The sequence below is a fragment of the Felis catus genome, chromosome C2 (assembly GCF_018350175.1).
Source record: "Felis catus isolate Fca126 chromosome C2, F.catus_Fca126_mat1.0, whole genome shotgun sequence".
NCBI lineage: Eukaryota > Metazoa > Chordata > Mammalia > Carnivora > Felidae > Felis > Felis catus.
The window spans coordinates 76,787,617-77,075,974 of record NC_058376.1 but is presented as its reverse complement, the minus strand read 5'-3'; the positions used below and the strand labels follow the sequence as shown (position 1 = coordinate 77,075,974).

Genomic DNA, 288,358 nt, shown 5'->3' with positions numbered 1-288,358 from the left:
CCTAACAGATATTTTCCCCATTATCCACAAATTTGTATATTGTACTTGTACTTGGTATCCATCACTTATACCCAAATATTTAGGGTACTATAGTCTCTGTACCATAAAGGCTTCCACTCAAAAGTAGCCACAATCAATGGGGATATCACAGGTTTTGTTCATTGATTCTTAGACCTGTTGTCTAAGTTTTTATCAGCTTAATCTAAAACTCTAAATTTTCTGGATACAAAAAAACCCAAAACAAACAAACAAAAACCTCCATGATATCTATGGAGGATCAGTTTACCTACCTGGAAACTCTACTCTTAGAAGATTCGCTAAATCTTTGTCTTTTACTTACTGATTTTCTTATGTCAAGTGTTCAAGGTAGTATAGACAGTACAGATATTTTACAGATCCTTTAAAATAGCCTAGAGCAGCCCCTAGGTGGCTCAGTTGGTGAAGTGTCTGACTCTTGATTTCGGCTTATGATCTCCCTGTTTGTGATTTCGAGCACTAACAGTGCAGAGCCTGCTTAGGGTTCTCTCTCTTTCCCCCTCTCTCTCTGTCCCTCCCCCACTCATGCTTGCTCTCTCTTTCACTCTCTCAAAATACATAAACTTAAAAACAAATAAAAAGGTAATATATAAAATAGCATAGATAATTATATAAAAATGGTTATGTAGCCTCCCTTCTAGATTGTCACTAACAATGTTACAGTGAACTCATAGATGGGAGAAGAGTTACAGATATGACGAAGTGGACTCATATCTATGTTCTGCCATTACACAGAATACACATGAACAGTGTTGTGTGTGTGTGAATGTGTGTGTATGTGTGTGTGTGTGAGTATGGTGGTTGTTTGTTTTCCTGAGAATGGTTTATACAGACTTTCTTTTTTAAATTAGCTATAATTCATTTTAAACACACAAAATTCTACATTTTGCTGAAAATACACCCAGAGGAAACTTGGAATAAGGAAGATAAGAAGTGGGACAGTGTGGAGACTGGAATCCATAGTCAGATGGTTTGGGTCAAGCCTCTAATACTTAGCAACAATGTGGCCTTGAGAAAATTGTTAACTTCTTTAGGTTATGGTTTCCTCATCTGTAAGTATTACCTGACCTACCTGATCTACCTCAGGGGCTTGGTGTAAGGATGAATGGAGTTAATGTACTTTTAGCACCAGGCCTGGCACAATTTATGTGCAAATATATGTTCGCTAAAAATGAGGCAGACAGTGACATGCATTATTCTCATGTAGTTCCAGCTGTCTTTAGGTAGCCTGACACCGGGGTATATTTCACAGAAACAGGGAATCCAAAAAAGGTGAGAATCTATCAAGTCTAAAAGCAGAACTTATTTAGGTCATAGGGTAAAGAAATCGCACAGGGTAAAAGAGTTGAATAGGGTCTCTTGGGTGAACAGAAGTTTGCTTCAAGCCCCATGCACTAAGAGGTGACTCTGGGAGCCCGCATATCAGTGCTATGCCTCCTTAGAGCTTCTAATTTTTGAAAAACACCTGCAATGGGGCCAAAACAGGATATTTTCATCAGATTACCTGATAGGTCTGATTAACTGACTGGTACCACTTTATTGTGGTGTCCTGCATACAGCAGGTGTTACATATTTGCTCGTGAAAAGAGTCCTATTTTCTAGGCCCTTCATTTCAGCTGATGGAAAGTTTATTGAGCAGATCAATAAACAAAAAGAGTCCTAATTCTTTAGTATTGAACTACCACTAAATCGATTTTTGTTTGTTTATTTTGTTATGAAATTGTGAGCTAAGAGTGCCTGCAGTGTCTTATTTTAGGCCCTGGGTGCATAAATCGGTTCACTTTTTCTTATTTATATAAATGTCTATTATTCACCAACATCCTGGTAGTTTGCTTTATTATTTGATCTTTTGTATTAAGTGATATAAATCATTAAGATAGTTTATTTTAACGGAGAAAATATCTATTTGAAACTTGTGTAAAGAGAAAGCTTTCTATCAATGTTAAGAATACCTGTGTGTTTTCCATAGAATCATGTGTAACATTTGGATTATATATTTTACTTGTAATAGACAAATTAAAAAACCCTTTCCTGAATATTATCTCATGCATTTTTCTTCACTTAAAACACATATGTTCTGAAGCACCTGGGTGACTCGGTTGGGCATCCAACACTTTATTTCTGCTCAGGTCATGATCTCAGGGTTAATGGGTTCGAGCTCTGAGTTGGGCTCTGCTCTGACAGTGTGAAGCCTGCTTGGGATTCTCTCTTTTTCCCTTTCTCCCTCTCTCTCTGCCCTTCCTCGGCTCTCTCTCTCTCTCTCTCTCTCTCTCTCTCTCTCCACACACACACACACACACACACACACACACACACACCCCTTCCTGGGGCACCTGGGTGGCTCAGTTGGTTAAGCATCCGACTTCGACTTCGGCTCAGATCATGATGTCATGGTTGGTGAGTTTGAGCCCTGCTTTCTGCTGTCAGCATGTGGAGCCCACTCCTGATCTTCTGTTCCCCTCTCTCTGACCCTCCCTTGCTTGTGCTTACACACTCTCTCTCTCTCTCAAAAATAAAAAATAAACATTAAAAAACCCCATATATCTTCTATTTGTCAGCTTAGAAATACCAACTTATAGCTTTAAGATTTTACCAGGATTTACTTTAAGCTAGAAGTGGGGGGTACTGTCCTGGATGGTTCAGTCGGTTAAGCTTCCCACTCTTGATTTCAGCTCAGGTCATGATCTAGGTTTCAGGACTCTGCCAGCATGGAACATGCTTAGGATTCTCCCTCTCTACCCCTCCCTTGCTTGCACTCTCTCTCAAAATAAATAAATAAACTTAAAAAAAAATAAAAATAAACTAGAAGTCAGAATTTTAGGACCAGAGACTGTTTGTACCAGAAAGCATTTAGACCACTGAATTCAATGACATACTTTATTTATGTTTACAGAGGAGAACCAGGTTGATAAAAGTGATGTGATACTCAAGTTCATACAATTGAAACCAAAACCCAGAATGTCCATCTGTCACATGTTTCTTATATGAAAGGCTCTATTTGTATATTAAAAAGTTAGAATAATAGAATAGAAATATACAATATATTTGTGAAAAAAAATCAAGTTGTTACTACCGCAATTTTATCTACAAATAAGAGAACCTAATCTTGCTTAGGGAATGTTTTATTCTTTTAATGCTTAGCTTAAGGAGCCATTCTTAAATCAGACTTCCTACATTTATCAATTGTCTCAGAATCTCAAGAATTCATGGTTGGTAGAAACTTTTATTAAAATGAAGACCAAACAGAATTCACAAAAATCATTATCTATGTTTAAGCAAACAAGGAACATCATATTCACTTGAAACTGCAACATTTTCAGCATTAAGAATTATCTAGTCTAGTGATGGTTTTGAACTCCTTTTTGAGGGAGACTGGGATTTTGATAGTGAAAACTTGAAGAGGTGGTGACAAAGAGGTGACTGAGAACCCACAGGCAGGGTTCTGAGTTCCTTCATTCATATTCAAAAGGGCATTGTGGTAGTTTAGAAATATGTTCACAACTTCTCTGACACTCCTCTGTTTGAGAGATGGAACCTAATGCTTCTTTCCTTGAGTAAGGACTAGACTTACTGACTCCCTTGGAACAAATATATTATGCCAGAAACACTATCATGTGGGTCACCTTATGACTTCCTCATGAAAACCATCATGGCCTTGCCATCTCTCTGGGATCACTCATTGTGGAGGGAGTCAACAGCTATGTCTTGGGTGCACTCAGGCAGCCACTTGAAAAGGCCCAGGTGAAGAAGTACCAAGTCCTCTGTGAACAACTGTTTGGAAGGAGATCTTGCTGTCTCAGTCAAATTAAGGATGACTGCAGCCCTGTCCCATGGTTTTAACAAAGGTAGGACAGCAAGTTCAATGATTCCATTAAACATTAGTAAGTGCTTAATGATGAAAATGGTTCATACCTCTAGTAAGTCTGAGGGAGTCAGAATAAACAGAGTTCAGAAGACTTCTTTCCTGCAGAACTTCAAAAAATTCTTTAATATGGTATACACATGTGAATCTGGTCAATTCTAGAGTCAAAAGGACTTGACTGCCTTCATTGGATTGCAAATCTTGGTAGCATGCTTTGTAGACCTGACTCGCAGGAAAGAGCTCTTTATCACTAATTGGGTGGCAAGACAATAGCACCAATGGTTAAATGTTAGAGTGAGGTCTCTCAATATAGTAACGGATTGGACATGTGCAAGAGGTAGATATAAACAGGGTTATCATTAGCTGTTCAGTGTAGGATGGATGTCTTAATAATATGTCTTAATAATACATGGCTTTTTTTCCCTATGCTATATCCTCTCCTAAATGCTTCTGAATAATAAAACTTATTTTACAGAACAACAAACTAACTTTCAGAAGAATGGCTAGTCGCTTAAGGTAGAAAACTGTCAAAATGGCCCAGCGAGGAATTCAGTGTTTTGTTTTTTTTTTTCCATTATGTGGCCAGATTGTCTCCCAGATGATCCTGGAATGTCTAATTCCATCAGGATTTCTCAACTTCTCTACTCGCTCCAGTTACTCATAGCCTTGAACGTAGCCTCTTCTGTATTTTCTCCTGTTCTTCCTTCTTCTTCATTGACTATCAACAATTTCCTATCCTTTAAGAATCTTTTTCTAACCAATATTTATTGATCATTTATTACATTTTAAATACTACATTTAGTATAATATGTAATGTACTTATGGATAAATGGAAAGACAGGTAATTTCTTCAAGGTCACACAAATTTTGAAGTTACTTGGGTTAGACCTTGGGTCTGACTCTGGTACCCATGCTTTTTACCACTATGCATATTTCTGTGATCTATTTAATTCAAAGTGCTTGCTCCTGTAAATAAATTAATATACTTTCAGTACCATTTGTGGGGCCCTAGCATACAGGACCGTATTTCATTTATTAATATTATGTGAGTGTCACTTCTCATTTCATAGAAAATTATATATACTGTGTATGTAAAGTAGTGCTTGATGCCAACTTTAAGTGCCTCTGTATGTATCCTTAAGCAGCTTCAATCACTCAGTGAGGGTAAAAAATATAATTATTAAGAACATGACCCTTAAATGTAGATAAAACTGGATTCAAATTCTGACTCTGTCTTTAAATAGCTACAGGACCTTAGTCAAGTTGCTTAGCTCTTCAGTCTCAGTCCCTTTCTGCATAAAATGACAATGTTAACAATCTTAAAGCGTTCTTGCAAAGGTGACATGATAAAATATATAGAGTGCCATGCATTTATAATTTTCCAATATGCGAAGATAATGATTAATATATCTTTGTATTTCACTAACACTATGTCTGAAGTCTTGCTGAATAAATTTTTTTCAGAAGGAACAGAACAAAATAAATACTTGGATATCCCTTTTTCCATTATCCAAAGACAAGCTACACAATATGACCATAATGGATTCTTGCAGAATCAAATTAAAAAGCACAAATCTAACAATAAGTTGTCTAAATTTTTAAAACTGAAGAATATACTTAAAAAATTATAGAAATTCAGTAGTAGAAAGAACATTAGAGATTATTTTTTTTAAATACAAAATTTATTGTCAAATTGGTCTCCATACAACACCCAGTGCTCATCCCAACAGGTGCCCTCCTCAATACCCATCACCCACCCTCTCCTTCCTCCCACCCCCCATCAACCCTCAGTTTATTCTGTTTTTAAGAGTCTCTTATGGTTTGCCTTCTTCCCTCTCTAACTTTTTCCCCCTTCCCCTCCCCCACGGTCTTCTGTCAAGTTTCTCTGGATCCACACAAGAGTGAAAACATATGGTATCTGTCTTTCTCTGTATGACTTATTTCACTTAGCATAATACTCTCCAGTTCCATCCACGTTGCTACAAAAGGCCATATTTCATTCTTTCTCATTGCCAAGTAGTATTCCATTGTATATATAAACCACAACTTCTTTATCCATTCATCAGTTGATGGACAGTTAGGCTCTTTCCATAATTTGGCTATTGTTGAAAGTGCTACTATAAACATTGGTGTACAAGTGCCCCTATACATCAGCACTCCTGTATCCCTTGAGTAAATTCCTAGCAGTGCTATTGCTGGGTCATAGGGTAGATCTATTTTTAATTTTTTGAGGAACATCCACACTGTTTTCCAGAGTGGCTGCACCAATTTGCATTCCCACCAACAGTGCAAGAGGGTACCCGTTTCTCCACATCCTCTCCAGCATCTATAGTCTCCTGATTTGTTCATTTTAGCCACTCTGACTGGCATAAGGTGGTACCTAAGTGTGGTTTTGATTTGTATTTCCCTGATGAGAAGAGACATTGAGCATCTTTTCACGTGCCTGTTGGTCATCTGGATGTCTTCTTTAGAGAAGTGTCTATTCATGTTTTCTGCCCATTTCTTCAGTGGATTATTTGTTTTTCAGGTGTAGAGTTTGGTGAGTTCTTTATAGATTTTGGATACTAGCCCTTTGTCTGATATGTCATTTGCAAATATCTTTTACCATTCCATTGGTTGCCTTTTCATTTTGTTGATTGTTTCCTTTGCAGTGCAGAAGCTTTTTTTTTTTCATGTGGCCCCGGTAGTTCATTTTTGCTTTTAATTTTAATTTTATCAAGTAAGAAATTGCTGCAGCTGAGGTCATAAATGTTTTTTCCTGCTTTCTCCTCTAGGGTTTTGATGGTTTCCTTTCTCACATTCAGGTCCTTTATCCATTTTGAGTTCATTTTTGTAAATGGTATAAGAAAGTGGTCTAGTTTGATTCTTCTGCATGTTGATGTCCAGTTATCCCAGCACCATTTGGTTTTTTTCTTATATGAAATTTATTGTCAAATTAGTTTCCATACAACACCCAGTGCTCATCCTAAAAGATGCCCTCTTCAATGACCATCACCTCCCCTCTCCTCTCTCCCACCCCCCATCAACCCTCAGTTTGTTCTCAGTTTTTAAGAGTCTCTTATGCTTTAGCTCTCTCTCCCACTCTATCTCAGCACCATTTGTTAAAGAGACTGTCTTTTTCCCATTGGATATTCTTTCCTGCTTTGTCAAAGATTAGTTGGCCATACTTTTGTGGGTCCAATTCTGGAGTCTCTATTCTATTCCATTGGTCTATGTGTCTGTTTTTGTGCCAATACCATGCTGTCTTGATGATTACAGCTTTGTAGTAGAGGCTAAAGTCTGGGATTGTGATACCTCCCACTTTGGTCTTCTTCTTCAATATTACTTTGGCTATTCAGGGTCTTTTGTGGTTCCATACAAATTTTAGGACTGCTTGTTCTAGCTTTGAGAAGAATGCTGGTACAGTTTTGATTGGGATTGCACTAGAGATTCAAATGACTCAGATCCTGATATCAAATTAGTGCCCAGACCCGAATTTCCTAATGGTCTTGTCCACAGAGTGCTTTTCAAGTTAGCAAAATATTCAAGTAAGATATTCAAGTAAGACTGAAGATGAGGTGTGGCCATATTTCATAGCAAAGTAAGACTTAGGAGTTGGCATCTTATAACCCATATGGCTATGGGTTTTTTTTAAGTTAAGATCTAGAACTTCCTGATTTCTTCTTTCTTCTACTTATTTCCAACACACTTCCTCAATAAGGAGATGACGTCTAAGATAATAAAAACTCTCTTTCTCATTCGTCATCAAGCCTAAGATTTCTTGAGTGAAATAAGGTCTAGAGAGGCATCTTGTAGCATTGTTCAAAAGACCATTGGATGAGTCTATCAGGGTTTGAACAGTTCCTTTAGGGAAGTATATATCTGTTCTCAGTTTGAGGAAAGTTTTGTTGGCTCTCAGATTTTTCAGTATTTATCTAGCATGGAGTAGTGGCTGAGAGACAGTATAAAGCATCTAAACTCTAGAGTAGATTTCTCAGGTCATAATCTGCCTCTACCATTCATTAGCTATGAATCCCGGGACATATTTCTTAGATTTTCTCTATGTCAGTTCTCGCATTTGTGAAATGAGAATAAGAAGAGTATCTAAATCAAAAGTTTGTCCTGAGAATTAAGTGCATTCATGAAAGGCATTTAGATTAATTCCTAGTTTATAGTATGAACTCAATATGCATTATGATGTAGTTTGAATTCAAGGCTATTATGTTGAATAAGAAATTTTTTATTCAAATTTTAAAATTCATTTTGTTGTTTCTGATTTTATAGCCTTTAGTTCTTTCATGGTTCCTATGCCTTCTTTACAATCAGGATTTGTTGAAGCAGGAGAGTACACTAAGGGGGAATTTGGGCACTGCGTCAGCATTCACTGGCAGACTGTTGAATACACTGGAATCTCAGTTTGGACTTGGTCAACATCAGAATTTGGAAAATAAAGCAGATTGCTTTGTTTTTACTTTTATTGCAGTAATATCATTTCAACCTCCAAATCCTCTTTAGGCCTTTAATTTTTAGCCAGTGGGAACACTATGACAAATTGTTTTTCTGCCTATGTTATTTATCTCTATCTCCAGAGAAATATCTTAGGGACCCAGGGCATAGTATTCAGAGGCAGCACAAAGTAGGTAACAATTATTTTTATCTGACGTTGTGGGATCCTTAAGGGAATGGTCTCTATCTTGTTCACTTTGTGATCCCTTGTGAGCAGTGCGATGTCTAATGTCATGCAGCTCATTTAATACATGTTGTATAAAAGAACTTGCCTACAACTCTGTTGGAACATATATCTAAGATGGAAGAGGATCTCTGTGATAGAATATCTGTTGTCAACTCAACAACTTCCTTATTCTGATTATATCATCCTGATACTGTCTCTATAGCAACCTTATCAAACCATCTCTACCTTCTTCAAACCTCCATCAACCCCCAGAGGACTTTCCCAGTTATACCCTATTTTTGTTTTCCTTGTTTCTGTAAAGAAAGGGTCCTTTTTTCTGTCTAAGGCTTTTACTTATTAATAGATCAGATTTCATTATTTCTTCTTGGGAAGCTTGCTAGTGATTGTCTCAGATGGATTCTTCTCATGAACTTTAAATATGTTTGTCTCTTTCATTAAAAAAAAGTGATAGCGCACTCTCAACTTCTTGTCCTTTTCTACCTCTTATCAATATTCTCTCATTGTTTTCATTTGTTTTAAATTGCTCAGGGTAGGAAACCATCTGGTAAGAAGGGGAATGGAGAGTCAGAGTCTAATGCATACTGAGTTTCAGTTTGGGAGGATAAAAATGTTCTACAGATAGCTGGTGGTGATGGTTGTATGAAAATGTAAATGTAGTTAATGCCACTTAAAAATAATTCAATTGATAAGTTTTATGTTTATGTATATTTTACCACAATTTAAAAGCAAAACAAAACAAGTTGCTTATGATCAATGTTTCCATGTCCTCATCTTGCACTAACTCTTAAACTCATTCTAATCTGCCTTTTACTTCCGTTACTCTACTGAAGTAGCTCCTGCTAATGAAACAGGTAAGTTTCATGTTGCTAAATTCAATGGGTGATTTTCAATCCTCATCTTAATTGACTTCTCAGCAGCATTTGGTAACTCTTTTTTTCTCATTGAAATTCCTTCATCCTTTCTTTCTTGACTTAACACTGCTGGAGCTATTTTTCTTCACCTCAGCCACTCATCCCCCTTACCAATCCTTTTTTCTCCCTGTACCTGAACATTATATATTGAGATTTTTCAAAACTTAACCCTAAACCTTCTTATCTTTGCTTTATACCCTTTCCCTAAGTTTTCTCATCAATGTCCATGTCTTTAGCTACCAACTATATGCAGGGGGCTATAAATAAATATCTCTGTGTAGACTTTTTTCTTAGTTCTAGATGCAAAAATCTTCCACTCCTCAAATCCTATTAGGTATCTTCCAAACACTTCAAATCCCCCATATACAAAAGTGAACTCAGGAATCCTCTCAGCAGCTCCCTATCCCTGCTCTGGCATTCTACTCACACCCCCCAAATATGAACTTTTCCAGGGTGTTCTCACTCAATTAGTGACACCACAATCCAGAAAAGTATGAAAGCTAGCAATCTTGACACTCTCTCTTTCCCACCTTATTTCTCATATACATGAACCACCAACTCCTTGTAATTTTATCTTCTAAATATGTCTCAAGTCTATCGCATCTTTTTCACCTCTGCCACAACCATCCCACTCACCAATACCACCAAACTTGTCCAAAATACCAGACTACCTTAATCTTCATCTTCTGGTAGATTCCAGGCTGGATCTTCCCATATCCTTTTAGAACTGCCTCCAATCCAAACTCCACAATACTGCCAAAATAATATTTTAGGAAACTAAATTTTATCTTATTATCCATCCTTGTTTAAAACCATCTGATATTTTCACATTGTTCTGATGAAAAAGACTAAAAATCTTTACTAAGTTCAGTATAGCATATGCTTTATCGAGCACTTTTGGTCTCTCACTTCTGCATTCTCTCTCTCTCTCTCTCTCTCTCTTAATTCCAGTTACACTGACCTCAGAGACTGAAACATGCACATCATGACATGCATAGCTGAAGGTCATTTCCAATTTTCATTCATAGCCCAGAATTTACGGAAGTTTGTTCTATTCTTTATACTAAACTTATTTGGAAGGAGAAGGCTCATGGCTGGCATTGTACCTGCTAACTAATTTTACATAAGCCCTGTTATGGCTGATCTAGATCACTAACTAGCCAGGTGGGAAAGACAAGGAATACAAACAGAACAGAAAGAGACATGCTTTTAGTAACCAATGAGTTGCTTAGGTATAAGGGTGGTACCAGGAGGTATAGAGCACAACTGTAGGAAACCCATATTCACAGTACTAAAAGCCTAAGCAAGTGCATATTATGTGCCATGCATGATGCCATATCTTGGCCATTTCCTTAGTGAAGTGGTATTAAAAGGAAGCTAATGTAATGAATCCCACTATAGAACCAGTTAAAAGTTCTTGCAGAACCTCTGTGGAGAGTCACCCCTTCCAGAGGAATTCAAGAAAGATTTCACCGAGATATTTTATGTGGGGCCTGAGGTTAGATAGTAGTTTGCCAAATGGAGAAAGGCAGATGGAATTTTCAGTGGAGGGAGGAAAACACAGATGGAATTTATATTTAACTACACGTTTGGTTGGGAAAAAAAAGTCTGCAAACCTGATATTTTATCTTAAAAGTACACAATTGTCCACCGTTATATAGCATTGAGAATAACTTTGCAATAAAATATTACCATTTAGGGGCGCCTGGGTGGCGCAGTTGGTTAAGCGTCCGACTTCAGCCAGGTCACGATCTTGCGGTCCGGGAGTTCGAGCCACGCGTCAGGTTCTGGGCTGATGGCTCAGAGCCTGGAGCCTGTTTCCGATTCTGTGTCTCCCTCTCTGTCTGCCCCTCCCCCGTTCATGCTCTGTCTCTCTCTGTCCCAAAAATAAATAAACGTTGAAAAAAAATTAAAAAGATATTACCATTTATATTATTTATAATCCAAAAGCTTGGGCCATTGGTCCCTTTCCCGCCAAACAGGATGTTGCCATTAGGGTGGCTTGCATCCTGCTGAAAGCAGAATGTCTGATGTTTAAGGCACAAAGACATTGTTTAAAGAAGCCTTATGATTTTGAACAAACAGGCCCAGCAGGGGGATTTTAACCTGCCCTCCCTAACAGGCACAACAGCCTGTGTTTGTAAACAGAGCCTTATTGCACTAGTGAGAGCGGACACAGAACAGTGTCAGCTCATTAATTGGGTGTCAGCTCCCTGCAGGGAAGAAAGCTTAATGAGTCCTCTCATCATAAAGAACTGGAGCTCAAGGGAGGGGCGAATGGCTTAGAGAAAGGGAGAAAGATTTGTCCAGCAATAACTACACGTATAGAAAAGCCCCAAGCCCACCTGTTGGGATGAAGAGAGAGCAGCATTTGGGAACGGATGGTTTCTCTGTATTCTGCTATTCAAAGGGAAACCTGAGTTTATGGACTTACAAAATGCAGCAATTACCAGTGTGCATGTTCATGTGTATTGTGAGTGTAATAAATCGAAATTATTCAAAATATATTTTCGTATAAAGTTTATGAACTTTTTCTCTTATTCTGTTCGAGATATAAATATTCTCCAACTTTCCCACACAAAATCTTCTCTAATGAAGCACATGCCACTCAAGGCTTGTTTGAAACTCAAATATGTCCCTTATGGCTTCAGCAGACATCATGGAAACAGGTCAAATTTGTCTTGTGCCTCATAGTCCTCAGTCATTTAAAAACCACTCCACAAAAAAATTCCTTAAACCTGAAAAAAAGCCTCTTTTTGAATTCTTATTTTCTAATTGAACCTAATAATCACATACGAATGCCCAGTTTTCACATAATCCTGTAAGCTTACACCTGATCTTAGTTCATTATTAGGACAGTATGTTTTTCCACCTTGGGCTACTGGTCTTATTAACTTGTGAGATCTCTCAATATTAAAATATAGTAGTACATTATTATGTATTTCCCCCAATCTATTTACATTTTTACTTTGCTAATGGTATTTTCTCCATGGGTTTGATTACTAAATTGAATTTTAAATTTCTTTCTCACTTCACTATTTTTCTCAGCCTTAGAAGAATCTCAAAATCTGTACTCTTTGCTGATTGATTTCTCAACCATAGTGGCTTTTCCAGAACTTTTCCCCTCATATCAAACCACTAGTTCTTTCTCTCATCCTCATTGACCTCCTGACCCCATACATGTTTTAGCAGTTAAATGTGTCATGTGTTTTGCTGAGAAAATTAGGGAGATTTAATTATCCATCACTTCCATAAATCCCTCATTTTCTTCTCTCTAAAATTAATCTATTTTTGGGGTTTTAGATAGGGATCTAGGTTCCTTCCCCTTAAATCTTGATAGGCTTGTGAATGCTTTGACAAACAGGTGGAAGTGGTGCTAAATAGAGGCGGATGAAAGAAAACCATGAAACTTCCATCTTGTTTGTTGAAATATTCCTTCATGGAGACCTGAGCTGCAGTGTTAGAAATTCTACTACACTGAGATCACCATCCTGGAGAGTTCATGTAGAGAGGCCAGCCACGTGGAGAGGCTCTGAGACTATATGCGGGGAGGAAGCCATTGGGGTCATCTCTGTCCAAGCATGTGACATGTGAGTGAAGAAGCTTCCTGGTGATTCCAGCTCCCAGCTTTTCAAATCTTCGCAGCTGAGGCTCTAAATACTGTGGAACACAAAAACAAACCATGTTTTCTGAGCCTAGCCCTAATTCCTTATGCACAGAATCTATAAGTATGATAAAATAATTTTGTTTGGGGGTAGTTTGTTATGCAGCAATAAGTAATTGGATCATCTACCTACTACCAAGTCTTCCTTCAATGAGTAGGGAACCTTTCTACACACTCTCCAGCTTTTGATCTCTCTCTCCATTAACTGCCGTTTTCTTATCTTCAAATATTTTGATAAGGATTCTATTGAACCTATAGATTGCTTTGGGTAGTATAGACATTTTAACAATATTAATGCTTCCATTCCGTGAACATATATATCTTTCCATTTGTTTGTGTGATCTCCAACTTCTTTCATCAATGTCTTCTAGTTTTTCAAAGTACACGTCTTTCACCTCCTTGATTAAATTTACTTCTAGGTTTTTAAAATTATTTTTGATGCAATTGTAAATGGGATTGTTTCTTATATATTTTTATATGGCTATATTAGTTTTGCTAGGATTTTGTTAATCATTTATGCATCCATGTGCACAAATGTTGTTTACCTGTACTTTTATTTTCTCATGATGTTATTGTTTGGCTTTGATATTGATATAATATTGGCCTCATAGAATGTGTTGGAAATTGTGCTTTCTCTGGTTTCTGAAATAATTTGTCAAAGCTTGTTACTATATTTCATTTAATATTTAATATTTCATTTAATTACTTTCATTTTCATTTAATATTAAATTAATTTTAAATATTTCATTTATTATTTCATTTAATATTTAATTTCACCTAGAAGCCTCAGCTTTTCTTTGTGTGAAGATGTTTACTTAATTTTCTTTATTGGTTACAGATATATTCAGACTTTCTCTTTTTTCTTGAGTCAGTGTTAATTTTTGCCTTTGTAGGAATTTGTACATCTTGTCAAAATTGTCCAATTTGTTAAAAAATTTTATGGTATTTTCTTATGATTTTTTAAAATTTATTTTGGTCAGTAATGATGCCCCTTAGTTATTCCTGATTTTGGCAATTGGGGTCATCATACTCATTGTATGATTTGTATGTCTTCCATGTGACAGCATATAACTTCTTACATAGTATAAGGACTTTCCAATAGTATACTTCCTTTTTTTTCTGTTGAAGCTTCTGTACTGTTTTTCAATTATTTTTCAAAGATATTTTAATTTAAAGCATTGTATTTTAGCCAAGTAGTTGCCATTTTGGGGGATTGTCATTCTGTATACAGTTCCAGATTCCCATCTGAGATAGTTTCCTTTTGACCTGAAGCACTTCCTTGATGTTTTTGTTGTGCAGGTCTTTGGTGACATATTCTTTTAGCTTTCTATGTCTAAAATAAGTCTTTCCTTCACCTTCATCTTTAAAAAATATTTTTGCTGGGTAGAGAATTTGAGATTTGCGGTATTTTTTCTTTCAGTTCTTTAAAGATGTTGCCCCACTGCCTTTTGGCTTAAATTGTTTCCAACATTATGTTTGCTGTTGTTCTCATCTTTCTTCCTACACATATAATGTGCTTTCCCTTCATTTGAAACATTTTAAAATGGCTTTATCACTGGTTTTAAGTAAGTTGATTATGATGTACATTAGTGTAGTTTTGTTGTTGTTGTTATTGTTTGTTTTTGTTTTGTCTTGGTTTGTGTTTGTTCTTGTTTTGTTTTGTTTTTTTCATATTTCATGTGATTCGGGTTCATTGAACATCTTGAATCTGTGCATTTATAGTTTTCATTATATTTGGGACATTATATGCCATTACTCTTTCAAAGTTTTTTGTGTCTTGCCCTTTAGGACTCCAGTTTCATGTATATTAAATCATTTGAAGTTGTCCCACAGGCTATCAGTTCTCTGTTTATCTTTTTAAATATTTTTCTGTTTCATTTTGAATACTTTTAATCACTATGTCTTCAAATTCATGAATATATTCACCTATAGTATCTATTTGTCATTTATGTAATTCAGTGTATTTTTTCTCAGACACTATAGTTTCTATTCTTACAATTTCAATTTATGTCTTTTTATATCTTTCATATTTCTGTTTAGCATACTCATTTTTTTTCTAGATAATTGCACATATAGAATGCAAATGTAATAACTGTTTTTATGCCTTTGCCCACTAATTCTATCATCTGTGTCATTTCTGGGCCTGTTTCATTTAATTTTTCTCCTTATTATGACTTGTGTTTCCTACTTCTTTTAATTGCTGGGAATGTTTGGTTGGGTACCAGAGTTTATGAATTTTGTCGTTGTTGAGGACTGCATTTAAAAAGTTTTATTTCCATAAACGTCCTTGAACTTTTTTGAGAATGCAGTTAAGTTACTTGGAAATGGTTTGTTCTTTTTCATTCTTACTTTTAAGATTTGACAAACATGACTAGAACACGTTTAGCATAGGCCTCATTTTTCACAGCTAATGAGGAAAGCCCCACTGAATACGCTCCTCAATGACCTATGGATTATGGGGTTTTCTACTCTGACTGACGGGAATAGGGACAGAAACTATTCTCTGCCCTGTTTGAATTTTAGAGATTGTTTCCCCTATCTCTTTCAGGCAGTTCTTACTATAGCCTTGGGTGGCTTCCACAAATAAATGCAGTTTAATCAGTTACTCAGTACACAGCTGAGTCCTCAAGGGAGATCCTTTACTGATTTCCAGAATTTTTACTCCGTGTGATTCTCTTTTCTCTTAGACTCTGTCCTGTGAACCCTAGCCACCTTGACCTCTCTGGACTCTAAGATCTCTTTACTCAATGCAAGGAGACTACCTGGCTCCACCTGGGTTCCCCGTTCCTGCTTTGCTGCCTGGAAACATTCAGACATTAAGCTAAAATGATTGCATGGCTTAACCTCTTTTGTTTCTCATATTAGGGATTGCTATCATTCATTACTTGATATACAAATATCTTTAGAAACAATTTTTAAAATATATATCTAGTGTTTGAGTTGTTTCAGTCATGAGATCTATCTGGTCCCTTTTGGTCCATCTTGGCCAGAAGTGGAAATCTTTCAAAATGTCCTGTTCATTTTTATGACCTTTATTAAGTTCATTTTCTCATTAAGGTTATCTCTAAGAATTATGCCATTACTCTATATTTTTTATCTTGATGCAACATGGATTTATATTTTCTATTTTTCTGCTATGTACAAAATGCCAGGCTAGATGTTGGAAATACAACTGTAAATAAAATAAGCATGCTACGCTGGGCGATTGACAGTCTGAGAGATAGGTGTTAAGCACATGTAATCATGAGTGAATGAGTGTGAAATAGCAGGCAAGAGGATATCTCGGTTTGAATCCTAGCAAGAGAACTTACTTCCTGTGTAATTTACACCAAGTTGCTTAATTTCTTAAATGTAAATTTTCCTCAGATGAAAATGGAAATCATAGTAATATATCTTATAGTGTTTTGTGAGGATTCAATGAGATAAATTTTACAATGTAACTAACATAGTGTCTCACACAAAGTAAATGATTAATGAAATATTTACAAAGTACTATGAAATAAAATTAAATAAAAGTATGGGGATATATAGTGAGAGGCCCACATTTTGATATAGTACAGACAAGAATCAAGAGTCAAAGTTTGAGGACTCCAAGGGAAGGAAACATTCTGGAAGATAAAAATGGAGACAACTTTTGCTTCTCTCCATTCTCACTAAGAAAATTTTCTTTCAGATATCCTCTTGGCTCATATTTTTTTAATGGTTTTTGACTTAGCAAGTATGAGTATGTCTTTGTAGATCTTAACTATTCTATTTACATTTCTGATACGACCATAACATGAAATTATTCACATAGTTAAAATTAAGGACCAGCTGAAGGAAAAGAAAGTGTCTAACCTTTGAACTTTGAATGATTTGTAGAATGATATAGCCTGATTCTGCTGGAGGACTCATCACACTTTACCCTCCAATTCCAATAGGAAATAAATTTCTTTCCAGAACTTTAGTTAGAGACTGCCATCAAGGCACCCAACAGGCATATACCACTATCATTCAATTATTCCATGCGTATAAGACACAAAAAGCAAGTCTTGATCCTGAGATCAGGGGCTATATCTGAAATGCCTTTATGTCTCTCACAATACTGAATATAGCACTAAATATGTTAAATGGAAACTTTCCCTCAGTATTTTCCTTTAATGGCACTGCCTTTCCATACTCATTTTCATTTTCAAATACCCATATTTGACTTAAGTAGTAACACCTTGAAAAATTTTCCTTTCCCTAACTAGATAGGACTTGTTCCTCCTCAGAACACTGTGGTACATTCTCTTGTTCCTCTCCATTGGTGTGTATACTTACCTGGTGTTCATGCGCATGCCTTATCTACTACTAGACTGCATGCTCAGGCTTCTTTATGCAGGATAATAGTAGTGTTGTTTCATGCTTTCTTATTTACAAAACTTATTCACACACATCATTTTACTTGAGTCTTCTAGTCTACGGTGTAGGAATTTTATGATCTCTCTCCGAAATCCTATTCAAAATTATTTATAGTTCAAGAAGGCTGCCTTCAAACCCAGATACACCTTTGTCTAGTAAAGTAGACACTAGAGAAGTTACCTAGTCTCTCAGGGTCTTGGTTTCTTTACTTGCTCAAAAAATGATAAATGCATTGGTTCAATGTTTGGTCTATAGTGATACTCAGTAAGTAAGAGTCACTATTAATTATTACAACAATAACAGAGTAAGTATCGCAAGCTTGAATTGTCAGTACATTTTTTTGAATTTTAATCCAGCATCCAGCATTTGCTCCTCTCTCCTACTCCAAAATTCTAAATAAGAGAAAGAACCATAGAAAGTGGAACATATCAAATAATATCCCAATCCTATTTAAATTTGCTGTTTGTCTCTGAACATATAGTTCAAAACTTATCTATGCTATCTTCTACATGTATTTATCATTTTACACACTGGGACATTACATAAATACCATTTAGAATAATCAGAGTAATTAAATTTACTGTCTTCCTTTGATGATGACAATATTTCTAATCTACTATCAGAAATGCTTGCACTTTGGATTATTGTCATGGCTCTTTGCCACAAAAATATCACTCTCTTAACTAGCCTACATTTTAGATTATAGAATTTGGGAGAAGCCAGCAGACACTTTCATAGGGGTCAAATCTATGACACTGAATTTTTAGTGTCATGATGTGTCTGAGGCCATTATCTCAGTGTCAATTATATTTTCTAGATACAGTTTGTGCTATTGACTTCAACTCTTTGACAGGCTGATGGGAAAACATAAGTCTCAGCTTGAGTCCAGAGATTTGAGTCTGAGTTTCCACTGGTATTTTCCTCATCTGAAAAGATTCAATACATAAGATGTTTGTGACGAAGTGTAATTTAAGTTAAAGGGCTCTCCTTGAAAGGATTTCATATTTTCAACATTTTTAAGGATTTTCTCAACTTTTATTTACTGAACTCTTAAGACTTTTTTTCTTAAAAAAATTGAAAGGAATATTTCTCCACACAAACAGTATCATAAGGGTGTAAATGACCGTACTTTTAGAGAGGATACTGTGTATAAAATGACAACATTTTAGTATAGGTCAAGCCCTTTCATGCCTCCCTTTCAAAAGTTTTGACTTAGGATTCTACTTTAAGAGTTATAAGAAGCAGCATACTTTGTAAATTCCAGCTAAGTAAGTTATAATTACAGTCATTCCAGATTCCAATTAGGAAATTTCAACATTGCTAAGCTGAGGAATGAAGCTTAAAGATACAATTAATATGAGCTTATATTAAAGGTTTTAGTGGAATTAATAAACTCTGTAACAATAGATTATTACTCAGTCTTGAACACAGACAACAGGCTCTTGCTGTCAATAACTAGTAAAACAGCCTGCCTTCTATTTACTGCTTTTGAATAGTGGTATTTTATAAAATAAAACCCTGTAACCAATGTAATTATATACATATGAAAAAAACTCAGATGATTTTAATGGAAAATAAAGAAAAAAAGCACTTGGAATCCCACAGAGTAAAGTTTCCATTTAACCCTCAAACACAAATAATGCAACACTGATTCTGAAGTATACAATAGGAAAGAAAACATAGTTGAGAAGGCAAAAAAGAGTAATTAAGTAAAAAAGATACTTTTCTCAGAAAGACCAAGAAGATATAGAGATATGGAGATGTTAAGAGGATAAGAAATAAGGACTGGATTTTGGTTAGAGAGGCAATAATGATGTATTGGCTACTTCATATACCTGTGCCATTTCTTATCAATAAAGGGATAAATTGGTTGCTACACTGAGGTATTAATGGTTCCACTCAGTGACTTATTTTTTTCCAGAATTTATCCAGGCAGTTCATTGGCATAAATTCAATCAAAGATTGATATTTTTAAAATCCCCAGCATCTTAGTACTTCTGGCATTAATAAAATTATATTTCATTTACCAACACTGCCTTTCTCTGTGAGTATCATATAACAAATGTAGCAGGCATAGTGTTTAATTGCACAGTATCTTTTCTAATTAAATATGGTTATTTTTAATTCTTCTTCCTGTCAAATAACTATGTTGAACTTCTTGTTGAATTTCTCTTTCTGAAGCACTGAAGAAGGAGGAGGAGGATGGGGAGGAGTAAAAGAGGGGAAGAGCGGGAAAAAGAGGAGGGGGAGGAGGAAGATCATTTATGCCTTAGGAATTGCATTTTGAGGAGTAATTTGTTATGTGAAAAAAATACTATGTACTTAATGAATCCTTTGGAAATAAAGTGTTATATATAAAGCAAGCTATAATCAACGTTTTCTCCCTGCCTCTTCTGTCCAGGCCCAGTCCCCAGTTCCCCTCATGCACAACAAATATTAGCAAATTCAAAAGACCTGGACTGAGAGTATGCTTCTTGTCCCAGTTTGGGTTACTTCAAAAGCAGAGAGTCTGATAAAGAATACAGTGAAAACAGGAATTGAAGAAAACATTGATAGGTTAGAAGAGACCTCAGCCAACAAAGCATAAATCTTCAAGCCCTTTGTACTCAACTAACAGAAGGTCAGTCCCAGTGGGGATAACAAGAGTAGCTCCTAAGGAATGCGCACCTTGGGGTTATCCCACCCAAGGGACTGCTTCAGACAGATATAACAAAATACCAGGGCCAGTGGCTTAAACATCAGAAATTTACTTGTCACAGTTCTGGAGGCTAAAGAGTTCAATATCAAGGTTCAGGCAAGTTCCAGTACCTGGTGAGAGCTCTCTTCCTAGCTTGCAGGTGGCCTCAGTGTCCCCACCATGGTCTTTCCTCTGAACACAAGCTGAGACAGATCTCTGAAGTCTATTTCTCTTTTCATTACAACACCACTTCCATCTGATTAGATCCCCACATTTATGACCTCATTGAATCTCTATCACCTCTTCACAGGTTCTGTCTCCAGATATATTACGTTGGCAGTTAGGCCTTCAACATGAATTTTGGAAGGACACAAATATATGGTCTATATCAGGAGCTGAGGAATTTATGTACCAATTCCCATCACTTGTGGCACTTCTGGCCTACCACATGGGTGAACATAAGAGCTTTAGCAAACTGACAAAAGTGTGCAAGTTCTAGAAGTGGAGCAGGTATGTTGCAGTGGTAGAGAAGGGGGAACACGAGTGGGACGCCAACAGCAGCTGTTGTCCTTCTCTAATATTTTCTGAATAGACTCCTATAATTTCTCCATCTAAATGAACTTGGTCATATAGTGGAGAACTCAGAAATTCTGGATTCACATCAAATCACCAATGGAAATGTGTAACAAGGATCAGTTTTTACTGAATCCTTCTGTTTTATAATTTTATTTTTCTTAGTCATTTGTGTTTTCTTCCTATTGTGTCAAAATGACATAACCATGGACTCTAGAATCAGTCTCAATTTTTTTATTTCTTTATGACACAATAGGAAATTGTTTTCTTTTACCCATATTTTCAAAGTGCATCTTCATTTTTATTGCACTTTTATTGCTTTCTGTATTGAACTTCTCAGCACTTTAAAATAAAAACTATTGTTTTGAGTTCTCTTCCACAGCATCTTGTTTTGGGGTAATATAATCCTTTGTAGTTACTGTTGTTTGGAAAATTTTGTTTATAAAATTCACAAGAAGAAACATTAAGTTAGCAATATAAATTTATTTGTTCTCCTTCCTAAGACCACACTACACACTGTTACATATGTATACGCACATATAAATATACATATATATGTACACCCCCAACATAAATAGAAAAGTCAGAGGTGATTAGCAAATGATATATTTCAACAAATTTCTGAATGATAAAATGCAGATGGAAAAGTAGTTATGGATGTTGCAAGAAACTGGAAACAAAAGGCCAATTTTCACAGATGAATTTGACTCACACATGACAACAAGAAGGGGTAACTTTTTTTTAAGGAGACCACTTCACTTATTTCTTTATTTTTGAGAGGCTGTGTGTGTGCTCACCTATGCAGGGGAGGGGCAGAGAGGAGAGAGAATCTTGACAGACTTGTAGCTCCAGGTGGGGATCCATGGAGGGCTCATGGTGGGGCTCTATCTCATAATCTGAGCCAAAATCCAGAGTCAGTCGCTTAACCAGCTGATCCACCAAGGTGCCCTCAAAGGGAATCATTTTTAATGCAGAAGCTAAGAGAGTTTCAGGATTCAGAGGGAGCTGATGGGGAACATATTTGGATGAAAAGTTTGGGTGAAGTTAGGCTTATATTGTGAAACAAAGAAAATAGAATTAAAACTGACATGGATGTCATCACTGGTTCTGCATGACTCATATTCATACAATCAATGTGTTATATTGATACCCCATGTTTTGCACCAACCTATAGATGTAGAAAAGAAAGCCCACTTAAGACTATACAGAAGACCAATGTTATCAGACCACAGAGGACAGGAGTTAGAGGTACAAGGGTGGGAAGAGCACTAGCAGTAGCCTTGTTTCACAAAGTGGGGAGTGGAATGACTCCTGCGTGGACAGTAAGGAAGACATGCAGGCTTTAATACAGTTCTACAATTTCTAATCTATAAGCCTTAAATCTTAAGGGCTCTGAAAATCAGGAGTTTGTTTTCTTTTCTCTGAAATAAATTGGATGCAAAAGCTTACCCGATCTTAACGCATTTAGTGATAAAATATGATTAAAATAATATGAAGCTATTTATAGGTTTTGTTTATCACATTTGTTGTGGATATCTACACTTTTTGTTATAGAAATACAGGAAAAGATTTTAAGTATAGGATCTGCTCTAGACCCTGCAAAGGGTGTCATATATAATATCTATAAAGTAATACTTTTATTAAATCTGAAGTCATCTGAATTCCAAAATACATATGACCACACAGGTTTTGAATAAGAGATGGTGGGCAGGAACAAAATGTATAGAATTTTATGTAAATAACAAATACCAAATTTATGGGGGGAAATTTGGTGTGGGGGGGGAGAGAAGGAAAGACCTCAATGTGTTGGCAATACTTAATTTATCAAGTTGGGTAGTGGTTACATATGGATTTTTTATATTAAGTTATAGTCTTTTTTCCATGTAGGTGATAGGTGAGAATGATAAAAATGTAGCAACAAGGAACACTTAAAAATAATGACATAGCCATATTGGAAACGCATGGAAAGAAGAGATGAGAAGGTAGTCTAAATGTGCTAAATATTTTTTGGTCATAGCAGGAAAACAATAGGTGAAAAGTATATTTTCATAAACCAAAGAGTACATGCATATAATTTAGAGATACAGAGATAATATAACAAACAACAAAATTAAACTACAAGTCATTACCTTTAGAACTTAGGAGTGGGAATGGGGTGAACACTGTTGCTTTTAATCATGTCTATATATTATTTTGATGGTAACTTTAAAAATCAACGAATATTGGGGTGTCTGGGTGCCTCAGTTGGCTAAGCGTCTGACTTCAGCTCAGGTCATGATCTCGCGATTTGTGAGTACAATCCCTGTGTCAGGCTCTGTGCTGACAGCTCAGAGCCTTGAGCCTACTTCAGATTCTGTGTCTCCCTCTCTCTCAGCCCCTTCCCTGCTCATGCTCTGTCTCTCTCTCTCCAAAGTAAATAAACATAAAAAAATCAATGAACATTGATGCATTTCAAAGAGATTTCATGGATGAAAATCTTCAGATTTAATTGTTTTTGTAAAACACAGTTCTACTTTTAAAATAAAATGGAGTTTATTAGAAAATTGTCATGATTTAAGGAAAACTATTATTGTAAAAATAAAATGTAGCAAATGTGAAATTGCTGTGTAACCTGTACATACATATATATATTTACATAGAAAATAATATAGGGGAGTCTGGGTGGCTTAGTCAGTTGAGCGTCTGACTCTTGATTTAGGCACAGGTCATGATCTGAGAGTTGTGGGATCCTCCTTGTCAGGCTCAACACTGAGTGTGGAGCATGCTTAAGACTCTCTCTCTCTCTCTCTCTCTCTCCCTCTCTCTCCCTCTCTCTCCCTCTTTCCTTTCCCCCACTCATGTGCTCTCTCTCTTCCCTATAATTAAAATAAAATAAAATAAAATAAAATTTACAAATATTTACAAACATTTACATACAAATGCTCCCATTTAATAAAATATAAACTCCTTCACCTTACACTCTAAAATTTTCTATGAAACTTACATAGACACCACTAAATATTACTAAAACATACATATATAATTATTACCATAAAGCTTGTTGGTGGTGGGTACATCTTTCAGATTGCTGTTGTTATTCTTGGTGTCCTTTTCCTTCAGCATCAGGAATCAAGCTTCTTCCAAATCATCACTTCCAGGGTTTATTGTTCTCTCTCAAAAATCCTTTCATAATTATCACAAATTTGATATTTATATTTCAGGGATGCTCTATGCTATAATTTTAGAAAGGATTTAGAGGCAAAATTAAGTATCATACCATTCTGCATTGCCCCTCTGGGCACGTCCTGGTATTTTTCTCCTTTATGCTTTGATACTTGATATGAATTGACCTGAGATGTCTATATCCTTCCATTCTTGTTATCCAAAACTCCAAGGCTCAGCTCAGATGCTAGTTTGCTCACAATGCCTTTCTTGACCACCTAAAAAAATTTTTTTGGAAGTTGGTTCAAATTTAAAATGAGAGAAGAAAATTTGATTTGGTCTCTGAGGTCCATGCTCAAGAGTATCCCCAATTACATAAGTGTCAGAGGACAGTTATGAGGTATCATTTATTGGCTTTTTCATTCATTCATTCATTCATTCAGTGATTCAGTCAACAAATATCTCCAAGCAACTATAATGTGCTAGGAGTAACACTATTTCACTTTCCAGGTTTCTATAAAGCAAAGTAAAACATGCCTCACTATGGAAACAGCCATGCTTTATTACTAGGATCAGATCATAGAGCCATAAAAATAGTAAATGTTTTAATTTTACCTAAAACATATTTTCACTATGATGTAACAGAAGATGAGATGAGGTGCATTGAAACTAATGGCCACAGATCTCAGAAAGAGGAAGACAGTGCTGCATTTGGACCATGGGGCACAGACTTCCCCTTCCTAATCAATTATTTTCCTTGTTTGGAGAATTTTTGTTTTTAATTTTGGGTGAAATCACTTAACATGAAAACTATCCACTTAAATATTTCAGTGTATAATATTGTTAACTACAGGCACAATGTTGTACAGCAGATCTCTAGAATTTAATCATCTTGCATAACTAAACCTTTCTACCCATTGAATATGTTCTGAGCTTGAGCAAAAGTTTATGTCATCAAAAAAGTTAATTATTAAAAGTAAATAGCAGTTTTACTGTTCTGGAAATATTTCTTCTTGGTAATCACATTCAATATTAGTTGTGAACATCACAGAAAAAATATGTTTCCTTTTTATCTATAAACTATACAATGGCTAGTACTATCTTGGTTATCTCTGTATCTCCCTTAGTATTTGGGAACATTTCACTATACAGGTCAGGTGCTCAATGAATTCTTTACCCAATAGAAGGAGAAAAAAGAAATAAAATATTCCTTTTCTATGTCTTAAGGTCCACATTCCAAACCTGATTCTAATTCCTATAATCACTCGTTAAAACAAGGATATTGTAAAGATAATTTGAAATTACTGGTGTGCCTGGGTGTCTCAGTCGGTTAAACATCTGATTTTGGCTCAGGTCATGATCTCGTGGTTCATGAGTTCAAGCCCTGCGTCGGGCTCTGTGCTGACAGTTCAGAGCCTAGAGACTGCTTCAGATTCTGTGTCTCCCTCTCTCTGCCTGTCTTCCACTCCACTCTCTCTCCCTCTCTCTCAAAAATAAACATTAAAAAATTAAAAACAAATTGTAAATAATTTTAAAATAATCTAATTGAGAGATATGGTCTTTTTGGGGGGTGGGGGATAGCCATTCTAATTCAGCTTTCTTTTTTCCTCTGTGAATAATTTATGCATCTGATCTTTCTCTTCAAGGTTTAAAGAATGACAACAATGTTCTTGCTCTTTAATGTAACTTTGAGCAAATTAGTGGCTTTATTTTCATGACTAAGAAACAAAAGACTACATGGAAGCATATTCCTTGCTTTAGTTCATCTTTGTAAATGCCTTAATTTTAACCCTGTGAATACAAGAATATACCAAAACTTACCATTAGTCTTCATATTACCATACATAGATAATAGATGATAGATAGGTAGATACATAGATGGACAATAGATCGATGGAAGGAAGGAAGGAAGGAAGGAAGGAAGGAAGGAACTAATTACTATTATTCAATCATGCTACCATTTTCATGGTTTCTTATTTAAGTTTTAGTATGTAATTGTCTCCCTGTCTCAGCCTTCCTTTAGTGTTTTCAAACAATTCTTAAAGTATTTCCTTTTTTTTCCTTCCTTATTTTGCTATTTCATCCACAGGATATTATCTAACCCCAGTTTCCTCCTGGTTATGTATCAGAGCACTTGCCTTTTGAACATATCCACTTCCTTTTCTAATTATAGCCTATCTAGAGCAATTTTTCTTGTTTTTCAAAATTTTAAAATCTCGGTGCCTACATATCTTATTTTGAAGGAGCACTTGAAATATTTATTTTCGTGCAAGAAACTATAAAAAAGAAAATCACATGATAATTATATATCTATGCGTTAAGTTTGCTCCTACATATACAGTTCTATATAATTATCAACGTGTACAAAGTGCAGATAGATTGTCATGTAGCATCTGATGGCTGCCCTTATGCTGCAGAGTGTGTTTTCAGAAATAATTTCCTGCCACATTCCTGACTGTATTTGCAGCCTGAGTTGATCCCCTTCCCTGCTGTTCTCTGATCTGCCCCTGGGTTACTAACAGCCCCAACAGACAGACTGGCTCATGCTACCTGCTGCTCAGACACAGATTAACTCACTACCAGCCATATGGGCTAGCGACTTCATAAATTCCTCTCCTTTTGCTTTTGGCTCTTAGGAAAGTTAATGGACGGTTTTCTGGTGGCGAGAAAAACAACCTGGTGGTGTGCAGGCTGGGCAGTAATCACCTGCACCCCACACAACTGGCACCTCCATCTGCCTTTCGGCAGCTATTTGTGTGAAGGGAACAGATTATTGCTTTCCGTGTTATGCCTGCCATTTGCCTTAATTAGAAAGTCAAATGATTAAACACCTAATTCATATTTATATTATTTACGATAATTACTGAATGCCTTCATTGTTAAAAAGGGTCTCAAAATGTTTCTAGAGTTAAAAGAAATATAAATTATTTTGATGTATTTTAGCAAGTGTATTCACACACCTATGCTTATTTTTAAATGTAGTAAATATATATTCTAACAAACAATGTAATGAAGTTGTAAGATCACAGTCTATAAGTCTTCTGGTCTGGGTTCATTGTAACTTGGTTCCTTTTCTGTATCTTAATTCCCCCTGAAATATCTGAGGTGGTGAAAATAAAGCATAATTAGAAAACATCATCATGTAAGCATAAAATACCATTCACTGTTAACTATTGGCTTTTGGGAACTCAACACCAAAGGTTGTCAAGGAATCTTTATTCTAAACCTCAAAGCATATTCAGTATTGTCACTAGCAAGAGATCAATAATGCTCAGAATGTTAATAAATCCAGGTGATTTGCATCTCATCAGTCTTTAGATGATCTCCATCCCTGTCCTCCAAAATTAGTCTTTTATTAAATTTTTTTTTTACGTTTATTCATTTTTGAGACAGAGAGAGACAGAGCATGAATGGGGAAGAGAGAGAGGGAGACACAGAATCTGAAACAGGCTCCAGGCTCCGAGCTGTCAGCACAGAGCCCGATGCGGGGCTCGAACTCACGGACCGTGAGATCATGGCCTGAGCCGGTCGTACGCCCAACCGACTGAGCCACCCAGGCGCCCTGGTTTTAAATTTTTTTAATGTTTGTTTATTTTTGAGAGAGAGAGCGAGTACAAGTGGGGGAGAGGCAGAGAGAGAGTGAGACAGACTGTCAGCACAGAGCCTATCATGGGGCTGGAACCCACAAACCGTGAGATCATGACCTGAGCCGAAGTTGGGCACTTAACCTACTGAGCCACTTGGACGCTCCACTTTTTATTGGTTTTACAGATAGAATAATGGAAAACGAATAATTTGCTTTCAAATTAATAACTGATTAAAAATGTTTTATTTCATAAAAATGTTTTTCTCAGGTAGGAGTATAACTTTCTCAATCTTTTGATAACATATGTTGGAAACTAATATATTAGAAACAAAATACTTATTATTTTGTGAAGGTGATAATTTGGAAGTGATATAGATAACAAAGTGATTTCTAATAGCTGTCGATCCTTTATTAAATCTCTAATTTCCTTTGCACTTAAGAATTCTTTGAATGAGGGGGGTGCCTGGGTGGTTCAATGGGTTGGGTGTCTGACTTCAGCTCAGGTCATGATCTTGGCGGTTTGTGGGTTCGAGCCCCGCATCCGGTTCAGTGTTGACAGCTCCGAGCCTAGAGCCTGCATTAGATTCTGTGTCTCCCTCTCTGCCTCTCCCTAATACTCTGTCTTTCAAAAATAAATAAAAACTTTAAAAGAAGAAAAAAGAATTTCTTGAATGAGGGGATGCCTTGGTGGCTTAGTCAGTTAAGCGTCTGACTCTTGATTTTGGCTCAGATAGTAATCTCACGGTTCGTGGGTTCAAGACCCACACCAGACTCTCACTGGCAGCACAGAGCCTGCTTGGGATTCTATCTCCCTCTCTCTCCACTGCTTCCCTATTTCTCTCTCAAAAATAAATAAATAAACATTAAAAAAAAAACAAGAATTCCTTGAATGAAATTTTAAAAAAATGAATAAATATTCCGTTTCCTTACTAAAATAATCTGTTAGCTTGAATGCTTTTTATATGAAAATATGATATATAATACTGTGTTTTTAATTATTTTTTGCATTTTTTAATTTTAATATGCTATTAAGGCTTTGTGGAAGTAACATTAATGTTAATTTGATACTGATTTCCATAGGTAAAAACAATATTATAATATCAAAGCATCATTTTATTTGTTATAGAATATATATGGTTTTACTTATATTATGTGTTATGTGATGTTTGATAAATTCTATGCATGCTGTGTGTAGGTGTGTGCGTGTCTAACTGCATTCTTGGTGAGGTACTTTAAAAAAGCTGGTATGTACTCAAAATCGATCATGTATTCCGTCTAATGAAAATGTATTTTGGTATTCTCCCTACTCTTTATTTTTAAATATTTAATAATGATGGGAAGCACATCTTAACTGACTTTGAATACTACTGCCTATCAGAACCTCACATTATTAAATACGATATAAATCTTTAATTGTTGAATGATTGAATGGGAGCAACCAAGAATAAAGGACACTTTAGGGTCATCTTCCTGTTATAATATGAGGGGTTATTACACTTGCCTGGTACATTAGAAATTAGAACGAGTGAATAAATTAATGAGACAATAAATGAACTGAAAATACTTATTGAAGATCGACCATGGCAAATATTATGAATAGTAATCTGAGCTAAAACTGATTGAGTTCAATATTTTCACTAAATTGCAAGAAGTCATTGTTTAAAATTTGGAATTGACCATTTACTACATATTATTTTAAGCAATCTTGATATTCAGAAATAATCTATAACCTCTCTTTCTCTCACTATATAGCGAGAGCTTATTTTGATTATTTTTGAAGGGTCTCTGCTCGCCTTTACATATATAAAGGCCCAAAATGGCATTACTTAAGCCATAACCAAATCTGGACCTAATACCTAACCTAACTGCAGTTTCAACCTCTTGCAAAAATGTAGTCTTAACCAGTCAGTCAGGAATTTTCTGATCAGTATCAGTGAGGTCATCTGTCACATAGGCCCTCTCTATTTCACAAAGGAAAATGAGGTAATCTGCATGAAAAGACCTCACTTCTTATAAGGGAAGGTGATCTTGCCTAAAACAATCTTTGTTTTCTTTTGCTCATAACTTCACGCCCCATCTTCCTTCCTTTATATAAAAACCTTCCATTTTGTACAGCTCCTTGGAACTCCCCTCTACTTGCTGGATGGGATGCTTCCTAATTTATGAGTCGGTTAATAAAATCAATAAGATCTTCAAATTTACTCAGTTGAACTTTGCTATATATATATATATATATATATATATAGGCGCATGTATGGCTCAGTTGGTTACGTGTCCAGCAGCTCAGGTCATGATTTTGTGGTTCATAGGTTCAAGCCCCGCGTCAGACTCTATGTTGACAGCTCAGAGCCTGGAGCCTGGTTCAGATTCTGTGTCTCTCTCTCCTCTGCCCCTTCCCTGCTCACACTCAGTCTCTCTCTCAAAAATAAATAAAAACATTAAAAAAAATCAGAGAGAGAAACACACATATATATTTAAAATAAAGGGGCGCCTGGGTGGCGCAGTCGGTTAAGCGTCTGACTTCAGCCAGGTCACGATCTCGCGGTCCATGAGTTCGAGCCCCGCGTCAGGCTCTGGGCTGATGGCTCAGAGCCTGGAGCCTGTTTCCAATTCTGTCTCCCTCTCTCTCTGCCCCTCCCCCGTTCATGCTCTGTCTCTCTCTGTCCCAAAAATAAATAAACGTTGAAAAAAAAATTAAAAAAAAATAAAATTATAAATTTGTATATAATCTCCTACTGGCTCTGTTTCTCTGGAGATCCTGACTAATATGAGCTTATAATTACCCCAAAGCTGGAACAGAACAGCCATGTGTTAATTCTGAGAAAAGTAGAGTGAGCTTATTAAGAATTCAGTTTTTGGGGGCACCTGGGTGGCTCAGTTGGTTGCGCATCTGAGTCTTGATTTCAGACCAGGTCATGATCCCAGGGTTGTGGGATTGAGCCCTGTGTTGAGCCCCAAGCCTGGCTTCATGCTGTGCTCACACTCTTTCTTTAAAATAAAATTTAAAAAAAAAAGAATTCAGTTTTGTTTTCTGTTTGAAAATTAATAGTGACCTACTGCTTAAACTTGGCTAGTTATCTAGTGGCTCTCAAGGCATTTTTACTTTGGGTTATTAACTAATTCTTTAGGTCAAAAAATGCTACATTTTTTGACATAAATGAGAAGCTAAAATCACTTTCTATTTGGAAACCTTTCATCACTTCCCGGTAACTTTCCCTTAGAGTGGTCATTGCCTTCTCACTCTGGCGAACAGCTTGCCCTGGAGCACACTATTGTTAGCTTCATAAACTGTCTCACATGCATCTTTTGTGTCTCTTTTGTGCATGGACTTTCATGAAATTAGTACCAAGGAATTTGTAGTAGCCCAAAGCTGGACCTCATTCTTGTGTGCCAGAGGAAAAAGCCAGATAGCAAAAATAGAGGATTTGAGTGTTTGTTCTTCGTAAGTACTCAGAAATATCCAATAGCGGCATGTGAACAAACTAATAAAAAGTTAAATGTTTTTATTTGATTGAATAAAGACACCTATCTTTGTTTGATAAAAGAGCTCTTAAGTAAATAAATCCTTAACTTGAGCTTCAAACATATATGTAGGAAACTATGGATGTAAGGAGGGAAGACAGATCCCATAAAATCAAACAATACAGGCTCTTGTGATTCAAGAAAACACTATAATTAAAGACTTTCACTAGTTAGCTCAGTCTGGGGTACTGGGTTGGTATTGTCCATGGTAGATGGGGCTTGCTACTGGGGCTTCTAGTAGGTGAGTTTACTGTCTGTGCTCTGAAGTCAGTAGGGGTGTTGCTGACTGGGCTCCACATTCAAGTAGGGCTTCTGGCTGTGCCCTATGGTCAGGTGGAGTCACTAGCTGCATCCTTCATTCACCTCTAGCCACATCTAGATCATAGGGTGTGTCCCATCATAGGGTAGAACACCAGTTGGAATCTACTATTGGTCAGGGCTCATGAGCTGAGCTCCACAATTGCTCCTGGTCAGGTGAGACCTCAGACTGTGCTCCATAACTAGATAGTGCTGCTGGCTGGACTCTGTATTCAGAAGTTGAGTGAGGCTCCAGTATGGGCTTCATGATTGAGTAGGTCTCTGGCTGTGTTCCACTGTTGGGCAAGGTCATTGGCTAGGCTGTGTAGTATAGAGGGACCTTCAGCTCTATCCTGCAGCTTAAAGGAGCTAGAGACTGTCCTCTGAATTTCCAAAGGGCCACTACCCAGGATTTCTCAATGGATGGAGACAGATTATGCGTCATGATTGGATGGAGTCACTGGCTGGGCTCCTTGACTAGAAGAGAAAACAGGATTTGTTCAGCCACCATACAAGACCACAGGCCGGGATCTGAGGCTACCCAGGATCAGTATTCAGGCTGTTTGGTTATGCAAGGCTAGGGGTTATACTTAAAAGTTGGGTAAAGCTATTGGTTTGGCTTCTTACCCAAATGGGCAATTACGATGTGTTCTATAGCTGCCTGCATTCTCATGCCAAGCTTCCTGGTTGGGAGGGACTAAAGACCAAACTGCACAGTTGAATGGGGCTGCAAATTTACTTCCCTGCCCAGATGAGCCTTAGTACAGGCTCCATGGCTGAACACCCAGATCATACAGTACTGTAATCCAGCTGCCTGTTAAGTTAAGGCCCTCAGTTTGGCTCTGCAGATGGGCAGAGTCACTGGCTGGGTTCTGTTTGGGAACTGCCACTGTATTGAGGCAAGATGGCGGCTTAGGAGGACGCTGGGCTCACCGCGCGTCCTGCTAATCACTTAGATTCCACCTACACCTGCCTAAATAACTCAGGAACAGTCATGAGGAGCTGAAAAACGCTTTAAACGAAATGCATAACAAAATGGAAACCACCACAGCTCGGCTTGAAGAGGCAGAGGAGAGAATAGGTGAACTAGAAGATAAAGTTATGGAAAAAGAGGAAGCTGAGAAAAAGAGAGATAAAAAAATCCAGGAGTATGAGGGGAAAATTAGAGAACTAAGTGATACACTAAAAAGAAATAATATACGCATAATTGGTATCCCAGAGGAGGAAGAGAGAGGGAAAGGTGCTGAAGGGGTACTTGAAGAAATAATAGCTGAGAACTTCCCTGAACTGGGGAAGGAAAAAGGCATTGAAATCCAAGAGGCACAGAGAACTCCCTTCAGACGTAACTTGAATCGATCTTCTGCACGACATATCATAGTGAAACTGGCAAAATACAAGGATAAAGAGAAAATTCTGAAAGCAGCAAGGGGTAAACGTGCCCTCACATATAAACGGAGACCTATAAGACTCGTGACTGATCTCTCTTTTGAAACTTGGCAGGCCAGAAAGAATTGGCACGAGATTTTCAGGGTGCTAGACAAAAAAAATATGCAGCCAAGAATCCTTTATCCAGCAAGTCTGTCATTTAGAATAGAAAGAGAGATAAAGGTCTTCCCAAACAAACAAAAACTGAAGGAATGTGTCACCACTAAACCAGCCCTACAAGAGATCCTAAGGGGGACCCTGTGAGACAAAGTCCCAGAGACATCACTACAAGCATAAAACATACAGACATCACAATGACTCTAAACCCGTATCTTTCTATAATAACACTGAATGTAAATGGATTAAATGCACCAACCAAAAGACATAGGGTATCAGAATGGATAAAAAAACAAGACCCATCTATTTGCTGTCTACAAGAGACTCATTTTAGACCTGAGGACACCTTTAGATTGAGAGTGAGGGGATGGAGAACTATTTATCATGCGACTGGAAGCCAAAAGAAAGCTGGAGTAGCCATACTTATATCAGACAAACTAGACTTTAAATTAAAGGCTGTAACAAGAGATGAAGAAGGACATTATATAATAGTTACAGGGTCTATCCATCAGGAAGAGCTAACAATTATAAATGTCTATGCGTCAAATACCGGAGCCCCCAAATATATAAAACAATTACTCATAAACATAAGCAACCTTATCGATAAGAATGTGGTAATTGCAGGGGACTTTAACACCCCACTTACAGAAATGGATAGATCATCTAGACACACGGTCAATAAAGAAACAAGGGCCCTGAATGATACATTGGATCAGATGGACTTGACAGATATATTTAGAACTCTACATCCCAAAGCAACAGAATATACTTTCTTCTCGAGTGCACATGAAACATTCTCCAAGATAGATCATATACTGGGTCACAAAACAGCCCTTCATAAGTTTACAAGAATTGAAATTATACCATGCATACTTTCAGACCACAATGTTATGAAGCTTGAAATCAACCACAGACAAAAGTCTGGAAAACCTCCAAAAGCATGGAGGTTAAAGAACACCCTACTAACGAATGAGTGGGTCAACCAGGCAATTAGAGAAGAAATTAAAAAATATATGGAAACAACCGAAAATGAAAATACAACAATCCAAACGCTTTGGGACGCAGCGAAGGCAGTCCTGAGAGGAAAATACATTGCAATCCAGGCCTATCTCAAGAAACAAGAAAAATCCCAAATACAAAATCTAACAGCACACCTAAAGGAACTAGAAGCAGAACAGCAAAGGCAGCCTAAACCCAGCAGAAGAAGAGAAATAATAAAGATCAGAGCAGAAATAAACAATATAGAATCTAAAAAAACTGTAGAGCAGATCAATGAAACCAAGAGTTGGTTTTTTGAAAAAATAAACAAAATTGACAAACCTCTAGCCAGGCTTCTCAAAAAGAAAAGGGAGATGACCCAAATAGATAAAATCATGAATGAAAATGGAATTATCACAACCAATCCCTCAGAGATACAAACAATTATCAGGGAATACTAAGAAAAATTATATGCCAACAAATTGGACAACCTGGAAGAAATGGACCAATTCCTGAACACCCACACTCTTCCAAAACTCAATCAGGAGGAAATAGAAAGCTTGAACAGACCCATAACCAGCGAAGAAATTGAATCGGTTATCAAAAATCTCCCAACAAATAAGAGTCCAGGACCAGATGGCTTCCCAGGGGAGTTCTACCAGACGTTTAAAGCAGAGATAATACCTATCCTTCTCAAGCTATTCCAAGAAATAGAAAGGGAAGGAAAACTTCCAGACTCATTCTATGAAGCCAGTATTACTTTGATTCCTAAACCAGACAGAGACCCAGTAAAAAAAGAGAACTACAGGCCAATATCCCTGATGAATATGGATGCAAAAATTCTCAATAAGATACTAGCAAATCGAATTCAACGGCATATAAAAAGAATTATTCACCATGATCAAGTGGGATTCATTCCTGGGATGCAGGGCTGGTTCAACATTCGCAAATCAATCAACGTGATACATCACATTAACAAAAAAAGAGAGAAGAACCATATGATCCTGTCAATCGATGCAGAAAAGGCCTTTGACAAAATCCAGCACCCTTTCTTAATAAAAACCCTTGAGAAAGTCGGGATAGAAGGAACATACTTAAAGATCATAAAAACCATTTATGAAAAGCCCACAGCTAACATCATCCTCAACGGGGAAAAACTGAGAGCTTTTCCCCTGAGATCAGGAACACGACAAGGATGCCCACTCTCACCGCTGCTGTTTAACATAGTGCTGGAAGTTCTAGCATCAGCAATCAGACAACAAAAGGAAATCAAAGGCATCAAAATTGGCAAAGATGAAGTCAAGCTTTCGCTTTTTGCAGATGACATGATATTATACATGGAAAATCCGATAGACTCCACCAAAAGTCTGCTAGAACTGATACAGGAATTCAGCAAAGTTCCAGGATACAAAATCAATGTACAGAAATCAGTTGCATTCTTATACACTAACAATGAAGCAACAGAAAGACAAATAAACTGAACCCATCCACAATTGCACCAAGAAGCATAAAATACCTAGGAATAAATCTAACCAAAGATGTAAAGGATCTGTATATTGAAAACTATAGAAAGCTTATGAAGGAAATTGAAGAAGATTTAAAGAAATGGAAAGACATTCCCTGCTCATGGATTGGAAAAGTAAATATTGTCAAAATGTCAATACTACCCAAAGCTATCTACACATTCAATGCAATCCCAATCAAAATTGCACCAGCATTCTTCTCGAAACTAGAACAAGCAATCCTAAAATTCATATGGAACCACAAAAGGCCCCGAATAGCCAAAGGAATTTTGAAGAAGAAGACCAAAGCAGGAGGCATCACAATCCCAGACTTTAGCCTCTACTACAAAGCTGTCATCATCAAGACAGCATGGTATTGGCACAAAAACAGACACATAGACCAATGGAATAGAATAGAAACCCCAGAACTAGACCCACAAACGTATGGCCAACTAATCTTTGACAAAGCAGGAAAGAACATCCAATGGAAAAAAAGACAGCCTCTTTAACAAATGGTGCTGGGAGAACTGGACAGCAACATGCAGAAGGTTGAAACTAGACCACTTTCTCACACCATTCACAAAAATAAACTCAAAATGGATAAAGGACCTAAATGTGAGACAGGAAACCATCAAAACCTTAGAGGAGAAAGCAGGAAAAGACCTCTCTGACCTCAGCCGTAGCAATCTCTTACTCGACGCATACCCAAAGGCAAGGGAATTGAAAGCAAAAGTGAATTACTGGGACCTTATGAAGATAAAAAGCTTCTGCACAGCAAAGGAAACAACCAACAAAACTAAAAGGCAACCAACGGAATGGGAAAAGATATTCGCAAATGACATATTGGACAAAGGGCTAGTATCCAAAATCTATAAAGAGCTCACCAAACTCCACACCCGAAAAACAAATAACCCAGTGAAGAAATGGGCAGAAAACATGAATAGACACTTCTCTAAAGAAGACATCCGGATGGCCAACAGGCACATGAAAAGATGTTCAGCGTCGCTCCTCATCAGGGAAATACAAATCAAAACCACACTCAGGTATCACCTCACGCCAGTCAGAGTGGCCAAAATGAACAAATCAGGAGACTATAGATGCTGGAGAGGATGTGGAGAAACAGGAACCCTCTTGCACTGTTGGTGGGAATGCAAATTGGTGCAGCTGCTCTGGAAAGCAGTGTGGAGGTTCCTCAGAAAATTAAAAATAGACCTACCCTATGACCCAGCAATAGCACTGCTAGGAATTTACCCAAGGGATACAGGAGTACTGATGCATAGGGCCACTTGTACCCCAATGTTCATAGCAGCACTCTCAACAATAGCCAAATTATGGAAAGAGCCTAAATGTCCATCAACTGATGAATGGATAAAGAAATTGTGGTTTATATACACAATGGAATATTACGTGGCAATGAGAAAAAATGAAATATGGCCTTTTGTAGCAACGTGGATGGAACTGGAGAGTGTGATGCTAAGTGAAATAAGCCATACAGAGAAAGACAGATACCATATGGTTTCACTCTTACGTGGATCCTGAGAAACTTAACAGGAACCCATGGGGGAGGGGAAGGAAAAAAAAAAAAAACAGGTTAGAGTGGGAGAGAGCCAAAGCATAAGAGACTCTTTAAAACTGAGAACAAACTGAGGGTTGATGGGGGGTGGGAGGGGGGGAGAGGGTGGGTGATGGGTATTGAGGAGGGCACCTTTTGGGATGAGCACTGGGTGTTGTATGGAAACCAATTTGTCAATAAATTTCATATATAAAAAAAAATTAATGTTTGGAGAAAAAAAAAAAAAGAAAGCTTTTTGAGGATTCTCAGTATCCAAAGCTGCATGGTCAAGGCCGTACATGGCTCCTCCCTTTCCACAGTATAATAAAGCTTTTCTCATTCAGGTGCCAACCAGCCCAGCAAGTTCTCCACCCAGGGAGCTGAGCTCTTAATGAAACAGAGGCTAAAAGGTGAGCCCAAACTGCCCCACAACTGCTTACTCTGGAAAAAAAGGCACCAATACCCCTCCAGAGGTAATCCTCTTAAAGATGTAAATTCACAGGAAACATTTTTTATGGAGTCCCTTTACTGTTCAGGCATTCTTGTAGTGTCTACTTTTTTTTCTTATTCTGAGGTTTTGTTTTGTTTTTAATCCTTCTCAGTATGATGATAGACTTATAGGCTGGTAGGGCGGGAAAGTAGCTAGATTAATGAATTAGTTCATTCAATACTTAACAAACTTTATCAAGCCTGGAACACTGTGTGGCCAAAAAGTAGTAAATGGACAAATGAGGCTCCTAAGAGTAGAAAAAATGCAAATTGGGAGTAGAGTTGGTGCATTATTGTAATACCACTCTTTCTTATTTAACTGTCTTTAAATCAACTTGCAAAGGATAGTCGCCAGGGAAAGAAAGGATTCTTTGTAAAGCATCAGTGCTCAAGTGAGAATATTTATGCTAAGAAGTGGTAATCTGGGTCATGTCAGAATTGGTGTAGTAAAAAGAAAACAAGGGTTTTATGGTATAACAAACCAGAATTTTGTGGAGAAGGAAAACTAAGTTCCCCCTACCCTTCTAGGTTCTTGGCTGAAACCCCTCAGTAATAAAAGGCAGATTAATAGGAAAAAAACAAACGAAATTTAATAACATTATACATGGGAGTTACGCAGGAAAACTGAGTAACTCCCAGAAATGGCTCAAGACACCACCTTAAATAACATCTCCAAGCTAAGGATAAAGAAGATATTGGAGGTGAGGAGTCAGTTGTGGGAGATTACCAGGAAATGCACAGTAACAAGGGTAAGGTTGTTATGAAGAATGAACACCTTGCCTTTTTCATTGATAAGTTTCTAGAGATTTAAATTCTTTTTTTTTAATTTTTTTAACGTTTATTTGATTTTTGAGACAGAGAGAGACAGAGCATGAACGGGGGAGGGTCAGAGAGAGGGAGACACAGAATCTGAAACAGGCTCCAGGCTCCGAGCTGTCAGCACAGAGCCCTACGCGGGGCTCGAACTCACAGATTGCGAGATCATGACCTGAGCGGAAGTCGGCCACCGACTGAGCCACTCAGGCGCCCCTAAATTTTTTTTTTAATGTTTATTTTTGAGAGAGAGAGAAAGAGTGTGTGAGCTGGGGATGGGAGACAGAGAATTCGAAGCAGGCTCTGCGCTGTCAGCCCAAAGTCAGATGTGGGACTATAACCCAGGAACCATGAGATCATGACCTGTGCGGAAGTCAGGTGCTCAACTGACTGAGCCTCCCAGGCACCCCAGTAAGTTTCTAGAGATTTAGACTTACCCTTCTTTTCCTGTTACAGAGACAGACGTCCTCCTTTTTGAGCACGAATGTCTATATCACGATACACTGGGCAACAGGGCAATTTTGTCCATTAAGTCCCGTTTTTCAGTTTCAAAAAAACTCTTCCAGGAGCTGCACCCAAGGAGTATCTTCTCCACTTTGACAGGATTTAGACTTTGAACTAATGCTGCAAAAGGATAGGACTTTTGTGGGGGTAGGGAGGATCTTGAGGAGGCATATATTTATCTTTCATGTGAGATAAACATATAATTTGTAACCAGAGGGCAGATTGCAGTTCACAAATTTGCATTTACACAATTGCATCTACAAATTACTAGATATTGCTCCTTTCAAAGGGTAAATCCTCTCTTCTCGAGTGTCAGCTGGATTTAAGGACTCATTTCTTACTACTAGCATGTGGTAGAATTGCTGGTGTGTAAGTTAGATCATTAAAGACGTCGTGAAGTCAGCTTCTCTCTTGGATGGCTCACAACGGGGGAAGTCAGCTATCATATTGTGAGCACTCAAACTGCCCTATGCGGCAGTCTTTGTGTTGAATTGGGGCCTCTGGCCAACAATCAGCAAGAAAATGAGACCTACTTTTCACAGCCACATGAATGAGCATTGAAATAGAATCTGTAGCCCTAGTCAAACCTTCAGATAATTGCAGTAGTGGCTGACATCCGTCAGCTACGCGTCTGACTTCAGCTGGAGTCATGATCTCACATTTCGTGAGTTCAAGTCCTGTGTCAGGATCTGTGCTGACAAACAGCTCAGAGCCTGGAGACTGCTTCAGATTCTGTATCTCCCTCTTTCTCTCCCCCTCCTCTGCTCATGCTGTCTCCCTCTCTTCCTCAAAAATAAAGATTAAAAAAATTAAAATAGTTTAGACCATAGGGATTATATTTAAACACATATTGGCATATATCAACCTGTGTGTGTGTGTGTGTGTGTGCATGTGCATATACACTCATGTTCGTGAGTGTGTACCTCATGAGACACCTCTAACCAAAAAGCAGTTCCAAATTCCTACCTCATAGAAACTATGATATAGTAAGTGTTTGTTGTTTTAATCCATTAAGTTTGGGGGCAATTTGTTATGCAGTAGTAGACAACTAACAATATGATTCATAACCTAGAAGAGTGATGTTTTAGTTTAATAGTGTGCAAAGTTTGAGGAATTTATAATTGGCAAGAGGAAGCAGTGAGTACTAATACCCTTTCAGTGCCAAACTTTTACGCAAATTAAGTAAAATGTGTCAGCAAACAAAAAGCCATATTTTCCTAAGTTGAATTATTACTAAATTCATATCCAGCTGGCACTCAAAATTGTTGGAACTTCTTCCATACGATCATGGAAAATCAAGGGTTTAAAGTCACGTATCATATACCCACTTAACAAACAGTAAAAATGCCACAGGTCTTGAAGATATTTTGGGGTGGCATAGAATTTATCTTCAACATATTTAATTAAATCCAATGGTAATTATGAATTTTTAATTACTATCTTACTATTCATTTCCAATGAGATTTCTCTTTTCAGCAGGATTTTCAAGTACCACAAATTAAAGCAAAATGTTAAAATCTTTGACTCTCCTTAGAATTTATGTCCCACCAATATTAAAAAAAAACTTATCCAATTAAAAAGAATAAAAAATTATAATAAATTGTGAAACAGAATGATTATATGTAAAAAAAATGTAAGGACTTTTTAAATTTAATTATTAAGCCCCTGAAATGGCTTTTATATGACTAATCTTTAATTACTGAGAGCAGAAGAAAATAAAGAAAAACATTTAAATATTTTTCTTGTTAGATAGCAAAAATAAGACATTAATATTAAGAGATGTGTTTTTCCTAGAACCAGATATAAATAGAATGTATCTAAGGATTTCTTGTGTACGGAACAGAGTGAGTAATGGCTTTTTTGAAGTATGTAACATCCAGATTGAAAGAATAATTCTGATACAGACCATCTGTATAGGCTGAAGAAGCAATGGTAAGTGATAAATTGCTGGGGATATTTTTTCTAGGCATTGAGATCAAGGAGCCTAGGCAGTTCAATTCCAATTCTAACTCTTTTACAGTATAGGAATGGAATTGGAGGCTACTGCTATATTAGCATAGTCATTTGTTCATCTGCCTGAAATATCAGGTGTGTTATGCAAAGCTTTGTAAGTGCTCTATTGGCTATCAGTTCACAGCAGACTTATCCATTATGTCATTGTGCTGACAGTCCATGTGGTTGGCTTATGTGCAAGTTTGAGTCTGTGAATTTGAGGGAAATAGAATTATTACTCTCATTTTGATTTTAAGAGACAGCTTTATATTCTTACACAGTAGTAAAATGGCTCTCTTGTTTTTCATTACTCAGTGATGCCATAATGACCTTTTAAACTAGTGTAGACCAGGGGTGCCTGGGTGGCTCAGTCGGCTACGCGTCTGACTTCAGCTGGAGTCATGATCTCACAGTTCGTGAGTTCAAGTCCTGTGTCAGGATCTGTGCTGACAAACAGCTCAGAGCCTGGAGACTGCTTCAGATTCTGTATCTCCCTCTTTCTCTCCCCCTCTTCTGCTCATGCTCTGTCTCCCTCTCTTCCTCAAAAATAAAGATTAAAAAAAATTAAAATAGTTTAGACCATAGGGATTATATTTAAACACATATTGGCATATATCGACCTGTGTGTGTGTGTGCATGTGCATATACACTCATGTTCATGAGTGTGGACCTGTATTCCAGATCCAGCTAACAGCATTATTCCATTTTTTGAAGCTAAAGCCCAGAGTATAATTTCCCCTTTGTGGTTATTTAATCCAGAGTATAGATGAGGGAAAAAGAAAACCATGAAGAATGGCTAATTAGCAAATCAAGATATGTGGAGAGAAAGCTCACACTCCCTCCCTAACGCCCATGCCTCAGAGCCCTAGGGAACAGAACAATTTGTAAGAGATTCCTCTCACTCAGCTTCTCTTCTCTTTTATTTATTTATTTATTTATTTAGTTATTTATTTATTTATGTTGATTTACTTTTGAGAGAGAGAGAGAGAGAGACAGAGCGTGAGTGGCAGGGGGTATTGGAGAGAGAGAGAGAGAGAGAGAGAGACCCAGAATCTGAAGCAGGCTCCAGGCTCTGAGCTCTCAGCACAGAGCCCAGTGCAGGACTTGAACCCACAAGCACAAGATCAGCGAGATCTGGGAGATCAGCGAGACCTGAGCTGAAGATGGAAGTTTAACCAACTGAGCCACCCAGGTGCCCCACTCAGCTTCTCTTCTAAACCACATCCATACAGATGCACATGTATACGCATAGTATACAAGAGTTACCACTTATCAAATGTTTTCTATATGCAGACACAGTCCTAATAGTTTAATATTATTTATTCATTTTATGTTTATAACATTCCTATGAATATATATTTTTTAACTTATTTACTTTGAGAGACACAGAGAGAGAGAGCACGAATGGGAGGGACAGAGAGAGAGGGAGAGAGAGAATCCCAAGCAGGCTCCACACTATCAGTATGGAACCAATGCAGGACTGGAACTCACAAACCCCGAGATCATGACCTGAGCTGAAGTTGGAAGCTGAATGGCCTGAGCCACCCAAGTGTCCCCAGGAAGATATGATTATCTGCATTTTTACCCATGAGGAAACAGGAGCACATGAATGTTAAGTAACTTATCCAAGGTCATTACTAGTGAGTGACAGATCCAGCCTTTATTCATCTTTAACCCATGCTTTTATCTACTATGTCATATTGCATACTTTTTGTACTATGTGTTATACTTTTTACTATAATAATATTTCATATTCTTTCTCCATAACTTAAAAAAAGCATATGAATCTGGGAAAATAGTCATAATAGGTTACCAAGATTATGTCCAGTTTCAGTCCAGTTTTTATTTTTATTTTTAAAATTTTTTTATGTTTATTTTTGAGAGAGAGAGAGAACAAGCATGAGTGGGGGAGGGGCAGAGAGAGAGAGGGGGAGACACAGAATCTGAAGCAGGCTCCAGGCTCTGAACTGTCAGCACAGAGCCTGACATGGGGCTCAAACTCACAAACTGTGAGATCATGACCTCAGCCGAAGTCAGACACTTAACCAACTAAGCCTCCCAGATGCCCTTCAGTCCAGTTTTTAAAAACCCTCATACATACACACATATAATTTTCACGTCTATTTAACTGTTACCCAGCTTTACCATCCTTTGCTGATGTTGATATTCTTTTTTAAATAACTTATGATCCTGGATGGCTGAGTCGGTTGAGCATCTGACTTCGGCTCAGGTCATGATCTCACTGCTTGTGGGTTCGAGCCCAGCGTCGGGCTCTGTGCTGACAGCTCAGAACCTGGAGCCTGCTTCGGATTCTGTGTCCCGCTCTCTCTCTCTGCCCTTCCCTCGCTCATGCTCTCTCTCTCTCTTTCCCAAGAATAAATAAAACATTAAAAAAACATTTACAGAGTTTAAGAACAATACATTTAATTTTCTTGAAGTAAATTTTTATCTTTCATTATATTGTGAGGCCCATATCTTGGATGAAACAATTATTTTACAGTTCAAATAGGAAAAAGCTCTACTTGTCCCAATGCCTTGGTGCTTAAGTCATTTCCCTCAGGCAAGAAAAGTTCTTTACTGAAATATAAACAGTCAGCATATTTTAGTAATATATTGTGAATCGAAGAAAAAAATTGGATTAGAAGGCCTTAAGGCAGTTTTAATTAAACAGAGTAGGGACACCTTCAGAAACCCAAAGTCAGTGCTGTGCTCCCCTTAGACTTCATCTGGTAGAGTCTTGATTTTAAGAAGATAAAATAAGTCCAGAGACATAAAGCAGCATCCAATCTAGGTAGCCCCCTCCAGGAATGCAGAACTTTATATATGGGTCATCATGACCCTTTGAAGAAGCAGAACATAATTTACTGTTCTGTCTAGAACCTCAGTGCCATGGAATGAAGAGAAATCTGTCTGTGGTAGGTAGCAGGACTCAGACACACTTGAGAAGCTCAGGGTATAGTCATACGGTTCTCCAACACTGAGAAAACAGTCTGGGAAGGTTACATGCATGACACAGAATCTGCCTGGTAACCATCCTAGATCTCCACCAGGTGGGGGCAATGTGCTTTTCCAGTGGCCCTTTCTAGAGCTTGATCTTTTTCAAAAACTTTTCAAGGGGTTAGCAGAAGAACTGATTCTTTCCCTCTTTTGCTTAAACACCTTCAGTGACTAAAAGACTCTCCTCCACTAAGGTAGTCACTCTAAAATGGGATTCCCCTCGTTATTAACATGGTGCTTCTTTATTCTTAGAATCCCTGTGTACGGGTAGATTCTAAACACTAGAAGCTTTAAGAGTATGGTAGAAGGTCTGACAATGGGAGTAAGGATACTAAGGATACTATTTGATTCATAGAGAAAGGACAGAAGATTTCAAGGGGGGGAAAACATTTAAAAGTGGAAGCTGTGTACTTAGAAACACGACAACTTTTGTAATCTAACCATTTTATCAAGAATAATCTCCACAAGGCAGCCTCATAAAGAATGTTCTTTGCCTCTGCATCTCACACCTGTCCAGCAGCTCACTCCTAAATTATTGTATATTATAAATACATTTCTTGTTGCTACTGCGGTTACATTGCAGATGCATAAAATATAGATGTGTAAAATTGAAATTTTAATGAGTTGCGTGATAAATCACTGAAATTTCCCAACAAAAGGGAAGAGATGGGAAAGCCAGTCAAGTTATATCAGAGAAAAAAAAACATGATGTTCACACATGTTCTACTACATGTAGTAGAAAGAGGACAATGTCTGGAGTTAAGAGATCTCGGTCCTCAATACAGCTCTCCCACTTACCACTTGATCTGGTCAAGTTACTTTACTGCTCTGAGTCTCAGTTGCCTCATGTGTGAAATGGGGTACCAGTCCACACAGGATTAGCAAACATCACCCAGCGGGGAAGCCATGCAAACGCTCGCTGTAACTTACAAAGCTTTATAAATGTTAGGCTTTTTTTGCTACTTGTTTTCTTTTATTTCTTTTTTCTATACTCCTTTATGACTTTTTGCTTACTTCTTTATCTGTCTATGTCTAATAGAAAAATACATTTATGGATTGGATCTTCTTTATTATTACAGGTATTGTCGCAAGCAAGCAAACCAACCAAAATCCTCTAATTGACTCATGGGGTAGTAGGGAAACATTTGGTTTCCCTACATTTGGTCTGAATTCAAATCTGAAATCTATCTATCTATCTATCTATCTATCAACTATCTATCTATTTATTTATTTGATGAGTAGGTGGCACACAATGTTACATTACTTTCAGGTGTACAACATAGTAATATGACTTGTCTATCTCTCATGCTATGCAGTGTAACTACCACCTGTTATCCTACCACCTATTGCAACACAATTGCCTATAGTCCTTACGTTATATCTTTTATCCCCATGATTTATTCATTCCACAACTGGAAGCCTGTACCTTCCACTCCTCTTCCTCCATTTTGCCCTTTCCCACCCCCTCCCCCTGACAAACGTCAGTATATTCTCTGTATTCATGGGCCTGTTTCAGCTTTTTTTTTTTTATTCTGTATAATAGATATTATATGGTATTTATCTTTTCTGTCCAATTTATTTTACTCAGAATAATACCTTCTAGGTCCATTTATATGTGGCAAATGGCAAGATTACATTCTTTTTTTTTTGATGAAAAAAATATTCTGTTATATATATATGTATATATATGTGTATATATATGTGTGTGTTTGTATTTGTGTATATATGTGTGTATATGTATATATGTTTGTATATGTGTGTGTGTGTGTGTGTGTATATATATATATATACACACATACTGATGGTGAATATATATATATACATATATATATATATACACACACATATATATATATCACCTTCTTTATCCATTCATCTATCATGTCTTCCATATCTTGGCCACCCCATGAATATAGGGGTGAATTTATCTTTTTTAATTAGTGTTTTCACTTTGTTTGGGTGAATACCCAGTAGTAGAATTACTGGGTCACATGGTATTTAGTCATTTATTTACAAAATGTGATAAGACTTACCTAGGTGAATTGTTTTAAGTTTAAACAAAGTAACATGTAACTAGTATTTAACAAATGGTACATTTAATTTTTAGTTTCTTTCTTTCTCATTTGACCCAATAAAGACTAATATAATTGTTTTACCTTCAAGAATCATATAGACTTCTACTCAGCATTTTTAATTTTTGGTTTGTAGCCTTCTGTCACTCTTTAAACTTTAAATACATAGCAAGGATATATAAAATGTAAAATAAAATTTAAAAAATATATAGTCATATTAAAAGAAATAAACATTCTATGACACAAATCAATACAGCTAAAGTTTTCTCTGGCTTTAGGTCAAAATTCAGAGTCAACCAGAAGTTCTGTTCTTGAGAAATAAAAGTTATACATCTGAGGTGTGGCACTGACACCTCGAGTAGAGTTTAAAGCTAGGAATTGTGTAGAACTCTCCAATTCAGTAAAAGAAGCTGAAAAATGTATCTGTTGGAGCTCCCTGAGGCTCATGTGGGGATGTGTGGTTTAGGATATAGGACACAGCAGATACAGGTTCAGGTAGAGGACTGGGGCCAGGTCGGAGAGATTGTCCGATATCATCTCAGGAGAGGATTTGGGACCTTACATAGAAAATGGTGTTCTAACATGCCTGGGTGACTCAGTCAGTTAAGCGTCTGACTCTTGATTTCAGTTTCAGTTCAGTTCTTATAGTTTCTCGAGTTTGAGCCTCGTGTTGGACTCTGTGTTGACCGTGTAGAGCCTGCTTGGATTCTCTCTCTCTCCCTCTCTCTCTGCTCCTCACCCCCATTCACGCTGTCTCTGTCTCTGTCTCTCAAAAATAAGTAAATAAACTTAAAATTTTTTTAAGTAAAAAAAGATTATTTTTTTATTTAAAAATAAAACTTCATTTAAAAATACTACTTCATGTGGCCTAGATTCGAGGCCACATAAGTAGTATAAAAACAGCAACACTATTAGGTAGGCAAAATGTTGGGGGAGGGAAACTGAGAGACCTCCCATTCAAGATGAGCCTGAGGTTCAATATCCCAAAACCCACTCAGAACACTAAAGCTATTTATAAAAATCAGTAATTAGAGATACGTTTACTATAAATGATACGAAAATACTACAACAATGTTAAAATAACTACAAAATGATATGATTAGGAGCTTTGGATAAATAAGTGAAATAATCCTATCAAAAATTGAATAAGATACTATGAAACAAAAATAACCACAAATGGAAAAAAGATGAAAAAATTTAAATCATACTTATTTCATTTAAAGACTGGTTGATAGAATGAACTCTAGAATGGATATAGTAGTTGAACAGATTGAAGAAACAGGGTATAATACCAAAGAATTCACTCACAAAGAAGAGATAAGAGAGATTTTAGAAAATAGCAGAACTTTTTAGAAAACATGTAAGCAAGATTATGAATCACTAATAGATATATAGAAATAATATTCAATACTATACAGTACAAATTTAATATTGAAAAATCATATTACAGGGGCACCTGAGTGGCTCAGTCGGTTAAGCATCCTACTCTTGGTTTCAGCTCAGGTCATGATCTTGCGGTTCATGAGTTTGAGCCCCACATCGAGCTCTGCATCCAGCTCTGTGCTGACAGTGCAGAGCGGGCTTGGAATTCTCTGTCTCTTTCTCTCTCTGCCCCTTATCCGCTTGTTCTCTCTCTCTCTCTCTCTTTCTCTCTCTCTCTCAAAATAAAAAAAAATTAATTAATTTAATTAAAAAAAGAAAAATAAGATTAAAATTTAAAATAGAAGGGATTTTCTTTAATATGACAAAAGAATCTATCAAAGAAAAGAAGGCACAACTTAACATGCAGTAGTAAAACTTTAAAATACTTATTTCAAAGACAAGGTCACCCATTATGCTCCACACCTACTTTCAAATTTTACTGGGGGACATGACAATGCATAGTTAGAAATAAATGTAACCTTATTTGAACTGGATATACGTGGCTATAATCACCAGAATCCACAGTGGTGAGGATAAGGTTATAAATAGTAGAGTTCAGCAAACTTGCTCAAAACTGTATCAACTTACCCAAATCAATAATCCATTGGAAAATGTAATAAAAATGACATAATAAAATTAAAAAAAGCATTTCAAAGATTAATAAAATTATAAACTTCTTAGGAATAAATCTTACCAAAAGATGTTCAAAACACTTATCGATATAATCTAATTGAAACAAAATAACACCTCAATAAAGTATATGATGTTCATGGATGAGAAAACTTCCCTCCATAAAAATATGTTAATTCTTTTAAAGTTAATTTATAAATTCAGTAAGTCACAAGCAGGAATATTGACGTAGTTTATATGGAGAGGAAAAGGTCAACATGAGTCAAGAAAATTTCAAATAACAAAAATGATGCGAGGAAGTTTTATGTACTTAAACGTCAATATTTATTGCAAATGTAAAATATTTAAAATAGTGTGAGCTATTTGTACAAATATAGAAAACAAATAGTGGCAGAAAATAGAACAAGCAGAAACATAAAATATAAATATACATTTATATGTCATATTACAGAAGTGTCATTTTAGGTTAAGGGGAAAAGAATATGTCATTTGAGGAACAATTAAGCAATAAAAAATAGGTATATAACTCATACCACACACACACACACACACACACACACACACACACGATTTTGAAATAGATTAAGTAGCTACACGTTAAAAACAAAAATGTAAGCTTTTAAAAAGAAATCAAAAGCTACTTATCATTAATTGTTCCAGGAAAGTTTTCTTACACTAGACTTAAAAACCATTAATAATAAGGAAAATTATTGATATATTTCAATGCATCAAAATCCATACTTTTTATATTACAAATTAATCCATAAAAAAACTTAGAAAGAAATTCAGACTAGGAAAAGTTATTTGCATAAATATCTAAAGTAGATGAAAAAACTTCAGCAAATCAATTAGAAAAAGTCATCTAATATAAAGTTGAGAAAGGATACAAACTGACAAATCTCTGATGAGGATCCTTCACAGCTGTATTGATTTATATCAAATTGCCAGAAAACGTAATTTTTTAAAGCAGTGAGCATTACTCCCTTGGTCAGGAGTTTGAGAGTAGCCTAGGTGGGTGGTTCTGGCTCAGGGTTTCTTATGAGCTTTAAAGCAAGCTATAAACCAGGGCTACAGGTGTTAGAAGCTTGACTGGTCTAGAAGGTTCATTTCCAAGTTGACTCACCCTTAGAAGAAGGCCTTAGATCTTTGCTAGTTGTTAGCAGGGGGTGTCAGTTGTTTGCCGCCTATTATCAAAAGGCCTCAGTTTCCTACTACAGAGACTTATTCATAGGTTGCTTGAGTGTACTCATGATGTGGCGCTTCCCACCCCCATCCCCAGCAAGGGCCAAAATATTTTTAATGTTTATTTTATTTTTGAGGGAGAGAGAGAGGGAGAGAGAGAGGCAGAGAGAGAGGGAGACACAGAATCCAAAGCAGCCTCTAGGCTCTGAGCTGTGAGCACAGAGCCCAATGTGGGGCTGAAATTCACGAGCAGTGAGATCGTGACCTGAGCTGAAGTTGGATGCTTAACTGACTGAGCCACCCAGGAGGCTCATTTAAGATTTTATTTTTAAGTAACCTGCACACCCAATGTGGGGTTCAAACTCATAACACCCAGATCAAGGGTCATAAACTCTACTGAGTGAGCCATCCAGGCACCTTGAACTTTTTATTTTAAATCTGGGTGCAGGATAAGACCCTGTAGTAAAATTAAAACAATCAAAACTGTATATACACACATATATATATTATACGTATGTGTAATGTATAGATATACATATATAATTTAATTATGTATATAACATGATATGGTATATAAAAACACCAATGGGCATGACAGAATTCAACTTCAGGACACTGGTTCCTTCTTTTTTAAAAATTTTTTTAAAGTTTATTTATTTTGAGAGAGAGACAGAGAGAGAGAGAATCCCAAGTAGGCTCTGCACCATGAAAACAGAACCTGACATGGGGCTTGAACTCATGAATGATGAGATCATGACCTGAGCTGAAACCAAGAGTCGAATGCTTAACCAATGGAACCACCCAAGCATTCCGACGCTGGTTCCTTCTAGAAAGAGACAGATAAATGGAATGAGTCAGTGAAGGTACCAACAGATTTCAGAACTATCTGAGATGTTTTTTTTCTTTAAAAATCAAAACCTAAAATATTAAATATAATAAATAATACAATAAATATTGAAACTGATACAATTCAGTTGGTTTATTCAAGGCTCTCTATAATTTTTAACATTTATAATGCAATTATTTTTAAAAGAAAATTGAAATGGAAAACCGGAATATCTTGCTAATTATTCTATAGATTCAGTAAAGGTAGTTTTGGCATCCTGGATCTGTTGCCACTAAGCTGTGCAAGCCAAGCAACATTGTGTTTTTTCAAGTTATAGGCTTTTTATTATCAATACAGGATTATGAAATGACATCATATTTTCAAACAAAATACTAAGTAATTGTTTGCTATTTTTAATTCATCCCAAGTATCAGTCTTTTTCCCCATTAAGGGTCACATTCTTCTGTTACATATTGGCAAAGATTCAGTTGGAATTTGATAGTTCTGACATACTTCCTGAACCATCTAGCTGACAATTGTTTCTCATCATTGTGGGTTCTAATCACATCAATTATCTTAACTATCTGAAACTCATGATTGTAATCACCACCATAGACTGCTTCTCCCTGTACAAAGGCAACTTTCCTCCACAGAACCATCACATGCTGCTGTTTAGGTATCATATACCAAGAATTTCTGAATGGTTGGGATGGCTAAATCACGTAAGAGAGCTTAACAATTTAATTGCACTGTATTTGGCTTTCCCATAATCAGAATGAAAATTTTCAAGAAGGTTCAACGTTTCACTGGGGGAGTCTCATAGATGTCTTGATCTGACTTCAGACATTTAACGTTTGGAAAGAATCCAAACTCACAACTTCTTCTGACTTCCACTTTATAAACCATCCTCATTTTTTAAGGAAGCCTACTATGCACCCAATGGAATTGGTTTTCTCTGGGACCTATTCTTTTTTTCTCCAGTTGTATTTGTTCATTAAGGAACACACTCCATGGGTGTCACCAGGACAGTCTATGGTCGCCTTTGGCATTCCTAGAACCATGGAATACTTTAGGGTTTTGAGGTTGCTTAGATACCCCAAGACTTGGAGAGCATTCCGGAGCAAGCATGACCACATCAAGTCTGCTCCTTTTGGATATGTGAACTGTTACACCACAGTTTTGGTTTGCCTCATGTCCAGTAGGTAACCCATTTGATCTCTTATAAACATACATGTGTTCTTTCCTCACTTCTCAAAGATGTATAAAAATAGCATCTCAACATATTTTGTGGAAACATTTTCCTTAAAGCCTCCCAAGTCTGTAAGGCTATTTGCATCACAATAAAGTTGGCATTTCATATAATTATTTAAAAGATTACTAGCATTGTGCATTTCTCCGCTCTTCCCATTTTCAAATTGCACACTTATGCCAGAATTAATAAATAAGCCTTTTCCTGGGCCAAATATTACTTGGTGATTTCTGTTTTAATTATGAAAACACCAAGCTAAAGATTTTAAAATGCCATTATAAGAGCTTAAGTTGTTGGGTAAAACTTATCACTCTCACAGCTTCTGCTGGTGGCAGGGGAGAGAGAAATGTTTGGGGACAAAAAAGGTATGGTATTTAGTTAATTGCTATTGCTGTTATTGTTGTCATGAAGGTTCTCACTATAAAATCAGCACACTTTCCATTTGGCTTTATGGACAGAGTTACTGTAAGTTTTTATGCAATGACTTACATTCAAGTTAACACTTTGTGGGTTTTTTTTTCCTTTTTATATACTTCATATATATGAATATGCCTAGACGTGTATATGGCGGTAACTGAGGAGGATTCAAGAAATTTGCATTTGTATTACTTGGCTTGGTACATCAATGAAGGGAAAAGTATTCTGATAATCCTCAGGCATCTAGACATTAAATACAGTTAAGAAGGAGAGAGACAGAATGAGAGAAAGAGAAAGAGCGAGTGAGAGAATTAAATGTGAAGATTTGATGGGAAACAATGAGGCATTCATTTTTAATCAAGCCAAGATGTGGTGTCAGTTTTAAAGCCAATTGCTATCAGCAAAGAGAATCTGTTCACCAAAAGGCAAACCAATGGAAATCAAATGGATTACATTGGATGAATGCCATTTTCACTCGGACACTTCAAGTGGGATTATTCAGGCTTTTGCATTTCAGGTACACTACTAAAAATATTGTGGCATGAGAAGAAGCAAGAGCCAAAAATATTAGTCTCTGCTTCTAGAAACTTTGGCAACTAATTATCCCTTTAAAAAAAAAAGTAAGGTTTTCTCCTACATAAAATCTATTTTATTGCAATTTGCAAAGCAGTCGTTCCTTTAAAATAAATCATTGTTTATCAAGGGAAAGTTAATTGAAAAACATGTTTTTTCTAGCTAAATGGAAGCCTGCATCATGCAGGCAATAAACATTCTTGCTTGAAAGGAATTCTTGCTCCTTCTTCTAAAACTGCCATGGGAATAAAATAAAAAAGGGAGGGAGGGGGGAAAGGAGAGAAAAAGCCCCACACAGCTCTGAAGTTGTGTCTGACTTAGGAGCCAAATGGGATTTTGTAGCCCACAAGTTTTCTATTCACTTCTAAATTTAGCACCCACAAATTTCCCTTTTGGCAGCTTGTGTTCCCCAAACCCAAGTGCAAGCCATTTTTGAGGAATGTGGCTGTCAGTTGCTCCTTGTTAACAGCCTTAGCTAATCTGCTCCACTGGACATTTGGCAAAAGTTGATTTTATAGTTCCTGGATGCCCATACAAGCAGGATGAAAGTGAAAGCAGCAGTGGCGTGTAATACCAGTACATGAAATATAGAATGGACATACTTGAAAATGCCAACTACCTGTGGGTCAGGATGCCAGAGAAGGTAGCCTCTATGCCATAGTTCTATCCCTAAATAGGACACCGTTTTTGGATTCCTTGCTTCTTCTCTTGGTAATAGGGATTATTTCCGGCAGATACAATTTTACATACCCTTTAATGTGCTCTCTTGGCATTTGTTGGAACCCTTGTGACAATAGATCATCAAGCCTTGCCTTTTAATGTTGATTGCTTTTTATGTCTGTCTCACCCACTTTTTAGTGAACGCTTTGTTTTACTAATTCTTAAAATCTTCACAGGGCCCAACTTGAGGGCTAATCTATAATATATATGTTTTGGAAATACTTGATAATGAATGAAAATGATGGTCTCCCCATTTCTCCTATTTATCAATCACCTAATACCCCCAAAGATTTTGTGTTTAGAATGGAGAAGGTGGTTCACAAGTGTCTATTCACAAATCTATGTCAGATGCGGTCTCTGCACTTGGAGGGAAATATGGCTGGGGAAATTAAACAGATTCACATTTTTTAATGTCTTCTTTGTGCTAGGCTCATTCTCTCATTTAATCTCCCCCAAATATTATAAAAATATAATCTTATTTCCATTGTTTCAAATGAGAAAACTAAAGTTCAAAGGGTAGAATCATTTGCCCCAAACATGCAACCATTTTATGCTAATATGGGATTTAAGCCTAGATGCCTGGCTCCAAAGTGTGTGATTGATCCACTAAACATAACCCGTGATCATTGACAAATAAACAAAAGCCTCAAAACCAGTCCATCTTAAAAGAAATGTATGGAAATAAATTTATTCTGAATGAGAATCTTTTTTGAATTCTTTCCATACCAGAACATTTTTTTTTTAATTGAATGCAGAAACTGCTTACAGTAGAAGCCAGATTTTACACATTTAATTGCTCAGAGTTTAAGGAAATAAAATCTATCTTACCTTTTCATGAAGTTGTTCTTTTTACCACTTAATCAGAAAAATGACATTATCTAGTGGCACCTGATTACTTAGCATGTGTTTGGTGAGAGGTTGGTTGTTTGTTTTTTAATGTTTCAGAAATAATCAAATCAGAAGTTACCTAAAGACCATTTAGTATAAGAACACCCCTCAGAAATTCAGAAATTCTCTCACTGATACAGGATTGAGGAGGAGTTCTTTTTTCACCAATTCTAGAGCTTCTACCCAAAGAGATTTTGCTTTTCAGTTTTTGAATTAGGATTGTACAAACTAGCAATGGTTTCTTATATAATCCATCCAGGTGACTAGAAATAAGTCCATAGTTGAAATATAAGTACAAAATATGAGCAAAATTCACTCATTCCTACACCCACATACATACATACAGCCACCACCCCCACCTCCCACCCCACCGCATAAAGAACTGGTAGGGAAATGAAACAGATTATTCAGAGATCATGGAGAAAATGGTAGAAATATAAAACTTCCAAGATGGTGGCCAAAACTTGTGTGTATTTTGCCCACAGTTCTCTTCAAAGTTCTATTTGTATAATAACTGATTTTAGGACTCTCATGTAAGTCCTAATATCTTTTTTTTTTAATATGTGTTTTAAAGTTTATTTGTTTATTTTGAGAGAGAGAGAGAGAAAGAGGATGAGAACATGAAGGAGGAGCAGAGAGACAGGGAAAGAGAGAGAATCCCAAGCAGGCACTGAATTGTCAGCACAGAGCTCAATATGGGGCTCAAACCCACAAACCGTGAGATCATGACCCTCGCTGAAACCAAGAGTATGATGCTTAACTGACTGAGCCACTCAGGTGCCCCAGTCCTAACATCTTATAATAACAGCTCCATGAAGTAGTCAGAGTAAGTTTCACTTTTTATAAACTTGATGACTAAAGTTCACAAAAGTTTAGTGGTTTTTTTTCTTTTGGAAAAAAGTGGAAAGATGTATAAATGGATGGATAGATGATAGATGAATTTATCATTCATGAATTCTCAACAGAGCAATATCGCCCCCAATGGGTAAAAATTGATTCTTAAGGGACAAAAAAATATTTTACTTTTTAATATGTAAACTCAGATATACATACAGTAAATGAATAGATACACATCTATGGTGTTAAAATTTCATGGAAGGATAACTTGAAAAAAAATCTAAAAAGATTCCTTAAGGAGCAAATAATTTTTTTAAATGGTTAAGAAAACACTGAGAGAGAGGGAGAGAGAGAGAAAGAGAAGGAGATTAGGGCAAGATGTGACGTGCACATTCAAATGATTTACTATGGATATTTAATTATTTTGCCATTCCTCATTCTTAGAGGTGCAATAATTTTCCTTCAACCTTGATGAAGAGTTAGGGATTAAATTTACCATACATTTAAAGATGGGAAAACGAGTTTCCAGATACTATGGATTCATGTTCTGGTCGCAGTGAGCTTCCAAGGTCTATTACGAAAGATTAACAAAAGTATTGGGTTTGAGAAGAGACTTACCTCTGAAACAAATAGGAAGGCCAAAGGAGGTCAGAAGATGAAATGAAGAAACAAAAAGTATGACTTACTCATGAGCTAAAACTCAGAAACTCAGGAGCTAAACTGAGAACATTTGCCCAAAATGGGAACAGATTTGCAGTCCATTAAGAGCCAAGTAAGTGGCTCTAGTAAAAGAGCACTATAAGTGATGACATTCAAAAGGCCAGGAGCCAAATAGAATTGCATTTCATGTTTGAAGCACATTATATTTTGCTTGTCTGACATTCTTTTCCTCTCTACTTTACCTGGTGAGCTCTTACTTACTCTTCAAGAACGATCTTAAATGTTTCTCCATGACACATTCTCAGATCCCCACAGTGGATCCAAACTTCTGACTGATAATATGTGATTACCCTGTAATATTCACTTAAGAGAGCATTTATCACATCTCATTACAATGTTTATGCCCAACAAGAATGACTTCCTTAAAATGTGAACTGTTGTTTTTCTTTCATCTTGGATTGTTTGTTGACTACTTACATAGCTTGGACATAATACATGAATAAGACATGATCTACTTGGTACTTTTATGGGTACAATTTTATGGGTACAAAATTATGAGTAATTTTATGGTACAATTATGGGCAGGGGGCGTTACGCTTAGCCCCAAACTCCCTAACTTATGTATATTAGCCAGTTGAACTGGGTCCAAAGTCTTAAAGAATGAATAGTGTCTTTCTTATTTATTTATTTATGTATGTATGTATGTATGTATGTATGTATTCGATGGTGCAGACAGTACAACAAATAGGAGCACCAATTCCCTGCCCACTCAGGCAGACTTACAGTCTGGAATTTTCCCTATGGAATAAAAATAGCTGTTATTGGATGCAATATGAAGGCTTTTTCCTGGACTATATGCTACTGGGTCCCCATTTTCAGTTGCACATTTGAAATGGAGAGCATAAGAATTCAGTTCGATTTCAAAGCATCATCCTGATGGCAGTGTTCTATATAATGAAATTTGACTTCATTTATTTCTTGTTCCTGCTACTGTTAGCATGCGTGACACAAAATTCACTGAAGTGTTTCGTTAAATTTTTAAGATCACAAGTGGAGGATTATTAATCATCGGACTTTTGCTTGTGAAAAATAATTTCTTATAAAATGTAGTCCTAATTTTTACTGACTTGTTTGCCTAACAGAGCTTGATGAAGCAAATTTAGGTCCACAAGGGACTTTTTATATTCAGAAACTCTTGGGAATAAAATATTATTATTTGTATTTTTCCTCCATAAACTTGATATTTTTCTATTTTCTTTACTAAAGGATGAAAATCACAAATGAATTTTAGAGTTTCCTTAAAGTACGTAAATATGTAGCACGAATATGAAATTAAGCATGACAAAAAAATAAGGAATTCAGGTTAATAGTCATAGCTGGGGAAGAAGAGAAGGAAATCTAATCAATGCTGGGTACAGAGGGGATGGGATCATAAATATATTCGTAGTTTTCATCCTTCAATGAAAATCTGAGCAAATGTTAGTAGTATTTAAACTGAGTGATTGGGTCACAGATGTTGGCTATGTTACTATCAATTATTGTCCATATGTGTGGCATATTTAACCAGAAAAAAACCCACAAAGTTTTCAATAAAAGAAATTCCTTTGGTTGTTCATTGTGGCCAGTACTGATACTTGTCTGTGCAATGGCCAATACTTCATCTTGTTTCTACCTAATATATCTCTAATTATTTTCACCCTTCTTTGAGCAATCTTGTCCTTCAGGTAGGCTGAAACTCTCCCCACCTGTAGAGAATGAATTTAATCATCTCTGCCAAAGATTGGTTTAGGCAAAGGCATATAATGTAATTTTGACCAATGAGAGGGAAAGGGTATGTGAGAGAATTCTGGGAAGTTTTCTGGCTTTAAATAAGACAGACACGTGAAGAGTATCATCTCTCTTCTACTGCTAGGCATTGTTATACCTGCATGTGATTCCTGGAGCTACTGCAGTCATCTGATACCTGGGGAGACCACCCTTGACTGGTAAGTGAATAGATGGAGAAGGCAAAGCAGAAAGAGGGAGGAAGGTGTCAGTTAATTGATTACTGAATTAGTGAACTATGCAACTCTTGGCTTTATATTTCTTGTAATGGTGAGATGACAAATATTCTTAAAGCTATTTTTTGAGGCCACTAAAAACTTTCTGATAGATATATACTTGCTTGTTGACTTATTTTTATATTGGATTGTTAGGCTAAATTGGATTTTATTTAGGATAAATTCCCAAGAATAGAGTTATTAATCACTCTTGGAATGTGTTTTAATTTTACCTTCCAATATAATAACTTTAAAATTCAATTACCTAAGAAAATGCAAAGACTGAAAAATAATGAACATAATAATTGTTTAATTAAGTGAAAAACTTTTGAGCTCTGGGGACCCTGGGTGGCTCAGTCTGTTGAGTGTCTGACTCCTGATTTTGGCTCAGGCTATGATCTCATGGTTCCTGGGATCGAGTCACCAGTGGGGTACGGGCTCTGTCCCTTCCCAGCTTATGCTCTCTCTCCCAAAAATAAATGAACTTAAAAAACAAAAACAAAAAAAATTTTTGATCTATGGATCTTCTTTCCAGAAAAAAAATATCACAGATGGGCCAAAATCAAAATATTGTCTAAAATTTCAGAGGCAGATAGGCTTCTTGGAGCCAGTTCATTTCCTGTGAATTATGTTAGGAATCCCTGATATAGCTTTAAATTAAATAATAGTTCCACATCAGTTATTTTATCTAATGGTTGTATATGCTGATTTCTATGAAAATTCCATGCCCGCTCCCAGTTTTATTTATAAATACCTTTTCTATCCCAGCAACAGTTTGGGCTTTGTAGTTGAGGTAATACAATCTCCCTCCTCAAACTCATAAACCATGTTATCCTTCTGTACCAGTCTTTCCAAACTTCTTTGAACTCACCAGACAAATATTTCTTATATGGATACTATTCTTAGATTTCTCCCTACTCTTGGTTTTTTAAGTTAAAGAAGGTCGCTCTGGAATTGTTGGCAAACATCAGGCATTTTTAATTATCATTAGTGAATTGTTTCAAATGGGGCAGATAAAGGAGCCTCTGGTTGTCAGAGTCATTAATGCTGATTAAAATAGGCTGCGTGGGTCCATGGTGCAAGTTTGTTTGTTTTGAAGCATTCACACTCTAAGGAATCCAGGCCAGCCTTCCCCATTACCATGGCAATATCCAGATCGTGTGTATATGATGGGTAGAGTATGCTCTGACAACTAAAACATTAGCCTAGTCCAAAATTGTGCCCAAATAAATAAAAGGAGGTAAAAATCAAAAGGCATGTGTACTTGTGAACACTTAACCCAGTTCTAGTCTTCTGGAACCATTAAAACAGACTTATGTAGACACTTCCATCCTTATCTTCACTTATTTATTCCCATGCAGTAATATTGATACGATGTTCAGAATGTGTTTGAACAAGTTCTTTTCGTCTTTTCCCTGGAATGTCTGTACTGGTAAAGACCTTTTATCCTTTTCATTGACTCCTTTTATTCTTAAGATAGGAGTTTTTAATTAAGAGAGACCACCAAAAAAACTGTGAACCAAGCTACATGGGGACAAAAAAAAAAAAAAAAAAAAAAAAACTAAAAAGTATCAAAGACCAGTTGAGCATTTACCAAGCATATAATGCAGTGCTAAACTTTTTATGTATGTGATGTCATTTAAACATTTAAACAACTCTGAGCTAGGAATAGTTATTTTACATAGAAGATTGTAACTTAGAGACACTAATTAGCCCAAATTCACATAACTATATACAATAAAACCGAGATTCAAATCCAGATCCACAATGTACTGATGTGTTTCTGTATTTAAATAGAGATGTGTGCATTCTGTATCTATATCTATTAACTGAATATATGTGTTTGTGTATTTCAGTGCATCTTTCATACCAAAACCTCTTTACTGTGGTATAATTGACTATAACATTAGTTTCAGGTGTACAAATATGGATTTGCTATGTGTATAAATTGTGAAATGCTCACAATAAATCTAGTTAACCTCTATTACCATACATAAAAAATTGTGATAATAGTTTTTAAAACTTACTCTTTCAGCAACTCTCAAAAATTCAATACAGTAAATACAGTATTAACCATAGTCACCATGCTGTACATTGTTTCTTTTTTTAACATTACACAAATAAATGTTTAATATGTACATCTGTGGTTAAGTCACTCTTGATTTCATAGAATGCTTTATCTCCTAGGCTGTAAGAATATAAGGCAAAAAAACATTTCTCCTAGAAGCTTTTAAGAACATAAACCGTAGTCTATTCAAAATTAAAGAGACTGACTTTTCAATTCAGACTCTAAACCCATCATACATATATGTATTATATCTTAAAACAGCATTGACATTTTGGCATACTAAGTTTATATATACTATGTACAATGGCTTTCTTGAGTTTTTCATCAGGAGTCAGAGGGAATCTCTTCCCATTTCTGTCATCCCCTGTTACAACTTAATAAGAAAGGAGTTTCTTCATGACCACAGAAATATCCCCTTTCAACATTTTGTTCTGACTTCAAAGATTCAGATTGTTGAAGGGGATTTTCATTCAGATTGTTCTGATTCAGATTACCAAAGGAGGTTCTAGTCCAACTAAAATATCAAACCACTGACACCGATGGATACTAAGCACCAGCAGCCTGCACCAGCTACCCATGTGCAGCTGAGACCACAGGACACCCCAAAGGCTGACCCATTGTTTGACGACCTCCTTGCTCTTCACCAAGCCTTCCAACACCATTTAGGGCGATAGATTACAGAGTGAGTATAGATTACAGAGTGAATATAGATTACTTTTCACTTTTCATTAATTTGATATTTTTAAAATGTCTTCCATGGGACACCTGGGTAGCTGAGTTGGTTAAGCCTCTGACTTTGGCTCAGGTCATGATCTCTGGGTTCGTGGGCGCGAGCCTCACATTGGGCTCTGTGCTGACAGCTTGGAACCTGCAACCTGCTTTGGGTTCTGTCTCCCTCTCTCTCTGCCCCTCCTCTACTCTCTCTCTGTCTCTCTCAAAAATAAATATTAAAAAATTAAAAATAAACAAAATTTCTTCCTCAACAGAGTCCACCTCTTCTAGGGAAAAGAAAAAGAAGTGCTTCTTTACTTTCTGTACATCTTATCTCTTTCACATTTTCAACTTAACAGAGGAGGCGCTGTCCTCTTTTCTCTACCCTACACACATGAAGCCAGAAATAATGTTATTTTCTGCTTGAATGCAAACCAATCATTTATCTGGACCTCCCTGAAAGGACTTAATTTGCCCAACTAGTCAGTATTCTGCCTCTGTTTAAGGATTCCAGACGCACACTTGGACTTTTCTTTTAACTCACGTTTCTGCCCCTGTTCACCCCAAACCCCCACCTCTTCAGGCTTCCCCAAGTGAGAACTGCCTGGCAACCCCTCCCTTCACCTCCTTTAAGCTATTCTTCTGTGCTCTAGTTACCACCAGTGCTCTGTCTCAAACCTGAGGACTCATATTTGCCTAAAACAAATAATAAGCAGAGGGAGCAGACAACAGGCTTGTTTTGCCACCTTTTCTGTGAGCATGAAGTAGCGCTGACCTATTCAGCAAGTTCCATGACTGGCGGACAGACATCTAGAGAATCTCAGCGGTGAGAGATGAGGAATGTCCCAGCTAGGCCTGGCAGCGGAGTCCACACTAACACACAAGAGGCTTTTTAAAGGCACAGTGGGACGAATTCTTCAAGTCTCCATTCAGAGGGGGATTTAACTGCACATTGACAATCACCTAGACGTTTTGTTATGCTCGGACCTAGAATGGGTCTTTTCTTTTTCTTGGATGCTGTACACTACTCTACACAAATCTGAACAGGATCAATACTGTTAAACCTCAGCTTGTTCTATTGGCATTTCTTAGTTTCTAGCCTGATTAAAAAAGAAAAGTGTTTGAAGGAGGATATTTAAATTTAATAATGTTCTGTTTTCCAAGAATGATCGGCAGATATCATCTATTTACAATTTGGAGGTCTCTCTAGAATTTTGTGAAGGTCCTCTCCAAATCAATTCACTATATCTGATATATTCATAATATTGTATTTTGGGACCAAAGAAGAAAATAAAACACTCGGGATGATGACCAATTCAGAGAATGTATTATATACATAGGTTTATATACATGTGCATATGTGTATATATGTAACATAAGCATATACGTAATATGTGTTATATATATTTAAACAACATATACAATATGAAATTGCATGGCATTCCCATTTATCGTCTATTTGTGTCTCAGACTCCCTTCTATAAAATAGGATTGACAAGCTAAAGCTCTCCAAAGTACCTTTATAACTTTATAATTAATGTATAAACTTAAAAGATCTTAAGTCACACACATTTTCAAGGAAAGAAGCTGATATGGGCTGTCATAGTTACAAAAACCCTTATGGAGGAAGAACTCAGGCAGTACATTGAAAGTTAGAATGTGCTAGAAACAATAGAATATGTGTTATTAGACTTTTGTGAGATTAAATTTTCAAAAGTTTTATCTATCATGGATAGATCATATAAGTGACAAATCTATCATTTAAAATTCCAGTGGTTAATGGAATTGGGAAAGAAAATGTTGGCCCTGGTGAAGGAGAGGACCTGCTCTCTGCCCTTTGTCATGGCAACTAGGACACTTTAAGATTTCTTCAAGAACTGGTTCTAAATCCTAAATTACCCCAAAGAATAAGTTATAACCACATACTTGTGCACTTGGTAGATATATATGCGATATTAAAATTATTTTTTCAGCCGATGCTTTGGCTCTGGGTCAGGGAATCAGAACTGGTAGAGTTAAAGGGGTTTGTGTACAAGAATTACTCTATGAACTTCAGGGATCAATTGAACAGGTTTTCCCCCAGCTTTATTGAGCTATAATTAACATATAGCATCGTGTAAGTTTAAGGTATTGATTTGATATAGTGTATATTGCAAAATAATTACCACCATAGGGTTAGCTAACACCTACATGTCACATAATTACCATTTCTTTTTTTGTGGGGAGAACATCTAAGGTTTACTCTTAGCAACTTTCATGTATATAACATACTGTTATTAACCACAATTTCTATATTGTACATTAGATCCCGAGAACTTCTTTGTTTTGTAAGCAGAAGTTCGTATTTTATGACCAACATCTTCCTAATCCCCACCCTCCAACCCGCGGCAACCACCGTCCTACTTTCTCTTTTGTAAGTTGTCTTTAACTCTTCTGGATGTCTCCAAATTGATTGAATCCCTTTAGTAAGTAGTTGCTGTCTCTGTTCTATGGTTCATCACATCATCTCAATTCTAAACCATCAGTAGGATTATCTTAGAAGAAATAATCAGGAAAGAAAGATTGGTGGTCATCAGTTGTATAACCCAAGAATGATGTTTAGGATATATATTTGAAGTGAAAAAGAGCAGGTTACAGAACACAGTACTTTATGATTATAAATAGATGCAATATATAGATACCAAAAACTATCAATGTGAACTTGAAATCTATCTTTGGCAAGATTACAGAAGGCGAATTAGTAACAGGATGGCATGAGATTTCCCAGAAGTAGGCAATGGTAAAAATGAAGAACAATATGGGATGAATTGGTTGTACCAGCTAAATTTCAGGGGTCTTTTTTTCATGGAATTATTAACTTTGTGGATATGAGATTTTTACAAATTACCAAAGACAGAATGGAAGCATAGAAAGAATGTTGGGTCTAATTATGAATCCAGGTGAATCATCATTTGGGATGTTGACCAAACAGTGTTCTGTCTGGAAGCTTTAACAATATCAAATGAATGATTGATTATTCAAAAATGAATAAAAATATGTCAAACTGAAAGAATATATGTATTCCTAGAGACAAATGCAAGACTTGGGATTAAAGTTAATGAGAAGAGAGTGGAGGCCAAGGAATGAATCTGGCTACAAGGAATGAATCTGTACAAGGCTGCTGAGAGAATTTTTCCAGAAAGCCTGGCATTGCTGCTGCTTATTCCTGAATGTTCAAGTGCCAATGATTTAAAGACTGTAACCCAGCCCTGGAAAAGGAATGATATAGTCATAATCTATCCAAATTTTTTTTAGTGTTTTTTTTAGTTTTGAGAGAGAGATCGAGCATGTGAGAGTGGGAGGGAAGGTACAGAGAGAGGGGGACAGAGGATCTGAAGCAGGCTCTGTGCTGACAGCAGTGAGCCCAACGCAGGGCTTGAACTCACAAACCGTGGGATGGATACTTAACCAACTGAACCATCCAGGTGCCCCTATCCAAAATTTAATGAATATTTCATGTTATACTTGAGACAAGCTAGAGAAATGAGGGCTGCATGAAAATTCTTAGAATTGAATCAATAATTAACTGAGTGAACTTTTCCAGGAAGTAGCTACTAAGTCTTCACATTAAGCTGGAGGAAACCTCCCTAACAGTTTGCCTAGTGATCTAGGTTTCTTCTGCCCCATTCCATATTTTTAGCGATAACTTAAATGGAATTATTAGAAGGCAGAACTAAAATGCAAAAGTGGCTGCAGTGACCAACAAAATATGTTTAATATAATATCTAAGATTCTGTGTTAGGATTCATTTTTGAGAGAAATTAGGAACCTAAATGACAAGAGAGGTATGCTATATCCATTGACTTAAAGATTCAGTTTGGGGGTGTGTGGGTGGCTCAGGCAGGTGAGCCTCCAACTCTTGATTTCTGTTCAGGTCATGATCCCAGGATTGTGGGATCGAGCCCCACCTCATGTCAGGCTCTGCACAGTGTGGAGCCTGTTTAAGATTCTCTCTCTCTCTCTCTCTCTCTCTCTCTCTCTCTCTCCCCCCCCCCCCTCCCCCTGGCTCCCCTACTAGCATGCTTGTGCTTTCTCCCTCTTAAATTTTTTTTAATTTTAATTAAAAAGATTCAATATCACAAAGATATCCTTTGTATCAAATTAATCGATAGATTTAATATAATCCCAATACAAATGCCAGAAAAAATTTCTTGTTGTAGAAATTGAAAAGTGACCCCAAAATATGTATGGAAATGCAAAGGAAAAATTACCAAAAAATCTTGATAAGGAACAAAACTTATACTAAACTTGAGGTAAAACAAACATTTACTAAAAAAGACTTTGTATATATGTGTGTGGATGACACTGCAAAACAGTGGGGGAAGATAGGGTTTTTCCATACATGGTACTGGTTTCATTGAATATCCATATTTTTAAAATACATTAGTATTGCATATCACTTTGACTCTCCCCAAATTCAACTCCAGAAGAATTGTATATCTAAAAGTAAACCATAAAACAAGAAAAAACTCCTGTAAGATAACACAGAAGAGAAACTCATGTCTTTGGAATAGTCAAAGTGAACTTAAACGGTTTTCTTAAACACTAACCATAAACTATTAACAAATTAGGTTTTGTTAGAACTGAAAATTGTTCTTCATCAGAAGATATTAAAGGTGAGGAAAATCAGTCCAAAGACTGGGAAAAATCTTTGTAACGTACAAGACCTACTCATACTGAAACATATTCTGACAAATAACAAAAATATATAAAACTCATTTAAGGAATGGGGAAACAACTAAATAGTCACTTTATTATTTTAACCTTTTATTTCTTTTTGAGAGAGAGAGAGTGTATGAGCAGGGGATGAACAGAGAGAGAGAGGCAGGGAGACACATAATATGAAACAGGCTCCAGGTTCCGAGCTGCCAGCACAGAGCCTGATGCAGGGCTTGAACCCATAAACCATGAGATCATAACCTGAGCCGAAGTCAGACACCCAGCCAACCGAGCCATCCAGGTGCTCCCTATATAGTCACTTTAGAAAACAGGGTATACAAATGTTCCATAAGTATATAAAAATGTCTTCAAATCTTCAGTTGTCTGGAAAGTGCAAATTAAAGCCACATTAAGCTATCACTACCTTCCCATTTACAATGTCTAAGATTAAAAAAAAAAAAAATCAAGTGTTAAGATGGAGGTAGACCAAATAGAATTCTCATACCTTTCTTCTGTGAACTTCAATGGCTACATCCATCTTGAATATTTTAGTAGTATTTACTAAATCTGAATATATAATGCCCTAAGACTTCGTCATTCTTCTATGTATAGACGCAATAGAAATGAGTGCATCTATGCAACAGAAGGTACATATGAAAGTATGGATGACAGCTTCATTCATGATCTGTAAACCTGAACAAATTGTGACATATTTATACAATAGAATGTTATACATAAATGTAAAATAAAGAATTGTTGTATATAAAGACAGATATAATATTGGGGAAATGAAACTAGACAGAGGAAATATATACTGTATGATTCATGTGGATAAAGCTTCAGCACTGGTAAATCTACAGGGGTAGAAGCCAGAATAGTGCTTCTATTTGGGGGTGGTATTAACTAGGAGGGATATAGGGGAGGTTTCTAGGTTCAGGTAATGTTATAAATCTTAGACTAAGTGTTGGTTACATGGGAGTATACAACTCCGAAAAGTCATCCAGTTGTAACACTCAAATTTGTACATTACACTTCAATACAAGAATTAAAAAATCTTTTAAAAGCTTAAAAAATTAAATCCATGAATATATACATATATATGTATATAACCAAGAGAGATTTATGTTTCACTTTAAGGTTGACTTAGTTTTTGAAAATTCATCAATGTTATTAGGCACATTAACAGATATTTCTCCATGAAAAGGAGAAATCTATATAATATGTTACATATATTATATGTATACCATCTTGGTATATATAAAAAATTACCTGGTATAGCCCAAACCTATTCATGACTTACAAAGAAGACAAACATGCAGACAGTTATAATTGTCAATGAAGCACCAGGAGATGCCCCAATGAATCTCTAGGCTCATTCCTTTCTTCCTACTGTGTAGCAATAATCCTAGCTCCCTGTGTAATCTGTGTCAACCATCCTTGACATCTTATTACCTGTTGTTCTATAGGCATAAGAAACTACAAATATCCAATGAATAATAAGTTTTTAAGATCACTGGAATCTTGATATACTCTCTGGTAAAATCACCGCCTCCATCCCTTTCCCTAGTAAAGAGGACTTCTGAACCAGCAGAGTCCTTAAAAGCAAATAACTAAGTGCACAACTCTTAGTTTTGTCTGAGAAGATTTTCCTTCATTTTCATTCAGGGCCAACATAACAAAGGCAATCATTCAGTGAACCAGGCATACATATTTTCCTTTGCAGATATAGGGAGTCTCCAATGAAGCCATAAGGGTAAGTTGATGGAATAACATCAGGCAACAGAGGGAAATAACATGGGAGTCTGGACCCATCTGGATACACTCAGGCCTAATTTCAAGTGCACTACTTATATTCAAAAGTGCATTGTTATAACTTCACCTGACCTTATATCATGATGGATGTGATAGTGTGGCTCATCAAAAGTGGTCTACTTCTTCTAGAATCAGTTGCTCAGTTTCTGTAGGGCCTGGCAACATGCCTAAAGCTGGTCTTCAATGAGAAATAGTCCTCTGCTACAAAAGTAGTGACCTGCTTCAGAAACACAGCCTGTACTGTAATCCCCTATTAGGACTCTCTAGAGCCTCCACAAATGATCCATATGTAGTATGATAGGATACGCTGGGTCATATGACCCAATAGAAAGGCCAGTTTACAATCTGGGGAACATTGCTCTTCACCCTACTCAAAAAAATAAGCCTTCCAAGACACTCAAAAATTAGTTACAACAATATTCCCAAATGTAATATATGCTTCTTTTAGAATCCAAATAAATTTGTCCTCGTGGACCTCAGGTCGCTGGACCCCTAAATATTTACCAATATGGCTGACCTTTGAATCTTCATGGAGATTATCTCCTACCCATATGTGACCTACGAAGGCTTCTAGAGTATTTTATGCAAAATCTGACTGAGATACCGTTAATGTTGTTGTACAGCATGATATCCTGTAGAAAGCCAACATAACCAAAATCTCTGCAGACTATGGTGAGGCAAAGAACAGGAAGTAACATAGCCATTAGGCAAGACAATATATATGCCTTTCTTCCCACATAAACTATTTTTGAACTTCTTTGCTAATGGGGATTGAGAAAAATGCATTTCCCAGACCACCAATCACAGACCAAATGCCTGATATTTTTGTAGATCCATTTCAGTGAAGACACCATATCTATCAGAACAGCCACATTTGAGACTTTGTTGTTTATAGAAATTTACCATGATCTGCCACAATCCATCTGGTTTTTATAGGGGCAAATAGGTAAATTGAGTAGGGAGTAATAAGGACTCCACCTTTAAGTCTTTGTAGAACTAATCTCCTCAATAATTTCAGTATATATTACTTCTGTTTTATTATTTTGGCTAGAGACCAAGGGTGGGGGAGCCAGTTTCAGAAACTTCTACTTGATTCCTTTTACTATAACGGTTCTTATTAAACATATCAAGGAAGGCTGAAGCAAGTGAGGGAACAAACTATACAGAATCTGGGGACAAACCACCCAAAGCTACTTCAAAAACAAAGACCTGAAGTTTTGAACATGTTTGGAGTGTTTAAGAAATGCAAGGGATCCAGTATGGCTGAGTGAGCAAGGGGAGAATAACAGTGAAGATTTTTTCACCTGTCTCACAAAAAGTGATAGGTTATGCAGATAAAAATAATAAAGATTAGAAAAGCAATTCATAAACCTGTTCTATTCATTGACATTGTCTTATACTGAGCAACTGGTGAATGTACATTTAATTTAAGGCAAATATAGAACATTCATAAAAATTGATCCAATGGACCATATAAAACTTATTATAAAAATATCATAGAGATCACATTCTATAAATGTAGTTAGAAATGTAAAACATTAAAGACAAATTCATCAGCCAAAAAAGTATATTTGGAACTTAAAAAAAATACGTTAACCGATGGATCAATTAATACATCATTAAGATTAAAGAGTGCTTAGAACTGAATGATAAGACTAATGAAACCTATAGAAACAAAGCAGCAATGTTGAAGGAGAAATGAGAAGTTTAAATAATTAGATTTGGGGAAAACTATGCATTCAAGTTAAATAGACTGAGTAAAGAACAATCAAATAAAGAAGGTAAGAAGAGAAATTAATCCACATGTATTAGAGAATCCACATGAATTAGAGAACTAATCCACATGTAAGATGGTGAACAATTCGAGTGATTTTCCTGGGAAAAATTAATACAGTTGAAAAGACAAAATATACGTGAAGAACAAACACAGATTTGGTAAATTTGTTGCATTATCTCTCATCAAGCAGTAAATTGTCAAAACAAAAACACTTAGCTTTTTGAACAGTGTGTATAAAAGCATATTCAATATTGTTCATCCCTTTTATGAGTATTAACTAGGTTTCTTAAACTATGAATTAAAATGTTCTAATTGGCTGATTTATCAAGAAACCAGAAATATGCGGGAAAATTCTGCAAAATACCACTGTTTACAAACTTCTGTCTAAACCTTCAGTAATTGTACACCTCAAGTTAAGTTTATGACTTATAATTAACAGGAAAAATAGACAAATTTCCATAAATAGCATCTCCATTTTCAGGGACACCTGGGTGGCTCAGTCGGTTAAGCTCAGGTCATGACATCAAGTCTGTGAATTTGAGCCCCACATTGGGCTCTGTGCTGACAGCTCAGAGCCTGGAGCCTGCTTCCAATTCTGTGTCTCCCTCTCTCTCTGCCCCTCACCTGCTTGCTCTTTGTCTGTCTGTCTGTCTTTCCCCCTCTCTCAAAAATAATAAACATAAAAGAATTTTTTTTAATTCTCCATTTTTTAACCTCCTTAATTTTATATAATTTTGTATAATTGGTCTAATAAAAAAGTTTTCTTAATATATTTGCTGTTATTCAGGTTCAAAATTGAATATTGTAGAATATTTTAAAATATTGCCAAGCCCCATTGTCTATAAAAGAAAACATACCTCCTTAACTGGTAAAATTCCCTCTTTTGTTTGGAATAGGAAGTGGTATACATTAAAATTTTAAATTAGTGAATTTACTGTGTTGTGAGTATATAAACCAAATCTGTCTCCTCCAGATGCAGCAATGGTAATGATAATACCTCATATTTCTTTTGCACAGTAGAGTTCCTTTGCATCCTAAACTTTGTGTTCCAAAACTCATCAGTCTAACTGATTTACTCTTGATCAAAAAGAAGTTAGGAATTCTATGTTAAAATCTTACTGTGGTCCCCACCGACGCCATCTTCATGGTGGATAAGGTACACTAATGTGAGTCAAATCTCAGGTTGGCCCCCTATTCTCTTCATATCCAGAAATTTCTCTCTTTTTTCCCTTTTTTGTATTTCACATTTCACCCTTCTACTCTTCCCTGGCCTTACTCTTTACCTCTCGTTTATGCCTGTCCCCAGAACTTGGAGGCACTCCACAGTGAAATCAAGAAGAACTCACCAGTATTACCCCAGGTTAACACTCTTATTCACCATCTCTGTGCCCACATTCCCTCCCCTTCCTCCCTTCTCACTTTTCAAATTTAGTTCTGAGATGAAATTAACTTTGGCATTGGTCATCAGCAACCTTTCTTTCCCTGCCCTCCCATTTTGCCACTGCACTCCTCCACCCCAGCCTTTCCCAGTGCTTAGAGGCTTGTGAGAGGAGATTAAGCTAATCCCATCCACCAACAAGCTCACTAAGCAGTTCCTGAGTAAAGTCCAAAATTCCTGCCAAGCAATAGAGCTGGGGGAAAAATTAATGTAACAATCAGCACATTATAGCAATAGCTTTTCCATGAAAATTCTTTCCCTTTTAATAATTCATACAAAGTCAAGAGAAAATATGAAGCATGGAGTGTGTTGTCGGGAGGGGGAATATAGAGACAATTAGTTTTTCTTTTCTTTTTCTTGTTAAATATAAATTAAATAAGTATGTTGGCACCACTACACTTTTTTTTTATAAGTAATTTAACCTATCCCTTTTCTTCACAAAATGGGAATGAGTGTGTAAATAGCCAACATTTAAGTGGTTTTGGATTGGTTCATTTGTTAATTAATACTTAAGAAAGTAGGCTTAGAAAAACTGGGCAGGAGTAAGGCTATTTGAGAGAGTTTTGCAGGCAGCATATTGATGCTCTTGCCTGTGGCTCCAGCTCTGAGAGACAAGTAAAGCCAGATTCTTCACTTGATCTTTGGGAGAGTACAGTGCCCCTCTCTCTTTTATCAACTACCTTGGTGCTCTCACCCAGTGCAAAGAAGTTTCTCTAGACTAAAAGCCCAGAAATACCATCAGATAGGCAATATTTAAATCAGTATCTCAAATGCCTCCAGCTTTTCCAGCATCAGAACTCTATTTTTATTATTTTTTTTAAAGGAACTAATTTGAAATGAACACAAATCTCAAAAGCTGAGGTAGGCAGAGGCAGTCATTGCCAATGGCTGTGTAGGGGGTAAGAAATTTCTATTCAAATAAGGGTGAATGCAACTGGTAATGTTAAAAAAAAAAAAAAAAGAAGGGGGAGGGGAGGGGTTGGGTTCAGGGGAAAGTTTAGCCTCAAGGGTAAATCCATGGTTTTCATTCTTGGCATTCATTATGCCAAAGAATTCCATGTAAAAACAAAATGGAAAAGAGTTAAAGAAAAAAAAAAGAAAAGAAAAAAGAAATGAACGGAGCTCTAAAAACACAATAGAAGTATTAAAGGGTTCTTCTGGAGCTAACAGGAAGGTCCTAACCAAGTCCACTAGATTTTAAGGTGCTTCTATACACCACCCTCCAAAAGTAAAAAGTGTTCACAAAGGCATTTAAACCATAGTTATGCAATGTCTGACTTCCCAAAGCAATGGATCTTTTCCAAATACCCTCACGGTTTCCTGAGAAACTTTAGAAAGAAAGAAAACACCCAAACACCTAATTTAGTATTCACTTCGTGTTATAAATATATTTTAATGAAAAAAATATAAAACGTAAACCACTATGAATCCTGGATTTCTCTTGGTTATTGATAGGAACAACAGCAACAAAATTCACCATTTCAACAAATATGTACTGGTCACTTATTCTTAGGAAATCACTTGTTTGACACAAAGCCTTAAGCCCAGGAAGTACAGCTATGTAAATACTTTTGTGTTATAATTGTTTTTATAGTTCCCTTTCTTAAGTTTATATATTATTGCTACTTCAAATTGAGGTTGTAAATGGCTAAATGATATCATACTCTGGATTATTTCAGGCATAGATCATAGATGATAAACACATGGGAACAATCTGTTTATTTCTTTATATGATAGTTTTTATTAATACTCTAGTTGAAATTTGAAGTGTTATCAGCCACCACATGAATTTATCTAGAACAGTACAGTTTATGATATACTTTCACATAAAGTATCTGTATTGATTCTCACACCATTTCCTGGAATAGGAAGAACATGTAATGACTGTTGATAAGAATACTAATGGATAGAACATTGTGTTTCTGCATCCTAGGACCTGGTCACAACCTACTGAATAAGGACCCAAAACTAGATTGTCTTCTGTCATAATGATCTGATACATATTGTTGGTTCTAGCCATCACTCTTCTCAGACTATATCAGCAACTTAACCTTGGGTACTCTCCAAGAAGGAGCAAGAGAGACATCAGGGAACTATACTCACTCACTTATATCCTTTATTTAAAATAATGCTGCTGGTTTAATCTTTCTCCCCCCTCCCTTTCTTTCATACATATTATTTTTACTTAAAATGAGCTAAATCGGAGATAGAGCAATGAACACAACAAAGTTCCTCTCTAAGAAAATGTATAAATATAGACAATAAACCAATAAACTTATAAACGCATAATATATTAGTGACAAATATTATGGAGGCGAATTATGAAGAGAGCACTAGGATCATGCCATCTTACAGTAGCCAGGAAAGGCCCTTCTGCTAAGGTGACATTTGAGCAGAAGTCCCATGAAAGGGAGGGAAAGAGTCATGTAGATATCTGCACAAGAGAATTGCAGAGAGATGGAACAGCATGTGCATGCCAAAAAGAACCATTGTTCCTGTGTTTGAGGAACAAGAGGGGGTTAGCATGGGTGGAAGAGGGTTAGAGGCAGGGCAGGGATGTGAGGGATGTGATTTGCTCATGTATAGAAAAATAGCAGACGGCAAGATCATCAAGGACATTGTAGGGCATTTTAAGGATGATGACATTTAATCTGACTGAGATGGGGAGCCATTGGAGTATTCTGAATAATGGTGAGACATTTGATTTGTACCTTTCACAGATCACTAGGGCTGCTGCCTAGAAAATAGCTTGCAGGAAAGTTGGAAGTCTATCAAGTGGCTACTGTAATACTCAGATGAGAAATAATGGTGACTTGAACAAGGACCGTAGTGGTAGAGATGGTGGTTTGGTTCTGGGTATATATTAAGTTGAGCCATTTGAAATTGATACTATTATAGCTCAAAAATGGTCAAAAGTTAGCAAATTTATATGGGTCCACAGAATATTTGATGGCTATGCCAAAAGTTATCTTGCAATGGATTGGAACTACTGTGTGAGAAAAGGAAGCACATCAAGGTTAATTGCAAGGTTTTTTGCCTGAAAGCAAATGGAAGAATCTTTAACTAAAATGGGGAAGACTGCCAGAGAATGGGTTTTAGAGCACAATCAGCAGGTTATTTTTAATATGTTAAATTTGAGATTTTTAATAGATATTCAAGTAAAGATATCAAGTAGGCAGTTGGATATTTTCGGGTGCTTAGCCATAGGTCTAAATTGTAGATATAAACTTAAGAGTATCTCGTATGAAAAGTCATCTTTGAGCCATACATCTTAGTCCATTGGGGTTGCAATAACAAAATACTATAGACTGTGTGGCTTATAACAACTGAAACTTATTTCTCACAATGCTGAAGACTGGGAAGTCCAAGATCAAGCAAGGTATTGGCAGATTTGGTGTCTGTTGAGAGTCTGCTTCTTGGTTCATAGATGGTTATCTTCCCACCTGTGTCTTCACATGGTTTAAGGGGCAGAGAAGCTATATGTGGTTTCTTCTAAGTAGGCACAGATCTCATTTATAAGATTCCACTCTTATTTATGATTCCACTCTAATGACTTAATCACCTCGAAAGACCTCACTTCCAAATACTATTACTTTGCAGATTAGGTTCAAACATGTGGTTTGGGGTGGGGGTGGAGTGACACAAACATTCAGTAGATAGCATTCCACCTCTGATTCCCTAAAATTCATGTTCTTTTCAGATGCAAAATGCATTCATTCCATCTGAATAGCCCCCAAAATCTTAACTTACAGCATTAACTTTAAAGTTCAAGTCCAAAGTCTTACCTAAAAATCATCTAAATCAGATATAAGAGGGACTCAAGGTACAATCTGTCCTGGGGCAAATTCCCTTCCATTTGTGAATCTGTGAAACCAAACAAGTTACCTGCTTCCAAAACTCAGTGGTAAGACAGGTACAGGATAGACCTTCCCACCTCACAAGGGAGAAAAAAAAGTATCAAGTAAGTCCAAAACATAACAGGACAAATCCCCTCTCTAGACCTTAAGGCTAAAGAAAAATCATCTTTGGCTGGATGTTCACTGGGAAGGACCTTCCAGACTCTCTGCCAGTCCTGTTCCCAGGGTGCTCCCCAGCTTGGGTTGCAAGGCTATTGGCAGACCTGTCCTTTGAAAGCTGGGTGGAGGCAGCCATATGTCTTGGCCCATACTCTTAGAGTTCCAGCAGAGAGGCTTGCAGGATGCAGTCCAAGTTGGCTGCCTATAACCTTCAGAGGGCAACCATTGCAGCTGGCTCCCTGAGTCAGCCAAGGGGCTCCAAGGATCACAGCATTTGTACTGGATGGGAGGGAGCAGAGTTTGCAATGTAAGGCCAGGCAGCATAGGAGGAACTGACCTATCTTATGAATATATATAGTGAAGATTAGCATTGTGATAAATAATCTTTAGGACTCTGAATTCAAATCCATCTATGCCAATTACTATCTGTACTTAAGAATGCCATTTGATGTGTTTCTATGCTTCAGTTTCCACATCTGTGATATGGGGATATGATGAGTGCTCATGTCAAAACCTTGGTGTGAGAATTAAGTGCATTATTGTGTTTAATGCACTTAGAACAGCGTCTGGCATAGAGTAAGAGCTATATATTAGCTCTTATTTAGAGTATGTTATTATTCCCCTAGCTTTTGACAGATAAGGAAGGCTGTATTGGGAGGTTTAAGGCCAATGCTAAGTTAAAATGAAAAACCTATGAGCAACCTCACCTTCATTGATAACATAATAGCATTTCTTCAGGATACAAATCATGATTCACAATTCATCTTCACAATTCTTATAGCTAGGAGAATCAATAGCAAGATGATGGTTTTATATCCAAGCTTTGCGGGACTGTGAGCATCTGTTTCTATGTCTTCATGATTATTTTGCAGCAAAGCTAGGAGAATCTATCATGGAATGCTCACTAGATTCCAGTTTAAACTGGAATATCATTTACTATTATGAAGATCAAGAAATTATCAAGTTTTGCTGTATATAAGAAACTGTAGTAAACAGGGTTAAAAACCCAAATATCAGTATGGTGGTATTGAGAAAGAACTTTGGAGTCAGGCAGAACTGTAGCTGAGTCCTGATTCCACTGTTGGCTTTGGGGAAAGATTACCCAACATGCCTGAGCCTCCGATTCCTCATTTATAAAATAGCAATAATAATAGTGCCTAACTTATAATGTAGTTATATTAGATCATGCAAAACTCTTTGTGTAGTAGCTGACACATAATTACTCACTAAATGTTTGCCTTTAATTGGTTGGGAAAGAGCAACAAAAGTTAAATACATCTAAGACAACTTAAAATAAATACAGTGATTAATGAAGACACACACACAGAAACAGGGAGGTTTCAACGAGAAGGTGAGCTTTATTTTAGCAAATAAAGGTGAGCTAGTGTATTTCATTGTAACAAAGATAGCAGCAATGAGGGAGAACTCACAGGGTGTATAATGGTGAAAGATTTTGACCAGAGTGAAAAATGTTTGGTGAGAGGGTAGTGAGAAAGAATGTTGGAAATGGTTGATTGGAAATAAATTTAGAGGGTAGTGATAGTTCTGATTTTCTGATAAGGATTTTAGACTTTGTATTAGAATTCTCCAGAGGAACAGAATGGATAGGATTGAGAGAAATAAATTTACTCTATGGTATTGGCTTCTACAATTGTGGGGGCTGACAATCCCAACACCTGGAAGATGAGTTGGCAAGCTAGAGATCCAGAAGAGCTGATGTGGTAGCTTCAATCTGAGTCCAAAGCCTCAGAACCAGAAAGGCCTATAGTGTGGTTTTTGTCCAAAGGCTCATAGTTCAAAATGTGAGAGGTGCCTATGTTTTCAGTTTGAGTCTTAAGGCAGGAAAAAGTCAACGTCCTACTTTGAAGGCAGTTAAAACAGAAGAACTCTCTTATTGGTTGGGGGAAGGGTTGGTCAGCTTTTATGTTCTATTCAGAACTTCAATTGATTAGATGAAGGAGGCAATCTGCTTTACTCAGTCTACTGATTTTGAATATCAATATCATCCAAAAATATTCATAGAAACACTTAAAATGATATTTCACCAAATATCTGAGCATCTTGTGGTCCAATCAAGTTGACATGTAAAATGAACCATCACACTACCTTTGCCATTTGGGAATCATTGGAAGATTAGAAGCAGGGAAGTATATTCTAAAGAAAATGATGCATTAGGAAGAAAATTAGGGGATGGATTTCTGTGTATTGAAGGATACATGGAAGGGGTTCTGTGTAGGAAGAGAAGACTATTCTAAAAAGCTTAAAATGAGGTAATGATAACATCAATATGCATGGAAGGAGAAAAAGAAGAGAAAGAATGTGAAAAGGGAAAGTACATAGTACAATTTGCTAAAAAATGTATTTTCATATATATGTATTTGACGTACATGGGTCTCTAGGTTTCTAGACTGACTGGTGATCTAATTCATTCATAAAAAAAAAAGCATGAAGAACACTGATTAGAGATGGCAGACAAGGAATGCACATATTACATGTAGTTTTCCATGGTTAATTTTAGTTGACTATCCAGTAGTCATTTTCTCTATATTTTTCCTTGTTGAAAAACTTATGAAATATTTATTGAGTGCTTCTATGCAGTGTTCTTGTGCCCAAAGGCCAAATAAAAAGCCACACAGAAGCTGGACCCCCTCTCTAGCCCCAGAATGTTGAGTTTGATTACTTCAGGTCAGTCCTGACAATTCTGTTCTTCCTCTCATTTAATAATTTTGGAATAGACCTAGGATGCAGTTTTGGCCAGTTAAATATAAGAGGTAATTTGCTGGGAGTTTTTAGGTAAAGTTTTTTGTTTTGTTTGTTTTCCAGCCTTAAAGGATGGAAAGTATTGCTAATCAGAATGGAAAATTAATAAATTGGACTATATTAAATTAAGAATTTTTATTTCTTAATGATCACAAGATACTATTACAAGATGGGGAAAAATAGTTAACACAAATGGAGGACATATTTAAAATTTTATCTTTAAACAAACAGCAATTTTAATAAACAAAAAAGTCCTTCTGACTACATAGAAAAAACAACCCAATTGAAAAAAAGGACAAAAGTTTGAATACACACCTTACTACATGATAGTTATAAAAAGAGAAATAATGTATGTCCCCATATAAAATAATGAACAAAAGCTTTGTATGTATAAAATTTGTATATATAAAAGCTTTTGTATCTATAAGATCTATAAAAACTTATAAAATCTACACATATTTGTATAAAATATTTTTCCATATTTATATTATGTTGTATATTATATATGTAAAGTGTTTAGCTTTACTAGTCACCAGGGAAATGCACAATAAAACCATGAAGGAATGCTAACACATACTTACCAGAGGGTTAAAGTTTAAAAAAAGAGAAAATAAGTGTTGAAAATAATGTAGAACATTCTATCTTATGTATAGTTAATGAGAATATAAATTAACAAAACATGTTTTTGCTACAGCTACTAAAACTGGACATGTATGCACCTTACCTAGCAATTTTACTAAGTATATATGCATTTATTCACCAAAGAAATGAAGTCATTTGTTTGCCAAAAGACACGTACTAAAATTTTTGTAGCAAATCATTAGTATTAAATAAAATTTTAAAACTACCTAAATATCCATTAGCAGTAAAATGAATTTTAAGTCAGTATATTCATACAATGAAATATTATACTAAATGAGAATGAACTGTAACCACATACAATATTGATGAATCTTCTTAACATTGTGATAAATGAAATAAGCCAGATGAACTATAGCCCTACGTTTATGTAATATATAAAAACCACAAATTGATATTTGCTATGAGAAGTTAGGATAGTGGTCTTATACAGGGTTGTGGAGATGACCATAATTAGGTGTGGGGAGGGTACTCTTGATGCTTGCTGGGAGCTGATCTCACAGAAATTTTTATGAAAACCTATTGAACCTATCAGATGTATTAGGGTTCTCTAGAGAAACAGAATTAATGGAATATATATATGGAGAGAGCTGTTTAAAGAATTAACTCACACAATTGTGGCAAGTTTGAAATCTGCAGGTAGGAGGATCTGGAGGCTGGAGACCCAGGGGAGAGGTGATAAGGTTTTTGATTCTAAAGACAGTATTCTTTCTTTCTTGGGAGACCTCAATCTTTTAAGGCCTTCAACTGATTGGATAAGGCCCATTCACCTTAATAAAGATAATCTTCTTTAGCCATATTCTACTGATTTAAACATTAGCTACATCTAAAATATCCAGACTGATGTTTGACCAAACAACTGGGTACCACAGTCTAGCTGATAGGAAATTAACCACCATAGGTTATCCCTTGTCAATTTAGCCCCCACACACATCTCTTTAAATCCTACATAATCTCCAGACAAAGACAATAACAAGATCATATTTCCACCTAACATGATACAGCTATCCTGTGTACAACCCAAAATACCCTTTCCCCAGAAGATGATGGGAAGACCTTGGGTGATGTTCACTCTTCTCGTTGATATCCAGTAAATTAAATAGTATGATATAAAGTCAATATATGTTCTGTTATATGAGGGAAGAAGAAAGGAAAGAAAATATATTTCCCATACACATACAAACATATTCATAATGGAATAAAGAATAAATATTCAAATTACAGATATTGACTCTATAACTGGTCACATGGCTATTGCTAGTATTTAGAACTACCTTCTGTTCATATTCTCTTTGTCTTCAGCAAGCACCTCAGCTGGTCATGGTTCTTTACCTAGAGGGTGATCCAAATCTTTGTTCCCTAAGGATCTAGGCCATTGATAATGTTGCCTGAATTGGGTTGTTGTAGTTTTCCATTGACCATTTTCATTTTCATCATGATATGGTACTGCTAACAGAGGTCCTAAGAGATAGCCTGTGTTCCAGACATACTCTTTAACTCCATTGTAGAGTAGCAGTTCAGTTTTCTCCTATTATTCAGGACCAGTCACCCAAAATAGCCATGTGTTCATCCTAATTTCCAGTTCAACGAAATAATTGTTGTGTCTCCTGGTAGAAGCATTCTTCCCTTTGGAACTAAGATCTCTAGAGTAGCAGCGCATGAGGTAATGGAGAAAAGAAGCAAAATTTTGGTGGGTCACTAGGAGGTAAACAGTGGTATAGACTCCCATTATAGAATAATGTCACTCGCATTTCCACCCCTTGATTCCTAACTCCATGAATCCTGGCTATGGGAGAAATAGCACCATACATTGGATGCTGATTTAGCACATATGCATCCTTCTGAAGAACCTTGCTTCAGACCTTCACAGTATTTCCACCAAGACCGGTAACTGTGTCTTCAAAAAGGGCCATTCCACCACTGTATCAAGCCAGTTACTTGATTATCCAGTTGTCTACCAAGATCCTAAGTGTCTGCACTGTGACTGACCTCTAGGAGCCAGCCTAAGATTCGAACAGCATCCCTACCTGACAGTGACACCTCAAACACTAGAGGTACTGGATCTTATGACACAGGTGATGGCACAGCAGCCTAAATCTATTGCAGAGCCTTCTCTTGTTGGGGTCCTATTCAAAACAAACAGCTTTTTAGGTCACTAGGTAAATGGACTGGAGCAGCATACTCTGATGGGGAATGTTGTCTCCAAAACCCAAAGAGTTCCACTAGGCACTGTGCCTCTTTTTTGGTTGTAAGAGGGGCCGAATGCAAGAATTTATTATTTATCCTAGAAGGGTTATCTCCACATATCCCATGCAACTAAACCCCCAGAAATATCACTGAAGTAGAGGCCCTTGAAATTTTGTCAGATTTGTATCCCATCCTATGACCTACAAGTATCTTACCAACAATCTAGACTAGTTGCTACTTTTTGCTCAGTAGGTCCAATCAGTCTGTCATCAGTGTTCTAGATCAGTAGAAGGGAAAGGGCAACCAAGATCCCTGTGAACTAAATTATGACCTAGGGCTAGAGAGTTGGTACACCCCTGGGCTAGGACCATGAAGGTGTATTTCTGGCATTGCTAACTGAAATCAAACAGCTTCTGGTGGTAAATTGACAAAAATAACGTTTTCCATATTAATAGCTGCATACCAGTTACCAGACTATGTATTAATGTGATCAAGCAATGAAGCCACTTCTGGTTCAGTAGCAATTGGAGTCACCACCTGGTTAAGCTTATGATAGTCCTTTGTCATTCTCCAAGGTCTGCTTGTTTTCTGCACAAGCCAAATAGGCAAGTTGAATAGAAATGTGATAGGAATCCTGTTCAAGTCCTTGATGATAGCACTGAGTTTTACAATCCCTCCAAGAATGCAGTATTGCTTTTGGTTTATTATTTTCTTGGATAGAGGCAGTTCTAGTGGCTTCCACTTGGTCTTTCTTGCTATCATACCCCTCACTCCATGAGTCAAGGAACCAATGTGTGGGTTGTACCAGTTGCTGAGTATGTATATTCCACTTATGAATTCCAAGATTAGGAAAATGATTATAAAATCAGTTTGGGGGGGCGCCTGGGTGGCGCGGTCGGTTAAGCGTCCGACTTCAGCCAGGTCACGATCTCGCGGTCCGGGAGTTCGAGCCCCGCGTCAGGCTCTGGGCTGATGGCTCAGAGCCTGGAGCCTGTTTCCGATTGTGTGTCTCCCGCTCTCTCTGCCCCTCCCCCGTTCATGCTCTGTCTCTCTCTGTCCCCCCAAAAAATAAATAAACGAAAAAAAAATTAAAAAAATCAGTTTGGGGACCCATTCTGTGACAAATCTGAACTAAAATTCCATTAATTATCTGATTTCCATAAGCCCTATTATGAGTGGTAGAACACAGTGAAATTTGGGTTTCCTTGAATTAGTATCAGTTTAGAGCCCGTGTTAAATAATCTGATTATTTTATGTTCCCTAAGGTACAGTCACTTTGGCTTTAGGTACCTTTGGGGAAGGCTAAAAGAAGGATTAATAAAAATTTTTGACAGTGTGACAGGGTTCTTCCTCAAGAGGACCCACCCTCCCCTTGACTCATGAGTTTCTGGGTCTATACACTGACTCAAATCTGGGAATTCATTGGTCATGACTCTGTTTTTATTATTTAAGTTAGACTTTTGTTCACTTGACCCAGAACTCTTCTGCTTATACAAATCAAAGAAGAATTTATTTTTTAAATTATTTTTCATATTTAAGTCAGTTCCATGCTCAACATGGGGTTTGATCTCATGACTCTGAGATCAAGAATCACATGCTATGCAGACTGAGTCAGCCAGGTGTCCCCCCATCCAAGTAAAAATTTAAGACATGCATCTATTTGATACTTAGGAACACTGTGTTCAGCTAGCCAACATTATGTGTTCTCTTCTAGTTAGACTATTCTGATCGCTACTTTGGCTCTGTTCTCTCTAGGACAACTACACCTACCTTGCCTTTGATTAAGTGCTTGCACTTGCCCTCTGCTATTCCGAAATCCAATTGTCCCTTTTGCATTTAGATTTCCTGATTCAGTGGTAGCAGCTCCCACTATAATTTCTCATCTGTAGAGAAGAGTGACTATAAAGCTGTTCAAGGATGTTGGGGCTGTGCTCACAAATTTCTCACAGTCAAGCTATGAACTCTGGACCCTCCAAGAGTGAGTGAGAAGGTCTCACAGGATAAATATACCTTAACATTCCAACTTCCCTAAGCACTTCTATCCTTTTACCAAGACCGTCTGGCATTTCTTTTTTTTTTTTTTAATGTTTATTTATTATTGAGAGACAGAGAGACACAGAGTGTGAGCAGGGGAGGGGTAGAGAGAGGGGAAGACATAGAATCTGAAGTATCTCCAGACTCTGAGCTGTCAGCACAGAGCCTGATGAAGGGCTCCAACTCACAAACTGCAAGATCATGACCTGAGCTGAAGTTGGTCGCTTAACCAACTGAGCCGCCCAGGTGCCCCTGGCATTTCTACTTAATGTGGTGTAGGCCACCTTTTGGCCTATATTTCAGCCAACCAGAGTCCTTTTTAATCCTCTAAGCCACAACATTACATTCAGATTCTCTGCTTAAATGGCTGATACCAATAAATTCAGCCTGATTAAATTTTATGTTCCTTCTACCATTATCCCTTACCTTCAATATCCATTGCCACACATATTCTCTGGATTTCTGCCTGTATAAATTGGAAAAAGCATGGCGTTATTTTGTAGTATAATACACCTCTTCATAGGCCACACTTTGTACCTCAATTTTCAGGGTCTGCCGGGACATGAGTCCAGTTATGGGTCTAGAAACTAAGAGCCTCGGGCGGAGGTGAGGAGTACCTGAAGAGAATTAGCAGCATTGCAGTTATTTCATGGGAGGCTGTTATGGTTTTCTCAGGCAAAGCAGGGGTAATCTTAGATAGGGATACCATGGTAGTTTTCACTGGCAAAAGAGACTCATCAGAACTTAAGCATTCAGTGTCTCCAGATTCATCAGGAACTTCCCGTATGTTTCCATTCCCATTTTGAGAATCTTATTCTATCCCAATCAATGCTCTTATTAAAAAAAAAATTATAGTTACTATTTTTGAGAGAGACAGAGACATAATCAGAAGCAGACTCCAAGCTCTGAGCTGTTAGCATAGAGCCCGATGGGGGGATCAAACCCATGAACCGCTCAAGTCGGCCACTTAACTGACTGAGCCACCCAGGCACCCGTATGCTCTTATTTTAACAGCAGCACTCTGAGGTTGGGAATTCAACTTACATTATAATGCAGCCACTCTTAGGATGAGGCTCTGGGTTTGGTTTTCAACAATTTCAGCTCTGTAGCTATAGGAGATAAGGGTTTCTTTTAGGACAGACCCAGAAAACTTCAGGTCATTCATGAGGTACTTGAGTTGACACTTGGAATCCCAGGCTTATCCTTTTCTTTCTCTACTTTGTCCAGCAAAATTAGGAATAACCAATCAATTTTATTATACTCAGTTTGACCAAAGTATTCTAAGGTTTAAAATATACCATGTTCCTATGTGTACATATATACATCCCTCCTCTGTTTCTGTATGCTTGTGTGTATATGTGTGTGTGTGTGTGTGTGTGTGTGTGTGTATGAAATTCAATTTTAAAAATGTTCTCAATTCTCTTATTTTTAAAGGCATCAGAGAGTCCCTTTGGTTCTTGAACATTGTGTGTGAGTGTTATTTCTGAAATTGCTGCAGCCATCCTTTAAGAGGGGATGAGTCTTCACAGGTGAAAAGAACCTGGACCCTTCATGACATTGTTGATCATTAAATCAATTAGCCATCAAATGTCTGATCACTAGATTTCATATTGTATGAAATCATAAGTATTCCTATTGTGTAAACTTGAAGTTAAGTCTTCTGTTACTTGCATTAGGTCATCTTAACTGATACACATATTGTTGACAGTTGACAAGAATTATTTGACTCAATACATCTTAGTGCAGGAGAAAACACTGACATATATACCGTTATATGATATATTGTTATAAAGCAAGCTCAGGACAGTGCCAGAACTAGAATCCAGATAATCTTGATTCCAAGTTCATTTTTTTCCCCTCTTCATTATTCAGTGCATGCATATCTTAAATATCCTTCTTGGTTCTGATATCAAGGTCTATTATCTATATGTGCTTGCCTTCAGTTCTTGCCTGAAAGATGACCTGAAACAATGTTTAAAATATTTTTCTAATTAGTAGCTAGTAGTTTCCATATATGACATTGTCTTGTACCAAAGAGGTTAATTTTTTTCTCCATATTCTGACAATATATAAAATAAAAATTTTGAGTGAACTCATACTGTTTCTTACCTATCCATCTCACAGATGTGTTGTCCAAAACTATCATCTGTTTCACATTGAGCACATCCATCTAGTTCTGTGAAAGTTTCAAAGAATAACCCAAGCTGAACTGAAATTAGTTCTTTGTCACGGCTTTCCAATCTGTCAAATGTGTAGGATGAAAAATGATTGGCAAACAGTGTGGCTTGTCAACCCCCTGAATCAAGCATAGTAAAATCTGAAAAGATAGATATTATGATGACCAATATTTTCATGTACCTATGTTGTACATAATAAAACATTGAAAAGTTTAAAAAGTCATAAATATTCAGCATAGCTATATAAATTTTGTCATAAATTTTATGTTATTTATTTTTTAAAAACATTTTTATGTTTATTTAATTTGGAGAGAGAGAGTGTGAGCAAGGGAGGGACGGAGAGAGGGAGACACAGAATCCAAAGCAGGCTCCAGGCTCTGAGCTGTCAGCACAGAGCCTGATGTGGGGCTCAAACTCACAAACCATGAGATCATGACCTGAGCCAAAGCTGGATGCTTAACCGATTGAGCCACACAGGTGCCCCTAAATTTTGTCAGAAATTTTAATAAATTTTTTGTCCTATTGAATTTTCCCATTTAGAATCTTCCACAAAAAGGGAATTATAGAATATTAGACATGATTTGAATGTCAGACTTCACTTAATCCAAGCCCATGATTTTAAAGATGAAGAACTGAGGTCTGACAAGGTCCGTAATTACAGACCTGGTCAGAGGTAGAGTTGTAACTTGACACTGCTTTTTAATCAGTGATAGGTAGAATACCAAGATATTGTTTACTTTGCTCACGTTCTTCCAGTTAAGACAAGAGGAAGCCAGGATTCAAATACAAGTTTTTCTGACCCCAAAGTTCACACTCTCAGCCATGCAGATACTTCAACATGAAATTGTGAGGTTTTAACATTTAGTTATTCCATTTATCATTTAGAATTCATTTAGAAAATCATTGAGTGCCTTTTAAGCTCCAGACATTGGACTATATACTAGGTATACAATTGTAGATAAATAAACGTGGTCTTCAGTTACATTAAATAAAGTATGTAGAGTGGGAAGAGTGTGGAGAGGGTGGAAATTGGAAACAAGATAGTGTTGCCTGAAAAGTTGAATATAAAGTGATGTTTTGTGATCTCGCAGGATTAAGCAAGGAGAGTCTTGGTTTTAGTTTGGGGGAGAGCTAAGAGGAAGAAAAGCAGTGCAATACAACATATCTGAGAAGGTATGGTGTGTGTAAAATGCTGTGAATTAAGAAAGAGCTGTATGTGTTGAATGAACTGTGGCTGGTGCATAGCAAGCAATTGAGCAATGGCATGGAATTAGGTTGGAGAGATAGGAAAATAAAACATGTAGACTCTTCTTTAGCTGAGGAGTTTGAAAGACACAATATCAAAGTTTTGAGAGAGAGCAGATGTACAGTTCTCTTGGAGAGTCAGCTGATATATAGTAAGATTGCTAGGCAATGTGGAGAACCTACTTGAATTTTGAGATCATGAATTTAAAGAGCAACTGTTTGTGGTAGGTTAATAAATGGTCCCCCAAAGGTATCAGATCCTAAATCCTGGAACCAGTGAATGTTAACTTACATGGTAAAGTTTATGCAAGATGTGATTAAGGATGTTGAATTGAGGAAATTACCTCAGAATGTTCAGGTAGATGATAGCAAAAGAGTGAAGCAGAAGAACATTATACACAAAAGAGGAGGAGAAAATGTGACCACAGAGGCCGAAATTAGATGATCTTGCCACAGGGTAGGTAATGCCCTGACAACATCTTGAGTTCAGTCCAGTGGTAATGATTTCAGACTTCTGGCCTCCAGAACTGTGAGGGAGTAATTTTTTGTTGTTTTAGTCCAACAAATTTGTGTTGATTTGTTACAGTAATTCCAGGAAACTAATATACTCTTCTACCTAGTTGCATGATTCTTTCTAGCTGCTCTGGTATATTGATAGAAAGTATGGATGGTTGAATTATTTTTGTAAGAATGATGGAGGCAGAAAGAATGAAATATTGGGTATTTTCAAAGTAATTGTAGTAAGTGAAACATGGCTTCTATGCTGGTTATGAGGGAAAATGAAGATAAAACGGGGCTGACAGATAATGAAAGTAGGAAGGCATTATGGATTCCAGGTGATGAATTTGTTGAAGAACTATTGTTAAGTGTACTTGTTAGCAGTCATTAAACGGTAAATGAAATGAAATTCAATATCAAGTTCAGGGATCTTGTGTTTTGTAAAGCTCAAAACTTAGCACTGAATTACAATTAGTGGAGATTACAAAAAGTGTTGAGAATTGAAGTCTTCACCAAGAAAGCCATTTACCCAGGACACATTAGAAACTTCATCCTGTACAGTGAAAGTTGAAATATCAGATTCACAGGGATATCTACTTATAAGCTATTGGATTCAAGTATTCATAGAGAAATAAGCCAAAGAATGAAACACTTCAAATATTTTGGTTCCCTCCATATTCTCTCTCTATGAGAAAATTACTGTAAATTTTAGTGTTCTCTGATTAAAAAAGAAACAGTGTCCTCAAAAGTAGAACTCAGTGTAACATTCTATGTCAAAAGATAAAATACTCAAAATGCATATAAAGAAAAAGCACTTTATATTTGGGGTGAGTTGTGTTCTTAATTTTTAGTTGGAGCTTCCTAATTGTTTTCCATAAAATAAAATTGTATTTTAGGTATAGATACGTGTCGCTGGAACTCTTCATACATAAAATGTTTAGACAGTATGCTTATAAATATAAGACCATCAGATTACTTTTGTTCATAAGCTTTTATTCCAAGTACATTATCTCTGATCCTTAAATCATTAATCATATTCAGTAAAGTACTGAATGTAGGCCTTAATTCTATGCCAGGTAGCTCAGCTCAATTCAATTCAATATGACATCTGCATACAGTACTTAGCATCTATTCTGTACAAGGCCTGTGGTTGACCTGAAGAAATTTTCAGGCAGGACTGATCCTCTGCCCACAACAATCTTATACTTCAGTAAAGGTGAAGCTTAGGGGAATATGATGTTCTCTGGACGAATGATCTCATAAATTTATGCTCCCATCTAGGCCAGCTACCTTCACTGTCCCTGTTACTCCACAGGATCAACCAGAGGAAAGAATTTACTATAGAGCCCATCTAGGGGTTAATATCTTTGAGAGCTAGGAACTACAATGAGTAATCATCTTCACCAAAGGTATTAAGATATTCCTATTCCAAAATAACCTTAGAATGCAAAGTTCTAGTTGGGCTATGGAGTTGGATTCTCATACCATATCCATATTTGAATCCCTTGTTCTACCCTCTGAATAGTTTTTCCCATTCCCAAACTCTCAAAACCTGGTACTATCATCTTTGTATTCAAAGTTCATAGCTGTAAACAGCTATGCTGTTGCTGCTTTTCTATAAGGCATAGTGCCTTGAAATCTAAAATTTCTTTCTGCAATCAATGAGGTACTGAACATTTAACAACCAGCTCTTCAATAAGGGATTGGGCCTTATTTGTAATCTTTGCCAAGTTCTGTGGTGTGAATACTCCCTATATGGCCAATTTCAAACTGCCACCTGAAGTCACTGAAGGCAGAGTTGGAAAGAGATGTGCAGTAATTCATTATTGTCCAGTATGCCTACCATAAAGATGTAATAGATATAAGTAATCTTGGGCATAGTAGTAAGAAAATGTAGTAAAATAACTAGGAAGTGATAAGAATGAGTATTGTCACTGTTTTTATTTTTTTATATTTATTAGATTTTAATGTTTATTTTTGAGAGAGACAGAGTACGAATGTGGGGAGAGGCAGAGAGAGAGAGGGAGACACATAATCTGAAGCAGGCTCCAGGCTCTGAGCTGTCAGCACAGGGCCTGATGCGGGGCTTGAACTCACCAACCATGAGATCACGACCTGAGACAAAGTCAGACGCTTAACTGACTAAGCCACCCAGGAACCCCTCCATTTTTAAATATAACTTATTTAATTGTACATTTATTTAACTTTTAATATTGACTACATTTAACAACTGGCCTGAAAACTCCTTAAAATGTTAATAATCAGCCATACCTCAAAATGGTCCTTGTGGTATATGCCCCCCTTTTATATCACAAGTCCCAGTTTTGTTGTTGTTGTTTTGTTTTTGTTCTTTTTTTTTTTTGCCATGTTTTGTAAGCGCATATCTGAGATCACTTGCTCTGAAAAGGCATGAGGATAAACTTTCTGAGACTTAAACCTTGTATGGCAGAAAGGATTCTAAGATGACCTTCAAATGAATTAAATTCTTGTATAGTCTCCTCTTGAATGTGGGTGGGAAACTGTGACTGACTTCTAGCAATGGTGATGGAATAGTCACTCCCGTGACTACAAGATGACACTTTAGATGGCTGGAGAAGAATATCTTTTGATGAAGCAGGCTGCCATGTTGTAAGAGGGTCTGTGAGAGCCACATGGCAAGGGACCGAGGGGTGCTAGAAGTGCCAAAATTAGCCCCCAGTTGAAAGTAGAAAGAAAGAGGGGACCTTTGTCCTATAACTTTGAGAAAGAGGAATTCTTCCAACAACCATGTAAATTCATAGAGGACCTGAAGCTCCAGAAAGGAGTATAACCTGGCCAATATCTAGATTACTACTATGTGGGACCCTGAGCAGAGAACCCAGTTAAGCGAGACTGGGCTCCTGACACAGGGAAGTTGCTGAGTGTAGATTATTTTAAACTAAGTTTGTGATAATTTGTTATGCAGCAATAAAAAAAAAAACTAATATATTACTTACACTTGAATGAGAACATTTTTGGTGTGGAAATCAAACAGAAAACTAAACTTTTCTCCAGAATTTTGAAATCTTGATTCCTTCCTGTGTGACTAAGTTTTTAAAATAAGTTTTAAATCCTATTCCTTTATAGGCAACCTCTTTTGCCTCTGTAAAAGCTTTTAGAAGTTTTTTTATTCTCATTTTCCTCAAAGCCACAAGGACATGTTATTAAAAAATTAACAGCGTTTTTGAACCATAAATCACTACACAACTCAGATTTAAAATGTAAAATTTAATGGTGTTAGTGTATTCATAAGATGGTGCAAACATAACCTTAATATATTTTAGAATACTTCATCACCTCAAAAGGAAACCCCATCTTACTGGCAGCCTTCACTATGTTCCCCCCAATCCCTCCAGCCTTAGACTTTTTTACTCTATGTCTTATGGAGTTGCCTATTCTGGATATCTCATATAAATGGAATCAAACAACATGTGGTCTTCTGTGAATGGATTCATTTTACATAATATATTCAAGATTCATCTAGGTCATAGCATTTAGTATACTTCATTTATATTTAGTGCTAAGTATTCTATTATATGGATATATCACATCTTAACCATTCATCAGTTGGGCAGTTTGATTGTTTCTATTTTTTGGCTATTATAAGTAATGCAGCTATGAATATTTGTGCACTGGTTTCTATTGGATATATGTTTTTAATGGTCTTAGGTATACAGACAGGGGTGAAATTACTGGGTAATATGGTAAATCCTTATTTAATCTTTCGATAAACAGGAAGAATGCTTTCTCAAATGTTTGCACCATTTTTCATTTTACCAGCAGTTTTTGATGGTTCCAGTTTCTCCACATCCTCACCAACACTTACTCTTCTCTGTCTGATAATAGGCATCTTAGTGAGTAGAGAGAGTGGTTTCTCACTGTGTTTTTGATGTGTGTTTTTCTGAGGCTAATGATGTTGTGTATCTTTAAACTTGCTTACTCACCACTTGTATATGTTCTTTGGAGAAATATCAGTTCAAATCCATTACCCAGTTTTAATTGGGCTTTCTATTACTGAGTTATAAAAGTTTTTCTTTTACATATTCTGGGTTAAAGTCCTTTATAAATTTATGAAAATGTGTTTCTCCCATTCAGTGTTTTTTTTTCCCCACTCTCTTGACGTTTCTTTTGAAGCACAATTTCATAAAACATAGCTTTTTTTCTTCTCCTTAGTTTTTTTTTTCAACGTTTGTTTTTTATTTATTTTTGGGACAGAGAGAGACAGAGCATGAACAGGGGAGGGGCAGAGAGAGAGGGAGACACAGAATCGGAAACAGGCTCCAGGCTCTGAGCCATCAGCCCAGAGCCTGACGCGGGGCTCGAACTCACGGACCGTGAGATCATGACCTGAGCCGAAGTTGGCCGCTTAACCGACTGCGCCACCCAAGCGCCCCTCTTCTTCTTAGTTTTTTATAGTATTAACACTTACATTAGGTGTAAGGTCCATTTCAGTTAACTTTATTATATGGTATGAGGCGGAAATCTAAATTCTTTTCAATTTGGCTATCTAGTTATCCCAGCATCATGTGTTAGACTATTTTTTCCTGTCATCAAATTGGGGAACTTTCAGCCAACTGTCTTCTAATTTTTTAAGCTCTGTTTATTTTTCTTCACTCTTTATTCCCATTGCTTTTCAGATTGGGTATTCTCTCTCATGCTATTTTATAGTTAGTTCAGTGATTCTTTCAATTCAGACATAATCTACTCAAACCTACTTTAAGGACTATTTCCTTTTGGTTATTAAATTATATGTGAAATTACTTTGACAACTTCAGTAATTTCCATTTGCTTCTTGGTTATAATTTCTAACTCTTTAAGGGTATTCACCTTCTGATGAGAAATTGTCATGTTAGCTTCCTTTAAGCTTTTTTTAGTTCTTTGAATGTGGTTATAGTGCCTGTTAAGTCTTTTTTCTTTAAATTCTATATCTCCTAGTCCTATCCTGGGCTCCTGCCTCTTTTTTTTTTTTTCCAGGTATATGAGTCATACAGTCATACTTTCCTGTTTTTCATATGTCATATATTTAAAGTTTGATATTTTAGGGAACCTGGGTGGCTCTGTCAGTTGCACCCCGGACTTTTGATTTTGGCTCAGGTCATGATCCCAAGGTTGTGGGATTGGCCCCAGGTCACGGTATGGAATCTGCTTAAGATTCTCTCTCTTACTCTCTCCCTCTGCCCCTCTCCCCTGCTAGCACATACCCTCTCTCTAAAATAAATAAATAAATAAATAAATAAATAAATAAATAAATAAATAAATAAATAATAAAAGCTGATATTTTAGGTAATATAGTAATTGTGGATGCTTATTCTCCTTACCCCTTTCTGGGTCTTGTTTTGTTGTGTAATCACAACAAAATCATTAATCTGTTTAGTGAATTGATTAGATTATTTTAGGGAAGGCTTTCACCCTCTCAGTGTGAACTTGCTGATCTTATTCCTCAAAGTGTGCAGCTAGGGCAAGAGCAGAATCACTCTGGGGTGATGGTGATTTTAACAGAGCTCTCTTTGGCTAACTTTCTCTGATCTCTCTGTTAAATTGTCTGCTTACTTTAATATCCCCCTCAATTTTAGACTCCTTCAATTGCTGGCTGATGGCTCTATTGTTTTCAATAATCCCTGGGGCATAAGTGGAATTACACTCTGACACAATTCCAAGCAGGTAGTTTTTGACAGTAGTCTTTAGGGATTTTTCTGACCACACGAGGGCTCATTTTAGCTGTCTCTTTCCATGGTTCTCTCTGGTAAGATAGTTGGCCTATAGTTTAGATTTTGATCTATCATAAAGCTACCAGCCTCCTCATAATTGCTTAAAACCAAAAACTCCATTTCTTCCTTTTTCTTTTTCTTTTCCCTTTTTATTTCTCCTTGACAGCCATACCTCTGGCACTTCCTAAGAGTTTTGCAGGGAATGTCAGATCCTGCCTTCACTGCTTTTAGTGCAAGTGTTTTTCAAAGCATACTTTTGTCTGTATGCTCCCATGTACTATATATTAAAAAATATAGATTTAAGCTATAAATGACTCTATGCTTTTGTAAAATTTTTAAAGAAGAGGGGAATTTATTTCAACAATGTCAAATTGTGTGCACGGATACCCCACACACACAAACTCTCTCTCTCTCTCTCTCTCTCTCTCTCTCTCTCTCTCTCATAATCCTTCATTTCTCCTCTAAATGGAATTTGTAGACCCCTGAGAAAGTTAAGGGGATTTCACTTATGGAATGGATATTCCAACATAATACTGTGAGTCATTGAGAAAATACCATTTTCGTATGGTTGGCTAAAGGAACAATTTTTAAAATTTGAGGCATTATTTACTACATTCATGCACCAATATTTTGGAATGTTTATCTTAGTGCTTTGAATGAAAAAGAAGGTTACATTAAGACATTGAGGGTTTGGTAGAGAAATAAAAAGAGAAGTTAAGGTTATATGACAAGGAGCTTAGAACGGGCTATTGAAAAGAACCAAAGAAAATGTCATAACGGAGTCGATGGCAGCCTGCTCTATTCCCTGTCCAGGGACTTTGTTTCTTTTCACTAGCCTTTCATGGATAATTTATAGGGGGAATGTAGTCCCGATATCTACCCCAGGTGGTTTGGAATTCAAGATATATTTGTCTTGAGATGATTCAAAATGATGAGCTTAAATGAGAGAAAAAAAATGGATGAAAGTCACTTACATAGAGATATATGTGGGAAGTGGTATTTTAATAGTGACATATCATCCTGAAACCTAGGGCACTATCCAGAGGATAAGGCTGGTGACCACAGTTGGAAAAGGTAATGTAATGTGTGGTGAATGCATGTGCGTATAAGAGAAAGGGCATGTGTGTATTAGAGGTAGGGTGAATGTGCAGAAACAGCCTGAAAACATTAGAAAGAAAACCACAAAGTCAACTCTGAAATGGTGTTGAGTATGGATGTTGGAATTCTCACTTATTCCCCTACCCCCATTATTGAATATAAAAACTAAAATAAATGAGGATCACCTGCCCCTTAGAACTGATACAAGTAGACTTCATCACTGCCCTTCCTCTTTAGCTCTAGCATCTAAGCCCACTTACAAAGTTTTATTTTTCCATGTCTCTTAGACCCAAGTTCTTTGATTCACCTTAATGTCAGATAAAATGTAGAAATTTAGAAAAGCTCCAGTTCTTACTGTTTCTCCTGAGACCTCTGTGGCCCATGTGTCCATACCTTTAGACATCAGGTGGGATCTCCATCTTGATTCAGCTATTTTGTGAATGCTTTTATCTGTCCCAAGGGAACTTACTAGAGAGCCATAGGTAGCGCCTACCAGTTACCAAGTAAATGTCATTTGGATTAAAACATTCTCTGAACTAAACCAGTAGAAGTAAAAACTACTCCTATGCAACATTTCATTCTCCTATCAGTAATTCTAACCATTTTACTTGTTAAGGATTTCTAAGTGAGTAGATTCACCAGATAAATTATCTAAATTTCATACTCTGCATTCAAATCACTTTATCAAAGAAAAGGTAGTATGTTGGAGTATTTGGTTTCTTCTAAACTGTTTTTCAAATAAACTATGAAATGGCTCCACCATGTGGTTGAAGTATGCATTTTGTTCTCAGAAATCTAACAATTCAATGAGACAGACTAGCTAATGTCATTTATTCATTCAAAAAAATATTTATTGAGACCCTACTCTGTGTTGGGTATGTTCTTGGCACTGGAACACAATAAATGAAACAAATGCAACCTCTAACTCCTTACATTTCACGTTCATTTCACCTTTTCGTTGGTTAAGCACACTGGATCAAACATTAAAATAAATACAAAAGCATATTTTTTTCAATTGTTTTTATTGGTATAAGAAAAAGAATGCGGGTTAGATTTTAGTTCTGGCTTTGTCATTGACTAGCTGTGTAAAAATACTTTCTACACAAGACTAAGCTTTTTAGAAGTTGTTCCAGATAAATGGCTCCTAATTCTCATAGTACCATAAAACAATGAGGATGTTTTGCTTGACTGGTTTTGGGGGGGGGGCAGGGAGAGGGGTGCAACAATAACATATACTAATGCATTCCAAAGTTTCCCTGAAAGCCTGGGGGAGGTTACAGCCTCCTTGAATATTACCTATGGTCTCAATGGGTCTACCTATAAGTAAAATTAAAATATATTGAATTAGATTTTTTTCTAGCACCCCTTCTAGCTATAACAATACTTGGCTCTTATAAATAATTAATAAAAGAACCAATCCCAGGGTAGAGCTAGAATTTATATTCAAGTCTCCTGTCTTCTGAGCCCTTCTAGTACATCCACTGAATGCTACAGTTGCTGAATTAGAGCACCTATCAAAAGCCCTCTCACATTTGAAGTCTTTATTCAGGCTCTTCTAGATAACTAACATCAGACAGAAAATTTGCCTTTTCCCCTCTATTTAAATTATTATATTAATATAAGCTATCATTTATTAAACTCACATTTAGCATCAGGCATATTTCTAAGTAAGCTCTTTATTTTTTTTAAGTTTATTTATTTTGAGATAGCAAGAGAGAACTAGCAGGGGAGGGGCAGAGAGAGAGGGGGAGAGAAAAGAATCTGACAGTGCAGAGCCCAATGCTGGACTCAATCCCATGAACCATAAGATCATGACTTGAGCTGAAATCAGTAGTCAGACAGATGCTTAACTGACTGAGCCACCCAGGTGTCCCTCTAAGTAAGTTCTTTAAATGCCATTATCTCTCAGCATCTTGGAAAGAAAAACCTAGACACGTGTAACTATAGTTCAGTGCACAGAGCACTAAGATTTAGGACGGAGGTTAGAGCTTGTTCAGTGCAATGGCAAGTCAGCATGTGAGCTCTGGAATAAGACTATGGGTTCTTATTCTGGATCTATAATTTACTGATTGTGTGACTTTGGATGAACACTTTTATGAGCCTCTCTGAAACCTTTTATAAAGTTAATTACATGACAGTTTTCACCTATAAGATTATTACACTTGATTTGTGACCATCTAAGAGAAAAGATGAATTTTTCTTTGCTAGATTTTCCCACAATGTAATCTCAAATGTATTGTCTATACAAGAGAGGAACCCTTTGACCATGCCATCTAAACATTGGGTATTTCACCCTGGGTTCTCATTAAATACTAATGGGGAAATTTGTGAATGTTTACTGAGTGGGAACATGAAAATAGCTGAGAAGAAAATTTTGCCTTCCAAAGGAAATCTTCTAAATTCAAATATAGTCAGATGTGGGAGACACAGTCAAACTAATATGCTCTATATTTGTGATTTCTTCAGATAATTTTCTGTCTTGTTTTTTGGTGTGTCCAATTGGACAGCTGCATCCATTTTTTTAAGGGACAATTTCCTAACAAGACCATAAATTGATTTTCAAAGGTTATAAAGTCCTTCATAAACTGACTAAGGAGGGACAGCAAAAAGGAACTTCAGTAGGCTGAAAAATGGTTTCAGACAGTTCCATAAAAATAGTATACTATGAAATGCCTAAATGTTATTTAGGCTGAAATAGGGCTATAACATGGCAGGACAGCTCTAGGGTAGGAGGATGTTAAGGTAGAAGTCTTTTCTACTATGAAGGTTAGCTTTTATATAAATATAGAGTTTCATTATGTTTTTTTTTCCTAACTCAAGTGCCTTCCTTGACTTCTGTGAGCATCTGCAAGTATCCTAAGAGAACATGGTGTGTGTAGTTGGGATGTGGGGGAAGACATGTAAACCCCAGTATGTTGTGTTGGATGAAAGTGGCGCCCTTACAAGTGGTTTTCCATCCTCTTTTCTCTCCAGTCTCCTTTCTACAGTGCCAGAATATTTTTTTTAATTTATTTATTCTGAGAGAGAGAGTGCACATGTGCGAGCAGCGAAGGGGTAGAGAGAGAGGAAGAGAGGGAATCCCAAGGAGGCTCCACACTGTCAGTGCTGAGCCTGATGTGGGGCTCAATCCCACCAACCAGGAGATCATGACCTGAGTTGGACACTTAACCTGAGCAACCCAGGAGCCCCCAAAATAAACTTTCTCTTGCAAACTTTGATCGTGTTACACCTCTCCAAAACAAAAAACAAAAAAAAACAAAACAAAACAAAAAACAAAAAACCATTGCCTTTGAATTAGGGTAAAACTATTCAGCCTGGCATTTAAGAGTTTTGTCAGTGAAGCCACTGTTCGTTTCAGTGCCATTTCCCCCAATTTCCATCTCAGTACCTTACATTCCAGCCACCTTTCCTTTCACTCTCCCTCATCACACTGCCACACTTTTCCTCTCCATGCTTAGACCTTTATTTCAAAGACTATGCTCTTTCCATAATGAAACACTGCCTTCTCTTTCAGTAGGACTTTTCTAATATTTCCAACTTGTATAATTCCTCCTTCTGTTTCTCATTTATATTTAAAATCTACATAATACCCTTATAGTATTTAAATGAAGAAATCCAGCGGGATAATGTTGACTCATAAAGGTGTGTATATCTTTATTTTCAGTTTTTAATTTAGCTTGAATAAACCCTTTGGGTACAGTATATAGCACAGTATACCATGCATGAAGAATATTATATATACTTCTAAGGAAATTCAATTAAACTAATAAAATTGGGTAGGATATTTAGATCATGAAAGTAAACTAAAAAGATACCAGCAGGAGGCATCCCCACCTGTACCTCTGGATACAGACTTTCTATTCAAACTCCTAGAGCATACTAAGCAAGTCAAACACATCCCATTTGCTCTAGAAGCAGCAGGGCCACCAATGGCAACTCCTACTGAAAAAAAGAAATACTGTGTATTTCCCACTACTCAGAATTATGGAAAACTCTTCCTGAAAGAGAAGGTTCTCTTGCATATTTATTTTTAAATGGTTCTTGCTCCCTTGGGTGGAATCTCAGATTCACAGATATCTATTTTTTCTGGAATTGATTTTTTTTAATTTAAAATTAGCTTTACTGGGGTCTAACTTACAGTAAAATTCAGCAATTTTAAGGGTAGAGTTCAGTAAATTTTGATAAATATTCACAGTCCTGTAACCAATCACTACCCAAATTATTATACCGGGTCTCTCACTCATAAAGTTCCTTAATAGTTGTTTTCAGCCATACCCTGTCCTCCCATCTGGCTTATGGCAATTCCGTTTTCAGTCATGATAGTTTTGAATGTTCTAGAATTTCATATAAATGGAATCATATAGTACATGTTATTTGCATTTGGGTTCTTTCATTAAGCATAATGCTCTTAAAAGTAGGGGTTTTTGCATGTATCAGTAGCCCATTTCTATTGCCGAATATTATTCTATTAAATGTATTCCCCACAATTTGTTCATTTGTGAATTGATAAGACATGGATTGTTTCCATATTTAGAACTATTATGAAATAAAGCTGTAATGAGAATTTCAGTACAGTCTTTGATCATCTATTTCCATTATTCTATGGCAAATATCCTGAAGCTTACACCATGATTTTTAACCTTTTTCCCCCTAATATAAGTATTTTAATGCTATAAATTTCCCTCTCCTTCATTTTCATGCTCTAAATTTTCGTTCTCATTTTTATTCAACATATTCACCAGTAGCGCCTGTGATGATTATATATTTCCATTACTCTATGACAAGTATCCTGAAGAGCTTACACTATTGATTTTTGACCTTGTTTTTCTTTTACTAATATAAGGATTTTAATGTTATAAATTTCCCTCTACTTCATTTCCATGTTCTAAATTTTTGTGCTCATTTTTATTTAATGTATGTTCTAGTAATGCCTGTGATAATTTCTTTAATTCATGGATTATATAGAATTGTTTAATCTCCAAATATTGGGGAAATATTCCAGATAGCTTTCTGGTATAGATTTCTACTTTAGCTTCACCGTGGTCAGAGAACATGTTTTGTATGACTTAAGCTCCTTTAATTTACTACGATTTGTTTTACAACCAGAAATAAGTCTGATTCAGTGAATGGTCCATGTGCACATGAAATTCTTGATATTCTGTTGAATTTTGGATAGAGTGATCTATAAACGACATTTAGGTCAGGTCATTCAAGTTTTCTACAGTATTATTGATTTTCTCCTTTGTTCTATTGATTAGGGAGAGAAAAGTTTGAAAACTTCAAATAGGATTTTGATTTCTCTTTCAACCATTTTGCTCTTTGCTTTCTATTTTTCCTTTTTTTTTTATGTTTATTTTTGACAGAGAGGGAAAGGGAGACAGAGTGTGAGCGGGGGAGGCACAGAGAGAGAGGGACACACAGAATCTAAAGCAGGATCCAGGTGACAAGCTGTCAGCACAGAGCCAGATGCAGGGCTTGAACCCACCAACTGTGAGATCATGATCTGAACTGAAGTTAAATGCTTAACTGAGCCACCCAGGCATACCTAAGATATCTTTTATATTTATGTATTTACCATTTCTGATGCCTTTTATTGTATGTCGTGCATGTCATTTTACTTCTGTCTGAAAAACTTTAACATTATTTTCCCTGTTTAGGCATAATGACATGAATTGCCTGTCTGAAAAAAGAGCCACCAGTTCTGAAAAATATTTTTGTTTTTTCTTTAGTACTCCAAAGATGTATCTACATTATCTCTGGCTTTCATAGTTCTTATGAAAGTTATCTATCATTCATATCTTTGTTTTTCTGTATGTAATACACTTTATCTGGTTGCATTTAAGATTTTCTCTGTATCACTGGTTCGAATAAAATCATCATATGCTTTGAAATGAGTTTCTTTGTGTTTGGTTTTATTCAGGATTAATTGAACTGCACTTATCTTTAAGTTTATAGTTTTCATCAAATTTGGGAGATTTGGGGGTACTATTTCTTTAAATACTTTTTCTTTCCCATTCTTATACCTCTGAGTGTCTAGCCGTATTTCATTTATTTTTAAATTTTTTATTGATAAAACAGCTAGGCTTTATTGGATGCTTTCTTTGCATCGGGTACCAACAAAGGAGATTAAATACATTATTATTATTTTATGCTCAGTGTATCTAAACTAAGAACAAAACCGTTTTACCCAATCCTCTCACTTCCCCTCCGCACTTTCTACCTCCAGCAACCACCAATCTGTTCTCTGTATCTATGAGCTTTTTAAAAATTGTACTTATTTTTAGAGTCCACTTGTATCATACAGTATTTTGTGTTTCTTGCCTGACTGACTTCACTTAGCATAATGGCCTCAAGGTCCATTCATGTTGTTGTAACTGGCAAGATTTCATTTTTTATGGCTAAATGATATCCCATTGTGTATATATACTGCAATTTCTTTATTCATCCATTGATGGATGCTTAGGTTGTTTCAATATCTTGGCTATTATAAATAATGCTGCAATGAACATGAAGGCACATGTATCTTTTTGAGTTAGTATTTTCGTTTTGTCATATAAATATTAATAAGTAAATTTGCTAAACCATATGGCATTATATTTTTAATTTTTTGAGTAAACTTCATACTGATTTCCATAGTGGTTACACCAATTTACATGCCCAACACTAGTGCACAAGGGTTCTGTTCTCTCCACATCCTTGCACACTTGACATTTATTCTTTTTTGATAATAGCCATTCTAACAGGTATGAGGTGATATTTCATTGTGATTTGGACTTGCATTTGCCTAACAATTAATGATGTACAGCATCTTTTTGTACCAATTTGACATCTGTATGTCTTCTTTGGAAAAATGTCTGTGCATATATTCTACCCATATATTAACTAATTTCTTGTTGTTATTGAGTTGTATTAGTTTTCTCTATATTTTTGATATTAGCCCTTTAACAGGTATAGGATTTGCAAATATTTTCTCTTATTCAGTGGGTTGCCTTTTCATTTTGTTGGTTTCCTTTGATGTACGGAAGCTTTTTAGTTTGAGGTAGTCCCATTTGCTTATTTTTAATTTTGTTGTTTTGCTTTTGGTATTAGATAAAAAAAAAATCATTGCCAAGACCTATGTCAAGGAGCTTACTGCCTGTGTTACCCACTCCCCAGGAGTTTTCCAGTTTCAGGTATTACATTCAATTCCTTAATCTATTTTGAGTTGATTTTTGTGTATGGTGTAAGATAGGATAGTGGTTTAGTTTCATTCTTTTGCATGCAGCTGTCCAATTTTTCTAATAATATTTGAGAAGACTCCCCTTTCCCTGTTGTAAATTCTTGGCTCTTTTGTCATAAATTAATTGACCATATATGCATGGGTTTATTTCTGGGCTCTCTATTTTGCTACATAGATCTATATATCTGTTTTTATGCTGATATTATATGTTTTAATTGCTATAGCTTTGCAATATCGTTTGAAATTAGGAAGCATGATACTTCCAGCTTTGTTTCTTCTCAAGATTGTTTTGGCTACTCTGGGTGTTTTATAGTTTCATTCATGTTTTAGGATTGTTTGTTTTATTTCTGTGAAAAGTTATTTTGGACTTTTGATAGGTATAGCACTAAGTCTATACATCACTTTGCGTAGTATGGACATTTTAATAGTGTTCTTCTAATCCATGATCACAGAATATCGTTCCATTTATTTTTATCTTCTTCATTTTCTTTCTTTAATGCCTTATAGTTTTCAGAGTATAGGTCTTTTGCCTCCTTGACTAAATTTATTCCTAGATATTTTATTCTTTTTGAATCCATTGTAAATGGGATTCTTTTTTCAAATTCTCATTCTGAGAGTACATTATTTGTGTATAGAAATGCAAAATCTCTTTTTGTATTGATTTTGTATCTTGCAACTTTATGGAATTCATTTAACAGTTTTGTTGGAGTCTTTAGTGTTTTCTATGTATATAATATCATGTCATCTGTAAATAGTGACAGTTTTATTTCCTTTCCAATTAGGAGGACTTTTATTTTTCTTAATTGCTCTGGATAGGAATTCCAACACTATGTTGAATAAAAGTGGCAATAAGGACATCCTTGCTCTGTTCCTGATCTTACAGGGAAAGCTCTTAGCTTTTCATCAGAGTATGATCTTAGCTGTGGGTTTGTCATATTTTGCCTTTATTATATTGAACCACATTTCCTCTATGGCCACTGTGTTGAGAGTTTTTATCATAAACAGATGTTGAATTTTATCAAATGCTTTTTCTGTATTTATTTGAGATTATCATATTGTTATTCTTCATTTTGTTAATATGGTGAATCATATTGACTAATTTGTGGATGTTGAACCATTCTTGCAACCCTGGAATAAATCCTACTTGGTCATGCTTTATGATCCTTTTAATGTATGTTGAAATCGTTTGCTAAAATTTTATTGAAGATTTTTGCAATTAGGCTTGTCAAGAACATCGGCCTGTAAGTTTCTTTTCTGTGGCATCCTTGTCTGGTTTGATATCAAGATAATCTTGGCCTTGTAAAACTAGTTTGGAAGAGTTCCCCCCTCTTCTATGTTTTGGAAGAGTGTGAGAAAGATTTGTATTAATTTTTCTTTTAATGTTTGGTAGAATTCAACAGTGAAGCCATTTGTTCCTGGACTTTGGTCAGTAATCAAAAACCTCCCTAACAGTCTCCTTTCTAGTATTCAGCCTGTTTAGATTTTCTGTTTCATTATGTGTCAGTCTTGATAGGTTGAATGTTTCTACAAATTTACCATTTCTTCAATTTTGTCCAATTTGCTAGACCTAATTTTTCATAGTAGTCACTTATGATCCTTTGTATTTCTGTGGAATAAATTGTAGCATAACCTCTTAAATTTCTGATTTTGGTTCTTTCTTGGTGAGTCTAGCTAAAGGCTTGTAAATTTTGTTTATCTTTCAAAGAACAACTCTTAGTTTCATTGATGTTTTCTATTGTATTTTTAATTTGTTTCACTTATTTCTACTCTGTTATTTCTTTCCTCTTTCTAACTCTAGCCTTTTTTCTTTTTCTAGTTCCTTAAGGTGTAAAGTTAGGTTATTTGAGACTGTCTTGTTTCTCAAGATAGGCATTTATTACCATGAACTTTCCTCTTAGAACTGCTTTGGCTGCATCCCATAAATTTTGGTATGTTAGTGGTATGTTACATTTCCATTTTCATTTGTGTCAAGGTGTATTTTATTTCTCTTTTCATTTCTTCTTTGACCCTTTAGTTGTTCAATAGCATGTTTTTTTAATCTTCACATATTTGTGAATTTTCCAGTTTTCTCCATGTAATTCTAGCTTCATACCACCATCGTCAGAAAATATCCTTGCTATTATTTCAGTATTCTTAAATTTATTAAGGTTTGTGGCCTAACATATGAACTATCCTAGAAAATGTTCCATGTGCACTTGAGGAAAAAATATATTCTGTTGCATTTGGATGGAATGTTCTCTAAATATCTGTTAAGTCGATCTGGACTAACATGTTGTTCACAACCAAAGTTTTCTTTACCAATTTTCTGTCTGGATGATCTATCCATTGACATAAGTGGGGAATACATGATATTGTCATATAAATCATGGTGTTCTCTTCACTTTTTTTTTTTTTTGGTATTTTCTTTCTGAATGTGTTTTATCTTTGACAGTTTCGTGTGTGTGCGTGCACATGCGCCTGTGCATGTGGTTATGTGTGTATAGCAATTTGTTTACAGTGTTGGAAGTGTTGTTCCCTCTAATGTAACTACCATGTCAGGTATTTTTTCTTCTCTAGTAGTTTCCTTTTGTATTTTTAGAGATAGCTTTACTTTTCCTTCTAACCATGGTTATTTTTCTATTTGCTTCAACATTTGGAGTATATTTATAATTTTCTTAACATCTTTTTGAGTTTCATTAAGCCTATTTATGAATTTGTTTCTATTGATTTATTTTTTATCATTATTTTAGTAATTTCCTATTATGCGTATGCCAGGTAGTTTTCAGTTAAGTGTCTGACATTTTAAATTTTGTTGTTGGTTGTTATTTCCTCCATTCCTTTAAAGACTATTGGATTTTTCGGATGCTTAGTTAAGTTACTAAAATAAGTTGGAACTTTTTAATGTTTACTTTTAAGATTTCTTGGGGAAGATCCAGAGAAGGTTTTTGTCTGAGAGTAATTTAGCCATATTACGAAGGTGACACTCTTCTGAGGATACTATCCATTTTCATTTGTAAAGTCTTTCCTGTCAGGCTTGTTGGGAGGATGAATTATTGAATTATTCCCAGCCCATTATGGGATCTTGTTATTGTTCTGCTTTTCTTTTTTTCTTGGTTTTCTCCTAACTTCTAGTTGTTTCCTCTCACATGTATGTAGGGAATACTCAGCTGAAGACTCAAAAAGACCTCTCAGAAAATCTCCTGAGCCTTCCATCTGTGAAGTCTCTGGTGCTCTGCCCCAAGTCTAACCATTTGGACATTTCTTTTATTCAAAGATTAAATTCTGTCCTTAATTCATTAGGACATTAGGATTCTTATCTGTTTAGTTTTTCCTGAGTTTAGCCTAGGCACATACTCCAGGCATGAAGCTGGTGAAATTTTATGGCTTACCTTGTTTCCCTTCTCTCAGGGATCACTGTGAGTCCTGTACTGCTTCACATATTGTGCTCAACTGTCTGTTGTTTAACTATAATGGTGAATCTGTTCCATATTACTCTATTATAGCTCAAGTGGAAGTTTGCATTAATATTTTATGAGCTTTTAAAAATATTAAAAAGTTTTAATGACTTATTTATGGACTTTTTTTTACTTTTAAATTCATATAGTTTGCTTCACACTGGTTAATTTTATTTTTAAGTTTGTAAGGGTTTGCAATCCCTCTCTGTATTAAATGTTAGGGCTCTGTTGTGTTGTGATTTTATGTTTTGCTGCAAGCAGGAAACAACACAACACAAGACACAAAGTCCAACTATTGTGGATCTTTCTGCTCTTGATTACCTGGGGTTGAGTAATAGTCAGTCCTGTTCTAACCAGTTTAAAGAGTGGAGAGATACCCTGAATTTAACTGTTGAAGTAGAAAAAGAGGAGACAGTTTAGAAGATATAGCTAAAAATTAATATACTATGAGCTAATGAAAGGCAGAGAGCACATTCTATATCCCTTACATTGTCTCCCACAATGCTTTTGTATAATAGTGGATTGAATTGAAAATATGGAAGCATAACTATGATCTTGGGAGATTTGGGGCAAGACCTCCGCAATTTTAATAAATTCTTTAAAATGAAGATGATCATCATGTCTTATTAGAAATGAAATAAGCTTGATCACAGTTGTAACATGCTTTGAAATATTCTAACATTTGATGAGAAGTGTGTACTTTGAAATATTCTAACTGAAACTTAAGTTCCTTTAAAATCATAGTTTAAGGGAAATTTGCATTTTAATAAAAAACCAAGAGGCATAGTACTCTAGGAAAAAATACACATATCTTAGTTTACATGTTTCAAAGTATTAAATATTAAAAAGGAAAAATCATTGGCAAATCTGAGATTTCCCCTATTTATGAGCTACTTGATCTCTGTTTTTGTGTCTTGTAATTGACACAGAATCCAAAGAACAATTATGGCTATGTGCTTTTTTTTTAATTTTATAAATTCTTTATTCTAATTTAAACTTTTCACAAACACAAAACTTCTATAGTCCCAGGGTAGAGAAGGTTTTCTCTATAGCACTTTTGTCTTTCACAAAGGAAACTATGTTTTGCCTTGTAAATGTGAGTGACACACACCTTAAGCTGTTAATATCATGGTATTTAAGTTAATATTTTTAGTAATCAGAAGGCACTCACCCCTCTACCAAGACAAAACAGAATGTCATGGAACAAATTCAAAACAAATAACCTTTCCTGAAACACTAATATTTCTGTTGAAAGGGATGAATAAAATGAAGAGCTAGATATGCATCTAAACTAAGAACATGAAAAACTATCTCTTATTTCTACTTTCCCAGCCCAATTTCTCAAGAATAGAGCAACACTTTTTAAAGACTTATTAATGCTTTTATATCACAAATATAAAAAGTTATTTTATAAAATGTATCATAAATAAAGAGCAGTTATGATCATAAACACTTTAATATTGCCTCTTCCATTTATTCATTTATTTTTTATTTGGTGCTTACTATTTGCAGGCATACATTGGATGCCTACAGTAGAATGTTCTACACAAAACATGAAAAACCTGCTTTGAGCTTCTCTAGATTTTAAATCTTCAGAAGGGCATAGATCTTTGACTTGTGCATTTTGATGCCTCCCATACTATCTAGCCTAGGGCTCTGAATTTATTTCATTTGTTTTTCTTTAAATCATTCTCCTTTCAGAGGAGATTGTATCTTCCTCGTAGACTAGGAGCTTGTGTATTTTGTTTCCTTTTACAAACACAATACCTAGAACAGAGACACAACAACGCAGGTGTGTATCAGGTACTCACATAATTATTAAATAGATGAATAAATGTAGTTATCATAAAAATTCTTTTAATAGGTATACCTTATCTATTCCAATCTCTTCTCTTACAAGTGAGAAAGTTGAAGTCAGGTAAATAAGGCCATACAGTTGGTTAGTTGCTTTGAAGTAGAAACTATAAACTATATTCCTGGGAGCAAATGCCAACTACTAGGCTAATAACTTTTAGAGATTTTTTTGCTCTCTTCGGTGTCTAGTCTAGCAAGAAGAGCCACTAACTCTATGAAATTGCTACTCTGCCAGCTGTAAAAATATGAATAAAGCATGTTAATTTTGCAGGTGACTATGGGTCAGCCACTTCCTCTCTCCAGACTAAGGTATCGTTATCTATAAAAGAGATGATTGGAATAAATTATCTTGGGAGTCTTGTTTTAATATTCTATTTCTATTTGATCATTTTTATTCAAGTTATAGTAAGATGAGAGCATGTGAGGGCCAGAAGAGACCTTAAAGATAATCTTGTCTAACGCTACAGAGAAAATGGAGAGAAAATTACTTCCCTGAGAGTCGCATGGTAGGTGGCAGGAATATGGCATGAACCCCATTCTTTTACCAATCAGACCAAGAGTCTTCTCCTAGTACAGAACCACCCTAGTAATCACCTCAGTTAGTTTTAGAGGTTATATTTCATTAAACATTATTTTAACTGGTTTAACATTCCCTTCAAGGAAAATTATTCTATTAGGTTACCTTATTTTTAAAGTGAAATGCAGATAATTGATTTTTTGGACACTGTATTAGGAAAGACAAAATCCCATCCAATTGCAGCTGTTTCTGAATTTTTAATTAAATACAAGCCCTTGGAATTTAACGTAGTTTCCTTTGGAAAAATACAACTTAAGAGGCACAGTGAGCATTGAACTTAGAGTCAGTGGAGCTTGGCTCTAATCATTGAGCTTTGTGAGTTATTTGTTATTTGACCTTAGGCTTCATTTGTAGTGTCCACTTTCCATAACTGGGGGTGGAGGGCAACAGCAAAGAGGGAGTTAGCTTATGGAACTTACATGATGTAGTCAAGGGGAAAGTAATTTTTGAATTCTGAAGTCTTCTAGAAAACTTTTTAGGAATGAAGTTATTTCTTTGAAATTAAGCCAAACTCTTAGAAACATTTGATACTCAAATGAAAAATGATATAGCTCTCTAAAGGTAAATTAATTGTAACTAGTTTGTAACATGGGTTAGCTTTTCTTGACTGTATAAATGTAAACTTTAAGGAAAAGACATATGATCCAAAAAAAAAAAATAATTCTTTCCTGCTATTCTATAAGTTCAAAATATGGAAGGTGTAAAAACATCTTCTCAATCTCATTCAGGTCTGTAATTTTTATTTTTATTATTTTTATTTTTTTTAATGTTTATTTGAGAGAGAGAGAGAGAGAGAGAGAGAGAGAGAGAGAGTGTGTGTGTGTGTGTGTGTGTGTGTGTGAGCAGGAGAGGGGCAGAGAGAAAGAGTGAGACACAGAATCCTAAGCAGGCCCAAACTGTTACCACAGAGCCTGACAAGGGGCTTGAACTCACAAACCTCACAAACCTTGAACTCACAAACGCGAGATCATGGCCTTAGCCGAAGTTGGTGCTTAACTGAGTGAGCCAGCCAGGCACCCCAGGTCAGTAATTTTTAGTATCCTATAAGAGGTCCCTACCTTAAAAAAATAAAGTTTTTTTCTTTTTAATTTATTTGGGGGGGGGTAGGGGCAGCCAGAGGGGGAGAGAGAATCTCAAGCAGGCTTGGCACTGTCAACGCAGAGACTGATGCAGGACTTGAACTCCCCAACTGTGAGTCATGACTTGAGCTGAAATCAAGAGTCAGATGCTTAACCAACTGAGCCACCCAGGTATCCCCATATTTTACTTTTAATGGAAATATATTCTGTCTATAAATGTTCACTTTTGGCCCACATTTATTAATCACTACATATAAGAAATTAATATATCTCTTCAGTATGATTCCATTGCAGTTTCTATCTCTATTAAATTAATTTATTCTGCCTCGAATTAGAGTTATAGTTTTCAATGAATGTTAAAATAAGTATCTGTGTATTTTCCCTAAATTAGTCTATTAAAGTTACCATTTGGGTCCCTGGATGGCTGTTTGTTAAGCATCCAATTCTTGATTTTGGCTCAGGCCATGATCTCGTGGTCCATGAGGTCAAGCCCTGTGTCAGGCTCTGCACTGACAACATAGTACCTGCTTGAAATTCTCTTTTCTCTCTGCCCCTACCTCTGCTTGCTTTTCTCTCTCTCTCTCTCTCAAATTAAATAACACTTAAAAAAATAAACAATAGCATTTAAGAAGCCTTAGAGATAATTTAAGTCTGTCTTTGTTTTATAAATTAATAAATTTTTAAAAAAGTCAAATGTGCAGATACAGCCTACAAAGAGTAAATGCTATCTTCCAGAACTTTTTTTCTCCTTTTTCACTTACCAAACAGCAACATGCTGGGAAAGATGAACCCTTTACTGCCCCAAGGGGGTGATTGTAGGTCTATACCAATCTTTGCAACCCGTTTCCTTTGCCAGTAATTTATTTAGATATATACAGAAAACATAGTCCTTGTCAATGATTTATAAGAGAAAGTCTGTTTGAATGTTCTACAAAATAATTTTTTTTTCCAATAAGAGTTGAGAAGAGCTATAAATCTGTCCTCTTCTCTCTTTCTCAAATCATTGTGTTACTGAATTAACAAACAGCTTTATCTCCAGACTGAGTGTTCTATAAGTTTATAAATTCCTATGGTTTTTGCCAGTTGAGTATGGTTCTTTGTTGTTCATAGCCAAAAGAATCCTAACTGAAAATGACATTTAGGTGATGGAGCATATGAACAGTGCTTGTTGTATGAGGCTTAGATGCCTTAAGGTAGGTGAAGTGTTTTTATTGTTTTGGAAAAGGATGTGTGCTGACTTTGGACAATTAAAAAGGATGTCTGAAGTGGATATTTATTATTTTTTGCCATTCAGAATATCTCCTTTCTTATCTCATTTCCTCCCTCTTATAACACAGAGATGTTCTGCCACAGAAGCCAAAAAAAAAAAAAAAAAAAAAAAAAAAAAAACAAACACCTAAATACTGATTTCCTTGGCTTCTCTTATTAAAGAAATTAAAGCATGGGTACCCAACCTTGTATTCTGATCCAAGTCCAGACTTCAAAACAAATTATTTTAAAAAGATAAGGAATCCACTCTTGCAAGGGAGGTATTCTGGTGGCAGTAAATGCAGGGTCCAGTATTGATGGTTGTAATGTTAGAATCTGTGGTCTCTCAGAGCATATTCATGAAAATTGTTCTAGGACACTAGTTTCAGGCTTGTTTTGGCGTCTTAGGCTCTGTCACCATGTCTTCCATCATCCTGGGGCAATGAAATAACATTTTGTCATTTCCTTTTTTAGCTTAAATTAGTTCTTTGATTTCTGTTGCTTACAAAGAAGAGTCTTGACTGATAAATGAACTTCTGAGAGCCTCACAAGAAATCAGTTACAGAAGTCAGATACTCAGATGAAAACCTGGTTCCTGCTTTAATTTAACTGCACCCAGAGATTAAAACAAAAACAAAACCCCTATAATCTCAGCATTTAAAAAATTGACCCTGTAGAAGGAATGCAAATCATGCATTACTAGTATCAGTAAAGTAAGGTGGTGGGGGAGTCATGTCGAGAGAAGTACAGACTATGGCTTGCCAAAGGGTTAAGTGAAAACTCACATCCCAGAGGAGATTAGGGGTGGTTTCCAGACAGAACTGGAATTTTGCTTTAAGAACATTTTTAGGGGTGCCTGGGTGGCTCAGTCGGTTAAGCGTCAGACTTCAGTTCAAGTCAGGATCTCACGGTTCATGGGTTCAAGTCCCGCGTCGGGCTCTGTGCTGACATCTCAGAGCCTGGAGCCTCTTTTGATTCTGTGTCTCCCTCACTCTGCTCCTCCTCCACTCATGCTCTGTCTCTCTCTCAAAAATAAATAAACATTAAAAAATAAAAATAAAAATTTTTCGGGGACACCTGGGTGGCTCAGTCAGTTAAGCATCTGACTTTGGCTCAGGTCATGATCTCACAGTTCATGAGTTTGAGCCCCACATTGGGCTCTGTGCTGACAGCTTGGAGCCTGGAGCCTGCTTCAGATTCTGTCTCTCCTCTGCTTGTGCTCTGTCTCTCTCAAAAATAAATAAACTTTAAAAATTTTTTTTAAAGAAAACTTTTTTCAAATGTGTAATTGTACAGGTTTTTTAGTGGAGATAAAATAACCATTGTAAAGGGACAAACTACATTCAGGCAGGGACTGATTTACAGTGGCTAGATTAAGGTATCAGAATATTCTCAGAAACATAAAACACCCTAAATGGTGAAAATTATTTTTGCCTATTTTTTAGGTTAATCCCCATCCTCATTCCTAATATGCAATTTCATGAATATAAAGAACATGAACCTTGAAAATATTCACTAAAATGAACAAGCATAGCATTAACAAGATTCAGTGACTATGAAATTCAGAACAATTTTCCAGTTAGTATTTTAAAACTTCATAAGTACTGTGAAGTGCCTCTTTCAAAACACTAATACCCAGAAAATCTTGAAATCGCTTCGAAAGGAAACTCATAACCTGGTATATCACAGTAAAAGAATAATTTTACATCTTAACATGAACCCTATCATAGGCTAGGAGTTTAGGATCGTAACATCTTAGAACTGGCAAGGAACCTAGAAGTCTTCTGGTCTGTTGTTTCCTCTGACTTTCTGGACATAAGAAATCCATCAGGAGCATAAAACCTTCTAGACTTCACCCTAGAGTAATGCAGCCAAATATAAGCATCACCAATTCATTTAGATAGCTCCAGATGCACTATCTTTAGACTTACCAAGACACATACTAGGTTAAAAGTAACAGATATTAATTGATCATATTAAAGTATATAGGAAAGATAACTTTTGGTAAGTTGATGTTTACTATTATGATGACTTCATAACTAGCAACATAGAAAGACAGTAGGTAAACAGCTGGGAAATTGGAAGGACAAGGAACATTCAAGTTTTCCATTGTTCTTAAAATAGTAAGAGCAGCCAACTCTAACAGTTTAGTCTTTCTTGCATGCAAAATACATTTAGAATCCTGAGGGAAAAAAGCTGTGAAAGTTAAGAGAAAAACATCAATGCTACTTTTTGCTACTCTGGAAAAAAGAATATTGCATTGCTCTATCAGAATTAGCTATGGAAGAGTACAGGAGACTCAATGTGAATTGCAGGATTCTCCCAGCAAATACCAAAGCTGAACTGAAGAAAAGTGGTCAAGATGGAAGGGAAAGAATGTGATAAAATGCCAGTCACATACTTTCTCTTTGTGTGGACAGTCCTCTATTATCATTGTTAAATTTTTTCAGCCATTTTATGTGGTACAGATTTCCAAGCACTCATGGTAGATATCTGTCCAGTTACTAGAATAGAGAAGAATCTGAAATACACATTAAACATCAATGCATTTCTTCCAGAAGTGAATCAGTGGTAGAATGTTATGCTCATTTTTCAAACATATTCAGAGAGTATTCACGTTGAATTTGCCAGATATAAAATTGAGAGTAGGATGGTAAGGAATAAAATTATTCATTCTAGTTTAATGTTCTAAAGTCAAGAACATGAATGGATAGGAAAATTATTCCTTTTGAACATTTGCATACAGTGGCTATAGTGAGTCTGCTGGTGAGCCACGCTGAAGTGCCCCAAAGGCAGAGGTTTTCCTAAAGGCTTGTGATAAAACATCACCAAATAGCATTCTCAGAAATTCACTTTGCTCGGATTATCAATTCTGCTGCATGCATTCCAGAAGCTAGAAGGAGTTCCATCGCTAATGGAATTAAATTGGAAAGCATAGATTAATAAAGAATGGAATAATTTATTGAATACCTACTATGTGCCAAGAACACTTAGAAACTACTAGGAATTATTAGAATAGAATTCATAAATTTTAACATGGTCTGCATACTCCTCCCTGCTGCCTACTCTTCAGACATCATCTTGGATCCCACCATCTTGCTCTCAACCTTAGCAACAATGGCATTTTTTCTTTCTCAAATTCCTCTCATCATACTATCTTTGGACATGTTATTCCCTCTGTGTAGTACAGTCTTCTCCACTACTGCCCCCACTGGTCTATTAGCATATTATATTATACCAGTGGAAGGGGATGCATTAGAGCAAGATTTTCCAACTCCCGTACTATTGATATTTTGGGCCAGATGATTATTTATTGTGGAGGATTGTCCTATGCATTGTAAGATGTTTAGAAACATTCTGGCCCTTATCCATTAAATACCAGTAACACACTCTCCCACCTCACCCTCACCTACATGAGTTTTGATAATCAAAGAGGCTTCCAGGCATTCTCAAATGTCTTTTCTGCTTTCCAGTTCCATGCCTTTGCTCATTTAAGCCTTTAATCTAAATATGTCTCCTTTCTTTCTGCCTACCAATTTTCTATCTTTATTTGTTTGTTTCTTGGTCCACTGCCATCTCTACCTACAATCTTTTTAGTTATCTAAGATAGGCTATGTGGGAAGTGTCAAAGAAGAGCTATTATAATATGATCTGAGTGGACATGCTTCACTAGTACTAATGCAACCTCACTTATATCAATGTCCATTTTTTATGACTCTGAGCCCCCATATACTTTTCAAGCAGGAAATCCAGTGTTCCTCAGATTTCTCATTGGTGGGTATTCCATGAAATTCAAGGGTGCTTATGTCCGTGTTGGTCATCTCTCACTGTTGGTGCAAGGGCTCCTGAATTAGGAACTCTTCTCCTCTGACCATGAGTTCAACAGCTAAGTTTCAAACACTGTTCAATTGTCCCCACACTATTCCAGCAGTTCAGGTTATGCAGTGCCCCTGACACTGATTTCTCCTTGCTTTCTCAGTGCAAATACCAGTTTGCTGAAGCCAGTGTTGCTCTTGTGACCAGTAAACATTTTATGCTTTTCTCTGCCTGAATGTCTTCCAGCAAAGCTCAGGCTAGTGTTTAGGAACTAATATGTTAGGACTCTCCATGGTAGGTCTTTCAAATTACTACATAAACATGATTCAGGAGTTAAATACAATTATTCAGGAAACACATAAACTGCAAAGGAGTCTGAGACAGAAATTATTTCCCTATCAGCATTCTCCTGAACACAGAACCCATACTTCTCCTTGATCCTTCTGTCTAGTGCTCACTAGTACTTTTTCTTTCTTAGAGCGTTCTGATTCTGTTTTTCCACCTTGAATGTATCCTTCTTCAGGGCTACCCTAGCACATGGGTCATGTGTGAATATCCTCGGCATTCAGTGGTGGTAGAGAGATTACAGAGAGGGATCAGCCTGAGTATTCAAACTGTTGGAGCTCAGTCTTTTTTTTTCCCCCTCAGGAGATGCTTTTCTTCTAAACAAGATGGTGATTCAGGTGGGTTTCTGTGGGAAGAAACTCCTTCTAATTCCTCTTAGAGAAACCTGACCCCGGTTCACATTGGATAATGATGTCAGCATGGTTTAATTTTTGTGACATTTTCTTACCCACTGTAAAAGTCATTGTAAAAGATATTGTCTCTGTGTAAAACTCATACAATACTGAGCCCATACTGTTGTATTTGCTTGGCATGCAGAAAAAAATATCAATTATATAAATATCATTCATTGTACTTAGGATACAGTCCTTTTGACATAGTTGTAGAGCTTAAATTATCCTAAGATAATCTTGGCACGATTCCTCTTATATAATGTAAACTGCTACTGACCCCCAATTTACCTAAGATTTACGATTGTCAGATGTGGAACAGAATCTGAGTTTCTGGACACCTACCTCAGGGCCCTTGTCTCTGTACCAGGCATTTCTTTTTTAGTATGTCCAAGTGTAAGGCTAAGATTTCCATCTTTCTGTAGGAAAAGTTTGACTGTTAGAAAAGTTAGTGGTCAAAATAAGATTTTGCCATTCAAATGATAAACCCTCTATTCAGATTTGGACCAGCTAGCTGATCCTAAAATTATCATAGACATGAAATGCAACAATAAATATGGAAGACATTGTTCTATTTAAGACTCAATAGTATAGTGACTTATAAACAATAGCAGAATATATCCATCCCTCCCTTGGATTTTCATGACATTCTGTATATTTCACTCTTGTAAATTTTTCTTCATTTACCATACTGGTGAGCCTCTTGAGCCTCTTGAGAACCATAAAGTATTCATTATACTGAATACATTGGATGTTACATATTGTTCTTGAATGTCAATAAATTAAATATGTGTTACAGAGGAGAGCTGGTAGACTTTGATTCAATTCTTCTAATTTAAAACAAGATATCCAAAGGTGCTTACATGAATAAATGTATGTCTATTATCATTTCTAAAACTTCCACAATTTAATGGTTTTCAAAAGAGAAATTTAGGCACACTACAAATGTCCTGCATGAAGAATAGGATTTATAAAGTAAAACACATCCATTTCTAAAAATGCTAGCAAGCAAACTCAACTAGTAGTAAATAAGATTTATAACAAAAGAACAACTGCTGATGGAGCCTTTTAATCAAGTTTCATCTATAAAAGATCAGGACCCAAACTCATTACCTAACTGTTTAAGTCTGGCCATGTACATAAGCATATTGGTGTAGACTTCTAGTTCCTGAGCTACAAAAGCATGGCTTCCTTGCGTACTTCAGTAAGCCTCTAGCCTGGAGAAATCATTCTGCCCATTAGAGAACTCAGAAAATTCTGCTGCATAAAAATATTTCAGCTATTGGGGCGCCTGGGTGGCTCAGTCGGTTAAGCATCCGACTTCAGCTCAGGTCATGATCTCATGGTCCGTGGGTTCGAGCCCTGTGTCGGGCTCTGTGCTGACAGCTCAGAGCCTGGAGCCTGCTTCGGATTCTGTGTCTCCCTCTCTCTCTGACCCTCCCCCATTCATGCTCTGTCTCTCTCTGTCTCAAAAATAAATAAATGTTAAAAATATATATATTTAAAACAATATTTCAGCTATTTATTATCCTTAAAGAGTTTTTACCAGCTACTTGGCCTGATTAAGAGCGCATAAACCCAGTTTTGTTGGAACAGTTATTGAAAGTATTAGATTCTACTTCTTGTTAAAAAAAAAAACAACAACTTTCCACTTGGGAATGGAGATATATATGAAATAATCATGGAAGACAAATGTCAAATCTTTTTGCATAGATTATACAGTATTTGTAAGACTGAGATATTGAGAGCCCAGAGAACAATTTCTTTAAGTTTTAAACTATGGCTCATTTATGTATATTTTTCAGTAGATCTTCAAAATATTTAATTTCTAATTCATTGACTCATAGAACCTAAGACCTGAAAAAGATTTAATCTAATCACAGCATTTTACCGTTTAGAGCTATGTAACTCTGTGTTGAAAAATAATTTGTCCAAGTTCCACAACTTGGCTTTGACTTTGAGCCTAGGTCTTTGGTTGGCCAGGACAATTTCTCTGAGTAGAGAGAACATGGATTTGGGAGAACAATGTACGCCTGTCTCATTTTGTAGATGCAAGAAAAGCCAGAATGTTTGTTGACAAGTACATGCTTTAATCAGCATCATAGGCTGACATGAGATGCTCTGTCACTCCCCATTCTGCACTTTGTATGGGTCTCTGATCTTCCTACTTGATCTTGAAATCTACTTGAACTTATTGGTGGTATAATGTATCTCCTGCACTGGGTCATAAGGAGTTAAAGTATAAAAAAAGGCAATGCTGAGGGGAAACATCTGTTTTCAGAGATTTTTAAGGGAGATTTGAAATAAACCAAGTTCTTTTTAAAAAGTGTCATCTTAAAACTTCATTTGATTCATATCCGAGGATATTGTTAAATATGGCACTGTTTTCAACTATGTATTTCCATGTTGCCATGGATCCTGGAGATGAACTAATTCTACATGTATTTTCCACCTTTGTTCTGTATGTCCTTTGATGCTTCTAAAATGTATCTGATTGACTTTAAGCAGTATATTTTAAGTTTTACTAATTTGGGAAATAGAAAAGAGAAAAACTAAAATATTCTTGGAGTCATACATGAAAATAAATCCAAATATCTGGACCTATGAAATAACTTGCATTTATTTATTTGGGAAAGCACACATAAGAAACACAGAACAAATATAATTTTCCTCAGTAAGAAGTGACTTCTTTAAAGAAAAAAGAATGAAAAGATTTTATTCATGTATTGATTTATTGATTCATTTATCCTCCTGAGAATTTGTTGGGTGCTCACCAAGTGTCAGGAGTCTATTGAAAAACTCTAATATGATATTTCCAAATTAATACAATAAAGATCAATGAATACTGAAATAAAAATAGGGCCAAGGAGCCTGGGTGGCTCAGTTGGTTGAGTGTCTGACTTCAGCTTAGGTTATGATCTCACAGCTGGTGAATTCAAGCCCTGCATAGGGCTCTGTACTGACTGACATCTCAAAGCCTGGAGCCTGCTTCCAATTTTGTGTATCCCTCTCTCTCTGCCCCTCTCCTGCACTCCCTTGCTCGCTCGCTCTCTCTCTCTCTCTCTCTCTCTCTCTCAAAAATACTAAAAAAATTTTTAAAAAAAGAAATAAAAATAGGATGACCCAACCTCAACAAGTTTTAGATCCATAAAAAACCAGTACCTTTGAGGTAATATAGTTTTTTGTTTCTGTTTTTTGTTTTTTGTTTTTTACAACTTCTGCCAATAAACTGTTTGGGAGGGTACTGCTTTAGAAAAACCTGATCCATAATAAATCTCACATTAAAAATCAAAGAGGGGTAGCTGGCTGGCTCAGTAGGTAGAGCATTCAACTCTTGATCTCAGGGTCATGAATTTAAGCCCCATGTTGGATATAGAGCTTACATTAAGAAAAAAAAATCCTTTTAGGGTTGCCTGGTTGGTTCAGTGGGTAGAGTGTCCCTCTTAATCTCGGGGTTGTAGTTATGAGCCCCATGTTGGGTACAGAGATTACTTAAACTTAATTTAAAAAAAAATCAAGAGGGACACCTGGGTGGCTGTCAGTTAAGCATTGACTCTTGATTTAGGTTCAGGTCATGATCTCACAGTTTGTGAGCTCAAGCCCCATATCAGGCTCCATGCAAACAGTGAGGATCCTGCTTGGCATTCTCTTCTCTTCTCTTCTCTTCTCTGTCTCTGTCTCTCTCTCAAAATAAAATAAACACATAAATAGGTAAATAAGGAGATCTGGCAGCTCATGTGTAATCATAGTATTTTCTTTAACCAAATTTCCTTTTCACTTTATTACAATGTTTTTGTAGAGATTAACCTATCTCTAACAAGAAAATGAGTCATGAAAATTAAAATATGTGAAAGAGAAGCCTCCTGACCATTTTAGTTCTATAATAAATGCAGATACAACATTTCCAGAATAGTATAAATCAATAGAAAAGTGGAATTCTTTTACAGAATGACCTATATTTCCATTTTTAACTGATTTGTTAGAAATATACTTTAGGATTAAAAAAATAAAGTGTATTATAAATCTGAATGTATTTCAAAAACAAAATTAGAGTTTTCTGAGCTATGAATTATCTAGAATATGGTTTACACAGATAAGATACCTACTTAGGTATAAAGCAGCATGTGTCCCCTCCGACTCTTTGTTGAGGCATGCCATTCTTCACGAATGGGCTTTGTGAATGAAGTTATTGGTCAAGTCTGATTAGCTTCAGTTGATGGATAAGGAGGCCCCAAAGGCAGAAGGGATAGATCTGATTCTTCTGTGATGAATTGTCTGACACAGAACCCAAGAGCCAGACTCTATTATTCTTATCATCTCTCTCCTTTCCCCTCCTCTGCTATAACTGATGTTCTTTGGAAATAGTAAAATTATTTCAAAACACTTTAATGAGATTTTAAGTGAGTGTGTAATTTATTATGTAATACAGTTTATATTATTCAGAGAAGGGGCTGTATATTTCAGGCTGCCAACTTTTCTGTAATCTGTGCCAGTTGATAGAGGTAGATAGGCTATGTGCCAGTTTGGTGGTAGCAGGTTCATTCATCTTGGTGTCCCTGCAGCAGCTTGAGGTTTTGGAAAACACATGGAATTAGAGGCATGAAACACAGGGAAGATTGCTTAACCTCAGTGAAACAAGAAAGATAATCTTCCTTGCTTTCCTTATAATGCAATTTGAGGGGTATTTAATATAATAAGGATAAAAGTGATGTATGAGTAAGGATACTTCCTAAATGAGTTTTAGGCAGAATTATTTTCACAGGTATCAAAGATAAAATTAGGAGTTGGTATTTAAGCAGCAGGTCCAGGAGTCCTGCGAATGATGGAGGACACACAGTAGCCCCTGCCAGAGATGTTGCACACCAAAAAACCCATCTTATCTAGTTAAATGGAAGGTCAATTTGAAGTTAAAGGACTTGATTTGATTCACAAGTGGGAAGACTACTGGATTCTGAATTTGATTCTCTGGTCTCTGATAACAACTATTTGGCCTGGAACAAGTTAATGTCTGTCATTAATCCTCTCAAAAGACAGGGAGTGAGCAAAATAATTTCTGATCAACATTTTTAACTTTTTGACATAAACTCCAGCTCCCACCCCAAATAATTTATATACTGTATATTGTGTACATAGGCAATTTATTTTTATGTTTTTCTTTTCTCTAGTTTCTCTTCTAAATTACTGGAGTAGAAGTATATAAATCCAACAGCAGTATCTAAATTTATATAGGGGTGCCCGGGTGGCTCAGTGAGGTAAGCATCTGACTTCAGCTCAGGTCATGACCTCACAGTTCATGAGTTCGAGCTCCGCATTGGGCTCTGTGCTGACAGCTCAGAGCCTGGATCCTGCTTCAGATTCTGTTCTGCCCCTCCCCCATTCGCACCCTGTCTGTCTGTCTGTCTGTCTGTCTCTCTCAAAACTACATAAACATTAAAAAAAAATTTAAATCTATATGACATATATGTAAGGAAGGAGTTTAGTTTGGTAGTCTTTCATTAAAGTTTCAACCACGTAAATTGTCTTCATTTTTTAAATAATTCCATTAAAACCCTGAGAGGTTAAATCACTTGCCCATCATGATGTAGATATGAAATGTGTAAGTATTGCTCATTTGTACTCTTCTACAATTATTTTATCAGCCGTTGACCAGAAGTGGTGATAATTAAGCACTTGTTATTCAGATACTCATATAAATGTATAGCAAAAACGTCTCCAAATCATTAAGCCCAAATGTGTTATACCCTAGTGATACATGGATTTGAAAGAACTTCTGGTTTGCCACTTAAAATTACTTTAGCTTTAGATATGACACTTGAGACTGCAGGTGTTTTTAAACAGTTTACTCAGGTTTGTAGAGTAAATTAACTGTCCCATTGGAATGAAGGTTCAGAAGAAAGAGCTTAAGTAAACTGAGATCATGTCTCATGAAGTGCATACTAAAGAACAATAATGAACTTCCTTGAGTGTCCGGATTATTTTCCTTAGTGGTAGTTCTCAGTGGTCAATGGAAAATCCAGGATTCAATGCAAATGAGTTTAGTCTTTGGTCTCTCTTTTTGTGAAAAGTCACTGACGTCCATGTCGACAAGCAGCTGAAAATTCAGGACATTTGTAATGGAATACATATCAGGAGCTTCACAGATTTTTGGAGTCATTTATTTTTTTCTTTCCCCCTCATCCAACTTTGCTCTTGTATGGAGAGAGAATAAGGTTTACAGAGAAGTGCATTAAATGTGACATTCCTGGCCTTCCTGGAGAATATCATAAAATAATTATTGTCATTCTATTTCCCTTGCTTGGCTCCATTTTCTCTCTCCTTTGTATTCTTTATATTTTCCAGTTTATTATAATGATGCTATTTTCATTTAATGAATTGCATTTCTGTTACTTAAGCTCTTAAAAATTATTTTATTTCCATTCCTGGAAGAAGAGAGTGCCCAGCAAAAGCCTTCTTGATTATTAGCACAAAACCCACCTTGCTCTTATGCTTGGTTCCTAAAAGAATAGTCACTTTCCTATATTTGACTTCATTTACTTTTTTTCACGTTAAAATTCCTACTGCAACTTCATCACTTCAATCATTAGGAAAGTATATGTTGTGAGCTGGAAGACTATGCCTAATGTGGTTTGGTCTTTGAACCACTTAGACTGGTGCCTATGTATATATAAAATGTCACCATTCCTTAAGTAAATTGAAACTCTTATTTGCCCCAATTTATAGGTAAAGCAAATGAATCTTGCAGGTTCTAAGTAGTTTTTTTAAGGACCTGTTTTGGATGAAAGTCATGAACATCCTATTTAGTGTTGTTTAGCCATATTGGGAAAAACAAAACTACCCTCTCCTGAGCACTCTGTCTGGATAGGTGATATTTCAGGACTTTACATATTCTTTCAAAGTTATTTGGGGGGAGAAAACCCTGACCTCAAACAAAAAGCAAAACAAAACACCCAAGAAATCAGGCAGCAAGAGAGCACGAACTAAATTTTTTTCTCTTTCCCTAAATCTCTATCAGGTAGATTTTAGGCCAGTTCTAGGCGGTCCAGCATAAAACTGAACACATACAGTAGAAAACAGCAGTATTTTATGAGTTGAAGGAAGACTGGAGGAAATGTTCACAAATGAGATTCTTGGAGAGAGGAAAATATTTTGATATTTAAATTCTGTGGTTGAAGAAGAGAAAGACAAAAATTAGTCATTGATGGGCAATTTTAAAAATACAGTTGTTATTTATTAAATGACACTTTTCAATGTATATTAAATTGCCATTAAGGTAATTCGGTGGAAAAGTTATCACCACACTATACTCATTAAAATTTTCACTGTGAGGTCATGACTCTGGTCATCTGCAGCAGAAGGGGAATTTCTATACAGGTAGACTAACGAGCACACTTAAGAATTAGACTCAAAGCACAAAACCAAGACAGCTCCAGTGGTTCAGGTAGTAGGAACCGATGAACAATTTTTGTAGAAAATACAGCCCAGTAATTCAATTCCAAACTTTTCAGACACTTGAGCACTCTGTTCAAGAGGCAAATTCCAGAGGAAGTATTGAGTGTAACCTAGGTTGTGTGCCTATATCCTGACTGCGTAAGAATGAGACACTTGGATATTCTCATCAGACTCAACTGTATAGGGGAACAGTTCCTTTCCTTCACCAAAGTAAAACCAGACTATTGTTATCAGAAAAGAAAAAAAAAAGGATGCCAGGCAATTAAACAAAAAGTTCTATTATGCTTATAGTGTATACTTCTGTATTCCCAGTAGTACTGAGAAGGAACTAGATGAACAGCAACCTTATTATAGGAGATTGATTACTCAGGAAATTTATGTTAGAACACTGAAATATGCATTATTTCCAAATTTCTAACACCTAACCATACCTGTATTCAGTTGAATGAATACACGCATGCATGAATGGACATTGTAATGAATTCTCTAGAGCAGTCAGGTGCAGCCTCCCACAGAAGAGAAAATCTTGAGTGTTCTGGGTAGCCACAGACTGTAAATTCAATTTCCATGGTAGTTAAAATCAACTTTTAAAGCCCCTTGGAGAAATAAATTTTTTATAGAATGTTGTAATTTATTGTACAGGAAAAATATAAAATGTCATCAATATTTACATCTTAAGAAGATATTTAGCACAATAATACTTGATGAATAGATAGGGAAAATTTGTCTTAAATTTAGGTATAAGCTGTGTTTTTTTTTTCCTACTGTGATTACCTCAAAAAGCTTAGCTATGTCAACTTCCCCCTCTCCATTGAAGCATGAAGTTTCTCACTAAGTCCAACTTTGTTTGCATATTTCTATGAGCACCACCTCCATTTCAAGCATTTCTGTATTGGGGATTATGCATGTTAAGAAAAAATTTGAGGTCTGCCTCATATGCCATGTCACATTTTTCAAAATTGTTTCCTGCTTCCCTATATAAACCTGGTGTGCAGGTAAAAACTATTCTTCTAAGAACATGTAAGCAATCTTGCCTATTTTTTCAGGTATCCTTTCTTCCTAGAGAGCCTTATTCTATTACATTCCATTGTTTATCTAGTACACCTATGTTCGTATTTCATATATCCTCTGCATTCCAAGAGAACTTTGCTAAACAGACACATAAATTCCACCAGTTAACTACTCATGTGGCCTGAGCATCTATCTCTTCACTTCTTGGTTCTCTCCAAAATAAGGTTGGGACAGGAGGGCTTGAAGGTCCTTAGTTACAAATGTTAAAAGGGGACAGATCTAAGGATTGTTTTCTATGCATCTATCTGTACAATTCCTCACCAAATTCTCCAAAATACAATTCCTCTCCAAATTACCCAATTATTGGTAAAAAAAAAATCTTCAGAAATCCTCTTAGGACACTGGAATTAAAGAATTATAGGGGTGCCTGGTGACTCAGTTGTTTAAGCGTCTGACTCTTGGTTTCAGCTCAGGTCATGATCTCAGATTGTGAGTTTGAGCCCGGCATAGGGCTCCACGCTGATAGTCCAGAGCCTGCTTGGTATTATCTCTCTCACTCTCTCTCTGCCCCTTCCCATTTACTCTCTCTGTCTCTCAAAATAAATAAGTAAATTTAAAAAGAATTAAAAACAAAAAGACATAGAGAATTTAGAGATATGATATTTCCTAAAGTTCAGGAGATGCTCTGAAAAACAAATGAGTTTGAGGTAGGAAGAACTATTTCACTTTTAGTCAATCTATTTTTTCACACAATTTTATTTTTTTAAGTTTATTTATTTATTTTGAGAGAGATGAGGTTCAATTTCAGGAACTGCAAGACCATGGTCTGAGCTGAAATCAAGAGTCAGACACTTAACCTACTGAGCCACCCAGGCACCCCAAATTTTTTCACATAATTTTAATATTTGAGTGTCATCTTATTGACATTTGGATGTTTGAATGTCATTTTATTCACACACAGTATAAAATTGCCCTATCATACTGCAGAGACATGGTCTATTACATGTTCCCAGTCCTTGCCAAAGCTAAATATTGTTTACAAAAACAAAAATGTATGGAATTGATCAGATTATTATTTTTCTCTCTACAGTTTATATTTTCCCTAACTAGGACTGAAAAAAAAATGTAGCCTTGGGAATTACACATCAAATTTAAGGGTAACAAAACTTTGAGATGGACACAATTATGCAACTATACTCTCCTTTCATGTTATGGCAAAGTAAGTGGATTCTAACTCACCAGCTGTAAATAATAGGTTAAATCTTCTGTGCTAATCTTTGTAAGGGAAACATTAAAAACCTATTTGGGACTTTATGCTATTACATGTTGTGATTCTTTTTTACTTCATCTACACTACCTTTTTTGTTTTTGTCTTATTTTAAAACAAAACTCAGATTTTTTGTTTTACCTCTGTGTGCATCAGTATATATTCCTCTCTAAAAATAATCTGGATATTTTCCTATATAATCAAATTTCCCCAATTGTTCAAAATATATATTTTTCCAATAGATTTTTTCAAGTAGGTTCCACACTTTCCAGTTGGTTTTTATCTATTGTTACATACTGTTGATCTGTTAAAGACACCAGATCAGTTGTTATTTAATATTTTCCTACATTCTAGATTTGCTTTGCTGTTCGTTTTATAATGTTGGTTGATTTCTCTATCCCTAGTATGTTTTTGTAAACTAATTTTGGCCCTAAAAACATGAACATTTGGGATTATTTTGTTTCTTTGTTTTTGAAAGAATATCTTCTAAGTGGTGCCTTTCATTTTATCTTGCATTATATTTGGAGATCTGTAATATCTGGTTACACCTTCTTAGTGATGCTGTGATTTGTGTAATAAATTCAGGTCATAATAGACTACACATCAGAATTTTGACTCAATACAGACCTCTGATTTGGGGCCACAAATAGTCTAAATCTTTCCAGATAGTGACCTCAAGATATGGATTAAATGACTACATATAATCCCTTTCCCTGGGTTCTGCTAGGAAAATAAAAATCTTGGAAATTAATTTAGATGTGCATGTGTATTCTAATACAGGCATAATAAACAAATTTTAAAAGTAAAACCCTGACTCACAGAAACTATGACCCACTCCCCCCCCCACTTCTTTCCCAACTTTCCATAAAAATACTCTTGAAAGGATATAGATGGGAAGGAAAAAGTAACAATAAATTCCAGAAGCTAAGCATTAAATGAGTGGCAACGTTGACATTCTGGAGGAATATCTTTAAAGTCTTATGACATTACATAAATATCATTGAGAGTTAACTCCTAAACTAAAAGAGCACTGATACAATTTTGGGCAAATCCTACTCATATCCTGTAAATAATGGATGTGAAATTTAATTTTGTATAGGTCTGAATTTGGTTCTTGGATTGTGGCCATTTATCTGCTCTGTAATTCTGGGAAGTTATTTCATCTTCATTAAGTTCCCATTTTTCTATCTATGAAATATGGAGAGGATTTCATTACTTTCCTCATTCTTAAAGTAAGAATTAAACCAGAGAACGCATGCATGTGTAGCAATATCATGTTGTTTTAATATGTGTTATTTATAGTAAGAGAGAGCTGCCAGTGAAAAGATAGTCATTTACAGATGCCAAGAGGAAGGGCACAGGATACCATGGGGGAAGGCCACAGGAGGAAGCACCAGTATCAGTCAGGAGGTAGACAAGAGGACTAGGCAAGAGCCTTTATTGTGGTTTCCATGGGAAGGAGCAGGCAAGGACAGGTTAAACAGGTTTGGATTGGCTAATCTGAGTAACTTCAGTGGCTCTGGGACATAGGGCTGTCACTAGTTGTCTGGTACCTGACCCTGGTCTGATTATTACAGATGAATAGTGGCCCAGAGTATGAGAAACCAGTGGAGAAGTTGGTTGGGTGTGGGCTCTGGGTTGGTTGGTTTGCATTTAAAAGGCACATGGGCAAATCATTTATTAAATTGTTCATCACTTCCCCACTGATCTGAAATAACGCTGTTTTGGGGAGCCTGGGTGGCTCAGGCGGTTAAGCCTCCAACTTCGGCTCAGGTCACCATCTCACGGTTCTTGATTTTCAGCCTTCTGTCGGGTTCTGTGCTGACAGCTTAGATCCTGGACCCTGCTTCAGATTCTATGTTTTCCCCTCTCTCTACCCCTCCCCCACTCGTGCTCTGTCTCTCTCTCTCAAAAATAAACAAACGTTAAAAAAATTGAAATAATGCTGTTTTCATACATCTATTTCTCCTTTATTCTTGGATCTGTTTTTCATCTGTGAATTTTCCTTGTATCCATTTCCCACAGTCTAAACTGTCATCATTTTTAAATACATACTGATTTTTAAGCTTTTTGTTTTGAAGTAATTTTAGACTTGCAGAAAAGTTGAATAGTAGAAAGTTTGTGTATATGTTTCAAGCAGTTTCCCATGATAACAACTTTGATAAGCAGAGTACAATGGTCAAACCCAGGAAATTAACTTTGTTATGATGTTATCAACTACAGGACTTTTTCAATTTCACCAGTTTTTCTCTCTATTGCCCCTTTTTTTCTTTTTCAAGATCCCACTTAGGATCTCACATTGTGCTTAGTTGTTGTGTCTCCTTCTTCTCCAATTTATGACACTTCCTCCCTTCTCCCATCTTTCCATGTCTTTTACATTGTTGGTATTTTGATGAGTGCTGGTCAGTTATTTTGCAAAATATTTCTCAACTTAAGTTTGATGTTTTCTCATCATTAGATTGAAGTTGCACATTGAAAAATAATGCACAGAAGTGATATTATGTTCTTTTCACTGTATCATGTCAATATATTTTCTTACTGGTGATGTTAACATTTATCGTTCGGTTAAGTTGGTGTCTGCCAAGTTTCTCTCTGTAAAACTGCATTTTTTTTCCTTTATGATAAATACACTGATCTTAATTCTAGAGTTCAATGAGTTCTGAAAAATGCATACACCAAATAACCTACATACCTGTCAAGAAATGGAATATTTCCATCCCTGCAGAACATTTGTTTATGTGGCATCCTAGCAACCATTCCATAGTAACACCCCAAAAAGCAAGTCTTCTGATGTCAATCAGCATATTTTCTACTAGTCCTTTACAGATTCAGTAGGATATTGTACAGAAAGCATCTTGTCTGTGAATTTCCTTTCAATCATTGTCTGTTATTATTGCATTGTCCAGAACTTCCACTGAAATACTGCATAGAAGTAAGTGGTAAAAGCAAGCACTGTATTGTTCCAATTATGAAGAAAGTGCTCTGACTGCCACCATTGAAGTGCTACTTGGATATTTTTCACAGATGTCCTTTATTGGGCTGGGAAAGTTTGTTTCTCTTCCTCGTTTTTTTGAGAGCTATTATCCTGAACTGGTGTTGAATTTGACAAATTCTCTTCATTTATTTAAATAATCATATGATTTTTAGCCTCTTTTCTGTTGATGATAACAAATATACCAATTGATTTTCACATTATAAACCAACTAGCATCCTGGGATGCACCTAAATCCATCACTATTTTCTCTTGATAATTAATTGAAATTATTGCTGGATTATATCTGCTAAAATTTTGAGGATATTTAAGTCTATACCCATGAATGATATTGGTCTATAATAAACCTTTCTTTGAATATGCTTGTCTTGATGTCAGGGTCATTCTGTCTTCAAAAATAAATTGAAAAACACTACCCTTCTGTTTTCTGAGAGATTTTGTATAACGATGGTATTACCTCTTTCCTAAGCATTTGAAAGAATTTATCAGTGAAGCTATCTGTACCTAGAGTTCTCATGGTGGGTAGGTTTATAGTAATGAATTAGCATTATGTAATAGATATATAGTTAGCAATATTTTCAATTCCTTTGTGGCTCTGTTTTAATAGTTTGTGGTGTTTCAAGAATTTACCATCTAAATTGTCAAATTTATTGATAGTTGATTTATTGATAGTTGTCCAAAATATTGCCTTATTATATATACACACATATATATATACATATACACACACATATATATACAAATATACACATATATACACATATATATATTAATTTGTATGGAGACAATGAAAATGTGTTATTTAAATAGTGATTATTAAAATCATGCTGGGGGGTTGCTACATAATAGGTAATTATCTGGAACATAATTGGAAAAACAATGTAGTCAATTCCATTTTGCTGTTCCCACAGAACCCACAGTTAATCTGAGGGAGCGAGCAGCATATTCAATGGCATTAGTGATATTTGTGCAGTCATATTCTTATTACATCTATCTTGAAGTCACTTTAGGAAGCTTCTCAGAGAGGAACATATTAATTGCCAAGCCCTTGGCACCAGAAGTCTGAGTGGACACCTTCCTAGAAATGTCCGGGATTTTCTGCTCTACAAATCACTCCCCATCCTGGGCAGCCAGGACACGTGGGACCCTTTATCCATTCATTCATTTGCTTATTGGTTTTTATATCCACTCGTTTGCCTCTTCCGCTAGTTTTTCCCATTCATTTATTGCTTCTTTTATTTCACTCTTTCTGTGTTGGTTTAGTCCTTGCTCCATGCCTGGGTCCATTGTTTCTAATTCTGTTGATTGTACTACTTTCGTTCACTCTTCTTCCCTTGGTCCTTTTGTGTGTGTGTGTGTGTGTGTGTGTGTGTGTGTGTGTGTACACACACATATATATACATATATATAAAATATTATTTTATATAATATTATTATATATGTTTATATTTTTTCTATATATAATATATAATAATATATAATTTATTGTCACATTAGCTAACATACAATGTATATACAGTGTGCTCTTTGTTTTGGGGGTAGATTTCCGTGATTCATCACTTACATACAACACCCAGTGCTTATCCTAACAAGTGCCCTCCTCAATACCCATCACCTATTTCCCCCCTTCCCTCCCATCAACCCTCAAACAAACAGAGTTTGTTCTCTGCATTTAAGAGTCTACGGTTGGGGCGTCTGAGTGGCTGGGTCGGTTGAGCACCTGACTTCAGCTCAGGTCATGATCTCGTGGTTCATGGGTTCGAGCCCTGTGTCTGGCTCTGTGATGACGGCTCTGAGCCTGGAGCGTGCTTTGGATTCTGTGTCTCCTTCTATCTCTGCCCCTAACCCACTAGCATTCTGTCTCTGTCTCTCTCTGTCTCAGAAATAAATAAACATTAAAAAAAATTCTTTTAAGAGTCATGGTTTGCCTCCCTTTCTGTTTGAAACTACTTTTTTCTCCTTCCCTTCCTGCCTTATTATATTTTAATGTTTGTAAAATCAGTAATGATGTTCCCTCCTTCACTTCTAGAACAGCAGTGTTTTTCCTCTTTTGTCTTAATCTATATAGATATATATGGTTCTATCCATTTTTTGATCTTTTCAAATAATTAACATGTGATTTTGTTAATGTTCTCTTTTGTTAATATATTTCCAATTTCTCTCATTTCCACTCTTTATGACTTTCTTCCTCTTCTATTTGGCCCTCTAGCTTTTGAAAGGAAAAGCATAGAGTATTAATTTTAATTTTTATGTATTGTTAATATAAGTTGTAAAAATTGTAAAATTTTCTTTAAGCATCAAATTAGCTGCATCCCTTAAATTTTATTATGTTTATTTATTTGTTGCTTCCAGCTGCTTCCTAACACTCCACATGTTCTACTACACTATTATTTATCTATTCTTAAGGGGCAACAACTCACGTTTATCTCTCAAACTCTATCACCCAACGCAAATATCGATTCAATAATTCCCTAATGTTGTATCCCTGCATTCTTCTGAGAATTCCTTTGGGTATATACCCAGGAACAGAATTTTCATCAGATATCCAACTACCCTCACTCTATTAATCATTTTAACAATTGACATGCAGTTTTCGGGGGGGGGGATGGATTTCTATGTAAATAATGTTTAATATCTGCTAATGAATTTTTTTCTTTTTCAATCCACATATCTTAATTAAGTTTTCTTTACTGCCCCACTACAATATTGAATAGAAGTGTTACAGCATGCATTTTTGTCTTACTCCTAGTGTAAAAACATTGTATTTTAGATAGTTACAGAAAGTGTTTTGTAGTGTTCTGTTTTCAGGCTAAGGTCTGTCCTAAGATAACAGTGGTTTTCATTATTAATGAATACTACATTTTAACAAAACATTTGGAAATATAGGGGGATGATTATATGGTTTTTGCTTTTGGGATATTTATTGAACTGATTTTTTTTTCCAAATTGAATACAATGTACATTGCTAGATAAGCATAATTTTATCATAATATTTTTAAATATATATTGCTTTATATATGTGTTCTTTTTTTGAATATATATCAATAAATGAGGTTAGCTTGTTATTTTTTTCCTTATTCTACCCAAATCTTGTTTGGGCATTAAAGTTATACTAATGTCATAAAAGCATGGCCCAATATCTCATAGTGTGTCCTCTGGAAAAGTTTGTAATTCTATTCCTTCTATCTTCGGCATATTTCAACTCTAAAAACTGGTGAATTGTGTAAGAGAGTGTGTATGCGCATGTATTTTTAATGGTAATATGTATTTTTTCTTCTTATTTGAGTCTGTATCTTATAATTTATCTTTCTCTAGAAAATTATCCTTTTTTATATCCATTTTAGGCACATATACTTGTTAATTATGTTCTCTTATTTTATCTATGTTTAATCTAGAGCTCTACTTTTATTCCTGATATTTTTAGTGAGCTTCTCTTCTTGTCATAAACATTTCACTTTATCTCAAAAAATCTCTTATATTTCTGTAGTTGTTCTGTCCTACTATTTTTTAACTTACTGTTTTAATTATTTTATGTAACATCCGATTGAAATATTTTATCTTCATATTAATCATAGAATGCTGACTGCCATAACACCACAAAAAAATGTCTCAGTCAATAATTCCCAGAATAGAAGGCCACTTCTCCCTCTCTTACATCTAACTTATACTCTGAAAATTGATTGTCAATACTCAAACCCCTTTGATTATGTAGAAGTTAGGCTTCAGAGACCTCACAGGATCTTTGTATCCAGGTTTTAGCCAAAAGAAAAGAAAGCGTGTAAAAAGTTCTGAACTCCCCTGGGATGACAGTCATCACATCCACTCATTTTCACTGATGAGTCGTATTGCTTGGCCACAACTCACTGCTGTAGGGTTGGGACATGCAGTCTACCTGTGGACCAAGCAAAAAGAGAACACAGATTGGTTAGCATTGGGTTAGTTGTGCCAGAGTCCATACTTACAGCTACCAAATTTCCATTTTCTTCTCCATGATGACATACCCATGAGAACTATCCCAAGGACATACCCCATCACTGCTCAAAGTCCAAGATCTTCAGGTCACTTGCTATCCTCTTCTTCAGATCCAAACATAGCTCCTATGCCAGCAACCTACTAAGTAATAAACCAGTTATCTCTTCCCCTCCACAAATTTTGCATAATGTTAAATCCAGGACAGAATAACCACTACACAAGGTATGATTCCAAAAGGAAAAAAAAATGAGACCTGCAACAATCATTATTTTGTGTTCAAAAATCTGCCTGGTCAATCTTAATATAGGTGGTATCCTTTACCCACACATTGGTGATTAGAGGAGTTCTTTGCATTCTTAGAATCAACTGGGCTTTCATTCTACTCTGATGGGTACTCTTCTGTCCATTGTTTTCTGGGACCCCAGGCTCTAATCTCTGTTAAACTATTCCTTTGTCCATCACTTGTCCTACATTCTTTTCCATTTCATCAGTGTCACCCAGGTGAGGTGACAAAGAGGTAGCAAAGTCCTCTTCTGACTTTGTTCAGCTGCTCCCCTGTCCTTTGTTAGCCCATCCCAACTATAGGTTGGTAAGTGGAGCATTATTAGAATTTGTTTCCACTAACAACCTTCTAACCCAGTGGAGTTCTGGATTATGGATAGGACAGACTTTTACTTACCCACCCAGAGGACTTGTCCTTCTAGTGTGTGGTAAATGGTATGGTACTTTCTCCCACATCACTCCCCACTAGGTTGCAGTGGTTTGGCATTTTTTCTGTCTTCAAAGCCATAGATCTTGAAAGGTCACTGTCTCTCTACAGCTATTATCTCCAGATTCTGTTGATTACTCCTTCCCCTCACATCTTCGGTTCAGGAATGGTAATGGCTCCCTGCTGTTCCTGACCCCAGCATAGGTGCACCATCCCTCTCTGAATTTACTTAACACTACCTCCATTTTGGGAAGAATCTCATTTATTAAACTCTCCTCCATTGCCTTATTTGAGCATGTCTTTTTGTTTTATTGGGACATAAATGGTGATGTAAACAAATCTGACTTTGAATTCCAGCTCTGCCACTTACTTGCTTTAAGGAAAAGTTTTGTGACACAATTAGTACAAAATCATTTTGCATAATATAACTCTAACAGTATTTCTTGTACTTGAGCTAGACTAAAAATCTATCTAACATGAGTTTCTTGTGATAGGAAGAATACCTTACACATCCTTAAATAAAATTTTATCTTTGGTTCTCCCAAAAAGTGGAGCTTGAGATAAAGTTTTACATGTAGAGAGTGACCCCAAGGAACAGGAGTAGTGGAATTATGAAGGTAAAGTAGGAAAGAAAAAAAGATGAACCCAAAGGTGCATTGAGTTGTTCTGCTATGGACAAACAGAACTAAATTTCCCTGCAGAGTTTCTGAAGAACACAAAACCTATGTCTCAGAGCTGTCAGACCAAGACACTCAAGAGAGGGATTCTTATCCCTTGATTCCTACTCCCCACAAGTTAAGCAGGGTGTGCCCTTTCTAGCTATTCCAGAAAAGTTGTGCCAGCTCCTACAGCATGCTACATTGAGACATAAGCCCTAGAGCAGAAACCAAGAGAATACGGTGCTTCTGAAAGAATGCAGCGTGAAAGTATATCCGCATACACCTGATTCTCACAGTGATAGAGCCAAGAGGTGGGGGCAATTCATAAAACTGGTGTAAAAGTTGTCCAACTGATCACCCACCCATCCCTGACTTGGTAATTTACATATAGTGGAGATCACTACATGTTTGTTGAATGAGAACATGCAAACTGTTTTTTCATAGTTGCTTTAGATTTGATTCCTCTTGATAAACACAAAATTGACAAATTTCTATTCAAATGAGAACTCTGACTTTTGAGTTGGGAACCTTGAGGCTGGAGGAGACTACAAAGATTGTTTTCTAGGACCCAAGATATATATTGTTCACATAAACTGTGACAATCATGTTGCTGTAAATGATATTTCTAAACTTTATGACTTCCATTAGTTTTCTGTATTGATCCAGACCTGCATTTTCCATTTGGTTGATTTATCATATTTTCTGTTGTGTTTGTGAAAATATCTGTAATACTTAGAGTATTGCAGAGCAGTTGAGAATTGTTTTAATGAAAAAATTTTATATGTGAATTTCCTTTGCATTCGCTTATATCTGAATCTCAGGACTAACATATAATCTGGTATGTTCTCTTCAATTTTATCTAAATTCGTTTTTTAAATTTATTTTTAATGTTTTTATTGTTTATTTTTGAGAGAGAGAGAGCACGCACAAGCAGGGGAGAGGCAGAGAGAGGGGGAGACACAGAATCCAAAGCAGGAGCTGTCAGCACAGAAACCGATGCGGGGCTTGAACTCATGTACACAAGATCATGACCTGAGCCACAGTCAGACATTTAACTGACTGAGCCACCCAGGTGCCCCATTTTTATCTAAATTCTTAAATCTCACTTTCTCTCCGCTCCACCTTAATCCTTAGTAAGATTTATGTAAACTCTAAGACATGAGGAAGTCTTTGAAAAGAGACATACTTATCTTTTGTGTCAGTATTTAAAAATAAAACTTCACATTTGTGAGGAGCATATCTATTTTTAAAATACAACTTAATTTAGTAAGAGTGGACCCTGGAAATTATCTTTCTTGACAGTTTTATTGCAATGACTTGTAGATTCATTGTGCTCCATTGCAAGTAAGAAGAATCCTCTATTTACAACAGACTGAATTCCATCGTGATTTTTAAGAACTGGAGCTGTTTAATTCTGTACCAGAAATCAGAAATGCAGAAATTGTTGAATGCTTAAGGCACTAGAGTAATTTAACTCACTTCAGATCAGGCATTTTTCATGTCTTTTTTTTCCAATAAACAAAAAAATATATGTCACATGCTTTATAACTAATTTGATAGCAAACACGCATTTCCAGCCTTATTACATCTCCCTACCAGTGATCACAGGAGTACTGGTGTTTTTAATTTGTTTCTCTTTCCTCTCCCTCTCCTGTTCAAGGCATGTTTTATTTTACATAACAAATTACCAAAACTAATATAAGGAAATCTATATAACTCTGTATATGTTAAATAAAATTTTAACCATAAAATTTCTCATACTGGGAGTTTCAGGTCCAGGTAGCTTCCTTGGTGACTTCTACAGAACATTTATTAAAAATTCCAAGAGTACACAATTTTTTTTTGGAAAGCAGAGAAATAGGATGCATCCCCCATCTCTGTTTATGAGCCAGCATAACTCTGGTACCAAAATGAGGCAGAAATTTACTTGAAAAGGATATTACATTTGAGCATAGATACAAACTGATAGAGATCGAAATTTTAGCTTTATTGTTAGTAAAGCTGTTTGCATACATGTCTCAGGTCTTTTTCCTAGAGGTACATTCAAGTCTCTTAATTAAAGCAGGTTTGTTTTGTACATATTGTTTTATATTTTTTTATTAAATTTTATATTGACATTTTCCCATGTCATTTAAATATCCATTGTTAGCATAATTTTTAATGCTTAAAGCAATACCTATCTATATCATCATTCCTGACTGGCTTTACTGAAGCACTGTTTTTGAGTATTTCACACATTCTTTCTACTGTGCATTAAAACACAGATTATATGAAAACTTTTACACTTCAGTGTAATATTCTTTAAAAAGTTATTTTGGTATACTTTAATTTCCCTATATGCTTTTCAACAGAGTGTGAGCTTTAAAATAGTTTTAGTAAGTTTTAGGGTGCTTGGATGGCTCATTTGGTTAAGCGTCTGACTGATGCTCAGGTCATGGTCTCACGGTGGGTGTGTTCTAGCCACACACTGGGCTCCCCGCTGTCAGCACAGAGCCTGCTTATGATCCTGTGTCCCCCTGTTTCTCTGCCCCTCCTCCACTGGTGCTCACATGCCTGCACGTGCTCTCTCTCTCTCTCTCTCTCTCTCAAAAACAAACATTAAAAAAAAGTTGTAATAAGTTTTAACAAAAGAGCTTTTATAAGCAAAGAGCTTTTATAACGCAAAAAAAAAGTATGGCAAATACCTCAGTATAGTAATAAGTAGATCAAAACTCCCGAAAAAAATGAATAGTGAACAAAACACTTCATGTTTATAAATGTTATAAAAAGCAGTGGTAATTGAAAATTACCAGATACTGGCCCAGTGATATCCCTTTAAGAATAAGCTATAAAATTTGAGGAGAGCACTCTCTGTCTGCTGTCTTGGTCTCTCTTTCTAAGAAGAAATTTGTGTGGCTCAATAACTCATTTAAAATTGTGGTATGTCAAAGATCTTAAGAGTCTTACATATGTGTTATCGACCTATGCAAAATTCTGGAATGGGGAGGGGAGAGGCATCACCAGATTTTTATTAGATGTGATTAAGAGAAGTCAAATAGAACAAAGTTTTGCACTTCTGTAAAATAAGGAAGATGCCATTGATCATGATTGGAAACTGTGAAATAACAGTTTTTTTGAGGAGAGGAAATGAAATTTTCGTTCAGATATATTGAATGTGAAATAACTAAGGGGCTCCAAATAAAGATATTCAAGAAGTTTAGATCTGAACATTAGATCCGGGGTCTGTTGAGAAGAGCTTTTGAAGAATTTTCTGTATTATTTAAGAAAAATATTTAATAAAAAATTTCCCCAGAAAAATAAGAGCTTACTACATTTCTGTCTTCATATTAAAAGGTAAAATGTTTACCATTCCTAACAGGCTCCTTCAGTGGCCATCATCAAACCTTGTAAGGGCAATTGCTTATTGAGGGTGTGTCTGATCACCCAACTTTTAAGGAAGACTTTAAAAAATTTTGACAACTCTATAAAACACCCAGCTTGTATGTAAGCATATATTACCTATGTACAAATAAAAGAACAGATCCTAAAGATATCCTACTTTTTCAAAGGTATTTCTATTCCCTCCATAATCCAGGAAGACTGTGACAATGTTACCTTGATGTACTTCACGAAATAAGGATTGTTTAGCATCAAGAATGGAACCTGTGTGTAAAAAACTTCCCAATTAGATTCATTCATTGTAGACTTCTAATATCTTTTCATTCTTGATATTAATATAAACTGATAATCAGGGAAATCGACATTAAGTTTCCTAATTTGAGTTCATATTTTTCCCATGAATTCCACAAAGCCTTTGCCTTTCTTTAGTGTCAACCATACATGAATATTGTATATTCATGAAAATTTAATAAAAGTTAACTTTAAAAATGTACCACAAAAGAGAAACAACTGTACATGCCAAGGTCTGCGCTGACTAATGTAATGGTAGTCTGTAATCACAGACTCCAATCTGCCCCCAAACAAATTACACTGTGACAAAAACGGTCTGCAAAAGAAATGTTCAAATGAATATAACGTTGGAATCGGCTTCAGTGAAGTGATCCAACAGAATAGTCACTAAAGATTAAAATGAGATCTGACAACAAGGCAAGATAGGACTCCTGGATCCAGTGAAGAGGTTTACTGCGAATGCTGAGCTGGAATTCTGGCCTGGAAGGCAGGGGGGAGGAGGGAGTGGATGTCCAGAAGGAAGCCACATTAGGATTGGAAAGCAGGCTTTTGCCCATAAAGGTTAGTGATGTTGAAACCCGTTAGTGATGTTGAAACCTCAGAAACCTCGGAGGTTCAAACTGGGTAAGTCAGTATTTCAGAGTGGCAGGGTGGGGTGACCAGCATGCTTCTGAGTAGTGAACCCCACATACTGGAGCGCATTCAGGGTCCCGTTCCCAGCCCTGGCTCTCACTCTCCTGAGAAGTCAGTGTTAGCCACTTTGCGTTCTCTGCCCCAGTTTTCTTCTAAGTATAATCAGATGAATACATTTACCACGTACTGAATTTAGTAGGATGTTACCATTAGTGTTTTAAAATAGAAGAGAACAAAATAGAACAGAACAGAAATTATAGAGCTGTAAAAGATTTTACAGATCCACTAATCCAATCCTTTCAACACCCTGGCTTAGAGAGAAGAGACATATCCCAAATCACATATCTAGTCAGTACTTTGAAAGCTTTTCTTTTTCAACTTGGGATTAAAAACTAGAATATGTCCTTTGAATGTTTTGTAGCATCTGGGCTTGGACAGATAAATATTGCTTTGTGGAAAGTGAAAAATTATGTTGTAGATATTTAGTGACAAAAATATTAATGACACATCCCCTTTATGAAAAAAATACTATAAAACAACAGGTGCAGAATAGTCTTGTTCCTTTAAAACTTAAATAAACATGCATATGCCTCCAGGAGAGAGACCTGAGATACATGTCAAGTATTGATAGTATTTATTTCCATGGTGGGATTATATGTTATTTCCACTTTCTTCTTTTGGCTTATCAGTGATTTCTAACATTGAGGATATGTATTTTGTTTGTAGTAAAAAAAAAAATACTACAGGCTATGGTCTAAACCACAAAATATTCCAACATCTGAAAATTAGATTTTGAAACTTGCTTAGGTTTCTTTTGGTCACCCAAATTCAGATGACTCTCAAATCTGTACTGCCAACTCAGACCTCACTTTTTAGCCCCAGACCCATTTATCCAGATTTCCTACGTGGAGTAACTCCACTGCTCTCCATCTATGGAGTCTCCTTTGACACCTTGGCTCTCAACCAGTCATACTCTGAGGTCACTTTTGGAGGCATAAATGGGTACTGGACATCAAGACCTCGGGCCCTCTGTCGATAACAAGGAAAATGAATAGCTATTTCCCAAAGTAAAAAACTTCTTGTCAGCACCTAAGCTATTCCACCTCTCAGACAAATAATAAAGAATCTTGGATTCTGACCATAGTCTGTTCCTATAGATTATAGCGTATTGGCTCATTTACCCTCCCAACAGTTGAACTTCAGCCTCAATGGAATCCTTGATTGATTGAAATCCTCTGCTTCCTTCCATCTATCAGCTCTATACTCTCCTCCTATCCAGAGTCCACAGTCATTACTGCCACCACTGTCTTCCTAAACTCCCTGTCTGTTCCCCTTTCATTCCACCTTTCCAACAAACCACATTCCCTGAATCAATGTGATTTTTGACTTTTCAACTTTTCTGTGCCTGTACCCAAGGCACAATGCACTATTGGAGGAAAAACATCACAGCTGGACTGATTGATTTCTTTACAAACTGACAATCATTAGTCTCAACACTGCAAGATATTTACTCCGCCCTCTGCAGTCTGATCCTCCCCTTATGTTCCTTCAAAACTGCTTTCACCATTGTTTTCAATATCTTCTATTTCACCACACCCAGGAGAAACTTTTCATTCCTTAGCTTATTAAGATCAGTCAGTCATCTTAATATGGTCAATTACTTCCTCCTCCTCAAAATATTTTGTTCCTTTTGCTTCTAAAACTTACAAACTTCTAGTTTTCTTTCTTCTGACTGCTTATCTTATTTGAAGGTGCATCTTACTTTATTGAACTATACGATTTCCTTATGGATCTGTCCTAGGCCTTCTTGTCCTCTATTCTATACCCTCTGTCTAGGACTATGTTACCTATTGCACTCCTTTGGTTTCAATGAACATTGACATTTTAATGGATATCAAATCTGTACCACTAACCCACACTTTTTTTTAAAGATCCAGGCCATTTATCCAACTGTGTGACAGCTATATTTAAATGCTTTGTAAGCAGCTCAAACTCAACAGATATTCAAAACTAACTCATTATCTTCCTCCTCCCCCAATAGCATTTGCTCTCCATTCAGTGCTGCCTAGTCAGTGACACTACTTTCTACCAGCTGTTCAAGGCCAAACTGGCTTGATGTCTTTGACTCCTCCCATTCTCTTTCCTTCCAATCCAGCTCCACCAGTTAGTGTTATCTCCAAGATAGTTCCCAGTCTCCAAATATATCAATTCCCCTTCCCTGCTCATCAAACGAGGCCACTGTTATTGTTTACCTATAATGGAGTCTGATATGGCATCCTTCATCTACTCTTACTTTGCTCCAACACATGCTCCATGTTGCTATCAGTATTTCACATTAAAGAATTATATCAGAAATAGACTGAAATTCACAAAAATAAAATATTAATGTTTTAGTACTACTAGATGTAATAATAGCCAAGATTCATTGAGCACTTACTCAACATTAATACATTCTATTTATTCCCCATACTAACTGAGTGAAGCCTACAATATTTTTATCCTCATTTGACAAATATCTAACCAGAGGCATGGAAATAAAAGTATTTGTCCAAAGTTATGTATGAAATAAAGAAGCCAAGTTTTGAAACTGGACTGTCTACCTCCAGAGTTCTACCCTTCCTAACACTCCTTTAATGTATTTTTTTTAAATGGAGGAAGATGGGCAGTAGGATTCACAGGGTAGAATAAGATCCAAGCTCTTCACTCACTCTTCTAGATTGATCTTCACCATATTGCCTCCTGCCACCACTCTAGAGACTTTGGGCACAAGATGTCACAAATCCCTGAGCTGTTCCTGCATTTTTCAGTCCATATGCACATGATCACATTCTACATACATGTAACTGCATTTTTTTTCTCTATAACCTTAATTAGCCCTTGGATATAGATAGAATATTCTAGAGTGGCACTAGGTAACTGTGTGTTGAATTAGCTTGGTCTTCCAAAGATAAATACAAATTTCCTTAAACTCATATATTGGTGTCATAAGGTAAAGAACTGAAAATTCCCATCTACATTTCAACTTTTTCCATGAAAAAGAATGATCTATATCACTATTAGCTGAAATAAAACTACAAAAATATTATTAAACACTTAAATGTTAGTAATACATATTACATAGAATATTCAGAACCAAAACAATGAAGCTTCTAATCATAGTTAATACATTTGAATGCAAAACTGATTCCTAATATCTACACATAAAGATGAACCTCATGTCTTATATTTGCACTTATTATGCTACCCTTAGAATGTATATAACAAGATTTTCTTATATTTACATTTATTTAAAGATAACATAAACAATAGTTTTTCTATGAATACACCACAATGTAATTTTTTTGGTATTTCTTCCATTTGGGGGTTTTAGAAGAAAAGCTTCTATTGGAAAATTGAATATATAATACTTTATTTGGTGTCTAGTTTAGCCAAAAAAAAAAAAAAAAAAAAAAACAGCCTCTGATTTCTGGGCTCTTTCTTCTGTAAGAGGCTCCTTTATTATAGTAGCCAGACACTTAGTCACAGCCTTAGGAACTCCGGGGAGGCTGAGAATATGTCTTATGAATAAGCAAGGTGTGGTTGGTAGAGCCCCAGGCAAGGAATAGAGACTTGCCTTGTACATTCAATCATTCAACATCTTAAGGTAAATATTTCCTCAATTATAAATTGGGGGACTTGTACGATATAACTTCAGAAGTTTGTCCATCCTGTCTTAAATCCTATGATTCTAGTCCACGTAGGGAAAATTCTACAAAGCTAAGTTCTTCAGCTCTTGTTTCCACCATTGTTTGACAGGGAATGTAGGAAAATCAACAGGACTAAAATTCCAGTCTGAAAATCCGGAGTTTTAATAAAATTTTGATACTGGCCATTTTTTATGTGTAATTGTAACTTGGGTTTCAGTGTATCCAGGAATCTGAAAGCACATGGACATGGCGGGAGTCCATAGTATTAATAAGGACATTCATTCAAGCTATGAAGTATGCAAAGAAAAGCCTTTTCTTTTCTTTTTTGAACTGTGAAGAATCAGAATGGTTGCTCTGAATTCTTTAATGGAGGCTCCAAAATGGAAAATTGTTTTAGTCAAATCCCTTAGAAAGGCAAATAAATCTTTCCTTCAGAGGTACCGTATGACAACCTAGTTCTAAAGATGTCTTCAGTCCAGAGTCCAGCATTTGTGGCCCAAGAAAGCCAAGAAAGGGCCCTTTACTCAAAGATGCAAGAAGAAGGAAAATAAAACCCCAAAGTTAAGCATGACCATCCAGCTGGCATATGTGCCCAGGCCACAATTGGCTTTGGCAAGTCCTCATCCTTGAGGTCTCCAATGGTTCTGAGGCACTCACCACAAGAAAATCATGGGTTTTAAAATACAAGAATTAAAGAACACATTGATGTAATTTTGGTGCAGAAGTATTTAGAGAAATGTGTATTTGTCTTTGAAGGTTGGCTAACCTTGGGAATGCTTCAGACCTGTAATGGGACTATTTGCCTGGGAATTAATTCTACCATCCCTGAAGAGACTTGCAATATTAACCATCTTCCAAAGTGCAGCCTCAAACCTTACCCTTCTCCTGCCCCAGGTCCAGGAGGAACAGTCTGTATACCAAAACGTCTTTTTAAAATCAAGTATCTTAATGCATGTAAACTAATAACCCAAACCCTTGGAATAACTAGAAAATGAAATTAGTTCTCGAACTTCCTTGGAAGAATTTCTCTCAAGTGATTACTGTTTGACTTCTTTACGAGGGAATTTTAAAAACATCAATCTTGTAAAACAGCCAGTTATTTTCCCAGAAAAATGGGTTTATTTGGGAATAGCAGAGAAATTGCAATTTGGGGCATGCAAGCTATGGCAAACCATAGGCAAGTCTGGAGATCCAGAGAGGGGAACATTACTTTATAGAGAAAAGGGGAGAATTGGGAGGAGCTGCTTTGAACAAAAGTCCATTGGAGGAAAGCAGGAGTTCAGGTGTCAGTTTTTTATTGACTGGGTTGTGCTATTATTGACTGAGCTGTTGCTGGGCAAGGAGAAATTCTTCCTTTCTCCAGCTGGAATACTAGAGAAGGTTTCTTCCCATTGGGAATGCGGGGTATGTCTCTTCCTGTTTGGATCTGCAACTGATGAAGAGTGGTAGGGCATGAGAACTCCCCCTTCTGGCCTCTCAACTCCATTTTAAATGAGATTTCCTTTATTCAGCCTCACAAGTTCTTCCAGATAATAAGCCAAATAATTCTTTCTTTAATTCCATTAATGCAATCTTGTTCTTCCCCTAAAGGTCACAGAATAATCTATTCTCTTTGCTACACACATTCCCCCAATCTCTTTTCTTGGCTAAGTATTCCAATTATTTCACCTAACATCATGGTGTCAAGTACTTCACCATCCTAATTATTCTTTCCTGCATGTGCCCAGTTTATTTTGCATCTTTTTAGAATATCTGCTGTAATTTTTAAAAACATTTTGTCTAGGTTGCCTTGAAATATTTGTATAAAATCAGAATCTTGATGCCCTATAAAGCAGATTTACTCATAGAACTCTGACTCATTTCTAGGTTTTAGAACTAATTTCTAGATAAAGAGTTAATATTAATCACCTGATATCAGTCATGATCATCCTCTCTCCAGTAGGAGGGGAATCACACAAATTAGCTTTTAGAAATCTAAAAACTATTTATAATCCTTACTTGTGTTGTGGGACAAGTCTAAGAGATAAATTACAATATATGTTCAGTCTAAAATATGTGGTTTGGTATTTTAAGTCTAGACTCAATGTTTGATGAGATGGCAATTTTTAGACATTAATGGTTCTTTCCCTTTCCGTTTGGAAATGAGGAATCAGGGACTCGGAGGAGTACAAGGCTTGCCCAAAGCGCTTGCCTACAACATCAAATCAATGGGAAAATTAGGATCTTTTCCTCCAATCCAAATTCCTTCACATGAGCCCTTTGTGTCCAGACTGCCATGCATTGCATTAGATTCAAATACTCCCTTGGTTGTTAAATGACTTACTCCTGTGCAGAGAATAGAACATAACAAGCCATAAAACACATTATGTTATTAATAAACATGACAGTACCATATAAGCAAAATGTCATAAGAAATAGCATGTAAGACATTTGTTTATGAACAGAATTTTAGAGAAATAGTATATATAGAATTAACATATACAGAAAATGGCAATTCATTTCCATGCCAAGAGAATCTATCTTTGAAAGAGTACTTCAATGACCAATTCTAGGTATTTAATTATGTTTCTAGATGTTACCTAGTTCAGAGCTAGTTTACTAAGTACTTATGTTTCTTGCACACTAGGTACTCTCGTTCCTGTTAACTGTGCTGAATAATTAACAACGCAAAGCTACGTGGCTTAAAATAACAATCATTTGTTTTCTCAGAGGGTTTCCTGCCAGTATTATCAAATTTTTTAATAGTTCCATTTGGCTTCCCATTGAAATCATCCATTTATTCAGTTTCCATAAAACCCCCAATAACCATTTAAAGATTTTTTTTTCTGTTTTTGACTCCTCTCAAAATTATACAGTTTTAAAAACTAAATTTGATTTCAGTGAAAATAATTTCCCTCCCCGTGCCTATCCCCAGGAATTACTAAGGAACTGGAACTGTGTCCATTTGTTTTATTTGATAGGCTCATAATTTTATCCCTAGGAAATGGGTAGCCTGCTATAGATCAGATGATACAGAACCCTTGTCACCATCTCTCCAAGTTAAACTAATGCAAATTAGCAATGATAAGAGTGAAGGAAACTTTGTTTTTTAATGGAGATAATCAAATACAGTTTTCAAATGACTCTACTATGCTTGCATGCTTGTTTGTTTGTTTTTTAGTATCAGTAGTTAAATATCCTATAGGTAATGTGAAATCACTTCATGCGCAAATTAAAGTCATAATGCAGTAACTTTTTAGGTTGTTTTGTTTATTAAATATTACGGGGTCAGTTTTTGCCATCAATACAGGTATACATATTAGGTACAAAAAACACTTCTAAAGTTTATGCTTCTAGCCACAGTGTCCTTGAGAGCTTTTTTGTTTTCAAAATTTGATCTTGACAAGATATGTTACCTATTCCCCTAAAAAATGAGTATTTTTCTATTGTGTGGCCTCATTTTTTTTATTGAAGCATAAATAGCATACAGTGTTATATTAGTTTCAGGTGTACAATATAATGATTCAACAATTCTATATATTAGTGCTCATCATGTTAAGCATACTTGTAATCGCTTTTATCTGTTTCATCCATCCACCTAGCCACCTCCTCTCTGGCTACCACCAGTTCTCTATTTTTAAGAATCTGGTTTGTTTGTTTGTCTTTTGTTATTGTTCATTTCTTTCTTAAATTCCACATATGAGTGAAAATCATATGGTAATTGTCTTTCTCTAACTGACTTATTTCACTTAGCATTATACACTTTAGATCCACTGTGTTGTGGCAAATGGCAAAATTTCATTCTTTTTGGCTGAGTAGTATTCCATTGTGTGTGTGTGTGTGTGTGTGTGTGTGTGTATACACACACACACCACATTTACTTTATTCATTTATTTATCAGTGAACACATGGGCTGCTTCCATATCTTGGTGTTGTAAATAATGCTGCAATAAACATAGGGGTATGTGTATTGTTTCAAATTACCGTTTTTGTTTTCTTTGGGTAAATACTCAATGGTAGAATTCTTGGACCATATGGTATTTCTATCTTTAATTTTTTGAGGGACCTTTATACTGGTTTCCACTATGGCTGCTCTAGTTTACATTCCCACCAACAGTGCAAGAGTTCGTTTTTCTCTACGTCCTCGCACATACTTGTTCTTTGTCGTGGTTTTTTATGTTTTTTTTCTTTTTTGTTTTTTGCCATTCTGATAGGTATGAGGTGATATCTCATTGTGGTTTTGATTTGCATTTCCCTGATGATTAGGGATACTGAGCATCTTTTCATGAGTATGTTGGCCATTTGCCTGTATTCTTTGGAGAAATTTCTGTTCATGTCTTCTGCCCATTTTCAATTGGGTTATTTGAGGGGTTTGGTGTTGAGTTGGATAAATTCTTAATATAGATATATATATATTCTTTATATATATAAATTCTTTGTATATATTATATATATATATAATATATATATCACAAATATCTTCTCCCATTCAGTAGGTTGTTTTGTCATTTTATTAATGGTTTCTTGCACTGTGCAAAAGCTTTGTATTTTACTGTAGTCCCAATAGTTTAATTTTGCTTTTGTTTCCCTCAGGAGACATACTTAGAAATATGTATCGGGGTACCTGGGTGACTCAGTCTGTTGAATGTTCAACTTCAGCTCAGGCCATGATCTTGTGGCTTGTCAGAGTAAGCCCCCCATCAGGCTCGCTGTTGTCAGTCTATCAACACCTAGCTTGCTTCAGATCCTCTGTCCCTCTCTCTCTGCCCCTCCCCCACTTGTGTTGTCCCAAAAATAAATACTAAAAAAACAAAACAAAAAAACAAAACAAAACAAAAAACCATGTTTCTAGGGAAGATGTCAAAGAAATTACAGCCTATCTTTTCTTCTAAGACTTTCATGGTTTCAGGTCTCATATTTAGGTCTTTAATCCATTTTTGGGTTTATTTTTGCATATTATGTGAGGAAGTGGTCTGGTTTCATTCTTTTGCATATAGGTGTCCAGTTTTCCCAGCACCATCTGTTGAAGAGACCATCTTTTTCTCCATTGTATGTTCTTGCCTCCTTTATCATAGATTAATTGGCCATAAATGTATGGGTTTATCTCTAGGTTGTCTATTCTGCTCCACTGATGTTTGTGTCTATTTCTGTGCCAGGACCACCCTGTGTTCATTACTACAGCTTTGTAGTATATCTTGAAATCTGGGACTGTGATACCTCTAGCTTTGTCTCTCTTTCTCAAGATTGCTTTGGCTGTTCAGAGTCTCTTGTGGTTCCATGCAAATTGTAGGATTATATGTTCTAATTCTGTGAAAAATGTTATTTGTATTTTGATAGAGATTGCACTGAATCTATAGATTGTTTTGGGTAGTTTAGACATTTTTACAAGTGCAGCCTCAATTTAACTTATAATTACTTCAGTCTATTACCTTAGCAACAATATGTATGTATGTATGTTTGTTTGTTTGTTTGTTTTGAGACAGAGATCATGGTGAGGAGGACAGAGAGAGAGGGAGAGAGAGAATTCCAAGCAGGCTTTGCACTGTCAGTGTAGAACACAATGCGGGGTTCAAACCCATGAATGTGGAGATCATGAGCTGAGCTGAAACCAAGAGCCAGCCACTTAACCGATTGAGCCACCCAGGTGCTCTCCCTTAGCAACAAATTTTAGATAAATATATTAAAATCTCTATATGTCAGAACCAAAAATGTCTCCTGGGGGAAGCAGAACACTTTTTTTTTAATTTTTTTTAACGTTTTTATTTATTTTTGAGAGAGAGAGACCAAGCGGGAGCAGGGGAGGGGCAGAGAGAGGGAGACACAGAACCGGAAGCAGGCTCCAGACTCTGAGCTGAGAGCAGACATGTGGGGCTCAAACCCGTGAACCACAGATCATGACCTGAGCCAAAGTTGGATGCCCAACCAACTGAGCCACCCAGGTACCACACTTTTTTTTTTTAATGTACTCTTGGTGTGCTTAGGATAATCAGTATAAATCTATTGAAATACAATATTTTCATTTCTTCTTTGGATTTTATAAATTTTTCTTTACAAACAGGACTGGCTATATCCACAATAAGTTGTTTCCCTGGTCATTAAGAAAATTATTTAAAATACTGACTATAAATATTTACAACAATAATAATATTTACTTACAGACATTATTATTGAAATACATACATTTATTCTATGCTACCATGTACCAGAATGAGCACCAATTCTATACAAATATGATCAATTTTAATCACCAAAACTACAAGATAATCATTGCCATTTCTCATATTCTCTAGATCCACAACTAAAGGCTTAAAGAGCCATAAATAATCTCACAATGTCTCTAATAAGTATTTGTCTGCTGATTATCTGCTACTTCACAAGGCTGGAAATGTTTCATGAAAATTAGAGCTAGCAAATTACTGAATGCAGTTCCATCTTAAAATACATACAATTATATGTCAAAATAAATTTCATAATTAAGCTAAAACAAACACACTTGCATTTGGGTAATTCCAAAAGCTGAAAAAGTGCTCATGATTTGTGCTAGTTCATGAAAATTATTTAGATAAATTTCTCATCCAGCTTGTATTAGGGACTACTATTCCAAAGATAAAGATCATAGAATTCTAAACCAAAGAAACTCCAAAATTCACATTCCTAACCCCAAATGGTAGGAGGGGTGGGGAGGGAGCTTAAATTTTAAGCCATCTATATTGCTGCTCTTCTACAAATATTTGTTATTTTCTATTTTCTTAAAAACTCTCAGGGAAGTTTTTTTTGTTTTGTTTTGTTTTGTTTTTTGTTTTTTGTTTTTTTTTATCCATGACAAAAGTCTATCTTAGGGCTTCATTGCTTTAGGACTTTCTTATTTCTGATACAAATTTCTTCTTAGTTTTAGCATCTTCTACTTAAGCCTACAACATTAATCAATCTACCCAGTACCATGTTTAAAATAATTTTAACCTACTCTGTTTTAAATTTTTATACAATCAATTACTTAGGTCACAGTTGGATTAAATGATAATAATTTTCACTGTCCACCTCACATCACTGAAGTGCCATAAAAATAAAAATATGACCCAGAGTTAAAGACTTGAAATCTAAAAAAGTTATTTAAATCAAAGTTATAAGAGATTGTTATGGTAATTTATTTTATACTATTATCACTTTATCATATTTTTTAGATAGGACTCACCTCTTTGTGCTGACAAATCATATAAAAATTAATAATAGTAAAAGAAAAATGTAGTGTGTACCAAAAAAACTGCTTCCCACTCAGAAACCTCCCTAAAATGTCACTAAAGGAATTGAAAGTCACTTATTAAACATTTATAATGGGCCAAGTTATGTTCTAGGTACTTGGGTTTCAGCAGCAAACATAACAGATGAAATCCTCTGTTCTCATGGTTTTGTTTGAGGAAACAGACATTAACAAGGTATGTATGTCAATCAGATAGTATGTTTAAAAATCACTGGACATCAGGTAGATAGAAAGTTCAGCTTCAGCCAATACCACCAGTTTATGAACGTAATTGTCACCATCTGCTCCCGCTGGCAGTTCATGAGAATTCTAGTTGCTCCACATCCTTGCTAACAGTTGGTATTATCTATCTTTTTATTTTTAGCTGTTTTGGTCAGTTTCAAGTAGTATTTTATTTTGATTCTAATTTACATTTATCTGATTACTATTTAACTTGAGTCCTTTACTGGCTATTTGGATATCCTCCTCTGAAGTGCTCACCCAGTATTTGTATTGGGCTATCTTGTCTTTTTCTTATTGAATTGCAAGAGCTTATAACATATTCTGAATATAAACTTTGTTACAGAGGTTTCAAATATCTTATCCAACTACATGAGTTTCTTTTTCACTCTATTAGTGCCTTTCCATGAGCAGAAGTCCTAAATTTTAACAAAGTCCAATTTTTCAAATTTTTCCTTTTATGATTAGAATCATATTGTGTTTATTTGAAAGATCTTTACCCCCAAATAATGAAGCCATTATCCTGTTTTCCTCTGTAATATGTATTATTTTGTCTTTCACATTTAAGTCTACAATCCATTTAAAATTAGTAAATTTAATGTATGAGATACAGTTCAAAATTACTTCTAGATTGATACCCAACTGGCCCAGCATCACTTATTGGGGGGGGGGGGGGGAGAGGAGGAGAGGGGGAAACGAATGCAAACAAACCTTGTCCCAGTGCTGTGGCACTTAGTGTTAAGAAAGATTTGTTAAGGTAGGAGAAATCTCAGCCAGTTTGAATGCTGATCAGAAAATCCAGGAGAGAGGGGAAAACTGATGACGTGAGAAAGAACAGACAATGAACTGGGGTAGGCTACCATGGATGTGAATTCAGTACAGACAGGTGGTGGCCTTGGTTAAACGCATAGACATTCATTAATAATATCAATATTAATGATGATAACTGGTAACACAGTATTTATCATGAGCCAGGTAGTCACTGTTCAAAGGACTTCACACACACAGATACATATATATGTATGGTTATGAACCCATATATATCTAGGTATGTATTTTTGTGTTTAATTATATATAAACTCAGGTATATTCTGTTTATATAAATTTAATTTTCTAACAACGTTGTATATGTATATATGTATAACTATATTATTTTATGTACGTACAATGTTAGAGAATATATGTGAGAATACAATTATCACATTCTACATTATATTTACTTAAAAGTACTATGAGATACTGATTTTATCCAAGAAGTATCAGAGACAGAGAATACTTAAGTAATTTGTCTTGACTGGTAAAGCTGGAGTTTAAATCCAGGCAGACATATCCAAAATTTGTAGAATTAAACTACTATGCTTTATTTGTGCATAGATATTTTTTGGCCAGTTTAGTCAACACTGAATTAACAAATATTTATTAAACATCTGTAATTAATAGTCATTTAACTCACACATCTCATTTTACATATTTTCCTGTCTTTTGAAACATGTCCTACTAGCCAAGCTTAAAATAAATGATTTCATTTCTTGTGTGGTTTTCATAAATTTAACTGCTAAAATTAATATGAGAAATAAATGTGCTAAATCACTTTGAATTTCCTATGTGATGTATTTAAAGTAAAAGGAGAGGGGTGCCTGGGTGGCGCAGTTGGTTGAGCGTCCGACTTCAGCCAGGTCACGATCTCGCGGTCCGTGAGTTCGAGCCCCGCGTCAGGCTCTGGGCTGATGGCTCGGAGCCTGGAGCCTGTTTCCGATTCTGTGTCTCCCTCTCTCTTTGCCCCTCCCCCGTTCATGCTCTGTCTCTCTCTGTCCCAAAAATAAATAAAAAAAATAATAATAATAAAGTAAAAGGAGAACATTCTTCTTTTATCTGAGCTCTGTCATTCAGAAAAACACATGCTAATAACAGATTCACCTTTCAAAATTCCATTTATGGTTGTATCCTGCTTTACTTAAAACATGAATTGAAAACCGTGCGGGACGAATCCAAACACTACAATGATTTTCTCTCTAACCACGTGCAAAGTTGCACTGGTGCTACTTGTTTAATATCTTGTTTGGATGAAACATATACATGGTTTTAGTATTTAAAATGTGTATTTAAAAAATACACTGCAGACTCTAACGTCAGCATAATATTTGTGGGGGTTTGCAGCAGCAAAGTCCAAATAAGCTCCTACCCTTCTAACCTCTGGAAAACAACAGCATGGTGCACATCAGACTTTATGTTTCTCTGTTGCCCATTAAAACACTGCCATATATCAGACAGTTCAGTGCAATTCAGACCAATGCAGTCAGAATGAAGCTTGAACTTGTGTTTAATGTCACCTAGGTTTGAATCATTTCCCCTAGATGACCCCAGAATTTTTCTGAGGCTTCTCATTTATGTGCCCTTTAAAAATATATACATTGGTCATTGTATTTCATGATTTAAAATGCTGTTGCCACTAGAGAGTTGCTAAATATACCACACATGCACTGCCAATTTTCAAAGCAGGGAGACAACATTCCAAGTAAGAGAAAAGCCCAAAGATAAGAATGAACATGTCACAGCATGTTGGGAAAACATGAGGCAATATGCTTAGCTGGTGGATAAAAAAATAGGGGTGAGGGGAAGCAGTAGGACTTGTGTGGAGTCAGATTAAGATCATAAAGTTCTGGAAATTAAATTGAGGTGTTTAATTATTTAAATCTAATAATTCATTGAGTGCTTAATTTAGCAGGCACATGACTATTTATTAATGATTTAGAGTTGAGCAAGGTATGATAGCTGCTCTCAAGGAGCTCAGAATTTCATGGAGAAAAGACGCACGAGAACAATGCAGTCAGTATAGTATCGTGACAGCTATAAACAAGACACATTTAAGTGAGGACTTAAAGGGAGGGTTTATTCATTCTTCCTCAGAAAATGAGAGGAGCAATACTTCATAAAACAGGTTCCAGTTAGTCTGAGTGTTGAAGAATAAGTGATGGTATATTGTGAATTTTGTGAAAGGGATCAAGAGTTATAAAAACCCAGAGGCAGATATTTCAATTCAGGTAGCACATTGTCAGATTATAGTTTTGCTGTGCTCTTCTCTCTAAATATTGCAATGGCAGATAAACAGGTTTTTAAAAAATAAAATTTCAGACAGAAACATGTTCATATTTAACCAGAACAAAAAATTGTAGAGGCAGCTGTTAGCTTCGGCCAATGTCTTCTAGACTCTGATCCCAGAAACAGACTGAGGCATTCAATTTCTCTTTTACAGGGTATGTATGTATAGCAGGTGACAGAACCATGTTCATTGTATTAGATCAGAAACCAGATGGGCTACTCCAACCTGTGGGAAAAGGCTAAAACGCTGTGAGTACCTGTTGTGATTACTTCTTAAGTGGAATTGTGGATCTGAGATGGTGAGAGAAAGAATACAAAGTCATACACACAGTACCTGGGTCAACCCAGAAGGGATTCAGTGAATGAATAAGTCTTTCCATAGTTTTGTCACAGGAGAATAGCACCCAGTTGTAAGTTTTAGAGCTGGTTCTGGACTAAGGGGTGAGGCTACATGAGTGCATTTGCAAAATAGCTGTCTTGGATACAGTGAGTACAGAGATCAAGAGGAAAATAACAAACAACAGACAAAAACGTCCCACTCAAAATGAGCCTGCAAACAAAAGGTCTAAAGCACAGAGAAAATTAAAGCTGAGAGAGTCATTCTTTTCTTATAGTCGAGTAGATAGCCAGAGTGACCTGTTTGGCTAAAACCATAATAATGTTTGATAAAAGGTATTTGAAATGCATGTACACTCACACAGGTGCACATACACATGTCTTTTTATTTTTTTTAAGTTTATTTGAGAGAGAGAGAGAGAGAGAGCAAGCGGGGAGGGGCAGAGAAGGAGAGAGAGAGAGAGAGAGAGAGAGAGAGAGAGAGAGAGAGAATCCCAACCAGGCTTCGTGATCTCAGTGCAGAGCAACGCAGGGCTAGAACCCACAAAACTGTGAGATCATGACCTGAGCCGAAATCAAGAGTCTGATGCTTAACTGAATGAGCCACCCAGGAGCCCTCATACACATGTCTTAAAACTTATTTTAAGGTGACATGAAAATAAGGATATGATTAACAGAAGAAACAGAACAGGAACTCTGGGAAACGTAAGGTTGCACAGCTGGTCTTTACTCTGAGTGTCTCAGCCAACTTTGAAGAAAGCACTTTGATGACTATATGGGTGAGGGCAGAAGATGAAGTCGGAGGAACTCCCACATTTACATTCATCAGATAAAACTGGACTGTCAATGAACTCTACAGAGAGTAAGGGCGAATTAAACACATGACAAGGCAAGAATAAGAATTTGACTTTCTTACCTCTGGCACTAGGTGGAAGGGGAGAAAAATAGTGCCCTTTCTCTAGAAAACTTTCAAAATTTTTAAAAAATTTTTTAAATGTTTATGTATTTTTGAAAGATAGAGAGGGAGGGAGGGGAAGCGAGAGAGGGAGACACAGAATCTGAAACAGGTTCCAGGTTCTGAGCTGTTAGCACAGAGCCCAATGCAGGGCTCTAACTCATGAACAGTGAGATCATGATCTGAGCCAAAGTCAGATGCTTAACCAAATGAGCTACCCAGGCACCCCTAAACATATTTTTAATTGAGGGTAACTTACACATATTAAAGTTCACAAATACAAAGTATGCAGATATTTGAATTTCACGTTTAACCACAACAGAGATGAGGATACAGAATGTGTCCATCATCCAAGAAAATAATATGGTTCCCTTTCTCATTTATTACAGCCCCTATCCCTGGGCTAACTATGATGCTGGCTTCTAGCATTATAGATTAGTTTTGCTTGTCCTTGAGCTTCATATCAATGAAATCCTACAGCATATCCTGTATGTGTCTGACTTCCTTCACTCACTGTGACAGGCAGAATAATGGACCACCAAAGGTATCATCAATCACTTCAGCTAAAGTCAGGAACACATTTCCTACCAGGATTTCCCATTGAATTTAAATTTGGAAGAGCCATATCAGGGCATTTTTCTTCATGAGGAAGACTCCAGTAGTAGATCGTAAAAATAAAAGATTATGAATGTGTCTCTTTCTGCTGTACTTCCGGGGTTTTATATTGTTCCTTCCACAGGTGCCTGGGTTATTATTTTACCTCTTTTGCCATAAAATCGGTATATCCCATTGCTGGATCTGCAGTTACATTTGTTTTTAAACAATCCCCTGCTTATACCCAGACCTGGCATCTAAAAAGGCCAAATGCATAACTGTCTGGCTTGCTTGGTCAATAGAGCATGAGACTCTTAGAAAGGTGAGGTGAAAGGGGGACAGATACATTTTTATAAAACTTAGCAGAGATCCATTATTTCACTCACTTGAGCCTTCATATGTTACTTAGGGGTATTTAGTGAATGGCTTATGCAACCAAGTAGTAATTATCCTTATGATTTAGGCCCATGTCAATCCAACCAAAGGATGTAAGTGGTTGAACCACAGTTACATTTCAATTCTTAGGCCCCTTTTTGGCTCTGTGGCCACTTGAAGGTAGTACCAGACAGTCCAGCCTGAGTTGCCATTGGAGGAAAGAAAGAAGCATTAAGCCCAAGAATAGACTGGGTAGGGTCCAAAAGTTTCAAAATAGAAAGCGATCAAGAGATGATTCCTTTCCGAGAAACATCCATAGTTAGTGACCAAACTGATCATGAGAAGTCAAGAAAGATAGTCAGAATGTTTTTTAGTCCACATTTGAGGATGCTGTTTCAATGCTGATTAATATCACATGCCTGTGAATGGATAGAGGAGAGCATGGAATGTACACCAATCCCCTTGAGTATAGGTCCATTTTTGAGCAGCTTTTACAATACAAGGCACAAGTGATCACTTTGCAAAAGAACCAGAAATCTAAAAACATGAAAATGATTAGTTACAAGGGTCATAATAGTATTGCTAGAATCAGCTGATCAAACTGGAACAACAAGATGTAGCAAGAGCACTGAGAAACTACCGACAGCCCTCAGAGAGTATCAATGGTACACTGTAGTCAGTCTTCTGGTAGCAAGCATGGGCACTTGTCCTGCCCTCTGGCCTCTCTTACCATGGATCAAATGGAGAGATCAGGCAGAGCTAACACATGAAGTGAAAACTTCTGCATTAGAAATAGCGATTCCTGTCATGTGTTTTCAGTCTATGATGGTGGATGTGTTGCCATATCTAATACAATGATGGATCCAGATAGCAATTGGGGCAGGGAAACTCATTCAGCATCTTGATCCAGTCCCTCTCTAAAACTGAGCCCTTATCCTGGGCATTTACGAGTGACCCGGATAATTCAATAAACATCTGCGAAGTGTCTCTACAGTTCATGGCCCCAAAGAGGAGTATATTGAATCTGTTCATCTGTAGACTTCCAAGTGGAAGACCAAACAGCTAGACCATAGGTGATAGAACCAAATACTGTATAACAAAGTTCATTTAGGGGAGTGGAACTGGAACAAGTATATTAAAATCAGACAAAATGGATGTTCAGACAAAAATAATTACTAGGGATAAGGATAAATGACTCAATTGACCAAGATCATATAGCAATTTTAAACCTATATGCACATAATAACCAAGCGTCAAATTATACAAAATAAAAATTGACAGGTCTGAAATACATAGACAATACCATGTCTTTTACTAAGAAATTTAGCAGTTGCTTGTAGTAAGAGGTTTTAGCACAATCCTTCAGTAGTGGTTATACTAAAGAAAAAAAATAGAAATAAAGATACGTAAATTTGGGGCAGTACAATTAACAAACTTCTTTTAATGGGCACATTTAGTACCATGAACCCTATAATTAGAAAGCACAAAATCTATTGAAGCACATAAGAAAATAGGCCATGTAATCAGGCCATAAGACTAGTCTCCCAAAATGTCAGTTGTGTACATCCTGCAGACCACATTCTGTGACCACAATACAATTAAGTCAGAAATACATAAAACAGCCACAATAAAAGTGACAACTTGGTTTATAAGCAATTTCTGCTAAGCATTTAGTAATATATAGCTACAATTTGTACAAGTATTTACAAATCATTGGGAAAGAAATGATATCTCCCTTATTTTGTAAAGGTGTCATAATCTGTATAACCTTTACAAAAACAACTGGTCAAGAATTAGACCCCAAGATAGATATCTTTAGACATAAAAAACACTAAGAATGATTGTCATTATTAGGTAATTGCAAAAAGAATAGCAAAGTGAGAGAGAAGTTTTAAAACCCATAAAATGATGGTAAACCAAAATGATTGTTAGTGCCTGTGGTTAAAGTCATAAGCCACTGATTGAAGAATAATAAAATTAATTACAACCTTATACTTAAAATGTAAAAGTAAAATTATAGACAATAATAAAAAAGGCAGGACTGTTCAGTTTTAAACTATTCTAAGGATACCAATATTTTTCCTAAGGGGCAGATAGTTGCTCTAGATTTTGTTATAAAAAATTGTGTGTGTGTGTATGTGTGTGTGTGTGTGTGTGTGTGTGTGTGTGTGTATAACCAAAATAGAAAGTGAAAAGAGAGAAAAAGAGGGAGAGGGGAGAGGGGAAAGAGAACAGAAAAGAACAGAAAAGAAAAGATCTATAGCATTGAAACTGGAAGAAAAGGAAGATATACGGGAATTTTCTTCTTATCGCCTTCATTTTTTCTGTATTTTATTTTTTCATATATATACCAGAGGTATGCATTTGCTGCATGTCAATAAAGGACATGCAATTAATTATTCTGTAAGATAGATAGTTGGAGAAATAGATTGGTAATATAGGTGGGAGCAAATTCTGGAAGGTTTGGTGTGATCATGTTAAGAAGATGGAACCTTCATCAAGAGTCAATAGATTGCCACACCATGGTAATAAAGTGGAAAGTAATTTTAACAGATTTCCAACTTAGAAAGATAATTCTGATGACAAAGGGGGTGATAGATTGGGGATATGTTGAAGGTGGATAGAAGGTTATTTTAAAGTTTTAGGCAAGGTATGATGTAGACCTAAATTAAAATGTTAAGAATGAGTCAAGCAAAAGGGGTAAATGTCAAAAATTTACTTTCAAGGGCTCATTTTCTTAATTTCTCTCTTGCATAATAGCATTTCCAGATGGCTTTATAGGACAGGAGTCATCCTTTATGCACTTCCTGTTCTGTAGTCTAGAGCATCATATTTGATTATTATCCATAATACATCTAGACATATCAAACTTCCAGCCGCCTTTCTGGAAAACTGAGTCTTGTAGTTGGCAAAAGAAAGACTAGAAGTAAGTGCTTTTCTATCATTAGTTCCTAACCTTTAGAGATGTGCAGGGTCTTTTCTTCAAGAGCCTGAAACTTTTCCACCAAATAGATTAGCAATCACTATAAAGCTTCCCAGTAAGTATGTTTCACTCAGTATCAATAGAACTCTGTATCTGTACTATGAAGTAACTGCCTTGGCTGAAATCCATCCAGTTTCATTTTCCATCCAAATATGTGTTACAATCAACACCTATAAATTTCAATAAATTTGCAATCTTGTTAAATTCATGTCCGAACCACTGAATGAAAACACAGGCAACATAGATAGGTCTGGAGAATACATTTATTTTGTAAACCAAATGCAGCAAATGTTTCTTTTTCCTTTTCACTAAGAAGTTGGGGCAATAGGGAATTGTTCTCAATTATATTAGGATTCTTTTCCATATAAATTCCAGTGGTATGTACTAGAGGGGATTAAAAAAAAACCTGTTTGCGGGGGAGGGGGAAAGAAACACGATAAATTAATTAGAAACAAAATGGGGAATAGGGCGCCTGGGTGGCTCAGTCAGTTGAGCGTCTAACTGGCTCAGGTCATGATCTCACGGTCTGTAGGTTCAAGCCCTGCGCTGGGCTCTGTGCTGACAGGTCTGAGCCTGGAGCCTGCTTCAGATTCTGTGTCTCCTTCTCTCTCTGCCCCCACCCCTCCACTCTCTATCTCTGTCTGTCTGTCTGTCTCTCTCTCTCTCAAAAATAAACATTTAAATTTTTTTTAAATAAATAAAATAAAATGGGGAAGACCCATCAGATCATCTGGTCATTTCTTTCCACAACTGAATCCACAGATTTTAAGTCCACATTTATTTGCACAGCAGTAACAAATTCTATGTATATTTTATAAACATTGCCTTAACCTCACTAAAAAAGTACATAATATATATTTTTGACTTTTGAAAAATATTGCTCTTGTAGTTTGTCTTTTAGAAGCTGTAAGAGTCAAAACATTGATCAACAGCTTGAGTATACATATTTAAAAGGCATTCTCTGAGATGACTGATAAATGCCTTATTTATAATACTGGACTTTATAATAGATCATCAAACTCTTATTGACTAAATTCACAAGGTTGGTCAATAGGATAATTTGTTAACTTATATGATTTGTGGTAAAGCATTTTAAGTAGCTAGCTTATATTTAGACTCAAGGCTAGTTTATAGATGATGCTGAATTAATTTTAATATATTCTTGGCATCTAATTTCCCTGTAGAAAGGGAGATGAATACCTGTGCCCAAACGCTGCACCTACTCTCACGGATGTGCACGTGAGTGCGTGTGAGCACACACACATAAGTACGCACACACACTCACCTGCCTTAACCAGGCTTGATTCAATCTCTTTTGCCCTCTTGCCTGCCTTATGGTGCTGTCACAGTCTCATAAAATTTGCTTCTGTAAATACTACTTTGCTGTGTTAACCCTGGGTCTTAAGTTAATGTATTATTTCTTTAGAAGTTTTAATAATGCTGATTAAGCCTGGAAGACATTCTGCCCTTGTCCAGTAAATGAATTAGTCTAAGCTAGAGAACTACTTTATTTTTCTTATCTCCAGATTCTTGGTAGGAGGGGGCATCTATCATAGCAGAAGTCACTGTTCCATGGTAAAGAGAAAAAAAGAGACCACCAGTAAGAATGGATAAGAATCACAGGAAATAGGACCATGACAAATCTTTCCCTATTAGGTGTCAGTGTTATTGATAGTTTCCTTGAAAACCCTGTTCTCTCTGCTGCCTTTGTAATGATGCAAAATTTTGACATGTAGTCAATTTCCCAAGCATACATCCCTATTCAAGAGAATGTACTCACTGGCTGATCCAGGTATTCACACACATTTTTAAACTCCAAGTCCTGGATGTTTTCTACTGTACCAATGATCTCAAACTTACCAAGGCAAAAAGTTCAAAGCTTTTGTCAAAAGTTTTCTGTATTCGACAAAACATATATTAATATACTGCATGCTTCGTGTATTACGTTTAAATGTATTTGGATGCCACATGCAATTAATAACATAAAAATTACTTAAAGCATTGCTAAACACATAGCAGTATGTTTAACTGTGTTTTAAAAAATAATACGGGCTAAAAGTACAACTTTTTTCCTGAATATTTTAATTAAAAAGGCCCCTCTTGGGATACCTGGGTGGCCCAGTTGGTTGAGCATCTGACTTTGGCTCAGGTCATGGTCTCCTGGTTTGTGGGTTTGAGCCCCACGTCGGGCTTGTTGCTGTCCATGCAAAACCCACTTCAAATCCTCTGTCCCCCCTCTCTGCCCCTCCCTGGCTTGTGTACTCTCTCATGCTCTCTGGCTCTCTCTCTCTCTCCCTCCCTCTCTCTCTCTCTCTCTCTCTCTCTCTCTCTCTCTGTCAAAAATAAACTTAAAAAAAATTTTAAGGCCCCTCTTGCTGGAAAATATTTGGAATCATTGCCAAATCTCATTTTATAATAGCAATTAACACTATTTTGCAGCTTTTAGTTGACTACTTCTTACAGTGTTGCCTCATCAGGATCCACATACCCTATTTTGCTACTTTCATTCACTAACAACCATTTCTTCTAATCTCAGAACAAGCAAAGACATTAACCTGTGTCATCCCATCTTGAAGAAATTCCACTTAAGAAGTGATCTCTAGGATATAGGATTTTTCTCCAAAAGCAGCATCTTCACTACTGAATCCCAAAGCATGTGACACAGAATAGAATAATGATGGATTGACAACTCTTCAGGGTCTCCTTCAAATATATATGTGCCTTAGAATCTTAGAAACAGGGAGTCAGAATATTGTGATAATTTTAATGTCTCTATTGCTAACTCACAGTGAGATTTTCCCTGTCAGAAGCTCAGTTTTCTCATCTCTGTAGTAGTAGTAGTAATGATAATATAAAATTAACATTTTTTGAGCAATTGCAGCATGGCAGAGTTACAGTATTTTTCTGAGTTTATAAGGCAAGTTCATATCAGCTCACTTGCTATAACAGTGAGCTCATGAGGGGTGAGATTTGGTAACATATGAAAAAGATTAATTTAATTTTCTAAAGCTTACCTTACCGAGAAGATGAAGCACATTTTTTCCTATGGCAATAACCTCTAGGAAGCTATGTGCAAAAGGTAAATCACTGGCACAAGAATAAAGGATCACTAATGATGGCAGAGCTAAAATCAGATGGTAATAAAAGTAACTCAGAGAGCTGGAAATCTGAATGGTCAGGGAGTAGCACTAAACCACCCTTGTCTTCAGGAGTCACTCTGCAGCTTCAGAATATTACTATGGAGACGTCTGTCTAACCATTCGAATAGCTTGACCTTGGGGTGCCTGGGTAGTTCAGTGGGTTAAGTGTCTGACTTCAGCTCAGGTCATGATCTCGCGGTTAGTGAGTTCAAACCCCATATCTTGAGCCCTATGTCAGGCTCTGTGCTGACAGCTCGGAGCCTGGAGCCTAATTCAGATTCTGTGCCTCCCTCTGTCTCTCTGACCCTCCCCTGCTCACATTCCATCTCTCTCTCTCAAGAATAAATAATATTAAAAAACCTTTTTTTGATCGATTGGCCTTTCCTGACTCTGAGGCTAATGTGTAGAAGAAGGAAATTCATAATATAACAAACAGATCAAAACAGTAATTGGACATTTTTATTTTAATTAAAGAGAGATGTATTATTATACATTCTACAAATGTTCGAAAAGTGCTAAATTGAAAAGTAAAAGTACCACCTGTTGGACCTGTCATCCTACTTCATTGAGGTCACCATTTCATTTGAGGTGTTCTCTCTCTCCCATTCTATTCACATATATGAAAAATATATAAATATACAGAAAAGGAAATCAAAATATGAAATATAGAAACCTGTTTTATTAATTTAAAATATGTGTTGGGATACTTTTCCATGTCAATATATATAAAATGATCTCACCGTTTAAGGCTGCATGATATTACATTGCATGGATGGATCACCAATGCCATAATTAAATTCATCAATTTAATAGTGAAAGACGTTTGTGCTGTTTCCACCACAACATTGCTACAGCAAACATTCTTATAATTCTTATCAATGTCTGCAAGTGTACTCAGGTGATAAGTTTCTGAAAGTGGAATTGCTGTGTCAGAACCAATTCATCAGTGGATACTATCAAACTTCAAAAATTTTACCCATCAGTATAAGTATAAAAATTGTGTTTTTATTATAGTACTAACTTTCAACTTTCATTTTTTAATTGCTAATGTTGATGCAGCATTAAATGCCATGTGAATATTAAAGAATTATTCAGTTCATTCATGTTCATTACCATAGCAACTCACATAATAAAAAGTAGCAAGCAGTTTCAACCAAAAAGATGGCAAGAATGAGCCTGCACATGCCACACTTTCACCAACTTAAAATTGTTTGCTCTCAAAGATGCCATTATGAACTTCTTTTCCTATGGATTCTTGGCATAAATGACATGATTTGTAGACTTTAAGAAGTAATGTTATAAAGATAAAAGTACTCTCCAGAAAGAGACAAATAAAAGAGAAATATGTAACAAGTGGGTTTAGAGGAATTTCACTTAAGCTTTGTGCTCAGAGTGGCTCATCCAGGTATAATTAAATACTCTTTATGTATTAAGTTGAACCATATGAAATTGCCATTGTCATAGGTCAAAATGGTCACAGGGCAGCAATTGCAAATGACTTGGCCTGAAAAAATCAGTAATGCCAGAAACTACAGTAGTGGTCAAGATACTTTAAAAGAGGATGCTAAAATTCTACCAACTAAAATCCCATGTTCTGGGTACTAGAATTAATCCCCGTTGTGCCATAATTCAAACTACCTCTGTGCCATTACTCATTTGTGCTTCCTGCTTAGTATTCCAATTTAGTTTTCATTTGGCCTGTTGCCACACTTCCTTTAAGCTTCAGTTCAAAACCCACTCGCTCTGTGGGATCTTCTGCACTATGCCTAGCCTTTAGTCTTTTCTAATCCCATCTCTACTCACTTTCTGTGATGTTAAAGTAACTATGAATACCCAGCTTAACTAAAGAGGTATCTTGGTGAGCTCGTGTGGCTCAGTTGGTTGAGCGACCAATTTCAGCTCAGGTCATGATCTTGGGGTTCATGGGACTGAGCCCCACATCGGGCTTTGCTCTCACAGCTCAGAGCCTGCTTCAGATTCTCTCTCTCCTTCTCTCTGCCCCTCCACCCCTCTAAAAACTAAATAAACATTAAAAAAATAAAGAGTTCTCTTATAAACAGATATGGCTTTTGTTTTTTCTTGGATATCTTTTATGTTCCTTTAATTTCAGCTTTTTCCTGTGAAAAAAATTTTTTATAAAAAATTTTGAATGAGTTCTTCATAACATGAGTTAAAAATCAGCTGGAAATAAAATTAATTTCTGGGAGCAGGGAATATACGTGGACAGTGTATCAGTGACATAGTGACTCCTTTGACCGAGTCTTCACATAAGTTCCAACATTTGGGTCCAGCCTCAATGTATTCACATTGGATACAAAGATCACAGTTGTACCTGGGGAGGTCTGGGAGAACCTTCATGCCCAGTCATGGGAATGACCTATCCCCATGTTTTTATGCAAACTATAATACTATATACTTAATTCTCATATGAGGATATGTTCTTCCATATCCATCTTCTACATTTCTTTGTCTAGCCATATATCTGTGGGCTGTGTCTCCTGGGCTTCCTTGCCCTTTCTGGCTTCTGGTTGAATTGAGCAAATAGCAGGTACCCACAAGGGAACAGAGTACTGGAGGACATACAGTTTTATACATTTATGTTCGAATCTCCCACACCTTCTGAACTCTGGGTGATGGCTTAGCAGTGCCAAAGTTCTCTACCAGTTTCTGTCATGGAACTGCTTTTCCACTGCTGTCTTTCCAGATTCTGGCAACAATATTTTCTCCCCTGGAGCCTTCAGGCCAAGAGATTTTAAGATATCCTTGCTGTTGCTAGTATCTGGGCATTTTGCCATTCCTTGTCAGTTTCTTCATCCATGCATACACCTCTGTTATATAAATGTGCCCTTCATTAGGCTCCTTTCAGTTCAACTCTTTGAATATGCTGTTGGCTTCTTTCTTGGACTCTTACTGATACAAATGAACATTTGGTATAGGTGTGTGACCTAATCATTATTTTCAAGTGCTTGAACCTGAACACTGCCAGCATTACTCCAATTATTCTCATCCACAGTCATTGTGTTTTCATTACTTAAAGTATACACTTTCCTGAACCACATTATGATTTTCCTGATGCCAGGTATTCTGTCTTATAACTCTTTGTGCTTCTGATTCAGAGCATAATTCACATTAAAAATATATTAAAATTATATTAAAATGATGCTGACAAGAAAAAAAAGGCAGTGGATTTTGAAATTCATTTGAAAGTTATATATTTTGAAATGTTCCCCAATATTTCCCTAATATTATATAGGTGGATTATGAAAATAGTGACATTGACCTTTAGAGCAGAAAAGGATAGTGACTTTGAACTGACATAGTTCAAAGAAGTTCAACTTTGTATTTAATTAAAAACAAAACATTTTTTTCCTTCTTAAAGTCCCATTTGTTTTAAAATAATTTATGCAAATTTAAGTTTGGAAAATTTCAAAGAGTCTTTTAAATAGATTTTACAAAGATGGCTTATTGCTTTCTAAATGTCCAAAGCTATTTTATGAATGTTAAGATTGTATTCAATTTTCTTTGGATCTCTAATTATTGCTTAAGTTTAGACATCCTGCCTACTGCAAAATGCCATTTTACAAGCTCCTCTTTAGCTCACAGTGCTATGCCAAGCATTGGGAATTCAAAAAGTAAATCACAGTTCTGACATCAAGAAGTTCTAAACCTTATTTCCAGGATGAAAGCAGGACCCCCAACATAGCCTAAAATGGTCAAGGATGTCTTCTAGAAGAAGAGACCTCAGTTCATATTTGAAGCATAAATAGAAGTTGGTCTTCAGAAAGGGCTAATAAATTGGGTGCACTTTCAAGCTATATCCTTCAAATATCTGACAACATTTCCAGGCACGTTGCTGAGTGGTTAGGAGCCCAGAGTCTGGGCTCAGCTTCCCAGGTTCATAACATGACTCTGCTCTTACTAGCTGTGTGACATTGGCAAAGTTACCTAAACTCTATGGGCTTCAGTTTCCTCATCTATAAAACAGGGATTATAGTAATAGCTCCAACCTCATAGATATTTTATGAGGATTAAAATAATTAATTAGAGTAGTTCCTCCACGTAGTAAATGCTAATCAGAGATGGCAGTTACCATTTATTTTCAGAAGCTGGCTAAGCACTCTCTGTGTGATGCTCACAGAAGTATCCAGCCACTCCTCTGTTGTCCTGAATAGTCCAGCTCTGTCCTAAGTTTTCTTTCACACAGAAAATCAAAATCCTTGCATTTTCCTGGACCTACTGTCTTTAGAAAGCAGTTTAATACTCTTGTTTTTAGACGTTGCCTCTTGGGAGCCTCACCCTCATTCCCATCCCTGGTGTTCGGTGTTCCTTTTGACTATATTTTATTCTTCTTGGTAAATCCAATATTTTCTTCTGCCATGTTCCTGGTTCAGTGATGATGTCTCGTTCCACATAGGTTGGGACCCTAGTGACAGTCTGACAGGCCTGCCACCCAGGAGCTGTGCAAATCCCATAGTATATGTCCATGAGCAAGGAAAGTGAAAAAGAAGAAGAGGGTAGGATGAAGGGGAGGGTCTTAGCATGAAAAACAGAGGGGACTGATTTTTTTTTAAGTAAAGTACTTCAAGTTGGACTCAACTATATCTTTAGGTTTTCTCGTTAGTCCTAAGATACTCACAAATTTCTGTTTGGTCACAGTGGGCAAAGTGGGCAGCCCCATGTAAATATGGGGTAATTGACCCTTGAGCACATACTTGCCCCATCATAACTCCCTAGTTCGTTTTTACACCACAGTGAAATCTCAGAGTTTTTTTTTTGTCTGACCGACCCTAGAAGTCATATATTTGTATGCATCTGGCAAGGTACATGCTTGCATTAAAAAAAAAAACCTACTTCATCAAAATAAATTATTCAGGAAGAAGGTTTTCATAATTCCTATTCATCTCAACTCCTATACCCAAGAGAGGCCCAGAGCAGACCCTGAAAAACATGCTCATTAAAAGATTGAATGAATGAGTTAATCATTTCCCTCCCCAAAAAAGTGAGTGGGTCTCCCATTTTTTAGTTTATACGGAGAATTAATTCTTTTCCCAAAGCTTCCAACTCAGACTGTGTTTAACACTCCATTAAACAAGGGAAAGCAAGCCTTGTCATTGCAAGAGTAGTTTGCAAAATTTCTCTTCCTACAAAAGGGAAAGCAATCAAAAACAGCAAAAGGTGGGAAATGTAGGTAATTATTTGTCCCATGCAGATTACTATTCTACACCATGAAGAGAACAGCATGTCTTCTCACTACAAAATAGTTGAGATCCAGCATCTCAAAACAAATCTTTCCCCATCAACCAACAGCATTTGGTCGAGATTTGCATGCATATTCCAGGCCATACAATGTGAAGCCACAGAGTAGATATTGGTCAAGAAAAGGGAGGCCTGTATTTTTGTATCCTTTAGGTAAATATTTAATAGTGTAATTGCCAGATCATAGGGTAGTTCTAGTTTTAGTTTTTTGAGCATTCCAATGTTTACAGCAGCATTATCAACAATAGCCCAACTATGGAGAGAGTCCAAATGTCCATTGACTGATGAATGGATAAAGATGATATGGGGTGTGTGTTTGTGTGTGTGTGTGTGTGTGCGTGCGTGTGTACACACACACGCACGCACACACACACTGGAATACTACTCAGCCATTAAGAAGAATGAAATCTAGGGGCGCCTGGGTGGCGCAGTCAGTTAAGCATCCAACTTCAACCAGGTCATGATCTCGCGGTCCGTGAGTTCGAGCCCCGCGTCAGGCTCTGGGCTGATGGCTCAGAGCCTGGAGCTTGTTTCCGATTCTGTGTCTCCCTCTCTCTCTGCCCCTCCCCCGTTCATGCTCTGTCTCTCTCTGTCCCAAAAATAAATAAACGTTGAAAAAGAAAAAAAAAAAAAGAAGAATGAAATCTTGCCATTTTCAATGGCATGGATGGAGCTAGAATATATTATGCTAAGCGAAATAAGTCATTCATAGAAAGACAATACCATATGCTTTCACTCAAATGTGGAATTTAAGAAACAAAACAGAGAATATATGGGAAGCGGGGGAGGGGAACAGCAGGAAACAAACCACAAGAAGCTCTTCACGATGAAGGGAGGTGAGTGAGAGATCAGCCAGATGGGTGATGGGTACAAAGGAGGGCACTTGTGATGAGCACTGGTTGCTGTATGTAAGTGACGAATCACTGAATTCTCCTGAAACCAATATTGCACTGCATATTAACTAACTAAAATTTAAATTAAAAAAAGGAAAAAAGAAAAAAGGAGGCCTGGGAGTTAGGCTTAGTTTTAGAAAATATACACGTATATAAGCAGCATTATTGCTGGGAAAAATATATCAGTAAAATCTGCACAGGAAGCATCATGTCTTCTCTAAAGATGCCAAAAGAAATCAATAATCATAACAGAAATACATAGTGTTAGCCATATGCCACATGATGTTCTCATAGCTCTACAGATATTAAGTTATTCACCCTTCATAAATATATGAAGAACTTCTATTCTTATCACCACCACCCCTTTACAAATGATAAAACTGACACAAATATGTGTAGAAACTGTCTCAGCATCTGACAACTAGTAAGCAGCAGTCTATATACAAACCCAGGCATTTTGGTTCCATGTCTGTGTACTTGCTACTATGCTATAGAGGAAATAAGCATATGACACTTAATAAATTATCATAAATGTAATACTCAAGTTTTAGGAAGCATATTTTACCTCTGAAACTTCTGAACTAAACCAATTGATAATGGTTCTCTAAATTGAGCTCATAGGAAATCAATTTAATAAATATATGTGCCAGTTTGCTATGTTTAGCACTATGGAATTTCACAGCGATGGATAAGGAACCATCTCTAGGCTAAAGAATGCATAATGAAGCACAAAAGGCAGATGCTTATAACCAATGGTAACAAGACTCAGATTAAATAAAATCATAATAAAAATATTTTGTAATGTGGGAGGGAGATCAGTCTTAGAAGCAATGGTAGTAGGTTCAGAAACATTTTATTTTGAAAACAAAACTATATTTATCTAAGACTAGTTCTTTTACTAACTAGCAATCTGAGTTTGTTACCTAAATGTATAAAATTCAGGTCAGTGTTAGAAACAACAGCAGTAGGTTCAGAAGCATTTTATTGAAAATAAAACTATATTTATCTAAGACTAGTTATTTTAGTAACTAGCAATCTGATCTTATATGTTAGCTGAATATATAAAATTCCTTCTCCCTTATTTATTTGTTGTTGTTGTTGTTTTTGTTATTGTTCATTATTTAAGGTGACCTGCAGGTAAGACAATGTATGAGAATGGACATAGCAATGTGTAATGCAATGTGGGTATTATCAACAGCATCATAGTCCTTTGATATTTTTCATTTTATTTGTTGTCATACAGTATCCTTCGCTATAGCCATTTGGTATGGATGCTGTAAAACTTTAGGCTAAGATTTGTGTGGTTAAAAAAAAGAAGGCATTATTTCTATTTCATCACCATCCCCAGACATTTTATATTCAGGTCGCTTCCTAAATTGAATTTTATTTTATTTCATCACTTAATTACTTCCTTACAATGATACTCAACTGTCTTGTGTTATTTTGTTACTGTTATTTTATAAGCTTCAAAACACTACTAACATCATCATCACACCTATAGTAGACTGTATTTTCCAAAAATGGCTTCAACAGTATCGCCCATGCCATACACCCTTCTCACAATGTGACTTTGAAGCTTCTCCTCTGAGATGTGGGACTGTCTGCAACTGACAGAAGCAGCAGTACGTGACCCTCAAGGGTCGTAAGAGGCAATGCGGCTTCTTCCTGGGTCTCTTGGGGTGTCATGTCCAAGGAGTTTCAGTGAGCTCACAGAAAGACCCACATGAAATTTAACAGAGCCCACAGACCAGTCCTTGGGGTTGCTAGCCAATGAAAGACCAAGACATGCTAGAAAGGCCTCACTGTCTCTGCCCAATACAGGACTGCTGTCACTCTCAGTGGCTGGCAGAGACTTTGACAGATCTGTGTCATGCCTAGCTTTGCTTCTTCCCTTTTCCTTTCACAGTATTACTTCCCAGCCAACCTTTCATACCCTTCATTTTAATTATCTAAGTGGCCAGAGAAACTGGCCATAGCAAAGAAGATAAAAATGGAAAAGTCAGGCAGAAACCAAATCAACCAGAGCTTGATAATCCCTAATAATAAGTTTTGGTTTTTCTCCTGTAAGTCAGTGATCTGCAAATTATTTTGATGACAAACATTTATTAATAAATAAGCTTGACATATACCTTCAATATATGTTCATATGTACTTATAAAATATATAGGCAGATATACTAGTAGATTTTATGTTACAAATGTACACAAAATATAAGTTTTTTTTTTTTCAACGTTTATTTATTTTTGGGACAGAGAGAGACAGAGCATGAACAGGGGAGGGGCAGAGAGAGAGGGAGACACAGAATCAGAAACAGGCTCCAGGCTCTGAGCCATCAGCCCAGAGCCCGACGCGGGGCTCGAACTCACGGACGGCGAGATCGTGACCTGGCTGAAGTCGGACGCTTAACCGACTGCGCCACCCAGGCGCCCCAAAATATAAGTTTTTAAAGGCAAAAATAAAAAAAATTTATAAAAGTAGATATTCACATTTCTCGTTGGTACCAAATTGTTTTATTCATTCCCTGGAATGTATGTGCCCACTTCGGAGGCTACTGTTTTTGGCAATGGGGATCCCTAGATATTTTATATAAGAATCTAAACCCCTTGTATTTTACAAAGGTCATTCTGGTGAGGCTGGAGAATGCAGAAATTAAGGCTAATTAAGGTGAGGAGGGAGTAGTTAGATAAAAGATTACAACACATGAAAAAAGATGGTAGGACGGGTAAAAAAAAAGATGTCATTTTGAGAAATATTTGTGTGATGAAATAAAAAATATATAATGTTTGATAGAATGTAGGTGGCAAGGGATCCCAAGTTTTAAAAAAAAACTCCTGGAATTTGGGGAAAAATTAGTCGATAAAAGAACCATGGACCTGAGTTATAAAAAAAGAATATAAAGAAAGAATGTCCTTTTGAAAAAAATATAATATATTCAGTTTGGTTAGTTTGGGTTTAAGTTGCCAAGAGACATCCAGATGGAGAGAGAAAGTCTTGAATATGCAACATATATACTCCTGGAAACATTAATTAGCAGAGTATATGTGTTAGTTGAAACAGTGATGATGAATTACTAATTAGATCAACCGCAGTAGGTGAATGAATTGAGAAAAGAAGCACTGTTTAAAATGCTGTTACTGATATGATAATTATAATGCTTTCATAATTGCATTAGTGATATTTATTTTGAAACTTTCTCAGATTGCTTTAAATTATTCTAAGGTAAACACTACTGAATCCCAAATAAAGCCACCAAGGAAATAAGGGAATAACTGTGTAATTCCATAGTTTCTACTGAGAAGTGAAGAAAATAACTTCTGAAGGGGAAATATTTTTTATCGTTGCAGTAGAAAAATTACCTGCAGAATGTTCTCTTATTGACAAAGAAGTAATGTTTTCATAAAGTTTTTGTCTAGACCATGCCAGCATCTTCCAAAGGAAGTAGCGAAACATACCAATTCTAGAAATATACCATTGGTGCTTGAATAGTGTAAGTTTGAATTATATAGGTGCACTTATACATGGATTTTTTTGATATAATACAGTACTGTAAATGTATTTTTTCTTCCTTATGATTTTTTTTAATGTTTATTTACTTTTGAGAGAGAGCACAAGAGGGGGAGGGTCAGAGAGAGAGGGAAACAGAGGATCTGAAGTGTGCTCCTTGCTAAGAGCAGAGAGCCCAACACAGGGCTTGAACTCACAAACTGAGAACATGACCTGGGCTGAAGTCTGACACTTAACTGACTGAGTTACCCAGATGCCCCATTTCTTATGATTTTCTTAATAACATTTTTTTCTCTTATTCTAAGAATACTGTGTATTATACATATAAACATACAAAATATGTTCTAATTGTGTTGATAAAGTTTCTGGTGACCACTAGGCTATATAAGTAGTAAAGTTAGGGGGGGAATCAAGAGTTATGTACACATTTTCACTGCTTCAGGGTTGGTGCCTCTTACCCATGCATTTTTCAAGGTGTAAACGATATAGTGTCAGAGGATTCATCGAAACTTGATAAGCAGCAAACCTCCCTTCGCAGAAATATAGTTCATCAGGTCTAGAACACCATTTAGAATTTGAAAATTTTACTTTCTTTTGCATTAATCTCATTTCCAAGTTATACACCAATATCTACCAAAAAAAGCTTGAAATTTTTAAGTCTACACAATATTCAGAATACATAACATTTTCAGAGTCTCCTTTTTCCTTAGACAAGATAACTTCTTCCTATTAATTAAAAGTTGTTTCTTGGATAAAAACAAAGCAAAAAGCTGCAGTTTCTTAAGAATCATGAATAGTGGCACCTGGGTGGCTTAGTCAGTTAAGCGACCGACTCTTGAGTTGAATTCAGGTCATAATCTCATCGATTTGTGAGTTCAAGCCTCGCATAGGGACCCAAGATGCAGAGCCTGCTTGGGAGTCTCTCTCTGCCCCTCCCCCATTCACACACTCATGTGTGCTCACAGTCTCTCTCAAAATAAATAAACTTAAAAACAAAGAATCATGGACATACATCACAATATAATATTTCACTTTTCTAGAAATTTGGCAACTGACATTTCGAGAACTTACCCAGGCCCATTTATTGTTGTCATTTAAACATCAATGTAATAGTATTGGAAACTCACAAATGGTCATAACAAACATTTGGAACATTGGAAACAAAGCATATCACAATAGGAAATGCTCCTAAATAAGCAAAGTCACGCTTTTTTTTCCACCTAGAAAAAAAATTGTAATAATCACATTTTATTTTTAGATAGAAATTTATCATCTAGAAAATAGTTCCACTTGCCTAGTTTAATATTTTTGGTAAATTAGGCATGGTAGGCATTATTACTCCCATTTTACAAAAGGAGAAACTAAGGCACTGAAAGAGTAAGTGCCCAAGGTTATACAGAGAACATAAGATACCACCTTAGGACCAGAATGAACATCTGACATATCGTTTTCTTTTCACTATACCATGCAGTCTCCGCAAAACTGAAAATGAGACGAACAAGCATCTATGATTGTTTTGCCTATCCCCCTAGCAATCTGGGATGGAGCCAAACTTTAAATCCACTCTTGTTCAATTTATGGTTTTACTCAAACGAATCTTGCCAGGAATGCTAGATAAGTGTTCTGTGGAAATAACTAATCAATAAAGCAATATGAATAATCAAGAGAATTGGCAGTTTGTCCAGTTCTCATTGCAGTAAGTGGGAAGTTGGAACAGACTCACTGCCTATGCCCAGGAATATAGGTGAAGTCCTGTGATACTAAACTGTAATGGGACAAGCTTTCTGAGAATGATGGCATGACTGGTAGTTTCCCAGGGGAGCATGTCCTGGGATATGAATGAAGGAAAGTTTCAAAGGCAGAGAACAGAATCAGGAGATGAAGGCGAATAACCTTGGCTTTTTTCTTTTGTATCTATAAACTGTGAAAATCTGGTCTTAACTCTGCAATTGTTGCCCCTCCTGCCAACAAAGATTGCGCCATGCCCTTCAAAGTCTCCAAATATTTTGAGAAATCTATCACAGTTGGCTTTAACATTGCTTATATCGCTCAAATATCACAGAGGATCATATAAGAAAATTTGACAGACTTGTACCAGGAAACTAAAATTTTCATTCCCGAGTTTAGGAAAGCTATCTTCTTTGTGATCTTACATTACTGTCTCCACTCAGTCCACCCGCCACCCCCCCCCCAAGGCCATCCCCCACCACTGCTAAGCAGGAGAAAAACCTAGAGGGAGCCAGTATTGGCATGATTATTTAGATACTTACCTTTTGAGTCTTGAAGTGAGTCAGAATTCCTACAGACTCCAAGGAAGAGATTTGTATACAGGAAATTTATTTGGAAGGAATCTAGGGAATGACAATAAAAGAAAGGAAGCAGAACAAGACATCAGATTTGTGATAAGTTTCAAGACAAACTACATGGAGCTTGGAACTAAAATATCACTTCAGATTTGTCCCAAATTGAGGCAAGGAGGCCAGGCTTTTGTCACTCCCCATCCCGTTGTTGGCTAAATTTTCCCCAAGAAGGGGTCATAACTCTGGGGAAGTGTATCACATCTGGAAATAGGTTCCCCATGATGCAGTTGGTATTATTACCTGGGGAAACAGAGAAAGGAGAGGGGAACAGATGACAGCACTCACTTCTATAGTTACTCCTGAGGCTGCAACTAACATTCAGGATCTCTAAATCTCATTTTCAACATTGTTTCCTAGGAGGACTCCTATCAGCTGTCCTAGTCTGGGTGCCCTTGGATCTAGGAACTAAGCCAGAGATTGGCATGTGAAAGTTTTATTGAGAAGTGCTCTTGCGTAAAACACCAAAAGAACCACGTGCAATTAACAGAAACACCTAATCCGGTATGGCAATCGAAAGAAAGAAAGATTCAGAAGAAGTGATACATGATCTGAATAGGAATTTCTTAGTGACAGTGAAAAACTGGGAGCAAGTAAGGCATCTTGAAAAGAGTGACCATCATACAAAAAGCAAAAAAACAAAAACAAAGCGCAGACATGAGTATGGGAATCTCCAGCATTGGATATTGCTAGAATGTAAAGTGTGAGGAAAAAAGTAGTAAAAGATGAGGTTGGATGGTGGTACAGGGGTCTGAATGATAAAAGTTTATGGGTAATGGGTCAGGGAGTGAAATGATAAAAAAAATGCATGTTGGATTGTTCTGGCCACCTTAGAATGAAATTTAAGAGGAACTATATCAGATGCAAGGAAACTAGTTAGGGGACATAAATTCATTCTCATCTCTGCACGTGTAATCAATTTTATCACCTTTTAACTTCTGTGATTCTGTTCTATCCAGGTTTATTGGGAATTGTTATTTGCTTGTTTTCCTAAAACTTCTAAGACTCCTTCCTTGATCTGCTTTGTTTCATTTCAACTCAAAAGTCTACAAATAATTACTGATCATTTCTTTTATACTGGGTACTGTGCTAGGTGCTGGGGAATTGATGAATAAAAACTTCCTTTTGAGGAGCATTTTAACTCTGACCATACTTGGTTGACTATCAACTCAAAAGTTACTAATGCCAAATCTAATAATCAAACTCTCTGAAGCATTTTATGCTTCGTGCTTTCTTTTTTAAGATAATTTTGTAGTTGATAAATTAGAGATGCCATTCTATTATTTATAAATTAACCATCAAAATAATAATAACATAATAATAAATAATAAAATGTACAATGAAAAAGCTAATACAGGAGATAAATAAAGAGAAACACTTCATCAGTAAAAAAAATGGCAGAAAAGGAAGAAAAATAACACAAAGAGAAAAATATAATACGGAAAGAAAGAGGCTAGGCACAAATAAAATATAGTGCATGACTCCATTTATATAGTGTTTATGAATAGGCAAAGCTAATCTATGATGCTAGAGGCCAGAATAATGATCACCCCAGGGATAGGGGTGTATTCCCTGAGATGGAGCATGAGGTAATTTTGAGTGCTGTCTTTATCTCTCTGCTGGTTACATGGGTATATACATATGCAAGGTTCATATTTCTTAACCCCTAAAATGCATTTGCTTTGCATAGATGAAACTCAAATTTAAAAACAACTTATGAGGTCCGGGAGCTGAGTGGAAAGAAGAGCGAGGATGCATGAGTCAGGGAGGAGTCTTTATCAACCTGAGTAACTGAAAGAGTGTGATGTGCACAGCCCCACTACTCCCCTGATTCGGACAGGTGCAGATACATCTGACTGTTTCCTTGACTTGTGATTCAAGATGCAGTGGCTTCCTACTAGGATCCTAAGGTGAAAGGGAGATGGATGTAGATGCATTTTGGAAGTGGCTGCTGTTCCCTTCTTCTAGCCTGCATCAGATGGAAGACTGTTGTTGGGAAATGGATACCAGGAGGAAGATGGTGGCGTAGGAGGACGCTGGGCTCACCACATCCTGCTGATCACTTAGATTCCACCTACACCTGCCTAAATAACCCAGAAAACCACCAAAGACTAGCAGAACAGATTCTCTGGAGCCAAGTGCAGACAGGCGGCCCACAGAAGAGGGTATGAAGGGCAGAGAGGCGGTGCACACTACACGGAATGGCGGGAGGGAGCCGGGACAGAGGGGCAGCCCACCTGCCAAGCAGAGGCCTCGAATCTGACTTGCAAAAGCGGAGAGGCTGGACGGAGTGTGTTCCGACAGCAAGCGGGACTTAACATCTGGAAAGTTATAAGTTAACAGTTCTGCTTGGAGAGCGGGAAGGCTGGAGGACAACAGGAGGGAGAGCTGTTGAGCCCTGGACGACAGAGCACAGCTTGGCGGGGAACAAAGGCGCTTGCCAGCGCCATCTCCCCCAGCCAAAATCCCAAAGGGAACCAGTTCCTGTCAGGGAATTTGCTTGCACTGCACAAACACCCAACGCTGTGCTTCTGCGGATCCATCCCTCCAGTGGGTCTGACTCCCTCCTGGTGCTGCAGGGCCCCTCTTGAAGCAGACCTCCGAAGGAAAAGCAAGCTAAACCTGCCCGTCCCACCCCTATACACCTTGCCCATCCACCCCAGCTAATACGCCAGATCCCCAGCACCACAAGCCTGGCAGTGTGCAAGTAGCCTAGACGGGCCACACCACCCCACAGTGAATCCCGCCCCTAGGAGAGGGAAAGAGAAGGCACACACCAGTCTGACTGTGGTCCAGCAGTGGGCTGGGGGCAGACATCAGGTCTGACTGCGTGCGGCCCTGCCCACCAACACAAGTTATTCAAGACAGCACAGGGGAAGTGCCCTGCAGTTCCACACCACTCCAGGGACTATAAAAAATGACGAAACTGAAGAATTCCCCTCAAAAAAAAAAAAAAAAAACATCCAGGAAATAACGACAGTTAACGAACTGATCAAAAATGATTTAAACAATATAACAGAAAGTGAATTTAGAATAATAGTCAAAAATTAATCCCTGGGCTTGAAAACAGTATAAAGGACAGCAGAGAATCTATTTCTACAGAGATGAAGGGACTAAGGAACAGTCAGGAGGAGCTAAAAAATGCTACTAATGAGCTGCAAAATAAAATGGAGACAACTACAGCTCAGATTGAAGAGGCAGAGGACAGAATAGGTGAACTGGAAGATAAAATTGTGGAAAAAGAGGAAGCTGAGAAAAAGAGGGATAAAAAAAATCCAGGAGTATGAGGGGAAAATTAGAGAACTAAGTGATGCACTAAAGAGAAATAATCTACGCATAATTGGTATTCTAGAGGAGGAAGAGAGAGGGAAAGGTGCTGAAGGGGTACTTGAAGAAATAATAGCTGAGAACTTCCCTGATCTGGGGAAGGAAAAAGGCATTGAAATCCAAGAGGCACAGAGAACTCCCTTCAGACGTAACTTGAATCGATCTTCTGCATGACATATCATAGTGAAACTGGCAAAATACAAGGATAAAGAGAAAATTCTGAAAGCAGCTAGGGATAAATGTGCTCTAACATATAAAGGAAGACCTATAAGACTCGTGACTGATCTCTCTACGAAACTTGGCAGGCCAGAAAGGAATGGCAGGATATCTTCAATGTGATGAACAGAAAAAATATGCAGCCGAGAATCCTTTATCCACCAAGTCTGTCATTTAGAATAGAAGGAAAGATAAAGGTCTTCCCAAACAAACAGAAACTGAAGGAATTCATCACCACTAAACCAGCCCTACAAGAGATCCTAAGGGGGATCCTGTGAGACAAAGTACCAGAGACATTGCTACAAGCATGAAACCTATGGACATCACAATGACTCTAAACGCATATCTTTCTATAATAACACTGAATGTAAATAGACTAAATGCGCCAACCAAAAGACATAAGGTATCAGAATGGATAAAAAACCAAGACCTATCTATTTGCTGTCTACAAGAGACTAATTTTAGACCTGAGGACACCTTCAGATTGAGAGTGGGGGGATGGAGAACTATTTATCATGCCACTGGAAGTCAAAAGAAAGCTGGAGTAACCATACTTATATCAGACAAACTAGACTGTAAATTAAAGGCTGTAACAAGAGATGAAGAAGGGAATTATATAATAATCACAGGGTATATCCATCAGGAAGAGCTAACAATTATAAATGTCTATGTGCCAAATACAGGGACCCCCAAATATATAAAACAATTACTAAGATAAACAACCTTATTGATAAGAATGTGGTAATTGCAGGAGACTTTAACACTCCACTTACAGAAATGGATAGATCATCTAGACAACAGTCAATAAAGAAACAAGGGCCCTGGGGCCCCTGGGTGGTGCAGTCGGTTGAGCGTCCGACTTCAGCCAGGTCACGATCTCGTGGTCTGTGAGTTCGAGCCCCGCGTCAGGCTCTGGGCTGATGGCTCAGAGCCTGGAGCCTGTTTCCTATTCTGTGTCTCCCTCTCTCTCTGCCCCTCGCCCGTTCATGCTCTGTCTCTCTCTGTCCCAAAAATAAATAAACGTTGAAAAAAAAATTAAAAAAAAAAAAAAAGAAACAAGGGCCCTGAATGATACATTGGATCAGATGGACTTGACAGATATATTTAGAACTCTGCATCCCAAAGCAACAGAATATACTTGCTTCTCGAGTGCACATGGAACATTCTCCAAGATAGATCACATACTGGGTGACAAAACAGCCCTTCATAAGTACACAAGAATTGAAATCATACCATGCATACTTTCAGACCACAATGCTATGAAGCTTGAAATCAACCACAGGAAAAAGTCTGGAAAACCTCCAAAAGCATGGAGGTTAAAGAACACCCTACTAAAGAATGAGTGGGTCAACCAGGCAATTAGAGAAGAAATTACAAAATATATGGAAACAAACAAAAATGAAAATACAACAATCCAAATGCTTTGGGATGCAGCGAAGGCAGTCCTGAGAGGAAAAGACATTGCAATCCAGGCCTATCTCAAGAAACAAGAGAAATCCCAAATACAAAATCAAACAGCACACCTAAAGGAAATAGAAGTAGAACAGCAAAGACAGCCTAAACCCAGCAGAAGAAGAGAAATAATAAAGATCAGAGCAGAAATAAACAATATAGAATCTAAAAAAACTGTAGAGCAGATCAATGAAACCAAGAGTTGGTTTTTTGAAAAAATAAACAAAATTGACAAACCTCTAGCCAGGCTTCTCAAAAAGAAAAGGGAGATGACCCAAATAGATAAAATCATGAATGAAATGGTTTTATTACAACCAATCCCTCAGAGATACAAGCAATTATCAGGGAATACTATAAAAATTATATGCCAACCAACTGGACAACCTGGAAGAAATGGATATCCATAAACACCCACACGATTCCAAAACTCAATCAGGATGAAATAGAAAGCTTGAACAGACCCATAACCAGAGAAGAAATTGAATCAGTTATCAAAAATCTCCCAACAAATAAGAGTCCAGGACCAGATGGCTTCCCAGGGGAGTCCTACCAGACGTTTGAAGCAGATATAATACCTATCCTTCTCAAGCTATTCCAAGAAATAGAAAGGGAAGGAAAACTTCCAGACTCATTCTATGAAGCCAGTATTACTTTGATTCCTAAACCAGACAGAGACCCAGTAAAAAGAGAGAACTACAGGCCAATATCCCTGATGAATATGGACGCAAAAATTCTCAATAAGATACTAGCAAATCAAATTTAACAGCATATAAAAAGAAATATTCACCATGATCAAGTGGGATTCATTCCTGAGATGCAGGGCTGGTTCAGCTTTCAGAAATCAATCAACGTGAAAAATCACATTAATAAAAGAAAAGATAAGAACCATATGATCCTGTCAATCGATGCAGAAAAGGCATTTGACAAAATTCAGCAACGTTTATTAATAAAAACCCTCAAGAAAGTCGGGATAGAAGGAACATATTTAAAGATCATAAAAGCCATTTATGAAAAGCCCACAGCTAACATCATCATCAACGGGGAAAAACAGAGCTTTTTCCCTGAGATCAGGAACACAATAGGGATGTCCACTCTCACCACTGTAGTTTAACACAGGGTTGGAAGTTCTAGCATCAGCAATCAGACAACAAAAGGAAATCACAGGCATCAAAATTGGCAAAGATGAAGTTAAGCTTTCACTTTTGGCAGATGACATGATATTATACATGGAAAATCTGGTAGACTCCACCAAAAGTCTGCTAGAACTGATACATGAATTTTGCAAAGTAGCAGGATACAAAATCAATGTACAGAAATCAGTTGCATTCTTATACACTAATAATGAAGCAACAGAAGGACAAATAAAGAAACTGATCCCATTCACAATTGCACCAAGAAGCATAAAATACCTAGGGATAAATCTAACCAAAGATGTAAAAGATCTGTATGCTGAAAGCTATAGAAAGCTTCTGAAGGAAATTGAAGAAGATATAAAGAAATGGAAAAACATTCTGTGTTCATGGATTGGAAGAATAAATATTGTCAAAATGTCAATACTACCCAAATCTATCTACACATTCAATGCAGTCCCAATCAAAATTGCACCAGCATTCTTCTCGAAACTAGAACAAGCAATCCTAAAATTCATATGGAACCACAAAAGGCCCCGAATAGCCAAAGGAATTTTGAAGAAGAAGACCAAAGCAGGAGGTATCACAATCCCAGACTTTAGCCTCTACTACAAAGCTGTCATCATCAAGACAGCATGGTATTGGCACAAAAACAGACACATAGACCAATGGAATAGCATAGAAACCCCAGAACTAGACTCACAAACGTATGGCCAACTAATCTTTGACAAAGCAGGAAAGAACATCCAATGGAAAAAAAGACAGTCTCTTTAACAAATGGTGCTGGGAGAACTGGACAGCAACATGCAGAAGGTTGAAACTAGACCACTTTCTCACACCATTTACAAAAATAAACTCAAAATGGATAAAGGACCTGAATGTGAGACAGGAAACCATCAAAACCCTAGAGGAGAAAGCAGGAAAAGACCTCTCTGACCTCAGCCGTAGCAATTTCTTACTTGACACATCCCCAAAGGCAAGAGAATTAAAAACAAAAATGAACTACTGGGACCTTACAAAGATAAAAAGCTTCTGCACAGCAAAGGAAACAACCAACAAAACTAAAAGGCAACCAACAGAATGGGAAAAGATATTTGCAAATGACATATCGGACAAAGGGCTAGTATCCAAAATCTATAAAGAGCTCACCATACTCCACACCTGAAAAACAAATAACCCAGTGAAGAAATGGGCAGAAAACATGAATAGACACTTCTCTAAAGAAGACATCCGGATGGCCAACAGGCACATGAAAAGATGCTCAACGTCGCTCCTCATCAGGGAAATACAAATCAAAAACACACTCAGATATCACCTCACGCCAGTCAGAGTGGCCAAAATGAACAAATCAGGAGACTATAGATGCTGGAGAGGATGTGGAGAAACGGGAACCCTCTTGCACTGTTGGTGGGAATGCAAATTGGTGCAGCCACTCTGGGAAACAGTGTGGAGGTTCCTCAAAAAATTAAAAATAGACCTACCCTATGACCTAGCAATAGCACTGCTAGGAATTTACCCAAAGGATACAGAAGTACTGATGCATAGGGACACTTGTACCCCAATGTTTATAGCAGCACTCTCAACAATAGCCAAATTATGAAAGAGCCTGAATGTCCATCAACTGATGAATGGATAAAGAAATTGTGGTTTATATACACAATGGAGTACTACAGGGCAATGAGAAAGAATGAAATATGGCCTTTTGTAGTAACGTGGATGGCACTGGAGAGTGTTATGCTAAGTGAAATAAGTCATACAGAGAAAGACAGATACCGTATGTTTTCACTCTTCTGTGGATCCTGAGAAACTTAACAGAAGACCATGGGGGAGGGGAAGGAAAAAAAAAAGAGTTTAGAGTGGGAGAGAGCCAAAGCATAAGAGACTCTTAAAAACTGAGAACAAACTGAGGGTTGATGGGGGGTGGGAGGGAGGAGAGGGTGGGTGATGGGTATTGAGGAGGGCACCTTTTGGGATGAGCACTGGGTGTTGTATGGAAACCAATTTGACAATAAACTTCATATATTAAAAAAATATAAAAAAAAACAACTTATGAATGAAATAAAAAGATTTCTCGGTGAGAATAATGTTTTTCCTCCCCTCCGTCCAGTACCAGGCTTAGAGTGGGAAGTTTCTGTTCTTATCTATGTTAAAACATCATACTTGCATTCACCCTTTGGGATCCTGGTTTTATGTGAAGGGTCACCATGGTTGTTCCATCACCTGCCCCTATACCAAGTATACTCATTCAAATGCCCCCCACCCTCTCCCACCCAATGTATGGCAGACACCCTCAGTGAGGGCTGACAGGGCATCCATATATTTCCCAGAGTTCTTGGTTGGTTTATTTTTATGTTGTTTCTCCTACCTCTACTTTCATGCCACCTTAAAATGAATCATATGGATGGATATATGTTTCAAGTACATATTTTATCCAACATTTTAGTAGTTTTAGTCAGGAAGGTTATTCCAGAAATCTAGAATCACTGTCTGATAAAAAATGTAAGTGTCTCTCTTTCTATCATGTATTTGCCCTCTATGCTGTAGACCTATTGTCTGTAGAATCAAATCACCTCTGTGGGAGGTGTGTCACTTGTTGGTCTTGATCACTGAACCCAGTCTCGTTATTCTGCAGATGCCACCAGCCATTTTCCAGCTCCTCACCCTTCCATAATTCCAATTACCCCAAATCCAGGACCAGATAAAATATATTTAACTTGATCTGTTGAAAAAGACAGAGGCAGAGAGAGAGAGGAGGGAGGGAGACAGACAGGCAGAAGAAAGGAGAAAATGAGAGAGATGGGAGTAGAGGGAAGACATGAATTAGCTGATAAGTGACTATTTTTCTAATGATGTTTTTCTATTTTTCCCTTGCATTTTTAAATAAATTTCTTATTATATTTAACATGGGTTTGTGCATAAATGCAAGTTTTTGCTTACTCAAATTTTATTCAAATTTTGACAGATTTTAGCTCTTTTAATCAACTCATTAATAGTTTTTTTTCCCAGAACTCTTCATAATTTTTAATAGCGGCACTATATTTTGCCATTTACAAAATACCTGTCATTTATTTATACTCTGACTTTCTTTAATTGGAAGTCATATTTGTAATTAATTTTTAAAAAATAAGTGTTACATGTGCTAAATTCTGTGGAAGTTTAAAATTTTTTTATTAATAATGAAATCAGAAGCTATTTTACCCTGTTAGCTCAAACTTCACTAATAGATTCTGACTTTGTTAATAGCTAAACCAACAGGAATGATCAAAGATTGGAATGTAAAAGGTACTTCACCTAAAAATCTAGAGGTTGTTTGGGACTTTTGACAGTCCAATAGTAAATGACCAAGTATGGTTGAGGGTTCACCAAGAAACCCAAAAGAGTTGTGCCTAAGAGAAATATTTAAAATATTGGGCTGATGTGGCCAGCTATTAAAAATCTAGGCAGGCGTGCCTGGGTGGCTCAGTCAGTTAAGTATCAGCTCAGGTCATGATCTCGCAGCTTGTGAGTTCAAGCCCCGCGTCAGGCTCTGGGCTGACAGCTCAGAGCCTGGAGCCTTCTTTGGATTCTGTGTCTCCCTATCTCTCTGACCATTTCCCACTCACCCTCTGTCTGTTTCTCTAAAAAAATAAATTTTAAAAAGTTGAAAAAAAAATTAATAAAAAAAAAATCAAGGCAGAAGATAATCCAAAGGAAAGCCAGTTTTCCAGTAAATGAACCAGTGAAGTATCATTTGGGAATTGGCCTCCAGCTGACATCAATACTGGAGACAAAATAGTTGTTCCTGCCTGGGAACTTCCTTTGCTGAGGAAAGCAGCTCTCAAACAAATGAGATCCGTTGGACACATTGCCAGTACCATCAAGGCCAACCCATGCCACTACTAGGGCCAAAAAAGTTGGTCTTTTAATACTCTTCTGCCCTGAAGGGAACGTAGTAATTTTCTTCTAGGAAATGCGATAGGGTTGAAAGAATACAAAGTGAGCAATATTTCAAAGGACTTTTAATTATAATTATACTCTTAGACCCAGTGGATGTTTTGCCCTCACAAAATTCACTGGCTTCAAAATGATGCTATATGAAGTTTATTTTGCTTCATGATAATCCTGTGATACAGAATTAATTTGTTTAATGTCTATATGAGGAAACAGTAGGCCACGACTTACTTAAAAAATAAGACCAAAAAATGACAGAACCAGGGTATGAACCAGTTTTTCTAAATCAATTTCCAGTGGTTTATGTGATATAAAGAAGAAGAAAAAAGAAATTGTGAAAATATATCATTAGCTACATGATCTAAGGAAAGTTACTGCACATATCTGGATATGAAAGAAAAGGAGATGGAGGAGAAGAGAGAAAGAGAGAGAAAGAGAGAAAATGAAAAAAGAAGAGGGAGGGAAGGGAAAGGAAAAGAGGGAAGAGGAGGAGAGGGGAGGAGGAGAAAGGGAAGAGAAGAGAAGGGAGGGGAGATAAAGGAACATTGGAAAATATGCATCCTAATTTCCTAGCTAACATCTTGAAAGGTAGTATGGAAAAAACAATTTAAGAATGTGGTCTCTAGAGCATGACTTAGTAGAATTTACATATCAAACTTCACAACGTTGGTCAATTTATTCATCTCCCTGTGAATCAATTTCACACATGACAATGGGGACATAGAGTTACAAAGGTTAAATGAGTTCATTGTATAAAATAAAAGAGCACCTGGCACATTCCTGTACTTTATTATTATTATTATTATTGATGAAACTGATAATTTTGTAATACACCCATAAAAAGAATGCAACTTTTATTATTTATGTATATAGTAAAAATAATGGCCTATTGAAATGTTATATTGAACTCCCTTCAGATTACAGCATAGCTTACATAATGTGTCCCAAGGAGTATAAGGCAATATTCTCATTTGAAAGAATGAACTGAATGAGAGCAAATGAAGCTGTTTGTCATTTGTCTGTCATAGGATAAGGGTAAATCATCAAGTTTCTCCATAGTCTGAATAGAATAGCCTATGAGTGTATTCAGTTCTATTTGATCTGATTTTGTGCTCACAGAGCAAAATTCCAGTTATTGATCCTATTCCACATGCTGATTGAAAATGAGAAGGTAACTTCTGGGGTAATAGATGAGAGTTTTTCCAGGTACTAGACTAGTTTTGTTTTTTGTTTTTTTCTTCTTCTTATGGCTTGAACAGACATTTCTCCAATGGCCAATAAGCACATAAAAAGATACTCAACATCACTAATCATTAGGGAAATGGGAATCAAAACCACAATGAGATACCACTTCATACCCATTAGGATGGCTAATATAAAAACAAACAAACAGACAAAATCAAAGAATAAGTGTTGACGAGAATGTGGAGAAATTGGAACCCTCAGACATTGCTGGTGAGAATGTAAATATATACAACCTCTGTGGAAAACAGTATGGTAGTTCCTCAGAAAATGAAACATAGTATTTCCCTATCACCCGGCAAATTTACTTCTGAGTGTGTACTCAAAATAATTGAAAACACAGATTCCACAGATGCTGACCAATGAGTCACTGTAGTGTTACTCACAATAGCTAAAACATGTAAGCCACCCAAGTAGATAAACAAAATGTGGCATATACATGCAGTGGAATATTATTCAGCCTTGAAAAGGAAGGAAATTCTGATACATGCTACAATAGGGATAAACCTTGAAGACATCATACTAAGTGAAATAACCAGTCATAAAAAGACAAATACTGTCTGACTCCACTCACGTGAAGTACCTAGAATAGTCAAACTTATACAGGCAGAAAGTAGATGGTGGTTGTCAGGAGCTGAGGGAAAGAGGGAATGGGGAGTTAGTGTTTAATGGGATAGTTTCAGGTAGGGAAGATGAAAAAACTCTGGAGGGGGTTGGTAGTGGTGGTTGCACAACAATGTGAATGTACTTAATGCCATAGAACCATATACTTTAATTTTTTTTAAGTTTATTTATTTTTGAGAGAGAGACAGAGCGTGAGTGGGGGAGGGGCAGAGAGAGAGAGGGAGACACAGAATCCGAAGCAGGTTCCAGGCTCTGAGCTGTCAGCACAGAGCCCAACGTGGGGCTCGAACTCACAGACTGCAAGATCATGACCTGAGCCGAAGCCGGACGCTCAACTGATGGAGCCACCCAGGCTAGAACCATATACTAGAACCATATACTTTAAATGATTAATGTGTTATATATGTTTTATGACAATTAATAATAGTAAAAAGTTTTAAAAGTCAGGATCAGAGCACCAAGGACAATTCACATGGCCTGCCTCTCCCACCAAAATAATAAAAAGCAGAGAACTAGGTTAATAGTGGTTGATTTGTGCACTGATGAGATAAAAAAAGAAAAAAAGAAAAAGAAAAGGAAAAAGAAAAAGAAACAAAGAACTACTAACTTAACCAGAAATCTGTGTCTCTTGGTACATTCCTCTTGCCCCTTGTCTCTTGGCAACATTTCTATTGTACTTTATATCCAACAAGGGCTCAGAATGCACTAGTGATTCAATAAAAGTGTAATTAAGAAACATTTCTGTGTACCTGGGTGTGTTCTTTGTAATGTAAAATAACTAAAATCAACTGTCTGTAATATGATGATCCTTCCAGAGGGAATATTATTGTCCTGTACATGGTAGAGTTAACTTGAATTGTTAATTAACCTTTCCTGCTGCCTGCTTTCTCTTGAAATGGTAGATTCTTCAAAAAGCATGTGAAAATCTGCTATTCTGAGAGTTAACATCACATTTGACACATGAGGTTAAATTAAAATTTATTCTAGATCAGTTGCCATTAGTACCTTTATAATGGAAGTTCCTAAGAAAAATCAGATGAAATTTAGAATTGATTTTGTGGCCATGGCCCTGAGTCATAGAATCTAATAAGACAAAAACATTCTGATATTTACACTTAGGATCTAAATCTGACACAATGTCACATTTAGTATATAAATCTAAATAGCAATATTTCTGACAAAAATAAATAAATAAATGTATATATATATATATATATATATATATATATATATATACACACATGAATACACAGACAGAGAAAAATGACACATAGCTGACTCATTCATTATATGATGATCTTTTTTATCTTTGGTGTCAAGAAACAACAAATTTTCAGTTTATGTATTTTCCCATAGGAAAAGGAAAAAAAACCTACCTAGAATACCACAAAAAGTTCCTGAAAAGGTTTTTCTTTCTCATTTGTGTCTAGCCAACTCATCAACCATATACTTCCTGATTATTCTTTCTAAAGCACAGCTTTGATCATGTTGCTGAACTGCACAGAAGCCATCAAGAGTTCCCTGTTGCCTACCAAGCAAAGGCCAAAACCTGATTCAAATAGTACAGCACTTACATCAGTCTGCATATTCCTTTTCAAACTGTCCTGTATTATTATTCCTCATTCATCTTTCCTGCTAAATAAAACTACCAACCTTCCATTCCTGACGAAACCCTAAAATTTCTAATTCATTCTGCCTGACTGTAATATAAGGTATCTAAATTCCACTCTTCTACATCTAATACATTATAATCATCTTGCTTGGTACCATACTCCAGGATAGGAAGAGGATTTATACCTTCTGGTTGTCTTTCTACCATTTGTTTACAAATTAACATTACATAGCCTATGGGATTTATTAAAGCAAATAGAGAGTAAGACAGACATTTCAGCTTCCTAGGAATCTGGAAATCTATGCTCTACAGGATTCCACATAAGTATGTCTTTCTGGAAGTAAAAAGAAAGCTTAATGAAAAAAAAATTATCACAGTTTGTTCCTCTAGAAATTTCGATCCTGAAAGAGTAAAAAGAAACTGTATATACAAATGTTGTTGTTTCTATATTCCATATTTATTGAATATCATCCATGCACCTAAAATTATAAAACCAGTGGAAGTGATGAAAAAATATAGAGGTTAGTGAAGAATTCCATTCTTTAGGAGTAAAGAGGTGTAACTACAATACAAGGTAGAAAGTGGTACATTGTAAAAGAGAAAGAGATGTCTATAGAGTTTAAAGGAAGAAGAGAGGTTGTGCAGCCTGGGAGGATCCCAGAAAGTTTCACGTTACAACAAGATGTTTCCATTTGTCCTCAGCAAATGTCAACCACAATGGAAACACATTAAGACAGCTAAGTATAATACCCTTCAACCAAGAATGTTTCCATGGTATCAATTCTATATGTTTATATAGATTTTTTCTTGGTCTCATGAAAAATAGTTTAACAAATCTATGTAAACAAAAGCATTGAAAGCCACATTTGCAACAAAACACTCATGTTCTTAAATATTAATGATTTGGAAGATCACTGTGTATATTCCCTCCCTGAACTGTCTCTCTTTTAGAAATGTGGGGAATTATTTCGTACTATTCTTCCTTAGAAACTACTGATGTCGTATGATTGCATCAGCACAAAGTCGCTTCATGAGTAGGAAGGTGCTTATTTCAGGAGCTAAGTTTGGTCTTTCACAAATTTGAAGAGCTGGAAGTGACTTTATGAATCAATTACAGTTTACCTCAGGACGTTTCTTGCCTTTAGAGGATCTCTGCCAAGGCATGCTCCAGAAGGTGTGCTTTCCTTTTTGAAATGACTATATGGAGTCTTGTGATGAAGAGAGAAGCAACAAAGAAATGCTGTTAAATTAATAAACTCTTAAATGGTACTATTAATAAAGGATAAATAGACCAATATAGTCATTTGAAAAGTGAAGTAAAGGAGTGGATAAAAAAAATAAATAAATAAACATGTTTATTTAGTTTCGATAAGGTTCCACAGTTTTAGGCATGGTGAACACATCATTCAATATGGCAAACAAGGTCCATGTTCTCCATGCATCTCATGTTCTAGATGTGTGAGATATGGGTTATGGGGAGAAGGAATACAATAGGTAGCAGAAGAGATAAAATACATGTGATTAATAAATTTTAATAGTGGTAGGTGCTATAAAGACAGTAATGTAGGGTGACTTGATAAAGAGAGAATTGGAAGGGACTTTAGGTTAGGTGGGCAAGGAAGGGAGGCATATATACAAAAAAGTGATATTTGACCTGATACCTGGGTTTTCGATTTACAAAACAACAAGCCATGTAAAAATCTAAGCAGAAAAGCAACAAGGGCAAAGACCCTAAGGTGGAAAACAGCTTGGAAGATTCTAGAAAAAAAACAAGAAGACTAGAATAACAGAATGGCAACTGAGGCAGAGGATGCTACAAAGTGAACTTGTGGGGTTAAGGAAGGTCATTTATGTTTGTGGAATGTATACAAGCAGTTTGGATTTCAATTTTTAAAGACCTGATTTGAAACCATAGTAAGGACTTCTGTATATGTCTGTATACATTAGTGAAATGAAACTTTTATTTTTATATTTATTTTAAAAGCCATTCATTATTGAGGACCTCCACATGTTAGAGTCTGGAGCTGGGGGGGAAGACAGACAAGAGGACAGACTTGCTGTGTAAGAATTTATACAGTGATAGAAGAGAAAGTGCTAAAATCCCTGGGTATTGGGGCACCTGGGTGGCTCAGTCAGTTAAGTGTCTGACTTCACCTCAGGACATGATCTCATGGTTTGTGGGTTGGAGCCCTGCGTTGGGCTCTGTGTTGACAGCTCAGAGCCTGGAGCCTGCTTCAGATTCTGTGTCTCCCTCTCTCTCTGCCCCTCCCCTGATGGCACTCTGTCTCTTTCTCTCTCTCAAAAACAAATAAAAGCATTTAAAACATTTTTTTTAAATCCCTGGGTATGTTTATAATGCATTATGGATATTCTAAGGACTGATCTATCTTCCAGTTGGTAAGATCTTTGCATATTTAAACTGATATTTGCATATTTAAAATGATCTCTGCTCATGTAAATTGAAATATAGGTATAAACTGAGTGTGTGGAATTAGAAAGTGGATGCTGCTTAAAAAATGGGATTAAGACAGAAAGAAAAATACAAGGCCATTTATGGAATGCAGTGAACAACATTTACAGTCCACATATGTGCTGTTGATACAGCCCACATATGTGAGGCAATGAAGGGAAATTCATTCATTTATTCAGAGAATATTTATTAAGCAAATACTACATGGGAGGTACCAAACTAGCTACTGGAGAACAGTAGTGAATGAATAATAAAGTCTTCGTTTTTATGGAGCAGTCCAGTAGGGGGAGACAGACAATAAACAAGTAAGTAAAGACTACAAGGTTGTGGTCAGTGCTTTGGAGGAAAATAAAACAGAGACAAAAGGAAAGGCAGTTCAATAAGTGGTTAAACTTGTACAAAGAGTGATCAAGAGAAACATCTCTAAAAAGTGACAGTATAGCAGAGAACTGAAGGACATGAGATAGTAACTTATGCAAACATCTCGGGAAGAGTCAGTCATCAAAGCAGAGGAAGTGGTAGGTGGAAATGCCCAGGAGTGGGAGCATGCTTGGAATGTTCAAGAAAAAGTATAGAGAGTGGGATAACAGAAATATTGGAGGATAAGCTGGAAAGCGATAGGAGATGAGGTCAGAGAGGTGAGGTGGGAGGGACAGGAATAGATACTTAGCACCTCATAGGTGATAGCCAGTTAGGAAGCCACTGAAGATAATGAATGAAATGGTAGAATGATGTGACTTCATTATCAAGAGACACTGTGATTATTGTGTTGAGAAGAGCCGAAAAGAATAGAACAGAAGCAGGTAGAGCAAATAGGCTATTGCATTATCGAGAAGAGCAATGCTGGCCTGGAGGAAGTGATGAGAAGGGTCAAATTCTGAAAATACTTTAAACTGATAGGATTTGATAATGGATCAAATACTGGATCAAAGAGAAGTCAGACTGATACCAATTTTCTTTTAGCCCAAGCATCTGAAAGAATGGGGTTGAAGACTCCAGGAAGAACAAGTATTTGTTAGGCTGTCTAGATGCCATTTGTAGACATAGTAAGTTTGAGATGCCTATTTGTAACTAAGCAAAAAAAAAATTGTATATGCAGCTGAATCTATGGGGCTAGACTTCAGGGGAAATGGACTAGGTATAAAAATTTGAGAGTCATCGGGATTTACATGATATTTGATGCCTTGTTACTGGAGTAAAGTAAACATGGGGTAAGCCTACACAGAGAAAAGAAGAAGGTCAAGGATTGAGCCCTGAAGTAGTACAAAATTTAGAGTCCAGGGAGAGGAGGAAGAACCAGCCAAGGAGAAGGGTGCTAATGAGGAAGAACATAATAGAGTCAAAAGGAATTAATGCCCCAGTAACTAAATGAGGCAAAGAAAGAGTAATCAGCTGTGACAAGTACTTTCAAGTAATTTGAGAACTGCAAAGTGTCCATTGGATTTAGCAATGGGGAAGTAATTAGTAAGCTTGACAAGAGCAGTTTGAGTGGACTGGTAATAATTAAAACCTCACCAAAGTAGGATCAGGAGAGAAGAGATGGAAAAGAATTAGTGAAGGTTAAATCCTCTGAGAAGTTTTGTTGTAAAAGGTGGCAAAGAAATGGGATAGTAACTGAAGGAGGAGATAGGGCCAAGAAAAGGTTTACTTGAGATGGGAGATAATTCGGTCTAGTTCTGTGCTGCTGGCCATAGTCCAGTGGAGAAGGAGAAATTGATGAGACAGGGCAGGAATGGAAAACTGCAGAAGTGATATATTTGAGTGCTCAAGAGAGTTAGTATCTAGTGTCCCAATGGTTTATCCATATTAGTAGGAGGGAAAGCAAAGTATATTGCTACTAATATTTATAGAGGAATAGATGTGGTGTAGTAGAAGCCTGTAGAAAGTCTTTTCTAATTGCTTTTTTTATTCTCAGTGAAATAGAAAGCAATTTCATCAGCTGAAAGTATGGCTGGAAAAGAGGTGGCTACAGAGGTTAAAGGAGAGAGAAGATTTGAAAGAATCCTCTAAAGGAGTAGGAGAAAAGAAAATTTCCTAAATGAGTTGTGGGTCAGGAGAAAATGTCTATTTGAGATTAGCAGGTATGTGTTTAAAAGCGATATCATTACATAAAGTATGTGTTTTTCTCCAGTATGATTGCAGGGTCAGTGTATGAGGAGCGCTTAATTTAATCAAATTTAATTTTGAAGATTAGTATGATGTAGGGGCAGTATTATTCATGAACAGATTCTAAGCAAGGTAAAGATTTGCAGGGGCGGGGGGGGTGGGGGGGGTAGAAGTACAGTGAAAATATGATAGGATCCAAAAAGTGTAGTTCCTAGAGTGCTGTCAGAGGCTGAATACAAGGAAGACTTAAATCTAGAGCTTGTGGGTATAAAGATGTTGTCATTGTTGGTATTTGATAAAGTCTAATTATTTCCCTCAAAGTGGGTGAGTAGTCAAAGTAGAATGGAAAACAAGACCATTTGGTGAGGAGGTAAAAAAAAAATTAGGGTTAAATGATTAATTGCCCACATAAGAAGTAAGGACCACAGGCTCAATCTTAGAGTATGTGAAATGCTCTGAAATTTTTAAGAAGGAAAGTGGCATAATCAGTGCTTTGAAACAGGTCATCAGAAAGGAACTTGCAAAGTGAATGAAAGTAGGTGGCGATTGAAGGCAGGAGAAAAAAAATTAGCAGTCTGCTGGTATAATTCAGAGCAAAAACCAAAACCAAAAATGAAACAAAAGAAGCAAAAACTTAGAAGTTGAGTTGTGCTCTATTCTCAATGTAAAGAAATATATGAACTGGATTCATTGTCCCAAGAATTTGGCAACTGGTAGACAGCCATATAAATAAACATATCTGACCAGCTGTAATAAATGCGATACCAGAGGTATGCACAAACCAGTGAAGGATTAAGTAAGTCTGATGATTCAGTTATGCACAAAGATTAGGAACAAAGGAAAACTTTAAAGATGTAAACTATTAGCTGAAAGATGAGTGGTAAATTTCCAGGTAGACAGCATAGAACTGGATGCGCTAAGTAGAAAGTAGAGTGAGCTTAAAGTCTAAAAGTGTACAGGACATGATGTGTGGGGTATGAAATACTGTTTTGGATAAACTTGAGCATGGATGCTAGAAGGGACAGGGTAGGAAATAAGGCTACACTTTGAAGTTAAAGCCAGTTTTAAAGTACGTTGAGTGCTAAACTAAGGGACTTGGACTTTTTTCCTGTATATAATGAGAATTCACTGAAAGTTTTATGTGTGTATTTGGAAAGGTTTTGTGTATGTATACAGCATATGCATATATGTCTGTTTAAGAGAGTGCATGATGTTTCTTTTTGTGAATAAGCCAGCACTTATTTGGTCACATTTTGATCTCCCACGAAATGAATGACAACATAGAGGGGGATTGTGGATACAACATTGGCCCATTAAAGAGAGTAAAACTAGTTTTTGTTTTTAGCAGTCCAGTTAGAAACATTGGTCTCATCAGTGTTTCTAATGGGTAGCATGGAACATCACTGCCTGTTCTGGTTAGCATAATTTAGTTTATGTTCAGTTCTTACTGAATTTATTTCATTTGCATTCAGAGGAATAAACCAAAACTTTAAAACAAAGCCAGAAAGCTTTCCCTCTGTTTATACGTTTATGTAATTTTTGTGACAAAATGTTGTGACAAACCCATGGCTTGCAGTGGGAGCATGAGGTTTACGTGGTTTCATCTCAAACTGGAAGCAGATGTGAGGACTGGTGAGGTGACCAAATGCTGTGTTACAAAACCAAAACAAAACCACTGTTCAGTGTCTTCGCCTCTGAAGAGCACCAAAATGATGTGTTTCAAGGATCAACAAAGGTCTGAATGAAAGTTTTCTTCATTGGGAATTAGGATTTAAGCCAAGACCTGCAAAGAATTAAATCGTCAAGGGATTTGAGTGAAGCATCTGCACTGTAGATTTCAGAGGAAACTGGTAACTGTTGATCAAACACACACAGCCTGATGACTAGCCACAGTGAGCTTTCTTCACCTTCTACAAATGCCATACTCAGATGCATTTTAATATTCTGCTGCTTTTGTAATCCCTGCAAGACCATTTCCTCTTTTGCCAATTCAGTTTCATTTCTGCCTATCACTAATGAGCCAGCTCATGTTCATTTATGAAATCACATTTGCCAGGAATACCTCACTCTTTCTTTACAGATTATCCAGCGATCATCTAACCCCTTATTTTATAAATATGGAAACTATGTCTCAGAAAGTTGTGATTATATAAAGAGTTGGTTGTCATACCATTTACTAGAGGTTTCTAATTCCTCTAAATTCCTATAGTTCTAATTATAGCACAAATAACATTTATCATAACTAGAGAAAGACACCTACCAGTTCATGAACATTCAGTTTGTAAACAACATAATCCCATATTGAACCTTTGGAAAGCTACCTATTAAAAATGCTAGCATGTGGGGCGCCTGGGTGGCGCAGTCGGTTAAGCGTCCGACTTCAGCCAGGTCACGATCTCGCGGTCCGGGAGTTCGAGCCCCGCGTCAGGCTCTGGGCTGATGGCTCAGAGCCTGGAGCCTGTTTCCGATTCTGTGTCTCCCTCTCTCTCTGCCCCTCCCCCGTTCATGCTCTGTCTCTCTCTGTCCCAAAAATAAATAAACCTTGAAAAAAAATTAAAAAAAATGCTAGCATGTGAGAAATGGTCCCTGGATGCCACAGTCTGTTCTGTATATTGCTGCTTTCCTCATAGATCCAGAAATATGGGAGGGAAAAGCATTACTTTCAATGTCTTTAAATGGCTCCAATACCTGAAACTAGCACTTTAATTTGGTAGGTTCTTTACTATAGCACCATACATTATTTTTATTCTTGTGTTATTCAAATACCTTGAATTTTTTAACTCCTCCTTATCAATTATTCAATCAGAGTAAAGTAGCAAGATGAATTTTATTGTTTCCTTAACGTGAATGAAGATTTCAAAATAGGTTATGTCAAGTCACGTAGAATCAAGTAGTGACCTAGGATAGAAAATAATCTAGTGGCCTACAATTTCCGTGTGTGTGTGTGTGTGTGTGTGTGTGTGTGTGTACACGTTTATCTCATATATCATACAAACCAATTACTAAAATTCAGAAAAGTAAAGTAAAAAAGTCATAGTAGACCACCTGGCATATAGCCAAGGTCAAAAACCCAGCTTTTCCAGTCTAAAACCACTGTTGTCCCCTTTTCACCTGCAAGTGTGAATAGCATTGCCAATAGTTGAAGTTTCCTAGGCCAAGACTCTACCATCTCATCAGTACCCTTGCTACAGTGGTGACAAATTCCTTTTAAGGTTGTGATTGGTAAAGAGTTCTGAAAAAAAAGGACAAAATAATGGTTTCCTGTCCTGAAAAATATAAAGGCTTATGGGACATGGTGTGGAATTAAGCCACCTAAGCAGCATCCAAATATCCCTCAATGAGTCAGCTTTCTTACTCACATCCCGGAAGCCATGTTGTCTTATATTCAGGATGTTGCTGAGTTCTCAAACACTCTCTAACCCAAACTCATAAATAGCTCCCAAGCAATTGTTTAGTCTCCTGACTTCCCCTAAGGGCAACAGCTTCAATGTGTAATCCTTCAATAAATGAGCAGATTTAAGTAAACACCAATGTTGGCTGTAGTTGGGATATTAAGATTTAAGGTAATAATATCACCAACACTGAGGAAATGTCACATAGGGGGCCTTTGGAAGCAGAGATTATTATTTCAGTAAATTGGCTTCTCATCCTTCTACAGTGATTTTTTTCATTCTCTGAATTTTTTATTTTAATAGGAACCATTATCACCATTTATATTCAGTATTATTCAACAAATATGGAATCAGACCTGGATCAACATCTTATAGTTTAAATAGAAAACTTGCATCAGTCACCTAACATATGACAGGTACAATGCTAGGTAATAAGAATATAAAAATGAAAAAAAGTTATTTTCTTTGAGGGGATTGCATGATAGCAATTCCAGAATACTTAGCAGACCAGAGCATAGAATTACAACTTGCACTCATTAATCTATAAGCAAAGCAGCAAAAAAAAAAAAAGTAAAACCTTACTTCCATAAGGCAAAATTTAGTTGCAATGATCAGATGCCCCATGAATAAAGATTTCATATTAGTTTATTTATACAAAATTTTCAAATCATAGGAATAGCAAGTGAAGATACAAATGAAAACACGTAAGTTATCATCCTTTCACGTCACTAAAGAAATGAGAGGTATAATTTGTTCTTTAAAATATTGGTTCTATACGAAATTACCAATGGACAATGAGGCATTTATCCTTTAAACTTGATTTGAGTACAGCTTAAAACCTAGAAAAACAGATGTTTAAAAATATACAAACATTTCTCACCTATCTATGTTAAGGTATATATGGGTATTATGAATGTTTATACAAGAAAGTCTATAAACTTAAAATCTAATACTATAGAAGAAACAGGAAGTATATTCAAAGGCATATTCTGACCCAGAGCAACAATTATTTCCTATGTCATGTAAACTCTTCAAAAGCATAAAATGTAGATGGAAAATTCTTCAATTTGTTGTAAGAAACTAGACCCCAAAACCACCTACATGAACACATACAAACAGTAAACAAAGTCCCATTTATATACTTAGATTCAAAATCTCCTAGATAAGTATCTCATACATAATTTTATCTCTAGATAAAAATCAGACAATAAACTAAAAAAAAATATTCTGAAAAAATGAAAAATTTCCCTAAAATACAATAAGAATATCTTCTTTGTCTCATTTGATGTTTCTTTATTTTGTTAGAGTTTGTTACAAATTTATTAGAATTTGATATATTTCAACTTCATTTTTAACTTTTTAAAAGCTTAACTCTCCCTTCAGTGTAGTGTTAAATGGATTTTTTGTTAGTTTTTTTTTTTTTTTTTATAATTTGTTAGTTTGATTTTACCCAATTTGAAACTGTCTATCTTTTAGAGGGGAGAATTGCCTCTTTATATTTATTTTGAACCTTGTCTATTGGTCCTATTTGTTCCATCTTTTTTCCTCTAATTACATGGTAATTTTGGGAAGAGCATTGTGGATTTTGTTTTTTCTTTCCTGTATTTTGTGGAAGTTAGAATTTTATTTTCAACATTTGTACTTCTGGTGATTTAAAATTTATATATCCAGGGGCGCCTTGGGTGGCTCAGTCAGTTGAGCATCCGACTTCAGCTCAGGTCATGATCTCACAGCTCATGAGTTCGAGCCCCGTGTCGGGCTCTGTGCCCATAGCTTGGAGCCTGGAGCCTGCTTCAGATTCTGTGTCTCCCTCTCTCTCTACCCCTCCCCACTCATATTCTGTCTGTCTCCTTCTCAAAAATAAACAATTTTTTTAATAAAGTTTATATATCCTGTTTTAATCTTTCAGTCATTTTAATCAAGTTTAAACTTATGTCCTATGGCCATAAGTTACTTTGGGCCAAAGTTACACATTTACTTATTAAATGTATCTACTTGTTGAACAAAAGAAACCTTAGCCCAATTTTACTTTCCTTCCCCCTTCACTCCATCTCAGTTATCTCTCATTGTAGAGAATCTGGAAATTTAATTACAGATTTTTATTTATATCCTGATTTTTACATTTTTTCATCAACAATTCTATGAACTGTGGTTTTACTGTGTTCTTCACTAGTGTCTTGTATCCTACATCCTCCCTTTCTTGCATTCATTTTTTGTCATTAAATATCATTTCAGTTAAGTCTTTTAGAATGGTCTGAACTCTTGATTATCTTAAAATGTCTTTGTTTTGTGTTTCCTCTAGGATGCTAGTTGACTGAATGATTCCAGTTTCAGAAGCATTTCCTCTGTTAAAGAGAATATTGTATGTCCTCTTAGCAAGGATAGTTGCAAGTAGGAAATCCAGTGCCAATCATCTTCTATAGGTAACCTGTTGCTACTGTCATCACCATTATCACTATTATGTTTTTTCACACACATTGGGACTCCCTGAGCTTTGATGACAATTCCCCATTCTTGCTCTTGTGTTTCTTTATTAGGCTTAGCACTTGCCATCTGTGACATCAATGACATTGTTGCGTTTCTCTTTTTCTCACTACTAATGATTTTCTCTCCTACATTATCTCTCTTCTCTCCTTTTAAAACTCCATTTGGCCAATGTTGAAATGTCAGAATGTATGCTCCATGTCTCCTAATTTTTCTCTCATGCTTTTTGTGTCTTTGGCTTTTAAAGTTTCGTTGTTTTTTTTTTAAGTTTATTTATTTATTTTGAGAAAGAGCATATGAGTGGAGGAGGGGAAGAGAGAGAGAGAGAGAGAGAGAGAGAGAGAATCCCAAGCAGACTCCACACTGTCAATGTGGAGCTGGACGTGGTGAACCATGAGATCACTACCTGGGCTGAACTCAAGAGCCAGATGCTCAGACTCTGCCACCCAGGTACCCCTGGGTCTTTGGCTTTTAGTATAGATGGCCAATCTTTTGGTCACTGATTTTTTTTCTTAATCTGTATGCACTCTGAAAATCAGCTTAGTTTTAAGATACTGATTTTTTTTAATGTCAATATACAAAGGTTCAGTGAAAATGAAAACTAACATGAATATTCCCATGAAACACTAAGTATTTTCTCATATTTTCTGGCAGTCATATTTTACAAATAGACTCAAAGTCACTTCTACTCACCCCTTCCTAAGTTCTCTTCCTTCATTTACTGAGGCAACTAATATCGTTAGAGGTATACTCCTCAAGCTACTTTCATAAGCAATACATAGTTTGTGTTTGAAATTACACAACTATCACTCCACAATATATATTGTTTGCATCTTGCTTTTTTACTCAATATTGCATTTTATATCTAGCTATTTTATGTAGTCCAGTGATTTTAAATGCAATATGATATTCCACGACATAAATATAAATTATTTTATGAATACATTTTTCATGAGTGGAGAACTAGGCTTTTCCAACAGATTTTGCTACTCTACAAAATACTTAAAGTATGCTTACAGAAAGTAGGGATATTGTTTTGTATTGCTTCCATTTTAGTAAGTGTACTTGGAAGTGATCACTCTATAAAACTATTAAATGTCTAACCTACCAGAATGTACCAAACTTCCTACTGCCTCAAAACTAACCTCTTGTGTGTTTGGGGTTACGATTTTCTCAACTCTTATTTCAATTACATCTGTTTTCCTTCTTTTCATGATTCTTCAACTATTATATTTCTTTTTATCATATGTTTCCTATTTCTGGTGTTGTAATGGGATGTCTTAACCATATAGAAACATATTGTGTATTTTTGCATATATCTTCACCTATTTTTCAGCCTAATCACTTCTGCCTTTTGCACATACTGTAATCCCTTTCACTAGGACTTACACAATGACCTCCTAAGGGTTGTTCCCTCTACTGCTTTTTCATCCTTTTTATCAATTTTCTACATTAGAATTACCTTTTAAAATTATAAGTGATCTCATATCACTACCCTGTATCCATAAAGCCCTCGATACTTTTCCATTTTATTTAAGCTAAAATATAAATCCTTACCTTCTTCTACAGGGCCCCTAATGATGCTGGCCCTGTATACTATTCCTCCAATCTTCCTTCCTTCCAACTTGCCCTCACTTTCCCTATCCCAGCCATCGTAGATTCCTTTTTGTTCTCACATTCTCTGAACACTTGTCTTAGAGTCTTCACATATACCATGCCCTGTGCTTGGAAAGCCTTCCCTCTTTGCTATCATTTGCTAATTTCTTCTCATCATTGTATCTCATCCCAGTTTTCTATTTGCAGGAGATCTTAGGAAAGAAATTATTTTCCTCTTCTACACAGAGAAAAGGCATGTTGTGTTTCTGAGGACTGGGGCTCCCTTACTTCAGCAGGAAGGCAAATTGTTTTTATGAGGTATAAAGAGCCTCTCCTGATGACAGACAATAAGCTGAAAGCTCTCTTTTGTCCAGTAGGACATAAGTGAGAAGAGTGGACCTGGAAGAGATTTTGAAGAGGACATGTGTGAATAGTACTAGATCCCAAATTTGGACACCTGAGTCCCATCTAAAGAGCAGTTCAGAGATTAGCCAGTGACCTGCGAGCACCAGGACAATGGGCTGGAAAAGTTAACAAGACCACATTCAATTGCCCAGGTCTTTTGGGTCTTCGGCAATGACTCCAGTATGAGGGCCCAGGAATGCCTCATCAAGGCAAGATAAAATTACAGTTACAATTCTGATTATCAAACTTAGTGTTTAATCTTAAGCACATCACTTTATCCTTATGTACATCATCAATCAAAGTGATAATTTTGAAGATTTTATAATTGTCCAGAACGTCTACAAAGCCCAAATTCTCAACAAAACTTCTTTCTTCAGAAGATGCTGCTTTTGTTAATCACTTAGAGCAACAAGAACTGGAAATCCCGTTGGAAAGGGGACCAGTTTGTTTCACCGTATTGTCTAGGTTTGTTTTACCTTATAGATTTGTCCCATATTTGAGAAGCCAGACAAGCACCTGGTAGAGCATTCACTCTTTCCTGTTCCCCCAAAGTCAGGTGACTTTGAAATGATTATACCATCCACAAATTACAGTTTCTGCATAAGCTTTCAAACAATAAAGCTGTAATTTTAGAAATAGCAGAGAAGTTATCCTGTTCTTGTCCTTCAATTAGCTAGAATGTTTCGGGCTGGCAATCTTTTTGGAACAATCCCTCATGCCTAGTTAGTCTTGCTTGTCAGTTTATATGGTAGATCTCTAGGTGCCGGAAGAACATGTCAACCCTGGAAAGTGATTTTATGAGGAAGCTCATTTAACTTTTATGTCTTCACCAGGGCAGTCATTATGTCTACTAGTAAAAGATCTCCAAATTGGCCTACAATGTCAAGCATCACATTTAGGGCACAAGTGTTTTGGTGGCCTGAATGATGAATAAAAGGGGTTAATAACAATCATGTGCATGCAGTTGTCCATTGAGCTGACTGGCTTGTGAGCATGGCATATTCTTGAATGCCAGCTCAATTTGTAAAAATAACTTGGACTCTTAAACCGTTAGGTCTGTATAATAATTTATGGACATCAGATTAGAATCCCACAGAGTGCTTTGGAAATGTATTTAGGTAGATTTTATTCCAGGAAAATCTCATCATGTAAGTTTGATAGCTAAAACAGGCAATTGCCTGCTAACTTTGAATCTTGTACATTCAATATAAAATTATGCCCACTGAATTTTCAGGGCAAAAAAAATCAAATTTTATTTTATTTTTTCTTACAATTCCACAGTATATTTATACTCTAAGCTCATAGGTCTAAAGAATGAAGAGCAGGAATGGATTCAGATACCATCTGACCCACTCTTTGTTTTTTGTATGGGAAAACTGAGGCCTTAAGAGGAGGTGGCAAATATGGTTATACAGAAATTTACTTCAGAGCTAAGAATAGAGCAAATTTCTGCCCCCAGTGTGTTTTCAACTGCACCCTAGAAAGTACCAAATCTAACTACACGTAAGTGTGTATACATAAATGTATGGATGTCCAAGAATGTAGAGTTTCAACCTCTAGTGCTGGTATATCAAATCATAAATTGAGACAAATTCTTTTTTTTTTTCACTCAAATAAGAGTAAGGTAAATAAATAAAGTTTGAAAGAAAAATGTAAACAATTTCCAACATATATTTAATCATAAATATTCTCACTGGTTAAGAAAAAACAACCAACTCATCATCAACATTGTAATAAAATGAGAGGTTTACAATGATGTATTTCAAGTATAAAAGAAAAATAACTTATAATGGAAGGAATCAAGTAACCTTCTAGGGATATTTATTCAAATATAAATAGGTGCCTTTTACATGCCCTGTCTATGTAGTTGGAACTAGAAATGATAGAAAAACTTGGAAGAAAATGGCTTCCTCATTGAGTTTCCTAGTTTATTAGATTATACTATTTTGCTTTATGGTTTAAAATGTCATGCTGAATGATGTATGAGGGAAAGGGGACTTTTTTTGATATTTTATAGTTAAATAAATTAAACTATAGATTCACTCGATTATTTGACCACAAATCATCCACCCTGATTTGGATTCAAACTCACTCAAAGTCAACTCAATTTCTTCTATAGCAAGGACTTTGAGTGGGGAGCAAGTCATTGTCATAAAAACCACAAAGGATGATACTTTTTACCTAGTTAGGGTAGAATCCAGTATTTTATTCGCTCTCTTTTGTAATTCACTAAAATAAATTACCAATTTGAAATGGTGAACAATTATTACAGATTTAATCTTTTCCTTTTTTTCGCCTTTACTTTTTGGACTTATGTTCACGCCATCTGTGTGGTTACATTTTAAAAGATAATGAGCCTGAAAAGTCTTTTTAAAACTTGAAACACAAGGTTCTGTGAGAATTTTCAGAAAAAAATGCCTGTTTAAGAAAATATTCCTTCAGAGTAGTGACTCCACAGAGAAAGGGGCTCTGCAAAGTAATCTCTTAAAGACAGTTAATAAGGACATAACTACCTTTATTGTGATATTTCGTAATGTATATAGTTATCAAATCACTATGTTGTGCACCTAAAACTAACATAATATTATATGTCAACTGCACTTCAATTTAAAAATGAAGGTCAATTAAAGAGGATACCTTACATTTTTTCCACAGCACAAACAAAAAAGACAATGAGTTTCTTACACGTCACTATGCTAAATTAGAATGAGGTGTAAATTCTGTAGCTCTATTTTCCACAATAGAGGATATTAAGGAGTAAAATAAAAATATATCCAAAGTTTTTCATATTCCTTTATTTTATTAATTTTGAATTTTTCTAATTGGAAGCCATCCATATTCAGAATTACATAGCTTAATCTGACATATCAAATTACCTCTTTACAGAGAGAATCATACCTAAATTTTAAAATATTTGGGGGCACCTGGGTAGCTCAGTTGGTTGACCTTCCAACTCTTGATCTTTGCTCAGGTCATGATCCCAGGGCCCACATCCATGCTGGGTGTGGAAACTTCTTAATATTTTCTCTCTTTCTCTCTCTCTCTCTCTCTCTCTCTCTGTCTCTCTTCTGCCCCTCTACCCTGCTCACATGCTCTCTATCTCTCTCAAATTATAAAAAAATTATATATTATTTACATATTAATTTATGAAGATCAGAAGACAAATTTCCTTTGTTTTTTGAATCTTTCCTCCTGCCCATGTAACTCATGTAGAACCTGGAACATTACTGTTACTGACATAAGTATTTTCTGTTTTTATTTTTGTTTTTAATAAATGAATTAATAAACACATACACTCAAGTTTAATCTTGGAGAAAATTTTTGTTGGAATTATCAGTAGTAGTTTCATTATTGTCTTCTCTAAGTTACTCTTTCATTTTATCCCATACAATTAACTCCTGACCTAGATTTCTACAAAAAAATAGAAAAGTCATGGAAACAGGTAGCGCCAGGAAAAGACTAACATTGTAAAAAAATCTTCACCAGGGTCAGAGTGCAACACAACAACCAGTGCCCTTTATTGCACATTTTCTTCTGCATCAAATTCTTTGTTAAAATCCTTCCATAGGTTATTTAATCATCAGAGCAACCTTAGTAAGTGACTACTAGTAAGTATATCCAGAAGGAAATTGAGAGAACTTAAATAACTTGGAAAATGTTACAGAGCTGGCCAGAGGCATAGCTGGTAAGTAGCAAACCTGGGATTTAAACTTAAATAGTATGATTTTATTGCCTTAGGCTAGACTGTATCAGACTATTTTTTTTTTTTTTTTTTTTTTTTTTTTTAGGTCAGAGGAACCAATCTATTTAGGTGTGGTGGCACAGGACATGGAGCTCAGGGTAAATGCCATTTACATAAAATGTTGAGTTCTCTTTTCTTGCATCGAGTTGAAAGTCGCGGAATATACCAAACTATATTCCGATGGGATTTAAAGAGAATTAGAAAGCAATAAGCAGTGTCTAGTTAAAACAGTAATTGTGTTCAACTTGACTTGATCATCAATTTATAACTTATGACTTTATAATCTGTTCTGTCTGACATTTTGATTTCCTTTCTGGTTCTCATATTCTCTTCCCCAAACAGCAACAGACCGACCTTTCACAAAACACAAATCAAATCAGACTATTTCCAGGCTTAAAATCCTCTAGGGCTTTAGCCCCATTTAGACTGTGTCCTCCTCCTTGGTAGGCTCTGCAAAGCCCTCTATGAGCTAGCCCTTGCTCACGCGTATGACAGCATCTTCCCCCATTTCCCTCCTTCTGACTTCACCCTCCACCTACTTGAATCACTGCTTCTCCTCAAATATGCCCAGCTCATGCTCTCCCTGAAAAGCTCTTCTCTCATTGTTAAGTGCTTCAATTCATCATTTCATTCCAGTCTCCATATATACCTCCTTAGAGAGGTCTTTCCTAACTTACTCCTCTCAACCTCCTCACTCCATCCCCTTCTTGGTTTTCCCTGCCTGCTTATATTAAATCATAGTTTATTTACCTTTTATCTGCAAATTCCATGGGGACAGAGATTTAAGAGCAGCTGTGTTCACTGCTGAGGGTCTAGTGCCCTGACGATGCCTGGCACTTAGTAAGCAGTCATTTAGCTATATATGGGAAAATACATCTTATGATCCTGTATTAGTTTAAAAATTCTATTTGTTGGTCTAGGCCAACACATTTATTCACTTTAAATCACACTGAAGCAATTTGGGAGTATAAAATTGTTCAGAGATAGCAAATTAGTTTAAGAAAGCACCTATCGGTGCTTGATTCATCGGGTCAAAATTATCTTCTGATTTTCAGATATAACTTCTAGCCTATGTTTTTGTTACAGTGTTTAAAGGAGGAGTAAAGATGGGTGGGTGGGTGGGTGGATGGATGGATGGTTGGATGGATGAACAGGTAGATTCTATTTCTCAATACTTATGTATCTCAAGGGTCACAAAATAGCTGAACTTCTGATTATTTCAAAGAGCCACAGATGTAGTAACAAGGATGGATGGCTTAGCTCCTAAAGACCTCTCTAAAGACAGGGCTCTCTAGCCTTCTCTAGCCCTTGATTTGGAAAATCAAGGAATTGGATCTGATGGTTTCTGAGACCCATTCTAGTTTATTGTTCTACATATTTGATTATTGTTAGTTGAAAAAAAAATCCTAACTCTGAAATATCAAAAATGAGAATACAATTTTACTAATTCAAGCTTTATAAATTATAACTATAAATGCCAATAACATGCAAGAATCCTTTCTCATTAGCAAGTATTACCACCCAGATGCTCCACTTACTAATTGTGTCACATTAAGGAAGTAGCTTCATCTTTCTATGCTTCAATACCCTCACCTATAAAATGGAATTAATTGCAGAATACACCTTGTAAGGTAGTTGTTAAAATTAAATGAGCTGATATGTGATACACCATTAATGTAGTATATAGCATATTATAAATGCTAAATAATTGTCAGCTGGTAAACATAAACACAGTTAATGAAATTATAAGAATAAGTTCAAGTGATATATGCTACCAAATCTTCCTAAAACTATTAATCAACCTCCACACACCTATTTTGAAGAGAAGAAGGGATGGGGGATAATTCAAAATGTAAATTTGAACATAGACCTGAATTAAATAATATAAATTCTGAATCCATTCAGTTCAGATAGAAGTATTATTATAATTATTTTACCTTCAATCATGTATGCAAATATATTAGCACTTTTTTTCATACTAGGAGTATAAGAAATATACAAAAAACTCAGCAACTATAACAAAAAGAAATGCATATGTCTCCTCTTTAATAAAACTAGGAAGTGATGATTATGCCAAACCACATATTAGAAAGAATACTTGCCAAATATTTTCAGTATCTGAACTGAACCAGAAGAGAAAAACAGAAGAGATACTCATTTTTGGAATTAAGCAATGTACAGATTTCACTAAAAGTTTGTGAGAAGCTCTTAAGTAACATAAGATTCTTTCGTTAGAATAATTAAAACAAAACAAAACAAAATAAAAAACAGTTATCAGTGGGTCTCAGAAGAAGAAAAGAAATTTCCTAGGGGTTACTACTCACTATTTCCACTCAGTAGAGAGTTAGGGAAGGTGAAGCCATACAAGACACAATATAAATGTGCCACCTTCAGCTTAACTCCGCTATGTCACTCAGAGCTAACATGACTGAGAAGATGCAAATAACCATTAAATAAACCAGAGAGGGGCACCTGGGTGGCTTAGTTGGTTGGGCTTCTGACTGTGGCTCGGGTCATGATCTCACGCTTTGTGAGTTCAAGCCCCGTGTGGGGCTCTTTGCTGAATTCTCAGAGCCTGGAGCCTAAGATTCTGTCTCCCTGGCTCTCTGCCCCTCCCCACTTACACTCTGTGTGTGTGTGTCTCTCTCTCAATAATAAATAAACATTTAAAATTTAAAAAAATTAAAATTAAAATAAACAAGAGAACTCTAGGGGCACTGGGGTGACTCAGTCAGTTAAGTGGCGGACTTCAGCACAGGTCATGATTTCATGGTCTGTGGGCCCGAGCCTCACATCAGGCTCTGTGCTAAGAACTTGGAGGCTGGAGCCTGCATCAGATTCTGTGTCTCCTTCTCTCTCTCTATGCACCTCTCTCTTTAGCACTCTGTCTCTTTCTCTCAAAAATAAACCTTAAAATTTTTTAAAAAATAAATAAGAGAACTCTGATCTATGAAGCTTCACTTCATAATGACATTGACTAGCATAACCTGTGTACCTAGGGAGGACTCCGATTACACATACCCAGAGTAAAGTACACCACAAATTATATGAAAACATTTTGGGATTGTGTACTAGCTACCACTGCATATTGTGCCCACCTCCACCCCTTTGCTACACCACTGAGCAAATAAGAAGTCTGGAAGTTACTACTAACACTGAGACATCAAAGTTAAGCGGGAAGTATACAACTTATATTACACTTATATTTTCAACAAAAGATAAAGCAATAATGAAACAAGTGAACAACATGAAATAGAGAACACCCCTGGGAAATGAAATTTTCTAAAATGAATTTCTAAGTTATAATAAAAGAGAATATAAATTATTTGCAAATAAATTTCAAAGAATAATACAAGAAATGGAAAAAAAGAAAGATAGCAGACCATGAAAGGTAAACCGGAAGAGATCAGGAAGACCATTAAAAATCACAACAAAAAGCACTGAAAATCCATTAAGATTTGCAAGGCATATGAGAGACCCCATTGGAACTAAAGCAATGAGGCAGAGGATAGATGTAAACATGTGACACCAAATGGAAGAGACAGTGACAAAAATACTGAAAGACAACAGCAATGGAAAGCAAATGAAAGAGATCCAATCTAGACACAACTGATATTCCTGAAGAAGAGAAAAATACATACATGGAATGAAAAATATGTATGTTAAGAAAGATGCTTCTCAAGTGGGCAATGCAGTAAATGAGCAACTCTGGTTCCATCTACCATATCCACACTGTAGATTAGAGAAAGGGGTGAGAAAATTTGCAAATACCAAATGATAAAATAAAGAATGAAAAAGGATAGTGAATGCAGATATAACAAAGTTGTATGAAACATAGAAGATTTTGTAAATAAATGTAAATCTCAAATATAAATGTAAATTTGAGCATAAATCTGACAGTTAATGAAAACATTAAAGCAAAATATTCCTCATAATTTTATTATTTTATATAAGATAGTAAAGGAATATCATCAATAACGTAATAAATAGGTTTCAGTGGAAATTTGCAAAATTTAAAAACCTCCATGGACAAAACAGAAAGCTACAAAATGGAAACATTGACACAAAAATATAAAACTTGACATATCCAACAATCATTTCAAAAACCTGAAATGGTGTGACTCCTAGGTGGCTCAGTTGGTTAAGCATCTGACTCTTGATTTTGACTCAGGTCATGATCTCATAGTCTGTGAGTTTGAGCCGCACATTGGGCTCCACATTGTCAGTGTGAAGCCTGCTTTGAATGCTTTCTCTCTCTGTCTCTCACTGCTCCTTCCCCCCTCTCAAAAATAAATAAGCTTTAAAAAATATAAAAACTAAAATGGGAATCAAAGAACTATTCCTCCCTATCCTCCAAGAAACTCCCCAAATGAAAACAGTTGTATGATTAATTTTCACAAACTTGCTTTAGCATATTGCTATGAAAAAAAATAAAATAGAGGGAAAGCTCATGAGACCATATGAACCTAAGCCCCAAACTGTAATAAGGATAGCACAAAAATCATACTCATATTTCAAATATCAATATAGTTGCAAAAATCCTAAATAAAATGTCTGCTAATCAAACACAAAAGTGTCTTGAAAATAATATATTTTGTTCACTAGATTTAACTCAGAAATTCAGATGATCCATTACAGTAGTGACGTAAAGGAAAAAAATCAAATGATCGATAGATACAGACAAAACATTTGATAAACATTAACGAGTATTTATATTTAGAAAAAAAAGTTAAAGTTAGGAATAGACTGAAACTTTCTTAATTTGATCAAAAACTTATGGGAAATTTCACAATTCATGAAAAATCTTTAGACATATTTAAGATCAGAAATAAAATGAAAAGTCCCGGGCCTATGATTGAAAAAAAAATCAATAGATGATGTAAGGATCAGAGAGACAAAGCTGTCATGATGCACAGATGATAGAATTAACTACATCGAAAAGTATAATGAAAAAAATTTGAATTAGAGAGTTCACCTGGGATTCTAAATACAGGAAGAACTTGCAAAATATGAACATTTGTTTATATTGGTAATATCCAACTGGGGTATATATTAGATACCATTTACAATTGGGAGAAAAAAGGTAGGAATTCACTTAACAAAGAATTTACCTCGCATAAGAAATTTATGAAGAAAAACTTTCAGTTATATTAAAGGACATAAAAGACATAAAACCTGAGGCAAATACAGAGATTAATTTCATGTTCATGGGTGGAGTGTTTAACATTACAAAGATATCAGTGCTTCCCCAAATTAATCAATAAATTCAACACAAATTTATATCAAAATCCAAAAGAGTTTTTTTGTTGTTGTTTTGAGGAACTAAGGAAAACTACTTTAAAATTTACCTTGAAGAATAAAGTCCACAGGTGATTATTTCAATTTGGAAAGAGAAGAACAAAGGCTCATCCTACCAGATATATTGCAAGACACATTAAAAATTATTGTGGCACTAATTCAGGAACAAATTACACCAAAAGAAAAAAAATAGAAAAAGAAACAGAGAACTTAGTGTCGTAATACTCATGCACATAAAGAATAAAGATGAGTGGAATGTAGGGATTACAAGCATGGACACTGGAACCCCACTGCCTGCACCCAAAATATGGTTCTGGTACTTAGATACATGTTTTTGGCCTAATTATTCACTGCTCTATGCCTCAGTTTCTTCTTTTATAAAATAGGAAATAAAAACAGTGCATTTATTTATTCATTCATTTAATGAGAACATTTAAGTTCTACTGTCTTAGCAAATTTCAATTATATAATATAATGTTATCAGCCATAGTCACCATGTGTACATTAGATCCTCAGACCTTATTCATCTTATAGATGAAACTTTACACCCTTTTACCGAACTCCCTAATTCCCCCCTTCCCCAAGCCTCTGACAGTGACTTTTCTACTCTCTGTTTCTGTGAGCTTGACTTTTTTTTTTTTTAAATTTTAGAGTCCACAGATAAGTGATACTGCGCAGCACTTATTTTTCTTTGTCTGGTTTATTTCACTTAGCACAGCGCCCCTAAGGAAACAATGCAAGGTGGTGGATGTGTGTGGTGAGAGGTGGGAGGAATCCTTTCACAGTGTATATGCATGTCAATTCACCACAGTGTACATTTTACACATCTTACAATTTTACATGTCCATTATACCTCAATAAAACTGGAATTTTAAAAAAATATATTTTAAACAAAATAAAGTACCTCCTTATAGGGTTGTTGTAAAGATTAGTTGAGAAAGCACTTAGACACTGGTTGGCATTGGGTAAGTGCTCAATAAAGATTAGTTATTAACACAAAGCAGAAAGGAAAATGCGCCCTTAGTAGGTGGGATCATGGAGACTGTTTCACTCTCTGGTAAAAAAAAAAAAAAAAAAGACTCTAAGAACTCCAAGAGAGTTTTTAAATTTAAATATAAAAGATAAAATTATAAGCCAATTAAAAGGATTTTTTTTTCATTTTTAAAATATAAATCAGGGGTGCCTGGGGAGCTCAGTAGATTGAGTGACTCTTGATTTCAGCTCAGGTCATGATCCCAAAATTGTGGGGTCCAGCCCTGAGCTGGGCTCCATTGCCGAGCATGGAGCCTGTTTAAGATTCTCTCTCTCTCCCTCTGCCCCTTTTCCCTGCTTGTGTGCATGCTCTCTTTCTCTCTAAATGAAAATAAAATAAAATATAGTATAAATTATAAGATAAGCAGTTGATAATGTTAATTACGTTAAAATTCAGAATTTGTTTTTATGTAGACGTGTGTTTATGATAGACAAAGTTAACGGAAAGGTTAAAGACAGCAAGGAAATATTTGCAGCATCTAATACTAATATATATCTTTAGACTATAAAAAGAACATGTAAAAGTTATTAATATCAAAACCCACCAAAATAAACAATGACCCAAAATAACTCTAAATGGCAGAAGTTATGCTATAAAAGAGAATTCTATGAACACTAAATCATTTTAAATATAAATAACATTAAACCACTTTGAAATTACGGTTATTGAGGAGAATGTAAAGTTATAAATCTTTATACTGTAAAAATACCACACAATAAAAAATTGAAATGAGGGAAGCCAGCAGAGGAGGTAAGAAGACATATGTACACAAATTTCTCATTCTTTCAAGCAGGGAGACAATAGATAATGTGCAAAGCTTATAAATTGGGAAACATTATTAGGTAAAGAAATGATTGCAATCATAACATAGCTCCTTAAATTATCAGACTATGAAAACAAAAGTGCATAAAACAAACCAAATGTAGACCAAAAGTAAAGGAATTCAAAAGAAACACTGAAAATAAAATCAAATATAAAATTAGGAATCAGAAATATGGCACAAGTGCTAAATTTCCAAAGCCTGTCATCCACGTTTCTAATATGCTCTGTGTTTCTTACCCATGACCAGCATCTTGAGAGCTGGTTTGTGTTTCATTTATCTCTGTGTCCAGTTCCTTGCACATAGTAGGCACTAAAAACAATTATAATGAATGTACACGTTTAGAAACCTAGCTACAGGTTTGCAGTAGACTTCAAAAATATTAAATTAAATCCTATTCTGATGCCAAGATTTTGAGAAGGTTCGAAGAACAATTAATCATGTACTAACCTTTACTTGGGTTCAGTTTAGAGGCTCAGTAGGAAAAAAGTGGCAACCTCAAAGTGAGTAACTGGAAGGGGGTTTCAAAAATGGATTCTTGGCAAAGCTATGGGACTGGTATAGGGAAACTATAAAAGCTAGCTCAGTACCCTCGGTGTAGTAACAGGGGAGTACTGCTGCCACCCTGACTCCTGCAGGAGTCAAGTAAGGGAGCCATGTTGAGTAGAGAGAGGATGGTCACCTGCCAGAAGCTAAGGCAAATAACAACCCCTAAGGAATACTGACCAGGGAAATAAAACCCTGACTTGACTTCCCTCTCACAGAATCTCCTGGAAGTGCCTTCTATTGGTGAAAAACAACTAAACGCTAGAAGACAAGGAGCCAGCTAGTGTAGCTTCCAAGATCATTCCCCTCAGGCAAAGTGCAGGTAGAGACAGGTAAGCAGAGGCTCTGGAGGGGTAAACAGAAGATAATCCAGCACAGAGACTCTATTTCCCAAAACTATAAGAATACAGTCCATGTCAATTATTTTCCATGGTGAGTAGATACATATTTTTTGTATTAATATATGCCATGTGGTTGATTCTGAGCTTCTATTCAACCCATAATTACAATCTCTGTCTTCTGTGTATCTAATATCTGTTCAAATAAACTGGAAAATCTACATCTTGTTCACTCAAAGTTCTCAGCCACGGGTTTTACTTTGTTTTCCCTGGGTTAGAAAATTGGGTCTATGATCTGATTTCTGGTCAATAAAAAACAAGTCATGAGTGACAGATAGTTTTCTCTTCAGCCACAATTTTTTGACTGGGCAATTTTCAGTGCAGCAAAGATGAATTTATTTCTCTGCAAAGCAGATCCAAAGAAGCACCTAAAGAGTGTCTTCTTTGTTGGATTTTAGGATAGCCAATCCTTTGGTGCCAAATCTTACATGATCCTCTTTACCACATCATTAATAAAGACAGATGTTTTGAATTGAGGATCACACAAAAGCCAAAAGTGCTCTTGACCTTAAAAGACAGGACCAAACTTCCACTGTACTATAATGTTCTTTTTCATCCATAGACATTTATTTTAAGATACATTCTTTTTGTTAGAAGATTCCTGTCAAATGAACTGAAATACTTTCATAGTCCTTCTTAGCTGGTTAAATTTGAGCTCTGAAGAAATTTTTTTTTAACTTTTTTTAATCTTTATTTATTTTTGAGAGCGGGAGAGAGAGAGAGCATGCAAGCACAGAAGGGATACAGAGAGAAGGAGACACAGAATCCAAAGCAGGCTCCAGTCTCTGAGATGTTAACACATAGCCCAACACGGGGCTCGAACTCACAAGCCGCCGGATCATGACCTGAGACGAAGTCCAATGTCCAACTGACTGAGCCACCCAGGCGCCCCCTGAAGAAACATTTTTAACTGCTCTCAAGACAGTCAGAGAATGTAAGAAAGAAAATATTCTCACCAACAAATTGATCTTTAGGTCTCATGTTAAAAAGCTCCATGAGGGGAGCCTGGGTGGCTCAGTTGGTTAAGCATCCAACTTCGGCTCAGGTCATGATCTCACAGCTTGTGCGTTCAAGCCCCATGTCAGGCTCTGTGCTGACAGCTCAGAGCCTGGAGTCTGCTTCTGCTTCTGTGTCTCCGTCTCTGCCCCTAACCCGCTCGCATTCTGTCTCTGTCTCTCTCAAAAATAAATAAACATTAAAAAATTTTAAAAAGCATGCCATGATATTGTTTCTTAGCTCCTTTCATTTTTACAAGAATCCATGTTAAAACATGTGCTAAATTATGGTTCTTCACAAAAGAGTTTAGAGATTATAATGTGTTTTCATATTCTCATCAGTTTATTTTTCCACCTTCTTGGTCATGATTTTAAACATTCTAGTCAATTCTTTAATTCCCTTACCTATCCCTCTTATTCTCAACCTCCATGGTTTTTCTCCTGGGATGCAGATCTGAAGAGACAAGAGATACCTGAATAGCTTCACTTGGCAAATACAACTTCTTACTGCTTAAAATATTCTTTTTTTTCTAGGATTCCCTATTTCATTAAATAACCTATTACCCAGTTTTCAATACAGAAATCTAGTAGTCGATGAAATTATTATTCTTCATTACATACTCCAACTCCTTAGCCAATCACCACAGGTTGGGTTCCCTGGGAAGCAAACTCTGAGGCAGAAATCCGTGTTTCACAAGTCTAGTAGGAAGTTCTCTTGGGATCAACAGCTGTGGAAGTGAAGAGATGGAAACAGGATTGGATAGAGGGAAAAGTTGCAATGTAGTCTCAATGGAAGCCTCAACTGATATACTATGGTTATGTCTGAATGAACATTTATATCCCCAGACTTATTAATCATTGGATGAGGGCCACCCTAGGAAGGGGTGCAGCCTTGGACAAGAGAGCTTAATTGTCTGGAGCAGGGGTGTTTTTAGCAGTGGCACTCCCTAAAAAGTGAATTCAAAAGGCACAGTCTTGGCTACACCAATACATCACCTCATCCTATCATTCTATTTCTTAAATAGCTCTCAGGTCAATTCATGACTTTGTTTCCCAGTGCCACTACCGTCATCCACCACTAACATGTCTCTCCTGTATAACAGCTTTATAAGGGTTTCACTCTATCCACTATATTTCTCTTCTCATTTATTTTTTCAGCTAGCTGTGCAATTTTTATAAAAAACTTATGGGCCCTTCTCTCTCCTCTGCTTAAAAACTTTCAATAGACTTATTGTCTTTATAATAAAACATCAATTTCTTATTAACCCAATAAGGCAATTGTGATCTTTCCTCTGCATGTCTCTTCTTTAACATCTAGAAGTCACTCATCACCCCTCTGGCAATGCCCATCCTCTGGCAATGCCTGACTATACCAAGCTTCTCAAATGTACCTATCCGATTTTCCATATGTTGCTTCTGCTGCTGAGAATGCACATCACCCACCTCTGCCTCTATGGCTGATCTAGCTTACTCTTATTTTCTAGAGAGGCATTTCTCAAGGAGTTTGATCCTTCTACTTCTCCCTTAACACCTTTCATCTCCCCAGTCATAAAACTTTCCAAATATAAAAATGCTTTACAATTTTCTATCATTATTTTAACATGTACTCATCACCTGCTAAATAGTCTCATGAGAACAGAACTTGTGCTTATCCTAAAACCAACATGGCCCAGTATCTGGCACTTAGTAAGAGTTAAAAAATATTTGTTGATTGAATATATGTTGCTCATCAAAAATGATTGTTCAGGTTGATCCAGAGGAATACTTCAAAATTTCTGAAACTTTGAGAAGTATAATTTAATACCAATTGCCATTCTAATTTGATAGAATTAGATGGAATTTTCTTTTTAATTTTTCTTTTTTTTTCTTCATGAAAACTAAACCAATTTATAGTGATGATTTATAATAGCAATGCGTCCTCAGGCAGACTTCATCTGTTTGGACATCAGTATATTACCAACTAGTTAAGGTTTTGATAAAATCAAATGAACTCATCTATAAAGCATTTAGTGCAGTACTGGACACATAATAGGCATTCAATAAATGCTAACTATTATTTTACACTTAATGTATACAATGAACCCTTTTACCTAGTATTCTGTTATATGTCGTTGCCTATGTATTGACTGGTATGTCACAAAAAACTCACAATCACACAGTCCTTTAAAGTTTACCAAGCACTTTCATATCTATGATCTTATTTAATTTTCACAACCCTGTAAGTCATGTAGAACGTGGACTATTAACCTGGCTGTAACTCAGTTCTTACTTCACCAAAATAAAGAAAAATGGGGTGCCTGGGTGGCTCAGTCAGTTAGGCATCCGACTTCGGCTCGGGTCATTGTCTCGTGTTTTATGAGTTTGAGCCCTGCGTCAGGCTCTGTGCTGACAGCTCAGAGCCTGGAGCCTGCTTCGGATTCTGTGTCTCCTTCTCTCTCTGCTCCTCCCCCGCTTGTGCTCTGTCTCTCTCTATCAAAAATAAATACATGTTAAAAACAAAAAAAATTTTAAATAAAATAAAGAAAAATAAGGAAAAATGGGAGCATCTGGTTGGCTCAGTCGGTTAAGTGTCTGACTCTTGATTCAGCTCAGCTCATGATCTCACAGTTCATGAAATCAAGCCCTGCATGGGGCTCTATGCTAATAGTACAAAACCTGCTTGGGATTCTCTCTCTCCCTCTCTGCCCAACCCTCAATCATGTGTGTATGCTCGTTCTCTCTCTCTCTCTCTCTCTCTCAAAATAAATACACACACACACACACACACACACGAAAAACGATTGGCCCAGGCAGACAGATAGTAGGTCAGATAATGGTAATTAAAAGTTAAAATAATGGCAAAGTCTCTTTATGTATATATAACATTAAACTGTATACATAAGATAAATTTTTATTTGTAAGTTTCTTTTTACATAATATAGGTTTGTTTAATTACTGCAGATGCCCTATACCAATGCTTACGTCCACTACTTCAGACCTCTAAATGACAGCTATAATTAGACCTTTATAGTTAGTTCCTGAGGTGTCTTCTCCATCTCTCACAGGTTCAGTAATATGGCTTTAGAATTTCTAAGTCTTTAGATTTTTTCCTTGAAAAAGAAGTGAGTTTTCGGTATATTATGTATATGATTGATACAATAACTGGGACATTCGGTTAACCCAAGCACATGAGAATAAACTGTGTTAAGAAGATTTACATTTATGTTCTCTTAACATTCTTTAGCTACTGAAATAGACTCTCTAAAGAATCTTGGGTGGGTTTTTTGTTGTTGTTGTTATTAATATATGATACATTAATACATTAATACTTGTTTTTAATACATGATAAATTGTGCGGAAATAAATGTTTAATGGAGCTTATATGAACAGCCTTACTCTTATAGAGCATTTGACTTTCATGCAATCAGTCTCAAATGTTAGAACAATAACAATTAAAAAGGAAAAAAAGGGGCGCCTGGGTGGCTTAGTAGGTTAAGCATCCCACTTTGACTCAGGTCGTGATCTGGCAGTTCCTGAGTTCCAGCTCCATGTCCGACTCTGTGCTGACAGCTCAGAGCCTGGAGCCTGCTTGGGGTTCTGTGTAACCCTCTCTCTCTGCCCCTCCCCTGCTCATGCTCTGCCTCTCTCTCTCTCTCTCTCTCAGATCAATAAACATTAAAAAAAAGTATTTTTAAAAAAGGATAAAAAACTAAAACCAGACACACCAAAACCAAAACATAACTCTTAAAATATTTTGAAATAAGAGGTTTCTGTTGGATATTTGGGTTGGGGAGAGAAGGGAGCAAAGGAAAAGAATGAAATTGTACACACCTCAATGGAACTTTGAGAGGTTTCTCCCCTGAGGCCTAGCAGCAGTTGTTAAATCATCATCTCCCTCTATCTCCCTTCCCTTCAGGTAACTTGATCCCCGTTTTTTTGTAGGATAATTTAGTCATTTATTCATTGCCTTCCTTAAGCAAGAAAATATATCTGCCTTCCAATATACTCACCTTAAATAGGAATAGTAGATATTCAAAATCCTGTTAAATATGTTTAAAAAGCTTTCTGATAATTTGCAATTTCTGCAATTATTGATTGATATGAATGCAGCTGAAAAATCTGTGTACTTTCCAGAGCACCATCTCTCCTCGAGTACTCATAAGCATTGAAATGCTTCTGAGTGTGTATGAGATCACTTATTCATTCAAAAAAAATATTTATGTGCCCGCTGCCTGCATTATTCTAGTTTGGTAGAATGCAGAAGTAAGCAAGAGATACACAATCGCACATTCGGTGGAGGTTTCTTTCTAGTGAGCAGAGAGAAAATACATAAGCCAAAAAAATAAATTTAAAGGGCAATGTTAATACAGAAAAATTCCAGAGGAAAATAAAACTGGATAATAAGTATGACCAAGTGCCACAGAAGCCTCATTGAGCAAGGTCCATTTGAACCAGAAACCTAAAAAACAAGGATTCAGTTCGCAAAGATATGAAGAAAGAGTTTTCCAGACATCTGGAATAATGAATGCAAAAGTCCTGAGGTGGGATTAGTTAGGTTAGGCCATTGTTGCTGAAACAAAGACATCAAGGGGAGAAACAGGAGATAGATAGATAACAGACAATTTACCAAAGGTTAAGCAGGTAGGATTCAGTTCTATGTGAGGTGTGAAGTCACTAAAGGATTTTGACCAAGAATTTAAAATGAAGAAAGGTGGTATATATAGACTAGTTAGGAGCATGGCTTTTTGGAGCAAGACTGCATGATTTTGAATCTCAGCACTGAAAATTGTTAGCTCTGTGACCTTAGACAACTCAACTTTTCTAACCTCAATTTCCCATAAAATAAAGTTAATCTAACAGTATCCATTATACTTTATATGATTGCAGAGTATTAGTATCTATCTTATTATTTTTTAAAAGACCACACTGGAGCAGCAGGAAGAAAGAATTGCATGAAAGGAAATCGAAATGTTGAACTCATTTGGAGGTTGTGTTAGTTTCTATTGCTAGCATAATAAACTACCACAAACTTAGTGGCTTGAAACAACACAAATTATCATATTTTGGTTCTATAGGTCAGAAGTCAGACATGGTCTCACTAAGCTAAAAGTAAAGATGATTGGCAAAACTTCATTCCCTTCTAGAGTCTAAGGGGGAAAATTCTCTTCCTTGTCTTTTCTAATTTCTAGAGGCCACCTTCATTCCATGGCTCATAGCCCACTCTGCCTTCAAAGGCAGCAACAAAGTTCATGCCTTCTCACATTGTATCTCTCTAACTACAGCTGGGAAAGATGCTCTACTTTCAAGGACTCATGTACTTAATTTGGACTCTCTAAAGATAATCCAGATCAATCTCATCAAGGTCTATACTCTTAATCATATTTACAAGGTTCCTTTTGCTGTGTAAGGTAACGTATTTAGAGGTTTCACAGAGTTAGGGCATAGGCACCTTTGATTATTATCTGCCTAACACTGTAACACAGGTAGGTTTTAGGAAGATATTTTAGTAATATTTAATACAGTAATAGTTTAGTAATTTAGTAATACTTGGTAATTTTGAATTTAGTGATATTTAAACAATTATTTAAAGTAATATTTCAACAAGCCCTGCTTTCGGTGAGCCCAGCTTCTCACTCTCTCTCTCTCTCTCTCTCTCTGTCTCTCCCCCCGCCCCTGCCCATGGGATTATGTCTCTCTCTCCACCCTCACTCACTTGTACCCTCTCAGAAAAAAAAAAAAAAAAAAAGAATAAAATAATAAGTTATGTTTAAACAAGTCTTTTACTAAACTTATGTCTAAAAACATACTGTTCGGGACACCTGGGTGGCTCAGTCACTTAAGTATCTGACTCTTGATTTTAGCTCAGGTTATTTCATGGTTTGTGAGATTGAGCTCCACATTGGGCCCTGACAGCATGAAGCCTGCTTGGGATTCTCTCTCTCACTCTCTCTCTGCCCTTCTCCAGCTCATGCTTGCTCACTTGCTCTCAGAATAAATAAAATAAATTTAAAAAGAGTAAAATAAAATAAAAATAAAAATACACTGTTGGCTTCAAATTATAGGTGTTCCTCATTATCCAAAGACATTTAAATCTTCTCAAAAGGGGAAACATATCTTAGTAAACATTAAATATCAATTTTCAATGAAAATTAATTTGAGTTTACTTTATTTCAGAGTTAACAGTTTAGCTATATTACAATTACATAGTAATTCTTAGAATTAAAAAATTAAGAATCTTTTTTTAAAATAATTTTTCAGCAAAATAGTGTGGTAGCATGATAGGACATTTTTAAATTGACCTTTCAAAGAAAAATAGTAAAGAAAGACATTTTGGCAATTAAGAGCCCATTTCTGATTAAGTAAACTTAGTTAATTTAGACCAACTCTTCTACTAAAGATAGCTAGTGAAGCTGGGATAAATAGGTAATAGAGACTAGAGAAAGAGATAGACACATACATACATAATACATACATTTATAGGAGAGTCTTTGAAGAGCTACTAAGTCAGTGAAGAATTGCCTATTCAGTGTGGCTATGAAAAAAAAAAAAAAAAAAAAAAAAAAACAGAAAATGAAGCTCTGGAAGGTGAGCCTAGCATTTTAGGCACTGCCCTGCAGGAATCTACTAGTACTGTTAAATGCTTCTAAGAGGAAGATAATTTGAGTCATATTTTTGACAACCTTATAGGAGTGGCTGGCTAAAAATTACACTTGAGTACCAGCTAAGGTGAGAGATCTCTGATAAACTTCTATATATTTTTGGTTTAAATTTAAAAGAGATGCATACTGGAGAAAATGTGTATTAAATGTAAACTGGGACTTTCAGAGACTACAGTCCCACTTCAAATCATATCAAAAATTTATAAATATAATCAAAAATAATCAGGAACACATGGTGACAAGAATATATGAATTAAAATCAGCAGAAACAAAATATAATAGAAACCTATTAAATGGGGCTCTAGATTTTGGAGCTGCCAGACCAAGTTTCAAAGTAACTGTGTTCACTATATTCAAATAAATAAGACAAAAAATCTAGAGGGTAGAAATTCTGCAACTGAAAGATTCCAAAACTGAAGTTGATGATTTAATGATAGGATTTAACAGCTGAGATGTAGTTGAAGAGAGAATCAGTGACATTGAAGATGGGTCAGAATAAAACATCTTAATGAATCATGGAAGTAAATGAATGAAAAAAGCAAAAAAAAAATGGGTAAGACACATAAAAATTCAGTGAGATACACTAATATGTTTATAATTGGAGCCTCAGAAGAGAAAGAAGCAGCAGCAATATGTGAATAATGGATAAAATCTATCCCTTGATAAAACATATGAAATTTAAGAAGGTTTATGAGAGCCAAGCCAATTATGACCAAACTACATTTTACTCATAACCCTGAAATTTTGAAACAATAATAGTATGTAAAAGAAACTAAGAACACACAAAACATTTTTAAAGAAGTAATAATTAGACTGAGAGCTGAATCTTTAATAGAAATAATAAAAAAATAAACTGTGCAATATTATCTTTATAATGTTAAAACATACTACATACAAAGCTAGAATGCTAGACCCAGAAAAAAAAATGATAAACATCTTCAAGTATTCATTTGAAATAAAATTACCTTCATACAAATAAAAAATAAAGAGAATTTTTCCCAAAAAAGAGGAATTACAAGGAGCATTTCTCAAGCAGAAGGAAAGAATCTCAAATGCAAGATTAGAGGTGCAGAAAGGAATGAAGAGCAATAAAGATGGTCAATATCAAGGTAAATCTAAATAAACATTGACTATGTCTATAATGATTACTATATCAAATCACAATGTCTTAGGATATGTGTGTATGTACATGTATATCAAAAGAAAGAGAATTAAGGGGCGCCTGGGTGGCAAAGTCGGTTAAGCGTCCGACTTCAGCCAGGTCACGATCTCGCGGTCCGTGAGTTCGAGCCCCGCGTCGGGCTCTGGGCTGATGGCTCAGAGCCTGGAGCCTGTTTCCGATTCTGTGTCTCCCTCTCTCTCTGCCCCTCCCCCGTTCATGCTCTGTCTCTCTCTGTCCCAAAAATAAATAAACGTTGAAAAAAAAATTTTTTTAAAAAGAAAGAGAATTAAAATATACAATTTCATATAACTGAAATGCAGTAGTAAAAATTTTAAATGTTTTAAATAACTTAGATTTTCTTAAGGTAAAAGCACTAATTAATATTAGACTAAGTCAAAGATATTGTATTCCTAAAGCATTCACAAAAAAAGAACAATAAAAAAAAAAGAAAATACATTTCACCAACAAAAGAAAAAGTGGAACCAAATAAATACATTATATATACCCAAAAGAAGCAGAAGGTAGGAATAACAAAAGAAGGAAGAGGGATAAATAGAAAGCAAATAGAAAGAGGACAGATTTTAATACAACTATACCAATAGTTATAGTTCTTATAACTAGACTAAGAGCTCTAACTAAAGGAAAGATAAAAGACAAAAAAATAGCCTACAAGAAAACATTTCTAAAATATGAGAGTGCAACAAGGTTGAAGTTAAAAATTTGGGGAAAAGATATAGAATACAAACAAAAGAAATGTTTTAAGTTCTATCAGTATCACACAAAGTAAACTTTGGTACAAAAAAAAATCATTATTGGGAATAAAAAACCATCAACTGGCAAAAGAAACATATCTTATGACAGAGGAATTTCTCTTAGTATTACATATATTTTTAAAAGGCATACATATATGCACCAAAAGACACATATAAAAATGTTCATAGCAGTGTTTCATAATAGCCAAGGACTTAGAAAAACCCAAGAGCAGAAGAATGGATATTTAACTGACAGCATATTTATATACTGAATATTATGTGGCAATGAAAATGAAAAGCTACATTAGCTAAAGCCAATGACATATTTGAATATCATTAATCCTTATTGATCAAAAGGACTGAGTCAAGGATAATATATACTGTAATTTTCCATTTATATGAAATTCAAAAACTAAACAGTAATAGAAGCAAAACTAAAGGATAGTAATAGAAATTGATATTATTAAGCTCATTCACAGGGAAGAAATATGAGTAGGAGGAGAATGAGTGGGGCATTATTTCATTTCTTGAACTGAGTGATGATTACAGAAGTGTTCTCTTTGTGGCAATTGAACTCTGCAGATGTTTTCTCTATATTCTTCTCCATATATGTGTCATACATTACATATTTACATTTACCTATAATAAAGTATATTATATATGTATATATGTATATACATATATATGCTTATATATGTATATATACACAAATATGTTTATATATTGCATATATAGATACAAATATATGTATATAACATATTTGTATATGTATATGTATACATATATATACATATATAATGTATATATAATCAGAAATTGGGGTATGAGAAAACATAACTTTATTCTCTCTAATGAAGTCAACTTTTTATCAAGCCCCTATGACAACTGATAATGGACAGCACTTGACCTTGACAAATAAAGGTATCTCAGTCTCTTCTTTTTTTTAAATAGTCTATTTAGGGTAGTTGGACTTGATATAACACCAGCTGTCCTCTCTTCTTTGCCCAGATCCCTCCTCTGATGCAGTGGTCAGCATCTCCTCTAACACTGAGCAATTATTTAAAGGATATAATATTTAACAAGTGCTAAAATAGTAGACTTCATAATACACTACATGACTTAGTTGGGCCTTTATATCAACTATCCTCATGTACCAGTTTTATCCCCCAAATTACTATTATGTACTTCAAAAGCAGGCTTCATATCTAAGTTTCCTTTTTGTTGTTGTTTTTGCTTCCTCTGCCTAAAAAAATAGACTCTAAGACTAAATATTCATTAAATGTTTGTGTTATACTAACCATTATCACATACTTTTAAGGTAAAGTATTAATATTTCCATGCTCTGCTAGAGGAAAATAAAGTTTAAAGAGATAAATTAAACTACCCATGGGTTCACAGGTAGAAAATGACAGTGTTCATAATGAACATCTGATTCTATAGCTAAACGTTCTGTTTACCAAGTCTGTACCCTTTCTAAGTTAAAAGTCATTTTAGATTAACTTGAAGCTCCATTCAACTCTTTACATTTTTTTCTATAGCACTATGGCTTTAAAATAAGAATAATAGATTTCACAGGTTATATTTTTAGTATGTGATATTTTTACTATGGGTCCATGTGATGAGATTATTTTCTAAAGCAGGAGTTGGCAAAGGACAGTCTGAAGGTCAAATCCAGCCTGATGCCTGTTTTCATAAAGAAGTTTTACTAGAACACAATCACTCCCCTTAATTTTTGTATTATTTGGCTGTTTTAGCACAACAACAGCAGAGCTGAGTATTTGCAACAGACACCATATGACCTACAAAGCTGAAAAACTTTACTGTCTGGCTCTTCATAAAAAAATTGCTAACTCTAGTATGAGGATTCCATTATTTTCCAATCATGTATATTGTGGACTCTGAGTTTCCTGGACACCAAAATAAAAAGGGAAACAACAGATTGTCATTATGCCATGAAAGAGAAAAGTAGCAATGATCTTTTTAGAACTTTGCTAAATTTGCTATTTGTATATTTACATTACTTTCAGTAGTAAAATAGAAAATGGTATATATCAGTCAAGGTCCAGGGTCTAATCAGGAGACAAATATAACATCAGTCATTTACACAGGGAAAAATGGATAGGAGCGATTTTCAACTATTGGAAGGGAGTTATGAAAGAAACATATTGCAGACAAGAGGATGTGGCAGGACTGAGCTCCTTGCAAGTGGTTTATCCTAGAGAAGTATGATCTGAGGATGCCACTGAAGCTCCCTCACTGAGTAATAATAATAGAGAAGTGGTGGGGACCCAACAGAGAATAGTCCTCCTGACTCCATCACCTTGTATTTCACTCCTGTGCCCTTTGTTGATGAGGGGTTACATTCTCCACCTGGCAAGATCCCCAAGATCCAGCAGGGCAAAAAAAAGGTGGATGTGAAGCTGAGAAGTAGGAAGTAGGTAACTGGTGCCTATTGGAATATGAGTTTACAGAATGTATGTAAGTGTCTCAGATGCATCTTTTTAAAACTGATTCAATTAACATTTGTCATAACATTATATTAACCTCACGGGCGCTTGGGCAGCTCCATCATTGAGTGCATCTGATTCTTGACTTTGGCTCAGGTCACAACCACAGGGTTGTGGGAATATTGTTTTAATTATAGATCACTTTTCTCTAGAGAAAAATAGCCTGAAGAAATTAAAAGTGGGGTCTAGTTGGTGTTAAAATAACAATACAAAATGATGCTCTCTATTTTTATCCAGTGTTGGGAGTACTTCCAGGTGCCTTCAAACTCTACCAGCTTATCTCTCTGTGTTCCAAAAAGGTAGCATACATTTGTTCACAAATTATTCCTCTCTGTGTTATCTGCCATTTTTTCTCCTCTACTTCTCTAGACCACTGGAAAGAAAATGGCTGCTGAATACGCTGAAATCACCATTAAGCCACAGAGACACTACCAAAGTAGCCATTGCTCCAGTGCCCAGGCCAAAATTGCTGGTGCCTATACAGAAGACAGCATGATGCCTCTGTTGTCAGAGTTGCCAATATATGTGCAAGCATATCATCTTCCCCCACTTTTCTTCTGGTCCATTGCTGGACGGTATTGCCCACTTAGACTAACATGTGCACCTCCACCATGACTTGCACATACCACATATCTTTAGCAGAAAGTTAGAGACTCACATTTTTTCTCCTCTCATTAGGACTCAAGGACATACCCACAAGAGAAGGACTAAAGAAAACTCCCTCCTTCCAGTGATATATGAACATTTTTTATGAGAATGCACTTTTTTTATGCATCTTAACTCATACTGCTACAGAGTTCTTTCCCATAAAGCTCTTTGGTCTTTCATGCCAAGGCATTCCAGATAAATCCCTACTGTTGAACTTCCAGACATGTCCAAACATATCTAAATCCTATAGTTACAGTTTATCCTGAAATCTGTAAGTCTCTAAGGCATAAAAATGAAGTTTGTTTTTTCACCCAAAAGAATAGAGATTTAACATTACATCATATGAATTCTGCAGATATCCTTATAAAAACTAATCTTATGTGTTTCTCTCTCCCTCTAGTTGGTGAATTTCTCAAAAACAGAATTTTTTTTCTGAGTTTCTAAACATTTTCACACTTAACACAATACTTAGTACAAATAGGCATTCAATTAACATTTGTGGTTCAAGTTTGAATGAAAATGAAGTGAGTTAACAGATCAAGTGAAAATCCAACATTGTCTCCATACTGTTATAGTTAATTGTTTTGGCTCAGTTTACATGAAATAATCAAGATTAGTTTGCTGATTCTCACTTGCTTTTCATATGTCAACATGTTAAAAAAAATAGAAAAGATCACCATTATTAATGTATATGAAAATATTTCCGTAAACAATTATGTTTACAAGGTTTTTCCACTTTTACACCAAGATTTGGTAGTTGATGGAACAAGGAGGGCCAGTAATCGCTGTTGCTAATGGTAACATATCCTGAAGACAACCATGAGGGAAATCCTGGGAAGTAGTGTGGAGAAAACTGTAGAGTTACAGGGAGGATATCAAAGTAAAAATAGAATAATTTAGAAATCACCATCTTTCTTTGAATGGATATCCTGGCAGTCAAAATCCCCAAACAGAAGCTAGTTGAGCCAAGACTTCCTTTGAAACCACTTCTATTTCATGGAAACTAATTTTTAAAATGCTCAGTGGTTTAGGAACATGAAGAGTCAGTTTACAAATCATCATCCACTTCATGAAAAGAAAAAGAAAAAGAAATCATCAAGAACCCAGATTTAAAAACCATATAACAGAGTTAAACATGAAGTCATGTGACAAATTAGAGGGACACCCGAGTAATTTCAACACAGTCAAATCATCAGCCTTCAGTCCTCATAGTGATTATGCTCTCAGCTTACATACATCTCTGCATTGCTGTGGCATCCTAATAACATCTGTTAAAAATCCTGACATATTGGTAATGTGAGGAGAGAACATCCTTCAGTGTACCTATGCCAGTAAGCAAATGTCTGTTCTAGTTGCTGAGGTTTTTAGTCTTTCTGACTATATATAGCTCATACTTCTCTACTCTCTGTACTTTGGAGTCAAGTATATTTAAGAGCTCAATGAAAATAAGCAAGTTGTGATCATTAACTAGCTCATACGTTGGTTTAAAAATCCATGTCTATGATAAAATGCTCTGTTAATAGGCATGCACTGAATGTGTGTTAAATCTGGACTTTCTGTATTAAATACATTTTCTTTTTTCTTTTTTTAATGTTTATTTATTTTTGAGAGACAGAACATGAGTGGGGGAGGGGCAGAGAGAGGGAGACGCAGAATCCGAACCAGGCTCCAGGCTCCGAGCTGTCAGCACAGAGCGTGACACAGGGCTCGAACTCACAAACGGTGAGATCATGACCTGAGCCTAAGCCGGACGCTTAACCAACTGAGCCGCCCAGGTGCCCCTGAATACATTTTAAATATGAAGCAATGATCTTGTTATTAGTATTAATATTTTTAATTTTCTATTTCCAAGATTAAGATTATAACCCCCCAGTCATTATATATTCTGGCCCCAATTTAATACTTTTCCTAGAACATGCACTTTAATCCACAAATGGTTTTGCATGTAATGTTTCCTCATCATTTAGTATTCTCACACATCCTTCAAATCTTAAATATCTCCTACTTTATGAAACTTTCCTCTGAACCCCCAGGCAGAGGCGATGAGGTTATTTCCTTCCTGTATGTTCTCACTGTACAGGATACAGTGGCCACTGAACTTATTTATCAACCTCCTGTCTCAGAATGAGGTTCTCAAGCAGAGGAATGGCATGTCTCGCCTCTTTATGCCTCTATTGTTTTGCCCAGTTCTGGAGCATAACTGAGAAAAATTGTAATTTGTTAAATGAACCAATCTGCCTTCTGGATCTTCTGTCCTCTAATACCTATCCCGATACATATACATTTTATCATGCTTCAGTCACAGAGAACTATATATATATATATATATATATATATATATATATATGTATACCGTATAAAAATCATATATATTTATACACATATATACACACATATATACGTATACATATATACATATATACATATACACACACACACACATATATATATATATATACACATATATATTACAATGGCTTTGCTCAAAGAGCTGTATCAGTCTGCATGGTCCATCTCTTAGCTGAGACAGAAGACTTTCACAGGTATACAATATAGTGACTTGTTCTCTGTTGTGTTTTAAAGGGCTCCTGAGAACTTCCTCAATTGACAGAACTTCTACCATCAGAGTATCTTCATTTCCATCACTGCCCATTCCTATTTTAACTTGCAAACACTTCTAAAAAAGATCTACCACTAATTTCTCTACATGTTAGCATGCTGCTACTCTCCAACGTGAAAATTATCTGAGAATGAGAGAACAATCTGCTCAAGGTTCAACACAATCTCTACTCTTGGATATGTGATTTGGAGCCTGCCACTTCAGTTTTTTTTAAGTTCTCAACTGAACAATTTAATAATGATAGTAATCACCCCAACATATTGCTCTTTTATAAAATTCAGCTGAATGTGAAACTATGATGATAGTCAATATTTATTGAATATATACTAAGCATTTGCTTTACATACATTATTAACTTTAATCATCCCTACAACATTACAGAATAGGTATTAGTATCCCTTTCTGCAGAAAATTTGCCCAAAGGGGTGTGTGTGTGAATGAAGAACATACCTAGTGTAGTAATCTGGTCAGAGTTATTTGAAATGTAAAAAGTGAAAGCTAGAACAAGAAGACTAGAAATAAGAAAGCTAGAAATAAGACTACTCAGTTAGTATGGATTTTCATCATATTTAATAAGGTTGTTAAGATATAAACCATCAATCAGCTTTCCAAAAGGAACTGGTATTTTTAACAAAAAATGAAAAATCTAAGAATATTTTGCAAATAACCAAAAAGAGCTCATGAGATGGAACCTCCAAAGAGGCCATATGATTCTGATAAAGATAAAACAAAATGGCAGCTCAGTTAAGGGAAAACTTACCACTATCCAACACATTTAGGAATCAACCTGGACGCTGGACTGGAGACAAAGGTGATTACATGCTGTTGCTACTGTCAAGGACCTTACAATCCAATGTGAGGGTCAGAGATGCAGTCAAGTTTTAAGTTAAAGGAAAGGTACTTGCATTATGAAATGGCACAGAAAGAAAAACTAAGCCAACTGGAGAGAATAGGAAAGGACTTACAGAATAGAGAGCATTTTGTGGTCTTTGGAAACTAAGTAAAGGATATTTAATATTAAGTTATCATGTACTCTTTAGAAATATCACCTTGAAGATATAGTCTATTTGGAAAATACTGAGAAGCTCTATTCTAGGTAATGTGTATCCAAAAGACATGTGTCCCCAAAAATGGAATCTAAATTCTAAGCAAACTTAAGGTATTATCATGTGACCAATACACATTAATTATCAGAATTTAAACAATAAGATAAAATACTGGTTTATAATTTATCTAAAAAGTATGTCCCAGACAGCACTGAAAACTGTAAAGATACAAATTTAGCTCATGTTGTGCATTTGTTCCTGAAATTCAGCCAAATTGAGGATGCAAAACAACCATACTTAGTTCCCCTTTTAATAAGATCTATGCAATAGGAAATGAGACTAGTGTCTTTGAAAATAAGTTAATTATGGAATTAAATGAAAATCCATAATTCTAAATAATTAAATTCTATAATTCTAATGTAATGTTTAGTGAATAAATTACATTTTTTTCACACCAATTCTATGGATATCTCTCTTTCTAATCACCACCCCCCTACTTTCTCCACATACCTCATTCTGAGTAAAGGGAAATAATATTTTCTATCCCTCGTCAGATGGAGTTTGAATGAAAGGCAATTCCAGTCAGGACATGTTCCATAGCACTGAAATAGAACTCAGAAGTAGGGACCTCTTACTTTAATAACCTGAAAATAGAGAACAGACCCCAGAAGCTATGCATTAAAGATTAAAATCCAACAGCAATTACAAAATCAAATAGTCAAACTAAGTAATGAGGTGACCCTTGGGAGTCAGTAATAAAACCAATTGGTCTGAGAAACCAGAAAAATGAAACATAAAATGTCATGGAGTGGCAAAAAGGAAGTGATCTAGAAATGTTCCTAAAATGGAGTAAGGATGACTCCAGTAAGCCAAACACAGGAGTATCTTGTAGGTCAGGAGTATCTGATAGAGCCTGAAACGAAAGGAAAGAGTAGCCATCCCTTTATACAAGAAGGTATGAACAGTACATACCAGAAATGAAGCCACATCGTTTTAATTTTAGCTTCCATATAGTAGCTGCAGGCTGTCTGGTCTGTCCACAGGATCCCTAGATACAAACCTCTTCTAGTAGCAGAGTCAAACCTACCTGAAGAGAAACATTTGGAAAATCACGTTTTCTCTCTGCCCTGGTAATAGTGTGTTCATAAGAAAGAGAAAATGAGGCTTTCAAGAAAGTGGAAGCTAATATTTAAAGATGGTCTAAATCAGTGAGGTGATAAAATTGTACTGCTTTTCGTCTTTAACTCATTTGTAATACTCTTGAATTTAAGTACAAAATTTTATACTATGCACCCAGAATCTATATTTTTAAATCAATTTTAAAAAATACTGAGTTAAATGAATCAATCTTTGCTTGTGTTTATAAGTGGTTAGAGCTTTAATTTTAAGACATTAGATCTAGAAAAACATTTCCAACAGAAGCTTACTTCGGAGTAGTTTAGTCAATAGCCTTGCGTTCTAAATCCTCAGTTCTATAGGGAGCTTTCTCCCTAGGATCTGAAATTCTTTGGACTAAGGTAACAATGCTGGCCCAGAATCTATAGCCCTACATCTGATTTTTCCTTCCTTAATCACCTAGCCCTTGGGGCACCTGTGTGGCTCAGTCAGTTAAGTGTCCGACTTTGGCCTAGGTCATGATCTTACGGTTCATGGGTACGAGCCCCACGTTGGGCTCTGGGCTAACAGCTCAAAGGAGTCTGCTTCAGATTCTGTGTCTCCCTCTCTCTCTGCCCCTCCCCTGCTCGTGGTCTGTCTGTCTCTCTGTCTCTCAAAATTAATAAACGTTAAAAAAAAGTCACCTAGCCCTGCTTCTAAAAAGAGGTTGTTTAAAATATACATGTGGTTAGCATAACCTCTTTCATATACTTTTTCTGACTTTTCCCAAATACTCTGTTTACCTTAGCAGGTTTCTGGGGAACAAAGAAAAGCAAGAATGAAAAGATAGGTGTATAATTCTAGATAACTAGTTCTAATTAAAATGGTGAATAGCTGGATATTATATATATGTGATGAAGCATTCAATTCTACTCCTGAAACCAATATTACACTATATGTTAACTAATTTGAATTTAAATAAAATTAAAAAAAAAAAAAGAAGAGGGTGAATGGAAATTGCTTATATTCAAGAAGCATGTAGAATGTATTTAGAAATGTGGACTCTGAACACATCAGGAGTAAATCCCCCCTCTACCACTTCCTGTCTGGGAGACCTCTGATAAGTCATGTAAGCCCTTCCTATCAAAGTTAGTTCTTTTTAAACTTATGGCGAATAATAGTACCTGTGTCTTAGCATTACTGTGCAGATTAAACAAGAGTGCTGGCGCTGAGGAAGCACTGAATAAATAAATGTTGGTGGTTATTGTTGTTAGTATTAGATCCCGCATCTTGGTAATATGGAAGTAAATGGGCTAGTCTTTATTCCGATTTCCTTTACCTTCACTAAAATATCACCCTTGCTCATAGGGATGGAGGCTCATGAAGTTGCTTAGATCAGATCATCATAAATAATAAACTTTTTTTCCTCGATGAGACTAAGTTCAAGAACTCATAATTATTTAATAACATTTTGCCAAAGGAGCCGTGAACAAAACAATTAAGGGAAACACTTTATCGGGAGTTTTGTCGCTTAATGAACTCAGAATCTTTGAAAAGTGTTTTAAAACTTAATACATGAAGAAGTAGCTGCTCTATCCTTTACGATTTTTAATGAAGCAATTAAGTATTCTAATACAGTGCTATTTGAACTTTAATGTTTCTCATTTTCAGTGATTTTTTTAGTTCATTCTGTCTCTTTTATACAATAAGGAAATCTTTTTCCAATAATTTAATGCATGTTTTGTTGTTATTTCACGCTAGACTTCATGCATGAGTGAAAAATGAACACAAATGGCAGCGCCCCACTGCTGCTCAGAGACGACCGGCTGAAAGGAGAATGTTGTGGGGCACACCAGGGGGAGGTAGCTGTGCTCACATTCACAGACTTTTCATTCGTCAACTCTGCCCAAAGTTAAACCCCACCTTCACATTCAACTTCCTATTACCATACCCACATTCATAATTAGATTCATGGCTGAAGGATACATTCTAATGAGAGGTGTCAAGCATTGCTTCAGTTTGGCAGGTCAGTGAATTCTAGGAAATTGGCAGACAAGGGAGTTAGAGTTTATTTCAGGTAATGAGCAGATCAGTATAAATGCTGACACAAAGAATCAAGGTGAAGTGGAAGGAACAGCATTCTTTTATATTCTAAGAAATGTAGAGGAATAAGGCTAAGCTTGTGTGATTCCTGTTCGAGAAAATACTTCATGGTGATCATCCTACGTAAGATAATTTGAAGCTTGGACTTTGATTTGTAGGTTGATACCAGCATCCTTGGAGGCTGAAAGATGTGAATCCTGGATGTAAAAAAAATTACTTTTCTCCATTTATGGTTTCAATTGTGGACCTTAAAGTCCTCTTCTAATCTTGGCCTGTGGATGGTTAAGGTACCTCTTTATTCAAAAAACATGTGTTCACATACTTAATGTTAGGGTGAGATCTGTCAGCCACTCTTCAGGCACCCTGGCAACTAAAATAATATGACAGAAGGTAAATCTCTCAAATCGTATTTAAACTATGCTTCCATAAAACTTTTTTTATACCATTTGTATAGTACCAATCACATTGAAATGCCATTATTTCTAAAATTAACCTCTTCTTTGAAAGACCTTAAGTTACTTTAGGACACAGGTTATCTTTTACAAACTCTTCTTCCTGCCCTGTGACTTTGTCAAGACCTGATATACAAAAGATGCTCAGGAAATATTTATGGAAATGAAACCGACAACAATGTAGTTACTGTAGACACATTCTCAAATAAGCAGTTGCCTGACTTAGTAAATCAGAGACTGGAAGACTGGAAAAAGGACTTAAGGATCATTTTAACAAGCTCCTCATTTCACAGATCAAGAACCAGAAACCCAAAAATGTGACAGTTGTTCAAACCAGCTCAGGATGGCAGAGATCCAGTTATCACTTCCAGATCCCAATTACACCAGTTCATGGAGGAACAAATGGTTCCAGGGGGTCGTTGTTCTCTTAAGTATCTTACTTCTAATCTGCAAAGGGAAAAACTGTGGGATACTTCTAAATTAAATCAGGCCTGCCAGCCAAAAGTCCAGTTTTGCAGAAGGCTGTGGGGCATGAAGATTATGCATGAAAAAAAGGAAACTCACTTTCCCCTGCTAAATATCTATTCACCTCTACCACACAAAGTCATAAAAACATTGAAAATGCTAGTGTACTGTGCTTGTGTGTTTAAGAGAGAGAAAGAAAGAAAGAAAACACTTGATCTTAGCCAAAAGGCCGAGAAGCAATTGAGAAAAAGAAAGAATAGCAAGAAAGAGCAAGCTCTGAATAAAAAAAATTATCAAAGAATATATTAATTATATGAAAATATAAAAATATAATAACATTTAGACAAAATATTGACTTGCTAAAAAAAGTAGAAAGGAAAACATCTTTACTACTGACCAACTAATTTTTATGATGAACACATTGATGTACTATGTACATTCTCTCTATCAATAAATACTAATGGCTAAGCATCAGGCCTCTGAACCAAAATAAATCTGTTGACTAATTTCTGTATACCTCAGTTCTCCTATTTTCAAAATGAACATAATAAAAGAATTTACCTCATAGGTTTATTGTGATGATTAAATAAACTGGTATATGTAAAACACCTTAAAGCAGTTACATGGTTCATAGTGTGTGCTCAATAAATGCTAAATATATATTTATTACATATTTTATACACATATATTGATATCAATATACACATATCACATATACACATATCAAGATATGTATATAAAATATTTTTTTATTTTTAATTTCCAGTCGTTGAGTTATAAATCCCTCAATATGCCTCAATATTTCAGGTTAGGAGTAACCTGAAACTTGAAAGGAAATTTAGAGTTTAACAAAAACTACCAAATCACTGGTAAGTCTTTCCATGATTTTGATTTGACCTTCCTTGATTTGACTTCAGAGTAAAATAAGCTTAAACGTTGTTTCTGCTTGAGAAAACAATGAATTAAAAGGTTTATAATTCTAGAATGCTCTGCCTGTAGTTGAGTAAATCACTATTTGTAATATACAGAGCTAATAATCGATGAAATGAGTGAAATCTGACCAGGACTTACATTCATACCTACACCTGTATACCCCCCTTGGAAATGAAAATATTTACAGTTTCATGAGCAAAAATAGTGTAAGAAGAACTAATTCTGAAACAAGAAAGTGTAATGATCATATCACATATTACACATATGTTTTATTCAGCCAGTAGAGTTGTTTAGGCAACAGGATATAAACTATGTGACAGATATGAGTATAATCAGATGAAAATTTACTTTGATTTGCTCAATATATCTGGCAATCACACTAGGGTATGGTTTTATATTTTAAAACTTTAGTATGTATGAACTTTGATCAATATATAGAAGATAATCTAAACAAGCCTTTCTTTTATCTACTTGAACATATTTTCATTTTTGTTAATAGAATCACAAAGCTTAGAAGGACCTTACAAGTTTCCTAATCTCACCCCACTCTTGATGTGATAATCCTTTCTTCTTCAGCACACCTGATATTTCCATTTTTTCCCAAGTAGCTTTTGATATGGAAGCTAACTGTTCTTTGGGAGGAATAGTTTTATCGTCAAAAAGTATTAAATAAATATGTTACTGAAAACAATCCTTTTGTTCCTGTTGAATTCAAATCTATCTTTTTTTTTTGTAATTTATTACCCAGGATAATGATAGGATTCCTTATAGATTTACTTTTCTTCAAATCCAATATATCCTTAGTTCTGATGGTCCTTAGATGAACTCCTATCCAGACCCCACCCTATGCTGGCCCCCCATTTGGGACACTCTAGTCTGTCTGTATCTCTCTTGAAGAATGATGCAATCTTACCAATATAGAAGAGGACTATTACCTCCATCCTTTGGATATCATATCTGTGTTTAAAAGTTTTGTTAGCATGTTTAGACATCTCTATCATTGTGTTTGTACTGGGTATGTTTACTTAAAGTAAAGCTTTGCTTTACTAGATGCTTAGAGAATTTAATCAGCTTGTTAGTGGCATTTCCTACTTATTTGAGAGGTTATGTCCCATGGCATATTAAAAAAATTTTTATTTATTTTGATATGCCTGAGGATCCTTCCCAGTGTGAGTTCATGGAGGCAAGTTTAAGGGATGCATAATTCATGGAGATATTACTTCTCCACTGTGATGGAAGCTGATTGCCTAAACAGATGCATATCAGGAAAGGCAAGGATACCCAGAGCTGTCAAGTTTACCTCTCAGTGTCTCTGGTGTAGTACAGTGGAAAACAGTCTTGAGTAGGGTTTAGAGAAAAGGTTTTGGAATAGTCTTTCCTGCACACAAATCCCAGCTCTCTCATTTACACCTGTATGACTTTGAACATAGTCCAAACCTAGTTTCCCCATGATTTAATTGTGGATAGTACTTACTGTGTAAGATTGTTTTTAGGATGACATGGAGAGACAGTACAGTGTAGTTGCTAAAAAACATAAACTTTAACATCTGAAAAATTTGACTGAAATGTTGGCTTTACTATTAGCCAGTTTATTGACTTTGGCTAAGTTTTTATTTCTTCTTCTGTAAGATGAGGATAATCACAGTCTCCCTTCACTGCATAGAAGTGAGAATTTAATAACAATGCTGTCACATGGTAAAATTATGTTTATTTTTATAATGACTGCAAAAGCATAATACAATACCTGTATCAAAGAAGGTAATCAATAAATGGTTATTCTTATTATTCAGTGCCCACCCCTGTAATTTCCTATAATTTTGACTTTAGACAAGTAATTCCTGACTCAGCATGGGAGAGAACACACTTGACATGATATTGTTGGAAAACTTCCAAGTATTAGATGATTCTTTAGGGAAAGAAGCGCTTATAAAAATCGTGCAAATAAGCTAAAATAGGTGGGTTGAATTCTTTACAGCATAACATGGAGACCATCTTGGAATTACTTGCATTTCAATTTTGTCTTCCCCATTCAAATATAGGCTCCTTGAGAACAGGGTCAAGACTTCCACAGACCCAGCAAAATTCCTTGCATATTAAAGGAACAGGTAAATATAATTCTTTAAACTTATATACCTAAGTTTATATATCTATATAATTCTTTAAAGTTTTTTCATCTGTATAATGGTGTTAATAATAATTGCCCCGTTATCTAAGAGTATTGTTGTATCCACAGGAGAGCAGTTATTACAGCAGTGACATAAATTATATAAAGACTTGTCAGTTTTGAAGTGCTATATGTTGACAGGTCATCAAATCATTCCATGTTCAGACACCATGTGTGCGTGTGCGTGAGAGAGACAAAGAGAATTAAGAATATATAAGGCAGTTAGCCTTCTAGTGTGGCTTCTGGCGTCCCAGCATTTCCATGTCCTTAAATTGGTAAAGTCAATGATTTGAACTGTTGGAGTTTAGCAGACAGAATCCTGTAGTTAATGTAACTGGTCGGGTGATCTTAATGGGGAAAGAGTGTAATGGGCAGAGGTATCAAATGGCAAAGGTATTCCATCAGGCTCAGCAAACAGTGTGGCTGTAAAAACAATTTCTGAAATACAGCCAACAAGACTCTAGCCCCATAAAATAAAGGCAGAAGCCAATGGGCTTTGCCTCAAAGGGGAATCTGTAAAGCTCTAGTCTGTTGTAAAATGCTCTATCATAGCAGGTACATACGTGCAGTGTGCCCTAGACATGGAATATATCAAAAATCTGTGCAATCCAGAGTGACATGAGGAGTTTCCTAGAGTCCAGAGGCAGCATTTAGTCCTCTGACCTGGAAGATTGGATGAAACAGAAATGTAGCTTTCTGGAGTTCACTTCAGGATGAATACAAATGAAAATAGGAGGGGGCTTGTAAATGCAGTTCTCACACCTCTGAATTTCACTCGAGGGATGATTTATATCAATGAAAAATGCAGTAGAAGATAAGAACCTAGCTAAGAGAACATGCTTTGCATCTCTCAAATAAATGTTTTCTTGTTTACAAAGTTGGGATGATAATAAAAACAATCTTGTCAAAAAATAAATAGAAATGGATTATCAAAATATTCTTATACAACATAAAAATGTAAGGAGGAAGACTTGTGTTTCCATTTAGCTTATAGGAAGCTGGATGACAATGTCACTTTTACAAAATCATGCAAAACCATAACTTTTTAGAATGCATCAGGAAACTGAGGTCAGTAGACAATCAGAGGTAGAAATTTCAAATGGTTGCAGCCCCCCTGAGGGGAGAAAGGGCACACAAAAGGTTTGACCTTAGGTAGAGCACCTAAAGAAGGCCATCATTAAAATTGTTACAAAAGAAAACAGTTGATATTTAAATAATATTTTTAAGCCAATTTGTAAGCTACATTAGAATTTATATTTCCTGGAAGCTCAAGACATAAGTGAAATCCTTATTTGCTAGGCCTATGACATACGAAAATGTAACACACACAAACAATAGCAGACACTGAACTCAGCATGGGAAATAGTAAATGAATTTGAAGCTAGGTCAATAGAAAATATTCTTACTTAAATACAGAGAAGGAAAAGAGTTTAGGGGCACTTCAGTGGCTCAGTAGGTTAAATGTCCAACTCTTGATTTTGGCTCAGGTCATGATTTCATCGTTCTTGAGATTGAGCGTCACATTGGGCTCTGTGCTGACAGTGTGGAGCCTGCTTGGGATGGTAGCTCTCCTTCTCTCTGCCCCTCCCCCACTTGCATATGTGCATGCGCTCTTGCGCGCGCACTTTCTTGCTTTCAAAATAAATAAATGAACATTAAAAAAAAAGGTACAATCAGACCTTCTAGGAGATAGGGGATTGTGTCAAATGATCTAATAACCATGTAATTAGAATAACAGGAAAAAAAAAACGAGAAGGGTACAAAAGAAATATTTGAAGAGATAATAGCCAATTTCCCCGTAAATTAATAAAAGAAAACAATCAAGAAACTCAGGGACCTTCAGGATAAATATAAATAAAAATATAATTAAACACAACATAGACAAGCAGGTAATAGCAGACTTCGCATCAGACCCTATCTAATCCAAAAAAGATAGAACGTGAGCTTTAAAATACAGAAAGAAAAATTGTCACCTCAGAATTCCATTGTACACAATAATAACATTTAAAAATAAAGGTGAATTAGGGGCACCTGGGTGGCTCAGTCTGTTGGGTGTCTGACTTCAGCTCAGGTCATGATCTCAAGGTTTGTGGGTTCATGCCCCACATCAGGCTCTGTGCTGACAGCTCAGAGCCTGGAGCCTGCTTCAGATTCTGTGTCTCCCTCTCTCTCTGCCCTGCTTGTGTTCTGTCTCTCTCTGTCTCTCAAAAATAAGTAAATGTTAAAAAAATTTCTAAAAAAGATGAATTAAACACTTTCTTGAACAAAACACTGTAAGAAAGGTTAAAGGAAATTCTTCAAGCAAAAGGAAAATACTACTACATGGAACTGTAACTCTAAATGCACACACAGACAGAGCAGCATCAGCTATGGTAAATGTAGTAAATATGAGGTTTTAAAAATTTTTTAAATCATTTAAAATAATAACTGTGTAAAGCAAAAATGGAAAAAAACTGGGTTTATAACAGGTAAAATTTTTAAATGTGTAACAGTAATACTATAAAGGAAGAAATGGATAAAGTAGAAGGAACTGTTGAAAGATTATTAGATTATGTATTAAGTAGAAAAATATTTGGAGAACTACTGTGACAACATAGTGCTGAATATTGTAAACCTGTAGCAACAACACAAAAAATAAAAAGTAGGTAGAAATAATCATCTAAGATAAGGCAGAATGAGAGAAAATGGGGAACAGAGAACAGATGAGACCAAAAAAAAAAAAAAAACAATTTTTAAGACTGTAGTTTTAAATACATCAATTATTGCATTAAATGCAATGGTCAAAACAAACCAATTGAAATTTAGAGATTGTCAGTGTCAGATGGCTTAGATTGACTGAACATAAAAGAATGTGGGGGAAAAGATACACCATGCCATCAACAATCAAAAGAAAGCTATAGTGAATTTTTTAATATCAGACAAAGTAAACTTCAAAACAAAGATTTTTAATAGGAATAAAAGATAAATTACCTAATGATAAAAAGATATAAAAAGCCCTAACATAAGGCAAAAGCTGATAGAACTGAAAACAGAAATAAAGAAATTTTGGAAACATCAATAATCCTTCAGTAATTGGGAGAACAAGCAGACAAAAATCATTTGTAGATTTTTTGTAGACAAAAATCATAATGTAGATTTGAACATTATCAGCCAACTTAGCTGAGACTTATAGAATATTCCACCCACTAATAATAGAATACACATCCTTTATATGTTTTTAAACTTAAAAAATAAAGTTTCTTTATTTTGAGAGAGAGAGAGAGAGCAAATCCCAAGCAAGCTGAACAGTGTCAGTGCAGAGCCTGATGTGGGGCTTGATCTCATGAACCATGAGATCATGACCTGAGCCGAAATCAAGAGTCAGATGTTTAACGAATGAGGCACCTATGCACCCCCACATTCTTTGTAAAGTACACATGAAACCCCACCAACTATATTATTGGCCATAAGACAAATCTTGACAAATTTATAGGCAGTAAAATAATATAAAATATGTTTCCTTAATACAAAACAAACTAGCAATCAATAACCAAAACAATATGGGAAAAATCACCAAATATTTGGAAATTAAATGACATATTCTAACTAACCAGTAGTCAAAACTTTGAAAGAAAATTAGAAAATATTCCAAATTAAATAAAACATGAAAACAGAACATATAAAAATGTATAGGATATAACTAAAGCAGTGCTTAGAAGGAAAATATATTACATTATATAACTATATTAGAAAAAAAAGAAGTATCTATAATCAATAATCTAAGCATCCATATTAAGAACATTGAAACAGATGAGCACATTAAATACAAATCGGGAAAAAGGAAGAAAACAATATGAAGTAGCAATCATTAAAATAAAATGACCAACGCACCTGGGTGGCTCAGTCCCTTGAGCATCCAACTTCTGCTCAGGTCATGATCTCAGCTTAGCTCAAGCCCTGTGTTGAGCTCTGTGCTGACAGCTCAGTGCCTGGAACCTGCTTCAGGTTCTGTGTCTCCCTCTCTCTATGTCCCTCCCCCGCTCTCACTCTGCCTCTCTGTCTCTCAAAAATAAGTAAACATTAAAAAAATTTTAAAAACAATGAAAATAAATAAATAATAAAATTACCAAATACTGATTCTTTCAATGGATAAATAAAATGTATAGAATTCTAGAATGACTAATTTTAAAAAAAGACTGAAGAAAAAGAGCACCAGAATTAAATAACTTTAATACTTTAATGACATGGACATTTTATATGAAAAATGAAAGCTATGAGAGCGCACTCAGGAAAATTAGCTAGAATGATCAGCCCTAGACATATTAAAGAATTTGAAGTTATAATTAAAAACCTTCCCACAAAGGCAACTCATGGCACAGATGACCCTACTTGGGGATTTCGATGAAACATTCCAGGAGCAAATAATACAAATTCCGCACAAACTCTTCTAGAAAATAGATGTGGGTTGTTATTGACTGAATATCTGTGTCCCTGCAAAATTCGTGTATTGAATGAAATCCTAACCCCCCAATGTGATGTTATTCAGAGATGGAGTCTTTGGGAGGTGATTAGGTCATGACAGCGGAGCTTTCGCTAATGGGAATATTGCCCTTATCAAACAGGTTCCAGAAAGATCTCTCACTCTCCCTGCCATATGAGGACACGTTAAGAAGACCATAATTTATGACCCAGAAATTAGGTACCCACCAGACAACAAATATGCAGACTCCTTAATCTTGGACTTCCCAGAACATGAGAACTACGTGTTTGTTGGTGAAGCCAGCTAGTCAATGGTATTTGAATTATAGCAGTCTGAATGGACTAAGACAAGCATGTAGTTCTTCTCGATTATTTTATGAGACCAATATAACCATGTTACCGAAATCTGAAATATAAATTTTAAAGAGATAAAAGGCCTATATCCCTCATTAATAAAGATACTTAAAAAATTACATCACTTCAAATCCAGCAATATAGAAAAGGATATATGTCATGATCAAGTGGAATTTATGTCAGGAGGGCAAGGTTATAAGGAGTGAGAGGAGTGAGAGGTTGAAGGTGTGTAAATTGGCAAAGAGGGTCAAGAGGTACGGCCTTCTAGCCATAAAATAAATGTTATGGCTATGTAATGTATAGTTAATAGTACTATACTGCATATTTATAAGTTGCCAAGAGAATAAAACTTGAAAGTTCTCATCACAAGAAAAAAAATTATTATTTTTATGGAGATCAATGGTAATTACCGTGGTGATCGTTTCATAGTGTACATGAATATCGAAACATTACACTGCATACTTGAAACTAATACGATGTTATATGTCAGTTATACCTCAACAAGAAAATTAGATGGAAATACATTTAACAAAGTATATACAAGATTTATATGCCTTTTACAACAAAAACAATTGTTAAGAAAAATCAATATCTAAATAAAAGGGAAGTATACTATGTTTACAGATCAAAAAATTTCATACTGTTAAGATGTCACATTTCCTCAAACTTACCTTATAAATTCAATGAAATCCTAATAAAATCCCAGCAAGCTCTTTTGTACACATTGACAAGCTGATCCTAAACTTTTTTATGGCAATGTAAAAGATCTAGAATAGCCAAAAAGATTTTGAAAAACTTCTGAAAGTAAACAAAAGAGAAAAATTTTTTTTCAAACTTGACTGAGAGAATGATTTCTCAGGGCACAAAAAGAATGATCCATTAAAAAAAAATGGCTGATTGGACTTAATCAAATTAAAAATACTCTGTGAAAGAACATGTTATGCGAATGAAAAGAGAAGTCACAAAGTGGAAAAAAATTGCAAAACACAAATCTTATAAAATTCTTGTGTCCAGACCTATGAGGACTCTCACAACTACATATTAAGCAAAAAATATGAACACACACTTTACCAAAAATATATGAATGGGAAATAAATACAAGAAAAGATTTTCTACATCATTAGTCAACAGGAAAATACAAATTAAAATACCATGACAGGGGTGCCAGGGTGGCTCAGTAGGGTAAGAATCTGACTCTTGATTTCAGCTCAGGTCATGATCTCACAATTCATGAGTTCGAGCCCTGCCTTGAGCTCTGTGCTGACAGCATGGAGTCTGCTTGGGATTTGCTGTCTCCCTTTCTCTCTGCCTCTCTCTCAAAACTAAATAAACATTTAAAAAAATTACAGTGAGATACCAGTATACATTTATTAAAATGGCTAAATTTTTGAAAACAGCAATGAATGTCAAAAGCTAGAAAGGATGCTGAGCAACTGGAACTCTCATGCATATCTGGTAAGAATGCAAAATGGCAGAACCCCTTTGGAAGTCAGTTTAGCTATTACCTAATAAGTTAAACATACCACATGATTTAGGAATCTCATATATATGTATTTGTCCAAGAAAACTGAAAACATAAATGTCAACTCAAGAGTCCTATGTTAATGTTTATGACAGCTTTATTCATAATTATCCCGGACTGGAAACTACCCAAATTTTCACCAACTGGTGAATGGATAAAAAAAATTGTGGTACATCCATCCAATAGAATGCTCTCGTTAAAAAGAAACAAAGTGCTGATACATTTAGCAACATGGAAAAATCACAGAAGCTTTATTCTAAGCAAAAGAAGCCAGACACCAAAGACTACATACTGTATAATTTCCTACAGCCTCTGGAAAAGGCAAAATTATAGGGACAGAAATCAAATCGGTGGTTACTAGGACCTGGGGGTTGGGGAGGGGGTTGACTCTAAAGAGGCATGAGGAAAATTTGGTGTGCAGGGGTACATATAGACAAAGTCTATATCTTGATTTTAGCAGAGGTTACATAACGTTTACATTTGTCAGAACTCCTAAAATTGTACATTTTAAAAGGTCGGATTTTGTGTGTATAAATAACACCCCAATAAACTTGAAAAAAAAAATGTTAGGAAGTATCAGATTTTAATGCAAGTAAATCATGGCATTTGCTGTCATGATAATCTTTACCAAGCATCTCATTTGTATGTCTTTTAACACAGTTTTGAGGTTAAACAGTGTGCTGGGTCTTTTATCTATGCCCCAATATCTTTTCCAATTGGGTTTGACCAAAGGTAAACACAACAGGAGATTATATTGAGGAAGCAGACTGAAATCTTGGTGTTTATTTCATAAATTCCCTCCCCTTTAGGTGACTCTTGACTGGCTGTATCCCTTGATGAAAGGTCACACTTCTGCCAGGCAACTTTCTCTACCCAGATCTGTCTGTCCGTACTTACCTTTAACCCTTCAAGAGTAGGGTTATCTGCCTATTATTGGTTTAGTCCAATAATAGGACTGAAATGTCCTTTCTGGTTCCTTTGCACTCTGCTTGCATTAAATTCTCCTCAAATTACTCAGTTTCAATGTACCGTCTCTTTACAGTCAGAATCCCAACAGAGCAAGTCTCAACTCCTGATTCCATCACTTTTAAGCTGTGAGCACTTGGGCTATCCATTTCACATATTTGAGCTTTAGTTTTTTTCATCTGTTAAATATGAATAATAATACCTCTTCAGCAAGGTTGTCCTGCAGATTAAGTAATGATATACTAGCTGAAAAGTTTTCATGAATATCTTCTCCCTTTCTCATCTTAATCTCTCCCTTCTATCACTGGATGTATATTCTCTTTCAATTTCTTCATATACTCTGGTTTCTACTCTGTCTTTCAAGGTAACAGAATTTCTCTGTCATGTATAAATGCATAAGTAATTTATATAAGGGTAGATAATATGCAGAATCCTGTGTAAATGGCTTAAATGTACCATGGTTATGTTCCTGGAATAAACTGTTGCTATTTCTACTGCTGCAGAACAGTTAAGTCAAACTTTTGAATTAGGTCAACAAAATCCACAAATAGGGTGGAATCTTTGGGCTGTTTAAGCAGGGACAGATCTGGAATAAATCAGCCACAGATATCACTTGTCAGCATGCTGAGGGAGGCATTTCAAATAAGGGTAGAAGGTACATCAAGAATATTGGCTTCTGGTAGCATTAGGATGCATCCATTAAATCTATATTGAGAGTTTTCCATCATGTGGATTCAAGCTAACATAATCGTTTTATGGCTGTAATGTCTAAACAAGGGTCCACAATTAGGCTGTATTTTTATCTTGACTTGTGAACTATCACTGCCAACTACTCAAATTTCAGGCTTGTTGAGACATATGTTATCCCTGGAAACCCTTCATAAAAAATAAAGCATTTTACTGTCCCATGAATTCACTGTGCTCTGGTCCGTTCCCACCTACATCCAAATCAACCATGTTATAGTTTCTACACTAGTGAGTAGTATTTTAAATGCTTTTTAAAGCAAAACCAAAAAGAACAAATTTATTTCTATTTGTGCAAAAACATGATCTGGTTTGGGTTATTTTTTTCTAGCTTTTTAAATAGTGAGACAGGATGAAGTTGTGGGAAAAGAACTGGATAAGGAATTAAGAAGATAGGTATTTGAAATCTGGCCCTGTTACTGCTTCCTAGCTGTGTGACCTCATAACATCACTTAATTTATCTAGCCTCAGTTTCTTTACCTGTCAAATGGGGATCTATCTAGTGCTGAACCAAATGAACTAATAATGACCTAACACATAACTTATTACCTCTAGGACTTAATAACTTATTTTTTTTTACAATCTGCATGTATAATGTTGTAAATGTGATTAGTAGGAAATGGAAAGGAAGAAAACATTCAGACAGAGGCAGGAATGTCTTGGTGAAAAAGAAATTAAAATCCTGGAGGACAGAGAAAGATAAGAATGATTACAACGTCTGCATTTATAGCCCACATGTCACAGTTAAGTATTTATAGGTTTGTTGGTAACAACCTTCCCAGTACAGCAATGTTAATTATGAAGTAGCTGTCAGTTTCACTGACACAGAGCTGTGCACCTGACTGAGCCTGAAACTACTCACCATTTCCATAGATGATCGTTTAATGTAAGGGTCCAAAAAATATACCAATAAATCAGTTTGAGTTTCTGATTATAATCTCCCTAAATCTTACATTGAAATACCCTAGTGACTTTCTTTTGAAAAAATCTTACTGCATTTTATTTCCCAGATTTGATGTGTAATTATCCGAGCTAGACTAAAACCTCAGGAAGAAGTGATGGGTCTAAGGCTGAACACAATACTAAATGTATACTTAAATTTTCCAGAGCCCAAGCTCCTGTTGCTACTTAAATACCATGATCAAAGCAATAGATAAAATAAATGTGGAGAATAGGAGAGAGAAAGAGAAAGACTCAGAGAAAAAGAGTAAGAGAGAGGGTGAGGGGAGGAGAGATTGAAGAGAAGCTTGGGAAAATGTTCAGTGGAAAACCTAGAAATGATGTAAGAGAAAGCAAAGGCAGGGATTGGAGTAAGGGGTGTATAACTGAGACTATAAAAACTCAGAGAGAAAACTCACCATCAGGGCTGAGTTTGGAAGAAACTGCACAGACAGGATTCTAAAGTTAGAATCTCCTGATTTTTCACAAGGTAAGTTATATATAAAAGCTATGAGAAAAATTTAGGTTTTTTTTTCTTTTAACTACTTTTTTTATCTTCACATACTTTTAAGATGTTTTGATTATATCCTGATCTTGAATGTTTTATGGTAATATTTATCTCTCTAAAATGAGTAGAAACTCTAAGAAGATATTTTTATAATACAAAATTAGGGTGGAGCTAATTGTATGTTCAGACATTTCATATTTATCGATTAATTTTTGCTTTTGTTTTCCACTTTGAAACAGAGAAAGACAACTCAAGATAATGATTTTCTGTAAGTGTTAGTAGTCTTAATTTTGCTTTCATCAACGATGTCCAATATTATAAAATTTTTAAATGTATAAAAATGGTTGACTTTTAAAAACCTAAGTAGAAAGAAAAGGTTTTCTCTTATCTTTATTTCTATCAAAATTGGAGTCTAAGAAATATCCCTAAATTAATCAAGTTCCAGAGTCAATATTCTATATTCTTCAAACCTAAAATATCCTCTTTCTCTTCTTATAAAATTCAAACATACAAGTATGATATTAGTACCAGTTTAGAATAGAGTTAAATCATATCTATTCTTTTGTATTTGAAGTGTTCTTGCTATTAAGTGATCAAATTGAGAGTTAATCTGAAACATATATTTGAATTACATGTAAGAAATTTAAAATTTTGCTTCAGGGTGTGGTAATAGTGTATACTCAATAAATTCAGTTCTAATGAGGAATATTCCTCCTTCAAATTACACCTCTAGAGTCTATAGGTTAAGGAATGGGATAATTATTTGTTTCTAAGTTACCTTTTTGGAAATTAAATAATTTTAACAATAATTTATGATTATTTTCATGCCCATAGAAGCTATCAAATTGATATGTCTTCCCAAAAGCATCAGATACAGTTTGTGTCTTCTCTTTATTTTGATACTGGCCTTCAGCCCTCTTACAGAATTTTTCTAAGGAAACTCTCCAATAGATATGAATAGAAGTCTCGTTGTAAGTGAATTGCACTGTGATGTCACTCAATATGGCATTTAAAGTTGACATTTGTTTCTCTCCTTTTTTTCTCAGAGTTTTGAACTGATTCTTATATAATGAATCATGGGCAGTAGAGCAGCAGATCTGTTTATAGACCAGATTTGGGGGCCTCGAGATTATAATTTTAACTTCTTGTTCAAATACTTTCAATGATTTGAACCTTTGCTTAATAATATTAGATTAATTGAACTTGTCCCAAAGAAAAAGAACTCAAAGTGAGCAGTCCCAAAATATTGCCCCAACTCTGTCACTGTATAGTTTGTAACTTCAGACAAGCCTGGAGCACAGAGTAGGACTCAATTATATTCTGTTATTATGGAAAGAGACAAAAGGGCTGCAAGTGCCAGGGAGACTGAGTGGGAGAATGATGGAGGGAAGCTCCCACATCAGCCAGTTTTTCCTATAGTCAGGAATGAAGACTTGGGGTTAATCTTTACATATCACCTCATTTAACCTTCTTGCCGATATTTCATCTACTGAGATCGCTACCTACAGGACACCTTTTGCTTAGTTACTATGGTGCCATCAGAGGAATAGGAGCTTTGGGGTCAGGAGACCAGACTTCTAATCCCAGTCCTGACTTCAGCATCTTTCACTCAGCCTTCCTGGGGCTTCATTCTTTCCTCAGTAAAACTGGAGTTTGGGAGGTTATAAAGATCGGGAGGTTATAAAAGATCCCAAGTTCCCTCCTAGCCCTGGATACCTCTCTATACAGGTCAACTCCCCTGTGTCTGAGATCTCTCTGATTAGAGCCTCTTGTAACTGAGCCCTCTCTCTTCTTTGTCCACATTGTTCTCAGGGTACCTTTGTGGAGCAGTGGTTAGCATTACCTGCCAGTAATTGCCTGGTGCCTTGGTTGGCTTGAACTGGTTATTGTCCAGCCTTTCCCTTACCAATGTTCCATGACATCAGGCCTCCGCATGAGGCTGCTCCCACAGGAACAGCTCCTCTGCCATGCCTTACCCTGATCCCTCCTCTTCTTTGTCCATCTTAAATCTCCCCTTCATCTCCTCTCCCTTGGCCAAGTTCATTGTCTCTGAGCCTCACTCTCTCCATCTCTTGAGAGCATTAAATCCAACAGTTTCCAATGAGCATCCCCTCCCTTTCTAAAATTCTGTGTTCCTAATGATACATAAGGCTGTAACCATGTGAAAAATGCACTTTTAAAATGTCATCCAGGCCACCACTGGCAACTTGGGCACTGACCCACCAAGTCAGAGCTGTGGTTCCCGTGGGACAATTTTGGTGGTTGCATTTCCCTGCAAGCTCTGACTTGTCTGTCCATGCCAGGGCTGGTAGAGGCTTCTCCTCTTCCTCTACCTCCTTTGCAGTCCATTTCTTCTCAGTTGTTCCATGCTTGTGGAAGATCTAGTTCCAGTAACAAGATCCTTCATTCCCATCATGCCCACAGTGCTTCTGCTTTTATGACATAGTCTGACTATGCTATACAGTCAGTATCACCAAAACCCTGTGAAAAATCATGATCCTAACAAGATAATTACAGATTTTTAAAAAATCAATAAAGATCTCTTATGAACTGTAAAACAAAAAGATGTATCATATAAAATTATATTAAAATTAAATTTAAAATTCACTTTTGTTAATATAATTAGAACTTGAATAATTATTTTTTGAGTATAATTTTGATTAATTCCCTTTCTTTTCTTCCCATTATGATATTCTGTTGTATGCTAATATTTTCATGGAAATATTTCATAGAAATATTGTTGCTGAAACTGATGGTAATGCATAATATGCTGTAACATCAAATGTTACAGTGCTTGCCACGTCTAACTCTCTTCAGTAAAATTCCTTCCCTCACTCAATATTACCTTATTATAATTTATCTTCTACCACTTTGCCATAATTCTAGATTTCAGTAACTTTGTTCCTTAAAATGAACAAGGGTGAAAAAGTATTTTTCATAACATGAAAAAGTACTAGGGCATATTTTGTGAGGTTGCCAGATTTAGAAGGCAATACAGGATAATGACAGCTATTATTTGCATAATTAACTTGCGCTAGTCACTTTTATTATTTGTAATCCTTATAATAAACCTATAAAGTAAATCTTTGCCCCACATTCCTGATGAAAATACGGAAACAGAGAGGCTAAGAAGCCAGCCCAGTCAGGAGTCACAACCACGTTGGTGTAACTTAAGGGCCAACCTCTTTCTATTGGTCGACTTCATTGTATTAGAAAGTATAAGCACAGTCCCAGGCGTTAGGGCACCAGGATTCTAAAGTAACTCTGCTTGTCTCAGTACATCTATTTAAGAAAGCAAAATTATAATATTTTTCCTGTATCTAACGTGACTGATGTGATAATGAAAGGAAGTAAATTAATTTCAAAATAATAAAGTACAATGCAAATGTTTAAAAAATGGTTATTTGCAACCATTGCACTTGAAAGAAATGGAAGCATTAAGAGTCTAGTGTTGCAGGAGGAAGTCCCTGGGCAGGGCAAGTGGTTGAGGGGGTCTCCAGGTTGACCAGGCTGTGAGCGACTGGAGGACAGGGAGAGTGTCTTACTCACATTTATATCTCCAGTGCTTGACATGTAATGTTTACCTAAAAAATGCATCCTGTTGCATATTATAAAATTTATATTTTGAGCCTTTCAGGTACATTTTAGACCGTATTTTTTCATTGATTATATTGGCTAGTTTAATGCAATTAAAATGTAAATTAATATATTTATTAAATATATGTAAGTACAAAATGGGCTAAAGGTAAAAGTGGTGCAATAATGTGTATGTGCAACTCTGCCAGCTTTTTCCTATCCATAGTGTTAAAGATTCTTGTTTTTCTCATTATAAAGCATTGGAATTAAACAACAAATCCCCTTAGCAGAATTGTCTACAGTCATACCCTAAAGTTTTTTTCTATTTCTGGGTGACATCATTTTATATCAAGAAACTTGCATTAATTCAGGGATCCAAGCACAAATTAAGATTTGATAAGGAAAAATCTTAAACTCTGCTGGAATAGTTATTAGAGAATATTGATTTGTGTTGCTTTCATTAGAATGAGAATCTGAGATGGGAAACATTAATGGACTAACTGGGATTCTGGCATAAACTTCTTCATATTTACTGTGGTTGTACAACTTAGGCAAATGTCTACCCTTCCCTAAGCTTCAGTTTCCTGTCAATAAAGCCAGGATGTTAATATCTGCTCTGCATTCCTATTTACCTACCACATAAGACTGTTTCATTCATTTCATTCAGCACACCATGTTGACTCTACATACTTTGTTACAGATACATACCCCTGCTTTTAAATAATGGAATCTTCCTTTAAAGTATCTTTGTAGGTTTCCATAAATTTTTGCAACAGACTAGTAGTATGATTGGCAATTCCAAATAAGCATAAAGAGAGAGATTTAACAACAAAGTTTGAGATTTTCTAAAGTAGTAGTGTCTAAAAAAGAATGAAAATGGTGCCAAATAGAAAAAAACCAATTAACACATGTATAGTAGGAAGTTATCATTCTTCCTGATTCATAGCATTCAGGAAAAGTCCTTTTAAAATTCAGGTGTCTGCCACATTAAGAACACCTCACCTGTAAGCATTTTACTTTATAAGCAACTTGGGAGATGGGAAAATGTTTTATACTTTTACAAATAGGTTATAGTTGAAGGAGTATGAAACTGAGAATCTGAAAATGTAAGTTGCTTTTCTGGATCTTCTTCTAACTGGCTCTGTGATTTTAGAAAATGTACTTCTGCCGACTGAAGAGCAATGAGAAATGAGAAAGAACATGTTTCTGATATTTTAATTAAAACCAAAAAAAGGGGGGGAAATGTTAAAGCAGCCTCAATTTGCACCTTTCTTGCAGGATAATACTCAAAACATAGACCAAAATACTCATCACACAATTTACCGAAAATTACAACTTTCGCAAAGAGAATCTCAAGTAAAGCAACATGACTATGTTTCTTAGATGTATTTTTGTGACGATGATATAAATGATATATGTATTAGCTGACAGAAGCTATGATTTGTAATTCAGTTGCTTTTGGGGTGAAAATCCTCAGTGATTTTTAAGTCTCTTATTTATGAGGATCTGAAAGCAATTCTCTACTTCTAAAGTTCTAAGTGCCCAGTCACACTCAGCATTCTTGTTTGTGGGGCCAAATTCATCAGAGGCAGTGGAATTGAAGCTCCAATAAGGAAGAGACTTGCAACTCACCTGGTCTGAGTCTCTGCCCTGCAACAGGCAAGTGTCTCAAGAGCATGATTATTTCACCCTTCAAAGAAAACTACTAGCAAACTTCTTTAACACTGTTCAAATATTGTCACTCACTGAAATATCAAGATTGTGTGCATGATGTCCAAGTGAAATATATCCTCTTGATCATTTAAAATAAGTGTCTCAGGGGCACCTGGGTGGCTCAGTCAGTTAAGCGGCTGACTTCAGCTCAGGTCATGATCTTGCAATCTGTGAGTTCAAGCCCTGTGTCAGGCTCTGTGCTGACAGCTCAGACCCTGGAGCCCGCTTCGGATTCTGTGTCTCCCCTCTCTCTCTACCCCTCCCCCCACCTGTGCTCTGTCTCTCAGAAATAAATAAAGATTAATTTTTTTTCTTAAATAAAATAAAATAAAATAAGTGTTGCTGATTGCCTTTATGAATGGTCCCAAATTTTCAGTTCCTTGTCTGGTTGCTGAGTATAAACTTTATGTCCCCTGGAAGGATTTTGGCTTCAGCAAAATTATAATCCCTTTGATACCGTGTAGTTAATCTTTTCACATTATTTTGCAGTTCACGAAATGTTTTCATGTGCAGTTTAGAGTTCCCATTGAAAAGTTTTTAGCTATCATAAAATAAGAATAAATATGATATGGTGTTTTTTTCATAAATAATTACATATCTTTATACATTTTTAGTAAATAGCATTAAATGTAATATTAAATACACTTATTGCTCTTAATGGAAGCCCTAAACCAAATCCATAATGATTTATGCTATTTGTAAATTAATTTAAAAATTTTTAGTTAACTAAAATTAGAATTCTGTGAATTCATACAGTGAATTTTATTAGACAATTTTGACAATTTAGACATGCTATTCAAGGTCACCAGACCAAGAAATAGCACAGTAAGAATGTTTCTCCTATCCTTCAAATCTAATTCTGGGTTGTTTCTTCGCCATCACAGAAATATTTTTCTGATGTTGTTGAATACCTACTTATTGACTGAAAGTTATATTTTTTAAAATATTGAGCATACTGGCTTAAACATGATGAAAAAAAGAAAAAAAACCCAAGTAAACACTTGAAAATACATAGATGTACCATATTTCATCCATTCTGATGCACTTTTAACATCTCTGCAATTAGAGTGAGTCTTACACTTGATAGCACGTCATAATTTAATTGGTAGAAATTTTCTTTCAAAATACATGTATAAAATGGGATCTCTTACTATAAATGTCATCTTAAAATGAAAGATTTGGAAACCCTGTCTTTTCAGCTAGAAATACTTTAAATTCAATAGGAGTATGTTTATGTCAAAAGCTACATGCAATCTAGTGCATAGACTGGCTGACTTGAGGGACAGCAGAAAGGTTTTTCTAGCTAAACATGCACCACCTATTATCATTACCTACAATGTCTGCACTTGTACCAGAAAAGAGCCAGATTCACCAGCAGACTTTTAAAAAGTGGGAAGCAATATTAGAGGCCATTTAGACCAAACCCGTTTCACTCGGCCTAGAACGGAAAGGGTTTGCGCAAGTTATCTGGTCAAGCCAAGGCAGGGTCTGAGTCTCACAAGTCTCTTCATTACCGTGCGCCACACAGACTGTGTTAAGCATTGTCCCTGTTAGGCCCTCTTTTAAAATAAAAAATGATAGTCACTCTGTTATCTATTATTCCTGAAGCTTTTCTTTGTTATCAAAAGGGCTCAGTAGGTTAAGCATTGCACTCTTAATCTCAGTGCAGGTCTTGTCAGGGTCGTGAGTCAGTGCAGGTCTTGATCTCAGGGTCATGAGTTCAAGACCTGTTGTTGGGCTCTGTGCTGGGCATGGAGCTGACTTAAAAAAGAAAAAAAAGGATGTGGGTGACTATAACTTGTGGAGTAGGGTACAGGGTACACTTGATTCTACTCTGTTTAGGTTCACTTAGGGCCAAGCTGACTCACCAATTACCTGGAAGACCACCATTATTTTCCAAGAAGACTGTGGGTGATGCTGTGGGCAGGCACATGTGGCCATTTCATGGTGTCAGAACTAGGGACCCTTTTCAACAAGCCCTATTAAATCTTACTTAAATGCCTGTGTTAGGCCAGAGTGGGAAGACAGGGTAAAAGAGATAGTTTGTAAGTCCTTTATCCCTTATCTCTAAGCCCTTTATTTTTAATGTTTGTTGAAGATAGCGGTGGAGTAAAGTCTATTTTTAATATTTCCAATCAAGTAAATTAGGGTAAGTAAAAATTTCCAAAGTTATCAAGGCTCACCCCCAAACTCAGTACTCTTGAGACTTTCTAATAGATCTACTATCCATAAGTCAGACATTAATGACCAAGTCTCGGGTTGAAGAAAAATATTCTTAATCACCTTAGTAGTCTGCTTGTTGTTGTTTTCAACACCAGCCCAGTTTAAAAGATTTACCACAAAGCGCATTCCATCAGATATTGGCTCATGTAGTTTCTTCTTTCAGCTTAACCCTCTCATCCTAACACCTCCCCTCACTCTCATTTGCTTTCATTTTTTAGATCTATGCTTCTCAATCTTTCTTTGCTCCAGCCCACTTGAGACTTTTTTATCATAAAAGTTATTCATTATAGCATCAGTTCTCAGTAATGCAAACATCTGTCTTCATTTTAACAGAATTCTCACTTAATTCTAGCTTAAATACAATTACATAATTTCTTTGCTACTGCATTTTCAGAGTTTTTATTATGTCAGTATGCACTCCCAATGTTCCTGTAGGGAATATACAATACATGTTGCTTCTCAAACTTACATGTGACAGAACTTCACACCTTGCCCTCTCCACTGCCACTCCAGATACTGTTTCGAGGATCCCTTTGGGATATATAAGAAATTCTTATGTGTTGGAAAGTCTTTGAAACATAGATTAAGATGTTACATGATGTAATGCTTGTTTATTCAGCAGTATTATTTAAAATGTGAGAATGCTGGACCCCTGGGTGGCTCAGTCAGTGAAGCATCTGACTCTTGATTTCAGCTCAGGTCATGATCTCATGGTAGTGAGATTGACCAGCATCAGGCTCTGCCCTAAGCATGAAGTCTACTTAAGATTCTCGTTCTCTTGGGGCATCTGGGTGGTTCTGTCGGTTAAGTGTCCAGCTCTTGATTTCGGCTCAGGTCATGATCTCACAGTTTGTGGGCTCTGCACTGACAGCATGGAGCCTGCTAGGGTTTCTCTCTCTCTCTCTCTCTCTCTCTCTCTCTCTCTCAAAATAAAGAAACTTAAAAAAATTCATGTTAAAAATTCTCTCTCAAAAAAAATAGTTAAAATGTGAAAATGCACAAACATAGCAGACCAATTGGCTAAAAATGAATGAAGTACACACCTAATTTTATAAGGCAGATTCCATGCTCACTCTTTTGAAGCTGCTCCCTAGCCAGAGGAATATCATTCAAAAATTACTCAATAAAAATTACTGAAAAATTTGCAAACATCTCCACTCTGGTGTATTCATACAATGAACATCCTTGAGTGCTCTTTCTGTGATTTGGAGTGTATATGGGGCCAACTAGATGTTTAAATCATAGGCTATATTTATCCACTATCAACAAAATAGGGAAATGGAACTGAACCTACTCTTTTTCTTCCCTCCCTATAATTTCCTCTATTTCTAATTTTGTGGCAATCAAGTTTCAACTAGTTAATCAAATGTCTTCTGTGTGGCAGGTGCCAGGGTGTTTATTTTCATTAGTGTCCCAACTGCCATATTTAGGAACTTGGCCTTTTGGTTAACTGGCTACAAGCATGGCTTTGAACCATTAAATGTGTGTATTTAAACTCAGCATTTATTTTTACATCTCCCTATCCAAATAATCAGGATGTGGTTATCTGTAAGATGATACAGTATGACTTTTTTCCTATATACACCCAAGCACAAAAATATATGCCTCACACATAGTCATCAATATTGTAAATGTCCATCATCCTGTGCCATTTATAATATTGCAGAGATGAAGAGAAACCTGGTTAGTAAAACATACATAAAAATAGTTAAAGGAAATCCACATGGAAAGGCTTATAAAATTGGGCAATTTCCCACTTTGTAACCTGTTTTTAACATGATAAAAAATGAGAAAGTAAAACATCACAATTGTAGTTTATCTTTGATTAAGAGAACTATTTTTAAAAAATAAAGATATGCCAGAAATGTGAGATCATTTTTAGAATACAATTAAGGTTTTGCTATGTCTTCCTCTATGTTGAGGAAGGTTAAAGAGACAACAGCATAATTACAAGTAAAAAAATATGATTTGGTGGCAAATTTTCTAAAGAATAGGGGATGCATTTTTTGTCGGTATTTTTACCAGATAACTGTTACATTCTTTGTTATTTTTCTACTGTCTCAATTTAGAGACATAGACATGATTTATTGTTTTTTGATACTTATAAAAATACTCTGCTCAGATATCAATTTGTCAGAAAGAGAACACAGAATTTACTGCCCCCTTTCAGAAAGGATAGAATATAGAGAAGTAACTAGAGATTGACATTATAAGAGTCCAAAGTATTTATTGGTAACCTCCAGAAGAACTAGTTTAGACTACATAACATGAAAATTAAAATCATATTTGATAAAAGTTATCAACAACACTAAAATACTTTTATGCCCATATTAAATGTTAATAGACATGGTTGATACACATGCTACTCTGTCTATATAAAACATTTATTTGTCTTTATTCTAGCAGATAATCTTCATTGCTAAAATCCACACTGAGGTTTCACAGTAACAGTACTATAAGGAAGTACTCTAAAAAATCTCCAGTCACTCTAAAGTGAATGTAGTTACTAAAGAAATACTTAGTATTACATCGTAAGTGTTCTTTCTTACAAATTATAAATACTATATGGGACAAAGAAATTATACACGAATCAGTTCAATCCTCTCAAAGCTCTTTTGAAATGAAAATTACTCCTTGCTTCACAAATATGAAAACTAAAGTGCAAATAGATTAAATGATGCACATCCAAGGTCACTAATACTAAAGCCACAAGAAGACTCAAATCCAGTTCTTCAGATCCATCTAACCATCCTTTCTTTTTTGCTCCCAACAGCTTTCCAAATGATGTTTTTAGGGAAATGAGAGCTTTCTGAGAGTTCTCATTAAGGGATGAATAGGATGGGGGTAGGGGGAATCTTTCCTGATGCCATGTACTAAGTGGTGAAATCATGCCCATTCTATTGTAGCCCACAGCCTGTGATCTTACCTAAATCAGACAATGCTTTCCCTTTACCAGCGGTCAAATTGGCAGCCAGCAGACCTGATATAGACCGCAGATTAGCTTTAAATGCCTGTATAGGGTTTTTAATATAAAAAATTATAAATGCATGAATGACACATCTTTGTGCTTACTATACAGAATTAACAAATGTACTTTTTAGACATACTTGCTTTAAAAAAATATGTAGATTAAAACTAAGTCCCTATGTTTCTTCCATAATCCTATTTACTTCCCTCTCTCCACAGAGGCAATCATAGTTATGAATCAAGTTCCATTGGTTTATACTTTATATATATAAATTCCAAAATACACAAAATTGCTTTGTGCATCCCCAATTTAGGTAAATGGTAGCATGCCATATATATTGTTCTACAACTTCCCATATCCCCCCAAAAGGGCTTCTTTGCAATCCTTGCATATATATACACATAAGATTTAAGTCATTTGTTTTAACAGTAGACACACATGTATTTAAGTCATTTGTTTTAAGTCCACAGTATGAATATACCTCAACTTATACATCCATTTCCTCTTGAGTAGAGCCCTTGGGTTGATTGTGGTTTTCTACCACTATAAACAGTGAGGCTGTGAACTTTCAGATACAGGTCTCCATATAAACATGTAAGAGTTCCTTTGGACTATAAACTAAGAAGTGAAATAAATGGGTTGTAGGTAGTACATGATCATTTTTAACTTTTCTAGGTATATTTCAATTTTCTCCAAATGATTGGATTAATTTCCAACTGCACTAGCATCACTTATGTTTCTCTGTTTCCAAGCACCATTCTAATATGTGCAATGTTCACTTTGAATTTTTGCCAACTTGCTGTATGCCAAAGGGTATACCATTTCTCTCCCATTTTTTTGCATTAAAGAAGTTGCATGTATTTTTGGATGGTGTACTTTTGGATGTTTATTTTCCATTAGGCTATTTCCTTTTCTACAAAATGTCCATTCATAACTTTGGCCTATTTTTACTTAATTGTTAATTAAGTTTATTGTTATTTTTAAAATTTTATTTATCAGATTTGAATGGATAAAGAAGATGTGGTATATGTATACACTGAAATATTACTTGGCAATCAAAAAGAATCTTGCCATTTGCAACAACGTGGATGGGACTAGAGTGTATTATGCTAAGTGAAATAAATTGGAGAAAGATAAATATATGATTTCACTCATATGTGGAATTTAAGATAACAAAATAGATGAACATAGGGGAAGGAAAAAAAAAAGGAAAGCAAACCATAAGAGAATCTTAAATACAGAGAACACTCTGAGGGTTGCTGGAGGGGTGTTGGGTAGGGGGATGGGCTAGATGGGTGATGGACATTAAGGAGGGCACTTGGGATGAGCACTGGGTGTTATATGTAAGTGATGAATCACTAAAGTCTACTGAAACCATTTTCACACTATATGTTAACTAACTTGAATTAATTTTTTTAAATAAGATTATAAAAAAATCAGTTTTTAAATATTTCAAATGCCAGTTTTAATTTTTATATTATGTTGAAAATATACTCCACTTGGTACTTCGTCATTTTTTTAGGTTTATTGTATCCTACAATACAGAGTTTTTCAATTTTAATAGAATGAAATATGACAAACATTTCTTTCCTATAAGATGTGCACCTTTTGAATATTACTTAAGAAATCCTTACACAGCACAAGGACATAAATATATTCACTTATTAGATATGTGGCGCTTTTGAAATTATGAATTTAAATGCTTTCAGACACAGCACATTCTCTCAGGTGCACCACAAACCTCACTAGATCTTATTTTCTAAAACCTAACCAATTTCACACATTTCCCCTTAGGTATGCAAGGATGTAATCCTTAGATTAGATAGTCAAAGAATAAGATTACAAAAAACTAGATTTCTCAGACTTTAGTTAGTCTGAATTATGATTATAGCTATATAATCCCAGTCTAGGTTTCCATGGAAATGATGCCTTGATAGAATTCATTCCAGGAGACTGATAGCTTCTTTTAAGTATGATTCAAGTTTTGCAGAGATGCACTCCAGCACAGAGAAGCTGGATAATTCGGTTTATCACCTGCATCTAACAAGCTTTACAGGAGATTTTGTTTTCTATCTTTATATGCTAAACTAATAAATATTGACCATGATGTATGTGACCCTCAGATGCTGGACGGGAGACTGGCAAATGCCCATTTTATTCTGGCTGTGACGTTGATGCTATGGAGTTCAGGAAAAGTACGCTCAATGGATGTAGCAACAGAGGTAATGGAAACTAGCTTAAGGGACCATATATTTTTTATGATCATAAGCCATTTCTACTAATGTCAGAAGCAGACACTGCTGACAAATAGATGCCTTAATAACACAAAACTTATGAAAAAGATATTTTTTCTACTGTCTTGACCTCACCGTAAATTCAGAGAAATCCAACTGAATGTCAAAAAATAAATAAATCAATAAATAACCTGGAAGTAATAAGTATTAGCATTCTTTGAACAGAAAAAGCATAAAAGAAAATTCATAATCATTTCAGTCATATTTTTAACTAAATCAATTACATCAACAACATGAAGTGCTTTTGTGTGAAATTTGAAGGAGTTACGTGTGAAAATTTGAGTAGCTTTGGCCAAACTTTGTATTACGGTACAAATGTTTTCTTGTTGCCATGACTAAAGCACAAATGAAAAGAAATGTGAGGACATCTCCACACAGAGAAACATTAATTTGGCTTATTTGATCTTATTAGAAAATAGTCCCTGTACTTCTTAAATAACAAATGAGAGCCTGAAATGCATTTTACCAAAGAACAAGTTTTATACGAGTTCTATGATTTTTTTTTTCCTGAGGATTAAGAACATCTTAAATTTTTTAATGTTTATTTTTGAGAGAGATAGAGAGACAGAGCATGAGCCAGGGAGGGCAGAGAGAGAGGGAGACACAGAATCTAAAGCAGGCTCCAGGTTTTGAGCTGTCAGCACAGAGCCTGACATGGGGCTCAAACTCACGAACAATGAGATTATGACCTGAGCTGAAGTCAGAGATGTTTGCTTAACTGGCTGAGCCATCCAGGCACCCCATGAATATTTTTTTTTTTAATTTTTTTTCAATGTTTATTTATTTTTGGGACAGAGAGAGACAGAGCATGAACGGGGGAGGGGCAGAGAGAGAGGGAGACACAGAATCAGAAACAGGCTCCAGGCTCTGAGCCATCAGCCCAGAGCCTGACGCGGGGCTCGAACTCACGGACCGCGAGATCGTGACCTGGCTGAAGTCGGACGCTTAACCGATTGCGCCACCCAGGCGCCCCGAATATCTTTAAAAAGGAAGAAAACTCTGTTTTGTATGGGCGTCAATTGAAAGAATGATAACATTTTTTGGAGGATGCTTTGAGAGATAATAAAAGATTTCCTATCTTTGTCCTTTGAAAGTTTTGTCTCCTGCTCTTTAGAATTTCTTTCTCATAATAGCATCCTTCCCTTCCCCAGTGTCTATGTTGTCAAGCTTTTGTAGGGAAGTGGTAGATGTTGAGATTTTAAGAGGAGTTTAGAACACATTTTGGAGTTTGCAATGCAAATAACAAGAGGTATGAGATATTTCTTATTTTATTTCTACAAGATGGGAGTGTGTTTGGAATAATTAACTTCATGGCAGTATTCAGGATAGAATAGAAAAGGGAGAGTTAGAAGATAGAGAAGCAGATTATAAGATGATTAACAATGTACACTAAGCAGTGAAGAGGAGCTGATATAAATCACTACTGATGAGAATACGACAGAGCAAGAGAGGGGTGCCTGGGTGGCTCAGTCCGTTAAGCGTCCAACTGTTGATTTAGGCTCACGTCATGACCTCACTGTCACTGCCATGACGTCACTGAGCCATTGTTGGGCTCTGCACTGGGCATGGAGGCCGCTTAAGATTCTCTCTCTCTGGGAGGGAGGAGGGAAGGAAGGTAGAAAGGGAAGGAAGGAGGGAGGGAGGGAGGGAGGGAGGGAGAAAGGGAGGGAGAGGTTTTTCAGGAAGAACTCTCCAGACTTAGTATAGATTTGGTTGGTTTAAGAAAGAAGAGGCTCAATAGATTGAGTGTCAGACTATATGTATTTCACAAGAAAGTTGCTGGGGCCAATGATGAAAAGGCTGGAAAATGCTACTCTTTCATTTTACTGGGGAAAATGAAGAACACAGAGAATGGAGGAAACAATCTAAGAAGAAAGGCAGAAAGTGAAGAAAAAGAATCTTGCCAAGAGCAAGAGTCTGGCACAAGGAGGAATGTGATTAACAGGGGGGCAGGGAGGAGGTCCCTGGAGCTGATTTCTTCCCACAGGGGAATATTCTCACTTTCTTAGAAAAGAAGTAATATCCCCTGGACTCCACAATGACTAGAGACTATTAATAGGAAATTTTTTTTAAATGCTGTGATTGGGCTTAGGAAAGGAAAAGACAGGCTTCATAAATGACACCCACACTTCTATGACTTGAATGAAGTGTCAAGTGCCAATACGTGAAACAAACAAATAAGAAATTTCACATGAGAGGATAAAGTCATTGGGATATTTCTGACTTACTGTAAACGCTCATTAGCAATGTGGTATTATTGCTTGTGAGAATGCAAAATGGTACAGCCACTTTGGAAGATAATTTAGTGGCTTCTTACAAAACTAAACATACTCTTATCATATGATCCAGCAATTGTGCTCCTTGGTATTTACCTAAGGAGATAAAAACTTACGTCCACACAAAAACTTGCACACAGATATTTATAGCAACTTATTCATAATTGCCAAAAGTTGGAAACAAACAAGATATTCTTCAGGAAGTGAATGGATAAATAAACTAAGATGCACCCAGACAATGGAATACTGTTCAGTACTAAAAAAATAAAATAAAATGAGCTATTAAAAAAAAACCCAATGTGGTAATAAATCACATGGAAAGCGATAGTAAGCTTCCTGAGAGCAGAGACTGGATTTTGTTCATTTTTGTGTCCCCCAGGTCTGATGCAGAAGCTGGTACATAGCGGATGCTTAATAGCTTGAATCAATAAGGTATGAATGAAAGGTAAAAAGAAAACAATGTGAGGTTTGTTTTTTTTTTCAAATTTCATTCCATAAACATACAGAAATCTACTGAGTACAAACTATGAGCAAAACACTGACCTAAGCATTGAAGAGAGCAAATACAAAACTAGTTTAGACGCAGTTATTGCCCTCAGGTTATTCACAAGTTAATAAGCAATACAAATATATTGTAATCAATCTAACACAGAGAAAATGTCATGCGTACAATGATGAAAGAAGTATAGATAAAGCGCTATGGGAATGATAAGGACGCAGTTGTTACTGGGAAAGAGTCTAAAAGAATGCTCAGTTAATATACTAAATTTTAGAGACAGACCTATAAATTTTTATTTATTTCCTGTGTGGGTGTGTGTTGTTGTTGTTTTAATTGCTTTTGGACATACCTCATCTCTATGCATTTTTGTTCCCAAACGTCTTTCTCTCGGGAGCATAAATCCACAAGAAATCAAGTTTCATGGCAGGCATGTCAGCTAAAGGTAGCAAAAGCCAAAGGCAGATGGTTATACATATTTGAGGTTTCTTTTTCTGAATGAGTGGAATCACCCCCTCCTGCCCTACAGGCTTTTGATTCTGGAGTCATAGATGTGCAGTCACCGCCCACAGTCAGGGAAGAGAAATCAGCCACTAACCTGGCAGCAAAACTCTTGCTTCTTGATGAACTTGTGTCTCTGGAGAATGATGTAATTGAAACAAAGAAGAAAAGGAGCTTCTCTGGTTTTGGGTCTCCCCTGGACAGACTCTCGGCTGGCTCTGTCGATCATAAAGGTAAACAGAGGTAAGTGAACTCTTGAAGAAGGAACATGTTTATTTTTTAATCCTGCCACTCTAACTCCAGAAACAGAATTCCACATAAGAAAAGATGAAAACCTTGGAGGTAAACATATTTGTAAACATTAAATGTTTACATTCAGTGTTTTAGCTAAACATTAGCTAAACATTAAATGTTTTAGCTAACTTGTTAGTTTAATAGCATAATTTGGGAAATAACTGTTGAGGAAGTAAAATGACTGCTACAGTATGTATGAATGTTTTTGTCATACTTTCCTAAGGAAGATTTCATTGCACGCACATGTAAAATAGTTATTATAAGACATTACAGGTTTAGGAGGTGAGGGGGGATCTCTGCTACCAGGGGCATCATTTAACACAAAAGTGTTTTGGTGAAATGTTCCCATTGCTTAAAAGATTAAAGAAAACTCCTCAGCAAACCCTGAAAAGTATTTCATCATCTGGCACCCCACTTTTTCGTGCACTCATTTCCATGTCCTTTGCTCCTGTCTTACGTGCTTACTTGGAGTTTTAGGATTTGTCACATTTGTCCATGATTCCACGACTTTGCTGTGCTCCATGACTCAGCATACAGCATGCAATTTGCTGGACTTATGTTCTGAGAGTCTCAGAACTACATGAAGAAATAAAATCACCACTGAAGGGCTGTAATTTATCCTACTGTACTTAGAAAATAATCCCTCACCTAGGTTTTGAAATCCAGACCCTATTTTAAATAAACAAATATAAATTAATTCAACTTATGTCCTAAGCATTGTGTTGGGTTCTGGTGGAAAAGAGGAGGGAAGTATAGTCTTTTCCCTCAGAGAAATCATATACTAATAAGAAATATGAAAATACTTATAATGAATTACGATGCAAAACAAGAAGAGATATGTTTAGAGACAAATGTATGAAGAAGGCCATGGAAATCCAAGGAATAAGTGAAATTTTAGAGGAGAAAATTTTGTGCCTCTTAATAAATGTTATTTTTTTGATTTCTGGATCTTGCAACATAGTCTAGTAAATAATTTAAAAATCCATATATAGATGTTATATGTAAATATTTAAATATAAATTTATAATAGCATAAACACCATATATACTAAACACATATTGCATCAATACCATAAATACATATAATCCGTTTTGAGGCTTCATCCTAACAATATCTTTAGGACATATTATAAGAGGAGACTATATTGGGAGATATAATCTATCTAACACAGCTCAGCTTGCAAGAAATAAAGGGAGATTGGCAAGTATTTAATACCCATTTGAACAGATTTTCACATATAAAGGCTACAAATAAACTATTATAAATGTTTAAAAAATTAGGGAATATTGTTTCCATGAGCACTTCTTGGAGAAGGATACTAAGTGAGTTTCTTTGGACATCTGGAATGACTGGAGAGATATCATCATAAGAATCGGTGGGACCATAACTGTATAATTTAAGAGAAATGAGGGTTGCAAGGAAAAGAGTGCCATGTGCTATGATTACAGTATGACAATATAGATTCATCAAATATCTAACAATTCAGGAACAGTAGTGAGAGCATATACAATTCAGAATGAATTTTGATTATTTCATGGCTATTAATTGAGAATCAAAGTGTTCACTACGAGTAGTTACTTGGAAACATGGAGAAGAAGGGGAAAAAAAAAAGATTACAAACTAAGTTTAATGAATATTTTACTGAAGAATAAAAGAAAACAACTGAAGAGAGCAAGGACCAAGATTTTCATATTAAAAAATAAGAAAGAGGGGCGCCTGGGTGGCGCAGTCGGTTAAGCGTCCGACTTCAGCCAGGTCACGATCTCGCGGTCCGTGAGTTCTAGCCCCGCGTCGGGCTCTGTGCTGACAGCTCAGAGCCTGGAGCCTGTTTCCGATTCTGTGTCTCCCTCTCTCTCTGCCCCTCCCCCATTCATGCTCTGTCTCTCTCTGTCCCAAAAAATAAAATAAAAAAAACTTTGAAAAAAAAAAATTAAAAAAAAAAAAAAAGAAAGAAATTATGTTCAGCGTCGCTCCTTATCAGGGAAATACAAATCAAAACCACACTCAGGTATCACCTCACGCCAGTCAGAGTGGCCAAAATGAACAAATCAGGAGACTATAGATGCTGGAGAGGATGTGGAGAAACGGGAACCCTCTTGCACTGTTGGTGGGAATGCAAATTGGTGCAGCCGCTCTGGAAAGCAGTGTGGAGGTTCCTCAGAAAATTAAAAATAGACCTACCCTATGACCCAGCAATAGCACTGCTAGGAATTTACCCAAGGGATACAGGAGTACTGATGCATAGGGCCACTTGTACCCCAATGTTCATAGCAGCACTCTCAACAATAGCCAAATTATGGAAAGAGCCTAAATGTCCATCAACTGATGAATGGATAAAGAAATTGTGGTTTATATACACAATGGAATACTACGTGGCAATGAGAAAAAATGAAATATGGCCTTTTGTAGCAACGTGGATGAAACTGGAGAGTGTGATGCTAAGTGAAATAAGCCATACAGAGAAAGACAGATACCATATGGTTTCACTCTTATGTGGATCCTGAGAAACTTAACAGGAACCCATGGGGGAGGGGAAGGAAAAAAAAAAAAAAGAGGTTAGAGTGGGAGAGAGCCAAAGCATAAGAGACTCTTAAAAACTGAGAACAAACTGAGGGTTGATGGGGGGTGGGAGGGAGGAGAGGGTGGGTGATGGGTATTGAGGAGGGCACCTTTTGGGATGAGCACTGGGTGTTGTATGGAAACCAATTTGTCAATAAATTTCATATATATAAAAAAAAACTTTCTTATAAAAAAAGAGAGCATAAAAAATAAGGAGTATTGAAAAACTTTATATAAAATATTGGCATATATAAATACAACATTTACAATATGATAGATTCAAAAAATACTGATTATGTCAATAAATGTCAATAGATGTAACTTTTCTATTAAAATGTGAATGTTTTGGGGGTGCCTGAGCGGCTCAGTCAGTTAAGTGTCCAACTCTTGATTTTGGCTCAGGTCATGATCTCACAGTTCATGAGATCCAGCCCCACCTGGTAGTCTGTGCTTGCATTGTGGAGCCTGCTTGAGATTCTCTCTCTCCCTCTCTCTATGCCCCTCCCATACTCCCACTTGCTAGCATGCACACACTCTCTCTCTCAAAGTAAATAAATAAGCATTAAAAATAATTAAACAAATAAGTAAAATGCAAATATTTTCAGATTGGCTGATAAAGGGAAATCCAACCCTTTTCTATATTTAAGATACACAACTAAAAATAAAGATATTTTAGAAAGGTTGGCAATAAAAGAATGGAGAAGTTATACCAGGAAAAATTACATTAAAATAAACTAAAATAAAAGAAATAAAAACATAAATAAAGAAATAGATAAAAATTTAAAAAGAGTGTACCAATGTTTATCAAAGATAAACCACAGGGAATGCCAGGAAATAGAAAGAAACATATTAAGAATAGGAGACTTTAATTCATTTCTTAAAATCCAAGGCCGATTATATATTTAAAATTTATAGAAGACATATACAATATAATCCATAAAATGGAATTTGTAGATCTATTTGGAACTCTGAACTTCAATAGAAAATATAGCATCTTCTGAAGTGCATATGGAGTATTCAAAAAATTTACCGTATCTGAGGTGACAAACAAACCCTCTAGGAATTCTAAAAAGCAGTATATTAAAAAAAAATTCACTGACTGAAACACAGTGTGACTAGAACTTAATAACAAAACTAGAAAACAAGAAGTCATTTTTACCTAAAAGTATAAACCATGTCATTAAATAACTATTGGGCCAAAGAGGAATACAAAATGAAATTATATGCTTTGTTCAGGATAATAATAATGAAAATATAATATTAGGGGCACATAAAGCAAATATCAGATAAAAATCATCATTATACCAATAAAAATTAAAAGTAGAAGTAAAGCAAAATGACACACAAAAACATCTAGAAAGAACAGCAAAGTAAGTCAAGAAAAGCCATGAGAAAAAAAAGCAGAAGGTAAGAATAACGACAAAAGCTGAAATCAATGTTTGTAAAGCAAACCATAGTGTATAAAAAATAAATGTAAAACTGTGTTTCTTGAGAAAAATACAAGCTACTAGCTAACCTAAGCTAATTAAGAAAAAAGTAGAAAGTAAATTCACAAAATTAGAAGTGACAAGATGGAAACACCAAAACAGAGAATCTTTAAAAAGAGAACTACTTTGCTCAACTGAATACAAATAAACTGAAGACCTGGAAAATGGATAAAATTTTGGAAAAATATGATTTACAAACATTGACCCCAAAAGAGACAAATAATTGAATTACCATGGAGGTTTTTTTTTTTTTTATTTTAAAAGAGCTTGCCAAGAGAAAGTAGATCTAGATATTTTCATATGAGAATTTTATCAAATCCTAAGGTATCAGATAATCCCAAGGTTATCTTACCTTTTCAGATCATAATAAAGTAAACTTTCTAAGTTTATTTCCTGATACAAATATAATATTGATCTTCAAATAATAAACATTACATTCTTAAAAGGAAATTTTAGATTCATGTCATCTATAAATATCAGTACAAAAACCAGAGATATGAAGTTAATAAGTAGAATCCAAAACTTTAAAAATATAATACATCTAAACCAATTAGGCTTATTCTGGGAAAGTGTCACTCAATATTGGGAATTCTTTTAATGTAATCCATCATATAAATAGAGCAATGGAGAAAAAGCATATGATTATATCCTTAGATGGCAGAAAAGGCATTTGACAAAATCTAGCATTTATTATATTTTTTAAAGTACAACAAAATGAGAACTGACAGATATTTGCTTAACATGGTGTGTACATATGTGTGTGTGTATATGTGAGTATTTATGTACACCTCAGCCCAAAGCCTCTATCTTACCTAATGGTGACATATATGGGAAGTTTTACTAAAGCGAGGAATAGGAAAACCACACCCATCATTTCTACTATAATTTAGAAATGCCTTTAGACAAGAGAAAACATTTACAGACATAAGAATTGGAAAGAAAAAAGTAAAATTATTTTTATTTACAAATGAGAAACTGGAAAACAAAGATAATCAATGGAAAAACTACCACAACAAAACCCTTTTGATTAAAATGCAAAGTGCATAAATACAGAAAGCTAATAGTACTTCTATATTACCAGCAGAGGTCAGATAGAAGATAGACCTCATTTATAATTGCATTAAAATAGGAATGTACCTAGGCATACAGTTAGCAAAGAAAGCTCCTTCCTCAGCCATAAAAAAAGAATGAAATCTTGCCATTCACAATGATGTGGATGGAGCTAGAGAGTATTATGCTGAGCAAAATAAATCAGTCAGAGAAAGATAAATACCATTTGCTATCACCAATATGCGGAATTTAAGAAACAAAACAAATGAATGTAGGGGGAAAAAGACAGAGGGAGAGAAACCAAGAAACAGACTCTTGACTGTAGAGAACAAATTGGTGGTTACCAGGGAGGGGGAAAGCAGTGGGGGGATGGGTGAAATAGGTGATGGGGATGAAGGAATGAAGGAGTATACTTGTTTTGATAAGAACCCGGTATTGTATGGAAGTGCTGAATCACTATATTGTACGCTTGAGACTAATTGTCCCCTATATTTCCACTAACTGGAATTTAAATAAAAATTTTAAAAATGTTCATATACGAGCATATATGAGGAAACCTCTGAGAATAATGCTGAAATGCAAACAGTGGATTGAACAAATGGAGGCTCACACTGTGTTACTGGCATCAAAAGACTCAAAAGCAGAAAAGATGGCAGCTCTTCTTAAGTTAAATTGCAAACTTAACCTAACTGCAATAAAAAATACCATCAGGGTTCTTTTTGGATCTAAAGAAATTGATTACAAAATTAATTAGAAAAAAATTAGAAACTAGCATAGACAGAAAAATGCCAAAGAAAGAAGAAAGAAGAGCCCTACTAAATATTTTAATATTTTCCTTTCTTTACAGTAGTATAGTAATAGCCCATGGATAGACCAAAGATAAAACCACCACCAAAACAACAAAAACAGAACAGAAATTCAAGAAATAGACACTAACTTTATTTAAAAAGCAGCCTCACATATTACTGAGTGAAAGGATAGATTCTGATAAATGACTTGGAGATATGGAAAAAAGAGATAAAACTGATCCCTTCTCAAACCATACATTATGATAAATTCTAAAGGAATCAGAAATTTAAGTGAGAAAACAGATGAATCCATATAAGTACTGGAAGCAAACATTGGTGAGTTCTGTTCAGAGATAAAGTGTTCCAAATTCTGATGCAAAATCCAGAAAATCTCAGGAAAAAAAATAAGGAAAAACTAGATACATTTGATGTTTACATTTTTTTAAGTTTCCATGGCTACAGGTATCATAAAGCAAAGTAAAAAGAAAAATAATAAATTAGAGAAATGCTTATAAGTTACATCAAAGTGTTAACAACTTTATTATATATAAAGAACTTTTAAAAATTGAGAGGAAAAAGAACAATGCTCAAGAATGAGGTAAAAATAGTTCCTGAAAAAACAGATGTAAATGATGCAAATCACATGAAAAGATGCCACCCATTATCATAAGAAAAAGGCATATTAAAACTTTACTGATATACTCTTCTTGTGCGTATTAAATTGGCAAAAATCCACTGAAGAGACAGAATAGTTTTGCTTCTAGATCCTCCTAGTAGGTAGATTTTCAGGAAATATGAAAGACAGAGGAATCACTTGAGACACACAACAGGGATGAAAACAGCAAAAGTCAGATTATAGGAAACTGCAAGACAATCCAGTTTCTCTGGTAAATAAATTACATGGTTTTGAAGAAAAAAAAAAAGAGACAGAGGTGAAAGAGGATCCTAAAGATTAAAGCAGAATAAGACATTTATTAACCAGTCTCAATTTGGGGGAGTACTGATTCAAATAAATGATTTGTTTAAAAAATAATTTATGTGAGAAACAATTGTGAATGTGAGCAGGCACTACTTGATGATTTTAAGTAATTATTGCATACTTTTCAATATGAAAATGGTACTGCAGTTACATTAAAAGTGAGAGAGATTCTCATTTAAAAATTTGATTGAAAGTATTTATCTTAGAATCACTAAATTCTACTCCTGAAACCAATATTACACTATAAAAAAAGTACTTATTTTGGATTTGCTTCAAAATAGTACAGGAATGAGAACCGAACAGATGAAACGAGATTTGCCTAATTCTGATTGTTGATTTAGACTGAGAGATACTTGGGAACTTACTATACTATTCTATTTGGCCAATGTCTAAAATATCCCACGATAAATTGAAGGAAAAAAGACTACACAGTGCAAGAAATAGCAGATTATATCTGGCAAAAGAATAAATAAATTCATCATATGAGAAGACTAAGGAAATGACTTCAGAATGTCAAAAGATAGATAACAGAATGAGAAATTGTAACCTATAAATTAACCTAATGGGAGTGTAGGGGGACAAAATAGAACAGAAACAATCACTATTTAAGGACACGGTGGGTGTTTTTCAAGAATTGTCCAGAAATGCTAAAAAAAAAAAAAGATTTTTCATATTTAGCAATAATAAACTTTGAAATAACTAGTACTGCTGTTGAAAGATTAAGTGGATTAAGAACAATTATTCTGTTAAGAGAGACTCATGTACGATATGGTTTACAGGCTTGAACATTCAGAGCATGTTCTTGGGAGGGCTCAATAGCATGGTGTGGGCTCAATATCAGATAGAGATAAGGAAGAGGATAAGAAATGAAATTGGGAAAGAGATTTGGGGCTACTCAGGGATGCTGTGTTCAAAATGTAATGCAAAATCCATATAAACTTATAAGGTATCTCTGAAGCTAGATTGTGAAGGTCTTATCCACTGAAATCCAGAAAGGATTTTAGCAACTGATGATCTTACATGGTCAAAAATCATAATTATCTATTTTCTTTTTTTCTACCTTTCTCTTCACTTCTAACTACTTCCAGATGTTGGAAATGGGTTAAGTAGAACTAATACATTTGCACAAGAGTTTCCCCATGAGCTTGAAAAGTTGAGGATCTCCCTTAATCTAGTCATTTTACCTTGTTTCATACCTGGAATTAAAATCAGAGACAAGACTTTACTCTATGGCATAGCAACAAAGGTGACCTTCAATGTCAGGAGTGTTTTATGTAGAATTTATTTAGGGGGCGCCTGGGTGGCTCAGTCGGCTAAGTGTCCGTCTGACTTCCGCTCAAGTCATGATCTCCTAGTTCACAAGTTCAAGTTCCACATCGGGCTCTGTACTGACAGCTTGGATCCTGGAGCCTGCTTCAGATTCTGTGTCTCCCTCTCTCTCTACCCCACCCCCACTCATGCTCTCTTTCTCTCTCTCAAAAATAAACATTAGAAAATTTTAAAAAATTATTTAGAATGACCTATACACATTAACAATTTTCCTATAGATGTAATTTATTTATGCATTTTATAATTTTTTTCAATAGTTGATGTCTTAGTCTTTCAAATGAAATTCAAAAGGCACATCTTGTGAGGTTTTTTCAGGATTTATTTTTTTAGTAGGAATTCCTGCTCTTAGTCTCAAAGTAAATATTAAATTTGTCTCATATATTAGAACGGTGGAAAATAATGGGAAATAAGTAATAGCTCGTGCATAAAATATTTATCTACACCTTCTTAAATTTTAAAAGAAAAATAATTTTAGATTTTTTCAAAGTGTAATGATAACTGAAGATTAAAGATTAAAATTTTCAATCATCTGGGGTGCCTGGGTGGTTCAGTCTGTTAAGTGTCTAACTTTGGCTCAGGTCATGATCTCACGCTTGGTTCATGAGTTCAAGCCCCACGTGGGGCTCTCTGCTGTCAGCACAGCACTACTTGAAATGATTGTTTCCCTCTCTTTTGCCCCTCCTCTGCTCGTGCTCTCACTTTCGAAAATAAATAAGCATTTAAAAAGTAAAATAAAATAAATTTTTCAATCATCCATTACAAAAATCATTGCTATCATTGAAATATGTATAATAAAGTGACAGGGAAAAATGAATATTTTCACATATTTAGTATAAAAAGACACAGTTCAGAGTTTTGCAACTATTTTATAAAAAGAAAATCCATAAAAATTATAGTAATTTTGCTTGGGAGGCCACATATAAGGTTAATTGCTGGTCTTTTGTTGTGTTTGATACAATAGCTTTGGTCCATTAATCCAAGTAGCTTTAACCACTTCATTATTTATTTTTGAAGCTTTCACAAAATTGTGAATTAGCATATTATTTTAACACACTTTCTTGTTGCTTATAAACCCTTGTGGTTTTCATGTGTATGTATCAAGATTCTTTCCTCTGAAGCATGCATTCTCTACCTTCTCATGTTCACCCAGAGAAGGACATAGGTATGAGATCTATTTTCATACGGTAGCCCCAAGATTTCATTCATTACTTAATCCAGAGATTCATAAACTTTTTTGGGTGATGGGCCACTTTGGTAGTTTGGTGAAACCTATGGACTCCTTCTCAGAATATTGTTTTTAAGTGGATAGTATTTGTAAGAGTTCAAAGGTTACCATACATAGAATCAGAATTACCAGAAAAATGTAAAAGTAATTAGTAATATAACAACATATAGGCTTATTTGTTAACATATAAAATAAGTTGCTTTAGAGACAAGTCTAAAAAACAACAATCATTTCAAGTAGTGCTGAACATAAAAGCAATTTCAAAGTTTCTACAATGGCTGAAGTATGATCTGCATGTATCTGTGATTTCTATTTGTGACAAAGGTCTAGGTATTGTGATTTGTTCCCTGCATTCTTATTCATATTTTATTTTTTTTTAATTTTTTTTAATGTTTATTTTTGAGACAGAGAGAGACAGAGCATGAGCAGGGGAGGGGCAGAGAGAGAGGGAGACACAGACTCTGAAACAGGCTCCAGGCTCTGAGCTGTCAGCACAGAGCCCAACGCGGGGCTTGAACTCACGAACTGTGAGATCATGACCTGAGCCGAAGTCGGATGCTTAACCCACAGAGCCACCCAGGCGCCCCTCTTATTCATATTTTAACAAGAGGGTAATGAAACTGAAGATGTAACATTTTCCAACATCTATGGATCCCTGAATTATATTGGTGTATGACTCCATATTTAAAAACTGACTTTCAGGCATATGACATGTATTACTTTATTCTCAATTATTGTAAAATATTTATAAAAGAACAGTTTTAAATTCTGCTTATGAAAAACTTCATAAGAGATGGAAATGGAAGGGTAAATGAATGATTGGGGGGAAACAAAAACAATCAGGAAAAGTCAAACAGAACAATGTCTATGTCAGATCATATTAAAATGAAGCAAAGAAACTATTGGTTCTATTTTGTATGATGCTTAACTTTTTTTCCACCTGAACTTGACACCAGCTTCATTTTCAGATGGATGTGCAAATTACTTTAATTCTCAGGGCAAAGTTAATTATGCTTTGAAGACCAAAGTATTTTCCTAATTCAGTTCATTTGTTTAAAGCCTGAAGTTAATGAATGGTTTTCTCATTTATGCAAGTAAAACAAAGCAGCTATGATTATATCCCTGGCAAAATAGCATCTACTGTCTGACCCTTTAATAGAAGATATACTAAAATTGGCCTGGAATTTCTCTAAATTCCTCACTCCTTCACACAATGCTGAGAATACCTTGTGGGAAAAAAAACCAATACTAATACTCTGCATTTACTTATTATAAACATTTTTACAACTGTTATTGCTTGCATTCTCTCATTAATATTTTGAGGTCAGCAAAGCAAATAATGTTATTGGGTCAGTCAGAGTTTCTGGAGGAAACAGGCAGCATATGTAAAGTAGGAAAATTGAAGAAGGGTTTGCTCACAAGACTTTTTACAAAAGACTGAGTATAGAGGAATCATAATGGATTTATACACTGGTCTGAAGACCATACAGATGGGTTGAAAGAATCAGTGACCTTCAGTCAGAGGGAAGTGACCTTGCAAGGCAGGGGAAATTATCCTGACCTCACTTCCAGTCTCTTTACAACACTACCCATTGCCTACCCCAAACCAAACCCAGAGAGCAAAGGAATTTTTATGTGATCCAAAGAGGTTAACCTCCCGGACTGGATGTCAAACGAGACAAGGCAGAGATTGACTCTGGCAAGCAGACAGAAGATACCCAGCGTAATTATACATATTGTACAGATCCAGGTCAATAAACTTTGCTCCAGTACACTGCTATTATAACCACTTAATTCAAAGAGAAGGACTCCATGGGACAAACTCAGAAAAAACATTTTCATTCCCACCCACATGCACCTACCACCCATTCAGTAGGAGTAGTTTCGTACCACTTGGATAAAAACAAAGGAAGTGCTACAACTCTACTGGTCCCAATGAAATAATAAGAAAAAAACCCTGGTTACTTTTATTAGAAAAACAACCATATTTCAGTCATTTAAATAACTATTCTTATGTCTTAGCCTGAATTATAAATATGATTGAAGATTCTCCTGTCCCCAGCTTAGGCCCCATTCGTGCTGTAAAGCTGCAGTGGGAAGGGGGTTGCTCGTCATCAGTTTATCCTCACCACTTCCCCTACTACAGTGGAATGCCTTCTGCCTCCCCAGTCTTAGGGATGGCAATGCAGAGAGATAAAGAAAAATCTGATGTGACTGATACTATCATGACCTGGCTTTATTACTCTCTGGCCTCGGTAAATGCTCAAAGTTGATTTTTGTTAGGTCATCACTTAACTCCCTCTGGGAACATTGATATAGACACCCTTGCTTCCTGCAATGTCTCTCCCCTGCAGGTCAGTTTGCCCCTCATCCTCATCGTCCTTTTTCAGCCTCTTCATTTAACACCACCACCAGCCTCCTACTGAGGTCACCTGACCCATCACCTCTGGCAGCAAGCCCCTCAGGGAAGATGCCTCTTATAATTAACCTTGGCCAACTCTACCCACTACTTTCTCTGCATCTCCACCACAGAAAACCCATGCCCTTGATTCCAGTCACTGAAACTGAAGCTGTCCTTATAGAACCATCTCTTCATTTCTGCCTGGAGCAAACTGTCACAGATTCTTGCTCCTTAGATTTCACTGACATCGTTCTCTCAGGCCTGCCTGCTTCCACGGGCTTATGTCAAGCTAAGTTGCTTTCTTGAAGCCTGCCCTCTATAAGAGGAGGGAAAAAAACACTTCTCCAATAACTCACTCCACAGAAATTCTCCTTCCTCACCTGTTCTATCTCAGTCCTTTTACTGGATTCAAGTTGGGAAAATCAGTTTGTAGGAAACCCCTTTACAAATACTGCATGAGTCTAGCATTTCACTTTGGAATGCAAGAGGAAATACTTGCCACCTACTTCTGTTTTTCCCTCAGCTTTTTGAGGCCACTGCTGAAACTGAGATAGAAAAAAAAATTTAACATTCTGGTATATGTTGGGTTTTTTTCCAACCCCTATAATACCCTAAGAAGATATTATTATCCCCATTTTCTTTGCATATTTTCAGGGAGACAAAATGATTTTCCTGAGATTACCAGCTGGAACACTAGATTGTTTAACTCCAAGTCTAATGAATTTCTAGGTAAGCAGCAGCTTCTGATGAAGAAATTGAATTTCTGCATGAAAAAGGCACATTTCCAAGGCCCAGAACAGCAAGGTTCACTTACAATGTACACATTAAATAAATAGTTTTAGAAAAATTTTGCCAATGATATATGAGTTTCTATCCTGAGCCAGACATAAAATCAGACTATGGTTGAGAATAGCAACTGTGGTTTCATTTTGTCAGATACGGTTGCCCTTCTTGATGATAGTCCCAAAGATTAAAGATAACCTAACGCTTCATTTTCCTTCCTAATTAATTGCAAAACAGTACTACAGACCTAGGCCAACCTGGATCTCATAATTTTTGCTATTTCTTTCCAGCTCTTATTTGGTGATGCCCAAAGAAGGTAATTCAAGATGGGCTCCATTTCAGAGTGAGAAACACAGGAAAATGATGCAGAGTATGGTGCCCTATTTGCATGCTTCCTTCCTCCTAATTGAAAAGCCTGGCTATACAATAGGAAATGCTCTCATCAAAATGATCTGGGGCCATTTTCCTCATAACTGTTATATCACTGCAGCTCAACACCACAGATTGAGACAGTCCCTTTGGCCTTTGCTCCCTGGTCTAACGCATATATTTAAAATATTTTCTCCAAAGTGCCAATAATTGATTCTATGTATAGATTTTGATATGTATATCACCCACTCTCCCCAAGAAAGAGAATCCTGGAACACATTTTTGTGTAAACCTATTTGCTGGGTTGAAGTTCCAAAAGCTTCATTAGACCCTCAAAGAGGTTTGTTAGCCAAGCAAATGAAGGTCCTCTCTGCCTTGGCCTAGTACTTTACAGCAGTTTCCAAATCAAGCATGCCTGTGTTACTTTACAGTGACTTCAGTCTTATTTATTCCAGTGCTCATGGTGTGTTTCCAAACACCTCTTCATACACCCATTCCCTGGGATAATACTTCGAAGGTGACATTATGTGTAGTCAGTGCCATCATCATAAATTTAACGGAATCCATTTAAAATTGAATTACCACTTTGAAATAGAATTCCAAAAGTCATACATCAACTTTCTGCTAAGCAAAGTAGCACCCTCTTCCATCCTCCTAAACATATCCCATTTATTAAGCCTCAGACTTCCATGTAGAGGACTCTAGTTAAGGAAACACTGGCTTCTTGTCCCCCCCTCCCCCTTGATCCACTGCTTCCAGAAGAGAAAGTAGCCATTTACCTAATAGGCCAATTTTTGAGGAGGAATTGAGAAGGCTCAGTTAATCCCCTTTCTTCCTGTTGTAACTAGATAACCATGACTAGTTATATAAATCTGTCGGATCCAAGGAGGAAATAAATATAAAGAAGCCCTTTCACAAGCAGGTATAAAGGCACATCCTATATTCAGCTTGATCACTGGTACAAATGACATTTTGAAATCCATGCATTGATCATATCTTATTTCTCTACTATTTCTGAATGTGGACTCCGGATGTTATGTATTAGCCCCTAAAAGCTACATCATCATTCACTGGTTGTGGTCCTTCATCCTAATATTCTGGAATCTGAATTTAAAAGACCAATTGCCTGTTTTAAACATGACTCTGTGGACGTTGATGATTTCCCTTTTCATTCTTTACAAGGCTTTGCCGAGTCCTTCATTTCAGTCTGTCCTCCCACATCAGGCCTTCCAAGTTTGTATAGTTATATATGTCCCCCTATAATCATTTCTATTTTCGTATGTACATATGTAATTTCTAACCCCAATGTAAGGCTCAGACTCATGACCTTGAGATCAAGAGTGGCATGCTTTTCTGACTGAGTCAGCCAGGCACCCCCTCCTATAGTAATTTATTAATCCTATACCTTAATTTTAAATTGTGATAGCCAAGATTGCAGAATTCAGGGGCCACCGTTTGTTTATTGTTTCCATGTGCTCTGTAAATTGTCCTGGAACCCCTAAATTGGATGTGATCTCTTGTAGAATGCCAGAGCACTTTGAATCTCACTGTAAGATTTCTGTTGCTATGCAGACAAGTTGCCCAAAACATAGCAGCTTAAGACATTCATAAACATTTATGTTCTTGCATAGTTTCTGTGCATCAGAAATCTAGAAAAATTTGCATGAATGCATCTGGTTCAAGGTCTCTCCAAAGGTTACAGTGAAGAAGTTGGCCAGGGCTGCAGTCATCTGGAGGCTATACCATGGCTGGATTATCCATTTCCAAAAGGACCCACTCAACATGGCTGGTGGCAGGAAGTCTTAGTTCCTCACTGGTGGTTGGCAGGAGGCTTTAGTTCATTGCCACATAAACCTTTCTATAGGGCTGAGTGTCCTTAGGAAATGGCAGATGGCTTCCCTAGTGTGAGAGCCAACAAAGCAGGGCAGAAGCTATAATATTTTTATGATGTAGCTTTGGATGTCACACATTAATCACAATATGCTGTTGGTTACAGAAGTCAACCCTTCTCAGTATGGAAAGAGATGGCATTATGGTAGCATTATTGGGGTTCATGTTGGAGCTTGGCTACTATATTCATCTAAACTTTATAATGTAGTAATTTCATTCTATGTTTTACTAATCTAAATTACTGAATTATTTAAAAGAACATCCCCTGTTAGCCATTACTATATCCTTCCTTTTTGCATATTACTCAAAGTTGCTGGAGTGGCAGGTACTTCTTTATAGGGCCTAGCATTTTGTTTTGCTTTTAAGATGTACCAGTTAATCAGGGGCACCTGGGTGGCTCAGTCAGTTAAGCATCCAACTTCAGGTCAGGTCATGATCTTGCAGTTAGTGAGTTTGAGCTCTGCGTTGGGCTCTGTGGTGACAACTCACATCCTGAAGCCTGCTTCAGCTTCTTTGCCTCCCTCTCCCTCTCTCTCCCTCTCTCCCTGTCTCTCTTTCTTTCTGCCCCTTCCCCTCTCACATTCTGTCTCTGTCTCTCTCTCTCTCTCTCACTCTCTCACAAATAAACATATAAAAAATTAAAAAATAAATAAAAAGATATATCAGCAAATCAGACTGTTGTTTTTAGGGATCATTCTCCACACTGATTCTTGTTTCTTTTCTTGAGACTCAAAATCATAAGCAGGATCAGTAAATGCTGTCAACAATTGGGGGGAAATGTTTAAGTTCACATGAAACAACTATTAAAGTCAATGAAGGTCCAGTTCACAAAATAAGCCTTAAAATTTTAAGGCCTTGGTTATCAAATGGAACACATTTTCCTATCATGGTGTAATTAAATAACAATAGGATAACCAAAAATGAAGGTGCAAACCTGTTGCTATGAGAATACCCTTATCTGATCACCAATTTCATGAGAATAGCATTATCTGATCACCAATACAGATATGGAGAGAACAAGAAAAAATTATAGGACAACCTCATTAATGACTGTAGATACAAATTTCTACCAAAAACTTCAGCAAAACAATCCCAGTAATGTATTAAAAAGACAATACAGCATTGTCATGTTGGATTCATCATAAAAATACAATGTAAGGTTGATTTGCTTTGGAAAGACAATTAACACAGTTAATAGGGGTGCCTTGGTGGCTCAGTTCAACAACTGGCTCTTGATTTCAGCTCAGGTCATGATCCTGGAGCCATGGGATCAAGCCCCATGTTGGGTTCCACACTGAGCATGGAACCTTCTTAAGATTCATTCTCTCTTTCTCTCTCTTTCTCTCTCTCTCTCTCAAAACAAACAAACAAACAAATAAACAAAAAATAGTTAACAGATTGAAGAGGGAAAGCCACATCACCCAATAGGTGCATGAAAACGCTTAATGAAAGTAAACATCTATTCATGATCAAAAGCACTGGTAAACTGATAATAGAAATATAAGGAAACTTTTTAACCAAGTAAGGGACACCTGTTGAAAAACCTACAGCACATATTTTTATATGGTGTCACAACAACAATTCCAATAAACTATGAAACGTCTTTACGGAGAAAATTAAAAAATTATTGAGAAGGCATGAAAGATAACCTTAGTAAAAGATTTTAGATAGTAAGATTCAATATCATAAAAATTTTAATTCTCTCCAAACTTATTTATACATTAGATGCAATAAAATTCTAGGTAAAACTGCAGAAGAAATTTCCATGAAACTTAAGCTGAATCTAACACATAAATAATTGGTCATGAATAAAAAAAAATGACCTTTGTCTCCTTCCATAAATAAAAAATAATTTCAAAAGCATTAAAACATAAATGCGAAAGAACTACAAAAAGATTGTAGGATGAAATAGGAGAATACCTTCATAACATTAGAGTGGAGTCATTAATAAAAAGTAAAAATCTTGATAAATTTAAAAACAACATTAAAGATTTTCATAAAAGACACAATAAAGACTAATCACAATTGAGAAAGGATATTTGCATCTGACAAAATCTAATATTCTGAGTAGTTGTAACCCTCCTACAAATCAGTATTTAAAAGAAAAACTAACCAATAGGAAACAGGCAACAGACTTGAACAGACACTTCCAAGAGAAGAAATCCAAATAGCCAATAAACAAATGAAAAGGCAAGAAACTTATTCAAAGGAAGCAAATTAAAACCACAATGAGATATAATTACAGATACATCAGAATGGCAAAACTGAAAGTCTGACAATGCAAGGGTTGTCCTAGATTTGAAACAATAGGAACTGTCATACATGGCTCTTAGGTATGTAAATTGCTATAACAACTTTGGAACAGTCTGGTACTATGTAATATAATTAAGTACAGGCACAGCTGACAATTCTACTTCTAAAAATATACTTAGAGAAATCCTTAAGTTTACATTAAAGTCATCTATAAGAAAATTTTCAGCTGACTAGTACATAATGACAAAAAACATAACTCAATTTTCTGTCTATGATAGAATATCTAAATAAACTGTTGTATGTATTAATTAGTATAATAAAATATTATACAATAGTGAAAATAAACTGCATGTATCAACATGGACAAATATTAAAACACAAAATATTTGCTGAAAGAAGAAGCATTCATATGTTATTTCTTTAAATAAAATTTTAGAACCATCCTCATTAAACAAGAGAGTTTTGAATAATACATACAGATTATAAGGAAAAGCAAGAGAATTATTAGACCAAAATTCAGTCTATAGATTACCTCTGGGACTGAACCATGAAAGATATTCCGTGTGGAAGCAGGAACACTGGGGAATTCAAGGCCGGTTATATTGTTTCTTAATTTGGTGCCAACAGGAATGTTCGTTGTATTTTTCTTTAAACTGAACATAGATAAATTTATAGACTATTTTGTATGTGTGAAGTGATTCGCGATAAAAAGTTTAAATACAAGTTTTCTAACTGCTGTTTTAGAGTGTAAAAAATTTTTCAGAAAGTGAATTATCAAAGAATGTAAATGTTTAAAAAATCCTATTTTATACAGGAAGTATATTTCAATGTGAAATTTAGGTTGTATTTAAAATGACCAATCCATTCTCTTTGTATTAGTTTGGCAGGTATTTTGTATCCTTAAACTATATCAGAATCTTTTAGAATGGAAAAAGGTAGACTAGATAAACCATGTCATACCATTATTTTGTCACAAGAGGGACTAGGTAGTCAGAAAGTACAGTTTTCCCTTTGGTCTTAAGAACACTTATTTATCTTACTATTTATGTTTTACACACTGTTTGTTCCTGTAAGTGTATGTGTCATAGAGTGTAGTACTTGGACATATTTTTCTTATCAGCAAAAATGTTAAGATAAATACTAGCTTGCCATTTTACTTCTAAATGGATGGAGACTGTGTAGAAGTTACTTAACTTACTGAGCTATGATCATGTTGTTGGTTTATCTGCTTTATGGCAATAATTGTTTTCATTTGTATTATTGCTAAAAACTGTAAATACTGCATGGTTTTTCATATATATTTATTTTATTTATTTTTCTTATTTGATTTCAAGGTACATGTGAGCATTTGAAACGTATCCCAAATTTTAGAAAATGAATCAAAGTAATTACAGATCTATGGCTAGAACAAAAACATTCTTATACTCTTGGCCAGGGGTTTTCAAACTCTGCTCTAAGCAGCCTTACGTGGTTCTGGAAGCTCTTTCAGGGGCCACCATATATGGAGAAGGGGCACTTCTTTACTGAGAGTGTTCTTCACTTAACATTCTAGGCATTGATCTCTTTTATAAAGCTTTTATTTGTAGAAATGGTAAACTACAGATTGTTTGAAAACCAGTGGGCAGGACTTATAGGAAAGAATAGTAGAATCGCTTAAAATGTGTAAAATGATTTCAGGTGTGTTACCTCATTAGCTTTTTTCAAGTAAAATGTGAGCTTTAACAGCTAATGCATGTCATATTCACCACTCTATATCCAGTGCAGAGAACAAATACATATGGTTGTGCATAAATCAATAAAATATTACTTAACAAATAAGTATGTTAAATAAATAACCAGGCTGGGAAGATAGACAGAGCAAGAAGTATCTAAATTTTATCAAAAAGGAAAGACAAGCTCAGAATGACAACAGTCTTACAAATGCTCACACCATCAATAAGTAGAAGAATCAAATAGAATCTGAGTCTTTCATGTCCTGGTTGCTAATCAAATCTTGGGAAAAGGATGGAAGGAAAGCATATGGAATGAGGAAAGAAGGAAGGAAAAAAAAATATTTTTCTTTCCACCATTCTACAGCTGCCTCCTATTTGCTTGAGCAGAAAAAGATCAACTGTGGTAAAGAAAGAAAAAAAATCCTCTTTACATTTATTGGACCTTTATTTTTGAAAAAAAATGCCTTGGTACTATGAACCAATAAATGTTCTGTTCTAATTTATAATGATGCATAGATTGTCATGTTTTCTTTTAAAAAAGCAGAAGCAGGGGCGCCTGGGTGGCTCAGTCGGTTAAGCTTCCAGACCTTGATTTCCACTCAGGTCACGATCTCACTCTTCGTAAGATAGAGCCCCACAATGGACTCCTCTCCCTGCTCATGCGCGACTCTCTCTCTCTCTCTTTAAAAATAAATAAATTTTTAAAAATAAATTAAAAAATTAAAAAGCAGAAGTGTTACTTTTCCTGCCACCATCCATCCCACAGGTGCTCTGGGAGGTCAGTTCACATGTGTGGCACTACTCTTTTTCCCAGCTGTCGTTTCCTTCCCCTTCTCAACCAGTCCTTTAAACACCTGGAAGGGGTTGGTTTCTCACTTCCTCTTCTTATTTGTCTGGGACTTCTGAGCACTCTCCTTGACCCTGAGATGGCTTCTCTCTTACCCTTTTCCTGGAGTTATGGTGGGGTAGTCAGTAAAAGAACTGAAGGGTTCAAAGAGTAAAAATTGCATCAGTCTAATTGTTTTATATATATATAAACAAATTGCCCTTAGACATAACTCTAAATCAGACAAACATATTCCTATTTTATTGCTATGGTAATGACTTACCTTAAACTTCTGGACTTAAAACAACACAAATTTATTATCTTATAATTCTATAGGTCAGAAGTCCTATACAACAGTCCCCATATGTCATTCTATACCACTTTTCTGTCTCCTTTTCAGTTAAGTGTAGCCATATGATTGATTGCTAGCCACTGTGTAGCCTCTCAATCTCTCCCTGATAGCTGCTCTGTGCTCTCTTTTGCCCAATCTGCCAGCTGGATACAGAAGTCAAGAGGTCAGCAGTCCACACTCCTTGGAGACGATAGTGGAGAATTCATTTCCTGCTTATTCAGGTTGTTGGCAGAATTCAGTTCATTTTGGTTGTAGGACTGAGGTTCTCATTTTCTTCTGAGAACTTCTAAAGGTCACAGCATTCCTTGATTCTTGATCCTTTCCTTCATCATCAATGCCAGGAGTGGTGGGTTAAGTCCTTCTCAGTTTGCAGCCCTCTGACCCACTCTTCTTCAATCATCTTCCACTTTTAAAGAGGCTAGACCACATTGGGCCTACCCAGAAAATCCAGAATAATTCTCTCATCTCAAGGTCCTTATTAATCATATCTGCAAAGTCTCTGTTGCTATGTAAGGTGACATAGATTCTGTGGGTTATGGTGTGAACATCTTTGAGGAGGTCTTGTTCTTACTACCACAAGGAAAATAATTGCTTAAAATAAAAGTCTATAAATTTACTTATATGAATAAAACAAAATAAAAAAGAGACATTTTCTTTTTTCAACAGTAATTATTTATAATTACATCAGAATACCTAAAGTCCAGCTGATATACATAATTTCCCTATGATGCTTTATCATTAATTTTATGCTAATTTGACAGATAACATGTTTCCTCATTGATTATCAAGTCAAAAAATACGTAGCCAATGTAGTGTCAAGAAATCCAGAAGTACAAATGATAGACACCTCTTAAGAAGGTATGTTTAAAAATATTTTTTAATGTTTATTATTTTTGAGAGAGAGAATGAGTGGGGAGGAGGCAGAGGGAGGGAGACACAGAATCTGAAGCAGGCTCCAGGCTCTGAGCTGCCAGCACAGATCCTGACGTGGGGTTGGAACTCACTAACTGTGAGATCATAACGTGATCTGAAGTCGAACACTAAACCAACTGAGCCACCCAGAAGTCCCTTAAGAAGGTATGTTTTTTAGAAATCTGAAGAATAGAGGCAGAGGTATGTCTAGGTTAAGGATAAGCACTAAATATGTTTTTTTCAGCTTTCTCCCCACTGAGCAAACTGTTGTCTAGCAGACAGCCTTATAAAGATCATACAAACAATGCTACCTGCATTGACTAGCAAAACTAAGGGCCAACTTGGAAATGAAGATGAATGTTAATCAACAGAAAAGAAGGCTGAATTAGGTAAAAACAAAAAAACAAAAAAAAAACCATAACATGGCGTCATTCTTACAATATCATTTGAGAATAGATCCATATCAGGTTCAATGCCCATTTTTATCATCTTTGTCTACACAGTACAAAGCATAGTACCTGGCTTCTACAAAGCATTAGGTAAATATTAATTACCACCAAATTTATTTTTTTTAATTTTTTTTCAACGTTTATTTATTTTTGGGGGGGACAGAGAGAGACAGAGCATGAACGGGGGAGGGGCAGAGAGAGAGGGAGACACAGAATCGGAAACAGGCTCCAGGCTCGGAGCCATCAGCCCAGAGCCCGACGCAGGGCTCGAACTCACAGACCGCGAGATTGTGATCTGGCTGAAGTCGGACGCTTAACCGACTGCGCCACCCAGGCGCCCCTAATTACCACCAAATTTATTGTTTTAATTACAATCAAGCAGTGTTTATACAATGTTCTATATGTAAGACACAGCAATAAAAATCCCCTGTGTTTCCATTATTCTCTATACTTTTCAGAGTTTTTAAATAAATTATTTACCTAATAGTGATATGAGGAATGCTGATAAGGTAAAAATTTGGCATCAATAAAAATGAGAGATTTTTCTTCTCATTTTTATTAAATCATTACCCATCTGTGAGTACTTAGTTATAGGTTTTCGAAAGCAAAGGCTGTGTCTGATTTATCAATCCCAAGACAGCCACAAAAATAACCTTATATATAGTAGTTACATGATCAATGATAATAGGAAAAAATAATAGATATTGAAATTTTCATTAATTTTTGGTGTTTAAATTGTGTAGTATATATTGACAATATAATGCAAATAATTAGAATAGAAGCTGTTCAAAATGTTCTGAACAAATCTTTTTAACTCTTTAAGCTGTTGAAAATTGGTTAAGTTGTCTCTATCTTCATTAGGAAGACTCAAAACTTCTCACAGCTCCATGGCCAGTGAAAGTCATGTACTGAGCATTCTGAGACCTCCCCATTAGGATTTTGATTTGATAGAACTAAAGCATGGCAATAACAAATCAAATTAAGATGTTTCTTCTTTCTAAAGAGAGAATTGATAGAACGTACAAGCTAGAAGATCTCTTGTAGGATTTTTAAACTTTATTTTAAATTTTTTATCTATTTATTTATTTATTTATTTATATTAATATGTATTTTTGGAGAGACAGAGTGTGAGTGGGGAAGGGACAGAGAGAGGGAGAGGGAGACACAGAATCTGAAACAGGCTCCAGGCTCTGAGCTGTCAGCACAGAGCCCGATACAGGGCTCAAACTCGGGAACGGCAAGATCATGCCCTAGGCTGAAGTCGGACACTTAAGCAACTGAGCCACCCAGGTGCCCCTAAATTTTATTGTAATAATGAAGCTTTTTTTTTTTCAAACAGTATTTGGCACAGAGACTATGTAACAGACATAGACCATTGTGTACCAAGTATGTCTGGGTAAAATCTGAGGGAAGACAAGAGAGATGCACTTCACATTCAATGTTGGCATCAGCACTTTTTCCTCTCCCACTACCATTTTTCCCTTGAAGAACCATTTTGAGGCAGAGATTGGGGAAAACAACTGACAGACTTCAATCTTCTTCTATTATCAAACGAATACACCAAGATTTGAAGAGAGGAAGGGACTTACCCAAGCTAAACACCTAGCAAATTGATATGCTAATAAGACCCAACTCTCAACTGCACTGTTTGGTTTGGATAAGTCATTTAATTTCTCTAAGCTTCTGATTCCTCAGATGTGACATGGAGGTAGGTATACCCACTTTAACAGATGTTAAAAGGATAAGAGATAGTGTCTGGCATATAGTGGGCACTGATGAAAGGTAACTATCATATGTATGCCCACTCCCAAAGACAGTGCCCAGATCTGCAAGAAATAAAGGAGCAAAAGTCATTAATTAATAACTTGGACTTCAGCTTAGAAATGTTCTACGTGGTTTATTACAGGAAAGTAGTAGATCATCCAAAAAGGCGATTTGGTATCCCTGTGGATCGGATTGGTGGAAACCGTCTCTCAAATTCCAGAGGCTAATTGATTCCAACTGTGAGTACCATTTGACAAAGTAACAATATATGCAGGCTTCTGATTAATGTTTTGCCATGGGCTAATTGATTCAGTTGATTTATAAATTGCCCTTTTGATTTCCTAGGTTATAAAATAACTTTTTCAACATTTCTGTACTCAATAATATATTGATGCTAAATAACTTAAATGACATTAAAGAAGCAAAAGAATGTCCGAGATATATTTCACCATAAAAAAGATTCAGTTATTCTCCCAGATTCTTTTTTTTTTTTTAATTTTTTTTTCAACGTTTATTTATTTTTGGGACAGAGAGAGACAGAGCATGAACGGGGGAGGGGCAGAGAGAGAGGGACACACAGAATCGGAAACAGACTCCAGGCTCTGAGCCATCAGCCCAGAGCCTGACGCGGGGCTCGAACTCACGGACGGCGAGATCGTGACCTGGCTGAAGTCGGACGCTTAACCGACTGCGCCACCCAGGCGCCCCAATTCTCCCAGATTCTTATATAACTATTGAGTATTCATATGTGAACAATGGTTAAAATTCTAATTGATGTAATAAATCACCTTCACATGTACACAACTGTGTGCTAATCCCTCTATTATGAAGAAGACACATTTCAGTGACACACACCATTTTGTTGCCAATAACTACATTCCCAGAATTATAACATGGAACATAGGAGAGCGAATGATGTAGCAGAAAGAGTATAGGCACGGAATCAGAGCACCTAATCAAAATCCTGGTTCTGTCATCATTCATTATCTTGTTTCCATGAAGATACCTTATTTCTCTATGTCTTGTACACTTAGATAATAACACGGTGATTGTATTGTGATACATAGTGTGGTGTTGTGAATATTAAATTAGATGCATATAGTAGTTTAGAATGTATTGGACACATAGTACATGCAAGTGATAACACCTTAGATTATAGTTCTGAAAATTTACTCTGCACTAGACCCTATACTTAGTGCTGTCCACACATAGCTTCATTTAATCATCATGTTCCATAAAGTAGGTCCTATTACTCTCTCCAGTGCCTTGAGAAACAGTACAGTATAAGGGGTAAAACTGCCAGCTAGAGAGGTCAGTTTTGTAGTCAAATCCTAATTCATCTATCTGTTAGCTGTGGGATCTTGTTGAAATTCTGAAATCCCCCTCCGTAAAATGAGGATAATAATAAGTTCTATCACATTACATTGTGCAGAGGACTAAATCTGATATACAATATACATTTAGAATAAAGTCTGACATGTAGTAGTCAACAATAATAATATTATTATTATTACAAATAAGTAAAAAGCTTAGATATATTAATTAATTCACAATGCCATATAGCTAGTAAGTGATGTAAGTAGAATTCAAATCCAGAAAACTTAAATTCTAAGCTTATATTTTAATAAGTATATTTAGTCATACATATTATATGTTTTAAACAGTAAATTTTAAACATAAAATCTAGGCAATATGTTTTTTCCCAGGAAAGGCTACAGAGAATGCATCCTCTCTCCCAAGCAGGTAAGACAACCTGGAACTGTTTGACAATTTCAAGCTACAGAAGAGAAAACTCTGCTTTTTATTTCTCTCAAGATGATGCTTAAACCAAATCTGCAAAGTCCCCAAGAGCATCACATTAGCCCTGAACCTCTCAACTTGAATCATGCCTGTTTTTTCTCTTTGTCAAATGCTCTAAACCACAATGAGAAGTCAATATTTTACTTCAACTTTCTTATTCTCAGAATGACTTAGTTAAAAGAATCTTTTTTTGTCCACAGAGCTCTTGATCAATGAAGTTATGAAGTTACTGAATGTCCACAAATACTGGGGGGCGTGGGGATGCTTAATGAATACTGTGATGAACAGTGCGTTTTGAGCAGTAGCATCTTCAAAACATAGATCAGACTTTCTTTACATCTAGAGATATACCAAGTATGGTCACTCTTTAAGATTGTTAAAAATCACCACCTTATATCTGAGAAAGATCTAACTAATTGCTATTACAAACCAAGTAACTCCTTGAAATCAGGATCACAATCCTCCAGTTTCTTGATGTATTGATAACATTATGACACTGAGATTAAAACTTTGATCAGTTTCCACCTGTTCTCTATCACCTTGGACATCCCATTTGGTATCTCTGAATTAAGCCAAAACAGGTTATGATAAGAAAAAAAATCATTCAGGAAACTCATTTCCATATAATTTCATATGAAGTTTTAGACCATATAAACTCCAGAGAGCTACTAAACTATCAAAAGGTAGTTGAATTAATATAATGTCTCCCGAATCACTATGGGTGAAATCCAAATTAATATATTATGTCCTTCATTTAATAGGTTTTGTTGAGTATCATGAAAATCACTGTCCTTGTTATTAAAGTTTCACGATGGTATATCACAGAAGAATAGGTTTAGAATAAAACTTAACATCATATATTTTCTTTTTCTCTTTTGTCAATCATTGCAAGTGCACCTGCTCAACCATTAGGTTTCTATTTATTATTTCCTGCCATGATCACCAGGATTTCTCAGATGCTTTTTTACTTCCTCATGTGAAGTTTTATGTTTTATGGTTTATGAATAATAAAAAACATAAAAATAGATTTCTAATTTCCATTTAACTTTTCAAAACAATTTTTGGTATATTATTTCTTATTGGTACAATATTTTTTGGATTAAGTACTAAGAGATTCAAGAATATAAGGTCTATTTTAACCCAATCCTTTTGTTTTGTTTTGTTTTTAACAAATGAGGACATTGGGTCTGTGAGAGGAAATTGATTTGCTCAAAATTGTACAGGCTCTCAGACAGAGCAAGGTCCAGGACTCAGGTCTCCAGACTTCTAGACCAAAGTTCTCTTCATCACCTATAAGGTCCTCAGGGTATAATTGTCATTGTTGGATGCCAATTTCTCTGGTTATACATTTCTAAAACAAACAGAAGCAGTATGTCTGACTGTGAAAATCTTTGTTCCGCTTCTGTAGGAGTTAATGTAGGCTCTTTTAGACCAGGTTTATTTGTGGGTTTTCACCTTCTGCGTTTCACTGTAAGTGTTCACACTAAAAGTGAAACTGGTTCTAATTGTGGAAGTTTTGCTTATTATTTTGAGTTTAGGTCTAGATACAGCTGCTTTATGTTACCTAGTTTGCAGAACAAATGCTAACCTCTTCTCTGCTATATTTTGGAAAGGAAGATAATCTGGTATTTGCACAATGTCTTCCTCAAGTCATTAACATATTGGACCAAAATTTTGAGTTTTGAGTTTTTTATAGCCTTCTGCTCTAAACAACTTAAATTCAGAGAGGTGTTTTCTCTAAATGCAGTTAGCAAGTTCTAGGCCATTGAAATCAGGGTGCCTTCCTGATCAAATTTGGTAGAAATTTGGTAGATTATGCTACCCCTTGCTGCCATATGCACTAAGACTTTTAAGAATGTAAGGCACATGTTGCTTTATTATACTGACAATTTTTTTATTTTAAAACAATTTTGACACACTATCATTCAAATATACTGACAGAACTCTCAAAGAGCAGAAATGCCATGTTTAAATTCCAGTATTATGATTGTTCCCCTTTGAGCAAAATATACAACAATTATCAATATGTTATCATAGCAATAAACAGGAAGTAGTAGTCAGACTTTCTTTATCTTTCTTATATATGTCATGGCAACATCCTTGAACCAAGATTGAAAATGGAAAAGAAATAAAATAGAGCAGGTACCCAAAGAAAGGAATTGTGGCTTGAGAATAAGCACCTAGTTTATACGTTGAAGATATTCTTCCTAATGCATTTTGATCTGTAATTATAATTTTGTGTTATTGTCTTTGCAATAAAAATATGTCCTAGAAATAAAAGGTGTAATGAAACATCATGTAGTTTTAGTTCTTTTCAAGCGAAGTTGATGGTATTCCCCTTATCTATGGAGTTCTCGTAGCTTTAACAATTTCAATTTTTGTTTTTGCAGACACAACTTCCCTGGGTGAAATCACAGAAACATGGAAGATGCTTCAGTGAAGTTCTTTACACTCCTTAATGATTAAACTTTTAAGGAACTGATCTTCTGCAAATCCTTTCCACAGTTTGAACTTCAGTCCATCACATCACAGTATTGTTACAGCTTTAATTAAATTATGCAGACCACTTCAATGTATGGATATTTTTTAAATATACATTTTAGCCAACAGGAATGGCTACCTAGCCCCAAACTTTACTTTTGTAAGAAACAATGAAAAAACACAATACAGTGAAATACTTTCTATATTCCCACTTAACATTTATCCAGTTGAAGAATAATAACTGAAGACTGATTTGTTTCTGTAAAACTTAGGTAGGATCTATTTGTTCATTATTGAGGAACATGGAAAGACAATATTGTATATGTTCTGTTATTTTTTCTTCTCTTTTATCCTTTTCCTGGGAGCCTCTTTGGAAATGATAATGAGATTAGGCTTCTCTTAATGTATTCAAATTACAGTCAGGTTCAACCAAATAAAGCACAGCCTCAGTTCCAGAAATAAAAGATGTGTAAGCAAGGAAAGAAAAAAAAAACAAACAGTAATTAAGCCCATCAATTTTATTATTCCAAAGAACTGAAAAAAAAAATACCTGCAGGTCAGGGCATATTGACAGAATTAGGAAGTGAAGGATATTAATCATTTATCAGGTTTGGACATCTCATGGTGCCTAACCACTTTCTCTAAATTACAACTGGTAGGAGGCGCCTGGGTGGCTCAGTCAGTTAAGCATCAGACTTTGGCTCAGGTCATGATCTCGCGGTCTGGGAGGTCATGATCTCGTGGTCTGTGAGTTCCAGCCCCACACTGGGCTCTGTGCTGATAGCTCAGAGCCTGGAGCCTGCTGTGGATTCTGTGTCTCCTTCTCTCTCTTCTCTACCCCACTCATGCTCTCTCTATTTCTCAAAAATAAATAAACATTAAAAAACTGTTTAGTTACAGGGGCGCCTGGGTGGCTCAGTCGGTTAAGCGACCGACTTCAGCTCAGGTCACGATCTCGCGGTCCGCGAGTTCGAGCCCCGCGTCGGGCTCTGGGCTGATGGCTCATAGCCTGGAGCCTGCTTCCGATTCTGTGTCTCCCTCTCTCTCTGCCCCTCCCCATTCATGCTCTGTCTCTCTCTGTCTCAAAAATAAATAAAAACTTTAAAAAAAAATAAAAATAAAAAACTGTTTAGTTACAACTGGTAGTTAATTAAGAGTAGCAGTGGCTGATTATGAGGAGAACAACCACACAGGAGTAACAGAGGAAAGTATGGAAGAAGACTAGGAATCATCAAAAAGTAAACCACTGGACCAGTCTGGGGCTTATTAAGTACACGTAATTTTAACACAGTACAATAAACAATCTTTTTGATGCTACTGACTTGCCTAAGAAACTGTTTGACTGGTTTCATACACTGTGTTTAAAAAGGCATTGAAAAGTATAATGTGTTTAAGAATGATTTCTTTAAATGATTCAAATTATTTTTAATTGATCTATCGAAGTATAAAGTTTGATACTCTGGAACGCTCAGTTCTCAACAATAACTACAATATTACTACAACTTAGGTATATAAGCCAATGGTACATTGGGTATGCTTTTAAAACACAAAGACAACTTATTACTTGAACCAGAGAGTAGCCGAAGTTTGTAAAACCTCTGGAAAACTTTAAACACTAGCAATCACTGTCAGATGGACCTGATATATGGGAGGAGAAAAGTTTGATGAATAGGGCAGAGTTTTATCTTAGAATATAAAGGAAGAATGTTATGAGAAGGTATATTCATATTACAAGAGGTGAGAAATGGATAGCTGTTAATTTTAACTAAAATTGAATAAACGTATGATCCAAAGAATGCAATCAAAGACACACAGAAATGAACATATGCACTTAGAACATGGTTGGCTTTGTATTCTTAGTTTAGGGAAAATTTCTTCAACTGCTGAAAGTCTTCAAATTTTAGAAAAATACAGTAAATGAATGATTTTGTTAATTGTGATAGATGGGCTATAGCAAGGAGAAATGAATTTTGAGAGAGCTAACCGATTCTGTTTTCAGAAGCTTGCATTAGAAAGTTAGCAGTGGTACATGGAAAATATCCTGTAGGACTTTCTATTTGAAATAATTACTGAAGAAGAAGTTAAAATGTTTCTTGCCAGCTTTCTTCAACCTTCTGTTCAATTTTAGGAATGTGTTCTATTCCTTGGAGGTTCTTTCTTCCCTTTTTCTCCATTTGGTTATCTGTAAGCTTCTAATCCACTTGGATGCTGCTGCTTCATGCATTGACAAAAGGTATTAAAGCCTACTTTAGCCTAAAATTTTCTCGTGGTGAAGGTTTAAAGTCGAAATAAACAAATTGATTTCCTATCACCTATATTTTTTAATGCAAAGTTATGCTTATGGCATTCCATTTAATTAAAGTCAGAGGTCACAATGTATGGATTTATACTCTATTCTGATGTGTAATAATGCATTTATCTCATAATATAATATATATACAAGACTTTAATGAACAAAAAGAGAAAAATGTTTTCTCCACTTATAACTATTTTATTTCATGTTATTTCCACCACTACTTTATACAAAGTAGAAAATAAATCAACAATACACCAGTTCGAAATAGGGCATTCTTTTAACATAGCAGGAAATTAAAACATGATTTCTGTTCAGAATATGATGAGTCATCTCATTCATTTGTGAAGCTTCATAGAGCAAACTATGAATATGGATTTCTGTGTTCTGTCATCAATTACATAAACAATTTTTTATGAGGGATGTTTTATGATGCCACATCATCTTAAAATTTACTCACACTACAGAAAGTCTAACAAATTCTACCTTTAATCTACAGATAGCTTTAGGGATTAAATTTCTTAAAGCAAACTATTAAAATATAACTTAATGGATTCTCCTAAAAGGAAGAAGTAGCAAAACACCTTTCTGTGTGACCTTACTCCTAAAGATTCAAACTGCGTGCATATTGTTTAACTGTTCCAAAGGTAATAAACATGAGATGATGAAAGCGGGATTTTTTGTCTTTCTTCATAACAATATTATGTTTCTGTTTACTACTGGTGTAAATATGTAGGAATAGTCAGGCATGATTGAGCAACTAATATTTCTGTACATTTGAGTGGTTCCTAACAAGTATATATATGGCACTTTAGATATGTCACTCAACTTGGTTTGTTTTATGGTTTTTTTCAACTTAAGCAATATTGTTCATACTCTGCAATAATTTTCTCTTTAAGCACCACAAAATTGATATCATGTAGGTAAACTGCATTTCCCCCATATTGTGAAGTAAGGGAATGTGAGCAGGCTGGCCTTGCCATCTAGTCTAGTCCTTAATGTTATTTTAAGTTATGTTAACAATGTTTTAGGGCTAGAACAGGTGACACACAATATTGAAGTTGAATTCCCAGCCTTGAATTGACTAAGTAAATAAGCTTGTTCATATGTAAGCAAGAGCAAGTTTGATATATGGATGTGAAAGGAAAAAAAAAAGAATCAAGAGAAATCCAATGAGTTCTTTTGTTCTGTTTATTTTTTTGGCACAACGAAGCTAATCTCTTTTTTTTTTTTTTTAATTTTTTTTTCAACGTTCATTTATTTTTGGGACAGAGAGAGACAGAGCATGAACGGGGGAGGGGCAGAGAGAGAGGGAGACACAGAATCGGAAACAGGCGCCAGGCTCTGAGCCATCAGCCCAGAGCCTGACGCAGGGCTCGAACTCACGGACCGTGAGATCGTGACCTGGCTGAAGTCGGACGCTTAACCGAATGCGCCACCCAGGCGCCCCGAAGCTAATCTCTTATAGACATTCTGAGTCTCAAATAGTTCGTGATGCTGTGGAGGAGGCATAGATGAGAATTAAGAAACCAACAGGCAAATTGTTTTATAAGAAAGTTTTCTATCTCTGAGACATCTAATATCACTTTCTTCCAGAGTCTAATAAACCATATATTTCTGCTCCTAGTAATGTATTCATTTGGTTGTAGTAGTTTCAGTGACAATTGTCCAAATGAACAGAAAAGAGATAGTAGTTAGCACAATCATAAGAAAGAGAAAGGACAATGATGCATATTTTTTCCATAAGTTGATACAATTAAATTTATTTTAATTTCCAAGATGATTTTTAAAATACTTTTTTAAAAAAATTTTTAATGTTTATTTAATTTTGAGAGAGAGACACAGAGCGTGAGAGGGGAGAGGCAGAGAGAGAGAAAGGCAAAAAACCTGAAGCAGATTCCAGGCTCTGAGTTATCAGCACAGAGCCCAATGTGGGGCTTGAACTCAGGAACCCTGAAATCATAACCTCAACTGAAGTTGGATGTTTAACTGACTAAGCCACCCAGGCACCCTTAAAATATTTTATTTTTTTATCTTAATGTTTATTTATTTTTGAGATAGCACGAGCGGGGTAGGGGTAGAGAGAGAGGGAGACAGAGGATCTGAAGCAGGCTCCATGCTGACAGTCCTGACAGCAGTGAGCCCCATACAGAGCTAGAACTCACGAACCGTGAGTGAGATCATGACCTGAGCCGAAGTCAGAGGCTCAACCGACTGAGCCACCTGGGTGCCCCGCTTTTTAAAATATTTTAATTGATAGCTCAAAATTAGAGTCATCACGAGACAAAATTACATGTAGAAAATGAATCTACGGAAAGCATACAATAGATACAGCACTGTAAATTTTAGCACTACAAGGCCATTTGATAACCC

At 36.0% G+C, this 288,358-nt stretch overlaps 2 protein-coding genes across 6 annotated transcripts in view; one reads left to right on the top strand and one right to left on the bottom strand.

The window, feature by feature from the left end:
- The first annotated feature begins 50,920 nt into the window (after positions 1-50,920).
- OSTN (osteocrin) lies at positions 50,921-283,693 on the top strand. Of its 5 annotated transcripts, XM_045037138.1 has the most exons (10): positions 50,921-51,023; positions 57,082-57,154; positions 148,810-148,904; positions 230,327-230,392; positions 240,182-240,210; positions 252,546-252,644; positions 256,018-256,232; positions 279,554-279,650; positions 281,118-281,154; positions 283,602-283,693. In XM_045037138.1, the coding sequence occupies exons 6-8, from the start codon at positions 252,546-252,548 to the stop codon at positions 279,636-279,638; spliced, it is 399 nt and encodes a 132-aa protein (XP_044893073.1). In that variant the 5' UTR covers positions 50,921-51,023; positions 57,082-57,154; positions 148,810-148,904; positions 230,327-230,392; positions 240,182-240,210; the 3' UTR covers positions 279,639-279,650; positions 281,118-281,154; positions 283,602-283,693. The 5 variants fall into 5 exon arrangements, with proteins under 5 accessions (XP_044893073.1, XP_044893077.1, XP_044893075.1 ...); XM_045037142.1 differs by lacking the exon at positions 148,810-148,904; XM_045037140.1 differs by lacking the exon at positions 240,182-240,210.
- Positions 283,694-288,165: 4,472 nt separating this feature from the next.
- UTS2B (urotensin 2B) overlaps positions 288,166-288,358 on the bottom strand; it is an 18,513-nt gene continuing 18,320 nt past the window's right edge. Inside the window, exon 5 of the mRNA XM_023260863.2 lies at positions 288,166-288,358. This exon is cut by the window's right edge and continues 204 nt beyond it. The gene's annotated coding sequence lies outside the window, so the exon portion shown is untranslated.

Coding starts and splice junctions, on each gene's coding strand:
- OSTN (XM_023260307.2), top strand. CDS start 252,546: ATGCTGGACGGGAGACTGGCAAATGCCCATTTTATTCTGGCTGTGACG. Junction 252,645..256,017: donor CAATGGATGTAGCAACAGAG/GTAATGGAAACT, acceptor CCTGCCCTACAG/GCTTTTGATTCTGGAGTCAT. Junction 256,233..279,553: donor GATCATAAAGGTAAACAGAG/GTAAGTGAACTC, acceptor GGTTTATTACAG/GAAAGTAGTAGATCATCCAA.